Source organism: Petromyzon marinus, chromosome 40 (genome assembly GCF_048934315.1).
Source record: "Petromyzon marinus isolate PM22_M1 ecotype Great Lakes invasive population chromosome 40, UKy_Petmar_22M1.pri1.0, whole genome shotgun sequence".
Classification (NCBI taxonomy): domain Eukaryota; kingdom Metazoa; phylum Chordata; class Hyperoartia; order Petromyzontiformes; family Petromyzontidae; genus Petromyzon; species Petromyzon marinus.
In genome coordinates this window covers 8,219,777-8,469,229 of record NC_133706.1, presented here as the reverse complement: position 1 = coordinate 8,469,229, position 249,453 = coordinate 8,219,777, and the positions used below count along the sequence as shown (strand labels likewise).

General features: G+C 46.1%; 6 protein-coding genes and 1 long non-coding RNA gene across 18 annotated transcripts; 5 read left to right on the top strand and 2 right to left on the bottom strand.

The window, feature by feature from the left end:
• Positions 1 to 18,340: 18,340 nt before the first annotated feature.
• LOC116950819 (secretory carrier-associated membrane protein 1-like) lies at positions 18,341 to 36,288 on the top strand. Its single transcript, XM_032968904.2, has 9 exons — positions 18,341 to 18,531; positions 22,609 to 22,689; positions 23,382 to 23,498; positions 24,614 to 24,734; positions 25,910 to 26,038; positions 28,533 to 28,692; positions 29,588 to 29,689; positions 30,507 to 30,624; positions 31,954 to 36,288. The coding sequence occupies exons 1-9, from the start codon at positions 18,475 to 18,477 to the stop codon at positions 32,098 to 32,100; spliced, it is 1,032 nt and encodes a 343-aa protein (XP_032824795.1). The 5' UTR covers positions 18,341 to 18,474; the 3' UTR covers positions 32,101 to 36,288.
• A 146-nt stretch (positions 36,289 to 36,434) lies between these two features.
• Positions 36,435 to 77,438, top strand: PSTPIP1 (proline-serine-threonine phosphatase interacting protein 1). Of its 5 annotated transcripts, XM_032968903.2 has the most exons (15): positions 36,435 to 38,191; positions 40,571 to 40,671; positions 42,632 to 42,706; positions 43,085 to 43,119; positions 46,130 to 46,236; positions 47,944 to 48,006; positions 50,575 to 50,676; positions 58,003 to 58,048; positions 59,128 to 59,207; positions 60,171 to 60,269; positions 62,837 to 62,933; positions 67,070 to 67,166; positions 69,241 to 69,299; positions 70,341 to 70,432; positions 75,009 to 77,438. In XM_032968903.2, exons 1-15 carry the CDS (start codon positions 38,159 to 38,161, stop codon positions 75,141 to 75,143), a joined length of 1,221 nt encoding a protein of 406 aa, XP_032824794.2. In that variant the 5' UTR covers positions 36,435 to 38,158; the 3' UTR covers positions 75,144 to 77,438. The 5 variants fall into 5 exon arrangements, 4 of the variants coding, with proteins under 4 accessions (XP_032824794.2, XP_075929193.1, XP_075929195.1 ...); XR_012946471.1 differs by lacking the exons at positions 70,341 to 70,432; positions 75,009 to 77,438 and adding an exon at positions 66,454 to 66,572; XM_076073078.1 differs by lacking the exon at positions 47,944 to 48,006.
• Positions 77,439 to 79,719: 2,281 nt separating this feature from the next.
• On the top strand, positions 79,720 to 110,310 carry SIN3A (SIN3 transcription regulator family member A). 6 transcript variants are annotated; one of them, XM_032968864.2, is made up of 23 exons: positions 80,517 to 80,716; positions 84,155 to 84,280; positions 84,494 to 84,549; positions 87,012 to 87,269; positions 89,001 to 89,162; positions 89,687 to 89,793; positions 90,435 to 90,723; positions 91,097 to 91,423; positions 92,040 to 92,192; positions 92,902 to 93,063; positions 93,808 to 93,936; positions 97,921 to 98,039; positions 98,989 to 99,199; positions 100,063 to 100,179; positions 100,502 to 100,740; positions 101,125 to 101,308; positions 101,469 to 102,093; positions 102,898 to 103,067; positions 103,573 to 103,743; positions 104,280 to 104,372; positions 105,123 to 105,217; positions 105,699 to 105,942; positions 107,323 to 110,310. In XM_032968864.2, exons 4-23 carry the CDS (start codon positions 87,021 to 87,023, stop codon positions 107,563 to 107,565), a joined length of 4,089 nt encoding a protein of 1,362 aa, XP_032824755.2. In that variant the 5' UTR covers positions 80,517 to 80,716; positions 84,155 to 84,280; positions 84,494 to 84,549; positions 87,012 to 87,020; the 3' UTR covers positions 107,566 to 110,310. The 6 variants fall into 6 exon arrangements, with proteins under 6 accessions (XP_032824754.2, XP_032824755.2, XP_032824756.2 ...); XM_032968865.2 differs by lacking the exon at positions 84,155 to 84,280; XM_032968863.2 differs by lacking the exons at positions 80,517 to 80,716; positions 84,155 to 84,280; positions 84,494 to 84,549 and adding an exon at positions 79,720 to 79,832.
• A 6,182-nt stretch (positions 110,311 to 116,492) lies between these two features.
• Positions 116,493 to 131,357, top strand: COPS2 (COP9 signalosome subunit 2). Of its 2 annotated transcripts, none has more exons than XM_032968845.2 (14): positions 116,493 to 116,613; positions 119,959 to 120,072; positions 120,912 to 120,989; positions 121,835 to 121,960; positions 122,446 to 122,535; positions 123,044 to 123,121; positions 124,210 to 124,384; positions 125,364 to 125,437; positions 126,021 to 126,125; positions 126,234 to 126,286; positions 126,834 to 126,931; positions 128,582 to 128,664; positions 129,325 to 129,383; positions 129,685 to 131,357. In XM_032968845.2, the coding sequence occupies exons 1-14, from the start codon at positions 116,560 to 116,562 to the stop codon at positions 129,827 to 129,829; spliced, it is 1,332 nt and encodes a 443-aa protein (XP_032824736.1). In that variant the 5' UTR covers positions 116,493 to 116,559; the 3' UTR covers positions 129,830 to 131,357. The 2 variants fall into 2 exon arrangements, with proteins under 2 accessions (XP_032824736.1, XP_032824735.1); XM_032968844.2 differs by having other exon boundaries at positions 122,425 to 122,535.
• Positions 131,358 to 131,494: 137 nt separating this feature from the next.
• Positions 131,495 to 155,006, top strand: LOC116950782 (uncharacterized). Of its 2 annotated transcripts, XM_032968843.2 has the most exons (15): positions 131,495 to 132,073; positions 135,497 to 135,699; positions 137,408 to 137,795; positions 138,453 to 138,890; positions 140,181 to 140,988; positions 141,923 to 142,038; positions 142,533 to 142,667; positions 144,224 to 144,340; positions 145,305 to 145,518; positions 146,099 to 146,250; positions 146,840 to 147,356; positions 148,107 to 148,206; positions 148,815 to 149,035; positions 150,281 to 150,435; positions 151,353 to 155,006. In XM_032968843.2, the coding sequence occupies exons 1-15, from the start codon at positions 132,044 to 132,046 to the stop codon at positions 151,794 to 151,796; spliced, it is 4,038 nt and encodes a 1,345-aa protein (XP_032824734.2). In that variant the 5' UTR covers positions 131,495 to 132,043; the 3' UTR covers positions 151,797 to 155,006. The 2 variants fall into 2 exon arrangements, with proteins under 2 accessions (XP_032824734.2, XP_075929192.1); XM_076073077.1 differs by lacking the exon at positions 150,281 to 150,435 and having other exon boundaries at positions 151,353 to 151,638.
• A 41,617-nt stretch (positions 155,007 to 196,623) lies between these two features.
• On the bottom strand, positions 196,624 to 229,308 carry LOC116950815 (uncharacterized). The gene is made up of 29 exons (XM_032968902.2): positions 229,301 to 229,308; positions 226,646 to 229,170; positions 226,454 to 226,611; positions 225,639 to 225,703; positions 224,791 to 224,945; positions 223,656 to 223,789; positions 222,753 to 222,811; positions 221,729 to 221,892; positions 221,292 to 221,410; positions 220,044 to 220,108; positions 219,092 to 219,258; positions 218,262 to 218,386; positions 217,571 to 217,632; positions 216,839 to 216,987; positions 213,693 to 216,253; positions 212,989 to 213,053; positions 212,225 to 212,382; positions 210,600 to 210,733; positions 209,892 to 209,950; positions 209,551 to 209,714; positions 207,528 to 207,646; positions 206,873 to 206,937; positions 205,496 to 205,662; positions 204,623 to 204,747; positions 203,629 to 203,690; positions 202,435 to 202,583; positions 201,256 to 201,446; positions 199,347 to 199,430; positions 196,624 to 198,797 (listed from the first exon to the last, which is right to left on the bottom strand). The coding sequence occupies exons 1-29, from the start codon at positions 229,306 to 229,308 to the stop codon at positions 198,759 to 198,761; spliced, it is 8,097 nt and encodes a 2,698-aa protein (XP_032824793.2). The 3' UTR covers positions 196,624 to 198,758.
• A 132-nt stretch (positions 229,309 to 229,440) lies between these two features.
• Positions 229,441 to 239,439, bottom strand: LOC116950817 (uncharacterized). Its single transcript, XR_004404077.2, has 3 exons — positions 239,254 to 239,439; positions 231,213 to 231,324; positions 229,441 to 229,842 (listed from the first exon to the last, which is right to left on the bottom strand). It is a non-coding gene; the product is annotated as an uncharacterized LOC116950817 (long non-coding RNA).
• Between the last annotated feature and the right edge of the window lie 10,014 nt (positions 239,440 to 249,453).

The window sequence follows — 249,453 nt, the reverse complement described above, 5'->3', positions numbered from 1 at the left end:
TCCACATCAAAAGGCCATCGTGAAGAGTCAACCTACCACCCTCGCCAGCAGCGGAAGTCACCTGCGCGCGCCCTGTCCGACGCCGAAGATCCCCTAAGGAGTCGTCAAGCAGCTGCTCACGTATCCATACGGCGCGAGGAAGCTGCAACACGCCGTCAACCAGTACAGCTCAGAAGCGGCGACAGCAGACATTTCCGTACGCGCCTGTAAGGCAAGGGGTCCACAATGACTCGTCCCAGACAAACACGGGCAACCAGGCAGTTGTGGCAGTCGCGATAAAGCATCCGCGTAGGAATGGCGGGAGCCTTTACGGTAAACAACGCTGAAAGAGAATTCCTGCAAAATTTGTAGCCAACGAGAGAGTTGGCCAGCTGGCCGCTCGATTTTCAAGGAGTATTGAAGAGCCGCATGATCGGTGCGGCCAACAAACTCCCTGCCATAAAGGTCTGTATTTGCGGACGAAATAAACAATGGCCAAAAGTTCCCTCCGGGTAACACAATAACGACGTTTCGCAGGCGAAAGGACACGGCTGCCGTACGCGACCACTTTTTCCACACCGTTCTTAATTTGAGACAGGACAGCGCCGATGCCCGTATCGCTAGCGTCGGTGTCAAGGAGAAATGGCAGAGAAAAATCAGGATACTCGAGCGCTGGCGCGTTAGCCAGCTGTTCACGGAGGGCAGAAACTTCTGATTTTTAGCAGTCAACGCGTGCAATGGTCTAGCGACCGTAGCGAAGTGCGGCACGAATCTACGGTAGTATGATGCAAATCCCACGAAGCTGCGCACATCCCCCAAACTCGTGGGGGTCGTCCAATCGTGGATACAGGCAGTCTTTTCAGGGTCCGTGGCGATGCCCTCAGAACTAATGATATGACCCAAATAGCGTACCGAATTCTGCAGCAAGTGACATTTGGCCGGCTTAAATTTCAAGTTAGCGGAGCGCATTCTATAAAAAAACGGAGCGCAATCGCTGCAGATGTTCGTCAAAAGTGCGACTAAACACAATAACGTTGTCCTAGTAAATGAGACAAGTGTCCCACTGTAAGCCGGTCAAAACGAGCTCCATTAACCGCTGAAAGGTGGCCGGGGCCGAATTCAAGCTGATCGGAAGGCAGTTGAACTGGAAGAGACCTTGAGGCGTGCTAAACGCAGTTTTGGGTTTTGATGAGTCGTCCAGGGGTAGCTGCCAAAACCCCGAAGACAGATCAAGAGTGCGCCGGACAAGGCATCTAGAGAGTCATCCATACGTGGAAGTGGATATGCGTCGGCTATCGAAAGTTTATTCAGCTTGCGGAAATCGACGCAGAATCTGAGCCTACCGTCCTTTTTGACAAGCACAACGGGCGCGCCCCAAGGGCTATTAGACGGGGAGATAATATCGGCGGCCAGCATGTCGTTGACCGCCCGTTGCATGCGTTCCTTCTTCACCGGGCTCAACCGGTGTGAGTTTTGTCGAATAGGGCTGGACTCACCCGTATCAATATTTCGTCCCTACTAAAAACGTCCAAAATTCGCATAGAAAGGCACGTGATCTACCCCGTTGGTCAGAGGACAAGGACGCATTCTCCCCACACAACGCGGCAACCAATCGCTCATCCGGCACATGGCAGGGCTGAGCCGCTCCCACCAACCACCGTGGCTCAACCTCGTCATGCCCCTGAAAACACGGTGGTGGCATGAGCCACCACTGTACCAGCGGGAACTATCACAACGTCCGGCCCCCCGTTGAGTACCTGCAAGAACGGGACCTACTCTGAGCGTATTATTGTCTGTGCGCCAGACCTCGAGTCGCGGTATTAGACGAGGCCAAAAGGACCCCAGCCTTCGGATCAACACACCCAATCCCCTTATGATAGCGCAATGGCACAAGCATCTGGGAACCCGGCGGAATCTCCACCTTGATATCAACGAGGGCCTGAACTGCAGCGCCCGGTGGCGAACGCAGCAATGGGGAGGGCGAAAAATGCAATTTGCAACCCGAATGCATCTCCAAGCAACCCTGATCGACCAGGATCTTAACGGGCATACGTCGAAGGAAATCAGTACCCAACAAACAGGGCACAGCTAACGACCTAGAGATCAAAATCGGTCCTGATAAATACGGCAACATCACCAATAACAATGAGGGCATCCACCTGGCCAATGATGCCCATGCTGCCCCCATTAGCCGCAACACAAGCATCAACGACCAGCTGTATTTGAGTAACGGGAATTGACAACAATTGAAAAATTACATCCGAAATAATCGTAGCGGAAGCTAATGCTCACTCCCTGTATCGAACCGGGTACCGTCGAGGATCCCGCAGCCGACGCCGCGACCACCCGATGCCCAATTTCTTCCATTGTGTGAGCGATTTGGGCCAATTCCTTGTAACCAACCCTGAATGGCCGGAATTAACAACCGAATCTAGCTTTGAGCGAACGGGCACCGTGACCTGAGATGCATGAGGTTGCAAAATGGGCCGTGTCTCTGACGTGTACCGACTCGCCTGCGGGTTTGGAGGATGAGCCTTCGGAGGGGCAGCAGGAGCCACAGCCGAAGATGGAGAACGAGGACGACTCCGGCATTCCCTCGCGAAGTGACCCAGCCAGCCGCATCGGTAGCAGGTGACGGCCGGCCTTTGTGACCCCCGGTCATCACAGGACGAGTTCGGCAACGAGCAGCATCTCCCCGTTTACGATCCCATCGATAAGCCGCTGCTGCTAGATCGCCGTCAGGAGACTCGTCCCCAGGCGGAGTGCCGACAACCTTAGCCGGTGACCAGCCCTGTGGTTCTCCGTCACGACAAGGGTCACCCGTCCATGCCGCCATCTGCGACCACCGCTGCAGATTCTCGTGTGCATGAAGGCATCTAGCAGCCCATCGGGACGATTGCATCTCATGGCTGCACGCAGGTAGAACTACTCCCATGTCCCTTGCCAGCGCTAGCATACGGTCCATTACAAGCAAGTCATGGGCCTCCTGTTTCACATTGGGGTAGGCAGCCATGGCCAATGCCATCAAAGCACTATGGTAGGCAAGGGGAGATTCGGAACTACCTCGCTTAGGCTGCATAAACTACCTCCGTGTGTCTGAAGGTGGCTCATAGACTTCCGCCATCTCGGCATACGCACTTTGCAACGTTGCTCTCTTTTCCGGGGGAATAGACCTGAAGACCGCCAGAGCGTCATCATCGAACACGGTCGGTAGAGCGATTAGCGCCTCCTCATTCGTCCAGTGGACCGAACGGAACGCCGCCTCGAAACGCCAGGTGAAGGCGCTCCAGTCGCCGCCGGCCGCAATGAATTCTTTAACATGAGGAAGTCGACGGCCACGATTGGCACTGCCTCATACGGCAGCAGCAGCTGCCGCACCCTCCACAGCAAGCGGCCCGCCGAAAATGGCGGGCTCCGAACCCGCCTTCGCCGCACTGTCCAAGATGGCTGCGTTCAGCTGCACGGGCAGGTTTTGTTTCATCAAATTTCCCTGCCTCTGTCCACCCACGACAATGAGAAGATCGGCAAGTCGCGTGCAGTGAGATGAAGTGTGGGTACGCCCACCTCTTTTCAATCCATCTGGTCAGTGTGGAAAAGCAGACCAAAATGCCCTCCCGCGTTCGCCCGAGTGGAGAGAACCCCTCCGCCAACGGTGGCCTGAGCAATAAATTTCAGGGCTGCACCTTAACACTTGTGCAGGTATTTGAGCGGCTGCTCATGTCGCCCATTGCTTATATTTACAGATGCGTCATTCATGGTTGCTGTTGTCCTACCAGCAGCTGTAAGGACCATGTCATAGCTGTGGCACCACATGTGCTCACTTACTGCTTGGTTGCGTTTTACAGTTTATTTTAAATTTCATGAATTGTACGTATGTAGAATAGGTGTTCTTAGTTTATTTGTGTCCGCTTTTAATCTTTTTTGATTGGCATATGCATTGATAATGTAGGTACTGCAGTGTACTTTTGGTTGTTTGTGTCTCATTTAGCACATGCTGGACAATTTACAAAGTGTGTATTTTTACATTATGTTTATGCATGTGTTTGCGGTGGTCCGAATGTATTGAGAATATTAAATGAACCATAGACTCATGCAGGTAATAATTTACAGTTATTTGTCAATCCGCTGCTGGATGAAGGCCTCCCCATGTCAATCATGGGGTTGTTTGAGTTTACTTCACCATGCCGATCATTGCAGGTTTATGAAAAGGGAAGCCCAGGACCAGTTCAGATATTACTTCCCACTCAGCTTCGCTCAGGCTGGGCATCTAATGCAGTCTCCGACTTCATATTGCAGGGCGATAACCACTGTGCCAGTCACACGATTAACTAAAACTAAACTAATTTACTTAATATTCCCTAGCATAATTATTCTCTTTTATTTCATATTAAACACATTGCAGATGTCGTTCTAAAAAGAAAAACAAATGTAACCATATATATGCGTAAGGTCATATTCACATCTCGATATAATGGCCAAAACACATGGCCCTAGTTATTCTCACACTGTTGTTGGGCATGGAAATGTCACATTTCTAAATATTCACCATGAAGCTGGGGGTGAAGCAGTGTTCCCCGAACTTGAATGGGGTTATTATACATTGGGTCCTATAACCAGCTGATAATACATTTAAGATTTAGTTTTTGTTCCCAAAGGAGACCTGGATGGGTGTGGTTGGAGTTAATTTTTCTGTGGACTTACCCAAGTATACATGGGGAACGTTGGGCCAACGTTCGCATGCGGTTAGAACCATTGGACCAACGTTCATGCAACGTTGGCCCATGTTCCATGTTTACCGGGTACTTTATGTATATGTCCAAAGATATGTGTAAAATGTGCACAGAGTTGTCTTACACTGATTGCTTGACCATTTTTTTTAATGAAGATGGCCTAAACTGGAACGGTACAAGCCATGTGCGGTCTACATCATGTGTTCTTAAACTTATGCAGAATTGCACTTGCAATCATCAGTTTGCGTTGACCAATGACTTAGAGCTATGTACAATATTAGATAAGCATGCATTGCGTAACTGATTCTATTTTTTAAATAAAGTGAACACAATACTCTAGTCCTGTACTATGATTTTTTTCAATGTTTTGGTGTAAACAGTGTTAGTTGGCTCTGGAAGTTCCACATTCCTATGTTCCAGTTTAATAATAAAATAATATTCTTGGTTCTTTCGGTTAAGTCACATAGATATAAAATAAATTTAAAAATAAAAATAATAGATTGAAAATAATGAAAGCAAAAAAAACACGATGTTTCGATCGCAACATAAAGCAATCTTCATCATCCGCCTGATGAAAACCGCTTGTGTTGCGATCGAAATGTCGTGGGTTTTTTGCTTTTATTATTTTCAATTTATTAATTTTAATTGTATTATTTTTATTTTCTATCTACGTGACTTTACCAAAAGAACCAAGAAAAATGAATTCCTGCAGTCACGAAAGTTTTAAGTCAATAATAGAATAATGTCAACTTACCCTGGAGAGCCTTACTGAGTCTTGGACTTTTTCAGCAAGATCCCACATTCCTGGTTTGTTTGACCAATTCCACGAAAGAGCGTTTGGCATGGAGGAGGAACTGGAATACCTGAAAACAACCCACACATACCAATGGGTAACACTTAAAGCTCTGCACAGATATATTTAAGAATCCGTTGTTATACTCATCTCCTGGCCACCTTACAGCCCCAACTATAATACCTGATATTTCGAGGTAGTTTTCCATTCAAATACTAACAATGTACATACGATTCAAATAGCATTTTAAATCGGGTATTGAACCCAATATATCTGTGCTGTACGACTATCTTCTGACACCTCGCAGACCTCAACATGGTATGCCTACAACACCTGGTATGCACTGGTGGTCACCCTTCCAAGCACTTACCCGGCTCGATCCTCTAGCTTCCAAGATCAAACGAGATTGGGCTCATTCAGGGTGATTTTGGTTGAAGGACGACTTCCAATTCACTACGAAGTGGTGCAGCAAAAGGTGGTACCAGTTTACACACCCTTGAGATGATGATGTGGTGGTGAAGGAGATACCCCTCCCCTGGTTGTTATTGGAACTATAGATCTCATCACAGGTGTTTTAACAAAGGGCACCCTTGGTTGGAGTGGTAACACAATGGTTCACACACTGCACAATGAACCCAACGATCTGAGTTTGATTCCTGGCCACAGCTAATATCAGTGGTGAGTGATATCTGAACCAGAACTGGGGCACCTCCACCTTCAACATTCCATAAACTGAAAAAAATGGCAACTGGGAGCAGAATTATTTTATTTAAAACAGTTTTGACACATTGGATAACCTTTTTAATTGGCAATAAGGAGAAGTGTGAATATGGTGTACGAAATGGATTGGAACTTAAAAGTTCACAAAAAAGCATGGAGGGACTTGCTTGGAATTACATCGAGACGAGTACACATATTGGATAATGATATTGAACCCGTTAGAAAGAGTAAGTTGGCTCTGGCATTATATGATAGGAATGGCAGTAAAGGAAGAGAACGCATACAAAATTACGTATTCCGAGGAGATGGAGTTATGAAATCGTGCAGGTGGTAGATGGGTTATATCAATATTTTGAGATGGCAATGGATTTGAAATGCATTCATCCAGCAGTGGATTGACCATGGCTGGTGATGATAAGGCAGGCTGGTTCATTACACGTCCTTGATGCATGACGATGATGTGGAGAGGCGTTCAATAGTGAATAGAAAACGGTTGATGATGAAGTGAAATACTTCAATGGGGTTTACTTCCTGTTACTACCCAGCAGCACAGCAGCAGCACTGCACGCTTCACTGAAAACTGGGTCAGAGACCTCGTGGGACAATTGAGTGGCTTTGCTAATTTTTGGGAAATGAACGAGCAGGAGTTAGAGGGAAATGATGCAATATGTTTTTAGTTTCTGTTTTTGTACAAACATTTTCATGATTCATAGAATTGGATAGACTATGTTTGGCCCAGGACCCAAGTTACAGGTTTGTCCGGTAGTGAATCTTCACGCATCGAAGGGGTGGTGCAGTTTGGTGGTCTCAAAGGGGTGCGATTACCCCCATCACCCTCCCAGTAAACATGCCAACGTTGATTGGGCGTTAGTTTGTGGCTGAAATTTTTGGATCAACGTTAGCCCAGCTTTGGTCCAACGTTCCATATTTGCTGGGCTTCCCCTTGATACATGACTGGGTTTGTCTGCCTGCCTTAGTTTGACCGCATGCGTAAGCCAAGGTCTAAATGAAAGTCAAAAGTGACTGCTGTCCCCCAAATTTAGGAAAATACAACTCTCCGACTATTGTGCACATAGATAGTATCAATTCAATCATAGACCAGATTTTCACCCAATCATAGACCTTCCCTGGGCTTTAGTTGATTCAATATTAAGGGAAACTGCTAAATTAATTGTATGTACGGCTAAAGGTTTAGGGTTGTGTTTACAGTTTGTCATCAATGCACTGTTTCGGCCGTATGTGTCACGGGAAAATGTGACAGTCCCGAATTTAAACCGAATAACGCGTATGTGCATATCCGGGAGAGCCTCGTTGAGTCCTGAGCCTTTTTTTTAGGAGCGCCCCACCAAGCGTTCACAGTAGGTGGCGATGTTGCTGTGCATAATCTCTATTGAGCGATTCCCAGGTAATTGCTCCATTGGGATTGACAACACATGCCCATTGCACCCCAATAACCCACATGCCCATTGCACCCCAATAACCCACATGCATCTTCTTTGGTTCTTTCGGTAAAGTCACGTAGAATGATAATAAAATAATAAATTGATAAAATAACACAATAATATTCTCACGACGTTTCGGCCACAACACAAGCGGCCTTCATCAGGTGAAGGGGGCGAGACTGTCTGGTAGGACAGCGCTGGAGTGAAAGAGCCACGTTCAGATACGGCCTTTAAGCTGTGTGAGAGGAACAAAGCGCCTTGACAAAGGAATTAGCATATAATTTAGCATTGAAATGGCTGAATGATTAGCTTGTGACTGGTCACAGAAATAGCTATGTTAAAAGTTAAAGCATACACACCCGCAGAGGCACCCATTGTTAAAGGGATTAGCATAGAATTTAGCATTGAAATAGCTAAGTTAAGGCATACACATCTTGACAATGGAATTAGCATAGAATTTAGCATTGAGATAGCTGAGTGATTAGCTTGTACCTGCTGCAGAAATAGAGCTTGTACCTGCTGCAGAAATAGCTACGTTAAAGTCAGAGCATACGCATTCACCGAGGCCCTTAGTACAAATCAAACAGGAGAATTTAGCATTGAAATAACTAGGCGAATCCAGCATTGAAACAACTGAGTGATTAGCTAGTGACTGGTCACAGAAATGACTACACATCTGAGCTATTCACAGTACTATATAGTGAACCAATAAAAACTAAAATATAAATTACCTTCATGTTATCAATAAACTCTATATTCTCCAATCAGCTAAGCTACCAACAATAATCACAATGCTATACGGTTAATGGTATAGTTAATGGTATAGTTTTACAATATGGAGCATACTAGAGCCTCGCAGCTGTCTCTCTCCCCCTCCTCTGTTCCGACCATGGACGAACTCGTCCGTCTGAACGGGGCCCATAGCTATCCGTGGTGCTGAAATTTGAGGGTAAGAATCCACCCATTTTTTTCGCCATATAGCATTGTGATATATAACGACTTATTGTTGGTAGCTTAGCTGATTGGAGAATATAGAGTTTATTGATAACATGAAGATAATTTATATTTTAGTTTTTATTGGTTCACTATATAGTACTGTGAATAGCTCAGATGTGTAGTCATTTCTGTGACCAGTCACTAGCTAATCACTCAGTTGTTTCAATGCTGGATTCGCCTAGTTATTTCAATGCTAAATTCTCCTGTTTGATTTGTACTAAGGGCCTCGGTGAATGCGTATGCTCTGACTTTAACGTAGCTATTTCTTCAGCAGGTACAAGCTCTATTTCTGCAGCAGGTACAAGCTAATCACTCAGCTATCTCAATGCTAAATTCTATGCTAATTCCATTGTCAAGATGTGTATGCCTTAACTTAGCTATTTCAATGCTAAATTCTATGCTAATCCCTTTAACAATGGGTGCCTCTGCGGGTGTGTATGCTTTAACTTTTAACATAGCTATTTCTGTGACCAGTCACAAGCTAATCATTCAGCCATTTCAATGCTAAATTATATGCTAATTCCTTTGTCAAGGCGCTTTGTTCCTCTCACACAGCTTAAAGGCCGTATCTGAACGTGGCTCTTTCACTCCAGCGCTGTCCTACCAGACAGTCTCGCCCCCTTCACCTGATGAAGGCCGCTTGTGTTGTGGCCGAAACGTCGTGAGAATATTATTGTGTTATTTTATTTTATCAATTTATTATTTTATTATCATTCTACGTGACTTTACCGAAAGAACCAAATAAGATGAATCATTGCAGTCACGAAAGCTTTAAATCGAAACCCACATGCACATTGAAACCCAAGAACCCACATGCCAGTTGAAACCCAAGAAACCGCATGCTCATTGAAACACAAGAACCCACATGCACATTGAAACCCAAGAACCCACATGCCAGTTGAAACCCAAGAACCCACATGCACATTGAAACCCAAGAACCCACATGTCCATTGAAACCCAAGAACCACATGCCTATTGAAACCCAAGAACCACATGCCCATTGAAACCTAAGAACCCACGTGCCCATTGAAACCCAAGAACCACATGCCCATTGAAACCCAAGAGCCCACATGCCCATTGAAACCCAAGAACCCACATGCCCATTGAAACCCAAGAACCCACATGCACATTGAAACCCAAGAACCCACATGCCAGTTGAAACCCACGAACCCACATGCCCATTGCACCCCAATAACCCACATGCCTATTGCAGCCCAATAACCCCCATGCACATTGAAACCCAAGAACCCACATGCCAGTTAAAACCCAAGAATCCACATGCACATTGAAACCCAAGAACCCACATGTCCATTGAAACCCAAGAACCACATGCCCCTTGAAACCCAAGAACCACATGCCCATTGAAACCCAAGAACCACATGCCCATTGAAACCCAATAACGCACATGCCCATTGAAACCCAAGAACCACATGCCCATTGAAACCCAAGAACCCACATGCCCATTGAAACCAAAGTACCCACATGCCCATTGAAACCCAAGAACCCACATGACCATTGAAACCCAAGAACCCACATGCCAGTTGAAACCCAAGAACCCACATGTCCATTGAAACCCAAGAACCACATGCCCATTGAAACGCAAGAACCACATGCTCATTGAAACCCAGAACCCACATGCCCATTGAAACCCAAGAACCCAAATGCCCATTGAAACCCAAGAACCACATGCCCATTGAAACCCAAGTACCCACATGCCCATTGAAACCCAAGAACCACATGCCAATTGAAACCCAAGAGCCCACATGCCCATTGAAACCCAAGAACCCACATGCCCATTGAAACGCAAGAACCACATGCTCATTGAAACCCAGAACCCACATGACCATTGAAACCCAAGAACCCAAATGCCCATTGAAACCCAAGAACCACATGCCCATTGAAACCCAAGAACCCACGTGCCAGTTGAAACCCAAGAACCCACATGCCAGTAGAAACCCAAGAACCCACATGTCCATTGAAACCCAAGAACTACATGCCAGTTGAAACCCAAAAACCACATGCCAGTAGAAACCCAAGAACCCACATGCCAATTGAAACCTAAGAACCCATGATGCCCATTGAAACCCAAGAACCCACATGCCCATTGAAACCCAAGAACCCACATTCCCATTGAAACCCAAGAACCCACATTCCCTTTGAAAGCCAAGAACCCACATGCCAGTTGAAACCCAAGAACCACATGCCCATTGAAACCCAAGAACCACATGCCAGTTGAAACCCAAGAACCACATGCCCATTGAAACCCAAGAACCACATGCCCATTGAAACCCAAGAACCCACATGCCCATTGAAACCCAAGAACCCACATGCCCATTGAAACCCAAGAACGACATGCTGGTTGAAACCCAAGAACCCACGTGCCACTTGAAACCCAAGAACCCATGATGCCCATTGAAACCCAAGAACCACATGCCCATTGAAACCCAAGAACCCACATTCCCATTGAAACCCAAGAACCCACATGCCCATTGAAACCCAAGAACCACATGCGCATTGAAACCCAAGAGCCCACATGCCCATTGAAACCCAAGAAGCCACATGCCCATTGAAACCCAAGAAACCACATGCCCATTGAAACCCAAGAACCCACATGCATATTGAAACAAAAGAACCCACATGCCAGTTGAAACTCAAGAACCCACATGCCTATTGCACCCCAATAACCCACATGCCTATTGCACCCCAATAACCCCCATGCACATTGAAACCCAAGAACCCACATGCCAGTTGAAACCAAAGAAACCACATGCTCATTGAAACCCAAGAACCCACATGCACATTGAAACCCAAAAACCCACATGCCAGTTGAAACCCAAAAACCCACATGCACATTGAAACCCAAGAACCCACATGTCCATTGAAACCCAAGAACCACATGCCCATTGAAACCCAAGAACCACATGCCCATTGAAACCCAAGAACCCACATGCCCATTGAAACCCAAGAACCCACATGCCGATTGAAACCCAAGAGCCCACATGCCCATTGAAACCCAAGAACCCACATGCCCATTGAAACCCAAGAACCCACATGCCCATTGAAACCCAAGACCCCACATGCCCATTGAAACCCAAGAACCCACATGCCAGTTGAAACCCAAGAACCCACATGCCCATTGAAACCCAAGAACCACATGCCCATTGAAACCCAAGAACCACATGCTCATTGAAACCCAAGAACCCACATGCCCATTGAAACCCAAGAACCCAAATGGCCATTGAAACCCAAGAACCACATGCCCATTGAAACCCAAGAACCACATGCCCATTGAAACCCAAGAACCCACGTGCCAGTTGAAACCCAAGAACCCACATGTCCATTGAAACCAAAGAACTACATGCCAGTTGAAACCCAAGAACCCACATGCCAGTTGAAACCCAAGAACCCATGATGCCCATTGAAACCCAAGAACCCACATGCCCATTAAAACCCAAGAACCCACATTCCCATTGAAACCCAAGAACCCACATGCCTGTTGAAACCCAAGAACCACATGCCCATTGAAACCCAAGAACCCACATGCCAGTTGAAACCCAAGAACCACGTGCCCATTGAAACCCAAGAACCCACATGCCCATTGAAACCCAAGAACCCACATGCCCATTGAAACCCAAGAACCACATGCTGGTGGAAACCCAAGAACCCACATGCCCATTGAAACCCAAGAACCCACATGCCAGTTGAAACGCAAGAATCCACATTCCCATTGAAACCCAAGAACCCACGTGCCCATTGAAACCCAAGAACCACATGCCAGTTGAAACCCAAGAACCCACATGCCAGTTGAAACCCAAGAACCCACATGCCAGTTGAAACCTAAGAACCACATGCCAGTTGAAACCCAAGAACCCACATGCCAGTTGAAACCCAAGAACCCACATGACCATTGAAACCCAAGAACCCACATGCCATTTGAAACCCAAGAACCCACATGCCAGTTGAAATCCAAGAACCCACATGCCAGTTGAAACCCAAGAACCCACATGCACATTGAAACCCAAGAACCCACACGCCCATTGAAACCCAAGAACCCACATACCCTTTGAAACCCAAGAACCCACATGCTCATTGAAACCCAAGAACCCACATGCCCATTGATACCCAAGAACCCACATGCCCATTGAAACCCAAGAACTCACATGCCAATTGAAACCCAAGAACCCATATGCCAGTTGAAACCGAAGAATCTACATGCCCATTGAAACCCAAGAACCCACATGCCCATTGAAACCAAAGAACCCACATGCCCATTGAAACCCAAGAACCTACATGCCAGTTGAAACCCAAGAACCCACGTGCCCATTGAAACCCAAGAACCCACATGCCTATTGAAACCCAAGAACCCACATGCCCATTGAAACCCAAGAACCCACATGCCCATTGAAACCCAAGAACCCACATGCCCATTGAAATCCAAGAACCCACATGCCCATTGAAACCCAAGAACCCACATTCTAATTGAAACCCAAGAACCACATGCCCATTGAAACCCAAGAACCCACATGGCAGTTGAAACCCAATAACCCACATGCCAGTTGAAACCCAAGAACCACGTGCCCATTGAAACCCAAGAACCCACATGCCCATTGAAACCCAAGAACCCACATGCCCATTGAAACCCAAGAACCACATGCTGGTTGAAACCCAAGAACCCACATGCCCATTGAAAGCCAAGAACCCACATGCTCATTGAAATCCAAGAACCCACATGCCAGTTGAAACGCAAGAATCCACATTCCCATTGAAACCCAAGAACCCACGTGCCCATTGAAACCCAAGAACCACATGCCAGTTGAAACCCAAGAACCCACATGCCAGTTGAAACCCAAGAACCCACATGCCAGTTGAAACCCAAGAACCACATGCCAGTTGAAACCTAAGAACCCACATGCCAGTTAAAACCCAAGAACCCACATGCTCATTGAAACCCAAGAACCCACATGCCCATTGAAACCCAAGAACTCACATGCCATTTGAAACCCAAGAACCCACGTGTCAGTTGAAATCCAAGAACCCACATGCCAGTTGAAACCCAAGAACCACGTGCCCATTGAAACCCAAGAACCCACATGCCCATTGAAACCCAAGAACCCACATGCCCATTGAAACCCAAGAACCACATGCTGGTTGAAACCCAAGAACCTACATGCCCATTGAAACCCAAGAACCCACATGCCAGTTGAAACGCAAGAATCCACATTCCCATTGAAACCCAAGAACCCACGTGCCCATTGAAACCCAAGAACCACATGCCAGTTGAAACCCAAGAACCCACATGCCAGTTGAAACGCAAGAACCCACATGCCAGTTGAAACCTAAGAACCACATGCCAGTTGAAACCCAAGAACCCACATGCCAGTTGAAACCCAAGAACCCACATGACCATTGAAACCCAAGAACCCACATGCCAGTTGAAACCCAAGAACCCACATGCCCATTGAAACCCAAGAACCCACACGCCCATTGAAACCCAAGAACCCACATACCCTTTGAAACCCAAGAACCCACATGCTCATTGAAACCCAAGAACCCACATGCCCATTGATACCCAAGAACCCACATGCCCATTGAAACCCAAGAACTCACATGCCAATTGAAACCCAAGAACCCATATGCCAGTTGAAACCGAAGAATCTACATGCCCATTGAAACCCAAGAACCCACATGCCCATTGAAACCAAAGAACCCACATGCCCATTGAAACCCAAGAACCTACATGCCAGTTGAAACCCAAGAACCCACGTGCCCATTGAAACCCAAGAACCCACATGCCTATTGAAACCCAAGAACCCACATGCCCATTGAAACCCAAGAACCCACATGCCCATTGAAACCCAAGAACCCACATGCCCATTGAAATCCAAGAACCCACATGCCCATTGAAACCCAAGAACCCACATTCTAATTGAAACCCAAGAACCACATGCCCATTGAAACCCAAGAACCCACATGGCAGTTGAAACCCAATAACCCACATGCCAGTTGAAACCCAAGAACCACGTGCCCATGGAAACCCAAGAACCCACATGCCCATTGAAACCCAAGAACCCACATGCCCATTGAAACCCAAGAACCACATGCTGGTTGAAACCCAAGAACCCACATGCCCATTGAAAGCCAAGAACCCACATGCTCATTGAAATCCAAGAACCCACATGCCAGTTGAAACGCAAGAATCCACATTCCCATTGAAACCCAAGAACCCACGTGCCCATTGAAACCCAAGAACCACATGCCAGTTGAAACCCAAGAACCCACATGCCAGTTGAAACCTAAGAACCCACATGCCAGTTAAAACCCAAGAACCCACATGCTCATTGAAACCCAAGAACCCACATGCCCATTGAAACCCAAGAACTCACATGCCATTTGAAACCCAAGAACCCACGTGTCAGTTGAAATCCAAGAACCCACATGCCAGTTGAAACCCAAGAACCACGTGCCCATTGAAACCCAAGAACCCACATGCCCATTGAAACCCAAGAACCCACATGCCCATTGAAACCCAAGAACCACATGCTGGTTGAAACCCAAGAACCCACATGCCCATTGAAACCCAAGAACCCACATGCCAGTTGAAACGCAAGAATCCACATTCCCATTGAAACCCAAGAACCCACGTGCCCATTGAAACCCAAGAACCACATGCCAGTTGAAACCCAAGAACCCACATGCCAGTTGAAACGCAAGAACCCACATGCCAGTTGAAACCTAAGAACCACATGCCAGTTGAAACCCAAGAACCCACATGCCAGTTGAAACCCAAGAACCCACATGACCATTGAAACCCAAGAACCCACATGCCAGTTGAAACCCAAGAACCCACATGCCCATTGAAACCCAAGAACCCACACGCCCATTGAAACCCAAGAACCCACATACCCTTTGAAACCCAAGAACCCACATGCTCATTGAAACCCAAGAACCCACATGCCCATTGATACCCAAGAACCCACATGCCCATTGAAACCCAAGAACTCACATGCCAATTGAAACCCAAGAACCCATATGCCAGTTGAAACCGAAGAATCTACATGCCCATTGAAACCCAAGAACCCACATGCCCATTGAAACCAAAGAACCCACATGCCCATTGAAACCCAAGAACCTACATGCCAGTTGAAACCCAAGAACCCACGTGCCCATTGAAACCCAAGAACCCACATGCCTATTGAAACCCAAGAACCCACATGCCCATTGAAACCCAAGAACCCACATGCCCATTGAAACCCAAGAACCCACATGCCCATTGAAATCCAAGAACCCACATGCCCATTGAAACCCAAGAACCCACATTCTAATTGAAACCCAAGAACCACATGCCCATTGAAACCCAAGAACCCACATGGCAGTTGAAACCCAATAACCCACATGCCAGTTGAAACCCAAGAACCACGTGCCCATTGAAACCCAAGAACCCACATGCCCATTGAAACCCAAGAACCCACATGCCCATTGAAACCCAAGAACCACATGCTGGTTGAAACCCAAGAACCCACATGCCCATTGAAAGCCAAGAACCCACATGCTCATTGAAATCCAAGAACCCACATGCCAGTTGAAACGCAAGAATCCACATTCCCATTGAAACCCAAGAACCCACGTGCCCATTGAAACCCAAGAACCACATGCCAGTTGAAACCCAAGAACCCACATGCCAGTTGAAACCCAAGAACCCACATGCCAGTTGAAACCCAAGAACCACATGCCAGTTGAAACCTAAGAACCCACATGCCAGTTAAAACCCAAGAACCCACATGCTCATTGAAACCCAAGAACCCACATGCCCATTGAAACCCAAGAACCCACATGCCATTTGAAACCCAAGAACCCACATGTCAGTTGAAATCCAAGAAGCCACATGCCAGTTGAAACCCAAGAACCCACATGCCCATTGAAACCCAAGAACCCACATGCTCATTGAAACCCAATAACCCACATGCCCATTGAAAGCCAAAAACCCACATGCCCATTGAAACCCAAGAACCCACATACCCTTTGAAACCCAAGAAGCCACATGCTCATTGAAACCCAAGAACCCACATGCCCATTGAAACCCAAGAACCCACATGCCCATTGAAACCCAAGAACCCACATGCCCATTGAAACCCAAGAACCCACATGTTAATTGAAACCAAAGAACCCACATGCCCATTGAAACCCAAGAACCCACATGCCCATTGAAGCCCAAGATCCAACATGTCCATTGAAACCCAAGAACCCACATGCCCAGTGAAACCCAAGAACCCACATGCCCATTGAAACCCAAGAACCCACATGCCAGTTGAAACCCAAGAACCCACATGCCCATTGAAACCCAAGAACCCACATGCCCAATTGAAACCCAAGAACCCAAATGCCCATTGAAACCCAAGAACCCACATGCCCATTGAAACCCAAGAACCCACACGCCCATTGAAACACAAGAACCCACATGCCCATTGAAACCCAAGAACCCACATGCCCATTGAAACCCAAGAACCCACATGACAGTCGAAACCCAAGAACCCACATGCCCATTGAAACCCAAGAACCCACATGCCCATTGAAACCCAAGAACCCACATGCCAGTTGAAACCAAAGAACCCACATGCCCATTGAAACCCAAGAACCCACATGCCCATTGAAACCCAAGAACCCACATGCCCATTGAAACCCAAGAACCCACATGCCCATTGAAACCCAAGAACCCACATGCCCATTGAAACCCAAGAACCACATGCCCATTGAAACCCAAGAACCCACATGCCCATTGAAACCCAAGAACCACATGCCCATTGAAACCCAAGAACCCACATGCCAGTTGAAACCCAAGAACCACATGCCCATTGAAACCCAAGGACCACATGCCAGTTGAAACCCAAGAACCCACATATCCATTGAAACCCAAGAACCCACATGCCAGTTGAAACCCAAGAACCCACATGCCCATTGAAACCCAAGAACCACATGCCCATTGAAACCCAATAACCCACATGCCCATTGAAACCCAAGAACCACATGCCAGTTGAAAACCAAGAACCCACATGCCCATTGAAATCCAAGAACCCACATGCCCATTGAAACCCAAGAACCCACATGCCCATTCGAACCCAAGAACCCACATGCCCTTTGAAACCCAAGAACCCACATGCCCATTGAAACCCAAGAACCCACATGCCCATTGAAACCCAAGAACCCACATGCCCATTGAAACCCAAGAACCCACATGCCCATTGAAACCCAAGAACCCACATGCCCATTGAAACCCAAGAACCCACATGCCCATTGAAACCCAAGAACCCACATGCCCATTGAAACCCAAGAACCCACATGCCCATTGAAACCCAAGAACCCACATGCCCATTGAAACCCAAGAACCCACATGCCTATTGAAACCCAAGAACCCACATGCCCATTGAAACCCAAGAACCCACATGCCCATTGAAACCCAAGAACCCAAATGCCCATTGAAACCCAAGAACCCACATGCCCATTGAAACCCAAGAACCCACATGCCCATTGAAACCCAAGAACCCACATGCCAGTTGAAACCCAAGAACCCACATGCCCATTGAAACCCAAGAACCCACGTGCCCATTGAAACCCAAGAACCCTGATCAAGCCCCCCCCCGCCTACCCCGCGCCACTTCACGAGGGCCCCCCCCGGCACGTGACGTCGCCCGTGGTGGTGACGTCACGGCGCGTCCGACATCTTCTCAGCGACGGCTCCTGTGACGGGCGAGTTGGGATCCGTTCCGTCGCTTTGGCCTCTTCCTTCCCCCTCGGCGGCGCGCGAGGACACACGACGACCATGTCGGACTTCGACAGTAACCCCTTCGCCGACCCAGAGGTCAACAGTCCTTTTCGGGTGCGTTCACGCGCAGTTTTGTTCGCGGTTGACTGGAGACTGCGGCTGGGGTGGTGGGTGAGGGGGGGGCGGTCAACGGTCTGGCCTAGTAGCCCTACCGGGTTTGAGACTTGTCAGCCGGCATGGACAACCAGGCCAGAAGACCCGTTTGCCCGGGTTAGTTACACAACGAGCGGCGAGCGAGATGACGCTTAATGGCTTAATTCTTTAACTAATTAGGTACGCCGGAGGTGATTACAGTACACGGGTAACCGCCTTGAGTGGTTTTAGTTGAGCTGCGAGGATCGTGAAATTCGGTACGCGCAGTGATGTGTGTGTGTGTATGCGCTGGGTACTGTGTCAGGCAGTCGGTGTTTGGTATTTATACCAGTACGCGTTAATGTGCTTCGCTTAATAGTCGTGGTGTTTATACATCAAGTGTGACTTACGCGCTGTATACTGATGCGGATGCTGAAGTAGTCTCTTTCAAGCTGTGTACCGCGGGGCCTGTGAATGTTTATATCCCACGCCATCACGGATACACAACTACACAGTGGCTTTGTCGTTAACGGCCACGATACCAATGATGTTCGCGTTGGATTTATACCGTGAACTGTGCCACGGAATAAGTTGGTGTTTATATAGTAGATATACCGACACATTTACGTACTGAAGTCTCTTGTGAACTATTTGTGAACTGGTTGACATTTGAATTGAGTTGTCGCACCAGCATATATAATAGCTTCGTGTAAACCGGGCAATAGGAGTTTAGTTCAAGCCATGTACATCCCGTGGTCTCCTCTTGCGAATGATATCAGCGGAGTTATTTATTTTAACCTGGAATTTAAAGGGATGTAGGTGAACAACGACTGGTCGTTAAATCTTAGAACAGCGGAATGCAGGAAGTGATGTTCACCTCGATTCGCGCTCACGTTAGCAGAGCGATCTGCTGCTGTGCAAAATGTCATCGAGTCATCGATGTTTATGTAGAATCGTATTGACAGGCGCACAATTGTCTGATCTTCTCTTGTGAATGGTGTAACAGCCATCGATGTTTGACAGATGTCAATTTGACAGCGTATCGACCGACTCAAGCCCAATTGAGCCCTACACTTCTGTTTTAAGGGTGACGCAACCGGCAGGTAACAGTGGCTGCAAAATATCTGGGAATCTGTAGTGGCACTTGCAGAGAGGCCATGTCCTCTGTTGTGGACTAACATCACGGATGGTCTCCTGTGGCCGCTTGTTTAAATTATTTTCCTTCCCCGTCAGCTCAAGAGTGACAATAGGACAGGATGAACGCCTTGTATTCTTGTATTTTACTCGCTGGTACGACTTGAGTTCACCTCGCAACCTTTTGGTCATTAATATTTTAACTGACATTACTTCCTTATGCAGCTGACGATTGGGTATTACCCTCACCCTGGTACACACTGACATGCTTGCTCTTGTGACTCATTCACATCAACTTTAGAACAGGTGAAGCACTTTGATCATGTTGATTATTTCGTCACCTTGAATTAATACTGACATAGATGCACAGTGCTCAGTTCTTCTGAATTGTGTCACGGAAGTCATGAACGGCCTGGGAATTATGCATTGATAGTAATCTGGGTCTTCAGATTACAGGATGTGTGCTGAATAGCGCAGTCACTGGGAGTCGAACTCAAGTGCCCAATTAAACTGGCCCAGTAGCTCTCAGCCGAGCCGTGTTGCTGTGCTTTTTCTATATATATAAAAGGGAAATTTGTGAATGTGTGTGTCTGTTCGAAATGTTTAGCATACTTCCCGACATGCTACAAACTTGAAATTTGCCATGTGGGTAGCTTCCAGACTGTACACACTGCAAAAAGTATAAAAATAGACTTTTGTGTTTTGGGGGGAGGGGTGCAATAATGCACATAATATATTTTGCACGGCAAGTGTGCGGTGACGTCACATCTTTGATGTCACCCGCATGCGGCAGCGTTACGCAGTGTGCCTGCTGACGTCACGCATCCCCCCCCACCACCCTCCGCGTAGGCCGTGTATCCCGCACGAATGCGCGGCACAGCTGTCTCGATGTTCTAAGTCAACGCGACTATTTTAAGCTCGCTCTTAAATATAAAGCAGAAAATACATCTGTTTGTGTGAAGCAGCAAAAACTCTCGAACGCTGAGCTCTGACGTCATGAAATTTGCACAGCTTATTCTGTCTGGAATTTCTAAGGGAACGCGACAATTTTCAGCTCGCCACGTCATTCCTTTGCCTAAATCGACCTCACGTATAAGTGGGTTAAGGTTGCATTTCCTTCAGTGAAAAACATCCCAGTTAGTTAAATTGATTTGTTCGGCTTTTTTCTTTCTTGCAAGCATCAATTTTTTTCAGGGTTTTTCAGTGAAATATAAGGGAATATGAAATTAATCCGAGACAAGATTCCAAGTCCCGGGCGAAACCGGGTAGTGAATCTAGGAAAGTATAACGTTAACCGTTTTATTTTAGAGATGCTCATGACTTTGGAGAGGCTATCATCAAGCAGTAGTTCAATCATGTATAATAATTCCTGTATGTGTATTGTTTTAGTTGCTTATTGAATCACCGGGAATGCGTTTGATCTCACCAGATTTTGGAAGCAAAGCGGTATTTAGCCTGGTTAGTGCGTGTAACCATCAGTGTGTACTAGTTGTGGGAGAGCGGTAGTGTAGCAATTAGCGCTGCGCTACGAACCTGACGACCCGAGTACAATTCCCTCTCACAGCCAACAGTGACGATTATCTGAACCGGTCTTGGACCTTCCCTATGTCGACTAAGCCTCAAATGAGTACCTGATGCGGTGCGTAAAAACATCGCCACTCGGGAGACAAGGGCGTGCTGCTGGCCACCCACCCCCTCGTGTGCCGTTCGGACCTTCATAGGTGCTCGCTAACAGCACTTGCCCCAACAGTCTGTTAAGGCTATACAAGGGGTCTTTTTCAGTTCCAGTTGCTGTAGGATTGGCTCTAGTTTGTTTTAATCTTTCTGTGCGGAGTCTGGTGTGGTCGCCATATGCGTGGGTACTCCAGTTTACTCCCACATAACAATTGCTTATCAACATAATTTGCCGAAAGTCCCATTGCATAAACCTCGTGAAAAACTAAACTATAGAACTGAACTGCTTTATGAATATAAATACTTCATATTCACCACTGTGTTGGCACTCAAACCGGCAATGGAATGGTTGCCACCGATGTTGGCAGCCCTGATGAGCCAGTGGTGGAAATTACCCTTCCTCGAGGTTTTGAGGCAGCCTCTTAATAAACTGACCACTTTTGGCTTCCCACTAGTGGTGTCTGTTTTGTCGTCCCCCAGAGGGATGAATGATTATTACGATAATGTCGACCCCCCGGCTGACATTTAATCTGGCAACCTTACATTTATTATCATACCAACATCAGTGAACCGACTATGTAGTTGAATTTCTGTAGGAATTGTGGAGACTGCAGAGGTATTTATTTATTGTTTATCTGCTGACATCTTTAAAATGCGTACCAGATGAGCCAATTGTTAATATTTTCGTGCATTGAAGCATGCTAATCGTTATCTTTTGGAACTTAAAAATATGTACGTACATACATGAATATTATAACTTCATTGCCAAAATTAATATTTTGGACAAACATTTCAGTGGAATAAAACAATACAATCTTTAAAAAAAACTCAATGAAACCTAAAAGGATTTTAAAGATAATTTAGTTTTATTAATTAAATTGTCGAACCTCTTATTAGCAGTGTTTTCACAGATCAGTGGAGTTATCCTATTCGTGGTAGGAGATGCATCCAGAAGAGGTCGCCACTGGTGCTAAGTCGATTATATTGGTCACATTTAGTTTTTCCAATCAGTGGAGTCGCGTGACGAAATCAACCTGTTCCCATTTTCTACAATCTAAAGTAGTCTCTGCAGGCACTACAATTATCCTCTTATCTGCGGGGATCCCTGAAAGTGGTAGCAATATCCTTCCATTAGCGTTCATCTGCTGGTGACCAAGCAGAGTTATTTTTTTTGGAAAAACCTGACCTAAGAAGATCCACCTATCGCGTGCATCCACCCCTTACATGTGTACGTGTGTCATTTGACCCCAGGACCCCGCCGTGACACAGGTGACGAGGCAGACCCAGCCCGCCCTCAACGACTACAACCCGTTTGGCGATGGCTCGAAGCCGGTGCGTGAGCTCTTGACACCCTTTGAGATCACCAGCCTGCTGAGAAATCCGATACCAATACAATGTTAATGAAGCTGATGATGGCGGCGGTAGTAGAAGGAGCTGTGTTGAATGTTTGAGAGTTTAGTCATTGTTTAGATGGGTAAGTAAGCAGTGTTAAGAGTCATGTATGAGGGTGCGAATGAGCAGGTGAGGTTGTTATTGTTCATTGATATTGTAATGTTTTTTGTGTTATGTTTTCGCTGCCTGGCTATGCATATTGTAAAACTCTTATCAGACAATATATTGGGTTTATTACAGTCTTGGTTTTATATATATATCATTTAATGTATGCATTTTGTAGCACTTATAAATTATTAGAATGTTCTTTGAATCACTGTATTAGGTTTATTATGATACTATTAAACTGCATTTCATGGTTGTATTGTTATTACTTTTATGCTGTAATATTAATATTTTATGTCAATAATGAACTAAAAATGCATATATTTGTATGCCAGTACAAAAAGGCCAGTCTCTGTGAGCGTACTCAACAGGGTGTTTAACTCCACTTTAAACAGACTGCATGCTTCACCAATTCATTAATCAACAACAACAACAACAGAATAACTTCGCGCAAGCTGCCCGTTTGAGCTGGGTTTTGCTGCGCCACCGTCTGTTCGAAACGTGATTGTGGCACGGTCCATTCGCAGGGCGCCTTGGTTGGAGCCACGCCTGCGGTGCTGCCCACCTCCCAACCGGCCGTCATGCAGCCCACGGAGGAGCCGCCCCCCTACACAGCCCAGGGCTCTGGAGGTTATGGCACACAGGTGTGACAACACTGTGTGACCTGGAATGTGAAATGATTCTGTAACTTTTGATTGAAAGCTTTCGTGACTGCAGGGATTCATATTCTTGGTCCTTTCGGTTAAGTCACGTATTATTTTATTGTTTCCCTTCTACGTGACTTTACCGAAAGAACCAGGAATATGATTCTGTGTAACTGTTTCAGGCATGCGTTTCTCCTCGTAATTTGTGGATTGGTCCTCCCATCGTGCCTTGGACATCACTTAATCGTACTGCATCTATAATTGCACACAGCCTTGTTTTGGGCCACCAACTCAAAGAGGCAGTATTGTAGCCACATTGTTCAAATGCTTTTATTTGTCCGACAGGGTTAGCATTTACCTATTATGTAAGTGGGTCGTGAGATCGTATCTGGCGAACAATTGAGGCTGCTTTAATGAAAAAAAAAGAATCAAGAGTTGCAGTCATTATGAGACCTTCTTTGCCAGTAACAAGATATAGTAATAGGTTTTACCCTTTTAACTGGCACAAACACTGACATCTTTATTCAAGGCATCATGTTTGCAATAACCACAACACAAGCAGTCAAAATGCAAACAAAAGAGACAACTCTGATAATAATATGCACTGTCCTTGAATTTGATTGGTCCACACCTGAGACGGCTTTTCTTAGAGCCTAGTCTCCACTGGTGTTGGACCAGAAGACGCCAAAAGGCGTCACACAACTCAGTCATGGCAAGAGCTCGCCGCTGTCATCGTTAACGTTACGCAGCTGCCCTGCGTAAACTTTAGTGCCCTGTGTAGTGGTGGTACATTTACAGGAAGCGATCGCCGTGGCCACAGAAAGCAAGGAGTGGAAGAAGTTTGTTCAGCCTCTTCATCAGTCGACTTGTAATGACTGATTAATGATTTCGATTTAAAGCTTTCGTGACCGCAGGGATTCATATTCTTGGTTCTTTCGGCAAAGTCACGTAGAAGGGAAATGATAAAATAAGAAAAAATACAGCTTTATTTTATTATTTTTATTATTTCCCTTCTACGTGACTTTACCGAAAGAACCAAGGAATATGATTAATGAGTAAGAGAAGAGTCGGTAGTGGTTCGGTGCGGTGACTGCGCCGGTACTTTGATGCCACAGGGACCTTCGGCATCGGCGGCGGCGGCACAGGCGGATCTGCTGCGGAGGCAGGAGGAGCTGGAGAAGAAGGCGGCGGAATTGGATCGACGCGAGCGTGAGATGCAGACACAGCCAGGAGCCGGTGAGCTGCTTGTCCCAGCAGCCCCCTTCCTGGCAGCTCGTGCAGCCAAACTAAAGGGGCGCCACGGTGGCGAGATGTTTACTACCTCGCTCGGTATATAGGAGGTCGTGGGTTCGATCCCGACCCCTGACGTCTGCTGTATATTTTGAGCTTGCCATGTTCACCTCGTGGTGGAGTGGATTTTTCTCTGGTTCCTCTGATTTTTCCCTCCACATTTAGGAACATGCATTTAGAGTATTTGGCTGCTGTACATTTTCACATGATAATCCGCATTTATTGAGATATCATTTGTGGCCAGGTCGCTTCTGTAAAAGAGCTGTATAGCTCGGTGGGCCTTACCTGGTAAAATAAAAAAAATGTTTAAATAGTTTAGTTTAAATATAACTGCTCTGGCACACAGCTGTACTCACACATTTGCACGGATACAGTCGTACTTATACATTGGCATGCAGTGACACAGTCACTGAAAAAGAGTTCCCCTGACACTCACACTCCCATATTAACAGATCCCATTACTTTGACACCAATCTTAACCCTCTGATCTTGAAACCAAATTCATTCACCCATATACCCCTCACCAAATACGTTCTCACCTAGGGTTTCTCAAATTCCCGTCCATGAAATCTGCTACAGTACACATGTTTTACTAGTCCTCAATAAAAAATCATTACGTGCTCCATACAGTTAATGATTTCTAAATGTCCCTCGTGATGTAGACAACACCGAGTCAAATTCAGATATGCGTGTGTATATATATATACCCCAATGTAGGAGGGTCCTGCATTGGGATGTTTGCTGTGTTGAAAGAAAATAGAGTACCCGGTGAGAGTCGCACGTGCGAGGGGATAACACGGGTCGGCATTGTGCGGCTCCGGAGCTTCACGTGGCTATTTAAGGACTGGTTCGAGACCCTTTTTATTAAGGACCACCACCATCTCGTATCCACGTGCATTGCGGCTCTTGAAATATTGAGTTTTCTTTTTTTCATCGAATTCTAACACGATGGCTCTTCTTGTTATTTTGGTTGCCGACCCCCTGGGATAATGCAACAGTACCATCTCCTGGCATTATGACACCTCCCCGCTCACCTCTGGCAATAACCCAGGTGCCTCAGCCTGCCCGTGAACCTTGAAGCGTTGTGAGCTGGCTGCCCCGCTGTGTGCCGTGTTCCACAGTGAAGAAGAACAACTGGCCCCCGCTGCCCACGCAGTGTCCTGTGGGGCCGTGCTTCTACCAGGACATTCCCGTCGAGATCCCGGTGGAGTTCCAGAAGACCGTGCGGATGCTCTACTACATGTGGATGTGTAGGTCTCCGCTCTGGCATTCACTTGCTCGCACCCTCCTTGAAAGAAGATCCGACCCAAAGAACACAGGGGTCTTACTTTATAGTGACGTGCACGGCTATGCATTGTTTTACTCTCCAGAAATTAAGTGATTTGTCCAGATTTTAGGGTCTCCTATGAAGAAGGGCCAATGCCTAAAACATTGGTTATTATATATTTTCCTTTTAAGGCCACAGTGTTATTGATTAATGTGTTGAGTTTTAGGGTCTCAAGATGGATTCAGGGAACAATAATTTGTTTAGTTTGTACTATGTCCTTGATATTGTCTTATTCTTTTTTTTATCACATTCTGCCTTTTTGTTCTATTAACCGAAATGAACATTAGTATTTTTTTATCATATATAATGTATTCATACATGCACGAGTCAAATATTGTCTTGTGAGTGAAATAAACATTTTTTTAAATTGATATATTAATGCATTTCTATTCATTGCATGCCAACTTAGTCCAACTTTATCCTAAAACTTAATTAAAAGGTGATTGTTTTACGCAAATAGAACAATCAATGTAGGTCAAACGAGACTGACAGTACCATTGATTCAGGACAAATGATGCAAAATTTCTAAATTTTAAAATCAAATCTTAACAAGGTAGGGGGGGATGAATCATGACATGCTTACTTACCAGCCCTATTTTCCATTTAACAATGCGTCAGTTCCGCAATGAAAAGTGATTCTTACGATAACCCGAATTATGCATGTAAGAATCAGTAATTTTTGGTTCGTTCACTTGAACCCTGCAGTCACAACAGGCGCTACATTGATCGAATTGTTAAAAATAAAATTGATTCTTTAATCGGTGGCCCGCAGCCCCTCCCCCCATCCTGATAATTCATTAAATTGTGGGTCGGGGTGAGAGGTGAATTGTTACGCTTCTAATATTAATCCAAAGGAGATTACCATGCATGGGGAAATGTTGTCAAACTTGGACCGAAAGCCACAAAAGCTACACATGTAACATTTATTAAAACAAGACATTCGTCTGTAACACTGTGGCGTTAAAACGATAAAGGTGTATAATAGGTTACATTTCGGGCACATAGGCTCGTGAAGAAGGGCTATTGCCTGAAACGTCACCTATTATAGGTAACTGATTATATATTTTCTATTTTTAAGGCAGTGTTATGGACGGATGTGAGGGTTTTTTGTATATTTGTGCTTGTGCACCATTGCCAATGCAGTATCACCAAATCTTTTGTTTAAATTCCAAATGTCAGCATGTTTAGACCACAGCAGTGCGTGGATAGGCGTTTTGTGAACGACATGGTCATTGGACACACGGCTATTTTCTTTCGAGTCCATCACCCTGCAAGGGAGAACCAAATCCTACCTGCGCTCAATATTAATCAGTGAAGTGGAGCAAATAAACTCCATTTCAGGGATTTCTGTATCCTTAAAGTAATTGGCTGCCAGTATTCAGCTGCCTGAGCACCATTGGAGTAAGTAATCAGTGACAGTTTACCCAAAGTCCCGTTTTATTCTTTTAGTAATTGAATATTTAAGCTGCCGTGTAAGTAGTGGTTGGTCATTAGCAAATTGGGGTGAAGTGGAGGTGCAGTTGTTGGTGCACTGTACGATGAATCCGGTCACCCGAGTTTGATTCCCTGCCACAGCTGTCACCGCTGGCAAGTGATATCTAAATTTATTCTGGAATACCCCCTTCTTTGACACGCACTGGTCATTGTGGTGAAGTATGGTCAAACAACCCCCATAAGCAAGGAATCCTTCAAGAGTGAAATAGGCAAAAGGCTTATAAATGGAACTAAACGACAAACTATTTAAATATATACGAAATTTTTCAATCCGTTCATAATTATCGTCGTCATTACTCTGGGGTTGCTTAAAATGATTACCACTTTGTGAAGCTGTACTGCTCATTGGTATCATCAAGATTGATTGTCTTTATATAGAGAGTGTTCCCCGTCGTAGAAATGTGGAATAATCACTCGTGGTTCATGCTTACAATTGAGACCATTGTTATTTGATGACAGTTGTACTAGGCATGTCAGGATACCAATTATAGAATTGATTCGTGACTCAATCCGCAAATTGATTTCTGTCTGTTTGAAATTAGGTGTTGACAATTCATGAACATTTATTTTAAGCAATATTTTCTTAAATGTATAAACGAGAAGCAATTCCGTCGGAGATGGTCAATATGAGACAAAAAGGAATTGATTCTTGCAAATAATCACTGCCCCGAAGGGTGACAATTCATTAAATTGCTGGAGAGGCACGTTATTACGTGCCGAATACGCACGCTGCAGTGCGATTATCATCGCTAGCTCATGAGTTAATTGGGCTGTTTATAAAAGAACCCACAAACAACGCAAACGTACTGTGCGCACGCTTGCATATCGTTCTTACCCGCCCCTACTGAACATCTACGAAAAATAGCTGTATAGCTCATTGGATTCCTGCAGTTTGAATACATATTTTGATTCTGGTTCTGAAGTCCATGCAGTCACGCTGTTCCTGAACCTGCTGGGCTGCTTGGCGTGGTTCTGCGTGAACACGGCGCGTGGCATCGACTTTGGCATGGCCATCCTCTGGTTCCTGCTCTTCACGCCGTGCTCCTTTGTGTGCTGGTTCCGGCCGGTCTACAAGGCATTCAGGTCGGTACCCGCACCACGTTTTTGGGGGGTGGTAAGCCTTCCTTAAGAGTCTCCAGATTCCCAGTTTTTTTTTATAATTGTTTCGCTTAACTCAGAATTATTTTTGTTAGTGAAGTAACATGACTTATTATATTCTTAGCTCTTTCGGTAAAGTCACGTTGAAGGGAAACAATAACGTGACTTTACCGAAAGATAACAATAACGTGACTTTACCGAAAGAGCTAAGAATATGAATTGCTGCAGTCACGAAAGCTTTAAATCAAAATTTATTACTTATTATTTTACTATGTAAGGCTCACTGAGCTATACAGCTCTTTTTTAGAAGGGACCTGTCCACAAATGGTAGCTCAACGAAGTGGCTTATCACGTGGAACTTTATTGCAGCCAGATACTCTAAACGCGTGTTTATAAAACTGGTTGTTTCAGTGATGTTTCTAAATGTGATTATCTGACCTAATTTGTGTCTCAAGACCCTCTATCACCTGATATAACCAAATAAATGAAATTGTCACGTGTACAAGTGTTTAAACACGCCAATTACCAATTTTTCTTCAGCTCACCGTATGTTGAATAATAATCACAACCATTTTATCAACTAATATCTTTGGTTTTCTTGAAATTATGCCAAGCCACTTGAGCAGAAAATTAAGAAATTCAGAATAAAATCCAGCAAATCATAATAGCTACGACAAGCCAACGAGTTACATGAACCTAACTCTCATTCTTGCTGCTGGGCATTTGTTCCTTTGTGAACACATTCAAGTTTCGACAATTCACTTGGCAAAATGATTTGGCTTATGCTTCATGACCAGTAAGGAACACATTGTACGTGCTGAGACGTGTTTCCAGTCGACGATTTTAACAATGTTATGTTTGTTTTCACCTCCCCTTCCAGGAGTGACAGCTCCTTCAACTTCTTCCTCTTCTTCTTCATCTTCTTCTGCCAGTTTGTGGTGCACGTGATGCAGTCCATCGGCATCCCGGGCTGGGGAAACTGGTACGTGCCTGGGTGGCTTTCTCCCTGTTCCCGGCGCCTGGCAAATTGTGGTGTTGTGCCGCCTAACGCCGGATTATTGAACTTCCTGGTGAATCCCAAAGTTCGGCGTCTGCTGTTAAAATTAATACGAAAGGAGGGCGTACATTCCCAAAAAAACTGCTCCTGTTTTGCCATTGCAATGTAAGGCTCCGTTTCCCACATTGACTGACGCAGGCTTTCATCTTAATTCATGACAAAGAACGGTTGAGCGGTAACGCAGTTGTTTGCTTACTGCACTGTGAACTCAACGACCTGAGCTCAATCTCTGGCCACACCTAACATCAGTGGTGAGTGAATATCGGAACCGGTCCTGGGCCAGGCGACCGCCTTAACCAACCGGCGCGTGTTATCTATAAACATGGATTGTTTGGTGCAGCGGTTAGTACACGATGTGATGAACCCAGTAACCTGAATTAGATTTCTGGCCGCTACGAACATCAGTGGCGCATTATATATGAATCCATCCCTGAGCTGAACCCCTTTTACCAAGCCATGCTGACCAGCATGGTGAAGTATGGTCAAGCAACTTCCAATGGTGGCATCGGGTGGCCTTCATGCACCAGTGGATTTACAGGAGCTGTAAAAATGATAAAATACTTAAACGTGGTCATCGTGATTTTCCAAATGACGCACTTATGGACGAGTCTCTCACATGGCCCATGTGGTTTATATGCGGCTGCTGTGTTAACTCGTGCTGTGGTTGGAACTTAGAGGGTACCACGCACACTCCGTTGGGCTCACGCTCACACACTGTTGCACGTCGCCGTGTCATTCACAGCGGTTGGATCGCGTCTCTGGAGGCGCTGAACCACAGCATCGGTGTCGGCATCATCCTCATGTTGCTGGCCGCCTTCTTCACCGGGTCGGCTGTGCTCTCCGTGGTCATGCTCAAGAAGGTGGGCGCCCGTGCAGACAGCCCTATGGGCTTGGCTTGTTGGGATAATCATAAATTATAATTATTCTCTATATTTCCAGATGAAAGCTTCACCCAGTCAGAAGTCTTCCAGGAGAGTCATACATTTGGATATTTGACCAATTCCTTTACAAGATAGTACAACGTGTATTTATGTGTCGGCTCATTTCACCTGCATCTTAAGACGATGGTATAGACACTGGGCATATATAATTTTCAGGCTGTCAGGGTGATTTACTTTCAGGCTCATAATAATAAGAACTTAATATGCATATTTGATGTTTGGTCTGCCAGCCTGTCCATCTGGTGGCTTGCGATTGGCTTTCATTGTTTGTCACACGTTACTGTCTCCAGTGTCCAAAAAAGCTGAAGGCAGTGGCGATGAGCTCCCCTAAAATATTTTTGGAGAATATAGTCCCGAAAATGGATTACGTTTTGTGAATATTAACCAAATTATTCTCTTGATTTAAATGAGCACTTTGGCAATCTAAGCTAAACGTTTAGTTCATAGCAGGACAGGATTATGATCTTGCCCCAGGTCCTGGCCCCAGTTGCGAAAGGCATGAATTGGCTGAGATTTAGCCCATATCTTGAGCGGTCATATGGATGGGACCCGCTATAAAAGCCAAACGTGAAATTGAGCATAAAGTGGTAATGGGGAAAGCTGTTGTGAGTGTAGAGCCCAACTCCTATGCTCATCAACTATCCATCTGGCACTAGCCTTACTCCTGACCATGACTCACCATGCATGTCCCCCAGCCTTTACCACTGTTCAATTTTCAACTCTTTTCCACTATGATCGAATGCATTTATGCTTTAGCTCTGGCCACCTGCCTGTCTGTATTGGGAGCAGGGGGAGGGGGTGCATGATGACTCTTGAAAAGATGATCTGGGAAACATAACTTTAGGATAAAAAGTGGTATTGGTAATTGGGACCCAAAACTTATAAAACCAAATCCGTGGTCGTAGGGACCCACCTTGTTGTCCCGGGCCTGGCTGGCCAAAAATGCGTCAACCTCAGCAGAGCTGCTGTCCAATTCCCGGCGTCTCAACCATGGGCTGCTCTTCAATTTCTTAAAATATTTCACCTGGAAAATCCCCTGAAATGGAACATCTCGTTTGCCAAGGTGTTCGTGGTGTCGATTGACACATGCGTGGCAAACAAGTGATATTATACGCATGCTGCGCGCTTGCCCGCGAGCATTAACGTTATTCTCGCGAATGGTCCACGCGTCATTTTTTCTTCTTTTGGCTTTGGCATTTTGCCCTCTGACAGTGCCTGCGTGCCCTGCCCCTGTCGCCCGTGCCGTAGGTGCACTCGCTGTACCGACAGACGGGCGCCAGCTTCGAGAAGGCGCAGCAGGAATTCGCCACGGGCGTCATGTCCAACCGAACGGTGCAGAACGCGGCCGCGACGGCGGCTACCAGCGCTGCAAGGAACACGTTCACCCCTAACTGAACGGGCACCTTGCAGGCGCCTCTCAATGCCTGTCCATCTATCTGTCAGTTCGTCTGTCCACCCATCACACAGCCATGCAGCCCATGCCCCCCGCCTGCCTGCCCTGCGCTGTACTCCTTTACAACTACACACCCCCCCCCTCTCTTCCGACGCTTCGCAGTGGACAAGTTTTGCACCGGTTTATAATGCTGCGTCGTGCGGTTTTAGAGCGCGGGTGTAAATACCACCCAGTTATTTCCGAACGTGGTCATGCAGGGGATTGTGGGAGGATACCGGTGATGCAAGGAGCGTATTTAGCACGCTCGCAGATGCCACGTATTTTCCGATACTTGGTGCACGATTCCCTGCACATTCTTTGCCGATGCCCCCTGTATAGTGTCTTTCTTTGGCATAATGACTTGGTTTGAATGCCTTTATTGCCTCTTGGTAACAACCTGCAGCCACATTGAAGCCCTTTAAATATCACTTAAATTCGATGCAGAGGTGGCATGGCACTTGCTGCATCTTTTTATCCCGGGAATCCCAACTTGAAATCCTATTCCACATTGATAGGACTTGAAATGATCAGTTTTGGACCCCTCCAATGTCTGTTCAGCCTCAAATAAGTACACAATGTTGCAAGCACTTCTGGGAAATGAATACACTATTGAGTGTTACCAGACCACAAAGCAAATGCTATTGAGCAGCATTTGTAAGCATGGACGGGCTAAGGTACGATGAATATTGGTGTAAATTTACATTTACGGTGGTCACTCACAATTCTTGTTTTTGTCATTGTCTCTTAACCCTTTCCCATTTCGATGACGTACATGTACTGATGACGTACATGTACTGATGAACTACATGTACTGATGACGTACATCTACGACATGAGTTTTTTTTTGCGATTCCGTTCCGATGACGTTCGCGACGAGCACGTCATCGGAGCGGAATCGGAAGTAGAAGGCCAATGCGGGAGGGCTTGTGGCACAGTTTGGTGCCAGCTGTCAGTGCGGTTATGCCGCTACAGTTCTCTGCGGTGAGCGTGTTGTCTTTAAAAACAGCGGCGCTACGCCTCTCTAATTAAAATTAACGCTGACCGCTTGCACGTTCCGAGATTCAGCGGTGCGGACGTCTCGGGATGGGAAAGAGTTAATCCTGAGCAAGGTTGGACCGTCAGGTCACCCACATTCCAAAAATTGTCAGCTTTTAGTGACTTGCATCGCTCAGCTGTGCATCACTTAACAGCTCAAGAAAGCAGTGTGGGTGGCCCGTCAGCAGGTGGCAGCCAGGTCTTCTGAAGTCTGCTAAGGTAAAATGTTCCCTTTGTTTTTCAACAAAGGGAACATGAGGGCAAGCGTGTGCGGTTGTTGTGCGAACTGCTTCCAGACTTGGGGTTGAGTTTAACAAGACGTGGCAATGCGATTTTTGTTTTCTGCATGTTGTGTTGGTTTTTCTTTTCTTCTTCTTGTCTTCGTCGTCTTCTTCCTATTACGCCACCCATTCCCCCCCCCCCCCCCCCCCCCCGCGAAGTTGGCCGCAGTAGCAGCCGATTCTGCGTTTTAATGTTTTTGTGTCGATCTGTAAACACGTGCAATGGAGTGCGAGTGCCTGCGTCCTTGCGCGCGTAGCGTGATCCATACACAGCGCACGCGCGCTGCATTGGCGGAGTCACGTCGCATGGAGGCCGGCAACCTCAAGCCCTCTCGGTTTCTCCGTAAAACTTCCCGAGTCACAGCCCCCGGCCTTCTGATTAGAAGCTGCTTACGTATTTTAGGGAATTATTCTGCGATTGCTTTCTCACTATTCGAAGTGCTTTTGTTTGTTTGTCGTTTCCTTCCCCTGTTTTGATTACGTAAATATGTACGCGTATTTTAGAGGTTTTTAACATTCTCTTGTGTACGGGGACGCGTGTGTCCCAAAGAGTTTGTTTCGCGTGGTCACCCCGGCCAGAGCGGCGGTGCGAGTGATCAGCAAGGGGGGGGTTGGGGTGGGGGGGGGAGAGGAAACGATGACGTTCGCGACGTCATAGAATGTAATCCGGAATGTAATTTGTGTACTGCAATTCACTACCTTGCTTATCTGCAGTAGAGTTAATTGATTGCGTAACAGATTACTCCGGTTGCAACACGATTAATGATTGGTGATGGACGCCCTAGTCTCCAGTCTATTTGGTCATCGTTTACTGGTTTCGGTGTCATTAGCATTCTGTAAGTGAGTTACAATTTAAAATAGACTCTCTTGACCTCTGTCTACCTGTACCCATCTCGCAGTGCACTGTCCACACTTGTTGGTATGATTACAGCGGTAGTTTGTTCCTTATTGCAATTATTTATACTGTTTTGAAGCTACTAAAAACTGTAAACACACTAAGGTTGATGTGGCTGTAGGAATTCATGGCGTCCCAAACTCGGAGCCATTCGTGATGAAGGCACGGAGACGAGAAAAGAAGCAAGACCTCGATGTCATTCCTCCTGCCTTGTTTCAGAAAAACCGTAGCGGTATTAATGAGTCTCGTGCAAAAACGAAACAAGGGAAGCCCCTTTTTTCTTTCAAAGGTCAGGACCCAATACAACGAATTAAAATGTAGAGCTGCTCACTCATATCTGAACCACAACCGATCCATGAAAGTAAATAGTGTTAAAGTCAAGTAATTGATTTTATGTATGTATAGGCACACACACACATATACGTGTTTAAGGTTATTAAATATGTCGGTGAGAGAGTAAAAATTACTATTGTACTTTAGTGACTTTATATTTCACCCAGCCCGTGGCTACGAAAGTCCCCCATTCCATTGAGCCCAGGGTGGTGGGTGCTCACTCGTGTTGGTGCAGTGGTGGTGGGGGGGGAGGGTGCGGTGCGGTGCGGTGCGCTGCCGGGTCTCTGGACACGACACCGCTGCCTCCTGTGCGCTTTAAACATCGCGGTAGCATGAAGCCACCCTGCAGGGCACGGTTCGCGTCGAAACATGTCATCGCGTCGCCAAGCCGCGTCCCCGACAGCCGCGTCGTGACCGGCAGACCGATTGCCCTGCATGCAAGAATAAAATGTCGTGTTGCCCGTTTGTCAAATGACCTCATTGCCGTCGGTGTAATATTTTGGCACCCCTCCTTGACTTCGTGGTTTTTCCAGTGAGTAGAGTGGGAGTGTGGGGGGGGGGGGGGGGCCCGGATGATGTCACTTCCTCCTCTGTTCACAAGTGAATCCTGCACATGGGAAGCCATTCCAGAGAAGGTGGTCGTGTGGAAACGAGGTCTTATGGCGTGCGTACGTCTTTGGACAGCATGCTCCGTGTTTCATCTGACGTGCTGTTCATGCTGCCGGTCCACGGTGCTCTTGGTTTCTGCTCGAGAGTTTTTGCCCGATGCGTTTCCGTCGGACCCGTTGCCGGTGGGGGAAAGCAATTTTAGAATACCTAAGTTATTTTCCAAATTGTCGAGTGGGATGTAAATGGGTTGCAACTCTATCATTAGGTGTGTTTTTCTTTTTTGTTTTGTCTTTTTTTTTTTTCCCCCATTAGGTCCATGGTCGTTTACATTGAGTGAGGCACTAGATAGAGTTACACGGTGGACCGTTATAATGCATGGGCGACTTGTAGCCATGAATGTCGCAACTTTGCAAAAATCTCGGCAGCGATCGAAGTGAGTGCAAATCTTAAATTTCAACAAAACGCGCGCACAACCGTTTGGCGGGACAAGCCGTGCACGTTCCGACACTCGGCTGGGATACGGCGTCCACTGCGCACGCCTTGTGGCCCAGAACCAACTGGTTTTTTTTTGAAGGCCTAACCTGGTGCTGTTTTGCATGGGCTAACTTGCTATGTACGCAAGGGGGATGGAGTTGTCCGCATGCAAATTGAGCGACAATTTAGCATCGCTCAAGCATCCTGACGTGGCCAAAGGTTCGATTGTGCGGGGTTGGGGTGGATTCGGGTGGCCCATTCTCACCACTGCCTTTCTTTCCCCACGCGTTCCAACCTAGAGTGCCAGATTAGCCCCCCCACCTCCCACACCATATAGTTTTCACGCGTGCAAAGTTACGTTTTGATTTTGTTCACCTCCACAACGTCCTCCCTGTGGAATTTGGAAAGGCTGCGTGTTCAAGAATGCACTCTTAAATGTCTCACTGGAGGCGATGTCCTGTACTGTGATGTTTTGCAAAAGTGGGCGACATCATTGGATTAAAGCATAAAATTATTGATCCGAAGGCTGCGTGTGCCGCACGTGACCCTCTTTTCTGTGTTTCTCCGTTCGTGTCCTCGTGCCCAGTTCCTTTTGATCTTATCAAACTCGCGCCGCCACTCGGGGGCCGGTCTGCCCGTCTCCACCTAATCCACAGGATCGTGCTCCACCACAGCACGAGGAGTTCACAGTTTTGCCGTTCATCTGCGCTGTTTACGGCGGCGGTATCCATCCTCTCCTGCGCATCTAGCCAGTTCGCGGCTCACATTGGAAAAAATACTTTGGCCGCGTTCAATGCACACTCATCTCTTGCACTGAGGCCACTTCAGCCTCAAAAAGGGCCCTCGTGCGTATTTTAAGAAAAGGATCAAGGGTAGCAGTGGCGTGACAACAATAATAATCATTGCACTGGGTGGGGTGGGGTGGTGGCGCAGTGGTTAGCGACGGTGGCACGGATGACATTACTGGCGGGTGATATCTGAACCGGTTCTGGGCCATCAACACGCACACTGGCCACCTTGATAAAGTATGATCACACATCTTCTTTGGTTCTTTCGGTAAAGTCACGTAGAATGAGAATAAAATAATGAAATAAAACAATAAAATTCTCACGACGTTTCGGCCACAACACAAGTAGCCTTCTTCAGGTGAAGGAACAAAACTGTCGGGACGACAGAGCTTTAAATCGAAATGTGATCACACAGCCCATGTTGGAAATGACGTTGGAAGACCTTCATGCTGCAGTAGATTGATTATGCCGCTGTTGATTATTTAGTGTTGACTATTTTCAGTCTTGGGTCATGTTACAACAGCGAAGACGGAAACCTGGGGCAAGGGGAACCTAGGACCGCCGGGAGACGCGAGAAGCGTATTACGTGAATTACTGAGCGAGCCAAGACACGTGGTGGTGGTGGTGGGGGGGAGCGTTGCGTTGCACATCTGGAAAATAAATTAGGGAGCTGGGTGAGATTCTGCAGCATTGTGGAACAACCGAGTGACAATCGGTGACGGCCAAGACAACAAATCCCTCCTGATGGGGAAAGTCATGGGAAGACAGCTTGGGGTTTTATCGAAGTAAATAGTGTAACACGTAGGCTTTCGCGATCAATTCTGGCCGTCGCTTGATTATGCTGGTTGTAATTGCCGGCGAAACGTCGTGCTCAAAATGTTATTGTTGTGGGTTCATTCTCCAACACACCGGTGTGCTGAACTAATAACGAATTGCCATGTTTTGTTTACGTGACAACCCCCACTAATTTGTTGTGGCGGGTTTAACGACACTTTCACGCGTTCTCACCCAACAAAACATCTTATGGAGTAGCCAATAATTACGTCCCATCAACTCCTCGCTCCCTACGTGTTGCTTCCACCTTGCTGTCCTATTGAGTACGGCGAAGAGGTTCATAAACTGCATCCTCCGCCTGGGTAGGGTTTTCCAAATGTATTTCAGCCTTGGTCGATATGAATATTTTCGAGACCTCTGTCAAGCCACCACTGGATGGAGGTATCGCCAAGCCTTGTTAGTTATCGATGTGGGGGGTGCTGTTCGACTATACTTCACACTGGTGAGTGCAAGTTGTTGAAAGGGGCAAGCCCCCAGGACTGGTGCAGACATCGCTCTCAACTGATCTTTGCCTGGAGTATAAAACCTCACCCCATGCGTGCTGCAGCTACGTTATCAATTACATAATAAAGCATGTTACATAAAACAATCATATTTAGGAATTGGCAAGCCCATCACGGCTGTCGATTCATTGAAATGGGAACGCCAGCCTATCACAGCGCAACGATTCGTGACTTCCCCTTTGTCATCGGCTACTTGCAATGCAAAAAAACAAACCCCTCGTGGTTACCAAGGCTCTCTCAGTTCCCGGGTGTCCTCTCGAGCTGCCAGCATGATGCCAATGAGGTTCAAGGACTCTTTCTGGGTAAGTGTCGACACCGACCCCCTTCACTGACACTTGCCATCAGTTTGTCAAAGAGCAAAAAAAAATCTCTCGGGGCATTTCAAAATTTGTTACGGATAATAATATAGACATTTCTCGTGAACCCATGTAAAGATAATTTAAAGGTAAGTGTCTCTCAGCCCGCATCTTATCATAAGCGGTTGGCCTACATTAAACCCTTCGCTTATGTTTCATCATCAGTATCATCATCAGCCGGTTTCTGTCCACTGCTGGATGAAGGCCTCCCCGCGCCCATCGCCGCAGGTGCTCGACGGATTGTGAAATCGTAGGATCGTGAGAGATGGCGACGGCTTGGGAAGCTTTTCATTCAGCAGTGGATTGATCATGGCTGTTGCTATTTGTGGGTTTTGCCAGCATAATTTTTGGTTTTATCCATAAGAGAGGTTTTTTTGGGTTAGATCGCGTAAATATAAATGTGTCGTTAAACCCGCCACCACCCGACACAGCCAACTAGTAAGGTCTGTCACGTAACCAAAACGTGCCAATTAGTTACTAGATCAGCACACCGGAGTGTTGGAGATTAAACCCACAACAACATTTACAATTCGAGTACCGTGACATTTCACTGGTAATTACGACAACCAACATCATCAGGCGGCACCCAGAATTGTGGAGACGTCCTCCTTTTTTCGGTCTTATATTTACGCGATCTAACCCAAAAAAAACCCCTCTTATGGATAATATTGGTCGCGAAAGCCACCTCCTAACACTACGTGTTAAATATTGGCTTTAGTGACGGACATTTACAAAAAGTTCCAGAAAAAAATGGGTTGCTGAAATGACAGAATCAGAATGTGTATTTATACTGGAGGAACCCGATGAGCTATGAAGCTCTTTTTCACAGATGTTCAGTATTTTCACAGATGTCACGTTGGGATTCAGCGTGCTTTAAACTCTCTCGCTGCACACCTTGCTAGACGTTGGTTTAAAAACTAAAACAGACGTTTTCAAATGGTTTGTCCCCCATCAGGCCCTCAAAATGTTTTTTTCATTACCAGTTTTGTAAACCTAGACCTGCCTACATATGCAGATACATAAACCCTCACGGCTGGCTTCATGTATTTGAATCACCTAACTTATAGCGGAACTTATGGAGTTACAGCCCTGCTCTAATTTGCAGTTGTCAATCCCCTGCTAGATGAAGCTCCGACCTGCATTTATAGCTACATCGTTTTTAATCTCCATTTTTATACCGTCTGTGTTTTTAGGAATTTTGTTCAGGTGTATTTAAGATGAAATACTGCAATGTTATGCTGTCCAAGTCTTCATTAGTAATAACAGTACACTTTATATACCTCCTTTAAGTGAGACCCCAGTATTTACAGATATATAATGTAAACACAAGAGGAACTTAGCTTATCCACTTGACTCGTGTTACTAAAATACTGATGTGTTGTAGTGTAATTGCCGCACTTACTGCACTCACCGCTACGAACGTATGCATATTAGAGCAGTCTTAGAGAAAATATATGCAGCACGGCACTGGTTGTAATATTGGTGCCGGTGGTGATGGCAGGGTCGTGGTTCGCACGCTGCGCTACGAACCCGGCGACCCGAGTTCGATTCCCGCTCACGGCTAACACAAGTGACGATTATCTAAATCGGTCCTGGGCCTCCCCTAGGTCGACTCAGCTGCGAATGAGTACCTGGTGCGGTGTGTACACATCGCCACTGGGGAGACAAAGGCGGCCGGGCGTGGTTTTGGCCAGCCACCCCCTCGTGTGCCGTGCCGGCCTTCATAGGTGCTCGCTAACAGCACTTGCCCCAACAGTCTGTTACAGGCTATACGGGGGATCTTTGTCTTTTGGGTGGTTGCAGTGCTTGGTGCTGGCATCCGTAGTGCCGGTTGACCTTGAGGTTGTAAACCTGGTTCCGCTGTTGCTGGTAGTGCTCATTCTTTTGTAATGACGACTTGATACACTTTCCTGAGATGGTTTCTTTTATTGACGACACGTTCACTTGAACAGGCGGAGAGCCCCACTGCGACAGCTCCGAGTCTCCCGCGCATTTCCCTTATATACCGAGGCCACGCCCCCTTTCCTGAACCTTCTCGCTGGTTCGAGACGCTTGCTCCACCAGCAGACTCCACCGTCCTCTTCCGCCACCTGGCCACGCTCCTATTCTCGACCATTCCCGCAGCCACCAGTCCATTCGTACTGCAGGCTGACTCCCCTGACATTATCTCCCGTGGCCACTAGTCCACTCGCACCGTAGGGTGACTCCCCTGTCATTACCTCCCGTGGCCACTAGGCCACTCACACCATAGGTTTGACTCTACTGTCATTACACTATCGCTGCCTGTGCTGCTGCTGCTGATGATGATGATGGTGCATGACGCAGTGCGCCGACTTCACGAGCACCGTGGGTTACGATGTCCTCGTCGCCCGACTCACGGATGGACGCAAAATGTGCAAAGACGTGGAGGATCTCATCAAAAGCAGGTGACGCAGAGAGGTGGCCATGTGGACTCAGCGGGATGCACAGCGCTCGTCCAGGGCTTCCGAGTGCCACGGTTCAAATCGGTGGTGGGAAGTGTGGGCACTCGTGCAAGAAATTCAATTATTTGGCTGCTGTGAATGGCGAGATGTTAGCCACATCGCCTGGTATACATGAGATCGTGGTTTCGATCCCAACGCTGGCGCCTGTATATTTAAAGTGTGCATGTCTCTCTCACCGTGGTGGCGTGGATTTTGTTCCGGATCTTCCTTCTACATTTTTAATTGACATGAGTTCAGAGCATTTGGCTGCTATGAATTTCCACACGATGAGCCACTTCGTTGAGCTGTCATTTGTGGCCAGGTCACTTCCGAAAGAGGATAGCTCAGTGGGCTTTGCTCGGTAAAATAAAACAGAAGTTTACTCTTAATTGATTTTATTGTAGTGAGTTGAATACATTTCCTGTACCTCGCACCCCCTATAGTTTTGTTGCATTGTTGTGAGCAAAGTTGTCACGTTCTTACCCGCCCCTACTGGAACCCTGTGAAAAAGAGCTTCACAGCTCATCGGATCTCTCCATGATTAATAAAGATTCGGATTCTCAAAATAAATGTGGCCTCCTGTCCAATTTCCCCGTATTTCATAGACCAGAGCCGAGCTGCGCCTTTGTGGTCTCTGAATTCTGATGGAGTTGCACTGCCCACACACTCGATGGCTACATCACTGAGTGGAATGTGTGGGTTTTTAGCCTCTCGTGATTAAACTGCTCGGGTATAGCGAGCTAACGGTCTCAGCCCAGAATGTATGATCATCAAAATAAGGGAGAGTGCAGCATTCCCTTGGTGTTTTAAATAAGTGATTTAAAGGGATCTCAGTAGTAGTTCTGCGATGTCTTTCTCACGGGCCGTTCTCGGACCCAGGGCAATGCGCAGCTCTGCTAGCATTCCGCATTCCGAAAAGAACCCTTCATCGCATGACGTGATGTCGGGCGCACAATTCGAATTCATCTCGCAAAAAAAACGACAAAAATCTGGTAGTTAACTAACCGTTATGCACATGTAGCCATCAAAACTTGTCATGCGGTTGCCTACGTTGGGAAACCCGTTTCCATCAATTTTGTAAACTTAAATTCCAATTCTTCTTTGGTTCTTTCGGTAAAGTCACGTAGAATGAGAATAAAATAAATAAATTGATAAAATAAAATAACACAATAATATTCTCACAATATTCTACGTGACTTTACCGAAAGAACCAAAGAAGATGAATCATTGCAGTCACGAAAGCTTTAAATCGAAATTTAAATTCCAATTAATTTGCATTCGGTAGCAAATACGGTTGCCGAAATAATCCATGAGGTCGAACTCATCACACAAAGTGCTTGCCACAATTGAACCACAACACCTTGTACATCTCAAGGAGCATGAACCATCATCACGCGACGCTCCGATGATCCTCGCAGCGGCTTTTAGCGCAGCCATCGAGCAAAGACGGTGGCCATCGCATCGCGCGCTTTCAGAGCCGCTTCTGCGGCCGTCTGGAACGCTCTTCCTTTCTGCATTAGGAAGCCACTGGAGCTATGCACTTTTTAATCTAGATGGAAAACTCATTTCTTTAGAACCGCTGGTGTTTAGTTTGTTGTCCTTCCCCCCCCCCCCCCGCACCTCCGATTAGCGCGGTTGGCTACGTGCGGTGCGAAAGAAGTTCAACGTGCATTCGTACAAGTCAACAATTCTAAAATATTCTTTAGTCCTATCATATTTGTGAGATTTTCACAACAGCAAAAACGTACGCGAATTACCCCTTTCTCCATTGGGCTTGCTTGCAGTCGTTTTTTTTTTAAATCCAAAATGCATTTTCTAGTGGAAAACAAGAACCTCTCTGTACGCTGGGAAGGAGGCCTTGTTGAGAGGCCGGCTGATTGATTCATTGTCTCCCTTGTGTGTGCGCCCATCGACTGCCCGCCAGAGCAAACCTGGAGGATCGCTACGGAAAGGATCTGATTAATCTGGCTCGTAAAGCTGGAGGGAACACGGAGCTTAAGTGAGTGACCTCCGGCTCCCCAATACGCACGTTGCGTGCCGTTTTACTCTTTTTCGTTTTCATCAGAGCGTCGTGCGCGCAAAATTGCATCTCAGAATCGCCGAGGAGCAGCAGACTCGCCGGAAAGCAGCCAGGCAGCGAGCCGTGTGTCAGCGTTTGCCCAAGTTCTGCGGGCCTCTATACATTAAGATGTTTTCAGCCATTTAATGCGGGTTTTATATACTCATTTAGTAGACTGCTGTGTGTATGTGTGCGTCGTTATTGCAGCAGCAATGAATTTGGTGGGAAACTGAGTAGGCCGGCGATGTTATGGAAATGCTCGGGTGAGTTAATGCTGATTTTGTTTTGTGTGTTTGCCATATCTTTTCCGTATCACAGTGCTCTGCGAAAGTCCTTTGACACCATGAAACAACGTGAGTATGAGTGTTGTGTTGGGTGAGTATGTGAATGAGCAAGTGAGTGAATGAGTGTGAGAGCGACTTGACTGAGCATGTGGTTGAGTGATCAAGCGAACAGGCTGTTGATTAAGTGGTTCACCAAGTGAATGATTATGCAGGTGAGTGCATGAGTGAATGATCAAGTGAGTGAGTGAGCAGGTCAGTGTGAGAATATTTGGCAAAGTGCGTAGATGAGTGTGATCGAGTAGGTGAATGAGTAAATCGTTGAGTAAGTGGGTGACTGAGCGAGCAAAATGGTTAAGTGTGAGTTGGTGAGTAAGTGAGTGAGTGAACAGCAAGCGAGTGGCTGAGTGAGTGGGCGAGCGAGTGGGCGCGCAAGTGGGTGAGTAAGTGTGAGTGGGTGAGTGAGTGAGTAAGTTAGTGAGTGAACAGCAAGTGAGTGGCTGAGTGATTGAATGATTGAGCGGCGAGTGAGCAAGTGCCGATATCAGGACGCCACTGGAGCTTTGCACTTTTAAATCTGGATTGAAAACTCGCTTCTTTAGAGCTGCTTGCTGTGTTTAGTTTGTTGTCCTTCCCCCCGCACCTCCGATTATCACGGTTGACTACGTACGGTGCGATAGAAGTCCAACATACATGCAAGCGCGTTTGGCGAGTCGAATTGAGCAAAACGTCACCCTTTGTGGTCAGCGCCCCTTGCCAATGGAATGCCGGCGGTCTTGAGTCAGCAAACCTCGTGGCCTGCCGCCGCTTCTTGTGAACAGAAAATAAAAAAAAGAAGTGCCGAACCAACACGACAGCCCCGACGAAGATTTGCAGAAGTGACCTTTTTCCTGTTGAGGAACCCGAGAGGACAGCTTGCGCACGCCTTGTTTGGCGAAATCAAGTTCCTGGTAGGGGTGGATGGCCGGGGTGGGTGGGTGGGGAGGGGAGATTGCGTTGCAAAAGCGCGTTCGCTCTCCGGCCACTATCCGCTGAACAGACGCCGTGGTCCTCTGCAGCACGGCACATTTGCTCCTCCCGTGTGTGTTGCCAATGCGGTGGTGTGCACGCTTTCGGGAAGTGGTTGCTCCGCAAGTTGGGTTCGAGATAACGCAGCAGCAAGCGTCCGTGCCACGCTGTAACGGGGCAAAGAGTTGAGGCTTTCGTACAAAATAAATAAATACATAGAACGGAACTACTGCTCGAAGGAAGTCGTCAGCACTTAGACTGCCGGTCGCGTGCGCAGATGATGGTAGGAGTTTTGTGGAACGATAGGGCAAGGGACTCGGGACTTCGTCGTAGAATATGGCAGGAACGCGCCACACACGTTATCTGGATGAGGAGGTTGCAGTGCCGGATTTATCCCAGTAGCAAAAGTGGCTACACACACACGTGTGGCCACACACACACACGTGTGGCCACACACACACACGTGTGGCCACACACACACACGTGTGGCCACACACACAACAACAACAACCGCCATTCGCCACTAAGTGGCGGTGACGTCACCACGACGCTTGTGCCAGGCTATGTGCACCCTGAGGCCACGTGAAGTGTCGAACGCCCGCTGGCAGGTGGTCACGGGGCAGACCCAGGTGCCACGGGTCGACTGACTGAGATGACTGGCTGATGCACCACCTGTGCCCCCTACTGTGCCAACCTGCTGTGCTTTAGCCACCCGGCGCTCCGCTCGCTGTTGTGAGCGTCGCTCCTCCGCCCTCCGTTGTTGTTGGAGGGCGACTGCCTCCAACTGCCCAGTAGCATCCTTCACGAGCCTCCTCCACAGAGGCTGATCTTGACACCGCTGGTACCAGTCATCGGCAAGTCCACTCAGCTCCACGTCCGCCTGTACCACAACACTCCATCTCCTCTCTAGCCCGTGCCGCGCCCGCTTAGCCCCCTCAATCCGGCCAAACAAAAGCTGTTTCGGCATGCGGTGGCTGGGCATGCAGGCTACATGACCCAGCCATCGCAGCCTTGCCTGCCGGAGGAGCTCACCGATGGGACCCTGCCCAGATCTTTCAAGGATTTGTGAGCTCCTCACACAATCCAGTCTGGTTAAACCCAGGATGGATCGTAGGCAGGCCAGCCTAAATGTTTCTAACCGGCGAAGATGTTCCATTAGGGGGGTCCACGTTTCGCAAGCGTAGAGAAGGGAGGGAATGACCGTGGCCGAGAAGACCTGAAGCTTAGTGCGGAGCGACAGACCAGGTAGCTTCCACACAGCGTTACGCAACCGATGAAAAGATATTGCCGCTCGACTGATTCGGAGTGAGACCTCTGCTGTTAAACTGGAGCCACGAATTAAACTGGCCACACACACACACGTGTGGCCACACACACACACGTGTGGCCACACACACACACGTGTGGCCACACACACACACGTGTGGCCACACACACACGTGTGGCCACACACACACACGTGTGGCCACACACACACACGTGTGGCCACACACACACGTGTGGCCACACACACACGTGTGGCCACACACACACACGTGTGGCCACACACACACGTGTGGTAGCTACGGGCCCCGCACTTTTAAGGGCCCCGCGCTGAATGCTTTCAAGCGATCAATTCCGGTTGAGTGATTCTGCACTTGCTCTATTACTAACTTTTATGAACGATTGGGTGTTTAAGGTTAGCGATTTGTGGTATTATCTGGCTGTATAGCAAGTGAAAAAATACAATTACTTTACTGTGCTTGTGCTGCTCAGCAAAGGTGTTAAATAAATAAATATCAACTTGCCCTCTTGCCCCCTTCTTGCCAAAATCTGTCGCCCTCACCATGACCTTCATCCCTCCCCACCACCACCCTCCCCACCTCCACTTTCCCCACCTCCACCCTCCCCACCACCACCCTCCCCACCACCACCCTCCCCACCTCCACCCTTCCCACCACCACCCTCCCCACCACCACCCTCCCCACCACCACCCTCCCCACCACCACCCTCCCCACCTCCACCCTTCCCACCACCACCCTCCCCACCACCACCCTCCCCACCACCACCCTCCCCACCACCACGTGTTTGGCAGAGCTGGAGTGGCTGGGCTCGGCGCACATGCAGCTGGCCTCCAGCCTGCGCGACGAGGCGCGCAGGCTGGAGGAGTTCCGCGAGAAGCAACGCGAACAGCGCAAGAAGGTAGCACCTGGGCACACGTGACGCGCCTGGGCACAGGCGGTGACGCGCCTGGGCACAGGCGGTGACGCGCCTGGGCACAGGCGGTGGCGCGCCTGGGCACAGGCGGTGACGCGCCTGGGCACAGGCGGTGGCGCGCCTGGGCACAGGCGGTGGCGCGCCTGGGCACAGGCGGTGGCGCGCCTGGGCACAGGCGGTGACGCGCCTGGGCACAGGCGGTGACGTGCCTGGGCACACGTGACGCGCCTGGGCACAGGCGGTGGCGCGCCTGGGCACAGGCGGTGACGCGCCTGGGCACACGTGACGCGCCTGGGCACAGGCGGTGACGTGCCTGGCACAGGCGGTGGCGCGCCTGGGCACAGGCGGTGGCGCGCCTGGGCACACGTGGCGCGTGTGTGTGTGTAGTGGAGCGTAGTGGTTGGCGCTGCGTCGCACTACGAATCCGGCGACCCGAAGTTCGATTCCCGCTCACGGCGAACACCCAGTGACGATTAGCTGAACCGGTGCTGGGCCTCCCCTAGGTCGACTCTGCCTCAAATGAGTACCCGGTGCGGTGTGTGTAAACATCGCCACTGGGGAGACAAAGGCGGCCGGGCGTGGTGCTGGCCACCCACCTCCTCGTGTGCGTGCCGGTATTCATAGGTGCTCGCTAACAGCACTTGGCCCAATAGTCTGTCAAGGCAAAACGGGTGATCTTTGTCTTTGTATCTGAGTGTGTGTGTGTGTGTTAGAGTGAGAGTATCTGAGTGTGTGTGTTGGAGTGAGAGTATCTGAGTGTGTGTGTTGGAGTGAGTTGAGTGCGTGTGTGTGTTAGAGTGAGAGTATCTGAGTGCGTGTGTGTTAGAGTGAGAGTATCTGAGTGTGTGTGTGTTAGAGTGAGAGTATCTGAGTGCGTGTGTGTGTTGGAGTGAGAGTATCTGAGTGCGTGTGTGTTAGAGTGAGAGTATCTGAGTGTGTGTGTTGGAGTGAGAGTATCTGAGTGCGTGTGTGTTAGAGTGAGAGTATCTGAGTGTGTGTGTTAGAGTGAGAGTATCTGAGTGTGTGTGTGTTGGAGTGAGAGTATCTGAGTGCGTGTGTGTTAGAGTGAGAGTATCTGAGTGTGTGTGTTAGAGTGAGAGTATCTGAGTGCGTGTGTGTGTTAGAGTGAGAGTATCTGAGTGTGTGTGTTAGAGTGAGAGTATCTGAGTGTGTGTGTTAGAGTGAGAGTATCTGAGTGTGTGTGTTAGAGTGAGAGTATCTGAGTGCGTGTGTGTTGGAGTGAGAGTGAGGCTTTGTTGGCTGGGTCAACGTAGCCCGCATGCCCAGTCATCACATGTCCAAGCAGCTTCTGTTTGGCTGGATAGAGGGGGCTTAACGGGCGCTAAAGAGGAAACGGGTCAACGTCGTGCACGAGGATGTGCAGCTGATAACTGGTGCCAGCATTGTTGTGGCCTTCCACAACGACAAAAGGGGTCGGAGGAGCGAAGCTCACAACAACGAGCGGTGCACCGGGTGGCTAAAATGCAGCACGTCGGCGCAGTGGGAAGTACAGGTAGTGGCATCTGCCAGTCGTCTCAATCAACCCATAACACCTGGGGCCTGTCCTGCACAGACACTTGGTCACACAGAGTCACCGAGGAAACTCGGAAAGGGCTCCCCTTTGTGGACACTGAGCGCGTGGCGATGGACGACGATCTGTGCTCCCATTCCGAGCTGACGGTTCTCCTGCAGGTGGAGTCTGCGATGGATAAGCTGCACAAGCAGCGGGCCACGCTGCACAAGAAGACCCTGGATGTAAGGAGCGCCGATAATGAAATCACGCAGACGAACCCCAAAATAAAAATAAATATTCTGAGCAGGTTTTATTTTTTTCCTACTTCTCCAAATTGCTATTCCAGGTTGTGCTATCGGCGTCACGTCACGAGACGAATAATCCATTCGGGGGCCCTGGGCTCAACTGCGGAACTCTCCGTGGTTTAAAGAATGGCCCGAGGGACGTGGATAGCGTTCGTCAAAGGGCGAGGTCGCACCGATATTGAAATATCTCGACATGACGAAGCAGGCAATCCGCCTTCCCTCCCATAATCTGTCCCTCCGCATAGAAAACGGTCATTGTTTTACATGCAAACAGCCACCACCGCGTTCTGGGAGCGCATCATTTCAATCAGCATTGGTTTAACACCGGTTTTGACATTCAGTATCTCATCAGCACAGTCGCATGTATGCTGAACGTCTTTCGCACCGTACGTAGCCAACTGTGCTAATTGGAGGTGCGGGGGAAGGACAACAAACCAGACATTAGAAGCAGTTCTAAATCAATGGGTTATGAATCTAAATCTAGTCGTACATAGCTCAAGCGGCTTCCTAATATCGGAAGAAAGAGCGTTCCAGATGGCCGCGGAAGCGGATCTGAAAGCGCGCGATGCGGTGACCTCTGTCTTTGTTCGATGGCTCGCAGCCAAAAGCCGCTACTGCGATGATGACCGGAGTGTCGCGTGTGATCGTTCATGCTCCTAGACGAGATGAGCGAGGTGTTTGTGGTTCATTTGTGGCGAGCACTTGTCGAGTGCGACCTCACGGTGTTTCCGTTCGGCAACCGAGCTTGCTACCCAATGGAAATTAATCCGAATTCAAGTTGACGACATTTGTGTCAACAGGTTTCTCAAGTTCTTAAGACGTTTAAGGCTTTTCCTTGAGCCAATGCTTGCGAACCGCCTGACGTTTGTCGACGATGTTAGACGCGGGCCCTCCTTCCGACCCACAAAGACAAAGATCCCCCGTGTAGCATGAACAGACTGTAGGGGCAAGTGCTGTTAGCGAGCACCTATGAAGACCAGCACGGCACACGAGGGGGTTAGTGGCCAGCACCACGCCCGGCCGCCTTTGTCTCCCCAGTGACGATGTTTACGCACCGCACCAGGTACTCATTTTAGGCTGTGTCGACCTAGGGGAGGCCCAGGACCGGTTCAGATAATCGTCACCGGTCTTGGCCGTGAGCGGCAATCGAAGTCGGGTCGCCGGGTTCGTAACGCGGCGTAGCGCTAACCGCTGCACCACCGCTCCCCACACGTTTAGACCCACGCACACCACACCCCCCTCCCCCCCTCCGATTAGCGCAGTTGGTCACGCACGGTACGAGAGTACCACGACGTACAAAACCCACGCGGGCATCACAGCCTGCAGTGCCGGATTTATCCCAGAAGCACACATGTAGCTACACGTGTAGTTACACAAGTAGCTACACGTGTAGCTATACATGTTGTAGCTACGGGTCCCACACTTTCAAGGGCCCCGCGCTAAATGATTTCAAGCTATCAATTCCGGTTCAGTGATTCTGCACTTGCTCTATTACTATAGTACTATACTGCCTTCAACTTTTATGAACGACTGGGTGTTTAAGGTTAGCGATTTGTCATATTATCTGGCTGTATCGCAAGTGAAAAAATACAATTACATTACTATGCCAGTTAACAAATGTGTGTTTTAATATTTATGTATTTATTTAGGGCCCCGTTAAAACATATGCTAGAGGCCTCGCACTAGCTGAATCCGGCACTGATCACAGCACATCACAGCAACACATCACAGCACATCACGGCAACACATCACAGCACATCACAGCAACACATCACAGCACATCACGGCAACACATCACAGCACATCACGGCAACACATCACAGCACATCACGGCAACACATCACGGCACTGATCACGGCAACACATCACGGCATAACCGGACAGCACATCACGGCAACACATCACGGCATAACCGGACAACACATCACGGCATAACCGGACAACACATCACGGCATAACTGGACAACACATCACGACATAACCGAACAACACATCACGGCAACACATCACGACATAACCGGACAGCACATCACGGCAACACATCACGACATAATGGACAACAAATCACGACATAACCGGACAACACATCACGACATAACCGGACAACACATCACGGCAACACATCACGACATAACCGGACAACACATCACGGCATAACTGGACAACACATCACGACATAACCGGACAGCACATCACGGCAACACATCACGACATAATGGACAACACATCACGGCAACACATCACGACATAACCGGACAACACATCACGGCAACACATCACGACATAACCGGACAACACATCACGACATAACCGGACAACACATCACGACATAACCGGACAGCACATCACGACATAACCGGACAACACATCACGGCAACACATCACGACATAACCGAACAGCACATCACGGCAACACATCACGACATAACCGGACAACAGTTGTAAGTCGCGGTGGTGACCGTCGCTGGCCTCGTGCTGTCGCCGTCCCCCGCGGGGACCCCGCAGGCGAAGCGCGGCTACGATCAGCGGTGCCGCGACGCGGACGAGGCGGAGAGCGCCACGCACAGCAAGAGCGTTACCTGCGCAACCCCACGACAGCAGGAGAAGGTGACACTCTCACTCACTCTCACACTCACTCTCACTCACACACACTCACTCAGACACTCACTCACACTCACTCACACACTCACTCAGACAATCACACTCACTCACTCTCACTCACTCACACTCACTCACACACACACTCTCTCACACTCACTCACTCACACACTCACACTCACTCACACACACTCTCTCACACACTCACTCTCACACTCACTCACACTCTCACACTCACTCACACTCTCACACTCACTCACACACTCTCACTCTCACACTCACTCACACACACTCACACACTCACTCACACTCACACACTCTCACACACACTCACACACTCACTCACTCACACACTCACTGTCACACTCACTCACACTCACTCACACACTCACTCAGACACTCACTCAGACACTCACTCACACACTCACACACTCACTCACACTCACTCACTCACACACTCACTCACACACTCACTGTCACACTCACTCTCACTCACTCACACTCACTCACTCACACTCACTCACTCTCACACACACTCACTCTCACTCACACACTCACTCACACAGTCACTCACTCTCACACTCACTCACACACTCACACACACTCTCACACACTCACTCACACTCTCACACTCACACACACTCACTCTCACACTCACTCACACACACTCACTCACACACTCACTCACTTTCACACTCACTCACTCTCACACACACTCTCACACTCTCACACTCTCACTCACTCACACACTCACTCACACACACTCTCACACACTCACTCTCACACTCACACACACTCACTTTCACACTCACTCACTCTCACACTCACTCTCACACTCACTCTCACACTCACACACTCACTCTCACACTCACTCACTCACACTCACTCACTCACACTCACTCACACACTCTCACACTCACTCACACACACACTCTCTCACACTCACTCACTCACACTCACTCACACTCACTCACACACTCACTCAGACACTCACTCACACACTCACACACTCACTCACACACACTCTCACTCACTCACACTCACTCACTCACACTCACACACTCACTCACTTACACTCACTCACTCTCACTCACTCACTCACACTCACTCACTCTCACTCACTCACTCTCACACTCACTCTCACTCACTCACTCTCACACTCACTCACACTCACTCTCACTCACTATCACACTCACTCACTCTCACACTCACTCACTCACACACTCACTCTCACACTCACTCACTCTCACACTCACTCACACTCACACACACTCACTCACACTCACACACTCACTCTCACACTCACTCACTCTCACACTCACTCACACACTCACACTCACTCACACACTCACACACTCACTCACACACTCACACACTCACTCACACACTCACTCTCACACTCACTCACACTCACTCACACTCACACACTCACTCACACACTCACTCTCACACTCACTCACTCTCACACTCACTCACACACTCACACTCACTCACACACTCACTCTCACACTCACTCTCACACTCACTCACACTCACACACACTCACTCACACACTCACTCAGACAATCACACTCACTCACACACTCACTCACACACACTCACACACTCACTCACACTCACTCACTCACACTCACACACTCACTCTCACACTCACTCACACACTCACTCTCACAGTCACTCACACTCACACACTCACTCTCACACTCACTCACACACTCACTGTCACTCACACACTCACTCACACTCACACACTCACTCACACACACACACTCACTCACACACACCCTCACTCACTCTCACACTCACACACTCACTCACTCACACTCACTCACACACTCACTCAGACACCCTCACACTCACTCACTCACGCACTCACTCAGACACTCTCACACACTCACATACTCACTCACTCACACACTCACTCACACACACTCACACACTCACACACTCACTCACTCACACACTCACTCACACTCACTCACACACTCACTCAGACACTCACACACTCACTGACACTCACTCACTCACACTCACTCACACTCAACTCACACACTCACTCAGACACTCTCACACACTCACACTCACTCACTCACACACACTCAGACACTCTCACTCACACACTCACACACTCACTCACACACTCACTCACACACTCACTCACACTCACTCACACACTCACACACTCACTCAGACACTCTCACACACTCACTCTCACACTCACTCACACACTCACACACTCACTCACACACTCACTCACACTCACTCACACACTCACTCAGACACTCACACACTCACTCACACTCACTCACACACTCACTCACCCTCACTCACACACTCACTCAGACACTCACTCTCACAGTCACTCACACTCACACACTCACTCTCACACTCACTCACACACTCACTGTCACAGTCACTCACACACTCACTCACACTCACACACTCACTCACACACACTCACACACTCACACACACTCACTCACACACACTCTCACTCACTCTCACACTCACACACTCACTCACTCACACTCACTCACACACTCACTCACTCACACTCACTCACACACTCACTCAGACACCCTCACACTCACTCACTCACGCACTCACTCAGACACTCTCACACACTCACTCTCACACTCACTCACACACTCACACACTCACTCACTCACACACTCACTCACACACACTCACACACTCACTCACTCACACACTCACTCACACTCACTCACACACTCACTCACACACTCACTGACACTCACTCACTCACACTCACTCACACTCACTCACACACTCACTCAGACACACTCACACACTCACTCTCACACTCACTCACACACTCACTGTCACAGTCACTCACACACTCACTCACACTCACACACTCACTCACACACACTCACACACTCACACACACTCACTCACACACACTCTCACTCACTCTCACACTCACACACTCACTCACTCACACTCACTCACACACTCACTCAGACACCCTCACACTCACTCACTCACGCACTCACTCAGACACTCTCACACACTCACTCTCACACTCACTCACACACTCACTCACTCACACACTCACACACACTCACACACTCACTCACTCACACACTCACTCACACTCACTCACACACTCACTCAGACACTCACACACTCACTGACACTCACTCACTCACACTCACTCACACTCACTCACACACTCACTCAGACACTCTCACACACTCACACTCACTCACTCACACACACTCAGACACTCTCACTCACACACTCACACACTCACTCACTCAAACACTCACTCACACTCACTCACACACTCACACACTCACTCAGACACTCTCACACACTCACTCTCACACTCACTCACACACTCACACACTCACTCACACACTCACTCACACTCACTCACACACTCACTCAGACACTCACACACTCACTCACACTCACTCACTCACACACTCACTCACCCTCACTCACACACTCACTCAGACACTCTCACACACTCAAACTCACTCACACACACTCAGACACTCTCACTCACACACTCACACACACTCACTCAGACACTCACACACACTCACTCACACTCACTCACTCACACACTCACTCTCACACTCACTCACACTCACACACTCACTCAGACACTCTCACACACTCACTCTCACACTCACTCACTCACACACACTCACTCAGACACTCACACACACTCACACACACTCACTCTCACACTCACTCAGACACTCACACTCACTCACACTCACTCTCACTCACTCACACTCACTCAGACACTCACTCAGACACTCTCACACACTCACTCTCACACTCACTCACTCACACACACTCACTAACACACACACTCACTCAGACACACTAACACACACTCACTCACTCACACTCACTCTCACTCACACACTCACACTCACTCAGACACACTCACACAAACTCACACACTCACTCTCACACTCACTCAGAAACCCACACTCACTCAGACACTCACTCACACTCACACACACTCAGACACACTCACTCACACACTCACTCACACACACTCAGACAGTCACACTCACTCAGACACTCACACACACTCACACTCACTCACACTGACTCACACACACACTCAGACACTCACACTCACTCAGACACTCACACTCACTCAGACACTCACACACACTCACACTCACTCACACTCACTCACACACACACTCAGACACTCACACTCACTCACTCAGACACTCTCACACTCACTCACACTCACTCACTCACACACACACTCAGACACTCACATTCACTCAGACACTCTCACACACTCACTCACACTCACTCTCACACTCACTCAGACACTCTCACTCACACACTCACTCTCACACACTCACTCAAACACTCACACACTCACTCAGACACTCTCACACACTCTCACACTCCCTCAGACACTCTCACACTCACTCACACTCACTCTCACACTCACTCAGACACTCTCACACTCACTCTCACACACTCACTCAGACACTCACACACACTCACTCACACTCACTCTCACACTCACTCAGACACTCTCACTCACACTCACTCAGATACTCTCACTCACACTCACTCAGATACTCTCACACTCACTCAGACACTCACACTCACTCAGACACTCACTCAGACACTCACTCTCACACTCACTCAGATACTCACACACACTCACACTCACTCTCACACTCACTCAGACACTCACACACACTCACACTCACTCAGACACTCACACACACTCACACTCACTCAAGACACTCACACACACTCACACTCACTCAGACACTCACACTCACTCAGACACTCTCACTCACATACTCACTCAGACACTCTCACACTCACATTCTCACTCACCCTCACTCTCACACTCACTGAGACACTCACACTCACTCAGACACTCTCACTCACATACTCACTCAGACACTCTCACACTCACATTCTCACTCACCCTCACTCTCACACTCACTCAGACACTCACACTCACTCAGACACTCACACACACTCACACTCACTCAGACACTCACACTCACTCAGACACTCTCACTCACACTCAGACACTCTCACACTCACTCTCACACTCACTCTCACTCACACACTCACTCAGACACTCTCACACTCACTCAGACACTCTCACACACACACTCAGACACTCTCACACACACTCACACTCACCCAGACACTCTCACACTCTCACTCACACACTCACTCAGACACTCACACACTCACTCAGATACTCTCACACTCTCTCAGACACTCACACACAAACTCAGACACTCACACACACTCAGACACTCTCACACTCACTCAGATACTCTCACACTCACTCTCACACTCACTCAGACACTCACACTCACTCAGACACTCTCACACACTCACACTCACTCACACTCACTCAGACACACACACTCACTCAGACACACACACTCACTCAGACACTCGCACTTACACTCAGACACTCTCACACTCACTCTCACTCACACACTCACTCTCACTCACACACTCACTCAGACACTCTCACACTCACTCAGACACTCTCACACTCACTCAGACACTCTCACACTCACTCAGACACTCTCACACTCACTCAGATACTCTCACACACACTCACACTCACTCAGACACTCTCACACTCTCACTCACACACTCACTCAGACACTCACACCCTCACTCAGATACTCTCACACTCTCTCAGACACTCATACACTCTCTCAGACACTCACACACTCACTCACACACTCACTCAGACACTCTCACACTCACTCAGACACTCTCACACTCACTCAGACACTCTCACACACACACTCAGACACTCTCACTCACACACTCAATTAGACACTCACACACTCTCACTCTCTCACTCTCTCTCACTCTCACACATACTCAAACACTCACATACTCACACACACTCACTCTCACACTCTCACACACACTCTCTCAGACACTCACACACACACTCACTCACACACTCACTCTCACTCTCTCACACACTCTCTCACTCAGACACTCTCACATATACTCAAACACTCACACTATAAGAGGTTGGTTCTGGGGACACCAGGCCAGGCGGAACTCCCAGTGCCACGGTGTCTGGCGGTATTGGGTGACCCGTGGTGGTGACCGTGGCTCCATAGGGCCCCTTTGGGAAGAATGTCATCGTTTTGGCATCCTCCGCTCCTCCCCCGTCCTTTCAACTGCGCATTGTGAAGATCAGCCCCCCGAAACGTCGCCGATTGTATATTATTTCCTCGTCGGATTAGATCACGTAAATAATATTAACGCGTCGCTAACCCACCACCACCAGCCGACACAGCCAATGAGTTAGGTTTCCCACTTGAACAAAACGTGCCAATTATGTACCACTTCAGCAACGTCGGTGTGATGGCGAGTGGACCCCACAGCATTCACAATTTGAGTGCAACATTTCGCCGGTGATTACAACTGCCAGGATTGTTAAGAAGTCTCCCTGCTTCCGGTCTACTATTTGCTCTTCACGGCTGTGGCGTCGTTAACGAGCGTGCCGGGTCGCTCTCCAATTGTGCGCCGCTGACAACGCAGCAGCAGCAGCGGTGGCAGTGGACGTGGCAGTGGACGTGGTAGCACCACCAATTGGTTCGTTTAAACCCCCACCCCCACCCCACCCCCCGGGGGGTACGAGATGCCCTATCTGGGGGTGCGAGACATGAGCAGATTCTTTATAGAAGGGAAATCATCTAAAAGCAGAATTAAGCACGGGTACAACTTTGAATCATCAAACCTCTGTAGTGATTAACATTATAGTTTTTTTTTTTACGGATTGAGAAACGAAAGCGTGCAAGGCTGCTGTAAAGGTCAAGAACCACTGGATTAAAGGGTCGTCCATAAATGACGTCACGCGATTTTGGATGATTTTTGACCCCCCCCCTCGCGTCACAGGGCGTCACAAAAAGTCAGACCCCCCCCCCTCAAATATGACGTCACAAAGCTCTGCCCCCCCCCCCAAAAACCATATTTCCATTTTGAAAATAAAACATGCTTCAAATTGCTTCAAATCGTTTTAAACTATTGTCATTGTAGTGCGTATATAATGTGGCGCTGCACTCTGATGTTGTAGGAGAAAACATTTATTAAAAAGTATATTTAATTAAGTAGAACGTGTTGTCTATATTTATTTAAAGTTGCGCATTTTGATGTGACGTCACATTTCTCAACCCCCCCCCTCATCGTCACACCCCCTAGGTGCATGACGTCATTTATGCTGTTGTGTCGGCCAATGAGTGTCAACGTTGATCGTCACCGTTGTGCGTTTGCGCCGGGTGCCTTTGTGACTCTGCGTGGGATTTGTTGTTTCAGATGAAGGCGAAGGGTCTTCAGATGCGGGAGGCAGCGCTCGAGGCTGGTAATGCCCAGAGATCGCGCCCACGTGCCTGAACCCGCGAGCCGTCCGCTTTCGACTTCACACCAATCGAGTTGGCGTCCACCAAAACGAATTCCCTAGTGAATGCATGTAGCGGCAGCGAGTCTCATCTGACACGGAACTTTTGCCTAATCCGATATGCAGAACTCTTGTCTCATCCAAAAACACAGCCGCTTGTGGAATTCAAGAGGTGACCGTTGACTCTTTTGACACGAAGCCCTCATCTTGTCCGACCACTGATCTCATCCGATACAAAGTTTTCATCTCATCTAATACGAAACCCTCGTCTCATCTGGAAAAGAAAAAAAAAAAACTTTATTTGCTTGATTCAAACCAGAACTATTGTCTTATCCATTACAGAAGCCTTTCTTCCAGTGCCGGATTATCCTAGCAGCCAAAGTAGCTACATATGTGGTAGCTATGGGCCCCGAACTTTCAAGGGCCCCGCGTTAAACGCTTTCAAGCTATCAATCCCGTATTCTTTGGTTTTATTCGGTAAGGTCACGTAAGGCCACTTGTGTTGTGGCCCAAACGTCGTGATTTTTGTTGTTATTTTATTTTTTTACCTACGTGACTTTACCGAATAAAACCAAAGAGTATGGATCCTTGCAGTCACGAAAGCTTCAAATCTACTATCAATTCCGGTTCAGTGATTCTGCACTTGCTCTATTACTATAGTACTATACTGCCCTTTAACTTTTATGAACGACTGGGTGTTTAAGGTTGGCGATTTGTCATATTATCTGGCTGTATCGCAAGTGAAAAATTGTGTTTTAATATGTATGTGTTGTGTTTTTTTTTATTTAGGAACCCCTTTATAACAAATGCTACAGGCCCCGCACTAGCTGAATCCGGCACTGCTTGCTTCATGGACAATTGGTGTTGGCCCAAACATCCAGGACCCGCCTGACAGCGAGCCTTTGGCGTTTAACTTGCGCGGATAAATAATGTATGATTATTATTTGATCACAGGATCCTTGACCCGTCCAAATGCAAATGCAGAACCCTCATCGCATCTGATTGCGTTTGTAGATGACCATGATAATGTTGTTGTACCACAGACAGGCAGTACCAGCAGCTTGTAGACAGCCTGGAGGCCTTACGGAGAGACTGGGAGAGTGAGCACGTGAACGCATGCGAGGTGAGTTTGGCAGGACCGCCACTCAACGGGCAAACGTCATTCACCACAGCCTCTGTGGCAGTGTTCTTCAATGCGCCCCCCCCCCCCCCCCGATAATACACAACAGATGTGAAAACACTCCCCCATCATCATCATCGTGCTGCTGTCAAACCCCCATTGCTTTCAAATGGCGTGGCAGCCCTCGCACCGACGATGTCTTATCGGCAAAAGTCCCTCCCCCCCCACCCACCGCCTCTGAAAATGAGTTGAAGAACACTGAAACACTGATCTACGATCACTCATACCAATCGCTCGCTGTAACCACTCACACGGGAACTCCCGTCTCTCGCGCCACTCACTCTCAAGGACAATTCCGCCTCTCCAGCTATTCACTCCATTCACTCAACCAGTCACTCCAGTCACCCCAACGTCTCATACAGAAGCTACAGTCGTTCGCCCAGACACGCCAGTCACTTCGGCCACGCACACAGTCACTCCAGTCACCACAGCGTCTCATACAGAAGCTACAGTCGCTCGCACAGACACTCCAGTCACTTCGGCCACTCACACAGTCACTCTGGTCACCCCAGCGTCTCATACAGAAGCTACAGTCGTTCGCACAGACACTCCAGTCACTTCGGCCACTCACGCAGTCACCCCAGTGTCTCATACAGAAGCTGCAGTCGCTCGCACAGACACTCCAGTCACTTCGGCCACTCACACAGTCACTCTGGTCACCCCAGCGTCTCATACAGAAGCTACAGTCGTTCGCACATACACTCCAGTCACTTCGGCCACTCACACAGTCACTCCAGTCACCCCAGCGTCTCATACAGAAGCTGCAGTCGCTCGCACAGACACGCCAGTCACTCGCATCACTCACACAGTCACTCCAGCCATTCACAGTCATTCCAGTCACTCACTGCAGTCGTTTACAGTTGCGCACACAGCCACTCACATCGACTGCTGCCGCTGCATCCGCAGAGCTTTGAGCAGCAGGAGTTTCAGAGGGTCAATGTCCTGCGCAACTCCCTGTGGATCCACACCAACCAGCTGTCCCGGCAGTGCGTGCAGGACGACGAGGTGAGTGGCGCGGCGCGGTTGGCATGAGCCCTCGTCAGTGGCGTAGTAGCTGCGTCATCAGTGGCGTGGTAGCTGCGTCGTCAGTGGCGTAGCAGCTGCGTCATCAGTGGCGTAGCAGCTGCGTCGTCAGTGGCGTAGTAGCTGCATTATTAGTGGCGTAGTAGCTGCATTATTAGTGGCGTAGTAGCTGCGTCATCAGTGGCGTGGTAGCTGCGTCATCAGTGGCGTAGTAGCTGCATCATCAGTGGCGTGGTAGCTGCGTCATCAGTGGCGTAGTAGCTGCATCATCAGTGGCGTGGTAGCTGCGTCATCAGTGGCGTAGTAGCTGCGTCATCAGTGGCGTAGTAGCTGCGTCATCAGTGGCGTAGTAGCTGCGTTATTAGTGGCGTAGTAGCTCCATTGTCAGTGGCGTAGTAGCTGTGTCATCAGTGGCATAGTAGCTCCATTGTCAGTGGCGTAGTAGCTGCGTCGTCAGTGGAGTAGTAGCTCCATTGTCAGTGGCGTAGTAGCTGCGTCATCAGTGGCGTGGTAGCTGCGTCATCAGTGGCGTAGTAGCTCCATTGTCAGTGGCATAGTAGCTGCGTCATCAGTGGCGTAGTAGCTGCGTCGTCAGTGGGGTAGTAGCTGCATCATCAGTGGCGTAGTAGCTGCGTTATTAGTGGTGTAGTAGTTGCGTCATCAGTGGCGTAGTAGCTGCGTCGTCAGTGGGGTAGTAGCTGCATCATCAGTGGCGTAGTAGCTGCGTTATTAGTGGTGTAGTAGCTGCGTTATTTGTGGCGTAGTAGTTGCGTCATCAGTGGCGTGGTAGCTGCGTCATCAGTGGCGTAGTAGCTGCATCATCAGTGGCGTGGTAGCTCCATTGTCAGTGGCGTAGTAGCTGTGTCATCAGTGGCATAGTAGCTCCATTGTCAGTGGCGTAGTAGCTGCGTCGTCAGTGGAGTAGTAGCTCCATTGTCAGTGGCGTAGTAGCTGCGTCATCAGTGGCGTAGTAGCTGCGTCATCAGTGGCGTGGTAGCTGCGTCATCAGTGGCGTAGTAGCTGTGTCATCAGTGGCGTAGTAGCTCCATTGTCAGTGGCGTAGTAGCTGCGTCGTCAGTGGAGTAGTAGCTCCATTGTCAGTGGCGTAGTAGCTGCGTCATCAGTGGCGTAGTAGCTGCGTCATCAGTGGCGTGGTAGCTCCATTGTCAGTGGCGTAGTAGCTGCGTCATCAGTGGCGTAGTAGCTGCGTCATCAGTGGCGTGGTAGCTGCATTATTAGTGGCGTAGTAGCTGCGTCATCAGTGGCGTAGTAGCTCCATTGTCAGTGGCGTAGTAGCTGCGTCATCAGTGGCGTAGTAGCTGCGTCATCAGTGGCGTGGTAGCTGCATTATTAGTGGCGTAGTAGCTGCGTCATCAGTGGCGTAGTAGCTGCGTCATCAGTGGCGTAGTAGCTGCGTCATCAGTGGCGTAGTAGCTGCATCATCAGTGGCGTGGTAGCTGCGTCATCAGTGGCGTAGTAGCTCCATTGTCAGTGGCGTAGTAGCTGCGTCATCAGTGGCGTAGTAGCTGCATCATCAGTGGCGTAGTAGCTGCGTCATCAGTGGCGTAGTAGCTGCGTCATCAGTGGCGTGGTAGCTGCGTCATCAGTGGCGTAGTAGCTCCATTGTCAGTGGCGTAGTAGCTGCGTCATCAGTGGCGTAGTAGCTCCATTGTCAGTGGCGTAGTAGCTGCATCGTCAGTGGCGTAGTAGCTCCATTGTCAGTGGCGTAGTAGCTGCGTCATCAGTGGCATAGTAGCTGCGTCATCAGTGGCGGAGCAGCTGCGTCATCAGTGGCGTAGTAGCTGCGTCATCAGTGGCGGAGCAGCTGCGTCATCAGTGGCGTAGTAGCTGCGTTATTAGTGGCGTGGTAGCTGCGTCATCAGTGGCGTGGTAGCTGCGTCATCAGTGGCGTGGTAGCTGCGTCATCAGTGGCGTAGTAGCTCCATTGTCAGTGGCGTAGTAGCTGCGTCGTCAGTGGCGTAGCAGCTGCGTCGTCAGTGGCAGAGCAGCACCATTATCGGTGGCGCATACCTGTCAAACCATACGGTTTACCCGTAGTTTTTGTACATGGAAACTGAGTTTTCATATCCACACGGCGTACAGCTGTTTAAAAACGGGCAAAACATGTCTTTGCCTGTTTGTGTTTCTCCCTGGTGATAGGACTTTGTAGGCTGAACGTTGATATTTATAAAGACACGGGGTGTAAAGCTTTCGTGACTGCGGGGTGATCAATAAGGTCTGAATTGGCACTGATAAGGGGTTGACAGCTATGGTGGCGTGGTAATCAGTCAGGCGGGCACCCCAATATTTGATTTGTCTCGCACGGTCGCACCCAGGCTCTTGTATATGTGGCGGCTCCTCTTGTCCAATCACATCGTCGTTCTGCTCACGGTCTCGAACATTTAATGCTGTAGGGGGCGTTCCGTCTTCGCAAAATGCAGCCACTGCAGCAGTGGTTGAAGAATAGAGGTGGATCGTCTGGCGTCTGACTAATTATCGCAGTGGCAATAGCTCTCAAATAGTTGTTTCTCTCTCTCTCTCTCTCGCAGATTTACGAAGGCGTGAGAAACGTCCTGGAGCAGTGTGACCTCCAGGCTGAGATCGACTACTTTGTCCAGCTCAAGCAGACGGGCTCCGATCGCCCGGGTAGCCCCACAATGCTCCCACACATGCACACACCGGAGCACGCGAGCAGCCTGTAACAGACCGTTGGGGCAAGTGCTGTTAGGGGGCGAGTGGCCAACACCACGCCCGGCCGCCTTTGTTTCCCCAATGGTGATGTTTACATATTGCACCAGGGAGGCCCAGGACCGGTTCAGATAACCGGTCCTGTACACACACACACACATGTACACGCACACACACGTGTGCATGCACACACATACACGTGGCCGGGAGCACTGCCCTGTTTTCCCGCACCCTTCACAGCTGACTATAGACACCCTCGGTTGACCTGGTGGACTCGACCCTCCGTCGACTTGAGGGAGTCGGGGGGAGTGGCCTTTGTTAGGTCACAGGCATAATGGGTGATGTCACAGTTTGACAAGGATGGGATTTGTGGGTGTGGGGGTTGGTGGAGGCTGGGTGGGGGCAAAATGAAGATGAGGCGGTTCACTTCTCAGCGGGTTTTAACCAATGAATACACGCAAGGGAGCCGCGGAGGATGTTACTTGTGAAAGTTTCTCCCTCTAAATTTTGACTTAAAGCTTTCGTGACTGCAGGAATTCATATTCTTTGATTCTTTCGGTAAAGTCACGTAGATAGAAAAAAATAGAATAAAATAATAAAAAACACTAATGTCGACTGTCGCGCCTGGTTCTTAATCGGAGTGAGTGTACTGGCAGTCCATAATGTAGACTGTAGCCTGGTTATTAAGTTTGGTGAGTGTACTGGCAGTCTATAATGTAGACTGTAGCCTGGTTAAGTTTTGTGAGTGTACTGGCAGTCTATAATGTAGACTATAGCCTGGTTATTAAGTTATGTGAGTGTACTGACAGTCTATAATGTAGACTGTAGCCTGGTTCTTAACCTCGGTGAGCGTACTGGCAGTCTATAATGTAGACTGTAGCCTGGTTATTAAGTTTGGTGAGTGTATGTAGACTGTAGCCTGGTTATTAAGTTTGGTGAGTGTACTGGCAGTCTATAATGTAGACTGTAGCCTGGTTATTAAGTTTGGTGAGTGTACTCGCAGTCTATAATGTAGACTGTAGCCTGGTTATTAAGTTTGGTAAGTGTACTGGCAGTCCATAATGTAGACTGTAGCCTGGTTATTAAGTTTGGTGAGTGTACTGGCAGTCTATAATGTAGACTGTAGCCTGGTTATTAAGTTTGGTGAGTGTACTGGCAGTCTATAATGTAGACTGTAGCGTGGTTATTAAGCTGGGTGAGTGTACTGACAGTCTATAATGTAGACTGTAGCCTGGTTCTTAATCGGAGTGAGCGTACTGGCAGTCTATAATGTAGACTGTAGCCTGGTTCTTGACCTCGGTGAGCATACTGGCAGTCTATAATGTGGACTGTAGTCCGGTTCTTAACCTCGATGAGCGTACTGGCAGTCTATAATGTAGACTGTAGCCTGGTTCTTAACCTCGATGAGCGTACTGGCAGTCTATAATGTAGACTGTAGCCCGGTTCTTAACCTCGATGAGCGTACTGGCAGTCTATAATGTAGACTGTAGCCTGGTTCTTAACCTTGGTGAGCGTACTGGCAGTCTATAATGTAGACTGTAGCCTGGTTATTAAGCTGGGTGAGCGTACTGGCAGTCTATAATGTAGACTGTAGCCTGGTTCTTAACCTCGATGAGCGTACTGGCAGTCTATAATGTAGACTGTAGCCTGGTTCTTGACCTCGGTGAGCGTACTGGCAGTCTATAATGTAGACTGTAGCCTGGTTCTTAACCTCGATGAGCGTACTGGCAGTCTATAATGTAGACTGTAGCCTGGTGCTTAACCTCGGTGAGCGTACTGGCAGTATATAATGTAGACTGTAGCCTGGTTCTTAACCTCGGTGAGCTTATGATGTAGACTGTAGCCTGGTTAACCAGGCTGGTTAACCAGGCTACAGCCTGGTTAACCCGGCTACAGTCTACATTATAGACTGCCAGTACACTCACTCCGATTAAGAACCAGGCTGCAGTCTACATAAGTGGATTTTTTGAGTTTTTATTATTTTTATTCACTTTATTTTTTGTTATTATTTTCTATCTACCTGACTTTACCGAAAGAACCAAAGAATATTTCTCCCTTTACTCTTAGGGATAATCGCTGAGTTCCTTTTTCTCGGCTGTTGGAACCTTTGGTGTTTACACTGAATAGTGAGGCTCTTAAAACGTGGTCCTGTGCGATGTGGGTCCCTTGCCTTGACCACGGTTCTTCTATTTATTCAGTTCGCTGGTTTTGAAAGTAAAAAAACAACCAGTAAATGGAAAGTAAAATTGTAAAATAAAAATAGTAAATGGAGATTAAACATTGAAAGTAAAAAAATAGTAAATAAAGGCTACACATTTTTTTTTAATAAAAAATAATAAATGAAGATTAAGCATTGAAAGTGAAAAATAGTAAATAAAGAGTTAAACATGATCCAGAGTGTTCCCAGCTCCTCGGCTCCACCTCTAAGATTGTCCACTATGAAACAAGTTTAACACACCGCTGTGTGTATACTTTAACAGCACGAGTGCGTATTAATAAGACGTCAGAAACACCAAAATTAAGTAGAAACCAAAAATACAATTTGGGGCTCAAATATAACTAGGTACAGTTACTGCAGTTTGGATCTCTACAAAGTTCAGATATGCTGCTGTGAATAATTATAGCGACCCCCGCTGAGTTTTCTCAAAAAGGCCACGTGTACATGAGTTAAAAGAGGGTTTTGACTCTCACCTCCGATTAGCACGGTTAGCTACAGACGGTGCGCAATAAGTTCAACGTAAATAAGTTCTTTGTGTTATGAGACCTCCTTTGCCAGTAACAAGATAGAGTAATAGGTTTTACCCTTTTAACTGGCACAAAAAATGACGCCTTTATTCAAGGCATCATGTTTGTGCCAGTTAAAAGGGTAAAACCTATTGCTATAAGTTCTTTGTGCTCTATGATTGTTAATATACGGACTGGATCATTCACTTTTATGCTCGCATTTTTCCTCCGTGTACAATTGGATTTGCATAGTGTCTCGATGCAAGCACATGTTAAGACGCTGCAACGGAAATATGTCGGCTCGCCAACCTTTCCCACTGAAAACCAAACTCGGACGCATTCCTCAGTCAGCGCTGGGTCCATCAAAACTGTGCAGTACAATGAAGTTCAACACAATACCGTACGAAAAATCTATTCCTGCCAACCCCCAACCACTGATGCCAATTCCCGCACTCTCCAGACCAAGCCCCGAAAGGTTGCAACCCTTGACGAATACATTGACGCTAGAGGTATATATATACATCATTGTGCCATTCCTTGGCTACCCATTTCGACCAGAATGACCTTCAAGATCGCTTGCCTCTGCTACCGCGCCCTAAAATCCGGCTACCCACCGTAGCGAAGTTCCCTGCTTTGACGCCTTACAAACACTTCAGTTGACCGTAGACACATTCATGCAGTGCATCGCAGGATCTCCTTGAAACCCCCAGGACAAGGGCTTTCGTTTGCTTCTCGTCGCTTTCTCCGTTCAAAGACCATCTTAGGAGGCGCTTCTCTTCATTCAGCTCGACATTTCAACCACCGAGTCTCCCTGGAACCGAGCGACGCGATCTGATACAGAGCGCCGCTCCATGCTACAGAAATGCGTCTTCGGTACGCAATATTGCGCGCGTTATAAATTGTATTATTATTATCGGCAGACCGGTGTGTACATAGTGTGTGGTAGTACAGGGATGTCACTGACATTCCTGAGCGGACCATTGCTACATGATCGACATCAGTTGCTGTGTGTGTGTGCGCGCGTATATGTGTGTGTGTGTGTGGGGGGAGCCGTAGCTTTTAGCAGTTAGTGCACTTCGCTACGAATACAGGGACCCCAGTTCGATTCCAGATCACGGCAAACCTCAGTGACTATTATCTGAACCCCGGTCCTGGGCCTCCTCCTAGGTCTAGCCAGCCTCAAATTAGTACCGAGTGCGGTGCGTAAACATCGCCACAGAGGAGATAAAAAGACGGCCGGGCGTGGTGCTGGCCACCCACCCACCCCGTCGTGTGCCGTGCTTGCTTCCGTGGGTGCTCGCTAATAAACAACTTGCCCCAACAGTCTGTTAAGCCTGTACAGGGGAAATCTTTGTCTCGTGTGTGCGCAGCTCCCATCGTGTATGAGAACTATTATATGAAGATCAGGGATAACTGCATATTGGCTCTGGACACGTGCGGTCAAGGCACCCCCAATGCCAAACGCAGGTCAGCTTCACCACCAGCAATTCGTGTCACAAGCATCGCCGGCAGACCGTTTGTGCTTTGTGCGGGTCCAAGGAGCAGCTGCTGTTTTTACACTGTTTTCATTTAACTCACTTTGTCTGTTGTTGTTGTTGTCGTTGTTGTTGTCGTTGTTGTTGTCGCTGTTGCATCCTCAAATCTTGTAACTCACAATTTTAACCCACTTCTCAATGTGGTATCGACTGCAAACTTGGTATACTTATGTCATACTGATGACAATACTATATTCTATCATAAAAAAACATTTTTTTATTTGTTATGTTTCGGCTTGGGTCTAATTGTCCACGGTCAACTGACGTTGGCTGTAAATCACCACGGGTCTCCTTACGTTGTGGCGAGCTTCGGGGCCACTTCCTGGAGTCGTGGGGTTCTTCCATTACTAGTACATTTCATAAAAGCGTGTTTTTTTTAAAAAAAAGTTTAAAAAAATATTACTTATTACAAAGACTCTACTCGTCCTTGTCTAACCCCGCCTTCTCTCCTCACTCTGCCCCCCTGCCACGCGCTCGCATTACCGCTCCCTTCTCATCTTCAGAATCAGAATCTTTATTTATCCTGGAGACATCTTATGAGCTATGAAGCTCTTTTTCACAGATGTCTCGTAGTTCTTATTCAATACTCTTTGGTTCTTTCGGTAAAGTCACGTAGGTATAAAATGAAATAAATCACGACGTTTCGGGCGCAACACAAGCGTCCGTCATCAGGTGTGTTGAGCCCGAAACGTCGTGATTTATTTTATGTTATACCTACCACGTGACTTTACCGAAAGACCCAAACAGTGTGGATTCCTGCAGTCACGAACGTTTCAAATCAATTCTTATTCTACTCCCGTCCACGCAATCTGCTGCCTCTCTACCCTCATGCCAAAAGTGTTATCCTGGCTTCGTAGAGTGATCGCTTCAATCCACGTATGGCGTGTAGCTATTGGAATAATGCGACAGAGGCACTGACTGAGCTTTTGTAATATGAGCGCTCAGTGTCAATGTGACATTTGCACGAGTGACACGTGGTGAACAGATTGGGAACTACGCCTGCACTGTGGACGTAGGCCAGTACGGCATGCGACCAAATCACCGTGCCCGGTGACGGACCTTAGGGCCCGTCCATAAATGACGTCACGCGCCTGGGGGGGGGGGTCAGACATTAGTGACGATGTGTTTGAGAAATGTGACGTCACATAAAAATGCGCAACTTTCAATAAATATATGATTGTTATAACAACACTCCTACAACATCAGAGTGCAGCGCCACAATGACAATAGTTTAAAGCGATTTGAAGAATGTTTTATTTTCAAAATGGAAATATGATTTTTTTTGGGGGGGGGGGTCAGAGCTTTGTGACGTTATATTTGAGGGGGGTCTGACTTTTTGTGACGCCGTGTGACGAGGGAGGGGGGGGGTCAAAAATCATCCAAAATCGCGTGACGTCATTTATGGACGGCCCCTTAGAAGCTAAGCAGATTGAGCTCTGTTGGCACTTCGATGGGAGACTGCCCAGGAATACCAGGTGTTGGAAGCTTAGGCTCCAAAGTGGTCAGGTGACCGTCGTTCGGATCCATGAAACGATATATGCGTGGCTTTGGGTGCGACTCCATCCTACTCTTGGGGTTTCTCTGGTCACTGTGGTTTCCTCCTAGATGCGAAACACTCAGCAATGCCATCAGTTCAACTTCCCTATGCAGGACTCTGCTGAAAATGGTTCTGAGAAACGCTGCGTAAGTTCTGTTGTATAGGTCCCCGTTGTGCTTCCCGTTAGTAGTCACCCTTCTGAACTGAGCTCATTTCAACTTCTTGAGGGGCTTCTTCTGAAGAGGCTCCCAGCACGTGCAAAACGAAGGACCGAACACCCTGCGGTACAACCCGGAAAACACCATCAGAGAGTTCACGAATTCTGAGACTCGGGCAATTCCTGGGTAAATGAAGGACAATATTGTTATTGTTACATTACCCCAGTAAGTGCCACTGCTGCTGCTGCCGATTGACGCTGATGTGTTTTGTGTGCTGCTATGTTTCCGCCACTGTTTGACGGAGTTGCCAGGAACTCTCCTATTGCCATGAACTCTCCGAAAGAAAAGCACAAGAGTGCGCTCCATAAAGGTAGCGACTGACCTCCCCTCTCTCTCTCTCTCCCTTCGCTTAAAACGATGAAGCCTAAACAGGAAATGAAGTACAACTTCGAATATCTAATCACCTACCCGCCCTAACCAATTAACCGCCTACACCAAGTGCAGTATTTGTGCGTGGAGTAACTTTTGTTTTCTGCACGTGTTCACAATTTTGACGTTGTCACGGAAGGTATATTAATCTTGCGTACATTAATTTGCTTCTAAAGCACAGTCACGCACCTTCCCATGTTTAAAGCAGCTTGCGCTCTGGTGTTGTCCAGTGACATATTTGCGCATGATGGTTGAAACTGGCATTTCCTATAGACATTCACTTATTCTAACTTTTCACATATCCGGCTATACCTTTGGGCGCCATTTAGTGAAATTTCGCACGAATCATTTATACCGGCTTGGTGGATAATGACAAAAAAAACCTGTGAATTGACGCAATGTTTTCTTGATTCAACAAATTCTGCTAGAAAACATTGCTTGAAGGCCCATTGGCAGACACATGATAATGAATTATCATTGTGATATTGTAATGTATTTATCAACTCAGATCTGTGATTGCCACATGACAATCAAACACGACGCGTTTAATTTCCCAAGCAGGAATTTAGCCAAATTGAATTGGCACGCCGAGTTTGAAGGCTCGGCTCTGGCTTGAGTCGCTCAGTTTCTTCCAAAGACATGCGAGCGGCTCAGCCACGGCTTGGTTGAGGCTCAGCTGATGGAAATAATCAAACATGGCTGGGACCATGCTCAGATCCGGCTGAGCATGGCTAACTTGAGTCAGAGCTAAGCCTGAGCCAAGTCGTGACTAAGATATGGGCCCAATTGTGCAGACCTAGCCTGTGTGCTTCAGGCTGTACACCATGGTATATATATAAGCATCGCCTGCCCTTGCCTCTGAGGGTGTACTTATATCGAGCCAGCTTCTACTGTGTCCCGTGATAGTGGAGAGCAGTACTTCTCCCACCACGTGACCGATCGGTAATGCCAGTGACGCCGGTTTTTGTGACTTCACACACAGAGCACGTGGTGTACAGCTCCATAACTGACATATCCGGGAGATGCGAGCCGGATGTCCAAGCCCACCGTGTTCTCTACACATTCGCGGGGCAGGTGAATGCGCTCGTGATCTACTCGCACGAGGAGTCGATGGTGGCGAACACTTGTGCAGAAGATTTCGGGAGAAGGGTATTCTGGGAATTGTGGGTAACCTGCTGCTCCAGAGCAGCATCCGGCTGTTTGGCTTCCCCCTTGCAGCTCTTTGGCTGCCCCCTTACGGGCAACCGTTTTTTGGAAGAAAAAAATAATAATACCAAAACCTTCAATGTTAAACGTAATTTAACGCATGATAATAAGCAATTTATTAAATATGACAGGGAACGGGTCACTATGGTATGTCTTTGTGACAACAAAATGTACGGTATTGTTAAAGGATAACTAAAGAGGACACATTTCGATTTAAAGCTTTCGTGACTGCAAGGATTCATCTTCTTTGGTTCTTTCGGTAAAGTCACGTAAAATGAGAATAAAATAATACATTTATAAAATAAAATAACAATAAAATTCTCACGACGTTTCGGCCACAACACAAGCGGCCTTCATCAGGTGAAGGGACGAGACTGTCTGGAGGACAGCGCTGGAGCGAACAAAGCCAAGCTCAGTTCGTGACCTTTAAGCTGTGTGAGAAGAAACAGAGCGCCTTGACAAAGGAATTAGCATAGAATTTAGCATTGAAATAGCTGAGTGATTAGCTTGTGACTGGTCATAGAAATGGCTATGTTAAAGTCAAAGCATACACATCCCCAGAGGCACCCCTTGACAAAGGAATTAGCATAGAATTTAGCATTGCAATAGCTGAGTGATTAGCTTGTGACTGGTCACAGAAATGGCTATGTTAAAGTCAAAGCCTACACATCTGAGCTATTAACAGTAACTGGGTATACACTACACTATATAATGAATACTATATAGTAAACCAATAAAAAAACTAAAATATAAATTACCTCAATGTTATCAATAAACTCTATTTATTCTCCAATCAGCTAAGCTACCAACAATAAGTCTTTATATATCACAATGCTATATGGCGAAAAAATGGGTGGATTCTTACCATCAACTTTACCACCACGGATAGCTACGAGTCCCATTCAGACGGACGAGTTCATCCATGGTCGGAATGGAGGAGGGGGAGAGAGACAGCTGCAAGGCGCTGTTATACTCCATGTTGTAAACCGTGGTGTGAGAGGTATTAAGAGTCAATGCCAGCGAAAGAGCTGCGGTCTGAAGGTCATCGTAAAATACAATTAATTAAGAACGGAAATGGTTTAAAACATCTTTCCAATGTCCCGGTACCTGACACCATCGCTATCATTGAAGACCTGGTTCATCAAGGACTGCATACTGATGTACCCCCCCTGGTGAGACATTGCTTAACCAATACATACTTCACCTGAAATGGAACTTTCTACAAACAAACTGAGGGCACCCCAATGCCCCCCCCCCTATCTCCGGTTGTAGCCAACGTATTCATGGAAAAATTTGAAACTGACGCCATCCAGACTGCCAATCTACGCCCGACCTTATGGAAGAGGTACGTGGATGACACTTTTGTCATCTGGCCACATGGCCAGCCTGCTCTAGACCAATTCCGCAACCACATCAATTCCATACACCCTGCCATCAGATTTACCATGGAGGTCGAAAAAGATGGCAAACTACCCTTTTTGGATGTCTTAATTAAAAGGAGACGTGATGGTTCAATGAGCCACTCTGTCTACAGGAAAGATACCCATACAGATGCCTACTTGAAACCGGATTCCCACCACCATCCGTCCCAGAAGAACTCCCTCATCAAGACTCTATACCATAGAGCCCAATGCATTTCCGACCAGGAACACATTACCAGTGAACTCAAGCACGTACACCAGGCTCTCAGGGCTAATGGTTACTCCGACTACACAATCCGCAAAGCCATCACTCCAGTCATGAAGAAGGATCCTCTTGTGGAGCCACTCAAAACCATCACCTTACCCTACATTGCAGGGGTCACTAAAAAGATCTCCAAAATCCTGAATAAGCACAAGATCCAGGTCCGATTCAACACAGTACATAAAATCCGTGATCTGGTTCCATCTGTAAAAGATGCTGTTCCAGACATACAGTACCCGGGCGTTTACAAACTAAAGTGCCTCTGTGGTAGTAGCTACATTGGAGAAACCAAACGACATATCTCGGACCGCATCCGCGAACATAAAGCAGACTTGAAGCACGGTAGAACGAACGCCTCTGCCGTGGCAGATCACTGTTATAATTCAGTGGGCTCACATGACATTGACTTCTCCAAGACGGAGGTTCTTTGCAAACCAACCGGATACCATGAGAGATTCGTTCATGAGGCCATTCACATATACAAGCACAGAGACAATTTCATTCCGAGAAGATGGATTCTGACTTAGTAACCATTGGAAAGATGTTTTAAACCATTTCTGTTCTTAATTAATTGTATTTTACGATGACCTTCAGACCGCAGCTCTTTTGCTGGCATTGACTCTTAATACCTCTCACACCACGGTTAATGGTATGGTTTACAACATGGAGTATAACAGCGCCTCGCAGTTGTCTCTCTCCCCCTCCTCCGTTCTGACCATGGATGAACTCGTCCGTCTGAACGGGGCCCGTAGCTATCCGTGGTGCTAAAGTTGAGGGTAAGAATCCACCCATTTTTTCGCCATATAGCATTGTGATATATAACGACTTATTGTTGGTAGCTTAGCTGATTGGACAATATATAGAGTTTATTGATAACATTGAGGTAATTTATATTTTAATTTTTTATTGGTTTACTATATAGTATTCATTATATAGTGTAGTGTATACCCAATTACTGTTAATAGCTCAGATGTGTAGGCTTTGACTTTAACATAGCCATTTCTGTGACCTGTCACAAGCTAATCACACAGTTATTTAAATGCTAAATTCTCCTAGTTATTTCAATGCTAAATTCTCCTGTTTGATTTGTACTAGGTGCCTCTGTGAATGTGTATGCTTTGACTTTAACATAGCCATTTCTGTGACCAGTCACAAGCTAATCACTCAGCTATTGCAATGCTAAATTCTATGCTAATTCCTTTGTCAAGGGGTGCCTCTGTGGATGTGTATGCTTTGACTTTAACATAGCCATTTCTATGACCAGTCACAAGCTAATCACTCAGCTATTTCAATGCTAAATTCTATGCTAATTCCTTTGTCAAGGCGCTCTGTTTCTTCTCACACAGCTTAAAGGTCGCGATCTGAGCTTGGCTTTGTTCGCTCCAGCGCTGTCCTCCAGACAGTCTCGTCCCTTCACCTGATGAAGGCCGCTTGTGTTGTGGCCGAAACGTCGTGAGAATTTTATTGTGTTATTTTATTTTATAAATGTATTATTTTATTCTCATTTTACGTGACTTTACCGAAAGAACCAAAGAAGATAAAGAGGACAAAATACTAAATAGACGCAGTTTATTCCATCACCTATTTTGTTTATTTAAGTCAGAATGTGTTCGTCATCTGCTGTATACCTGCTGCTGTGTTTGTGTACAGGTAGCTCTGCATGTGATGCGGCTCGCGAACTATTTTGGTCAAAGGCAAAAAATCCCCCCAAAATCGCTCCCCTTCTTTGAAAGGTTTCCAAGCCCCTGGTCTTGAAAAGGACATCATTGCGCAGTTAGCGACGATCTCTGCAGTGTCACCTACCATGCTACCCTTGATCTCGGCTCATAAGGCAACCTTGGGTATTGGCTCAACAGCCGGCAGTGAGGTTGTTTTTGTTGCCGTCGTGATTCATTGTTCAGTGGCCGAACGAAGATGGACCTCGTGCTTTCACACAATTAGCACGGTAGGCTATGTAACGGTGCGAACGAAGGTCCAACATACGTACAGGACCGCAAAAAAGATGTCATCTTCTTCCTCATGGCACAGGCGCACGAGAATAACACCACCACCTACAATTATGATAAAATGATCATTATTATTGTTGATTTGCCTACGATCAAATCACCCCGCGTGTACCTGGATAGTGCTTGGTTGATTGACTATCACTCGTAAAGCAGGTTGTGTTGCCAATGTTGTGGGCATCAGTGTTATATTTCTATGCTATCGCACATATGCTCACCTCTTTCACCAATACATATTGACCAGCATGGTGAAGTATGTTCAAATAATCCCCATGACACGCAGAGCATTGGGAGGCCCTCATCCAGCAGTGTATTGACAAAAGGGATGGACATGTGCATGCACATTATTACGATTTCATTGCTTTTAAAGACTAAATCCGAAGTTTAATAATAATTGTAATAATCATCAAATTGATTAGTCTTACAAAATTATCACCATGTCTGCAATCCACGGGTCACCTCGCAGCTCAGAGGTAGGTCTGTGATATCTGCTTCAGTGGGCCATTCTTCAACAGCGAGAGCTGCACTGCTGTGCGTGAAATCTGAATGGACACTTTGTCTCATGATGCTGAACGCACAATCGAGATAATACTGGGGGGGTGGGGGAAATGACAAAACAATGGCCAAATGAACTGCACCACCCATTCTCATTGACCAAAGGGGCAACACTGTTCCATGGTCTGTGTTTGTTTCCTACTGGGGACCATGAGCCCAGAGTAATAACGTAGACATGCCCACGCCCTCTCTCTTGAATGCAGGAACCAGGGACATTGAGTGTGGTGGAGGGCGATCAGGTCCTGGTGCTGAGCGGTGGCGCCGATGCCGGGTGGGTGATGGCGGAAAAGTGCGGCCAAAGAGGGCACGTTCCCGCTTCCTACCTGCAGGCCATCTGACCAGGCATTCATCATCATCACGATCCATGGGCAGATAGCTCCGTAGGTGTCCATTTGTTTCCACTTTCCTTTTCGTCTTGTGGCAATCTGCTCAAGTGGTGCACATATTTCTTGTTGCCGTCAAGCCATTTTCTGTTAGGTTTTCCTCTCTTTCCGGTTCCTTCCATTTTTCCGACGCTTTAAAAATATTATTTTTAATATATATTTTATCCAAACAACACACTTTCAGTCTTCCTGTTGTCCATCCTACACGTGTCCAAATAGTGGCAGTTTCCTTCTTATCATTGCCTGCATCAGGTCTTCTTCTGTGCAACCGTTTTCTTACTTCTACGTTGGTCACCTTTGGGTCCAGTTTAGATGCAGTATACATCTAGAGCAATACATTTTGCATTGGATTCCTTTCGTCTTTTTTCTTCACGGCCGAAGTATCGGCACCATTTTGCCCAACCTTCCTCCTTTTGATTCAGCTGTGGAACTGGCTCAGATATCCACTGGATTGTAAACTCCCGAGGTGGATTCTAGATTTGAAGCTTCCGTGACTGCAAGGATTCATACCATTTGTTTTTTTCGGTAAAGTCACGTGGGTAAAATAAAATAAATGAACCCAGGAGACGACGCTCGGCATCGCGCTGAACTCGGCGAGCAGGTCGTTGCTTTTGACTTCTTGTCTCGTCTGTTAAAAAACTACGAAAGCTTCAAATCTAGAATTAATGCCCTCTACGGGGAGGAATTTCACTTATCTGTTAGAGTTTTTAACAGACAACGAGACAAGAAGTCACAGCAACGACCTGCTCGCCGAGTTCAGCGCGACGCTGAGCGCCGTCTCTTGGGTTCATTTATTTTATTTTACCTACGTGACTTTACCGAAAAAACCAAAGAGTATGAATCCCGAGGTGGAGTTGACCTGGCATTACTCGAGACGTATACTTCATTTGCGCAACACCTACATTTGCTGCGTTGATATCCTGTAATTTATTTCCCGATGTTTTTATATGCTTTTTATTTGCTTGGCTGCTATGGTGCAACTTTCCAAAATTTTAAAGGTTAACCAGCAAATTACTCAATTGGGAGTATGTATACATAATAATAATTATTATTATTTGCTCACTACTCTGAAACTCGGCAGGACTCTCTTGAAAAAGAGCACTGAGATGCAGCGGGGCTATCCTGGGTAAACCAGTGTAATAATCACAAAACTCTCTCGTTGCTTTTTAAACCTTCGTATGTGCCAGTCATTACACCTGTATCAGCTCGCCCTCAATTGATCGAATGGCAGTGTCAAAGCAAATACAATTGAAAAGTCGGTGTTTATTAACGTCACAGAGAGCCATTTCATCTACCAACGTATCAAGAATGACCCCGTGCAGGAAGAGAGAAGGGGGATTAATCGAGAATAAAACATAAAATATGACCATGCAGAAATCAGTGGTGGATTCTAGCCATAAATCAGTGATGGATCATTGCCAGAGAAAATAAATACGTTATTTTATTTATATTCTTAGCTCTTTCGGTAAAGTCACGTTGAAGGGAAACAATAAAATAATAAAATATATATAAAACAATAAAAATTCTCACGACGTTTCGACCATAACGCAAACGGTCATCATCAGGTGTGAAAAACCACTTCTTTCAAATGTTTCTTGCCGTTGGGTTTTCACACCTGATGATGACCGTTTGCGTTATGGTCGAAACGTCGTGAGAATTTGTATTGTTTTATATATATATTTTATTATTTTATTGTTTCCCTTCAACGTGACTTTACCGAAAGAGCTAAGAATATGAATTACTGCAGTCACGAGCTTTAAATCAAAATCGTTATTTTATTATATTCATTTATTGTCAAGAATGTCAATAATGTAGGGCCCATTTTTAAATGCTTGAAATTGTGTGCCCTTCCACCCCGCTTGGGATTTTTTTAGATCTGCCTCTTCCAGTAATATGCCTGCTGCTTCTGTAACCTGTCCATGGCTTCAGACAAACACGCACACACACAGTTTCGGGGACCAAGAGATACACTCCTAAGATTCCAGGGCAGCAGAATGGTTGGTCAAGCCAAGGACACTGTCAGCAGCTGAAATTTGCAGGCTGACGGAAACTGGGCCACGTTCGAAAAATGAACAATATCATTAGACTTCCATTTGTTAAATTCGTGAAATGTACTTTTGTATGATTTTGCATGCACGAAAGCCATCGCAGTAGCTTATCTTTTATTGCCTTGTTGCAACGTCTTGGATTCTGTAAAAAAAATGTATGTACAGCACTTTACAACTACAGTTCAATAAATGTTTTGCTTCATTTTTTGGCTTTGTACTTTACAACTGCAGTACACTTTCATAGGTTACACCGCTTGTAGAAATACAAAGTTAAACGGAGTTTTAACCTGTATTTGGTGGAAACTTCAACTCTTCATCGCCAAAAATCACGTTGAAAATTAATCCCATGAATTAGAATAACAAACGACAATACCCGACAAACTATTGACATATATTTAGAAAATATACACTCATGTGAAACAACAAAATAAAATATTTACATAGCAGACAAGATAACTAATAAATTGCACTCATGGACATATTCCCAGAGACAGTGGCAACGTGATCAGACACATACAAATATATTGAGGGGGGAAATACAGCACATCTATCGACAAATATTTTACACATTTTCCCATAACATTCAACCAAAAGCAAACTATTGATTGTAAAGGTAAAACGTGTCCCCTCTTAGCCCCCACCTCCCCTATTTCATAGTTTTGCTTCCTTTCATTAACACTTTCTTACCATGTTAATCTTAAACTGTTACAATTCTGGTCACCAGCATCAAAATTATGACACGGAACAATTTTTTGGATACAATTTTTTTTATTTTACGAGGTAAGGCCCACTGAGCTACATAGCTCTGGCCACAAATGATAGCTCAACGAAGTAGCTTATCATTTGGGAATTTATAGCAAATACTCGAAACGCGTGATTTTGATACTGAATGTGGAGGGAATATCAGAGGATGTGCAGAACAATCCATTCTATCACGGGGGGAGAGACACGGGACACTCCAATTATACAGGCGTAAGTATCGAGATTGAACCCACGACCTCCTGCATGCCGGGCGATGTAGTTAACATCTCACCATGGGGAGAGACACCGCACATTATACAGCAGGCGTCAGGGTCGCGATCGAACCCACGACCTCCTGCATACCAGGCGAGGTAGTTAACATCTCACCATGGGGAGAGACACCGCACATTATACAGCAGGCGTCAGGGTCGCGATCGAACCCACGACCTCCTGCATACCAGGCGAGGTAGTTAACATCTCACCATGGGGAGAGATACCGCACATTAAACAGCAGGCGTCAGGGTCGCGATCGAACCCACGACCTCCTGCATACCAGGCGAGGTAGTTAACATCTCACCATGGGGAGAGACACCGCACATTAAATTATACAGCAGGCGTCAGGGTCGAGATCGAACCCACGACCTCCTGCATACCAGGCGATGTAGTTAACATCTCACCATGGGGAGAGATACCGCACATTAAACAGCACGCGTCAGGGTCGCGATCGAACCCACGACCTCCTGCATACCAGGCGAGGTAGTTAACATCTCACCATGGGGAGAGACACCGCACATTAAATTATACAGCAGGCGTCAGGGTCGCGATCGAACCACCCACGATCTCCTGCATACCAGGCGAGGTAGTTAACATCTCGCCACCATAGAGGTGCAGGGAGCATGATCTCTGGTGTTGGCAAGATTGGTGTCTGGAAGAGGAGTCCGGGGGGTGGGTTTAGACGGCCGAGAATGATCAATAATTAATGGGAGTCAGAAAATAATCGAACCAGCGCGCTTAAAGAGCGACGTTTTCAAATAAATTCGGTTTGGCAGCTATAACGAAAGTAACACTCGGGAAGAGTGTACTTACAGTCCGCAAAGAACCCGACGTTGCATGTTGACTGGGGGAAGCAAGGCATTTTGGAATTGCACCTCGACAATAATAATGATCACAAACATTTGAGAACATAAGGCACGCAAAGAAGAAACGCAGGGCACGTTACAAAAATGGATGGTGTTCCCGGGAGGCCGAGAGTTATGGGTTAATATTCTTTGGGTCTTTCGGTAAAGTCACGTAGACATAGGTTCAAATAAAATAACAAAAAAAAATATACAATGATGGGGAGGAGTGGAGGTGGGGGGCGGGGTTGGGGGGGGGATGGTGGTGGGCGGGGTTGGGGGGGATGGTGGTGGGCGGGGTTGGGGGGGGGATGGTGGTGGGCGGGGTTGGGGGGGGGATGGTGGTGGGCGGGGTTGGGGGGGGGATGGTGGTGGGCGGGGTTGGGGGGGGGATGGTGGTGGGCGGGGTTGGGGGGGGGATGGTGGTGGGCGGGGTTGGGGGGGATGGTGGTGGGCGGGGTTGGGGTGAGGGGAGGGATTGGAGGGAGTAGAGGTTAGAGGCGGGGTTGGGGGGGTAGAGGTTGGGGGGCGGAGTTAGGGGGGGTGGGGTTAGGGGGGAGGCGGGGTTAGGGGGGGCGGGGTTCAGGTATAAAACGGAGGTACCGAGGCCGCGAAGAGTAATGGGGGGGGTGGGGGCTGGGTATTTTTGGTTATAATTATTGATTATTAATCGCTAAAGACCTACGTCTTTATTAAATAATGTGTCGGGCTCGGAGAGAACAAGATGAGGCAACGCTGTGGTAAGAATAGCGCGTTTTGTTAGATTATATTTGCAAGGTAGCATTGGTTATGAATAAGGACCATTGCTCAAAACGTCGCCTATTATTTTCTTAAGTAAAGCCTTTGTTAAGGCCCATTCTCAGGTGATTTGTTTTCCACAATACGGGGGATTTTTTTGGGAGGTTAGATCGCGTAAATATATAAATGCGTCGTTAAGCCCGCCACCATCAAACAGGAGAGCTTCTCCACAAAATCTGGCTTTCGCCTGATGAAGCTAGTTGTAATCACTGGCGAAACGTCGTACTCGAATTGTAAATGTTGTGGCTTCGCACCGACACACCGGTGTAGTGCTGTACTAGTGACGAATTGGCATGTTCTGTTTACGTGACAAACCTTACAAGTTGGCTGTGGTGGGTTTAACGACACTTATGGATGGTATTTGTCGCGAAAGCCTACGTGTTTTTAAGTGATTTGTTTTGTTTGCGCTCGTGCACCACTTCCAACGCAGCAGAAGCATCGCCATGTAAAGATTGTAATTCTGAAGTAAATCCTGGGTAATAAATGTTAATTCGTTAAATTAATAAAATGGTCATTCAAGGCTGAGGAGGGGGGGCGTGGCTGTTGCTTAAAAACGGGGCGTACCTTTAATTTGGCGCCAAAACTGCCCTTCGTCCTGATTGGCTGGGGTCGTGACGTCACCGCGGGGTTTTATTCGACCCGCCCATCTTCGTTTCCAGCAGTGGCAAACGGTGTTCGGAGCTTCAACACACACACACAAGAAATTGTGTAAACATTCTTTTTATTTGTTTTTTTTATATAAACCGTGCGCCCCTTCTGCGAAGAGAAGAGCGAGTTTATCCTGCGGGCTGCCGAACGCGAGGGACGCGGCGCCCGTCTGGCGCGGGTGAGCGCAGTGTTGAGTGTGGCTAGGCGTGAGCTGCTCTTGTTTTGGGTTCGCCATGATAAAGCCTGTCCGCGTAGGCCGCGCTCCTCCGCGGCTGCTTATTCATTCCACGTCCGTCATGTAGATCGCTGTTTTAAAGTTTGATTTAATATCCGACGTCGGGTTTGGTCCGCGTCGGGATTAAAAGCTCTCGGGGCTCGCTTCGGCGTCCTGTTAGCAAAGGAGAAAAACTAGTACGTGAGCGTCGCGATGTGTACCCAAGAGCGAGCCGTGATAGCGCGGAAGCTGCTGCGGTTTATAGTTAAACCCGACTTTGTTCACGTCCTCGTCCTTGCTGACTAAATCTAATGGTCACATTTACTAAACGCGTCAAAAACCTCGCGTGCCGTCGAGCGCTGCAAATTGTCAGCGAGCTTTACATCGAGGCTCGCGACCTAAAAAGGTCGGTGCCGTCGACGGGAGCGTTGTAGTTTTTTTAAGTTCGAAAATGTATGTAAATTAAATAAAGGACTGGGTTTCAGGATTCGATCTCTCGTTCTATAACTTGCTGTTTACAGCCGCCTTGCCGTTTACAGCCGCCTTGCCTTCCAGGGGGAGTTAGGCTTTGCTGTATGATCGCAGCCTCCTTTAAAGGGGTGGAGGGGGCGGAATAGACTAGTTTATTTGCCTGCAATGGACGGGGGTGGTTACAATTCACTTTGGCTGTAGTTCGGGTGAAGTGCTCTTGCGTCTATGCATCTCTCCGGGGTTAAGCAAGCTACACCGATCAGTGTGGACGAGTTGTAAAACCGAACGGCGTGCGGAGAGGGCCTTCGTCCAGCAGTGCATTGACAAAATGTTTGTATTATGTCGAACTTATTTCGCACGGTACGTAGACAACCGTGCTAATCGGAGGTGCGGGGGGAAGGACAAACTAAACGCAAGATGATGTTCCGAACTGTAAACTTTCTTATTTAAGGCACGGGTACATGTACGTACGAGGGCAGTTTATTTTTGTTTTATGAAACAGTGACGTTAATTCAGTGTTTGTTCATGAAATCCACTTTTCAGCAGGATCCTGCATTGCGATATTTGACCGATTGAGTGCCATGTATAGTAGGTACAGTATAGCCATTTTGTCTGGATTCTTAGATACGGGGCAAGCAAAGGCTGGCTCAGGTTCACTTCCTATACCTGACCCCTAAACATAACCTTGCACGAATATAAGTAATATTTAAATATACGTTTTTAAAAACACGCTTTAATAAGATGCACCGTACTCCTAATGGCAGGACTCTCGGAAGTGGCCGCAAAGCTTGCCATAACGTAAGGGGCCGTGGTGATTTACAGCCAACGTCAGTTGAGCGTGGACAATTAGACCCAAGCCGAAACATAACATAAAAAATGTTTACAGATATGTATTTTTAATGATAGAATATAGTATTGTCATCAGTATGACATAAGTATGCCCGGTTTGCAGTCGATACCACATTGGAAAGTGGGTTAAAATTGAGTTTACAAGATTTGAGGATACGACAAAAACAACAACGGAGTGAGTTAATAGAAAGCGTGGAAAAATAAAAGCGGCTTGAGTATTTTTTTTAAAAGCTCATTAATGTATGTGGTGTTGAAATGTGCTCTATGGATGCAAATCTGCATGGACAGTAGTTGCCAGGCTACCTCTGCTTATTTCTGCCTATTTGCGGGGACAATAGTCATGTGCATTTCCAAACGTTAGTGTCGGCTGGTAATTTCCCATTGCTTTCGTCGGGAAACTGCACTTTTGATTGGTTTTGGTTTTAAAAGGTTGGCTCTTCCGTCTATAAGCCAGTCATTCTAACCATCTACTTTGCATTGCCGTTACCCCCGAAACCTCGACTTGTGTGGCCGACGCGAGTTAACAATTTAATGCATCCACTCTCCGCGTTAAACTGCGCAATTGGTACGCACGATTAATAGCTGCAGCTGTGACTGATTAAAAATAGAGCACTGTATACTAGTTAAATCTCGCCATAGACGTATAAACCTCCAAACTGACCGGTTCCAAGACATTTATTTAGTTGCTTGCCTTTCCGTCTGTTCTTACAATTACTTGGTAAGGCATTCTGTATATGTTTTCTTGTAGTACACCCCCACCACTGCAGTTACACTTTCCCCAGTGCTCCGTTGAGGACCGACTATAAATAGGACTGAAGAGTAACGCAGGGTGTTGTTATACTTGTGCCGAACATAAGCAAGTTTACAGTTTGTAAAAAATCGAAAGGCGAACTAGTTTGGGGCATCGACATACTTTTGAATAACATTAATGTACATTTAAATGATGAATTTTAAATTAACACCAATCTGCACATCGGTCTAACACCGCTGTATTAAATTATTTTCTAGAGTTTATACATTGCCCTGAAATGAATAGCTGACATTGTTCTATCTATGTGAGCGTTTGATAAATATGTATGTTGAACTTCTTTCCCACCGTACGTATCCCACCGTGCTAATCGGAGGTGCGGGGGAAGGACAACAAACTAAATACAAATAATTACACACATCCATCAAGTCTGAATTTATAGGCTAAGTAAGACCGCATCTTCAAATGTACAAATATGAAGGTTTGCACGTAGGTCTTAACGGGGAAAGGGTTTATCAATTAAGTTTGTTTGCATTTAGCAAGCCATTTATCGCAGAATTATAGTCATTGCTGTAAAGATGAATGCCCCCGTTCCTACTAAGGAATGCTTGATGGGCAGTAATGAATCTAGTCATTTTATATTCTCTGCTAATGCGATGACCGACTGCTATGAGTTGTTGCTTGCACTATTGTATCGACAGAGTGAACCTTTTTTTATCCATCGGGACCAACGTTTTGGCTATAGCTCTTAATTTGCTGCAAGAGGTGTTGTTTTGCAGTGTAGAATTGAAGCTGCTGTTTAGTGTTTTTTATTGGATTATGATTTAGTGTCATGCAGATTAGATATCTAGGCGCTTGCTTGGAAGCAAGCTTTAGTGAAAATGACGAATGTCCTCAAACTTTGCTCTCTTACCCTTATTGCTCTCATGTCTTTTTGCAGAGAAAGATGGGTGTATATATGTTGAACTTCTTTCGCACTACGTAGCCAACCGTGCTAATCGGAGGTGTGGGGCACGGTCAACATTGCAACAACATTACATTCCACAGTATACGAATTTGTCTCGAGGTACTTGTTAAAAGTGGCCCGTCAATAATGTATTTCGATATGGGTACACCAAAACCTCGTCCGTCATGGGTTTGACCATTAGCGCCAAATGTATTGAGGTACAGTTAGCCGATCACGCCCCTGTGGCTCGACCGTTTAAGATTGACCACGAGTATGCATCGTAAAGACCTCTACTTACGATGGAGATTTGCGTTACGACGACCCCATCGTAAGTCGAAAATATCGTAAGTCGGACCATCGTAACTCGGGGACTACCTGTACTGTACAGGTCGAGTAACTGCACTGCTCGCGATGATGCAGCGATGGAAGAGTACGCAGGCCGGCTTGTCTCCTTCGTCTCACACTCGCCCCATCGCGTGTCCCAGGTCACGTGTTGTTCCCAGCGTCCAGTGAGGTTAGGTGGTCCGCGATTTTTCTTACTACATTATATATTTCTCCCATTCCATACATTTGTTTTGAAAGTTCTACTGTATTTAACCAATGTAGTAAATATTAATATTTTACGTGAAAAATGCTTGTTTTATGTTTGGCTTAATGTAGGGTAACCAAGGAGGGGGGTGTCGTGTTACAAACCGTGAACCAAACTCTATGTTCATTTGCATTTCAGTTTACGGATGGCGGATTTGTCGGTTGCGGCTGTTTTCAAGAACGTAACCACGATGGGTAAGGGTTTGGTGTAGTGTAACCTTCGTTAGAACGTCTGAAGGGATTATGATGCAGTGAGTGAAAAGTGCGAATACTGAACTCGGCTCATGAGCAGGTGATGTAAGACCTGATGTTTTTATTTTATGTCAAGGTTATCCTTCACTTGAGTGCAGTAAAATAGAGGCTTCGACTTGCCTTGTTATTACTCCCAGTGATGCTTTTCGTTTAAAGATATATCATTAAATAATTATTCTTTCTGATTATTTATCGTCCTTCTAGTCCTGAAAAAATTTTATTCCGTTATTTTTCACACTAACCATTCACCTCCCCTCTGTACTTGTTTATTATGCATCTTTCCAAGTCTGCAAATTGCCGGCACAGTTGCAAGGAGTAAAACGCAGCTTGAAAGCACACAGTGGGGGGGGGGGGGTGGTCATTCGCCTGCAGGGCGGCTGAACATGGTTCGGTGCAGGCGAGTGCTCGATTGAATTGGAGTAAAGACACCTCACATGGCCGCACACTTCCATTCAAACAATGACGGCACGGTGATCCCTGGCTAAGCTTCCGCTGCCTGTGGAAAGGGCATGCTTTTCGACGTTAATAATTAGATTGCTCCTGCCAGCTCCCCATCTATACTTTTTTTTACTCCCTTGGGTGCTTCCATGCTGATAGCTGGTGGAGATCGGGATGATAACAGTCTGATTTCTCAAACATGGCTTTGCATTTAAAATCTCATTTCCAGAAATCCCATTCAGGGGGAAAAATAATATTTCCCAGTGTTACATTTATTGCGATTATGAAGGCATTATTTAACTATCTAACGGTAGAATAAATCATACTCTCTGCCATATTTTTATTCTCTTTTGGGTGAAGCTATGTTATAATTGTATAATCATTTGTACTACTCATTATGGCATTTGAATTCTTGGCAAAAAAACATTTATTTCAAATCATTAGTGTACCGTATAATCATATTGATGTCTTGCTATGCATTGGTGATGTGTAATAGAACCGTAAACTGTCCACTTATATTCTGCTGTCCTTGGAAAGTTCACCAGGAAGCCGAATTAATGAATAGCATCAGTGTTATTTTCTTAGCCTGAGCGGCATTTGCCAGGGTAATGTTATTTCTTGCCATAGTGATAGCTTGCATGTAAATTCTAGTTCTCAACATTTTTAAGTGACATATATCCAACCATTTATTTACAATCTAGTGTCGTGATATTGTGTCTACATCATTGCATAGTTATACTTCAAAAGGTATTTTAACAAACTTCCAAGAGGTACCTTAAGCTTCAAAGGTTTTTAAGATTGTCGTTTGATACATTTGTATTCTTTCGGTAAAGCCACGTAGATAGAAACAAATAATAAAGAACAATATCACGATGTTTCGATCGCAACACAATGATGACGATTGCTGTGTTGCGATCGAAGCGTGATATATATTTTTAGCTCTTTCGGTAAAGTCACGTTGAAGGGAAACAATAAAATATATATTAAACAATAAAAATTCTCACGACGTATCGACCATAACACCTGATGACGACCGTTTGTGTTATGGTCGAAACGTCGTGAGAATTTTTATTGTTTTATATATATTTTATTATTTTATTGTTTCCCTTCAACGTGACTTTACCGAAAGAGCTAAGAATATGAATTACTGCAGTCACGAAAGCTTTAAATCAAAATTTCGTCGTGATATTGTTATTTTTTTCTATCTACGTGGCTTTACCGAAAGACCCAAAGAATATGAATTCCTGCAGTCACGAAAGCTCTAAGTCTAGATACATTTTGTTGATATATTTTCATGCTGGTGTTCTTACATGTGTTAATATACTTGATGATAATATAATTATTATATTTTGCATTAAGTGGCATAGGACCATGAATTTCTCCAGTGATAATATAACATCTGCAGCAGAATTCTGTTTTAAACCTGGAAGTGATTTCTTGATGCTCTGGAATTAAATTTAAGTGCATCTTTTTTTAACTAGAAATGCATCCCAAAATTTTGGGCTATTCCAGTTTTTACTGGATGTTTGTGGGGTTTTTTTCCTCATGCGTTTTCCAATTTTGCTTTGACCCCATGAGTCCTCAAGGTAGTGTTATTCTGTGTTAGAGAAGGGGCCTTCCTTGCAGGGTGATGTAATGGAACGTTTAAATTTCCTCTCCGTCCACACTGGTGCACTTTCCACGTGCTCTGCTTTAGAGATGTCCTTTGCATGGAAATCCTCGGAGCTGGGATGAGCCACATTTTAAGTGAGAAACAACTTGATGGTTCGTGATGAGATCATTTCGCTACACTTGAACCTGGTTTTAATCAGGGGAAAGTGAAAACCAGGTTAGAACCCATGAGGATCTCTCAGCGGTGTCGGCTCGGTGCTCTCACACCATTAGCCTTATGAACCAATCAGCAGTGTCCTTCGCAGCGGATTGGTCTTGGGCTTAGGCATTGCTGATGCGTGCTCATCTGCTTCCAGGTTGGTAGAATGAAGCGGCGCTTGGATGAACAAGAGAATGTGCCAGGTGCTGGTGGTGGGCAGCAGCAGCACCAGCATCAGCAGCAGCCACAGCAGCAGCAGGGACCGCTGACACCACGCATTGGAGCTGGGGGAGAGGGTGTCTACCCTCGCCCTCAGCACCGGGCGCTCGCGCCTGCCCCGTCTGTGTACGATCAGATTTCGGAGAACATCCCACCAGCAAGCAACATCCACTATTCAACGACGCCGACATACCAGGTACCCACATGTGCACACTGTTATGCCTTAGATGCTGATGCCAACTGCTTTGGTGCGATTATTAATGAGTTAAATGTCATTGTCCCCATACTGGACACATAGGGCATTAAGCATTTAACGATTTAAGATAGTTACTGTGCTAATGATCACGTATAAGAATCGATTACTTTAAATTCATGTAAATGTGCTCCTGTTATGTTGGGCTTAATGGTTGAAAGAAAACGACAAATTACACATGATAATCCATGAAAATAGGGTTTGCGTTAAGGGGGAAAATATAATAGATCCTTGAAATTAATAGGTATCCCAAATGACCACTGCCAAATAGGCAGTACTCAACTGCGTTGTTGCCTGATGACTGTTTGAGGTCGTGCCTAATATGAGGCAGTACAGCAAGCAGGTTGCTGATTTGTGTGAAGTTTGAATGTTATATTTTATTTAATCTATCCCATGTATGGTCTAAATTAATAGTCCATATATCCCACACAGGTCCCAGTCTGTAAGGGTTTTAAGACTCAGTCTTGTCTAAAGGTTTAATATTAAAGCAATTATATAGCAAGTGGAATGGCCACTGGCTTTGACCATTAGTTTGCCTCTTCAACCTTCACATTGTTACACTGAACATGCCATACCCCAAAACTATTAATTCGCTTCATATTTGGGAGTATTTCAAATTTTATTAACTGGCTCAAGTTTTGTGAGATTAAATAATTGTGCTGTTTTTTGCCAAAAATAATGTTTATGGTAAAATGTCATTATCTTGCCTTGAGCCTAAAAACACAGTTTTATGGCATATTTGGTCTGTAAAAAGTTTTTGAGACGTGAAAAAAATACATTGTCATGGTCATGTTTGTTTTAAAATGTCAAGTATTGAATGGCATCAGTCTAAAACCCCTTGCCACTTTTAAGCAATGCTACATCATAACAGAAAACAATATGTGAAGTAAAATAAAATAGTGTCAATCATTCAGGCCTGTAAAATATATTTAACTACATAATTTATACCTCTTTGTCAATCCACTGCTGTATGTAAGCCTCCCCATGTAATTTCTGTCCTGGTGGTACTTTAACTTCTTTACCATGCTGGTCAGTGCAGACTAGTAAGGAGCCCAGGAATGGTTTGTTGCCACTCGTGTTAGCTTTGGGCAGGAACCAAACTGGTTGCCCCATGTTCATGACAAAGTGCAACAATCACTGCCAGCCTCTATTATTAGATAAGAGCAATATTAAAACTACATTTCTATGTTAGGTTTAATGCTCTTTATGCACCTACAAAAGCTGAGTGTCAAACTTGTTCCTGGAGCACACTACGTTGCTATGTTTGGCCATTTTCATGAATCGGTGTTGGCATGTGGGGAGAAACTGGAGTACCCCGAGAGCGTAATCGGATTGCACTGCACTCAAAGCGCCACACAAATAGATTCAAGAGTATTGTTGTACTGCCATCTCCTGGTCACAATTCAGTGCTCTTTACCCTCTGAGATCCTATGTGTGCTTATTGGAGTCAAACCGTGGAAGCTAAAAATGTCTTGTGTAAAAAAAAATCATCATTGTTTACTCGCTACTTTGTTTATTGTAACTTTTCATATTTCTATGATTATTATCTGCATGCAGTCTGGTTGTGGAGTAAATAATATTACGGTAATATATTCATGCATTGTTCTTAATACCGCTGGTGGTGTTGAGCAGCAATACGCCATGATGTTAATGCTATTCTTTGACTGCCAACAGGTTCCAACTGTGCCGCAGGGTTCACTGGGGCAATCCCCGGGTGTCCACGGGACACATCATCACTCCACCTCGCTACCCACCGCTCACCCCCAGCCCATCCCGCACACCTCTCATCCCCACACGCAGCCGCAGCCACAGGGACAACAGTTCCAGCGACTCAAGGTAGATGCACCACTGCCCACTTAGAGTTGGTCTTGTGTTAGTGGGTTGAAGTCGTCAAATGTGATTATTTGTGTGTAGGTAGTGCACTATAGCTTAAATTGGCAAACCTATTAGCAGGGCTAAAAATCTACTTCACATTTCACTTTTCCTTTTTGAAAGGGAGTTCTGTTCTCAACGTGTCATTGGTTTAAAGGATTAAGCATTTTATGTAAATGTCTTATTTCAGAAAAATTACTTAAACTGTGATAGTCAAATAAAACAAATATTCATGAACCGAGTTGTGACATTTAATTTAATCCTGCTTAATAAGGGTGCACTAAATATATACGTATTCGATATTTAGTGCACCCTTATGTAATTCCTCTATAGTCTCCGTGTTAAACAGCAGATTTATAAAATGTGCATACCGATTGTTATTTGATTGACTACAAGTTAATTCCATACACTTAGTCCAATGTATATGTACTTCTCAGCTGCATTATATGCATGCATACTATTTTTAATCAACATCTTGTTACTGCCAGGTGGAGGATGCTCTGTCCTACTTGGACCAGGTGAAGCTACAGTTTGGCAACCAGCCCCAAGTGTACAACGATTTCCTGGACATCATGAAGGAGTTCAAGTCCCAGAGGTGAGTCCTCACTCATGAGTGTCTCTCTGACGCTTAAGCGAAAGATGCTGCACACCCAGATCCACAATCGCATAGGAAACCTGGATTCACACTCATGGATTGTTTTCTGTTGAATGCCAAGACTTTGGTAGAGATGTAATGATTTGTTGATCCTAATATATTCTTATGCATTATTTTAAATGGTTTCTGATTACTTAATGTGGTGTTAGTTAATGTAAACCCAGCTGTGTTGTGGCAACACTAGATTCTGCATACCTGGTTTTAGAAAAAAAGTATTTCAGAATTGTGGCATTTTATTGCAAACCCACTTTCTATTCGGCACAACAGTAACAACATTGAAAATAACTTCTAATGCTCATGGTGCATGCATCGAATATTTCAGTGACAATGGATTATTCATGATTTATGAATTTCATGAAAATGTCACCTTTAAGCTCATGTAATAAATTAGTGTGGATAAATTAAAACTAATAGTAAAAATATATCATGTGTAGATTGGATCGTAATAGATGACCATATCACCACAAAGGGTGATTCCTTAAGTCTAGCATTTGCATCCTTCCTATTTTGAGCAAATTAACAAATGGGTTCCCTGTGCATTGTGTGCTTATGCATGTATCACATTTTTGTTATTTCCACAGCATCGACACACCCGGCGTCATCAGCCGGGTCTCCAACCTCTTCAAGGGCCACCCGGACCTCATCATGGGCTTCAACACCTTCTTGCCACCGGGCTACAAGATTGAGGTGCAGACGAACGACCTGATCAGTGTGACGACGCCCACGCAGTCTGCCCAGCCTGTGCAGCAGCCGCCACCGCCACCACAACAGCAGCAACAGCAACACAGCAACGTGCAGCCTCACCCACTGAGCAGCATCCCTCACCCGCAGCTCTCGCCAACTCAACCACCCACACCAAAACTTGGCAAGGTAATTCTGCAGCTATAAAGTCTGGTGGACTGAGGGCTTGGAAGCAAAAGGTTTTGGGCCCAGTCTGTTCTTGGATGGCTGTCCACATTTGGGCAAGATCACATCGCTGTGTAACACATTTGGCGAATAGGGGGTCAACCAATGTCCCATAATGTTTGTTTCAATTTTCTTTGAAGTGGGAAGTGGTATGGAACATGTTTGTTAACGAGGGCTGTGTAGGATATTCAATTTTTTTGGTGGGCCACATTATAGTCTGAAGAATTTTCCAATTTACTGTTCCATGTTCTATTATAAAACAACTTCCTTTGTGACCCCATCGCCCCCATACAGTTTAACATCCAGATTTTTCCCCATGTGCACATTCTCTCACCAGGCCGTGCCCAGCTCACCGGTTACGCCGTCAGGCCCCGCAGCTGCTGCGCTCGTCAGCTTCCCTACGCAGCATGCAGCCACAAGCCAAGCAAGCCAGGGCTCTGGTCCTGGTACTGGAGGTGGTGGTGGCGGCGGCGGAGGTGGTGGCGGAGGTGGCGGAGGTGGTGGTGCCGCTGGAGGACTGCACGGGACGCCACAGCCGCAGCTTCACAGCACCCAGCCCGTGGAGTTCAACCATGCCATCAACTACGTAAACAAGATCAAGAATCGCTTCCAGGGCCAACCCGACATCTACAAGGCCTTCCTGGAGATCCTGCACACGTATCAGGTGTTTGGCAATGGCAGCGGATGACTTTGGGGCTGACCATACGTGCTAACTCGCACGTCTAGTGTGTGCTTAATGGGTATGGAGATATTAATAAGAAGGCTAATTTACTCAGTCAAATTCGGGTTTCCTTAGTTTTTTTTACTTTTATACACTTAACATTTCTCGTAGTTCTGTGCGTAAATCCCCTTTAGGACTTTCTGGGTTGGTCTGCCTTTGCAATAGGGGAGGGAGTGGGGATTGGGCCTCCCAGCACCTACTTTATCAATGATGAAAGCAAGGGCTTTGAGTTTAATGGCTTAGTAATGTGTTACTGTTGCAAAATAATGTATTTTTAGCCCTGATGTGTTTTCGGGTTGTATTGCATTTTGTTTGGCACTGACATGTCGCTGCTCATGCTGGAACCTCCTTCGGGAACTGAACCCAAAAACACATTGGGGAGCTATAGAGCACAACCGTGAAAACCTTTGGTAAAAATAAAATGGCTCTCTTGTGCAGTATTTGTAGAATTACAATTTGTATTTGTACGTGCAGGAAATTTCTACTTGATCATTATCAGCAATGATCATTCCACTGCTGCACTCCATAACTCCTGCTTGACACACCCTGCCCGTTGCAGAAGGAGCAGCGTAATATGAAGGAGTCTGGTGGGAATTACCTGCCGAAGCTGACAGAGCAGGAGGTGTATGCGGAGGTTGCGCGGCTCTTCAAGAATCAGGAGGACCTGCTGGCTGAGTTCGGCCAGTTCCTCCCAGATGCCAACGGCTCTCACGTAAGCCCTTTAGTGGTCGCTACGAACCAAATGCATTTGTTCCCCTGTCTGACCACCTACATACATGCCAATTTGTTTTGCTCACGAGTACATCTGCTGTTTTACTGTAGTGGTTTATTTGTATGCTGGGGTCTGGCCATGCAGGTGTGAGGCTGTTGTTGGTTATTGATTTAAGTTGGCGTTGAATTTTGTAAATTGCCATGTTAAATCGTGGGTTTGCATCACGGTTTAAATTGCTCATGACCCATTGTATTAATACAGCCAAGGCTATGAGAAGCCTGAGGCATTAATGTACAGAGGGTCAAAAGCAACTTTAGGATTCTTTGGGTTCATTGTTGTTTCCTGATGCTGAGCCAGACTAAAAGGTGACTTTGTGATTTTTCAGCTTAATTGTTAATCAGACATGTAATGATGTACCCTATTCACAATTCAATAAATTGTCAATCTGATCATGAATCAATTCAAGGTTTTGTTATAACGACGCTGGTGAAGGTAGTGACTTCTAATATAAACTAATATAATCTAGGAGCATTGGAATTTATGAAATTCATAAATTTACAGAATATTGATGCCTGAAACTTAAAGCCAGTGTCAACAGAAGCGTAGCCATAGGAAACCGCACCAAATATATACCTCCTTATCCTGAGCTTTCGTGTGGCCTGCCACAGGATTTTATGTGTCAATGGTGCGTGTGCATCCACATTCACAGCTGCTAACGAAGACCTGCGAGAAGGTGGACTCGGTGCACAATGACCATGGCGCCACGGTCAAGAAGCCACTGCTCAGCATGGGCAGCAGCACCAAGCGGCTGAGCCAGAACGGCAGCCAGATCCGGCGGCTTAGCGGGCCTGGCACCACACCGCCTGCCAAGGTGAGTAGGTGGAGGACACCGGCCACTGGCCATGCACTCTGACACTGTTTCCCACCCATGTCATCTTTGAGTCTGTCCGGTGATCGATGTTGGTTTTGTGCATCTTCAGTCTGCGAGCCTTGAGCGTACTTATGCATGTGAAAAAATGCAAGAAGGTTTTCCACGCCTGATTGTGGGGTTATTTGTCAGGGGTAGTTATTGTTTTGGCTTGGATATGTGTGTAGGACTACGGTCTGATTGTGAGTAACGTTGGGGATAGGCCTAGTTCTAGTTGGATAGTGTGGTTAGGGTTGTTTCCTGGAGGGGTTAGAATTGGTGTTTGGACTTACATCTGGATATTGATGATTGGGCTGTCGGTCGTTGGAATCGTATCTGCAATATTGAATATGCAAGCTCTTGACAAAAAAAACTCACGCTGCGATTTATTCTGTTTTCATACTGCAATTTATTTAACCCCTAGGCTTTCACGACCAATATTATACGTAACGGAGGATTTTGGGTTAGATCGTGTAAAAATTGAAATGTCCTTTTAAATGTTGTCCATTTACACTCTAACACACCGGTGTGCTGGATTAGTAACAAATTGCCACATTCTGTTTACGTGGCACCTTACTAATTTGCTGTCAGGTGATGACGGGTTTAAAGACACATTTTTACACCATATAATTTAAAAAAACCTGTGCTATTTTATTTGTTTGCTGCTTGATAATTTTAATTTTTTTGTTTTTTTTCTGTCCACTCAAGGCCTCAAAAACAAGCCCCTCGCCACGTTTTACATTGCAGAAGAAACTGAAGCCCAGCAGCTTTAAGGACACGTCCAGCGCTGACTCGAGCAAACACGGCAGCCTTGGAGAGTTTGCTTTCTTCGATAAGGTAGAGCCGTGCAATATGCGTACATTTTTTTTCTCCAGGTGTGCAAAGGCAGGCAAGGTTTACATTTTTTTTATTTCCCTTCATTTTCTATGATTTTTCAAAGTGAAATAATTAGTGTCATGTGGCTTAATTGGGTGCAAACCTCATGTTGCAACGTACACATCTGTTCGACCTCAGTTGCACCCGCTTAACAGTGTGCATAGCGTATCTCTCCTCTACACTACTATGGAGTTAGTAGTTACTACTATAGTCAGGAGATACTACTATTGAGTCAATATGTACTACTATAGTTAGTAGATACTATTGAGTCAATATGTACTACTGTTGTATATACGGGTTATGAACATTTGAAAATAATAAAAAATTCAATGAAATTTTTAATTTGTATATTTTTTTCCTGAAATTATGTTAATGTGTGTAATTATGCATATACATTATGCTAATTTGAGATATAATCGTATTAATTTATGCGGGTGGGTGTGGTTATGTAAATGAGAGCCTTTATGATAATCAGGCCCCGCCTCATTGACGAGGGTAGGTTATCAATCGGGATAATACAATTATTCTCCTACGCCGTTATGCAGTTGCTGTGAGCATGTCAGATTAAACTCGGCTTCGCTGTTAACTTCGTATTATCGATCAGTGTAATACAATTATTCTCGCTTTGACATTTATTGAGTGGATTAGTATGTTTATGTAAGGTCACCAAGTTAAGATCTCAACGCAAAATCAGTTCTTATGCATAATTCAGGAAAGAAACACAACACTTCTGCGTTAACCAGTTTTATTTCTAACTAAACTTTTAACTCTAAAAGATGCAACTCTCGGCTCGGAATTCCAACAGTATCATCACGACTGCGATTTTTCACTTTGATAATAGCACATTGATTCATTCCCCACGTAACGCGAGCAGTTGGTGAGAGAGTCGTTAAAACATCTAAACAAAAAAAAACACCTTGATACTCTTATTATGAAAGATTATACTGGAATTTGCACACACAGTACCGCGTTCATTCATAGATCCATGAGCAACCCTTATCACGTTGTTAGCACATTGGGTCACGGAACAGTTGGGTATTCTGTAGAGTACGCGAGTATTTGTGGCGATCAATAACGAAGGTACTTGAAGATTATATGACGATATTCATACGAAAAGGCGATCAAAACAGTTATTATTCCCAAAGGCACAAATATATCAACAGATCCATCGGACATAATGTATGATTACCCAAATGGCTTAGAGTGAGGGTGTGCGGTGGGGTGCGCTCTCTCCCCTGATATCCTTATCTTGGGCCAACGTTTAATTAATTGTGGACCAGATCGCCTGATAAGGAAGCCGGTTGGATTCGCTATTCCCCCACGTGAGCGTAGCTCTGGCGAAGGTGTCAAGGATTAATTCGTATTGATGGATCGGTTGGTAATTTATGCGATTAGAAGTACAGCCCAAAACAAAATATTAAGGAGGAAAATTATGAATATACTTATAAACGACGGACTGTTATCACTCGATCTGTAGCGATGCTTCCACGGCCACAGATGATTCACGTTTTGAGGATTGGCTTTTGTTCCTGACTCGTGTATGGGTGAGGGATATAAATTGTGTTGAATAGTCAGTGTTCGGAGTTGATTCTTTGCGTCAAACAGACGCCTGGTTTGTTTCGTCACTGTGTAGCTGCGGTGGGGGAGTGTTATCTACGGATTCCCAGCCTTCCCGCGAGCGCAGGTGGTTGCAATAATGACTTGGCTTCTGTCTGCTCTCTCGCGCTGCGGGAAGACAAAGGCGTCTCTCCTTCTCTCCGTTGCCCTTGGTTTACATCATTCAATTATTATTTGTTTTATGTTCAACAAGGTTGTGAACTTAATTTGTTTGCTGACGCCTTCGTTAGCAAGGAATTCCCCCCCCCCCTCTCTTGCACGTGTGGTGTGTTATTCGTCCAGCTGTGGTGGGGGAGTGCTGTTCACGGAGTCCTAGCCTTCCCGTGAGCCTATTTTAATTTCAATTCAACGGCTCTTCCTTGACCTCCACATGCTGTTTGCTTATGCTTGTCGTTTTCATTCATTATTTCGAAAGAAAAAAATATATATCGGCAAATATTTTATTGATATTAATGATGGAAAAAGGGCCGTATACAACACTACTATAGTCAGTAGATACCACTATTGTGTCAATATGTACTACTATAGTCATTAGATACTACTACAGAGTCTGTGCTACTGCCAATGGCGGAGCCAAGATTTTCAGGTAGGGGGAAACCCCTCCTGCAATGAAAAATGATAGGAGTTGTTAGTAAGGACTTGTCCCTTGCTTTTTATTCGACGCGTGTGCGGCGATGGCGCAGCCATCGATCGAAGGTTGAATTCGAACCGCGTTGTGTGATCGGCATCGCGCTCGCTCAAGGTGAATGCCTTCAGGGAAGTTGTGCACTGTATACACAACTGCGCACAATTCTGAGTCACTTATAACTGCTTTGCCGTTACTTATTGCCAATTATGGACTCGGACTATTGTCCTATCATCTCATAGAGTCCCTGGCACATAATAATATGCTACACAGTGGTAGTGGGGGTCGCAAAATGCCCCCCCCCCCCACTGGCTCCGCCAGTGGTTACTGCTATAATCTGTAGGTACTACCATGGGGTCTGTAGGTACTACTACAGAGTCGGCAGATAGTACTATCGACTAACTAGATACTACTCTATTGTATGTAGGGTCTGTAGGTATATATGCCTATGCGGTGGGTAAAAAAAAAATGTTGAAGGGGGGGGGGGTCATCGACAATTTTCGGAAACCTTTTTAGATCAACCATTTACCCCCCACTCTATTACTTTTTGGACTTATAATTTTGTTGATGGAAAAACGGCACGCCGGACTTTCACAATAGCTTAGTGTTTGTGTATGTATATGTTATGTTTTTAAGAGAAGACAAGTTTTGAAATATATTTTTCCCCCGGGCAATGCCGGTTACTTCCTGCTTGTCTGCCATAAAATCATGGCAGCTAAATTTAACTTGAGTACCACAACACCAGCTTCCATATTTATGTAATTCAATGGACAGGTTAATATAATTATAAGATCAAAACAACTTTTATGCATTAATTTTTTTACCACAAACGTAACAGTGAATATTCTTGGTTCTTTCGGTAAAGTCACGTCGAAGGGAAACAAAATAATAAAAATGTAAAACAATAAAATTCTCACGACGTTTCGACTGCAACACAAGCAATCATCATCAGGTGTGAAAACCACAGCAGGAAATTTTGAAAAAAAAACCGCCACTTTTTTCAAAATTTCTTGCTGTGGTTTTCACACCTGATGATGATTGCTTGTGTTGCAGTCGAAACGTCGTGATAATTTTATTGTTTTATATTTTTATTATTTTATTGTTTCCCTTCTACGTGACTTTACCGAAAGAACCAAGAATATGAATCCCTGCAGTCACGAAAGCTTTAAATCAAAATATAACAGTGAATGTGACCATAACCCAATTCTCAGGTTCCCTCCCTTTTCAATCCTGCATCAGCAAGATTGCCCTTGCTGTCATCAAGAGCCTCCATGGACTCGCCCTTGCCTGTCTGTCTATTCTCATCTCATCTTCATTTAATTTGCCTTTCCTCTCTAGTAACCAAGGCTTCTTTCAAAACCCAAGTTAACCTCTGCTCAATGGGTGGTCGGTCACTCCTACTCTGCTGATGTCTGGAACAATCTCCCCCTAGCTCTCTGCACTGCTAGACCATTGCCCCTTTTCAAGCCATCACTTGCTGAGGTGCCTTTCTGTCTCCTTGAAGAGCCTCTTACCCTTTTCTCCACCTTTCACCTTAATAACCTAAGAGAAGCCTTTCTCTTGCTCCCAAAAATTAAGCATGCCCCCCCAGTTTTACAACATCTTTAGATGCAGCTATATTTCATTGCTATGGAAATCCAAATGCCGCTCATTTAATATTTTTATTTAAGTTTTCCTGTGTTGTGTGTGTGCCTATTATGTAGGTGCGGAAAGCACTGAAGAGCCACGAGGTATACGAGAATTTTCTGCGGTGCCTTGTGCTCTTCAACCAGGAGGTGGTGTCGCGCTCAGAGCTGGTGCAGCTGGTGTTTCCCTTCCTAGGGTACGCATATGCTAGGACTGTAAGGACACATTCATTAATTGGTGAATATAGATTAGTAAGGCTCACAATGCATTCCTCATGGCTTGAGGATTGATGGTGTCAAGTGTATGCAGACTATACTAATGTTACATAGGCCAATGGAGAACCGAAAATGTATAAATTAGTCGAGAACATGAGAAACCATACAAGTAATATGGATACTTTTTAGGACACAAGAATGGATTCTTAATTTTAACCGTGGGTATGAATTGGGATAATTGAAACAAGGAGGGCGAGTCTTCACCTGTGATCTGCATCTCATACCATTGTTACATTATAATTAGGAGTAAGGAGATGCCCCTTTTTGCTGTTAACACTGTCATGAGCAAGCCTTTTGTCTGGGAATTGGACAAGGCACAATACCAATGGGTTGCTTTTGTAACTTAAAATAAAGCAGTGCCTAGCTTTCTTTTGAGGTGAAGATTAACATGGTAGGCAGTAATCGCTAAATATGTTCGTGATATTTATTGATGGCATTGGTTATCCTACAAAGTAGGAAAAGGAATTCCCACTACTGTCTCAGCATTGCCAGTCAAGATGAGCGCTCCCCAATTCTTCTTCATGTGTGAAGATATTTGAGGCTTGTTCAATTAAAAATAAGTTTATTGGTATATGCAAAGTTATTTAGAGCTCCTGTTCAATAAATATGCCCACTGTTCTGTGTAGCGTCTTGAAATGTGGTTACATTTTAGATGTTGCATACATCCCATTTGGATTGCTAGTCCTGGGTCTGGTGTATGTTCTACATTCCTTTGGCAGGGAAAAGTATTTGCACGTAGACAATTTTATTTCTGACCAAGTACTAATTTTACTTACCCCAGAGTGATGATCAGCTGAGTTGATAATGACCTTAATGTGAACCATGCAATACCACGTGTCTGCACACAACCCCCCCCCCCCAACCCAACAGCAAGTTCCCAGAGCTCTTCAGCTGGTTCAAGACATTTGTTGGCTACAAGGAGTTTTCCCACCCCGAGGCGTTGCCCAAGGACCGCTCGGCTGAGGGCATTGCCATGGAGATCGACTACGCCTCCTGCAAGCGTCTGGGCCCAAGCTACCGCGCTCTGCCCAAGAGCTATCAGCAGCCCAAGTGTAGTGGGCGTACGCCGCTGTGCCGCGAGGCGAGTGAAGCAGTGGGGGACGTGGATGTGAGACGGGGGTGGGATTTCTTGCCAGGACTCTTGCTGTGTTTGTTTTGGATATTTTTTACTCCAGAGAGACTAAGGAGGCTGGGTTTTACCTCTTGGGATATTTACCATTGTTTCATTCGGTCTAAATGAAGACGGTCGGCCGTAGTTTGCGGTGGTTAGGGCCATGACAATACAGGAAATTGATTTTTCTTGAATGATCAACTAGTATGGTTGGGGTTTCTTTGGGTATTCCAGCTTTCTCCTATGTGCACAAGGTTCCTTTTAAAAATGGAAACCTCTCAATACAGGGCTGCAAAATTAATCCAGATTCTTCTCAGGATTTCCTGGGGTAAATATGACAAATAAGTTCCCTCAATTACTGGAGCCCTCACTGCCTGCACAATTTGACTGGTTAAAAACCAAGATCCCCTGTGATTAGTTCATATAATTTATAGCCAGTAAGCCCCCTTCAGAAAATAATTATATGCGTTCTACACCAAGCATAATTCAAGGGCTAAGAAACTTTGGGAAATTATAGAAAGGAAGACGTTTGCAAATTCTTAGCATGGAAAAGTATAATGTTATATACAGGGCAGGAAAAATACTTGATTACATTTAAAACTGCAACTTTGAATACGAGGCTGAAAAAGATAGCGTGACATGAAATAATATTCTTAATATTAAAAAAATGGAAAGGCAAAACTATAGTTATATTTGCGTTATTAAATTTGACTCCTAAAAGCATTCATTTCAATTATAATAATTGTAATGACTAGTCTAACATAGCTTAATGGAGTTGCTCTATGGTATAGAAGTTAAAGCTAATGTTAAGCTGCTGATGTTTTGTGGCACAGGTGTTGAACGACACCTGGGTGTCTTTCCCATCGTGGTCGGAGGATTCCACGTTTGTGAGCTCCAAGAAGACTCAGTACGAAGAGCACATTTACCGCTGCGAGGATGAACGATTTGAGGTACCGGTCTCTGACCTGGCTACTTCACTCTCCTACTCCCCCTCCTATTATGTGTGTTCGTATGTTTTAAAACTATTTCAACAAATGCTTGTTCCTGAACTTTGGCATCTTAGGTTTGCCGCAACAGCGCTTGGATGTTCCATTTGTTTGTCCCCTATTTAGTTACTAGGTTGCTGTTGCTTTGTGTTCCTGTTATCTGCACTATTTGGAGCAATTAAAACCTCCTTTTATCTTTCACTGGCCGACCATCCTTACCCCCCCCCCCATCCCCCACACTACACCACGTCTCATCGTTTGCCTCCCCCACTGCCTCTGCCGTCAGCTGGACTACGTGCTAGAGACAAACCTGGCGACGATCCGCGTGCTGGAGAGCGTTCACAAGAAGCTGTCGCGCATGTCGGAGGAGGACAAGGCGCGCTTCCACCTCGACAGCTGCCTGGGCGGCACCTCTGAGGTCGTGCACCGCAAGGCCGTACAGCGCATCTACGGTGACAAAGCCAATGAGATCATCGACGGCCTCAAGAAGAACCCCGCTGTCGCCGTGCCCGTAGTCCTCAAGAGGTACAATTTTCAACCAGTGTAGCCAGTGCACTTAGAAAATGGCAAAATCAGTTATCTTGTTGATGAATTCTTAGTAGGAATGGAATGACTTGCCTGCTCCCTCCCCCCCCGGTGATTTGATGGATTGCCATATTTCAGTTTTTAATTATCTTGTGCACTGTGGCACAAGTTTGAATCGTTATTCATAATAAAAAAGCCATAACTTTAAAAGTGGTGCTTAAGTGATGCCACTGCTTGACACTGGCAATAATAAAATAATGCGAATTGCACTGTAAGTCGCATCATTGTAGCATTGTAATGTTGGCTATTGCATCATTTAAAGGATACGCCAGGCCCACCTGCTGATTTGCTCTCGCTCCCCCCCTCCCATGCTGTTGCCAACAGGCTCAAGGCAAAGGATGAGGAGTGGCGCGAGGCGCAGCGCGGCTTCAACAAGATCTGGCGAGAGCAGAATGAGAAGTACTACCTCAAATCACTCGACCACCAGGGCATCAACTTCAAGCAGAACGACACCAAGGCCCTGCGCTCTAAGAGCCTCCTCAACGAGATTGAAACAATCTACGACGAGGTAAGGGAAGCGTGCCTGTGGGGTACCTCTTTTACATAGGCATAGTACTTGCTTAATATAATTTTGTAGTTTTAAATGCACAGCAGAGACCAAGGTTGTCCAAAATTGTGCCTAACCTCCTGTGCTGCTTTTCCCAACTCTGGCGCCGTGCACTGCTCAGCACCAGGAGCAGGCGGCGGAGGGAAACGTGTCACCGGCGTCGGGCCCGCACCTCGATTACGAGTACGAGGACAAGCAGATCTTGGAGGACGCCGCCTCGCTCATCATCCACCACGTCAAGCGGCAGACTGGTATCCAGACCGAGGACAAGCACAAGATCAAGCAGCTCATCTACCACCTCGTGCCAGACCTGTTCTTCGGCTCGCGCGGTGAGCTCAGCGACATGGAGGAGTCTGCCGCGGGAGACGAAGATGCCGCCCCGACCGTGGCCTCCTCCACGGACTCTGCTGAGGGCAAGGCCAATGGGCCAGCAGATGGCAGCAGTCCCGGGAAGGGCAATAAGTCTGAGGGCAGTGGAGGGGGCAGCGTGACGGGCAAGAGCAAGCTGCTGTTCGCCACGACGCACGCGCATAAGCTGAAGGGGCTGGAGCATGTGTACAACCTGATGTTCGTCAACAACAACTGGTACATCTTCCTGCGGCTGCACCAGCTGCTGTGTTCGCGGCTCCTGCGGATCTACATGCAGGCGGAGCGGCAGATGGAGGAGGAGCGCATGGGATCAGAGCCCGCAGCCAAGAAGGACAAGAAGGAAAGCCCTGCCTACCAACTGCGACTCAAGCAGCCCAGTGCGTGTCGCCCCGGCAGACTTAACACACGAGATTACTCAGGCATATACAAGTACTCTGAAAAAAATACTGCTGCAGTCAATAAATTTAGTTTTTGTGGCCCACTGGGCATGATCATAGTTTTTATAAGCGTGCCATAACCATGTATGAGAGAAAAAGTGGGTAGTTGGGATTGGTGTTCGGACAGCGTTATTACACATGGCGGCCAGCTCTTGGAGTGGCACGCCAAAGTGGCTCGCCAACATTTAATTACTTGCATTGGCACAACTTGTTCAAGTGGGCACATAGTGAGAAACAGATGGGGTTCCTTTGTCATGGATAATACATTAAGAAACAAGTTATGCTCTCACCAAGGCTATTTGACTTTTGAAGCGAAGAAATAGGGCAAAAACATAATAAATGTAACCATCTTTGAGTTGCCTATATTTGGTGACAGCGGTTAACAGTTGATTGAGGTTTTCTTTGTAGGCTCCCTGGTAACTTTATGGTAGTTGATTTACCATGGTCGATTAGTTGACTGGTCAGCTTTACCGATTTACTTTGTGGGTGAAAATTGAGTGGCGATTTGGCTGGCTGTATGTCCCGCGCGTGACGTCACTCCACATGCTGCTCCCCTCCACAATAACCATTAGCGGGTGACGTCACCTCACATGGGGCAACCCCCCCCTCATTAATAATTATGAGCTGAACAATTTTTCGATTTCAGATTTACTGCAATATACACCTGTCCTTGGACGGGCAAACAAGCTAGTTGATGAAGAATGGATCTGACTGCCGCTTACCTTGCTTCCCTGTGGATTGCAGGTGAGCTGGAAGTAGATGACTATTACCCGGCCTTCCTGGACATGGTGAAGAATTTGCTGGATGGCAACATGGAGTCATCCCACTATGAGGACACTCTGCGCGAGATGTTCACCATCCACGCCTACATCGGCTTCACCATGGACAAGCTCATCCAGAACATTGTCCGCCAGGTCTGCTGCCACCTTCGCCACACACAGCCACCTTGGCACCCATTGCATTACTATTGCAAGTGGCATCATTCAAGTGGTTTAGTACAATGTCCTTATTGCAAATGCTGTTAATGTTGTCACTGTAACGGTTCGTTCACTTGCTCGCATGGTGCATTGGTTAAATCATGCGTGCAAGAACCCGTATTCCTATTTATGAAAATTGAACGTGTATTTTTGCATGTGAAGCCTGCAGGCACTATTATACTTGCACCACAATGAGGAAAACATTGTTAATCTTATGAACATCGTTTCGGCAAGTCATTTGAATCCTGGAGGTAAATCATTGCATTTCCTGTACCATAGCATATAGTTTGGTAGAATACACTTGTATTTCAGCACATACAATTCCACAAAAGCAAGGCATTATGTGAAGTTTAGCTGGGGCCATTGCAATGATCAGTGGTAAACATGCCCTCTTCCCCCAGTCTCTTCATTGCTTCATTTATAACCACACATTTGCCAACAGCTGCAGCACATCGTGACGGACGAGGTGTGCGTGCGTGTCATGGAGCTGTACCTGGGCGAGTCACCGGCCGCTACCGGCGGCAGCTTGGCCACTCAGAGCAGCCGCTCGTCTCACGAGGCCGCCTACCAGAAAAAAGTGGAACAGCACATGTCCGATGAGAACTGCTTCAAGGTATGGCACTGCCCACCTACCCCCAACTTCTCACCGATCGTACCAACCATCCAGGTGCTTGTCGGTTGCCACCGTAATAACAATAAGTAATTGTTTGGTCAGATGGTTAAGCGGACAAATACTGTCTCAAGTGCTGAGCGCAGCTACCTCTGAAATGCCCAGTGAATATGAGTTTCAGCCACGTGTAATGAAACTGGCTTCTCAAGCGTAGTGAGTGGCTTAAACTCGGTCACAATTTGTAGAAATCGGAAACCATTGATCTCCTTTTTGACCTCTTGGCTTTTTTTCCAGCATTGATAGTAAAACATTTAGTTTTGTCATGACATTAATTGCAGGGCGTGTGATAATAAAAAGTACTGTCGAAAAGATGTATATTTGTAATGGTGTCTTGTGATGAGATGGATGAGAAAAAACGTCGATCATGGTATGAAGTCTACTTGCTTAAATGCTTCTGGAAAGGTTTTATTATTGAAGACCCATAGGCTGGACTAAAGCACAATTTTACATTGATTTGGGACATTTTTTCCCCTCTGCAGGTCATGTTCATACAGAGCGAGGGTCGTGTGAAGCTCATGGTGGAACTGCTGGACACAGATGAGGACCACTCGGACGGCCCCGTTGAAGTAGAGGTACAGTCACCGCTCTTGTTGTCACACCACCTTTCATCCTGTTGCTGTGGCTACCACCTCCGTGTAAATCACCGTCGTTGCCCTTGTGTTGCATCTTGTCGATTTGTGCCTAGTGTTAATCTACACCGCCAGATGCTTTTCTGAATCGCATCGTCAAGTATTTTAAACAAGTTTTCTTAAACAAAAAGTTGGAAACATTGGCCCAGAATGGCCTGTAAGCTGATGAAGTAAAACATTTAATCAATTTTTCTTATTCCGATACATTTAATCCACAATGGCACAATTAGTTTTTGTTGACAATTTGCATTGGTCAAATATCAACCATTTGACACTTTTTGTATCCGTTATTCCGATTTTATTAGGGCCATTTTGTATGGCAATGTGAAATATCAAAAGTTATATGTAATATAATGGAAATTCCAGTTCCATTTCACCTTCAACCATTCCATTGCACAGCATCATTCTAGTTAAATGGACACCCAGTGCCAGCTGTTCCTGTGCAGCACAAGGTGGTCGCAGCACCGGCCTGCCAGCAGGGAGTAATTTTTACGTGTAGAATTTACCAATTTATTTGTGAGCAATCAAATTTGGCAAATGTGTACGATTAGGTTTACAGTAGGCTTTCCTTTTCTAGCAGATTTTAATAAATTGATTTTCATTATGCTGCTACAAGGGGATCATTGTTCAATGGCACGCGGATTATTGCTGCGGTAGCATTAATGTGTTTTTATTTGTGGTGGGCGTGGTCAGCGTTGGTCGGACTACGTGGACCGCTACGTGAGCCCAGACTTCTCATCGCCTGAGCTAAGGGAACACCTGGCTCGCAAGCCTGTCTTCCTGCCCAGGTAAGCCGTCTAGAGTGCCATAAAATCCACATTGCTTTGTTCCATTTGCTGGTCTGGTCAACCAAGCATTGTTTGCCATAAGCTAATTTAACTCGTCCTATGGATCAGATTAATTTGTTGTACTCGTTTAAAGCAAAAGGTTTATTTTTTAATATAAATTATGTAGAACTTAAGAGGAATGGGAAGATAAATGTATTGAGTCCAGAATTTTGTTTTACTAATTTGATTCATCATAAGATGCTGCTGAATTGTATGAAAGTAAGGCAAGGGCTGTCTCAAGAAAACAAACATTCAATTAAAACACAATCTTGCATTGCAGTATCTCATTTTTTTTATCAACAGTATAACCTTGCACGAAATCTTTTTTTTTTTTCCCCTTTTGCCAAAAACATGCATACACGACGGTACTACTCGGTGGCTTGGGTAACAAGTTCTGTACGAAGTGGCAGTGTTGATTTCAATTGTCATTCTTGCCCTGCAGGAACCTGCGGCGAGTGCGCAAGTGGCAGCGGGAGCTCGACTGCCAGGAGAAGGAGAGCCGCGAGGCGGCGAGCGGCTCAAGCGGCGCCGGCAGCACCACTGGTACCACCACCCCCAAACCTGGGGAGCCGGAGGCCTTCAACAAGATCGAGTGCAACTTCAAACTCAACTCGTACAAGATGGTCTACGTGTTCAATTCGGAGGACTACCTTTACCGACGCACTGCCCTGCAGCGTGCCCAGCAGGTAACAACCGCCCCTCCGACATACTTCCGCTTTTCCTCCGTGACTACTTGCCGCGGGGTTCAGATTAACAGAAGTGTGATGCACAGATTGCCAGTGGTGCACAAGCACGCTCCCTAATGAAACTGGTCAACTAAAACTAACTACAGTAAAACCTTGGATTGCGAGTAACTTGGTCTGCGAGTGTTTTGCAAGACGAGCACATTTTTTAAAATAAATATTAATTTGATAAACGAGCGAGGGTCTTGCAACACGAGTAGTACGTATACGCTTTGTCTGCCGAGCGTCACATGATCACAACTGATATACGAGTGCTTTGATATACGAGTGCTTTGGATTACAAACACGTTTCCGGAACGAATTATTCTCGCAATCCAAGGTTTTACTGTAATTTTTATTTTACCATGTAAGGCCCACTAATCTGTATAACTCTTGTAGAAGCAACCTGGCCCACATATGGTAACTCAACGAAGTGACTTATGTGGAATAAATAGGAGCCAAATAATCTAAATGCATGGTTCTAAATGTGGAGGGAAAAACCGGAGGACCCTGAGAAAAATCCTTGCAATCAAAGGGAGAGACATGCAAACTCCTATTATATACAGGCATCAAGGTCTGGATCGAACCCACGACATCCTGTGTATATACCAGGTGAGGTACTTAACATCTCGCCACTGTGGTGCTTGAGCAAGCACACTACATATGAAGGTGTTAATGGTACATGTGGCGAGCGTTTTTTTTATTTGAATAGTTGGGTTCTTTTGGAGTTCAATGTTTTTAAGAATTATTTACCCAAGAAGACCTTCGAGGTACTATACTTGGCTATTTATTGAGTGCTTAACTTTATGTGAAAGGACACTAGGATGTATCTGGAAGAAAATGTATGTTTTTGAAGGGATAACTGTCAAAATATCTGCACAAGCTCATGGACCCTTTAAGTAGGAAAACTATTTGGACCCCCTTTAACGGAGGCGACTCATCAGGGTTGTGGGCTGCAAAACAAATTCTGCTGTTTTGCCAGGATAATTGTATACATTTTTATTTGTGGAAAATATTTTTCTAAGATTCATGGGTCTGTTTAACTTAACTCTAACCAACCAAGTAACATTTCACTTGTTTGCAACAAACTGATGGAATTTGGATAGGTAAATCTGTCCCAGAAATTCCGTAGGTTATTAAACAAGCTTATTAGATTTTCTTTTTGTGTGAAGCCTTCGCTACAATTATTATTATAAGCATATATTTGTTTTTAATGCCATTTAAATGTGATGCGTATCTTTCTCTCTTGTTGGTATTCATTATGGCTAACAATCGCCATTGTGGACTTGCGTGTGAGATGCCAATTCGCTTACCGCCACGCGCGCGGTTTGTTCCTGTCCGCAGTCGCACCAGCGCGTCTCGCGGCGCCTGCACCGGCGCTTCCATAGCTGGTGGGACGAGTGGAGCAAGGTGCACGTGACCCCTGAGATGGATGATGCCACCAACTCGTGGCTGCTTGGCCAGGGCCTGGAGGACATGAAGCCGTGCACCACCACGCGGCAGCTCGAGATCGTTCACCACATGCCGCTCAACAAATACCGTGTCAAGCCCATCAAGGATGCCGTCATCGACAAGCCGACAGAGTAGGCTCAATGGCATCTACTGCATGACCATGAAATGTCGGTCACAGCACCGGCGCAAACCTTAGCAGCGACTCGTCCTGCATTAAAAAGTAGCTCTGGCTTTTTAAAACGTAGCCCAAACCTGGCTGAAGCCAGGTCTCTTCTTTGGAATGGACTTAATTCAATGCCCTTGCCAGGTGCTCCATGTCAGCTAGAGGCTACTTAAGGGAGGTCCTCACCCCTGTTGATAATTTTTTTAGGCTTAGTTTTATCTAGGGGAGGGCCTCACTCAGGCATTCATATCTGGCTGAGCCGATTTGCTTTACTTGCTAGACAACGAGCATTCAGTGGAACTGTCATTGTACACAGAAATGTTGGACAGGTTTGCCTATGAAAATGTAAATTATAGGTTTCTCTTTTCCTGCTTGGGTATTGTTCCATAGTCTTGGAAGTGTACAGCGCACGTCACACATGATTACCGCGTGCCAATCTGGACCTGTCCTTACGGAGGTTGTATGGTCAGATACATTTTAAATCCACGGGTGGTAGAACTGTAAGATCTGTTGGATGGGTCTGAGCAGTGGTCAAGGGTGCTTGCTGACAGCACTTGCCCCAACAGTCTGTTAAGGCTATAAAGGGGATCTTTGTCTTTACAGTGGAAAAGGTGTCGATCTCGAGTACAGACATTGTTCAAGCTGCCCAAGTCAGGCTATTGCTTTAGGGTTATAGAATATTAAGGGACTGCATTTGCAGTGGTGTACAATCACAAATCAAAAAACTCAACTTCCCACGTTCATCGTTAACACTGCCTTACAACATAAATATACGTAAGGAATATTTAATGGGTTCCTAGGATGATATGCTAAACTTTTGGGCAGCGGCCTTCAGTGTACTTTATACTCTTATGTTTTATAGTAAGGCAGCGTTAATGACCGATGTATTCAACTTTTTCGGTTTGTGCTTTGAGTATAGTTTGGCTTCATAGGTAACTTTAATAAAAAGCATGCTGACTGTGCTACATATTTTGGTTTTTTGTTTCATCATTTTTATACTGCTCGATTAGTGAGGTACTGTATTTTAAAGTAATATGTACAACAGATGTAGAAATCCCATTTTTGCTAAAAGTTACATCTGTATTACAAAACCATGTTTTAGGTGACTGTTAGACCTTAATTGTATTTTCATTTAAAAATACAAAATTCATTCGTGCTTTTGTATCCTACATAATTGGAGCCGAAATAACAATTTGACTTTTGGTTCGTGATGCACAAGTTGTCTCATGGTGGTTTCACCGAATGGTTCTGTGTTTCATGCAGAACATTGAAGGGATGGATTTGAATCTCATCTCAGGGTAGAATGCTGACCTGAGGTGGCATACAGATTTCCCCGTGAGGTCCGTACTCTGACCCCAGTGGTCGGCTAAGCTGAGCCTTTGTCCAAACCAAGTCTCTCTAAAAAATGAGAAATAGGTGATGGGCACAGTGGATTAGGTGGGGGGGGGGGGGGGGTGTTTGAGGACTCGCCCCCCCAACCTGCCCCACACAATCCCGAAGCAGGAGGTAATCAACTTAATATTAAGAATACAAATGTGCTGTTCTTAATGTGTCCTTTTTACTCTTTAAAACAAACCCTATAGTAATTAAATATAAATTACTGTAGATTACCTGCGTTAATCAGATGCTATGTCCCACCACCTCGGCCGAGGGGGGAAAATCCTGACATGTGAAGGATAAAGGTTCGTATAACAGTTTAGGTGTTTTTAAACATCTAAACATTTTTGTACTTTACTCAATACCCAGTGGATATTGTGGAAGTCGTTTTTATCTTTTACAGAAAGGTGTGCACTTAAAGCCAGGGATTTGCATCTGTATCCTTCACACGTCCCTAAAGAGCTCAAAGCTGTCAATTTTCCCCCCTCAAGCCTAAGCACTTAAAAAAAACGGTGGATCTTAAGAAAATGCGCCATGGCTATAATCGCACAGCCGCCAGCAACATCACTAATTGTGAATGATAATATTACAGTTGCCCTTAATTTTACTCTAACTCGATGAGCCAAAGTGTAATTGGTACCACCTGCATTTCTTGATGGCCATTTAAACGTTTATTTTGATAACCCACACATTTTTAAAAGGGTTTTCACTTCACTGTTATTGGCCATGATAATAAAATTTGTACGAAAATGTTTGACTGGTCGTACCAAGTGAGGTCTTGTCTTGGCACAGACTTAGGTTTGCTGTTATTTCATCACCATTTTTTAAATAACATTGTCATATCCTACGTGTTAGTGGTACAGTTTGGTATGGCTTGTCAAGTGTTACTAGAATTTATAATTATATATATTTTTAAATTTTTGGTTTAAAGAGTCTGAGAGATGCTCTTTTGGGGTGGCTCACACCCTTGCCAAAAGGGCCTTTATATTTAAATTTTTATTTTTGATTTACAAACGGCGCTGAAAAGCATTACCCTGCCTGGTGTAAACTCGCTCTTTGTAAACCTCTCCTGACTTCCTGCGTCGCTGGAAGTGTTTTTGTTTTTCATAAGACCGTAACCTACCAGCGAGGGCTACAAGAGAAGTGAAAGTGTGCTGTCTGGAGGCTGTGGCCTCTGCCGACATGTGCTAAGGGCCAGAGGCTGTATTTCGGCATGATGCATATAACTTAATTTCACTGCACATTTCCCAGATTGTAATGACGTCATTGTCCTGTTGTATTTTGTGATACGCAAGTGTAATAGTGATTTAAATAAAAGATACACTATGTTGTAATTGCCATTCTTTTGTCTGATTGATTTTTCTAAGTATATTTTAGTTTTTTTTGCGAAACGTTTCTTCTTCTTTGGTTCTTTCGGTAAAGTCACGTAGAATGAGAATAAAATAATAAATTGATAAAATAAAATAACAATAATATTCTCACGATGTTTCGGCCACAAGACAAGCGGCCTTCATCAGGTGAAGGGACGAGACTGTGGAGGACAGCGCTGGAGTGAAAAAGCCACGCTCAGATCGCGACCTTTAAGCTGTGTGAGAAGAAACAAAGCGCCTTGACAAAGGAATTGGCATATAATTTAGCATTGAAATGGCTGAGTGATTAGCTTGTGACTGGTCACAGAAATGGCTATGTTAAAGTGAAAGCATACACATCCGCAGAGGCACCCCTTGACAAAGGAATTAGCATAGAATTTAGCATTGAAATAGCTAAGTTAAAGCATACACATCCGCAGAGGCACCCCTTGACAAAGGAATTAGCATAGAATTTAGCATTGAAATAGCTGAGTGATTAGCTTGTAACTGGTCACAGAAATAGCTATGTTAAAGTCAGAGCATACACATTCACAGAGGCACCTAGTACAAATCAAACAGGAGAATTTAGCATTGAAATAACTAGGCGAATTTAGCATTGAAATAACTGAGTGATTAGCTTGTGACTGGTCACAGAAATGGCTATGTTGAAGTCAAGGCCTACACATCTGAGCTATTCACAGTAACTGGGTATACACTACAATATATAACGAATACTATATAGTGAACCAATAAAAAACAAATATAAATTACCTCAATGTTATCAATAAACTATATATTCTCCAATCAGCTAAGCTACCAACAGTAAGTCGTTATATATCACAATGCTATATGACGAAAAAATGGATGTATTCCTACCCTCAACTTTAGCAACACGGATAGCTAGGGCCCCGTTCAGACGAACGAGTTCATCCATGGTCGGAACAGAGGAGGGGGAGAGAGACAGCTGCGAGGCGCTGTTATACTCCATGTTGTAAACCATACCATTAACCGTGGTGTGAGAGGTATTAAGAGTCAATGCCAGCGAAAGAGCTGCGGTCTGAAGATCATCGTAAAATACAATTAATTAAGAACGGAAATGGTTTAAAACATATTTCCAATGGTTACTAAGCCGAATCCATCTTCTCGGTTGAACTTGTCTCTGCTTGTATATGTGAATGGCCTCATGAACGAATCTCTCATGGTAGCCGGTTGGTTTGCAAAGAACCTCCGTCTTGGAGAAGTCAATGTCATGTGAGCCCACTGAATTATAACAGTGATCTGCCACGGCAGAGGAGTTCGCTCTACCGTGTTTCAAGTCTGCTTTATGTTCGCGGATGCGGTCTGAGATATGTCGTTTGGTTTCTCCAATGTAGCTACTACCACAGAGGCACTTTAGTTTGTAAACGCCCGGGTACTGTATGTCTGGAACAGCATTTTTTACAGATGGAACTAGATCACGGATTTTATGTACTGTGTTGAATCGGACCTGGATCTTGTGTTTATTCAGGATTTTGGAGATCTTTTTAGTGACCCCTGCAATGTAGGGTAAAGTGATGGTTTTGAGTGGCTCCACAAGAGGATCCTTCTTCATGACTGGAGTGATGGCTTTGCGGATTGTGTAGTCGGAGTAACCATTAGCCCTGAGAGCCTGGTGTACGTGCTTGAGTTCACTGGTAATGTGTTCCTGGTCGGAAATGCATTGGGCTCTATGGTATAGAGTCTTGATGAGGGAGTTCTTCTGGGATGGATGGTGGTGGGAATCCGGTTTCAAGTAAGCATCTGTATGGGTAGCTTTCCTGTAGACAGAGTGGCTCATTGAACCATCATGTCTCCTTTTAATTAAGACATCCAAAAAGGGTAGTTTGCCATCTTTTTCGACCTCCATGGTAAATCTGATGGCTGGGTGTATGGAAATGATGTGGTCGCGGAATTGGTCTAGAGCAGGCTAGCCATGTGGCCAGATGACAAAGGTGTCATCCACGTACCTCTTCCATAAGGTCGGGCGTAGAGTGGCAGTCTGGATGGCGTCAGTTTCAAAATTTGCCATGAATACGTTGGCTACAACCGGAGATAGGGGGGAGCCCATTGGGGTGCCCTCAGTTTGTAGAAAGTTCCATTCCAGGTGAAGTATGTGTTGGTTAAGCAATGTCTCACCAGGGGGGGTACATCAGTGTGCAGTCCTTGATGAACCAGGTCTTCAATGATAGCGATGGTGTCAGGTACCGGGACTTTGGTGAACAAGGACACCGCATCAAAACTGACAAACAGGTCGTCTGGGGACAGGGAAATGCCTTTGCTTGTCGATACCAGGTGAGTAGAATTTAGTACCGCAGATGTGTTTTTTCCAGTGAAAGGTTGCAGTATATGAGCAAGAAAACGTGCCAGTTTATAGGTGGGGGAGGGACGGACACAATAATCCCCTGTGGGCTGGTGTAACCAGGAGGTTCCTACCAGTAATACTCATACCTATCCGTATTCGTAAATATAACGCCTGCGCCTATCCGTAGTAAAAATAGAACTCCATACTTTTATCGTATCTATCCGTAGTAGTAAATATAATCCTATATATCAATCAGTGAGAGCAAATCGAACCTTTATACCTATCCGTACTAGTAAATATAACCCTATATACCAATCAGTGAGAGCAAATCAAACCTTTATACCTATCCGTGCTAGTAAAATAATACCTTCGTCTTCATATTCTTTGGGCCTTTAGGTAAAGTCACGTCGATAGGTTCAAAGAAAATAACAAAAAAACTACGACGTTTCGATGACAACACAAGCGATCGTCATCAGGAGGAAAAATAAAACCGTTGAAAAAAAAGTGGTGGGGAAAGCCGCTCAGGCAGACAGTTTTAAAGGTCGATTTAATTTTTTTTTAAATAAAATAAAATAACACAATAAAATTCTCACGACGTTTCGGCCACAACACAAGTGGCCTTCATCAGGTGAAGGGACGAGACTGTCTGGAGAGAGGATTTTATTGTCGTGAGAATTTTATTGTGTTATTTTATTTTATTAATTTATTATTTTATTCTCATTCTACGTCACTTTACCGAAAGAACCAAAGAAGATGTTTTCAAGGTTTAAAGTGGGTGTAGCCCAAGGGTCATAAACGAAGTGGGCGGGGCTTGTGATGTTAACGTCATAAATTAGCATGTTGATGACAGATCATAGTGGCCTCCACGAGGGCACGGAGGTGGCCATGGGGCCGTCCATAAATGACGTCACGCGATTTTGGACGATTTTTGACCCCTCCCCCCCCCCCCTCGTTACACGGCGTCACAACAAGTCAGACCCCCCCACCCCTCAAATATGACGTCACAAAGCTCTACCCCCCCCTCCTCCTCCCCAAAACCATATTTCCATTTTGAAAATAAAACATGCTTCAAATCGCTTTAAACTATTGGCATTGTAGTGCGTATTTTAATGTGGCGCTGCACTCTTATGTTATAGGAGTGTTGTTATAACAATTAGTGTTGTTATAACAATTCTATATTTATTTAAAGTTGCGCATTGTGATGTGACGTCACATTTCTCAAACCCCCCCCCCCTCGTCACACATCGTCACAAATGTCTGACCCCCCCCCCCGCCCAGGTGCGTCACGTCATTTATGGACAGCCCCTATGTTAATGTGAGAGATGAGCATGTTAATAAGAGATCGCAGAGCAGCAACGTCAAGCTTGGCGAGCGAGGTGGGCTGTGTTAGTGTGGGAAGTTTAACCTGTTGATGTAAAACCAGAGAGCCGAACTTAACAACTAACGTCGGAAGGTGGTATGATGGGAACATCACAGCCAGTTATGACTTCAACTGCTTGCTAACGTCCTTCCAATGATTGATCAGTTTATACCCATCTTCTCGACTGAAGCTGTGTCTGTGTCTGTATATGTGGATGGCTTCATGAACGGATCTTTTGTTGATAGCCAGTAGGCTTGCAAAGTACGTTAGTCTTAGAGAAATCAATTTCGTGTGAGCCCACACGTTAAAACAATGACCAGCCAGGGCCGAGGTATTGGTCCTACTGTGTTTCAGATCTGCCTTATGTTCACGAACGCGGGCCGAGACATGTCGCTTAGTTTCCCCAATGTAACTGCTGCCGCAGACGCAGCTTAGTTTGTAGACACCGGGGTATTGCATGTCAGGGATCACATCATTCACAGATGGGATCAGATCACGAATTTTATGTATTTTGATTTAAAGCTTTCGTGACTGCAGTAATTCATATTCTTAGCTCTTTCGGTAAAGTCACGTTGAAGGGAAACAATAAAATAATAAAATATATAAAAAATTTCTCACGACGTTTCGACCATAACACAAACGGTCATCATCAGGTGTGAAAACCAACGGCAAGAACATTTGAAAGAAGTGGTGGTTTGCATTTATTTATTTTTAAACGGTGTTTGTGTTTGTTTATTTATTTATTTTAAAAAAACGTTAGCACCACGGGCAGCGATTTGGCAGTTTGTTTAGAAGGACGAGTCCATCTATGTTCTGAGAAGAGGAGGGGGAAGACGGAAAATGAATGTATGCTGTCTGAAAGCCACCGTAAGCGTGAACAATCAATTAAGACCTGAAATGGTTGATCAAATCCTTCCAATGATTGCTAAGCCAGAATCCATCTTCTCGGTTGAAATTGTCTCTGTGCTTGTATATGTGGATAGCCTCATAAATAAATAAATACAAACACCGTTTAAAAATAAATAACTGCGGACCGCCACTTCTTTCAAATGTTTCTTGCCGTTGGTTTTCACACCTGATGATGACCGTTTGTGTTATGGTCGAAACGTTGTGAGAATTTTTTTTATTGTTTTATATATTTTATTATTTTATTGTTTCCCTTCAACGTGACTTTACCGAAATAGCTAAGAATATGAATTTTATGTAGTGTTAAATCGAACCTGGATCTTGTGTTTGCTCATGATTTTTTAGATATTTTGGTGACCCCTGCTGTGTATGGCAAGGTGATGGTTTTTATTTGGTCCTCAGATGGTTCTTTCCCAACGGTTGGGGGTGATGGCTTTACGGATTGTGTAGCCTGAATATCCATTCATCTTGAGGGCTTGGTGTATGTGCTCCAGTTCACTGGCTAGGTAGTAATGGTCGGAAATACATCGAGCTCTATAGTGTAGAGTTTTGATGAGGGAATTCTTCTGGGAGGATGGTGGTGGGAATCAGGTATTAGATATGCATCTGTATGGGTGGCTTTCCTGTAGTGTAGACAGAGTGTCTCAATGAGCCATCTGGTCTCCTTTCGATTAACACATCCAAGAATGGTAACTTGCCATCTTTTTCTACCTCCATGGTGAATTTAATGGCTGGGTGTATGGAATTGATGTGATTGAAGAATTGGTTCAGAGCTGGTCGGCCATGTGGCCAGATGACGAACGTGTCATCTACGTACCTCTTCCACAAGGACGGACGTAGAGTGGATGCCCTGGATGGCATCTGTCTCAAAATTTTCCATGAAAACATTGGCTACAACTGGAGATAAGGGAGAACCCATTGGGGTACCTTCATCTTCCAGGTGAAGTAAGTGTTGATGGGGCAGTGTCTCACCAGGGCCGATACATCAGCATTCAGTCCTTGTTGGACCAAATCTTCAATGATTGCAATGGTGTCAGGCACAGGAACTTTGGTAAACAAAGAGACCACATCTAAACTAACGAGCAAATCACCTTGAGATAGTGAGATGTCCTTAATTAGCGATACCAAAGTGAGCTAAGTACAGCAGAGGCGATCTTACCAGTGAATGGTTTTAAGGTCTCAGACAGAAATCGGGCTAGTTTGTAGGTGGGTGACTCAATGGTGGAGACAATAGGACGAAGGGGTGTACCCTCTTTATGGATTTTTTGTAAGCCATACAATCTGGGTGGTCTACGAGCAGAGGGTTTTAAGGAAAACCGCTCGGTTGGTTTGATTAAAGATGTCGAATCGGTGATGATATTGTTGGTTTTCGTAACGAGGCTGTTGGTGGGATCTCTTTAAATTTTTGTATAGCTACCATCGTTAAGTAGGTCCTGAATTGTGTTACTGTATGTGCTTTTGTCCATGATGACTTTGGCATTGCCCCTATAGTCTGAGAGGATGACGATATCATCTCTCTGGTTTTTTTATTAATTGGGAAAGCTTCGTCCTGATGCGGAACAGCAAATACAATCTAATTTCCCAATCCGCGATATGAAATATAACTCGGCATGCCTAAGCGCGCTGGGAAATGTAACGACATCCGGCCGCCGTCATGTCGGACGTGGAAGACGACTTTATGTGTGACGATGAGGAAGATTACGACCTGGTGAGTGGCACGGGAGCTGGGGCGAAAACGACAAGACGCGTCCGACTAACTAGTTAACCGAACCAACTAACTATCTGAAGGGTTTGCACCTTTTTTTTTTAAAAAGCGATCGAATTAGAACGATTAAATCTCATCGCGCGCTCGGGTTGGGGAGGTTCAACAGGGGCCTGGCCTAGTGCAAGTCTAGGCCACAGGCATGAAAGGTTCTCAGATTAACGCGTTAATAATAGTACAGTTATATTTTTATTTAAAGCTTTCGTGACTGCAGTGATTCATTTTCTTGGTTCTTTCGGTAAAGTCACGTTGAAGGGAAACAATAAACTAATAAAATATATATAAAACAGTAATAGGAGACTTTCGCGACCAACATTCATCATAAAGAGTTTTTTTTGCGGGGGTGTGAGGGGTTATATCGCGTCAATATAAATGTGGTGTACGGTGTTTTTTCAAGAATATTTTGATGTTTTTTCTTGTGTTTTCTGTTTGCACAGTCACATAGTCACTTTAAGATGTTTTCTTGTTCGTGTTTTTTGTTTGTTGCGGTTGCACCCGATTCAAGAGCCGAATGGTTCTATTGGGTAAAGTCACGTAGGTATAAAATTTAAACAACAAAAATCACGACAGCGCTGTCCGCAGGACAGGTTGGTCCCTTCACCTGATGAAGGCCGCTTGTGTTGTGGCCGAAACGTCGTGATTTTTGTTGTTTGAATTTCATACCTACGTGACTTTACCCAATATAACAAAAGAGTATTATGGATCCTTGCAGTCACGAAAGCTTCAAGTCTAGAGCCGAATGGTTCACAGGGCTATACCAAAATAAATGGAACTGAACTGAACACCCGACACGAGCCAGTTCACCATTGGAACCTCCTTTGCCAGTAGCAAAATATGATCATTGTGGTTTTTTTACCCTTTTATCTGGCAACAAAACTGCGCCTTTTGGCGTCATCTGGTCCAACGCCACTGTGAGACTAGGGCACTAAGGAAAGCTGTCTCGGGTGTGGAACAATCAATTTCAAGGACAGTGCCAATACATTATCAGAGTTGTGTTTTTTTGTTTGTGGTCAATGCAAACATGATTCCTTGTAAAACAAAAAAATGTGTCAGTTTGTTGCCAGACAAAAGGGTAAAAAAAAACAATTATCAATTAACAAGCCAGTTAGGTTTGTTATTACTGGCGAAATGTTCGTACTCAAGATTGTAAATGTTGTGGGATTTGCTCTCCAAACACACAACCGGCGTTGCTGTACTGGTAACGAATTGGCACGTTCTGTTTACGTGACAAACCCACTTACTAATTGGCTGTGTAGGGTGGTGGCGGGTTTAACGACACATTGATATATTTACGCGATATAACCTCCCCCCCAAAAAATAAACTTATGGATGGAGGTTGTCACTTGGTTTGATGGGAGGGGGGAGCGTTTCAAATGTTGCGCTCAGTTAGCCCAATTAAATATCATTCGGGCAGTTGTTTGATCTCAATTAAAGCCGTGTTTGTGGAATTGTTTAGTTGGGTTTAGACGTTTCGAGTTTTTGGCGGTGGCAATGCGGGTTGCGCTGTTTGGCTCCCAATTCGCGAGCGATAATCGATTACTTTTTTAATGCATTTATAAATAACAATAATAATAATACGTGTAATACCGTCATTTAATTGGGTGACAGAGAGAGAGAGAGAGCTCGACTCGCAGTGTTGTTAGTAATCTCGAAAGCTCGGCAGGTATTGAGCCTGTGGATAGTGCTTGGATAGTCGACTCCCATGTAATGAAGGCTGCTTGTGGCTTTACCTGATGGGACAGCATACGGCAATGCAGCAAACTCCTGTTGTACTGTATTCTTATGCTTCGGCCGTCCATAAATGACGTCACGCACCTGTGGGGGGGGGGGGTCAGACATTTGTGACGAGGGGGGTAGGTTTGAGAAATGTGACGTTACATCAAAATGCACAACTTTAAATAAATATAGAATTGTTGTAATAACGCTAATTGTTATAACAACACTCCCACAACATCAGAGTGCAGCACCACATTAAATACGCACTACAATGGCAATAGTTTAAAGCGATTTGAAGCATGTTTTAGTTTAAAAATTGAATTTTTTTTGGGGGGGGGGGGGTGGGCAGAGTTTTGTCACGTCATATTTGAGTGGGGGGTGTCTGACTTTTTGTTACGCCGTGTGACGAGGGGGGGGGGGTCAAAATCGTCCAAAATCGCGTGACGTCATTTATGGACGGCCCCTTAGCCGTACTTGAAGAGCATGGCCAAGTATGGTCAGATAACCCCCACGGCAACACACGGTGTGCGGAGGAGGCCCTCATCCAGCAGTGGATTGACATAACAGGCTGTGCCTGTGTATGATAGTGACAATGCCGATATCAAAACCTCACGAGGGTCTTGGCTTCGAGTTGTTTCCACTGTTGCATTAAATAAGTATTTTGTGTGTATGAATGTTTAACTTTTTATCTCGCACCGTACGTAGTCAACCACACTAATCGGAGGTGCAGGGGAAGAACAACGAACTAAACACAAAAAGTAGTTATAAAGACATGAGTTTTCAATCTAGATTTAAAAGTGGATAGCTCCAGTGGCTTCCTAATGTATGTGAGAGACTGAGAGGAAACCAAAGTTCCTTCCGAAACACACATTGCAACTGACCATACATCCAAACGCTGAACCCTAATGAAGAGGCTTGATACTTGGTGAGGCTTTTCTTGATGAATATGACATTCCAGTATTCGTAAACATGGGGACACTTTAGTAATGCTATATTGCACCAAGTGTCACAGCTCTCCAGATCCCCAAGGATCATAATTTTATGTACAGATGCAAGTCATGGTAATATAATTTATATGCAATTTAACAGGTAAAGCTAAATTGAGTGTCAGGACTTGCAATGGCATGTTTGGCTAATCCCACGCCATGCTTGGTCAGAGCACATGGAGGCACCACACGAGAGACTGATGCGGTGTTGCAAATTCCTTGAAGTTGAAGGTTGTCAGAACTAACCTCAAGCGATCACTAAATGCCACTATATAGACCTAAAGTTTTAAAAAAATTGCCAATCCACAATTTAACAAGTGTTAAACATAACAAGCTGATACAGAAATTCTAATCCATATCTGGAATAATGTCACTGCACAATTTACCAAGTATTAGACAGAGTAAACTTATACAGGATACTTAAACCGTATCCGGAATTTATCGTACATTTGCATAACGTCATAATCCCAGAAAGTCTCTAGATTTGTCGTTAAAACAAAATGATTTAACTAGTGATGCCCAAAAGGTTGTTGGCTCTGGTGACAAAATCGCTAAGTTGGCCACACTGTTATGATGTGTATCCCACCAGGAGTATTCGGAGGACAGCAACTCGGAACCAAACGTTGACCTAGAGAACCAGTACTACAACTCCAAGGCTCTCAAGGAGGATGATCCTCATGCGGCACTCGCCAGCTTCCAGAAGGTACTCTGCAATTTTATTTATACTTCTAAAGTGTGACCACAGATAATGATCATTCTGCAGTCACAGGAAAATATCGGGTTCCTGGCAGTCTTGTCATTTCAGTCGGAATGTATTTTATGGTTCCAGCCTTGCTCCAATCTAGACTTCAGTTTATTGAGATCCCTTAAAAAAATCTAGAATTATTGAGGTGGCTTTGGGGAGCACTGATTTGGCACCAATGATATTCCAGTTGAAGTTAGGGTTTTTTTCCGCGATTAAACCAGTTTCTCAAGTGTTGTACATTGATAGCATCAACCCAGTCACATATCATTGCAAGAATGAATTAACATTGCATTTGGTTTTAACTTAATTTTGTGTATTTCCAACTATGAGCAATTAAAAATGTTCAATTTGCCATACAGTGAACACCGCTATAGCAGTGCATGTGATAAGATGGCATTTTAAGGGATCTCAATTATAGCACAAAAGTTCCATGATAGACTAGATTCCTCTTCATCTCATAACAACGTGCTGTCGATACCACAATTGGAATATAGTTGAGAAAAAGGCAAAAAAAACTTGGGCAGCTGGTGCATGTAGTACTACGTGTACAGTCGTGGCTATGCCAGATTTCCATTTGTAGAATATTCACCCTGGATCTCTTCTGCATTTCGGCAAAAATTTAGATACCCTCGTGGTGTGCCAGTCATGATGTAGTAGGGCATGTGGTATGCTCTCCTCAACATCACTTCTTAATGCTCGCCTTAAGTGTCCACTAAGAGCACGTGGTCTAGCAGTGTAAACACGTCTTTCATGGGAAAGAAGTAACTTTTATTATATGTGTCTTTGTGCTTGCTTAGGTGTTGGAACTGGAGGGAGAGAAGGGAGAGTGGGGATTCAAGGCTCTCAAACAAATGATCAAGATAAACTTCAAGCTGGTGAGTCTTGACAATCTATAAAATATACATTTTTCAGGTGGCTGGGTGGCTCGGAGATTACGGGGCTAGAGTACAGAATTACTTTTATAACAGAATTACATAATTATGCTAATACAAATAATTAATATCAACATTAATATAAACATTTACCTCAGCCACAGGTTGGCTGAGGTGCACAGATTTAATCATTGATCATCACAGAGTTATGATGTCATGCTGGACATGTTGCATAGGTGATTTTTACGGTGACCGTTTTGCATGGGGGTTGTCTTCCTGACAGGTGATTCGCTGGTGCAGTAGGAATTATGATATAATCTGTCGCAACCGCTCTTACGTTGTGTGAGATAACAACTTATGATCCGTTTTTCCTTCTGCTATGTAGGATATACTACATTTTTTTAGGCTGCTGGACAAATGACTTATCTTAAGAGCATTTTCTGTACTCAAGCCCTAGCATGCTGAGCTGGGCTCAGCCCAGTCACCAATGACTACACGAAAAGCACCACACTAAAGTAGGTTTTGCACTTAAATTGGTCGTCACTCGACGAACATTGCTGCTGGTGGCAGGGCCGGTGGGAAGGTGCTGCCCTCTACTGTGTGGATCAGAGGTCACTTGAAGGCATCTCAGAGGTAGCTCTGAGATTTGCTTCTGTGGGCCATTCGTTAACACGAAGGGTTGCACTGCTCTGTGATAGATTGGAATGGTTATTTTTGTCTTGTAACATGATGCTGATCACACCATAGGGGATAACATTTGGTTGAAAGATGAAGCCTTTTTTTTTAAAGTATGTTTCATTTAAAAATCAACGCGTTCTCGTCGGCACGGCTACCCCCCCCACCATCAGGGAAACTACGCTGAGATGATGAACAGATACAAGCAGCTGCTGACCTACATCAAAAGCGCCGTCACGCGTAACTACTCTGAGAAGTCTATTAACTCCATCCTGGACTACATCTCAACTTCCAAGCAGGTGAGAGATTCCAGGTTGTAGTGCATCACAATTGCAAATTTTCTCCACGTACAACCCTGACTGTTAATGAGCTTGATTGGTTGGTTGATCAACTTCTCGTGATTTGGCGATTTATTAGCGTGCATAGGCTCTCGGTTCGAGCACAGCGGCTGCGATGGGTAATACTGCGGGTGTATGATGTTATTTACCTTAAGATGCACACAGTCTGCTTCAAAGTGGTTGTTGAAAATCTCGTGACATTTAACGAATAGGAAGGAACCATTTTTTCTGGTTTCATTGTCAAATGTATTCAATTTCTAATTATTCAAATGACCAAATTGAAAACCACATAGCAACCTCGAGCCCCCTATTGTGACACTTGCTGATGATGCTTGTCTTTGAAACACATCACCTTCGTGATAACATTGTGATATAAGAATGGTGTGAATTCCAAATGTACTAATGATTTGATTTGCTTGATGAAGAGAAACTCATCGCCTCTGCAGATGGAGCTGCTCCAGGATTTTTATGAGACGACACTGGAGGCACTAAAGGATGCCAAGAATGACCGCCTCTGGTTCAAGACTAATACAAAGGTGACTGCAGTCACGAGGCTCCTCTCATGAATGGAACCAGCAAGCTGTCACTTCTGTTACGTCCGCGTAATTGATTCATCCTGTAACAAAATCACCAACAATGTGCCCAATCTTGGCATATCTATGAAGCTAAGCAGATGTGAGCTTGGATAGAACTTAGATTGGTGACTACCATGGACAAACAGGCTGTCACAGGCCTGCGGTGCTACCTCGTGGGTAGCGGAGTGCAGTGCAGAAAAATCCGTTGCTGTACTTTACTTCTATGCTTCCACACCTGTGCTGCCAACCTTCAGCAACCCTCACTGACCAGCGTGACGTTTGGTAAAATGAACCACATGGTGTAAAGTAGGCCATCATCCAGCAATGGATTGTAACAATGGCTGTACATGTACAGCTATTAAATAGTGTACAGCTCGCTGCAGCCCTGGTACGTGGCTGATTGTTCAGCTGTGTCGTCATTTATCAGTGAAATTAAAGCCACGGCCGTCTCCCCTCTTGTCTTTCGCAGCTGGGAAAGCTGTACTTTGACCGAGAGGAGTACGGGAAGCTGCAAAAGATCCTGCGGCAGCTGCACCAGTCCTGCCAGGTACAACAACACAGCACAGCAAAGCGCGCTTTTGCCCCTGTGTTAATATTTACAATCCAAAACACAAATAAGATGTTATCTTACTGATGTGAACCTATACAGAATGTAATGATTCATCAGTGAATTTTTTTTAAGTCCGTGATACGCGCATTGAATTGTACATGCAAGAATCAGTTATTTTCAAATCGCGCAAATGTATTCTTTATGCTGATGGTCAGAACCGATGAGACAAACACAGATGATATAAATGAGACAATACAGATGGGACATAGAGGGTGGACATAGCATAGAAGGTAGTGCAGATGAGACATTATAAACTTGACAGTGTAGACGGAACACAATAGCGCACAATTGAGATGGACAACAAAGAAGATGGACTGTAAACATAGTATCAACTAGACAGTATCATCTGGAGAGCAACAATTGATTCTGGAATTGAATAATGACTCAGTAGCCTGACAAGTTATCGGGGAGATAATTTGAGACTTTCTTATTACCAAGGATGTGTCTGGCTCTCATTTAGGATAAAAAAAGCCTTTAAAGTTTCAATCTGGTGCATCATTCGAGAGCCTTAAGAATTGTTGGGTCAACATCGCTCAAAATGCCAATACAGCGTCAATGCAGGGGCCAGGAAGAGAACACTTTGAGGTAGGTTGGATTGCCCTGTGTGCCAAACACACACATGCAGAGCTCTGCGTTGGCCAGTAGGAGATCACAGGAGGTGCGTACGCATGGCATGTCACTTCATTGCATTGGCCGAACATGCTTTTCTATTTAACGCTGTATATTTTTATCACAGCTTTTGTGCAATGCTTCGATTAATTTGACCATTTTTTTTATCAGGGTAAATCCCTAATAGCAACACAACTTGTTACCTGAAAATATTTAATATTGGATATTTTTAACGAGAGCTATTGTGACCTTCCACTAGAGACAGATGGGCAGAACTGACGCATTAATGCTGTCAACCTCAGTTGAAAAGTGAAAAAAAAAAGGATTTGGCCAAACACGGTTGTGCAGGACAGTCTTGATGAGGCTAAGCTGAGCTGATGGTGAACGGCGGTCGATGTTTGTGTGCTTGTGTTCAGACTGACGAGGGTGAGGATGACCTCAAGAAGGGTACGCAGTTGCTGGAGATCTACGCGCTAGAGATCCAGATGTACACAGCGCAGAAGAACAACAAGAAGCTGAAGGCGTTGTACGAGCAGTCGCTGCACATCAAGTCAGCCATCCCACACCCGCTCATCATGGGCGTCATTCGCGGTGAGGGACCGCCCCCCCCTGGGCCACTCGCGGCCATGGTGGCACAGTTCAGAGGTGGTCTCTGCAGGCCACATTAACGCACGGCTCCGAAGTGGGCTGTATTTCTCACGTTGCCGAGGTGACCTTTATGTCACAATAACGGAGTTTCGCGGTGGGTTCTGTGGACCACATTAGCACATATTCTTGGTTCTTTCGGTAAAGTCACGTAGAAGGGAAACAAAATAATAAAATATAAAACAATAAAATTCTCACGACCTTTCGACTGCAAAAACCTGATGATGATTGCTTGTGTTGCAGTCGAAACGTCGTGAGAATTTTATTGTTTTATATTTGTATTTTATTGTTTCCCTTCTACGCGACTTTACCGAAAGAACCAAGAATATGAATCCCTGCAGTCACGAAAGCTTTAAATCACATTAGCACAGTTCAGAATAGCATTAAGAGCCACGTTAACATAGTTCGTAAGTAGGATTGATGTGTCACATTAAGACAATACTATCTCTTAAATAATACATCTCAGGTAAGCTCTTTAGTTATGTTGTTGTCGTGGTTTTGCGCGGCAATCGTTATGTGCTGCCCCCAGGCGTTATTGGTCTGATTGGTAGTGCATTTACAAATCCATGCTGCCACTCAGGCATAGAATGATTCTCTCCTCCCTACAAGTTAATTCAAGGAGTCAATGCTAGCTTGTCTGATTTGTTGTCTTGTATGTATTGTCTGTCTCAATTTATTCCATTAACCTGAATGTAACATTTTCATATAATTTGAACGAGTCGTAAATAATCGATTCTCACACGCACGATGCAATGTATACGTCACGAGCGTAATAATTTATTTGAATCGAAGAATTGTTACATTTACTCTGAACTACCATCGTGGTGAAACAGTCACTTGTGGTATTGTAATGAAGGTGATGTTAATGATATCGCTTGTGGTGGTGGTGGTGTCTGCGCTGTGCCCGATGTTGTGTGGAGTGCAGAGTGCGGAGGGAAGATGCACCTACGTGAGGGCGAGTTTGAGAAAGCACATACGGACTTCTTTGAAGCCTTCAAGGTGCCACTTTATCCCCCCCCCATGCTACTTTGCCACCTGTCATTAAACATTCATCCGTAGGAAAATGCACCGCACTTTGGTTTATTTTTTATACAGAGGCAATAGATTTGATGACAGGTCCTTGAGAGTGTGGTGTCTCACTAGAAAAAAAACAACAGCCTGTGACTGACTTCATGGCATCAAGGATGCTTTTTTTGCTTGATAGTTATTGGAGTAATTAATGTTTATCAAAGTCAACAGTTGCCTAACTGACCATGTTTTAGTGGGTTTTTTTTACATTACATGGCACTACACTCTTAATTATAATTGACGCAAAATATGAATGAAGGTTAAATTCTTCAAAAGTAACTCGGCATTCATGTTTGCAAATTCCACAGTCATGGTATTTCAGTGTGGGACACAGAATCTGGCCATGAAAAGAAGAACACGCATCATGAGGACTTTTACACTGTGTCAAATACAATGAAATGTGCCTACATTGCCCTTGTAATGCCATTGCCATGGAATCACCCATGTTTATTTTTCCACGAGTGCTTTCAGTTCCTCAACCTGCAACACTTGTTCCTTTTTCACAACCCCCCAGAACTACGACGAGTCTGGCAGCCCCCGTCGAACCACCTGCCTGAAGTACCTGGTGCTCGCCAACATGCTCATGAAGTCTGGCATAAACCCCTTCGACTCGCAAGAGGTAAGCCCTCTCGTGCTTGCGGCAGTTGCACGTGCACCTCCGCGTTTACATGTGAACTACAGAGACCACGGGCCGCGAGTGTTCACACGTGTTAATCTCGTCTCGCAGGCAAAGCCGTACAAGAATGACCCCGAGATTCTGGCCATGACCAACCTTGTGAGGTGAGTGGAAAGAGGTGGGGACCGGTCCTATGGCCTTGCCAAATTGTGCATCTCGTTCACAAACTCGAGTGCATTTTACCTATAGATGCCAGTTGGGGAAAACTAAAAATCTATTAAGTTAAGCAATGATGAGAAATTACCCTCATTTGTTATTGGACAGAATACTAATTTAATTATATATAGAACCATCACCTGATAATGAAGCCTCATCTCTAACATAAACAAATTATAGAGTCCTTATCCCATCTAATACAGAACCGTTGTTTCACCCTACAGGACCTGCATACGATACAGAACCTTTGTCTCATTACAAAACCCTCGCCTCATCTGATTGCAAGCACATTTCTCATCCCGTACAGAAAGTTGTGATGGTTAAGTTAACGCTTGGCCCATTCTGCTGCTTAATTATCGTCAGTTGTAACCCTGACGCGACGTGATAAAACGCCGAGAGTGAAGCAGGCGTGACACATTATCCCTGCGGAGTTGTGGCGGTGGGTGGCGCAACACTGAGAGCAATGTTGTGTGGGATGCGCCATCTCTTCCTCAGTGCGTACCAAAACAACGACATCAACGAGTTTGAGAAGATCCTCAAAACCAACCGTAGCAACATCATGGACGACCCCTTCATACGCGAGCACATTGAGGGTACGGGACGAACCTGGGGCGGCGTAAAGTGCTGGACTTGGAAGTGCCATGCATGCATCCTGTAAACATTGTTTCTTGACCAGACTCGACCTTTGTATTCTACTGAATAGATTTCAACCAGATATAACAAGTCACTGGATTGATGACACCCATGCAATAGACTTGATTCACGTGCGTCAGTTGACTACAACAATGTACAAGACTAGATTAACAATACAGTAAAACCTTGGATTGCGAGCATAATTCGTTCCGGAAACATGTTTGTAATCCAAAGCACTCGAATATCAAAGCAAATTTCCCCATAAGAAATAATGGAAACTCAGATGATTTGTTCCACAACCCAAACATATTCATGTAAAAATGATTAATACAAAATACCTTTTTATATTTTTATAATTTAAATTTAATATAAAGTGATCAAATTTATTAATTAAATTTAATCGTGGCTGGTGTGACGGAGACGACAGTGGAGAGGAGAGGAGGGCTATTGTGTAGGACGACTTGCACTGTCACTAACGGAATCACAGCTATCTGTTGGCTCACTGGAATATTTTTCCTTTTGTGCGACTTTAACAAGGAATCTATCCAATGACACTTGCTTTTGCCTCCTTTTGAGGATTTCGCGGAAATGTGACATTGCATTGTCGTTCAACAGATTAATCGCTCGCACTGCTACAGCCTTATTCGGGTGATGCTTTTCTAAAGAACAGTCACTACACTTGGACACAAAATAAAAAAAATGCTTTACGCACACACACGTGGTCACAACACTATAGTACTGTAGTAAACAGTATACGCTCGCACGGATGTTGACTATACGAGTGAGGCACGCCGACTGAGACCGAGCATGGAAGATGATTACCCACAATCCCGCAGCGAGAGAGAGAGAAGAACCATCGGCTCAGTTGTGATCACGTGACGCTCGGCAGACAAAGCGTATACGTACTACTCGTATTGCAAGACCTTGCTCGTTTATCAAGTTAAACTGTATTTAAAAAATTTGCTCGTCTTGCAAAATACTCGCAGACCAAGTTACTCGCAATCCAAGGTTTTACTGTACTCTGGACTGGATGAGACTGTACATACACTGGATGAGGCTACTATAAAGCACTGAATTTGGACCAAAGCAATTCACTAGGTTGGACTCTCACAATGTTCAACATCTTTGGCCATTGTTAACTGAACCTGGCTGGCCCTATCCTAGCTCCTTTCAGCTTACAACATAAACAAAAACCCACCTCAATTGGAACTTTCCCATAGTTTGTAATTTAAAGCGGCACTATTTTAGGGGGGGGAAAAAATCATGTAATGACAGGGCATCGGTTCAGTGGCCTGTAAAATGTTCCGCAAGCATGTGCGGTGCTGGTCGCCCCACCACTCTACCTTGTGCCTCGCCAGCCTAAGCGGATGCTACAGTTTCTACCGCTGAAGTGCACATAACTGGGACGTATCTATGGCAAGAATAATATCTCAGTGCCAGACGAGGGAAGAACTACATGTAAATCCATTGTAATTGAGCGGTGCATTATTACGCATGTGACAAAAACCAGGAGTTGGTGGCAGCCCTCGTGGCCAACTGCTAAGCGTTACCCTCTCTGTACATTCTCAGTGGGGCTCACGTGTGGATGTGCTATCGTTTTCGTCACACAGAGCTGCTGAGGAACATCCGCACGCAGGTGCTCATTAAGCTCATCATGCCGTACACGCGCATCCATATCCCCTTCATATCCAAGGTAAGCAAGCGACTGATCATAAAGCAGGGGTAGGGAACCTATGGTTCGTGACTTTATTTCATGTGGTTCGCATGCAAGCGATATTTGAAAAACCAACCTAGCAACACTGTTTACATTTAGAAACACTTGAGCACTAATTGGATTCATACTACTCGTGGATAATGTTGAAGTGTGCATGATTGTGTTGCCAGTCAAATGTATTTGAAAATCCTGTTTGGTCTTCAGTAATGCAGTAAGGAAATTATTCCCCACTCGTGTCTTAAAGCCTAGTCTAAATGCTTACTTTACGTAGGTTATCGGTTAAATAAAGGTCACCTGCAGACATTTTTTTAAGAAAATATTTTTTGACATATCAAGTAATATCTGAATCAGTTTTGGGCCACCCCCTTCACCAACCTGCTCTGATCAGAGTAGTAACGTATGCTCAAACAAACCCCAATAACCAACACGGTGTGGAAGGCCTTCATTGACCAGTGGTTTGAAAAAGGGCTGTAAATGATAAATTATCATTATTTACTGTACTTAAAAAAATCACATCTTCTGTAGCATTAATAGTGGGAGGATGTAATTCAACAACGGAACCCATGAAAGCTGATGGCTTGGTTAAGAACACATCATGAGTGATAGATTCCGATGTTGTCTCTCCACTTGGACTTGCAGGAACTGAATATTGACGTGAGTGACGTGGAGAGCCTCCTGGTGCAGTGCATCCTTGACAAGTGAGTGTTGCTTTCTCACCCATGTAGCTCTATCCCTGACTGCCGTCATCCAAATATCTCCAAAGGCTAGCTCCTAGAGCTAGTCAAAACCTCCTGCTGCTGGGAGCCATCAGGACCTCGTGTGAATTGGAGGCACGCAACTTGTACAGCATCTTGACATGTGGCGACATTAAGACACTTAATTCTAATTCTACACGCCGAGCGCGTGTGTGCGAATGCGCGCGAGATGTTGATGGTTTATGTGTGTTTGCGTATCTACACCCATATGTGCCCGACTGCGTTGCGCCTCTTCCGCCCTCAGCACCATCAATGGCCGGATTGATCAGGTGAACCAGCTGCTGGAGCTTGACCACCAGAAGCGCGGCGGCGCTCGCTACGCTGCGCTGGACAAATGGACCAACCAGCTCAGCTCGCTGCACCAGGCTATTGCCAGCAAGTTGGCATGACTGCTTGCCCACCCGCTTGCCCATATGTCCACTGGGCCTATTTCACCTGCAAGTTGGTCCTGAGATTCATGGCCCCTGCCTGGAGCGACGAGTTGCATCGCTTTCCTCGCCCAGCCTCGTCGCAATGCCTTGTTTTCATGTCCCGTGCCTGACGCATGAACTTGGAAAGACATAAAAAGAGAATGGGTGCCACCGTTGGGGCTCCTGTCACTCTCCTTGCCCACAGTTTTGTCTTTCACATCCACCAATTGGCTCTGGGACAAATTGATGCGCGCTTGTGGAGTTGCTGATGATGTGAGATGCCGTGATGGGCTGGCTGGATGTCTTTTGATTGGTAGATGTGGAAAGCCGAGCCGTGGGTACACCTTGGTGTCAATATTGATACAGAGAAAAGGCTCACATGCTGGGTGACACTGAGTACTTGCCAACTTCTGAGAGACAGGGTATGGCCATGCGTTGCAAATTACTGAAGACACAACATCCCTTTAAACTCCAGTGTCTCTAACAATGCTTCTACCCTGGTTGCATGAATAATTTGGCACGTCAAAGTAAAGGTGGCAAATATAATTATTTTAATGATTTTCAGCAGTATTGAGGGATTTGTGTCCAAGCCACATAATTGCTTTAATTCGTTTCCACGCAAATTATCGCATTATTGTGCAGGAATTCATGGCGATACACCTATGGTATGAAAGGTATAACGTGTAGGTATCCACATATGTAACACAACATTTAGCAACGTACGGCAGTAATTTATAATGACCATTGACTTGTAAACTGTGAGTAGAGTGGTGGCATTGTATCAAACGCCGTGTTGGAATTACCAAATGTATATGGGGGCTCATGTCAGGATTCTAGAGCATTTGTTTGGGCATACATACCCATCTTACCGCTGTTGTAGATAAAAGTGTTTTGTAAAGTTTGCGGTCGCCTTGTTTATGTTTTCACAAGTTGGATGGTGGGGTCGGCGTGTTAGTGGATTGGTTCTTGACAACACATTTCATCACGTTTGATAAGGGTTCCCACCTGTCCCGGTGTACCCAGGATATATTTTTTTGAGATGGCTATCCATTCTTGGCTTTTGTCAGTTGGCTAATAATACTCAAAGCAATGCATATGTAGTTCTTTCCTCTGAGTATTGTAATATATATTGTTCAAATGGCACATCCCAATTTGTTTTTCTATACCTCAAGAGGTGGTAACCCAATATCAGCGTGCAAGATCTGGTGAGCACGTGACGGCCGCCTTAACACCGTGTCCTGATTGGTGGAAAACTACAGAGGAGGTCCATTTGAGAGTAAAGGCCTGGTAAGGGATTGGCTGCAGGCTGCTGTGTTTGCAGCGGAGTCTACGGTCGATGTTGTACTTCCCTTGGATATTTGTTACTTAATGCCAGGCGGGAGCCCACTGAGGTGCAGATATTTTACTGTGGGGGGAGTCCTAGCAAAGATTATTTAATTGAGGCGGAAACCATAGCCCTGACCTGAATGCAGACTTTGTTACCCAATAAATCACATTTGTTAACGAGCAGGATTCTGTTGGCTCACATTTTTGTATTAATATCGATTATTAAGTTCAAGGATACACGCATATAATATTTCATCTCCTGGCCACCTAACCACCCACGGTAGCGAGATGTTAACGACCTCGCCGTGATGCAGGAGGTTGTGGATTTCATCTCATCCCTTGACGCCTGTTGTATATTTGGAGTGTATTTCTCCCCGTGTCCTCGGGTTTTTCCCCTCCACATTTAGGATCAACTTTCGCTTAAAGAGCATTTGGCTGCCAGAAATGTCCACGTGATGAGCTATCATTTGTGGACGGGCCACTTTTGAAAAGAGAGCTATATAGCCTTACATGGTAAAATAAAACAATAGTTTGTAAATTATACCATCATAATCACTTCCGAGTTCAACTCGTGAAAGGAGTAAACACGACGTCAAAATATTGTCAACCTGGCGTGCATTTTGCTCAGGGACGCTTTCCATTATAACGGTGGAGTCGAAACTTGGATGACGTCACGGGATGGTGATGACGCTTCCCCTTAGTAAGATGGCCGCTCGTCACGATGTCTTAAGACGACCACAGCGGATCTCCCTCTGCATCATGGCGGTCGCCACGGTCGCTGGTTGAGCGCGGCACCCGCGAAGGCTTGCGGAGGCGGCTTTTAATCGGCAGCAGCATCGCCGAGCCGAGCCCCAGCGACAAAGAGCCATGTCGCTGCGACTCGCCGACAAGATCAAGGTATGGGGGAGGCTGCATTTGATGCCGGGGAACGCGTTGAGGTGCGGGCCCGCAGGCTTTTTACGGCGTTGCCTGAATTCGCTGCGGAGTTTTAGCTGCTCGCGATCGGCGGACCTGGTACGGTAATGGGGGGGGGAAGAGTCGTGAGCGGGTTAAAGACGTCAAGTTGTCGCTAACCCAGGTAAGGCGTGGAGACAGGTAGGGTATTGTGGCGTTGTACGAAATGTTAGTGCGTACGTCGGATGGCTGTTTCGTAGAGCCAGAGGATAAGGATGTGCGGGAAGCGAAGCGGTGTTGTGTTGGGGGTGAAAGGGCACAGGTAGCAATGGAGGTCTTGTCCTTCGGGGTGGCGTGTGTAGCGATGGAGCGTGTTGTGGTCGTGTGTGTGAAGGTGTGGTGTGTATCAGCATGGTGTAGTAACTCAATGGGTGTGTGTGTAGCGATGGAGCGTGTTGTGGTCGTGTGTGTGAAGGTGTGGTGTTGTGTATTAGAATGGTGTAGTAACTCAATTGGGTATATGTGTGTACTGGGATAGTCAATGTGTTGGGGTGGTGTGTGTAGCGATGGAGCGTGTTGTGGTCGTGTGTGTGAAGGGGGGTGTTGTGTATCAGCATGGTGTAGTAACTCAATGGGGTTGTGTGTGTAGCGATGGAGCGTGTTGTGGTCGTGTGTGTGAAGGGGGGTGTTGTGTATCAGCATGGTGTAGTAACTCAATGGGGTGTGTGTGTGTACTGGGATAGTCAATGTGTTGGGGTGGCGTGTGTAGCGATGGAGCGTGTTGTGGTCGTGTGTGTGAAGGGTTGGTGTGTATTAGCATGGTGTATTCTGGGGTAGTGACTGCAATGGGGGTGTGTGTACCGGGATTGTCTATGTGTAGGGGTGGTGTGTGTTGGAGAGGGATGAAAGTTGTCTTTAGGGGTGTTCAGGTGTTGTGTGTTGAGTGAGTGAGTGTTGTGGGTGTGTGTAGGGGCGGCGTGTTTGTGGGGAGCGGTGGTAAGCGCGCTGCGCTGTGAATCCTTGGATCCGAGTTCGATTCACGCTCACGGGCCCACAACCAGTAGGTAGACTTAGCCTCAAATGACGACCTGGTGCGGCGTGTAAACATCGCCACTGGGGGAGACAAAGGCGGCCGGGCTTGGTGCTGGACTCCCACTACCTCGTGTGCCGTGCCGGCCTTCATAGATGCTCGCTAACAGCAATTTCCCCCAACAGTCTGTTGAAACTATACGGGGGATCTTTGTCTGAGTGGTGTATGGAGATGTGTGTCTGGGTCAGTCTGTAAGCCGAATATAATTCTGTATTCAGTACATATTAATGTCAAAACTATATTAACTCGGTCATCTCATTTTGACCCCCGAATAGTAATCATAACAGTAATAGCACCTTCCACAATACATTATTGCAATGTAATTTAGAACCTAAAACAGTAAAAAAATGTGTGAAACAACCATTTGAATTCACATATAAACCAAAACGTTATCTGTAAAACTGTGATTTTTAAATGCACAAAGCATAGCAATTAAGAAACTGTCAGAAGAAAGAACATCCTCATGATTTGACTTTAAAACATTGTTTTGCTCTGACTTTTAGATTGAACAGCGAGTTCCAAAATTCAGATCGAGAAACACAGCCACTTGTGTCCCCGTGATGTCCCTAGAGGGAAAAGTGGTGATCCAATGTTTGGCGAGATCACTAGAATATATAGAACAATCGGTTCTGAAAGATACGTTTGTGCCAAGTCTTTTATCGTCGCCTTAATTGGGGCACCACGGTGGCTAGGAGATGTTAACTACCTCGCCTGGTATTCATGGGGTCGTGGGTTCGATCCCGACCCAGACGCCTGCTGCTGTACATTTGGAGTTTGCGTGTCTCTCTCCCCGTGGTCGCGTGGATTTTTCTCCGGGTCCTCTGGTTTTTACCCCCACATTTATAATCGTCATGCGTTTGGAGTATTTGTCTTGTACATTTCCACGTGATAAGCCACTTCGTTAAGCTATCATTGGTGGCAAGGCCGCTTCTGAAAAAGCGCTATGTAGCTCAGTGGACCTTACTTGGTAAAATACATAAAAAAATAGTTATAATTCAGAAGCAAAACCTCTCTTTAAAAACGGCTCTTGCTCCCCGTGGACTCATAGTGATTATTATCTATAGAAACCCTCTCTCAATCCTGTTCTGAGTGAACGCCCCCTCATGTTCTGTCAGTCATGGGAGTTATTTGACCATACTTCACCATCCTGGTCAGTGGAGGTTGGGGAAAGGGGGAGGTCCAGGAATGTTGTAGGTGTCACTTGCCACTGATGATGGGAAGTGTCGGCGGGGCCCTGTTTTCACTGACACGTATTGATGTTTATCATTGTCAATCATGCACCATTTACTTAAACATATGATGCTCGCAACATTGACTGTTTACTAGTTCAGATGCAGTCATCGCTTGATTATACAGGGGGATGTAGGTGTGCGAGGGGTGGCCCGAATTTTTTTTTTTAACATTTATATTGCAAAACATATTTAACTTATTAAGCTATACAAATGTATGTATTGCCTGCCAGTGTAGATTGGGCCCGAAGCAGAATTTGACCGTTTTTATTGTCAAAGCAATCGGTTTACTTCATGATGTGGCACTTGGGGGCACTGAGTTAGTGAGATCGACGAGTGAAGAGCAGCTAATTATTAAACCAGTGCTTACGTGAAAGGCAGGTGCAGAGGAGGGCGTTCAATCCGCGACCCAGATAATCTGCCCACGGATAACCCAGAGTTAATTACTTACAGCTCTCCATTGTGTTTTCGGGTTGTACCACGTGTTATAATAATAGGGTTTTTCCCCTTTTTTTCTGGCGACAAAACTGAAACCTTTTTGCAAGGATTCATGTCTGCATTAACCACAATACCTGCAGTCAAAATGCAAACAAAAAACATACTATGGTAATATATGCATTGTCCTTGAAACTGATTGGTCCACACCAAGGGACGGTGTCATCAATTGGGTCGAGGCTCAAAAGAAAGCCGTCCCTTGGTGTGAACCAATCGGTTTCAAGGACAATGCATATATTATCATAGTATGTTTTTTGTTTGCATTTTAACTGCAGGTATTGTGGTTAATGCAGACAAATCCTTGTAAAAAGGTTTCAGTTTTGTTGCCAGAAAAAAAGGGGAAAAAACCCTATTAATATATTTTGGTACTGGCAAAAGATGATGTACCACGTGTTGCTTGGCATAATGTCTGACGTTTTCGAACCCAGCCCTACAATAAATCATTGTTCATCCTTGCGGAAAAAAACGAGGTTTCAACCAAAAACACTCATTCGAGAGCTGGTGCAGCACAAGCGTGAAAATCAAACGAGGTAGCTGTACTCATCATGGTTTTTGTCCTTGCACGAGATCGTGATGGTGCCTCTCAAAACAGCCTTGCCTCTGTGCCCCCAGGATAGCCGCCTCTCGGCCGATGTGGAGCCTTTCGTGCCAGCGGGGCTAGTGGTGTCGCCACCACGGCTGGGAGATGCGCACGGTGGCGCGGAGGCCGTCAGTCTCGCTGCCGGGGTGGAAAGGCCGCAGCGCAGAATGCTGCCCAGCTACCAGCCCGACTACTACCGCTACGTGCAGCACCACCCTTCTTCACCTGCCGATGGGTACGGTAGGAGAATGGAGCTTGGAGGGGTTTTTTTGGTTGGGTTGTACAACCAGACGGGTCAGATGGGGTTGCAAGTTCTAAGGGTGGGAGGGGCGTCAATTCGGCCGTTGGTCATTCCAAGGGGGGACTGACAACTGGCCCGGTGGCTCAGGAGTCAGAGTTTTGAGCTTGCACTGCTGAGATACTGGGTTAAAATCTGGGTTTCAGCCGTCCATGATTTAATTAAACTTAGCAGCAGTCTCAGCCTGATCTTCAATGGCTTCACAACATTATGCACGTTTGGTTTTCACTTGAGTTAAATTGCAGCCCTGAAAATTAAAATAGTTTGATTGACAACTGATAAACAATCTTCATAGAGCTTTGAAAGTTGTGCCCCGAGTATAAATAAAGACCCCTATTATAATGACCTCTATTGTAGTTTTCTGAAATCTTCATTGGGCATTTATCATGGGACGACACTGATGACACATTAAAAAAAAATGGGTAAAAAGGCAAAACTAAGATTACCGCTTTGTGGAAAGTGACCAGCAGTTGAAATACTTTCCCCTTGCCATAAAAATGTGGAATTTCACCACTTACTGTTATGAGCACCGCTCTTTGCCCCCTTTGAGCGGTTAACCACTTGGACATTTGAGTAGAGTTGTGTGCTTCTTTGGGATTCTGCTGTGTCATTGTGCACTTAAAATATGCTGTGTCATACTTCAATGTGTATGAATCATCATTGTTATTGTTTGCGTATAGCACCCTTCACATTGCATGGGCATGTACAGCCCTGTGTCAATCTGCTGCTTGATAAGGGCCTCTGTGCCTTGTGGGTCATGGGGTAATTTGGCCATACTTCACCACACTGGTTAATGTGGCTTCGGGAAGGACCGTGGTGAACATAGATGCCTGGGTATAGAAGTACAGAAGAACAATGCATTTTGGTGCCCTGCCATCTGCCACCTACCACATATTCCCACAGAAGCCTATAACAACTTTTATGTGTGCATTGTTGTCACCCATCCTGCTTAGCTTCTAGGATATGATTAGATTGGCTGTATTATGGATGCTTTAGTCATATGCATTCACATTTAACCTTTCACATATTTGTTTTGCAGCATCTTGACATACACCCAACGTAGAAGATGACCTCACTGAATAAGTTTATTCTTGAATATTACTCTTAATATTGTTATCGTGATGCCAAATTTTCAAATGTCCAAAATATAAATGTAAATAAGCAGCCCTGCAGTTGCTTACTTGCTGACTCGCGCTACTCTTGGCAGAGCTGCCTCCACTCGAGGGAGCTCGAGATGGTATTTGGTCTACTCTTCCATGTTGACCAGATGTGTTAGGAGAGGTGGCGTACCCAGACTTTACCCCACCATACGTGACCTGCCATTTATACTGCTGCGTGGATAGAGGTGGGGGAATTTAAGAAACTTGCCCTCTTGTTTGAATTGTTATGCCAGGAGATCTATTCGAATGAAAACTGCCAACCTCTGAATCGGGCGTCCAGTGCGCTAATCACTACACTAAGCGAGCTCCTCCCGAAAGACCATTGAGAGATAAATATTTAAATTAGGTACTGAACCAGACGTGCTATTTAAAAGACACATAAACACATACATTTCAATTAATGAATCGAAGCATCGTGAAATAACATTTCTCTCTATGCACGAACAATTATTTACACCTGCACCGCCCCCTCGCTGTACCCTCAGGTTGTGCGTGACGTACGATGCCGGCTATGACTGGCACCCGCCGCAGCAACCGTACTCGGACTACGGCCGATATGGCTACACCACATACGCCGTGCGCTACGATCACAAGGACCCCAGCAAGGGCGTCTACGCGGCTACGCCGACCGCTGGGCCAGAGACGAACGCCCTGGGCTGCGGGAGCAGCGCCGCCCGAGCACCAGCGGCATTGGCCTGTCAGGCGCCGAGCATCCTGACACCCGACAAGACCGCCTTGAGGACGCCGAAGGCCGAGAGGTCACGGGGAAGAAAATCTGGCAGTCAGGGGTCGAAGGCGGAGGGCAAGGAGAGGTCTGCGGAGGGACAAGGCGTTCCTGATCAGAATGGGACGATGCCAGCCTCTCTGCCCGAGGTTTGCCATAGCACACCTCAGTGAGCTTCTGTTTGTGAATCTCTTACTGCTCACATGCAGCTTTCTTTGTCCTCTGTTGGATGAATTGCTCCTTGTTTTGTCACAATTGTTTCTGTCTCTCTGTGATTTCTGCATATCTCTCTTATTATCTAACCGTTTGGAACTATAATCCAACTGTTGTTTCTTCTGAAATTAAGGACTGGTAGTGATTACGATCACATTGTCGTAGGTCAGATGAGTTGCTCGTTAAATAAACGGCAAGCGTAGCCCAGCCTCTTGTTATGACTTCGCATTCCCAGTCGATAGCTTACACGTAATCATCCCCTTGTGTCAACGACACATGTCTGTTAAATTGTACATGTCAGTATGTTTAACTTCTTTCACACCTCCGATTAACTTATTTTAATCGGAGGTGCAGGGGAAGGCCAACAAACCAAACACAAACAATGTACATCCCTTTGTCATTACCATACCGTGTGGCTCATAGAGGTTGTATTATGATACTTTACCCCGCTGGTCAGTAATGATTCATGAAGGCAGAGAGACCTTAGTAGATACAAAATCCCTTTGAATAACGAGGCTAACAAAACTTTACGTCCGCTCATGCACTGGCCCCAATGTGATCTCGTGCCCCTGTCTGCTCGTTTCTGTCCCTAGGGCTCCAGATCGACTACCGAACCCCAGGAGCCACACAAGATGTCTGGAATCAACCCCGACGTTGCACAAAATCCCAGCTCCACCCCCACAGACTCTCATGGCCAATCGGTCACCGTCCTCACCCCCCCACAAGCACCGCCCAATCGGAGATCACCCCGCGACGCAACCACCACCAACGCAGCCACCGCCAATGCCACCACTTCTCCAGAGGCCCCTGGCAGTCGGGCACCACCGACTTTGTGGAATCGCTCGGAGGGGCAGGGGGAGGTGGCGGCGCGTGGCAGTGGTGGTCCTGTAGCGGCCCGTGGTGGGAAAAGCAGCCGTGGCGGCGGTGGCGGCGGCGGCGGCGGTACAGGAGTTACGTGGATGCAGCAAGGGCGGACGTCGCTGGGGAGCGAGCGGGAGTGTTGGCGTGCCCCGGCTCGCGTGCTGTCCAAGGTACGACGATGATGGTGAATACGTGATGGTGAATGCGATGGTCAATACTACAGTGAATACGTGATGGTGAATGCGATGGTCAATACTACGGTGAATACGTGATGGTGAATGCGATGGTCAATACTACGGTGAATACGTGATGGTGAATGCGATGGTCAATACTACCGTGAATACGTGATGGTGAATGCGATGGTCAATACTACAGTGAATACGTGATGGTGAATGCGATGGTCAATACTACGGTGAATACGTGATGGTGAATGCGATGGTCAATACTACGGTGAATACGTGATGGTGAATGCGATGGTCAATACTACGGTGAATACGTGATGGTGAATGCGATGGTCAATACTACGGTGAATACGTGATGGTGAATGCGATGGTCAATACTACAGTGAATACGTGATGGTGAATGCGATGGTCAATACTACGGTGAATACGTGATGGTGAATGCGATGGTCAATACTACGGTGAATACGTGATGGTGAATGCGATGGTCAATACTACGGTGAATACGTGATGGTGAATGCGATGGTCAATACTACCGTGAATACGTGATGGTGAATGCGATGGTCAATACTACGGTGAATACGTGATGGTGAATGCGATGGTGAATGTGATGGTGAATGCGATGGTCAATACGATGGTAAATACGAAGCATGGAACTGTGCCATCTTGGCCACTTTGTGCCATTTAGCAAGTTTTGTTTAATAATGACGGTAAGGGATTTCAAACTGTACGTAATATGAAAATGTCTCGCAAACCCTGTATAATTGGGTGAACTACGTTATTATGTTCATTATGGAGGCCCATTAAACAGTGTCTGTCGCCACAAGGCATGCAACTTTTCATGGATTAGCATCAATCTTTAAACATAGGATACTAGCATCAAATCACATGTGTGAGAGTCAATTATTTCCAGTTTGCAATGTGTTGTATATAATAACAGTAATGACAATGGTCTCTATTTACCAAGGAAAGCTTCAGTGAGTCTCAATACTTTTATCAGGAGGGTCCTGCATTCGTGTGTTTGGCAATTAATTTTCACAAGTATTTGTCATTTAATTGTTTAACGTTAACCCTGCAGCCTTAGGGACACTTCGTTCACCAGTGGCAAATTGTTTCTTGAATCGACTCGTGAATTAAAATCTCAAGAATGCATCATCCCATGAGGATTGGCAGTTTGCTACAAGCCTAATGACAAATCCAGCCAAACGCTATTGAGCCATGCGGCCTAGCTCTACACGGTTTATGGGCCTGACGTGTGCGTGTCTCTCCTGGCGCGTGAAGGCCGGTGAATCCCCGGACTCCGGTATTGGCTCCACTCCCAATGGAACGCCCTCTTCCACCTCCTCGCCCTCGTCGCACCCGTCAGAACGGCGGCCCCGGAACGCCGACGAGAGGAGGAGCAGAGGCGCGCTCCCCGGAAGGGGAGACCCACGGAGGAGCGACGCCCGAGCTGAAGCTGGAGCTCACAGTTCCACCCGAGGTCCTCCGGCTCTTAGGGTGGAGCCAGAGCCCAGGGACGGAGTTCCACGTGAGAGAGACGTGCAAGACGGGGCTGATAGAGGAAGCAAAAGTTCCTGTGGAGGGGCCGGCAGAAGTCCATGTGACGGAGCTGACAGGGGGTTCCATGGCAGAGCTTATAGAGGTTCTAATGGCGGAGCTGGCAGAGGGCCTCACAGCGGAGTTAATAAAGGATCATCAGATGGCGCAAGCAAAGTGCTCCCTGATGGAGCTAGTAAGGGATCCGGTGACAGAGCTGCTAAATGGCCCCAAAGTGATGATAAAGCACTCACTGATGAGGTGAGTAAAGGGCTGCCTGTTGCAGGCTTAAGAGAGTCTCATGGTGGAGCTGCTGGGTGGCCTGGTGCCAGGACACCAACTCGAGACATTGCTGTCGCACGCTCCTCCGAGACCAGCAATGAAGGCAGTGCCCTCGCGGCGCCCGACCGCATCTCGTGGCCTGAACTCGGAGCTGCGCGAGGAGACCGGTCGTGGTCCCTGGGCAAGGACGGTGGCGCCGCAGTGAATGGACCTCGCCCTCAGCACGGAGCTCTGCCTGGGGACCGGACGCTGCCCACCCCTCCCACCCCGAGTGAGACAGCGGGGCGGGGTGGGGGGGGGGGGCTTGATTTAAAAAAATAAAATGCTCGGTGAGATATTTGGGTTTAGCACGTAGGTCATCGCAGCGACTCGCAATACAAGTGTGATCTAGATGGTTAGGTTGCAGGTTGAGCAAGTCTTCTCTAAAGCTTTCACCACGCACATACTATTGCGGGTATCTTCGGGAATTTGCGAATGTCATCTCCTGAAGTTGCCCCCAGTAGTGCGTGGCCAATGAATGAGAGAAGAATTCTGAACATGCGGCATAACCCGGAAAACCGCACTCGGATACTTTGGTGTACATCGCAAGCGATAACAATGCTCCCCTTCAATTTAGGCTCAGTTCCTGGCTGTACACACGAACGTCATCGACGTTTGCCATGCGTGAACAAGCCTTGTTCCAACACATAGAGAAAGGCCTGAAGTGCACTTGTTAAATTACACTAAAATGTTGCTCAGTCTCTTGCACCTGATCTCATACGCTAAGCAGGATAATTATTGGGGAGTACTTTGTTTGGAGACTGCTAAAAAAAATTCAGGTGTTATCGCCTTGGTGTTGCCAAGTGGTAGGGAGATCACTGCACAGCATTGTATTTATTTATTCTATCACTGCGGCACTTTTGAGTGTTTTCTCCATTTATCTGTGTATAATGGAATCGGCCAAATATCCAAAGGAAGATTCCCTTAGAAAAATATCCCTGAGACTCGCCGGGCAAATTAAGAGCGTTCATTTCATGTTACTTGCCCATGCAGTCAACATTTGTCAAGATTTGAATCCGACCCAAAAAAGCGTGCGTAGTATAGAACGCTGGATTGATGGTAGCTGGTTGCTCCCACTGGCCTCTGTGTACGCTGCACACACTCCCCCCTCGCTCTTCTTCTCTCATCTCTCTGCATCACGCCCCCCCCCCCTCCGCCTCCTCCAGCCGTGATGACGTGGGCGAAGGTGGCATCGCGGCCACCCCCGCTTCCAGCGCCCCGTGGGCCCCCTGTTTCACAGGCGGCATGGACGTCGACATCCACCAGCGGTCGTGGACAGCAGGTGAGCGGCAGTTTGGGACCCGGATCGCTGAGTAGAGGTGGTACATGTACATTTGGTGTGGCTTATTAGTAGGCTTGTAATGGTTTGATCTACTTCCTGTGTACGGTTGGATGAATTGTAAACCTATTGGTTTATGTCCAGATTAGTTAACCAGGATGTGCGGTGAATTGTACGTATGTATGTTGTACTTCTTTCGCACCAAACGTAGCCAACCGTGCAAATCGGAGGTGCGGGGGAAGGGCAACAAACATTTTATTTAGAGGCATAGCGCCGTTGTTTTTAAAAAACATCGTACTCACCGCAGAGAACCGTAGCGACACGACCGCACTCTATGATAGTTGGCGCCAAACTGTGCCACACACCGATAAAGTTTTTATTTTTTCTCACTGTGTTGTTTTGACGTGCATGTACGTCATCGGAACGGGAAAGGGTTAATTTGCGTGCTCTTTTAAAAGGCGGCTAATTCTTCCCTGCCGGCGTGTGGCTCCTGCCAGGCCGAGAGCTCGGATGAAGATGATGGTGGTGGCAGCAGCAAAAAGAAGACGCAGAGGAAGAAGAAAAAAAGCAAGAAGAAGGCACCCAAGACCACCGTGGCCGAGACCCCGCATGTCGAGCCGCTCAGATTTCAGGTGACGGCACAGTCGGGAGAGCAGTCAAGCCACGGGCTCACAACGGCCTCGACGGCACGGAGAGCACTCGGAGGTTTAGCGTTTGTGATCGGGCAGACAGCAGCGTGTACGAGTGTTAACATTCCCTTTGTAACAACAACAATAATATTGATGTATATTTAACTTTTTTCGCACAATACGTAGCCAACCGTGCTAATCAGAGGTGCGGGGGAAGGGCAACAAACTAAACACAAAAAACAGTTCTAAAGAAATGAGTTTTCATTCTAGATTTAAAAGTTCATAGCTCCAGTGGCTTCCTAATATCGGATGGAAGAGCGTTCCAGACGGCCGTAGAAGCACATCTGATGGTTCTTTACAGACCCGTTATTTTCTATGTGCAGAGACAGATAAGTGAAGGAGACATTGTCTGCTTAGCTATTTATATAGTAAGTTATCGTGTTGGTCAAACCCCACTGGTGCTCCGCTGGCGGCCTCAGTTGTGCCATTGTTGGGCTCATCGTTGGTGCTGGGTCCTGGTTGATTGGTACCGGGCTGTACCTTGGGGTTGTTTTGTCTTCTCAAACTTCCCAATGTAGGAGACTCCTTAATAAGTCTTGAGAACCCATGGGGCTTTCCTGGATAAATGAGCATCATTATAACATTTTCCCACAGGTCACCCTTGCATTGGGGACGTGGTATGTTCCTATCATGTCCCCCGATTAGCACGGTTGGCTACGTACGATGTGAAAGAAGTCCCGCATACACATGCCAAAAAATTGTCAGCTAATTAATTTTAAGGTGTTGTCATTCGCTGCTAATAAGAATTTAGATTCATAAGGCACCCTTAAACAATGGATCTTAAAGCGCCACGAATGTAAAGACGGAAATAATTGAGAAGTAACTGTGCAGAGAGAAATGAAATAGAGATCTAGAGAGATAGAGAGAGTAGGCCTTGTTAAACAGGTGTTGGTCTTCAGCCGGGACTTAAGTCTCCATTGGCCGCGAGCTCCTCACCTCGAGGGGGCAGGGAATCCCAGAGCCTGGGCTCCGTGCACACAAAAAGCCTGGCGGTCACCGAAGGTTCAAATCCTTGGAGCGCACGTTCATCCTGAGTAGGGCACGATCGGTGGATCTTGGAGATCCCGGTGTTGGAGTGGAGTGGTTTGTGTGGCTGAATCAAACTCCTGGATGTGCGGTGGAGCAAAGGGGCATTGAAAACCTTCAATGTGGGTTTGAACTGGAAGCCGATACAGAGCGCAGGTGAGATGTGGTCTCGAAGAGGAGTGCGTGTGAGCATACTGACGGCCACATATTTGGCGGACTGCAGTCTTACCAAGTAGGTTACTCGAGACTCCGAATAGCAGGGCATTACAAGAGGCATTTCGCACCTACGATTAGCACGGCAGTTCAATATAGATTGAACAACACAGTACAGTCAAGACGTGAACTAAATGAGCGCATGACGCTTCGACTGAGGCTTTAAAAACCAACAAACAATGCTTTCACTCCCCACGCCCTCCTGTCCCCTGTCCCTAACAACTGCGCTCACCCACACCATCACCCCTTCTTGGGATCAGGACGATGAGGAGTTCCCTGGGCTCTCGGCCTCGTTGGGACCTCGTCGCCTCCCGATGGCCCGACCAGGGTTCTCGGGAGCGGGTACCGCTCCGCAGCCTCAAACCTCTGTCCCTAAGGTAAGGGGTCAGGTGGTGGCAGAAATGGCATTGCTTTGCCAGTCGGATATTTTTGTTGTTGTTGTTGAAATGTTATTCCAATTGTGCTGTCGGCTTCGTGTTATGAGATGAAGGAATGTCCATCCGGGGGGGGCCCTCACGGTGCAGCGCTTCGCAGAGCAGTGCCGCACAGGGTACTGTTCAGAAACGGCCCGTGGAAGCTGATTCCACGGAGCTGCTTCTGAGGTCCCTTCAAGGGACCTCTTATCCACACTTGGAGCACTGCACTTTTCCAAGTGCCCTGCTATAGAGATGTTCATCACATGGTAGTCAAACCAAAATGTGAATACTTAATCCTCCCAGCTGAAATTTTTGGCAAATTAATTGCAAACCCAAATTTAATTAAGTTTTCTCTCTTTGTGTGGATCGGGTAATTTGTGGCCAGACTGAGACCAATTAAGTCCCCACAGCTTATCATACACGAATTAAACCTGGATTCGAAACCAGGTTCACAGTGGTGCTGACTCGCTTCATTTCAGCAGTATAGGCCACCTGAGCCATCGAGCCTCCTTGTGCTTCACTTGTAAAGTTTTCTGTTGGGCCTGGAGCGTAAGCAGGGTTGAGTAGGCTTGAGCGATGTGGGGGGGCCAGGAGATGGGAGTACAGTAATGGATTGTTGAATTTATCTGTGTGAATTTGAGTTTGCGCGAGTATTTTTTTTGGATACTCCTGTTTCATCCCACACGTTAAATACTCGCCAATGGAATAGTCAAAAGTTGCAGTGCAAACCCTACTTAAAAGGAGCCTTGAGAATGAGGCTTTCCTGGCTATTTGAAAGGACATCATCAACTATTGATCGCTGTGGGCAGCCCACGTGGACAACCGGTGGCTGGGCAGCTTGATGGATACCGCTAGTTGCTCACGGCCCGTCAGTAGCCACCAAAGGAGGCGAAGGGTACGGGGGACGCCGCTTTCTGCCCTGCAGAAGGGCTCGGGCAAGAAGAGCAAGGCCCCAGTCACGCTGGATCTGGGGGACGTCCTGGCTACCTTCGAGCGGCAGCAGCACGAGCAGCAGGAGATCGCCGAGGCGAACGCCGCCGCCGCCGCCGCCGCTCCCGCCACCGCTAGCTCCGTGCTGCCGACCTCGCATGGTTCCACGCACCTCGCCACGTCCAGGCCCGCCAAGCCCATCATCTCTGGTGAGTTCGACTCGCTGTCGTCAGAAACCGCGGTGTCCGTTAGTCCTCTGCCCAAAGCCAGGTCCTTGGCTCAAACTCCCCCCTCCATTGTGTCCGACCTTGAGCATTCTTCTTCATTTCACTGCAGAGCATCCTGATGTTAATCTCCTACCTAACCCTTCTTTCAAATCAAAGTACGCAAATGAGAAGGGAAAATTGGAACCCAAAATAATCCGTCCTATAATCGGCTTGCGAGCCTGAATTGTGACAATTTATCTATTCACCGGGGGCATGAATTGTTACACTCATAGTCTTCATGTCACACTGAATATTTTCTAGGTAGTCAGGCACATAATTAGTATCCACAGCCAAAGCAAGAGGTGTACTGGATGCGGTGTGCCAAGTGCAGAGCTATTTTCCTGGCCGCTGGTAGGCTGGCATAAGCACGTGACTAGTATCCACAGTCATAGCGAGAGGTATTCTGGATGCGGTGTGCTGGGTGCGGAAATATTTAGCAGTGCACCGGCTGAAGTTAAGCCTTGCTCGTAACGTTCCGCTTCTGTCCCGCTACTCGCCTTCTCCGCGGTGGGGGGGTGCACAGTTGGTACGGCCTCGGCCCTGCTGGGCTCTTCCAAGAAGAGCGAGCGGGGGGGTCCGGTGCCGCACAACCCCCTGGACTCGAGCGCACCGGCCGTGAAGCGCGGCAAGGAGCGCGAGACACCGCGCGCCAAGAAACCGACAACGCTGAAGAAGGTGAGGGGTCAGGGGTCAGAGGCCGCCGCCGCCGCATGGCTCCCGACATATATAATTGAAAGTGTATTATTTATTTATATTGAGTGATTTGCTTGCCATTTTCACCGTCGTTTTTAGTTTGTTTTTTTTTGCTGCTATTTTAACTTGCTAACCCGCCCATACTGGACATGTGTGAAAAAGAGCGTCATAGCTTCTCGGTTTGTATCCTCAAACTTCGTTATCCCAATCGCGATTAAATTGGGTTGACAAGTCTCGCGATTTTATGGTCGCAACCAAGCTATCAATGTATTATGTAGAGAGGACCCGTAGGCTCCCCATAGAGACACGCAGACTTACGTAGACACCCAAAGACTTGCACGTTGTTATCACGGAAGCGTCGACGTGCATTCTTCCGTCAGCTTTTAAAGAAGGTGAGGGTCTGACCTCGTCATGGGGGCTCCTTTAGGGCCACCCCCTTCGCCAGCCGCAGTTTGGCCCCTGATCCTGGTGGTGGTGACGGCGGCGGTGTGGGGGAAATCGCGGGCGACGCTGCCCCCTTGCTGCCGTGCCGTACCGTCGCCTCTGTGCCGTACCCTCCGTGCACCCCAAGGTGATCCTGAAGGAGCGCGAGGAGAGGAAGAGGCGGCGTTTGTGCGAGGAGCGAGGCCTTGTGTACGTGCCCGGCGGCGACTTGCCGGCTAGCGATGCCGACGCGCGCAAGGATGAGGGTGGCGAGGGCAAGGACGAGGGCAAGGACGAGGGCAAGGACGAGGGCAAGGACGAGGGCAAGGGCGGGGGCGAGGGCAAGGGCGAGGGCAAGGGCGAGGGCAAGGACGAGGGCAAGAACGAGGGCAAGGACGAGGGCAAGGACGAGGGCAAGGACGAGGGCGAGGACGAGGACGAGGACAAGGACGAGTGCAAGGACGATGGCAAGGCGGAAGAAGCCACGGAGCCAGTGGACGCCGACAACGACGACGAGACGGAAGCCGAAACGGAATCGGAGCTGGAGACGGAGCAGGAGACAGAGGCGGAGTCGGATGCAGAGCGACCGATGGGGGGCTCCCCCCCGGACGTGGAGCCTACGGACACCCCCCAAGACATCTCCGCCGATCCCAACGGGAATCAAGGTACCGATGGTCGATGAGCGACGTAACGCGGGGCATCCGTTTGTTGTTTGAAATCGATTCTTAACGATCGTGGATGATGCGTGCAATTGCGCATGCAGGAACCCCTTGTGGCTGATGCCAATTCTGCGTAAATGTCTTGCCAGTGTTTCATTCGGTTTCATAGAGTGAACAGCTGTAACAAGTGCCCAGAACATATGAGGAACGATACAAAATAGACCCAAAAAAAAGCTATTCTGGAATCGTGACCCCCCCCCCCCCCCCCCCCCCGAGTTGTGATTATTCATAGCATTGCCTAGAGGTCAAGGTGCTGATGATGGCATTGCAGATTGCGGGGTAATGTGGTGCAAACATCGTGAACCGTTCCTGGGCCTCCCCTCGGAGGCCAGCGCTGGGAAGGCAAAGGATGCAAAGCGTGGGTCCGGCCACACCCCCACCACCACCTTGTGCGCCGTGCCAACCATTTTGGTGGTCACTAACAGCCCCTTGCCGTAACAGCTAGAAAAGGCTATTCGGGGGGATCTTTGTCTTCATACACGTGTTGTATACACTTGTAAAGGGAGCCCTCCCATTAATGGTATGAATTTCCAGGTTTCCTTTTCAATAGATGAAAGATGAACTTCCCGCAACTGATTGGCCTGCCTAGATGTTTCCACTAACTGCTTTCTTTCCCCCTTCTCTCTTGCGAGGCCCCGTGTTGTTCTAACGCCCGTGTCTGTACGTTGCTGGTGCTGCTGCGCTCCGGTGTTTTAGCCACGGACGTGGATGAGGATGGGCGCGAGTCCCCGTCTCCCGTCGTGAGAGCAGAGCTCCCGCCGCCAGGCCCCAAGATTCACAGCCGCCGCTTCCGCGAGTAAGCGTGTTATAAAGGGGGTGGGGGAGTGGGCACGGGGTGGGGGGGGGCACGGGGTGGGAGGGGGCATGGGGTGGGGGGGGGCACGGGGTGGGGTGGAGGCACAGGGTGGGGGGGGCAGGGGGTGGCGGGAGGTGGGGGCATGCGGGGTGGGGGGCAGATGATTCTATCCTTCTCCCACATAGGATAACCACACACTAGTGCTCGTATATTGACACCGGAAGGAGGGATGGGTTGAGTCACAACCCCCAAACCGTTCATCAGGTTCACAATGGTACCTTCCCTGCTCTAATTAATTATGGCTCCCCTTTCCCGCACTCGCGCAATGGGCTGCGCTGTGCTTGCCCCTCGGCAACCTGTTGATGCTTGCATTCGCCCGTCCAGTACCCGATTAGTGCGGCTAAGGCTCTCGCGGTGACGGACAAATATCGCTTGAGTGCCGTTTCTAAGTGGTGGCACTCTCGTGTCCCCCGGCCACCCCATGCCATACGCTTGTGATGTCGCGGGGTCAGACGTATGTCCCACGCCCCTTTTACCTACAGCGGTGGACAAACAAAACTAAAAAATACAACCCCCGATGACCGTCGAACCGGCTCTTCCTCCACCAGCTACTGCAACCAGGTGCTGAGCCGTGAGATCGACCGGTGCGCCAGCACGATGCTGCTGGAGCTCGTGCGCTTCCAGGAGCGCCTGTTCGAGCGCGACCCCGACCGCGCGCGCCGCAAGCGCCGCCTGGTCATGGGCCTCCGGGAGGTCACCAAGAACCTGCGCCTGCACAAGCTGCGTGCGCTCATCATCTCGCCCAACTGCGAGAAGATCCAGGCCAAAGGTCGGCAAGGGGAAGATGCACGCGGGACAAGGCGGTCGCGGAGGTTCCGAACCAAAACTGAACTTTATTGTACTAAATTGTGATTGGAAAGCTTTCGTGACTGCGGTCGTTCACATTCTTAGCTCTTTCGGTAAAGTCACGTTGAAGGGAAACAATCAAATAATGAAATATATTGTTTTATATATATTTTATTGTTTCCCTTTAATGTGACTTTACCGAAAGAGCTAAGAATATTTATTTGACTAGGTAAGGCCCACTGAGCTGCGTGACTCTTTTTGCAGAAGCGACTTTTCCGTCACAAATGATAGCTCAACAAAGTGGCTTATCACGTGAAAACGCATAGCAGTCAAATACTCGACACACACGTTTCTAAATGTGGAAGGAAAAACCAGAGGACCCGGAGAAAAATCCATACAACCACAGGGATAACAGGAGTCTTGGTCAGGATCGAACCCCACAACCTCCTGTATACCCGGCGAGCTAGTTAACATCTCGCCACCGTGGCACGGTGTGGGTTAGGGGTCAGGGGTCAGGGGTCAGTAGGCAGGCAGGCCACATGTTTGAATTATAGTGGTAAGTAATTGGGATGTGCCCATGACCAAGTCACCCGGACGCACCCCTTCCCTGTCAGATCTGGAAGCCAAGTAGGGTTGAGCCCACATGGATTGGCAAAGCGCCTGTGTGTGTACGTTTGGGTATGCAGCAATCTTATCGATCTGTCAATTAAAATTGATTGGTATGCTCACAGATAAATGCCTGGAATTGTGCTCGTTGTCGCTGATAAAATATTATTTTGTCGATGCTGTTTAAATTTGATGCCAATTAAATATTTAGGGAAATATAAGGAATGATGCAAAACACTGTACCCAGGTCCATCTTGCAAATCAGACTATCTTGATTTGTTGAGAGCTTACCTTGTTAACAATAGAGACTAAACAATTTACAACACTCGAAATACGTCAATGCACATCCCCGTGTTCGACAATTTCTCGCGATACCCCATGCCTTGCTTTTATGTACAGATGCAGCTGCATTTAGCACACTTTTCTGCACGTCCACGGTGTATTGTGTGTGCGTGTGTGTGTAGGTGTAGGTATACTGCTGTCGTTGCGTTTTGATTTTGTCAATCTGGTGACTTTGGTCACCCTTACTTCGAGGACTCATCCTTGGTCTCTCGAATTTCTCATTCGGTTACGCGAAACAAACCACTTGAACGTGTGTGCTGGCGCGCGGTGATGACGGCAGGCGGGCTGGACGAGGCCCTGCAGACGGTGATTGCGCTCGCCAGCGAGCAGAGCGTCCCCTTTGTGTTCGCGCTCAACCGCAAGGCACTGGGCCACTGCCTCAACAAGAAGGTCCCCGTGAGCGTGGTGGGGGTGTTCCACTACGGCGGCGCCGAGGTGACCTCGGGCGCTCTCACGCGCCCGGCACAACCGCGTCGCCCAAAATGCACCCCTCACTCTTGGCAAATAAAGTGTGCGTGTATGTACGTTGAACTTCTCTCGACACCGTACGTAGCCAGCCATGCTAATCGGAGGTGTGGGGGAAGACAAAAAAACAAACAAACTGAACACAAAGCTAATTTAAAAAATTCTAAAGAAATTTAGTTTTCAATCTATATTTAAAAGTGCATAGCTCCAGTGGCTTCCTAATATTAGAAGGAAAAGCGTTTCAGACGTCCGCGGAAGCGCACCTGAAAGCACACGACGCAGTGACCGTGTTTGTTCCAGGGAATCAACCCCAAAATAGGATTGCTCCCATATAGTGATGATAACGTATACTCCGCGACGATGTCTCTTGAGCTCGAATGATGCCTTCAGCTTATGACCAAATTCACTCTGCATTTGGGCGCGAATCGGTGTGATAATGGTGATCATAATATTCTCGTTGTGGACTCTGGTAGTGATATTAAGAGGGTGGTGGCTTTGTTAAAGGTGACTGTGATGACTGTATGGGCGTTTAAATATTGTTTTATGGTGGCGGTGTAAATAATGGTAATCGTGTTGACTGTTTTAGTAAGTGATCATGGTGACAGTGGTAGTGTTTGTGGTGTTGATCGCGATGATGGTGGTGCTATTATTGATAGCGGACGTGAATGCGGCAGTGATCGCGATGACGGAGATGATTGGTACGCGACGTTGACGGCATCGGTGACGAGAGGGGGAGTGCTGTTGGCGGTGGTGACTGCTATGACTCGGGTAGCAATACCGGTGGTGGGTGCATAGGCTGATGACGGTGTCGATCGAGCTTGTGTTTACACCACCCTTCACTTCCCCACCCCCCCCACCCCCCACCGCGTTGCTGCCCGGGCACACAGACGCACTTTCAGCGGCTGGTGGCGTTGACGGAGGAGGCTCGCTCTGCCTATCGCAACATGGTCAGCTCACTGCAGCGGCAGGAGGCGGCTGCCACCAGCCAGCCGACGGGGCACACCGAGGACCCCCTCGAGGCGTCCGCGTCGCCTCCCTCGGTGCCTGCGCATGATCCCACCGCCCTGCTGCACCTGCTGAGGCCGCAGCAGGGCCCCAGGGAGGAGGATCCAGCCGAGGCGTCCGGGCGGTCGCCCGGAAGGAACGCACGTGGCGCTGCGGATACGGAACGACGACGGCTGCCCGCCGCTAGTGGTTGTGGTGGTGGTGGTGACGATCGTGATGACGGCGACGATCGCGGTGGCGTTGGTGGAAAACGGCCAGATACGAATCTTTGCCAGCATGGCGTCACCGCAGTGTGGAGTGGGGCAGGCCGTGGTGGAGTTGGATAGGGTTAAAGTAGGGACATGTATAGGGCCAGTGTTGTGTAGGGTTAAGGTCGGGTAGCATGGGTTTAATAAGGTAGAATAGGGTAGGGTGAGGTTGGAGCAAGAGAAGTTAGGGTAGGGTTAGAGTAAGGCCTGGTAGGGGCAGTTTTAGGGTAAGCTATGTGAACCTGCAAAGGTAGTCTAAGATGCTAGAGCAATGTAAAGTAATATTACAGAAAGTCTTACCGAGTGTCAGGAGATTCCTACATTGGGATGCTTTGGCCAGTTCAATTTTTTTGTTCTTTTTATTTCCTTATGATCAGAAATCTGGGGGGGGGGGATTTTAAGAAAGGAAAAAAAAACATCCATGCATATGAAAAATAACCCTAAGATGTCACCACTTTTACAGTCCCCTGTTGCTAAAACTGCCCTGGAGGTTTGGGAATTTCACAGATGTCATTCAATATAGCCTATTTGATTATTATGGCAAGGTGTTGTGTGGTAAGGTAATGGCACTCCGTGTTAGTGCAATGCAGGGTGGTAGAGTCAGGGTTAAACTGGCTATCGTAGGGTGGAGTTCATCAACCCTTTCCCATTCCGAGACGCCTGCAAGTTTGCAGGGTGAATGAGTCCACGTCTGAATTTCGGAAATGCGCAAGTGGCTTGGTGTTTTGAAAGACATTGTGCTCACCGCAGAGAACTGTGGCCACACAACCGCAATCTGTGATCGCTGGCGCCAAACTCTGCCACTCGCCCTCCCGCACGGCCTTGTGGGCGGATCGGTACACATCGAGTTATTTTATTTTAGTTTTCCCTTCCAGTTTTATTTTGACGATGTACACGTACGTCATCGGAAAGGGAAAGGGTTTATGCGCAGGTCAGAGCGAAGAGGCGTCGAGCCGAACGTTTCCCGCGTAGGATTGTGTACAGTCCCATAGGGCGAGTAACGGTAGTCCGGAGAGCAGGTAACGTGATCGATGGGATGATCGAGCGGTGTTTGTCGTGGTGCCTTCTTCCCGCGGCAGTTTCCGGCACAGGGCAGCGCCTTCCCCGAGACTTCTCCAATCGCCCTCCAGGTCCACTGACGATGACGACGAGTGAATGTTTCAGACTTTACTGGGCCGCTGCCCTTGCAGCGCCTTACATAGTAAAACCCCTCGCGCACACAGGCACTGCAGGGCTCAGCATAGAATACGCCGATAGCCTGTAGGCACGTTATGCCTACGGTAAGAGCTACGTGTAAAACATTTAGCTATATTACTGCAATCGTGCTCCGAAGGTGAGGGTTCGTCGCAGGCGAACGCAGTTTTCCGCAAATGTACATTGATGTTGGGTTTTTTTGCTTGTCAAAACGATGTAATGACAAGCCGTTACAGGAGGGCATTTAACGATCAATTGTACCCACGTGCAATGGTGTCACGATGGCCCTGGCAGCTGTCGCACTGAAGTTAAAACGGCCACGCTTGCATTGCGAGCACACAATGACAGACCCTTGCGCAGACGTGCGTAGGAGAGTGGCGAGTAAAGGAATTGACCCCCCACGGTGGCGAATTGTTAACTACCTCGCCTGGTGTGCAGGAGGTCGTGGGTTCGATTGTGAGCCTTATGCCTGCTGTATATTTTGAGTTTGCATGTTCTCTCCGTGGTCAGGTGGATTTTTCTCCGGGTCCTCCAGATTTTCCCTCCACATTTGCAAAACATGCGTTTTGGGTATTTGGCTGCTATGAATTTCCAAATAAGCCACTTCGCTGAGCTATCATTGGTAACCAGGTCGCTCCTGAAAAAGCGCTATATAGCTCAGTGGGCCTTATCCGGTAAAATTACAAGTTTAGTTTTGGTGAGCCAACACAGAGGGCCGCATGTTCCCACATGGGTCATAAAGCTTCCCTTCCAGGTGCAGCCACGACTGTTGCTGTATCAGCGCTGTACATGGTTCTGGAATTTATGGTCATGGGAACATGAGGGTTGAGAGAGCCCAGGTGTACACCAAAGAGCAGCAAGCCATATGCCGTGTTCTCTCAAAAGTCGGATTGCTATGATTCACTCCTCCCCCTGCGATTTTTTTTGTGCAAGTGTTACGATTCGTTATTATGATTTGGTTCGAGAATCAATAATTTTTTTAGTTTCCTTGTCTCGTTTTCTCCCATGTGTTCTCTCGTTTGTTCACTTAACCTAAAGGTAAAATTTGCGTATAATTTGCATTCATAGTATATATTTGCGTGCACGTAAGAAACTCTTTAACTCGATTAATGTAATTGTTATTTGCCTGTTCAATTGTCGATATGGGGCTCCATGGTTATTTTTTCCCCCACCTGCACCCCACAACTTAAAAAATCATTCCCATATGCCGATGCCCGTGGCAGATGCGTATGGTTATACATGTGCTTCTGCTGGCTCACCAATGTGGATCCCAAGCAGCGGTCAGGAGAATTAGGCTCGCCTTTGGTGAGGCAGCGCCAATGAACCAATACCACCACCTCGGTGACGCAACACGTTTTTTTTTACGGACGTACGTTGAACTTCTTCCGCACCGTACGGAGCCAACAGTGGAGTTGTGCGATGGCGCCGAAGTGATTTGGCGCGCTCTGCACTATGAACCGGCGGACCTGAGTTCAATTCCTGGCCCTGGCCAACACTCGCCGAGAATGATGTCTGAACGAGTCACGGCCCTCCCCCTTTTCACCAACCCACGCTGACGGAACGTGCGGCGAGTTATGGTCCAAGAACCGCAGTGAGAAAGTTGGGAAGCCTTCATCCAGCAGTGGAATTGATAAGAAGGTCTGGCAGCGCACAAACTATTTTTTGGACGGATTTATTTTACCGTTTACAATTGCGCTTTTATTTTACAAAATCTATGGGGGGGAAAAAAAAAGACGGATGGTGATACATGAAATCGTTTAACGATGATTATGTCATAGGGGTACCGGTAATTATGGTAATACTGAATCGCTATTAAATTTGACGAATGCACTTATTCTGTCCTGTAATTTGCAAGAGGTAGGGTAGGGAACCTTATTTTGCGGGTTTTTCTTTTTTTTACCGCAGCCATCGGCGTTGTTGCGCTGTGCGGGTTCAGCATCGCAAAAGCACAGAGGGCATTACCGTGCGGACTGTACAATCGACAGCGTCATGGCAATAATGTCGCGACGCCACATCATGGATCTTACAAGCGACCACAGAGGCGTCAATACAAGTAATGAAAATGTGAAATAAAAACAAAACTCAAATCTCTAATGCAATCCGTGCGGTCCGTTTTCTCCTCGCCCTTCGTCGTTGGCTTAGGGGCCGGCCATAAATGACGTCACGCACCTAGGGTGGGGGGGGGGTCAGATATTTGTGACGATGTGTGACGATGGGGGGGGGGGTGTTTGAGAAATGTGACGTCACATCAAAATGCGCAACTTTACATAATTAGACTTTTTTAAAATAAATGTTTTCTCCTACAACAGAGTGCAGCACCACATTAAATACGCACTACAATGACAATAGTTTCAAGCGATTTGAAGCATGTTTTATTTTTTTGGGGGGGGGGAGGGGGCAGAGCTTTGTGACGTCATATTTCAGGGGGGGGGGATCTGATTTTTTGTGACGGGGCGGGGGGGGGTCAAATAACGTCCAAAATCGCGTGACGTAATTTATGGACGGCGGCCCCCTTAATCGTTCTTCCATGCCCACCGGGGCAGGCGGTGGCTCCGCGCACGACGACTGCGATCCACCACTGGAGACGTTTTGAAGCTCCCTCCGCCGCGTGGGGCGTCGAGGTGGCCCCGGAGAAATTTCGATGGGATTGAGGCCCCAGGTGTCGTGTAAACACTCCCGACTTCCGAGTGCGTTGGCACGTACGACACCAGGTTTTGACATTCGAAAACTTGGGGTAACGTTAACATTTGACGTTATTTCATAACCAACAACACACATAAAGGCAGGTTAAATTTTCGATTTAAAGCTTTCGTGACTGCAGGGATTCATCTTCTTGGCTCTTTCGGTAAAGTCACCACGTAGAAGGGAAATAATAAAAAATGAAACAATAAACAAATTCTCACGACGTTTCGGCCACAACACAAGCAGCCGTCCTCAGGTGAAGACAGCTGTCGGAAAGACAGCGCTCCAATGGGGCCTGAGGACGGCTGCTTGTGTTGTGGCCGAAACGTCGTGAGAATTTTATTTTATTATGTTTTATTTTTTACATTTCCGTTCTACGTGACTTTACCGAAAAAACCCCAAGAAGATGAAGGCTGGTTTTAGACTGTAGATGGTATTTTAAAATACAATAGCATTACATTCCTAAAATACCTGTGAGATACATTTTTAAAGATTACCTATCCTAACCTGAAATACTAGTTTTCACATCAGATTAAAGTTGCACTTTTAGTGCTTTTGGTATTTGCCACAGGCCACATTTTAAATACACGTGATAAGAGGTGGGAGGCTGGGAGCGGTGGCGCAGTGATCACCGAAGTGTACCGTAAACCAGATCACCCGAGTTCGATTGAGAGCCGTGGTTATCGAGCATCGGTGGCGAGTGATATCCAAACCACAACGGTCAACCCACATTGACCATTGTGGTGAAGTATCGTAAACTGGACATCTGTGGAAAAAGAGCTTTATAGCTCATCGGATTCCTCCAGTGTAAATAAATATTCTGAAACGACATCCGTGACTGAGGCAGCGTGGGGAGTCCTTCGTATTGTTAAACTGTACTAATACACTATTGTATTATTAAACTACGATTATTATTTTTCATTATATTGTTAAACTGTACTAATACAATTTAAAGCTTTCGTGACTGCAAGGATTCATATTCTTGGGTTCTTTCGGTAAAGTCACGTAGAATGAAAATAAAATAATAAAATAAAACAATAAACTGTTTCAATGCTAAATTCTCCTGTTTGATATGTAAACCCCTTTGTCAAGGTGCCTCACTTCTCTCAACCAGCTTAAAAGACGCTACGAATTTTAGCAGCGTTCATTGTAGCTCTGTCGTCCCGACAGGTTTGTTCCTTTCACCTGAAGAAGGCCACTTGTGTTGTGGCCGAAACGTCGTGAGAATTTTATTGTTTTATTTTATTATTTTATTCTCATTCTACGTGACTTTACCGAAAGAACCAAAGAAGATGTACTAATACACTATTGTATTATTAAACTACGATTATTATTTTATATTGTTAAACTACTAATACACATTCTATTGCATTGTTAAACGTTGTGGAGAGCGGTTAGTGCTATCGCGCTATGTTTAAAACCCAGTGAGCTGAGTTCCATTCGCCGAAATTACGATTTTACATTTCCACGCCTGGTGCACGCCTCCCGGAAGAGGACAACGACTCCTCTACTTACGAACGAGTTCGGTTCCAGAGGTCTATTCCTAAGTCGATTTTTTTTACTCCTGTCGATTACAATATTGTATGGCGTGTACATTAAAAGTTGTATAATTTGCTGCAGATGCAGATGCCACTGGTTCTTCATGTTCTACAGATGTAGATGCCACTGGTTCTTCATGTTCTCCAGATGTAGATGCGACTGGTCTCTTCATGTACTGCAAATGTAGATGCCACTGATTCATATTCTACATATGCAGAACATAGTTCTTCATGTCCTGCAGATGTCGATGCCACTGGTTCTTCATGTTCTACAGATGTAGATGCCACTGGTTCTTCATGTTCTGCATATATTGATGCTACTGGTTCTTCATATCCTGCAGATGTAGATGCCACTGGCTTTTCATGTTCTCCAGATGTAGATGCCACTGGTTCTTCATGTCCTGCAGATGTAGATGCCACTGGTTCTTCATGTTCTGCAGATATAGATGCCACTTGTTCTACTTGTGGCATCTACATGACATACGGACAGGTTTGTTCGTATCTCTGAAAGTTCGTAAATCGAATGTTCGTAGGTAGAGGATTCCCCGTCCACAGATTCATCCTTTTGCTCCACGAGGTCGGCAGTTCGACTGTGGCTATTGTTGGGAGCATTGGCTCCTCTCACTTGGCCTCATCGCTCGCCACAATGAATCATTCGGCGGTTGTTTGCCGCCGTTGTCGCGTTTGCAGCGGTGCGCGGACAAACATAACAAAGCGAATTCAACACATTCGCCAGTAACACTGTCCCCCCCCCCACACGAAAGAATACAAATTATATAACAGGTGAAGTTGTGGGCAATGTGCTCTAAAGAAGGGCCCATTATTGACCAAAATGTCACCTATTTTATATTGTTTACTTTTCTTCCACGGTAGTGTTATCGACGAACGTGTGGAGTCGTTTTTTTACTGTTCGTAGTGGGCAGTGCTTCCCAGAGGTGAGTGTCACCCAGACTACCGGTGAGTGGCACCCAGACTACTGGTGAGTGTCACCCAGACTACTGGTGAGTGTCACCCAGACTACCGGTGAGTGTCACCCAGACTACTGGTGAGTGTTACCCAGACTACTGGTGAGTGTTACCCAGACTACTGGTGAGTGTTACTCGGACTACTGGTGAGTGTCACCCAGACTACTGGTGAGTGTCACTCAGACTACTGGTGAGTGTTACCCAGACTACTGGTGAGTGTCACTCAGACTACTGGTGAGTGTCACTCAGACTACTGGTGAGTGTCACCCAGACTACTGGTGAGTGTCACCCAGACTACTGGTGAGTGTCACCCAGACTACTGGTGAGTGTTACCCAGACTACCGGTGAGTGTTACCCAGACTACTGGTGAGTTTCACTCAGACTACTGGTGAGTGTTACCCAGACTACTGGTGAGTGTCACTCAGACTACTGGTGAGTGTTACCCAGACTACTGGTGAGTGTCACCCAGACTACTGGTGAGTGTTGCCCAGACTACTGGTGAGTGTCACTCAGACTACTGGTGAGTGTCACCCAGACTACTGGTGAGTGTCACCCAGACTACTGGTGAGTGTCGCCCAGACTACTGGTGAGTGTCACTCAGACTACTGGTGAGTGTTACCCAGACTACTGGTGAGTGTTGCCCAGACTACTGGTGAGTGTCACTCAGAATACTGGTGAGTGTTACCCAGACTACTGGTGAGTATTACCCAGACTACCGGTGAGTGTTACCCAGACTACTGGTGAGTTTCACTCAGACTACTGGTGAGTGTTACCCAGACTACTGGTGAGTGTCACTCAGACTACTGGTGAGTGTCACTCAGAATACTGGTGAGTGTTACCCAGACTACTGGTGAGTGTCACTCAGACTACCGGTGAGTGTTACCCAGACTACTGGTGAGTGCCACCCAGACTACTGGTGAGTGTTACCCAGACTACCGGTGAGTGTCACCCAGACTACTGGTGAGTGTCACCCAGACTACTGGTGAGTGTCACCCAGACTACTGGTGAGTGTTACCCAGACTACTGGTGAGTGCCACCCAGACTACTGGTGAGTGTTACCCAGACTACTGGTGAGTGTCACCCAGACTACTGGTGAGTGTTACCCAGACTACCGGTGAGTGTTACCCAGACTACTGGTGAGTGTTACCCAGACTACTGGTGAGTGTTACCCAGACTACTGGTGAGTGTCACCCAGACTACTGGTGAGTGTTACCCAGACTACCGGTGAGTGTTACCCAGACTACTGGTGAGTGTTACCCAGACTACTGGTGAGTGTCACTCAGACTACTGGTGAGTGTTACCCAGACTACTGGTGAGTGTCACTCAGACTACTGGTGAGTGCCACCCAGACTACTGGTGAGTGTTACCCAGACTACCGGTGAGTGTTACCCAGACTACTGGTGAGTGTTACCCAGACTACTGGTGAGTGTCACTCAGACTACTGGTGAGTGTTACCCAGACTACTGGTGAGTGTCACCCAGACTACTGGTGAGTGTCACCCAGACTACCGGTGAGTGTCACCCAGACTACTGGTGAGTGTCACCCAGACTACTGGTGAGTGTCACCCAGACTACCGGTGAGTGTCACTCAGACTACTGGTGAGTGTTACCCAGACTACCGGTGAGTGTCACCCAGACTACCGGTGAGTGTCACCCAGACTACCGGTGAGTGTTACCCAGACTACTGGTGAGTGTTACCCAGACTACTGGTGAGTGTCACCCAGACTACTGGTGAGTGTCACCCAGACTACTGGTGAGTGTTACCCAGACTACTGGTGAGTGTTACCTAGACTACTGGTGAGTGTTACCCAGACTACTGGTGAGTGTCACCCAGACTACCGGTGAGTGTCACCCAGACTACCGGTGAGTGTCACCCAGACTACTGGTGAGTGTCACCCAGACTACCGGTGAGTGTCACCCAGACTACCGGTGAGTGTCACCCAGACTACCGGTGAGTGTCACCCAGACTACTGGTGAGTGTTACCCAGACTACCGGTGAGTGTCACCCAGACTACCGGTGAGTGTTACCCAGACTACTGGTGAGTGTTACCCAGACTACCGGTGAGTTGTCCGCGACGATCCTCCAGATGGTTCGTGGGGGTTGTGATGCACATGCAGCTTGATCGGGACAATAATGACTACTGATACCTTGTTATTTCGGACATTAATTACAATTTTATTCATATTTAATAAACAAAAAATATTATGTTAGGTAAACTACTCTGATTAATCATAATAACTCTGATTAAAATAGCCTTAAGATCTAAATGTCCCCCCAGCCCCCCCAACCAAAAAAAAAACTATATCTGCATAAAAAAATGTCTTGATGAATCATTTTGTATTTAGAGAAAGAAGCGAATGCGTTTAGTCACCAGGGGAAAGGGGGGCTGGGTGCTCCGCGGAAATTTTTGCATCGGCCGAGTGGTCCGTGGGATATGAAAAAAGAGAAACACCGCTCAAGACTAAGGGGGATCTACAGCTTCATATCATACAGGCCGCATGAGGCCGACCACCCCTTCGAATATGTCCCCAACGTGATATTTTGCATATTATTTCTCACCGGCTGGCTGACTGGCATCGTCGCCGTACTATATTTAGACCTGATCGGGGACATTTTCGAACTGACGCGACTGCGGCCATAATTGCTGCGCACACTCGAAACATGTCACTCAAAGGGTGACAACGAGCTTTGACTGAGCTGCGCGTTCATGCGACCCTTCCCCCGCCCTCCCATGCGCATCAGTATCTTTGAAAGGTCTTCTACAGCCCCTCGGGCAAGGGACAGGCTACTCTCGCCGCGTGCCATAAAATGTGAAAGTGTCACGCAGCGGCCACGAGATGGCGGCCCTACATCTCCGTGAGGCTTTCAAAGTTCAAACGAACCCCGAGCGTGCAGCCCTGTGCCCAAAGGGACCCAACCCAGCCCTGATGTGTTTGCCATACGGGTTGATGTGGCTCTTGCGTGACTTTATGCGGGACGTGTAATGCCTTTTTGATTTAAAGCTTTCGTGACTGCAGGGATTCATCTTCTTGGTTCTTTCGGTAAAGTCACGTAGAAGAGAAACAATAAAATAATAAAAATATAAAAACAATAAAATTCTCGCGACGTTTCGACTGCGACACAAGCAATAATCATCAGGTGTGAAAGCCACAACAAGAAAATGTTCTTATTGTGGTTTTCTTGTTGTGGTTTTCTTGTTGTGGTTTTCACACCTGATGATGATTGCTTGTGTTGCAGTCGAAACGTCGTGAGAATTGTATTGTTTTGATATTTTTTTATATTTGTATTATTTTATTGTTTCCCTTCTACGTGACTTTACCGAAAGAACCAAGAATATGTAATACCTTGTTACACAAAGGCATCGGTAAGTAGCGCTTAGTAAGCCAATGCGTTCACGTGATTCCCTGTACGTGTTTATTCAAGACTCCAGCCGCTGGAAACCGAGAAACTGAACCGAATGTTTACCGCTGCATGTTTGGACTCATAGAGCGCAGCCGACGTTTTGGAGTGAAATATTTGTCAGCTGCAAGGAACCCCATCGAGGTTCTGCCGGGCTTTGTGCCGGGTCGCGGTTTGCTCCAGTGCGTGGTGGAAACGCGGTGAAAACCGTGGACACGCAATGGTGTCGTCGCTGAGTCTCAACAGGACTCGATTCTCAGGAGTGCCCTGAGCTGCCATGATGACGAACAATTGCACGGATGAACGTAGAGAGAGAGAAAAAAGAAAATTCGTGCAATTTGTTTTTTGAGGTCTACAGACCTAGGTGAATGAAAGTTTAAATTCCTTAGCCACACCTATGGTAATAAATAGTAGAAAAAGCATTTGATGCAGTGCACGTAACTTCCCTTTAGGGCGTTCATGAATTACTCATTACATGCCTATGGTTCTTTGTGTTCCCATGTGTAAATATGCAATTTATAGTCACAGTAGCTGCAACTTATGTTCTTTATTTATTGTTTTATTATTATTACCCTTCAAACTTTATAAGCCTTGCTTCAATGCCGAATCCAGAAAAAAATGTAAGCCCCTGTCTAAAAAAGATATAAAAAGTAAAAGCACTTCAATTGCTCACACTACTGCTGCTGTCCGCAAGGGCCTCCACTCGAGCTAACTTAGAGATGTTATTTGGCCTACTCTTCCACGCTGACCAGACGCGTTGGAAAAGGTGGGCGTTACCCACACTTTATACCACCACGTGTGACCTACTCATAGAGTAACTTTGGTGTACTGCAGGGTGAACAGAGGTTGCCGGCTTAGAGAAATTTGCCCCCACTCTTTCAACTGCCGCGGTGGAAGATCGAATTGATTCGGCGACCTCTGGATTGCAAGTCCCAGAGTGGGTACGTGCCACGGTTTTCGAGATGTGAACTACATCGCCTCGTGTACAGGACGTCGTGGGTTCGATCCTGATTCTGACGCCTGTATATTTGGAGTGTGCATATTCTCCCTTTGGTATGCATGGGTTTTCCCTTCACGTTTCGAAACATGCCGTTAGAGTATTTGTTTTGCTGCTATACATTTCCACGTGTTAAGCCGCTCCATAGGGCTATCACGTGTGACCAGGTGGCTTTTGAAAAAAAGCTATATAGCTCAGCGAGCCTTACCTGGTAAAGTAAAATAAATGGTTTAGTTTAGGATAGATTTTTCACCGATTGGGTGGGATTGACAGCAAGACAAAAACCCATGCCACAGGACTACAAGGTGGCTCCTGGCCATGCAGGGCCCCGTGAGATCAAAGGAATAACCATCTAGAGCCATTGTCCAAGACTGCCTAAAAACCGCTGTGAACACCCACTCCTCAACAATCGGGTTGCCTATATTCTGATCCCGCGACCTCTGAGGAACGAAAACCAAGGGCAGTAGAGGAATTGATTTTGTTACAATAAGAAGAAGGGAGAACTGCATATGTTTTTTTGGAGTGCATTGTCTTGAGTGGTATATTATGCAGCTGGAAAAAAAATTCAAGGATATTAAATGTCCTGGGTAGACTTAAACGTTACCCCAGGATAGCTACGTAAATAACAGGACGGTCCTGGGAAAATCTGGACAGGTGGCAACCCATCACACTCAATTATCCATCCTCAGTTTATCAATTAGCCCGAGTTATTCCACTTCTGTAATCCCACCCACAAGCTGTGCCCAGCGAATCTTGCACGACTGATCGCTTCACCTTAATAATCTTGCACGACGAATCGCTTCACCTCAATAAACTATAAAACAAGAAAACGATATGTATTTTTTTTATTTTACCAGGTAAGGCCCAATGAGCTATATTTCAGAAGTGACCTGGCCACAGATGATAGCTCAACGAAGTGGCTTATCACGTGGACATTTGAAGCAGCAGCCAAAGACTCTGAACGGATGTTTGTAATTGTGGAGGGGAAAATCCGGAGGACCAAGGAAAAAAATGTCACACGTCCACGGCGAGAGAGACACCGCAAAGTGCAAATATATACTCGTTACGGTCGGGATCGAACCAACGACTCCTGTATCCCAGGCGAGGTAGTTAGCATCTCGATACCGCGTCGCCTTAAATGGTAAATTACAGCTTTCCCTCTATCCCCCCACACACGCACTGCCAACGCTCCCATCACACCCACGCCTGTCCAAGCCCCCCACTGGACACCGTGAAATATTTCCCTGCACGCTGCTTTCATTTGACAGAAGTCCCCCCGGGCTGTCCTCCTACCTACATCGTAGTTGCATGCTGATAATCATGCGGGTGTTATAATAATAATAGGGTTTTCCCCTTTTTTCTAGCAACAAAACTGAAACCTTTTTACGAGGATTCATGTCTGCATTAACCGCAATACCTGCAGTCAAAATGCAAACAAAAAAAACATACTATGATAATATATATGTGGCATTGTCCTTGAAACTGATTGGTCCACACCAAAGGACGGCTTTCTTTTGAGCCTCGACCCAATTGGTGCTCGACCAGATGACGCCAAAAGGCGTACAGCTCAAAGACAATGCCACTATCAAAGTAATGAGGGCTCGGGGTGAGCATTTACAGTGAGGGAAAAAAGTATTTGATCCCCTGCTGATTTTGTACGTTTGCCCACTGACAAAGAAATGATCAGTCTGTAATTTTAATGGTAGGTTTATTTGAACAGTGAGAGACAGAATAACAACAACAAAAATCCAGACAAACGCATGTCAAAAATGTTATAAATTGATTTGCATTTTAATGAGGGAAATAAGTATTTGACCCCTCTGCAAAACATGACTTAGTACTTGGTGGCGAAACCCTTGTTGGCAATCACAGAGGTCAGACGTTTCTTGTAGTTGGCCACCAGGTTTGCACACATCTCAGGAGGGATTTTGTCCCACTCCTCTTTACAGATCTTCTCAAAGTCATTAAGGTTTCAAGGCTGACGTTTGGCAACTCGAACCTTCAGCTCCCTCCACAGATTTTCTATGGGATTAAGGTCTGGAGACTGGCTTGGCCACTCCAGGACCTTAATGTGCTTCTTCTTGAGCCACTCCTTTGTTGCCTTGGCCGTGTGTTTTGGGTCATTGTCATGCTGGAATACCCATCCACGACCCATTTTCAATGCCCTGGCTGAGGGAAGGAGGTTCTCACCCAAGATTTGACGGTACATGGCCCCGTCCATCGTCCCTTTGATGCGGTGAAGTTGTCCTGTCTCCTTAGCAGAAAAACACCCCCAAAGCATGTTTCCACCTCCATGTTTGACGGTGGGGATGGTGTTCTTGGGGTCATAGGCAGCATTCCTCTTCCTCCAAACATGGCGAGTTGAGTTGATGCCAAAGAGCTCCATTTTGGTCTCATCTGACCACAACACTTTCACCCAGTTGTCCTTTGAATCATTCAGATGTTCATTGTCAAACTTCAGACGTGCATGTATATGTGCTTTCTTGAGCAGGGGGACCTTGCGGGCGCTGCAGGATTTCAGTCCTTCACGGTGTAGTGTGTTACCAATTGTTTTCTTGGTGACTATGGTCCCAGCTGCCTTGAGATCATTGACAAGATCCTCTCGTGTAGTTCGAGCCCCAGGCCGAGGGAGATTGACAGTTCTTTTGTGTTTCTTCCATTTGCGAATAATCGCACCAACTGTTGTCACCTTCTCACCAAGCTGCTTGGCAATGGTCTTGTAGCCCATTCCAGCCTTGTGTAGGTCTACAATCTTGTCCCTGACATCCTTGGAGAGCTCTTTGTCTTGGCAATGGTGGAGAGTTTGGAATCTGATTGATTGATTGCTTCTGTGGTCAGGTGCCTTTTATGCAGGTAACAAGCTGAGATTAGGAGCACTCCCTTTAAGAGTGTGCTCCTAATCTCAGCTCGTTACCTGTATAAAAGACACCTGAGAGTCAGAAATCTTTCTGATTGAGATGGGGTCAAATACTTATTTCCCTCATTAAAATGCAAATCAATTTATAACATTTTTGACATGCGTTTTTCTGGATTTTGCTGTTGTTATTCTGTCTCTCACTGTTCAAATAAAACTACCATTAAAAGTATAGACTGATCATTTCTTTGTCAGTGAGCAAACGTACAAAATCAGCAGGGGATCAAATACTTTGTTTTCCCTCACTGTACATCATTATACCTCCTTTGCCAGTACCAAAATGTAATAATAGGGTTTTCCCCCTTTTTTCTGGCAACAAAACTCTATTATTACATTTTGGTACTGGCAAAGGAGGTCTAATGATGTAAATTCGGGTGTTCTCAAGAATGGAAATTCCTCATCCTCCACAACAGTTAAACACACCCCCCCCGCCCGCCCGCCGCCCCCAATGTCCACGTGAACTACATTACTCATTGCATTCACTTGCACTGAGTCTCATTGCTCAGCCAACGAGCCCACATGGGAGGCCACCCGGGAAAGTTCCGACTGTGGAACGGTGCAGACGGCAACGGGCGCGTGTCGTGTGAGCTCGACCTCGTTTAAACGGGGCACGTGAGGGAGGTGGGGTGGGGTGGGCCGTGCACGCCACAGTCAATGTTAAATACACTTTAAACGGACGTTAAACAAAACTTTAAACGGACGTTAAACGCTGAGTAGACTGAGTAACGACGTGATCCCCCTGTCGTTGTCGACCACTCAATCCGCCCTCGAGCCCATGAACGCGTACGACGAAACGGCGAGGCGCCCACAGCTCCATCTCAATCACTCCTGGAGCAACATTTTACTTCTAGACTCGACTTTCTAAATTTAGCAAGGGGGGGGGGGGGGGGGTGGTGAGCTTCGTTAATAATTCAGCCTTGCTGATGGTCATTGTTGTGCTCTCTACATTGCATTGATGGCTTTATTTTTGGTGATTTCTAACAGTTTATTGGTTTGCCCATGTTTTTGTTTATTGTAGTACGGGGTTAGACTGATGGCCTTCATCTAAGTTTTCTTGTTGTTGTTGTTTGACTTGCATCGCACTGGGATTTTTGCACACAGCGTTGGTGTACGGTGCTTTTTCAGGAATATGTTGATGTTTTTTTTCCTGGATTTTCTGTTTGCACAGTCACATAATCACTTTAAGATGTTTTCTTGTTCGTGTTTTTGTTTTTTTGTTTGTTGCGGTTGCACCCGATTCAAGAGCCGAATGGCTCACAGGGCTATACCAAATAAATGGAACTATGAAAACTATGAAACTAAACTCTCTTGGCCAAGAAGAAGATGAGTCAATAAGCAATTTGGATGTTTTTTTTTGTCACTGATACTGCAACTTGTGTTCTTTACTTGAGATGGTTTCATCCTTGATCCTTTACAAACTTAATTGGTCTATCGCTGATTCAATATTGGAGGCGCGTCTTAAAAAAGGTAAATGCTCTGCAATTTCTCGCTCACGGTTACTGCTCGCCTAAGAGTCTCTTCCTGGAGCCAATCGTTGACGGTACTTGGTCTACTCTTCCACGTCGATAAGAGGTGGTAGTACCCACACTTTACCCCACCACACGCCACCTACCGATATACTCTGTGGTGGACCAATGTTTACTATTGGGTGGACAGAGGCAGGGGGGATATAAGAAACCTTTTCACCGTTGTTTCAACCGCTGCGCCAGGAGAGGGCATGGAACCGCCGATCTCAAGATCGTAACTCCCAGTGGCGCTTACACCACGGGGCAGCTTGGATGCAAGTTGAACTTATTTCGTAACCAACATTGCTAATCGGAGGTGCGGGGGAAGGACAACAATCGAAACACAAAAAACAATCAGTTCTAAAGAAATTCGTTTTAAAAACATCTAGCTTGGCCTGTCCAAGGGGCAATAAGATAACGAGCAATGTTGTCGTTATTCACACAAATAAAAAAAATAAGTGCACACAAGCTCCTTGAAAACAAAACGACGATTCAACAACACGTTGCATTCGACACACACAACCAGGATTTACCCGTGACCAAATAACCCAATCACCATTGCATGCGAACCCCATTTCATCTGAACAATAAGCGGTCGGATTAGGTGAGTGCTCGGATTGGCAGAGCTGCGTGCGAATGTTGGACGTCGCAGCCTTTGGGATACAGAAGTGGGCCCAGTGGATGACGGGACCGCAGTGGATTTGTGGGGAAGCCTTCATCCCACCAGTGGCTGTCCTGCACCGCGCGCAGCCTGTCGCCCACCCTTCGTTACGTTGTCTGAGCCTTAATCTTAGTTGTCTTGTGGTTGTTGTTGTTGTTGTTGTTATTTGACTTGCATCTCACTGGGATTTTTGCACACAGCGTTGGTGTACGGTGCTATTTCAGGAATATTTTTGATTGTTTTTTTTCCTGGATTTTCTGTTTGCACAGTCACATGATCCCTTTAAGATGTTTTCTTGTTCGTGTTTTTTTGTTTGTTGAGGTTGCACCCGATTCAAGAGCCGAATGGCTCACAGGGCTATACCAAATAAATAAACTATGAAACTATGAAACTAACTATGAGCTCGCGGTGGCTAGGAGATGCGATCTCCCTCGCCTGGTATGCAGGAGGCCCTGGGGTTTTATCTCGATCCCGACCCTGACGATGCCTGTTGTACTTTTGGAGTCTGCGTGGTTTTTTTCTCTCTCTATCTCCCCGTGGTCGCGTGGATTTTTCTCCGGGTCCTCCGGTTTTCCCCTCCACATTTAGAATCAACAACACGCGTTTAGAGTTATTTGGCTGCCATTCATGCCAATGTGATGATAAGCCACTTCGTTGAGCTATCATTGGTGGCCAGGCCGCTTTAAAAAGAGCTGTACAGCTCAGTTGGGGCCTTACGTGGTGAAATAACAAGAAAGTCTAGTTTTTGTGTTCGTGCGGTGGACACTCTCCAGGCCCTCCGGGTTTCTCCCACACGACGTGTGTGCGGACGTATGCTGAACGTATGTGTCAACATAGGGTTGAACTTCTTTCACACCGTACGTAGCCAACCATACTCATCATGAATGGAATTCCCCCTCCAACCCCCCTCCCTGGACAATAGTCTTGAGACTCTGTGGCTTTTCCGGATACAGTACATTATTTCGTACTATCATCATCATGATTTGGCACGGGATATTGTAAGGATCACAATTTTCTTGCTTAGTAGGCGCACGCGAGCTTTTGCGCGTGTCACGGGGGTGATGTGCAGCTCGTGGAGAATGGCAGGGTGCGGTTACTCAGTTATCCGTGCCGATCTGTTAAACCTGCTCAATGGCATTATTATAAATTCGTCACATCCACACCCAATTTCACCCCCAGGAGTCGTTGGCACGCGAAGCGGCACTCAAAGCGCAGCGCACTCCACTCGTAACTCACCCAATAGTGACTCACCCATTCGTGGCCCTGCCAATCCGCAGCTGGATGAAGGTCTCCCGGCAACGTTGTCGGTCATCGTGGTTGTTTGACCATACTTCACCACGCCGGTCAATGCGGGTTGGTAAGGGTTTAGATCAGTGTAAGGTATCGGACAACCTTGCAGGGTTTAAACAAAACAAAATGTGGTTGGGCTGCGAAACTACTCACGGGGGTGTGGTTCAGGGTTGTGCCACGTGTTGTTCGGCACCATGTCCGACGTTTCGCTGCATGGCTAATTTTTTTGTGAGAGTAGGATGCTCATTTTCGGTGAGAGTGAGACGCTCCTGCAAGCAGAGAGTTTCACGGTGTAGATACGTGGCTCGTCAATGATGTTGGTGTTACTCTTTGGTTCTATTCGGTAAAGTCACGTAGGTAAAAAATAAAACAACAAAAATCGCGACGTTTCGGCCACAACACAAGCGGCCTTCATCACCTGAAGTGGCCTTCATCACCTGATGAAGGCCGCTTGTGTTGTGGCCGAAACGTCGTGATTTTTGTTGTTTTATTTTTTACCTACGTGACTTTACCGAATAGAACCAAAGAGTATGGATCATTGCAGTCACGAAAGCTTCAAATCTAGATGTTGATGTTCTTAGCCATGGCAGGCAATCGAACTTGGCCATCTCAGGTGCAAAGTTGTGCAGTATTCCTTAGGACCCTGTAACTCGTTCTCTGAAAGATATATGTTCGCGTCTTTTTTAAAATTATTTTTGTTGCTGTTGCTGTGCTCACGCACCACGCATCTCCCGTGTAAAATAGCCGGGAAAACGGGATGAACGGGATTATCATCATCCGTGTAAACAAATCGAATCAAGCTCTTAGTGTCCGTGCGTTAGCTGCGGCACCATCGCTTAACAGCCAGAATCATAACTACCCTATTGCATTATGCTCACCCGAATAACCACCACAATGTTATTACGCGTGTGTGTTTGTCGAACTTCTTTCGCACCGTACGTAGCCAACCGTGCTAATCAGAGGTGCGGGGGTGGGGAAGGACAACAAACTAAACACGAAACGCAGTTCTTAAGAAACGAGTTTTCAATTTAATTACCTTATTAATTCCTGTTCCCTCAAGGGTCACATTTTTGTTTATTTTAAAAAGAACTACGTAAACATATCCATTGTATATCTTTAAGCATTCCATAATAGATGCCAGTTGTCTTTTAAAATAACAACTCAAGAGGTATATTATATTATAACCTACACAGTGAGCTATGTGTTTTGCTCGCAGTTTACAGGGGCATATAAATTACACCAATGTATTAATACATCCTGTTTATGAATAGGTAGGTACCATGATAATCATCATTATTATTATTATCTGCCATTATATAACTATTGCTAGACGAAGACCTTCCTACGCTCTTGCCATCTCTCTTGGTTTTGCGAGGCCACGAACAGAACTCACTCCATGCTTCCCTTCATCAGTCTAGCCCATCGTCTCGATTTAAAGCTTTCGTGACTGCAGGGATTCGTATTCTTGGGTCTTTCGGTAAAGTCACGTGGAAGGGAAATAATAAAATAATATTTTTTTAAAAAATTAAGAATATAGCCCATCGTCCTTCGTGCCTTAGAGCGATTGAAATTATTTTGACAACTATATATTTTTTTACCAGGTAAGGCCCCACTGAGCTACATAGATATTTTTTTTCAGATGCGACCTGGCTATCACAAATGATGAGCTCAACGAAGTGGCTTATCGCGTGGATATTTATAACAGCCGCCAAATACTCTAAACGCACGTTTCTAAACGTGAGGAAAAAACCGGAAGACCCGGGGAAACATCAACACCACCACCACGACGAGGAGAGAGAAACATCAACACCACCACCACCACCACGACGAGGAGAGAGAAACATCAACACCACCACCACCACCACGAGGAGAGAGAAACATCAACACCACCACCACCACGAGGAGAGAGAAACATCAACACCACCACCATGAGGAGAGATAAACATCAACACCACCACCACCACGAGGAGAGATAAACATCAACACCACCACCACCACCACCACGAGGAGAGAGAAACATCAACACCACCATCACGAGGAGAGAGAAACATCAACACCACCACCACGAGGAGAGATAAACATCAACACCACCACCACCACGAGGAGAGAGAAACATCAACACCACCACTACCACCACCACCACCACCACCACGAGGAGAGAGAAACATCAACATCACCACCACCACGAGGAGAGAGAAACATCAACACCACCACGAGGAGAGAGAAACATCAACGCCACCACCACCACCACCACCACGAGGAGAGAGAAACATCAACACCACCACCGCCACGAGGAGAGAGAAACATCAACACCACTACCACCACCACCAACACCACCACCACCACGAGGAGAGAGAAACATCAACACCACCACCACCACCACCACGAGGAGAGAAAAACATCAACACCACCACCACGAGGAGAGATAAACATCAACACCACCACCACCACGAGGAGAGAGAAACATCAACACCACCACTACCACCACCACCACCACGAGGAGAGAGAAACATCAACATCACCACCACCACGAGGAGAGAGAAACATCAACACCACCACGAGGAGAGAGAAACATCAACGCCACCACCACCACCACCACCACGAGGAGAGAGAAACATCAACACCACCACCGCCACGAGGAGAGAGAAACATCAACACCACTACCACCACCACCAACACCACCACCACCACGAGGAGAGAGAAACATCAACACCACCACCACCACCACCACCACGAGGAGAGAGAAACATCAACACCACCACCACTACCACCACGAGGAGAGAGAAACATCAACACCACCACCACCACGAGGAGAGAGAAACATCAACACCACCACCACCACCACGAGGAGAGAGAAACATCAACACCACCACCAACACCACCACCACCACGAGGAGAGAGAAACATCAACACCACCACCACCACCAGGAGGAGAGAGAAACATCAACACCACCACCACCACGAGGAGAGAGAAACATCACCACCACCACCACCACCACCACCATGAGGAGAGAGAAACATCAACACCACCACCACCACCACCACCACCACGAGGAGAGAGAAACATCAACACCACCACCACGAGTAGAGAGAAACATCAACACCACACCACCACCACGAGGAGAGAGAAACATCAACACCACCACCACCACCACGAGGAGAGAGAAACATCAACACCACCACCACCACCACCACGAGGAGAGAGAAACATCAACACCACCACCACCACGAGGAGAGAGAAACATCAACACCACCACCACGAGGAGAGAGAAACATCAACACCACCACCACCACCACCACGAGGAGAGAGAAACATCAACACCACCACCACCACGAGGAGAGAGAAACATCAACACCACCACCACCACCACGAGGAGAGAGAAACATCACCACCACCACCACGAGGAGAGAGAAACATCAACACCACCACCACCACGAGGAGAGAGAAACATCAACACCACCACCACCACCACGAGGAGAGAGAAACATCAACACCACTACCACCACGAGGAGAGAGGAACATCAACACCACGAGGAGAGAGAAACATCAACACCACTACCACCACCACCACGAGGAGAGAGAAACATCAACACCACCACCACCACCACGAGGAGAGAGAAACATCAACACCACTACCACCACGAGGAGAGAGGAACATCAACACCACGAGGAGAGAGAAACATCAACACCACTACCACCACTACCACCACGAGGAGAGAGGAACATCAACACCACTACCACCACCACCACCACGAGGAGAGAGAAACATCAACACCACCACCACCACGAGGAGAGAGAAACATCAACACCACCACCACCACGAGGAGAGAGAAACATCAACACCACCACCACCACCACCACGAGGAGAGAGAAACATCAACACCACTACCACCACCACCACCACCACCACGAGGAGAGAGAAACATCAACACCACTACCACCACTACCACCACGAGGAGAGAGGAACATCAACACCACTACCACCACTACCACCACGAGGAGAGAGAAACATCAACACCACCACCACTACCACCACGAGGAGAGAGAAACATCAACACCACCACCACCACCACGAGGAGAGAGAAACATCAACACCACCACCACCACCACGAGGAGAGAGAAACATCAACACCACCACCACCACGAGGAGAGAGAAACATCACCACCACCACCACTACCACGAGGAGAGAGAAACATCAACACCACCACCACTACCACGAGGAGAGAGAAACATCAACACCACCACCACCACGAGGAGAGAGAAACATCAACACCACCACCACCACCACCACGAGGAGAGAGAAACATGCAAACTCCAAAATGTGCAGCAGGCGTCAGGGTAGGAATCGAACCCACCACCTCCTCCATACCATAATAATTCATAATAAAGTGATTTATGGGTTATATCACGTAAATGTTAATGTATCGTAAACCCAACCCGACACGTCCAATCAGCAAGACGTGAGCAAAGCGCGCCAATTAGTTACGACTTCAGTATACCGGTTGTGCGTTTGAGAGTAAACCCAAAACATGTACAACTTGAGTCAACGACGTTTCGCTGGTGATTACAACCAGCTTCATCAGGCGATTGCCACAATTGAGCCGCTGTGGGGTCTCCGATGTGCGTTTGTTCTCTGACCCACGGGGTTGCACGCTCCGTCTCTCACTGTAATTCCCAGCATGCCCCCCCCTCTCGCTCCCCATGCGTCTCGTTGAGCACGTTTCAGCTTTTTGTTCCTTTTTCTTGGTCAGTGTCCAGCAGGGCCGGAGCCAGGATTTTTACTTTGGGGGGGGGGGGGGGGGGCTGGCTGACTTCAATATTCTGAGATATCTCAGTGTGTTTATGTCTTACAATGGGCGCCACAAATGTATGAAACAAATTTTATTGGATTTGAACGCGGAGTTTATTAATAGGTCGGAGCCGCTGATGTGGCTAATAAGTTCGATAAGTTCGAAAGGCTGCCGCTCAAGCAGCCTGCAGGGCAGCACAAGGTGGCAGCCTGCAGGGCAGCACAAGGTGGCAGCCTGCAGGGCAGCACGAGGTGGCAGCCTGCAGGGCAGCACGAGGTGGCAGCACAAGGTGGCAGCCTGCAGGGCAGCACACAAGGTGACAGCCTGCAGGGCAGCACACAAGGTGGCAGCACAAGGTGGCAGCCTGCAGGGCAGCGCACAAGGTGGCAGCCTGCAGGGCAGCGCACAAGGTGGCAGCCTGCAGGGCAGCACACAAGGTGGCAGCACAAGGTGGCAGCCTGCAGGGCAGCGCACAAGGTGGCAGCCTGCAGCATTTTGCAGCAGCTGGATATCCGGTTATACCAATTACCGACTTTCCCAAAATTTCAGGGGGAACTGAGCCCCCCCCCAGCCCCCCCTATGGCTCCGCCCCTGAGTACAGCAATGCATGGGCCGCGAGAGATTGTGACGAATCAGGGAGGCCTTTGTCCAGCAGTTGATACATAATGGATGGTGATGATGGGAAATGTGATTCTCACTATAAAGCACAGCCACAAGCCTGTGAAGTATTGATTTGAAGCTTTCGTTACTGCAGGAATTACTCTTTGATTTTTTCGGTAAAGTCACGTATGAATAAGAAATAATAAAATAACATAATAGCGTACGACGTTTCGGTTGCAACACAAGCAGCCATCATCAGGTACAGAAGGGCTAAATTTACGAGAGAGGGGAAACACATAACCTCAGATGTATACACAGACACCCAAGAAGGGGGGAACTAACACAGATACAACAGGGGACACAGAGAGAGAAGCATACCAGACAGACAGGGTTTAGCAAAATTTTGGAAACCATATAAAGCAACACAGACGGTCGGTAAAAACACAATTAACGCATAGTCCGGTTGATCACGCTATTTCAAAGATTGCTAAATTGCAAGTTAAGTATGAAACTCAAAAGACAGACCGCACACACACAAACACATAGACATCCAAGTAGAGCGAACCAGCACAGAGACAAGCACACAGTGAAGTCGTCTTAAATAGACAGAGAAGGTAAGGCTAAGAGACAATGCTGATTTTGTCCCATTGCCTCTCAGCCTTCCCTTCTCTGCCTATTTAAGGCGACTTCACTGTGTGCTTGTCTCTATGCTGGTTCGCTCTACTTGGATGTCTGTGTGTGTGTGTGCGGTCTGTCTTTTGAGTTCCATACTTAACTTGCAATTTAGCAATCTTTGAAATAGCGTGATCAACCGGACTATGCGTTAATTGTGTTTTGACCGACCGTCTGTGTTGCTTTATATGGTTTCCAAAATTTTGCTAAACCCTGTTTGTCTGGTATGCTTCTCTCTCTGTGCCCCCTGTTGTATCTGTGTTAGTTCCCCCCTTCTTGGGTGTCTGTATATACATCTGAGGTTATGTGTTTCCCCTCTCTCGTAAATTTAGCTCTTCTGTACCTGATGATGGCTGCTTGTGTTGCAACCGAAACGTCGTACGCTATTATGTTATTTTATTATTTCTGATTTATACGTGACTTTACCGAAAAAAACAAAGAGCACTGTGAAGTATTGTACAGAAGAATGTTTGATACTCAAAATTACTCATTACGTCTTCGTTTAATGTTGACAGTGTAAATGTCAGAATTACGAATGAAAAATTGTAAAAAAAAAGGTTTTTTAATTAGAAAAGCGAACTCGTATTATTCATCTGGCACATCGCAGAAATGACGCCAAACTTGATGTCATGGCTAGGTAACCAACACTGCGCCTTTGTTCTGCTCTGTATTAATCATGCACGCAACTTTACTTTACCATCCACTCAATGTGTCGCGTTGTTATCACAAGAGGAGACGTATGAACATCGTTTAAAGGGGGAAAAAAAAAACCCTAAGTGGTATTTATTTGGAAAGTGCAAATATTTTGGCGATTTGCCGTTTTTAAGGATAGGTTGCTCAATGATTAATTAATTCAATCGCTAATTGATGTATTATTAAAGGCGCCACCAATCTAACTTGGTGCCACGGTGGCGAGATGTTAACTACCTCGCCTGGTATACAGGAGGTCGTAGGTTCGATCTCCAACCCTGACGCCTGCTGTATATTTGGAGTTTCCATGTCTCTCTCCCCGTGGCCGCGTGAATGTTTCTCCGGGACCTGTTTTTTTCCCCCCCTTCACATTTAGAATCAACATCACGCGTTTAAGAGTCTTTGGCTGCTGCTGCAAATTTCCACGTGATAAGCCACTTCATTGAGCTATGAGCTGTGGCCAGGTCACTTCTGAGAAAGAGCTATAGAGCTACGTGGGCCTTACTTGGTCAAATAAAAAAATATATAGTTTGAGTTTATTTGATGAAAAGGGCATTCGGGGGCTTCGGCGTGACATCGGAATGATTTTGTGTGTTCAGAAGCGATGTGGCAACAAGATATCTGCCATGCGCGCCAGCGGCTGGCAAACTTAAAATTGCATGCTGACGATGCTTGCTCGAATAAGTTTCTTGCGTTTTTTTTCCCGGAGTTCACTCGAATTGACGAACACATCCGATTACATCTGATGACACTGCAATAAGAAAAAAAACCCAAAGTGCTTTCAGATTCAAACTGGCGTGTAATTGACCAACTTCAACAATCTCATAGCAGAGTGTGTGTTGAAGCGCGCCCATTACTGTTCTGTACGTTGAACTTATTTCGCACCCTACGTAGCCAACCGTGCTAATCGGAGGTGCGGGGAAAGGCCAGCGACGCAAAAAAGCAGTTCTAAAGAAATTAGTTTGTGATCCTAGATTTAAAAGTGCGTAGCTTCAGTGGCTTCCTAATATCAGAAGGAAGAGCGTTCTCGACGGCCGCAGAAGCGCATCTGAAAGCGCGCGATGTGGTAACCGTCTTCATTCGATGGTTAGCCAAAACAACGATGGGCAAAGCATCGCATGACCGGGGTAAATGAAGGACGTAAGTTTCATTTCATTTGCACAACTTTTAAAACTGGACACATGATTGCAACTGCCCCTACTGCCTTAATTTCTCATGCTCACACTGTAAAAATAGCCCTATCATTTAACACCTTAGCGATGAAAAAATCAGAATAGGTTCTTATCATACATACATACATTCTATCCCATTGTGTAGCTGCTCAACCCGAGGTATAAATGCCCTCATAGTGGCATCGTCTTTGTGCTGTTCGCCTTTTGGAATTCTCTGGTCCGACACTGGTGAGACTAGGCCCTAAAGAAGGCTGTCTCTAGTGTAGGCCAATCAGTTTCAAAGACAATGCCATATATAATTATCAGAGCATGTTTGTTTGCATGTTCACCACATGTACTGTGGTTAATGCAGACTTGATTCCTTGCAAAAGGTATCTATTTGATGTTTGAACATCTATAAACCTAGTTTTTTTGCCAGACAGGGTTAAAGCTATTGTTATATTTTTTCATACTTTGATAACCGGCAAAAAAGTCCCAACTTGGAGATGATACCAACTTCCACACCGTGATATCGTCGATGAGTGTCGATGGTTTTCTCTGTACCGAACAGCGACGCTCTTTTAAGTGCTTCCCCCTCACTTGCCCGTTCTCCGTGCGTGGATGCTATCCAACGCCCGTGCCGTTAAAGTCATAGTAGTTGACTATACTTCACCGCGCTGGTCAGTGCAGATTGGTGAAGGAGAAAGGAAGGTGAGGAGGTGTGGGTTCCATATGCGGAGTTGGAAAATTAGCTCACGTTGACAGCACAGCACAGCGCACACCGCGCAACTGCTCCCCATTCATTCAGTGCTTCAGGTTCTTATATACCGAGAATATTTTTAGAAATGCAAATTGTAGCCCAAGGGGGAAAAAAATAACAATTTGAAGAATGCCAGCTGCCTGTCGGTGCTGTGATCGAAGAGCTTCCGCCAGCTAGATTTACAATGTCGAGGGAGTCGGGGTGTCTTGAAAGGCTAAGTTTGTGTGTACAATCGTCTATTATAAAACACGGGTTCTGCTAACTTGTTTGCCAAAGCCTCTGCCCCACTTGCAGGCAAAATAACACGATGAAACGTGCACGAAAGGCACTCGATTTCAGAAATAAAGTGCACTTGGGGTCCCCTTGCCTCGGGACACCGTTAAAACGCAGTCGTCAACTGTGACTGGCCTGAGAGGCAGCGGTGATGCCGAGATGTACTCGTCAGTACACAATAGTCACCAGTGATCACGTCTGCAAAGTGTTCCTTTGAAATTGTGCATGGTGTCCATTTTGTTTTGCATGGTCGCCATTTTGTTAGTTTTGGCAATTTTGGTCCTAAACATCAATATTGAGAGCGTTGTAACATTTTTTTCTTGTTTAAATTCGTTTTCAGCTTAAACATACATATTTTGTAAAAAGAAAAATAAATAACGATTTGGCAACTTGTCCTCAACAATGTCTACTACGTTCACATTTTTTTTTTAGAAGTGTCCGAGTCGAAGGGGTCTGGACACGCTTTGCATCTTATTGCAGCAGCGGCAAATGCTGCTGAATTGGCGGCTGATTATAGAGTATCTTAGAGTTCACAGCCCTTTGTGAGTCCACTGCTGGATGAAGGCCTCCCCACCATATCTCTTTCAATAGGAGTTGTTTGGGTTTGAAGCTTTCGTGACTGCAAGGATTCATACTCTTTGGTTTTTCGGTAAAGTCACGTAGGTAACATAAAATGAAAACAACTAAATTAAATCACGACGTTTCGGAGGCAACACAAGCTTAAGTGATACAGGTGGAACAGTCACAGCAGAATAGCTGTATCAAGTGTATCAAGTGATACAGCTATTCTGCTGTGACTGTTCCACCTGTATCACTTGATACAACTATTCTGCTGTGACTGTTCCACCTGAAGACGGAAGCTTGTGTTGCCTCCGAAACGTCGTGATTTAATTTAGTTGCTTTCATTTTATGTTACCTACGTGACTTTACCGAAAAACCAAAGAGTAGGAGTTGTTTGCTCAGACTTAACTTTTGTTTGACCAGAACTTAAGGAATCGTGTGCCTATTCATTGGGTCTTTCGTTAAAGTCACGTAGATGGGTTCAAAGAAAATAACAAAAAATAATACAAGTTTTTAACAAAAAAAGTATAAAATTTTTGAAACATTTGTAAAAAATGTTTTTGTTATTTTCTTTTAACCTAACCTACGTGACTTTACCGAAAGACCCAATGAATATGAATTCCTGCAGCCACGAATGCTTTCAGTCAAGATTTAATCGTGTGCCTCTATGTACATTTCACAAAGCCGAATGTATATCAGCGAGCCTCAATCGTGACCTTCAAAATATTGTGCTTGCTTCTGAAGAACAACAACAACAATACAAATCCACAGCCCCTTTCAATTCACTGCCGACAGAAGGGCTGCCAATGCTTCTCGTACAAGGTGGTCCAGATATCTTGTGACCCCCAAACTTTTTTTTACCATTTGCATGTTCATTTCTGTTTTAAATAAACCTTACTTTAAAATAAAACATCTGAAGTCTGGAATAATTAAATGGGCAGTCACAAAACATCTGGACTACCCTGTACAACTTTTTTTTCTTTTTGCTTCGGTTGGCAATGTGCCACGAGATGTTGACTACCTCACCTAGTGTACAGGAGATCGTGGGTTCGATCCCGACTCTGACGCCTGTATCGTGAACGTTTGCTTGTTCTCCCCGTTGTCGCGTGGATTTGCATACGGATCCTCTGGGGGTTCCCTCCACATTTAGAAACACGCGTTTAGAGTATTTGGCTGCTATAAATTTCCCACGTGATAAGCCCACTTCGTTGAGCTCTCATTTGTGGCCAGGTCGCTTCTGAAAAAGAGATTCACAGCTCAGTGGGCTTTACATGGTAAAATAAAAAAAGAAATATATAAATAGTTAATAGTTTCATAGCAATTAGGGAATCTATCGAAATTGAGAGAAATACAAAAAAATGTTAACCGTTCAGATAACGACAGGCTTAGTGCTGCTTGGAAGCGAATCATCAAACAATACATTGTTTAACTGCATGCATATATCATACGTCGATGGTGATTAACTGTGAGCCGACAATAACAGAGACTGCGATGTTCGTGCACGAAAACGACAGGATGTACAAGCACAATGTGCATGCATAATGTGTGTTGATTACCGTATGAATATCCCAAAACGGTAATGAGTAACCCATTGTGATCTGTTCGCATTCATTCACCACCTCCCCAGTTACGGCTCGTCCACTAGGTCCGTTGGGGCGAACGCTCCACCAAGCAGCTGCAGATGAGAAATTATTTTTCTAATAAAATATAACTTTTCTATCAATTGTTTTGTTGTGTTTAAATGTGTTAAAAAGTGCAATGATTATTTCAACGTGAAGATAACATTTCAAGTTGTTCGTTTTAGAAACCGCTGCAACGCCGCAGTCTGATTTGTGCCTCGGCGCGGCTGTGAAGGCGTCCTCCGAGTGAGAGATTTCCCCTTCTCCAGTCATCGCGATCAGCTTCGAGCGTTGTAGCCGCGCCGTTTGAGACCAATTCAGTTCGGCGACAAAGGCGCACGTGGCTGTATAATGAGACGATGTCACAACGCGAAGTTGCGCTGAGCAAATATATCAGCAGGTCACGGCCGATACACGCTCTAAGCCCGTGCGGAGCCTGTAGAATGTTGTTATAAAGGGATCCTAAATAAAAAAAATACATTTTAAAGCACAATTTTTCACTTGCACAGTAAAGTAATTGTATTTTTTAAACTTCCTATACAGCCAGGTAATACGACAAATCGCTCACCTTAAACACCCAGTCGTTCATAAAGTCGTTGAAGGCAGTATAGTACTATAGTAATCAAGGCCGTAGCCATGGAGTCAATATTGGGGGGGACCAAATCCTCCAGGGTGTCTAGGGATCCCAACCCATAAAAATATATAAATTTGAAAACTAATTTCCTGCCTAAAATATTTTAAAAAATCACTAACACATGAGATGGATTTTTTTTACAATAATGTCTAATAGTGTATTGTATTACATTGCTCTGTTTTTACTTTTTTTTACCATTTCTTGTTTCATTGTATGTGATGGCAGAGATTAGGGATTAATAAAGTACAACCATAACCACAATCATATAAACAGAAATCTATGCATTGCTTTATATGCAGACAAGTCCAGATATTGTGGCCAAGGTTTAGCAAATTGTTGTTTTTATTCACATAGCATAGCAATTATTTTTTTATAGCAATATATTGGGGGCGACATTTTAAGCATATTTGAATATTGGGGGGGATGTGTTCCCCCCCCCCCCAATATATATTATAATTACGGCCTTGATAGTAATAGAGCAAGTGCAGAATCACGAGCGCGGGGCCCTTGAAAGTGCGGGGCCCGTAGCTACTACTACATGTGTAGCTACTACTGCACGTGTAGCTGCTACTGCACGTGTAGCTGCTACTGCACGTGTAGCTGCTACTGCACGTGTAGCTGCTACTGCACGTGTAGCTGCTACTGCACGTGTAGCGGCCAATACACGTGTAGCTGCCACTACACGTGTAGCTACTTTTGCTACGAGGATAATCCGGCACTGGATCGAGGAGGAAACTACAGCACAGGCGATGGCAGCATGCGCAGCGAACGAAGAATTGTCAACGAACAATGTGCAATTACTCTTACATATTTCATTTAATGGGCACGGCATTTTGAGTGCTTTGTTGTTTTGTAGTAGTATTGTTTATAAATGCCTCACCGTTGGTAGAAAAGAAAGTTACATCGCTTTCACGGGCAGGCCAATAACACGTAGAGGTTTTTATTAATTGGAACACCGTATTTTTCTTAATAAGAACAGCGTATTTTTCTTAATTAGAACACCGTATTTTTCTTAATTAGAACACAGTATTTCTCTTAATTAGAACACCAGATTTTTCTTAAATAGAACACCAGATTTCTCTTAATTAGAACGCCGTATTTTTCTTAATTAGAACACCAGATTTCTCTTAATTAGAACGCCGTATTTTTCTTAATTAGAACACCAGATTTATCTTAATTAGAACACCAGATTTTTCTTAATTAGAACATCGGCTTTTCAGAGGTCACTCACAACAGCTCCACCTCGAGAAAATGCCCCCAGCCGCTAATGCCCCCACCTGAGGGGCTCATAAGTGACGTCATCACATCTATCGCTCGATTTAAGAAGTAAACAGGAGGATTTCTCCACAAAACTGGCTGTCAGCCTGATGATGCTGGTTGTAATTACTGGCGAAACGTCGTACTCAAATTGTAAACAATGGCGGAGCCTGGATTTATAGGTAGGGGGGGGGGCAACCCCACCAGCAATGAAAAATGATAGAGGAGTTGTTAGTAAGTAAAGAGTTGTTAGTAAGTAAGGAGTTGTTAGTGAGTAAGGAGTTGTTAGTAAGGAGTTGTTAGTAAGTAAGGAGTTGTTAGTGAGTAAGGAGTTGTTAGTAAGTAAGGAGTTGTTAGTAAGGAGTTGTTAGTGAGTAAAGAGTTGTTAGTAAGGAGTTGTTAGTAAGTAAGGAGTTGTTAGTAAGGAGTTGTTAGTGAGTAAGGAGTTGTTAGTAGGGAGTTGTTAGTAAGTAAGGAGTTGTTAGTGAGTAAGGAGTTGTTAGTAAGTAAGGAGTTGTTAGTAAGTAAGGAGTTGTTAGTGAGTAAGGAGTTGTTAATGAGTAAGGAGTTGTTAGTAAGTAAGGAGTTGTTAGTGAGTAAGGAGTTGTTAGTAAGTAAGGAGTTGTTAGTGAGTAAGGAGTTGTTAGTAAGTAAGGAGTTGTTAGTAAGGAGTTGTTAGTAAGGAGTTGTTAGTAAGTAAGGAGTTGTTAGGAAGGAGTTGTTAGTAAGGAGTTGTTAGTGAGTAAGGCGTTGTTAGTAAGTAAGGAGTTGTTAGTAAGTAAGGCGTTGTTAGTAAGTAAGGAGTTGTTAGTAAGTAAGGAGTTGTTAGGAAGGAGTTGTTAGTAAAGAGTTGTTAGTAAGGAGTTGTAAGTAAGTAAGTAAGGAGTTGTTAGTAAGGAGTTGTTAGTGAGTAAGGAGTTGTTAGTGAGTAAGGAGTTGTTAGTAAGGAGTTGTTAGTGAGTAAGGAGTTGTTAGTGAGGAGTTGTTAGTGAGTAAGGAGTTGTTAGTAGGGAGTTGTTAGTAAGTAAGGAGTTGTTAGTGAGTAAGGAGTTGTTAGTAAGGAGTTGTTAGTAAGTAAGGAGTTGCTAGTAAGTAAGGCGTTGTTAGTAAGTAAGGAGTTGTTAGTAAGGAGTTGTTAGTAAGTAAGGAGTTGCTAGTAAGTAAGGAGTTGTTAGTAAGTAAGAACTTGTTAGTAAGTAAGGAGTTGTTAGTAAGTAAGGAGTTGTTAGTAAGTAAGGAGTTGTTAGTAAGTAAGGAGTTGTTAGTAAGGAGTTAGTAAGTAAGGCGTTGTTAGTAAGTAAGGAGTTGTTAGTAAGTAAGGAGTTGTTAGTAAGGAGTTGTTAGTAAGTAAGGAGTTGTTAGTAAGTAAGGAGTTGTTAGTAAGTAAGGCGTTGTTAGTAAGTAAGGAGTTGTTAGTGAGTAAGGAGTGGTTAGTAAGTAAGGAGTTGTTAGTAAGGAGTTGTTAGTAAGGAGTTGTCCCTTGGTTTTTGTTCGACGCGTGTGCGGCGATGGCACAGACATCGATCGAGGGGTCAAATTCGAACCGCGTTGTTAGTGATCGGCATCGCGCTCTCTGAAGGTGTTGATGCCTTCAGGGAAGTCGTGGACTCTGTATACGCAACTGCGCACTATTCTGTGAGTCACTTATAACTGCTTTGCCGTTACTTATTGCCAATTATGGACTCAGACTATTGTCATATCATCTCATAGAGTCCCTGGCACACAATAATATGCTACACAGTGGCAGTAGGGGTCACAAAATGCCGATCTATTACTAATAAATCACTGGGGGGGGGGGGGGGGCACGTGCCACCCCCCCCCCCCCCCACTGGCTTCGCCAGTGATTGTAAATGTTGTGGATTTGCTCTCCAACACACCGGTGTGCTGTACTAATAGCTAATTGGCATGTTCGGTTTACGTGACAAACCTTACTAATTGGCTGTGTCGGGTGGTGGCGGGTTTAACGACACATATTTACGTGATCTAACCCCGAAAAAAACTCCATTATGGATAATATTGATCGCGAAAGCCTACTACTACTACGACGTGTTAAATAGTTTTTTTTTAATAATAATCAGTGCGGGTTGGTGAAAAAGATTCATACATCACTCTCTGCTTTCTAGAAGTGTTTTCGGAAACTGAGGTTTGGCACAAATGTAGTTAAGTTCATGACTACAACTAAAATCGAAACGTTTCGATATGAGAACCTTCAAAATTCGGGGCAATATATATATACATATATATTTTTAACATTTGTGAACGTAGATCCTACGGACTTGTGGAGGGAGGGGGAGGGAGGGGGAGGGAGACACGGGGAGGCCGTGTGAGAAGTCTCTTAATCACCGATGTAACGCGCTGTGTCGTGGGGATCAAACTCAGGTCGCTACTAGCTTCATAGCTCAGCACGGCAACCTCGCTGCAGCACCGACACATTTGATTGTGGGTGCATTAATATCGTTCTGGGCAGGGGTTGGGTCGCAATGGATCAGCGTTCCCATCGCACCATCCTGGTCCAGCACCCGGTGCCCTCCGTCCCGGTGAAGCTCACGATCCGTGGGGACGGTGGCCGTATACTGTCAGCTGCAACTTTGCCCGGAATCCCGTCCCTCGGTCTCACCGCCAGCTACTGCAGTAGCTGAGAGGTCGGGAACTCCTCCGGGTTCCACGCCAAAATGGGTGGCCCGAACTCCGCGTTCGAGAACTCAACGCGGAGGATCAGGAGGTAGCCCAGCGTGAATCTGTTGCTTCAGACGATGCAAAGGCATCATGCTAATTAATAATAATGATAAATATGGTATGCTGGTGTAGCTACAGCGGTTACGGGGGGGGGGGGGTAGACCACAAAAGGAAACGTTAATGATCATCAAAATATACGCATTTATAGTTGAACATGTAAGCTCTGTAGTATTGTAATAGTTTGCGAGTAGAGTGATGTTTTGACAGTCTCCAGGGTTACATTGGTATAGTGACAGCACGAATGAAGTTGTAATAGAGGTAAGAATTGACGTGTACTTGAATTGTACAAGGTTGTTGGAAAGAGATACGTTGATGAGATGCAATTCAAAAGTGGAACAATGCGAGGGAAGAAGCGAAAAGAGGTGTTGTGACCTGTAGTGTGGTGAGGCGGTGAGGTGGGTATGTGGGTGAGTGAGTTGGTGAGTGGGTGAGTATGTGGTTGAGTGGGTGAGTGAGTTGGTGAGTGAGTTGGTGAGCGAGTTGGTGAGTGGGTGAGTTAGTTGGTGAGTGAGTGAGTTAGTTGGTGAGTATGTGGTTGAGTGGTGAGTGAGTGGGTGAGTTGGTGAGTGAGTGGGTGAGTGAGTGAGTTGGTGAGTGGGTGAGTGAGTGAGTTAGTTGGTGAGTATGTGGTTGAGTGGTGAGTGGGTGAGTTGATGAGTGAGTGGGTGAGTGAGTTGGTGAGTGGGTGAGTTGGTGAGTGAGTTGGTGAGCGAGTTGGTGAGTGAGTGAGTTAGTTGGTGAGTATGTGGTTGAGTGGTGAGTGAGTGGGTGAGTTGGTGAGTGAGTGGGAGAGTGAGTGAGTTGGTGAGTGTGTTGATGTGACCTGCAGTGTGGAGGGTGGTTGACCACAATGTGGTGGATGAGATGGAGCAGTGAGTGTCTGGTAGACCGAGTCCACAGCACGGGTGGAGGAATCGTTGAGCGAAGTTTTGTTTAAATAGTTATCATGGCACGCATGTATTGTACGTTGAACTTCTTTCGCACCGTACGTAGCCGTCCGTGCAAATATCTGAGGTGCGGGCGAAAGACAACACAATAAACACTGTCCATCCAAAAGTCGTAGCCGAAGTAAAAAAAACCTCTGGCTGGTAATCTTTCACAGGTTTGGCAGGTGCATTTGAGCGCAAGGCGTTCACCTCTGCGTCACCACTGACAATGGCAGTAACTTGGGTTACTATATTTTTTTTATTTTTGACATTTTTGTTGCAAGTGGCATGCCACGGCGGCGTCAGTCGAATTCTTTAAGCGCTATTACGACAACATTCCCCGTTCGTGCCGTAATTTGGCGCGTACGTCTTAAGGCTCGGCTTGTTGAGGCAGGCAAACAGTGGCCAGCACATTTGGTCGTCATTTTTCAAATTCTCTCCAGGATCTAAGAGCAGACGACGCACCACTCTGCGGTCGACTGCACGCGTTCGTCGGCCGCGTCTAATGGGCGGTGGACGGAGCGTAGTCGACTGTGACGTCTGGTAGCGGCGAGACGAATCCATGTCTGGGCCTTGCAAATCGAAAGGTCACCAATTCGATCTCCCGTTCTCTCGACGAAACAATGGGCCAGTGTTGTCAATCTCCTTCCCCCCCCCCCCAACCTGCATCCACCCAAGAAGTACTGTGTAGGCGTTGTGCATCACAGTCGATCGGTAGTGGTGGGGTAAAGCGTGGGTACCCCATACCTCTGCCAAGGCTTCTTGCCAGTGTGGAAGAGTAGGCCAAATAGCCTTTGGAGGGGGCTCTCTGAAGTTCCTTCCCACGGAATTCCCTTCCACCAGCAGTGTCGCGAGATATAAATTGAAGGGAAGCGCCCTTCCATTTATATGTATGTATGTTGAACTTCTATCGCACCGAATGTAGCCAGCCGCGCTAATCCGAGGTGCGGGGGAAGGACAACTAACTAAACACAAAAAGCAGCACCGAGTTCGCAGATGAAAAACAACACCTGTGTGCCTTCGTCCACAGCTATGGGAGTTTCGATTCATCATCCCCGAGGCCAAAACCAAATGAAAAGGACACTCCAGCTCGGAATTGGAATTGATTTAGTTGAGATGTGATGTAATGATTTAAGCACCCAATGAGTGTGATTCCTAATCCTCATCCCCTGTCACTCTCCGTGTGTTTTCGGGTTTGTTACCGCTTGTTGGTTGGCATCATGTCCGACGTGTCGCCGTGTATGCCAGGGGCTTCCTTCACCAACCCGCACTCACCAGCACGGTGAATTACGGTTAAAGCTCCCATGTCCAAGAGGCACGGGGAGTCATTTAGGCGCCACCTTGACGCCTGCTGTATATTTGGAGTTTGTATTTCTCTCCTCCCGTGGTCACGTGGAGTTTTCTGCGGATCCCGCGGTTTCCCCTCCGCATTTAGAAACAAGTCTCTAGCGTCTTTGGCGGCTTTATCATTTCCACACGATGAGCCACTTTCTTGAACTTTGTGTACTAGTGGTGAGTGTCTATTTGTTTGCGTTTCTCCCTTGTGATGGGACTTTTGTATGATGAACGTTGCGATGTACAAGGGGCACCGGGTGACCAATAGGGTCTGGATTGGTCTGTGATAAGGTAGGCACTGATAAGGGGTTCACAGGCATGTAGTGGTGAGGGTACTAGTGGTGAGTGTCTATTTGTTTGCGTTTCTCCCTTGTGATGGGACTTTTGTATGATGAACGTTGCGATGTACAAGGGGCACCGGGTGACCAATAGGGTCTGGATTGGTCTGTGATAAGGTAGGCACTGATAAGGGGTTCACAGGCATGTAGTGGTGAGGGTACTAGTGGTGAGTGTCTATTTGTTTGCGTTTCTCCCTTGTGATGGGACTTTTGTATGATGAACGTTGCGATGTACAAGGGGCACCGGGTGACCAATAGGGTCTGGATTGGTCTGTGATAAGGTAGGCACTGATAAGGGGTTCACAGGCATGTAGTGGTGAGGGTACTAGTGGTGAGTGTCTATTTGTTTGCGTTTCTCCCTTGTGATGGGACTTTTGTATGATGAACGTTGCGATGTACAAGGGGCACCGGGTGACCAATAAGGTCTGGATTGGTCTGCGATAAGGTAGGGCGCTACGCGATTCCATTCGAACGGATTAATCACCTTCGAACCTGTGCCGCTCGACACGAATGTCATGCTCGCCTGTCGGGTTTCGCGGCTTACACTCAAGCGGGTCACGAAGCGACGCCTCGCTCCAGATGCGACGCTGTTCGCGACACGCGGTGGCGGTGTTTGCGTCAGCGCCACCCTTTATTTACCCTCGACTCTACGACGAAGCGGTCTGGGGGTGGTGTTATATATATACCCGGCATCGCGGTGCCCTAGTATTTGTTTAGCGCTTTGACCTATTGCACAAAAAAGCGACGTTAAATAATGAAATGTGTTATGTTACAAAAGGAGTGTGTGTGTGTGTGGTGTGTCTATATAACTTAGGAAAACAAGCAGAACCTTTGTAGGTATCTACAGAGCTTAAGTGGTGGATACGTGGCGGTGTCATCTCTGAGTATTTATTTTTTGTAATACTCGGAATTTTTTTTTGTTCCCCTGGCTGATAATCCTGAGCCAGAACCCGACCCCGGTCGACGTCGGTGTGGCAATAAAGTGCCCCCCCCCCCCCCATTCACCGCGCTGAACGAGCCGGTGTTTGTACTCAATTTACAAGTACTTCGCTCAGTAAATAATGCCGGGCCCAATGCTTTTGTGTACACAGCTTTACATTTGAACACTGCGTTTGACAGCTCTTATTCATGCAGTTCCAGCATGACGTCCGTTGCGCGTGCTGGGGGAGGGTTTTTTTTTTGTATTTCAGGAAGAAGCTCTTACCTCTTGGCCTGTTTGACTCTCTTGACATGCAACAATAAACAGAATGGGAGAAAAAAAAACTCCCGCTGTTTTTTGTTCTTTTTTTTTTTCTGGGCGGCAGCTAGGATAATGGTGATGGTGGCGTTATTGAATACACTTTCTCATTCGTATATACACGTGCATCTCTACCCAGAAGTGGCTCATTAAGAATCGATCGAGGGAAATTATGTGCAAAAAGCTCTTTCGTAGACACGAGGGAAAAAAACTGTTCTGTGAGATTTCCAAACGGATTCTTTGTCTCATTAAATATTGCCAATGGTACAAAATGGAATGCATTTTTGTTTTATAAGGAGATATAGGTGTAGCCTTATTTATTTGGGTCTTTCGGTAAAGTCACGTAGATCGGTTTCAAAGAAGATATCAAAAAAATAACAAAAAAGCTACGACGTTTCGATCACAACACAAGCGATCGTCATCAGGAGGAAAGAGGGGCAAAGCTGCTGAATGCAGACTGATTTTTATAAGGTGTAGCACTACTACACCTTAGGACTACACCCTATAAAAAAACAGTCCATTCAGCAACTTTCCTCCCGAAGAGATGTTGAAATAAACCTCTTTGCTCACATACACTGCAGAGACACGATATATTATAACAGGCGTCACACAGCAAGACCGTGCCTGCGAGCGTACGCGGCACCACGCGCGACAGCTTAGTTTACGTAAGACTTCACGAACTGACCGAGCGAGTTATTTTTTCTGTTGTTGGTTTCTTACAGTCGTTCGAACACAAAATATTCCAGCGTCGCTTTTTCTCTCACGGGGTTTGTTGCGACTCTTCTGCGGTCGCCAATATCAAGAACATTGCCGTGTCGAGGCACAAATGAAACTGACTCTCCGTGATTTCCACGGATTGTTGTTGTTGTTTAAACGTTTGTTCATTTTAAACGTTTTGGTTTCCCCGTGGCAACGTTCTCTGCATAAGTCCTCAAGTCACACGGATCGCTTTTCGGCGGCGAAGCACGATGGATCATTAAAAGCGGGCCCTTGGGCAGGACACGTGGTGCACTTGGGGGGACATCTCGTGGGGGAATAAAGAGCTTTATAGCTCATCGGATTCCTCCAGGACAAAACAAAGATTCTGATTCTGGCATCAACAGAAGGGGGGGGGGGGGTGATGATGATGGGCTACGGCTACAAATATAAGGACGTGTGCGTGTGTGGGGGGAGCGGTGGTGCAGCGGTTAGCGCGCTGCGCTACGAACCCGACTAACCGAGTTCGATTCCCGCTCACGGCCAACGCCGGTGACGATTATCTGAACCGGTCGTGGGTCCTCCCCTAGGTCGACTCAGCCTCAAATGAGTACCTGGTGCGGTGTGTAAACATCGCCACTGGGGAGACAAAGGCGGCCGGGCGTGGTGGTGCTGGCCACCCACCCCCTCGTGTGCCGTGTTGGCCTTCGTAGGTGCTCGCTAACAGCACTTGCCCCCAAGAGTCTGTTAAGGCTATACGGGGGATCTTTGTTTGCCGGACAAGTAAAGCAACGCGTCTGAGAGGATGTCCAGACGGTGGAGATGGAGCAATGAAATTGGCTCAGCTGGGGGGGGCTCTCCGATGGGATCATTAACATCGCAGGACTGCGAGAGATGGAATTGTCACCGCTGACGATTTTTTTTATAATTGATTAATTACGAAATCACTACTCGTCGCGGGGGGGGGGGGGGGGTGGCGAAACCTGTGTTTGGGGAGGGGGGGGGGGAGGTGCGATCAACGATCCGTTGAGATCTGCTTTGCTTCCCAAACGCCAGGTTGGACGAAGGCAGTGGACACGCCTCGGATGGTGGAGGGGGGTGGCGGTCATGGGCACTTTAATCACAGTTGTCAGTCAAAATGGGGACAAAGTGGGTGTAGTGTAGCAGGGAAGGGCCCTCTTAACCTCCACTCGACGACGGCGCGCTGCGACCGCCCAAAACTTTCCAACTTTGCTCGATCTTCAAAAACTTCGCAACCGTTCGCTCGCGCCGATGTTATCTGAGCACAGCGAGGGAACTCGAGTGGCGCTGTCAAAATCCCTAAGGAGCAAGACACACTCGTGTCTCTGTGTGAGTGTCTCTGTGGCTGTGTGTGTTTCTCTCTCTTTGTCTCCGTGGGGAGCGGTAGTGTAGCGGGTAGCGCTCTACGCTACGAACCTGGCGATTCCCGCTCACGGCCAACAGCAGTGGCAGCTGATCTGAACCCGTCATGGGCCTCCCTTAGGTCGACTCAGCCTCAAATGATACCCGGTGCGGTGTGTAAACACATCGCCACGAGGGAGACAAAGGCTGCCGGGCGTGATGCTGGACACCCACAAACCCCGTCGTGTGCCGTGCCGGCTTTAATAGGTGCTCGCTAACAGCACTTGCCCCAACAGTCTGTTAAAGACTACATGGGAGGGGGAGGGGTGGTGTCTTTGTTTTTTGGTCTCTCTGTGTCTGTGTGTCTGCATGTCTGTGTGTGTCTGCATGTGTTGTGTCTGCGTGTGTTGTGTCTGCGTGTCTGTGTGTGTCTGTGTGTGTCTGCGTGTCGTTGTGTCTGTGTGTCTGTGTGTGTCTGCGTGTGTTGTGTCTGCGTGTCTGTGTCTGCGTGTCTGTGTGTCTGTGTGTCTGCGTGTCTGTGTGTCTGCGTGTGTTGTGTCTGCCTGTCTGTGTGTGTCTGCGTGTCTGTGTGTCTGCGTGTGTTGTGTCTGTGTGTCGTTGTGTCTGCGTGTCTGTGTGTCTGCGTGTCTGTGTGTCTGTGCGTGTCTGCGTGTGTTGTGTCTGCGTGTGTCTGCGTGTCTGTGTCTGCGTGTCTGTGTGTGTCTGCGTGTGTTGTGTCTGCGTGTCTGTGTTGTGTCTGCGTGTCTGTGCGTGTCTGTGCGTCGTTGTGTGTGTCTGCGTGTGTTGTGTCTGCGTGTGTTGTCTGCGTGTGTTGTGTCTGTGTGTGTCTGCGTGTCTGTGCGTGTCTGTGTGTGTCTGCGTGTCTGTGTGTGTCTGCGTGTCTGTGCGTGTCTGCGTGTGTCTGTGCGTGTCTGTGTGTGTCTGCGTGTGTTGTGTCTGTGCGTGTCTGCGCGTCTGTGCGTGTCTGCGTGTGTTGTGTCTGCGTGTGTTGTGTCTGTGCGTGTCTGCGTGTCTGTGTGTGTCTGTGCGTGTCTGCGTGTGTTTGCGTGTCTGCGTGTCTGTGCGTGTCTGCGTGTCTGTGTGTGTCTGCGTGTCTGCGTGTGTCTGTGCGTGTCTGCGTGTGTTTGGCCCAACTGCTAAATGTGCGACCGAGCGAGTTGGGAATGCCGGAGCGGGGACTGACGGCTGCCTGAAGCACTGCAGCAACGGAGAAGGGGAGGGCGAGCGGGGTGGGTGGGTGGGATGTGGTGGATCGGCCACTGAACGGCACGGAGGAGAGAGGTCGTCTGTTCTGGCGTGAGAACAGTGAAGTTCTTTTCCTCTCCTATAATTCCCAAAGGATCTCGGCACGACTGGGAGGCATTGTGCTCCTGGTAGAACACTCGACGTGCTCGGCAGTAATTATCGCACAGAGCTGAAGTAATTAAAAGTCGATCAGTCGCCTGAAAGGCGAAAACGGCGACGTCGTTTGCGGCCGATTAACTCGGGGCTCCTCTAAATATGACCGCTGCGCGACATCCTGCCTCCCGAAGGCGGGAAACCCCCGACAAGCCACGCCCATGTTACCTATGACATCAATAAGTCCCACCCGTCACCTCCCGTCCAGCGGCACAACGTGGGCGACCAGGGGTGAGATTTTTTTTTATTTCCCCCCCCCACCCACCAACTATTTTCGCGGTATCCTATTAGTCGAGAAACCAACACGAACAACGGGTGGATTCATCGGTTACTTCGAATAATCGGATCAGCCCATCTCGAAAACGTGGTGCAATGCAGAGAGGGTTTAGGGTTGTGAGTCGGGTCAAGAGGGCGTACTGCGTGAGTGAAGTATTTTCGTTTGATGGACAATATGAACACCTTTGGAAGACGAGACGCCCGCTTTAGTGTAAAAACAGGTGTTTGGTTAAGAGCAATGTTAGTTATTGCGCGGGTCAGAGAGACTTTGACAAAACAACTGGAGACACGTGTGAACACTGATGCATTCAGAGCCACAACAGGGAATGCGATGGAAGTATAGGGGAAGAAACTCAGTGGATTGGAAAATGGGCAAGGAAAACTTTGTCGATGTCTCTACGAAGAGGCGCTTGACTTGGGTGTGGTCACCCCGTTTTTGGGGAGCGGTGGCGCAGTGGTTAGCGCACCACACTACGAGTCCCGTTCACCGCCAACAACAGATCTGAATTGGTCCTGGGGCCTCTCCTAGGTCTACTCAACCTTAAATGAGTACATGTTGTGCTGTGTGCAAAACATCAGCACTCGGGAGACAAAGGTGGCCTGGCGTCGGGTTCGCCACGCCCACCCCCCGTCACGTGACTTCCCGGCCTTCTTCATAGGTGTTTGCTCACCAGCACTTGGCCCCAAAAAGTCTGTTAGGGGCTACACGGGGGATCTTAGCCTTTGGCGGTCGGAGGAGAGAGTAGGTCACTGAGACACCTTTGGGAGTGGCACCTCGGCGCCGTTGACCAAAGGGGGTGAGAGCCTAAAGGCCAAGGCGGTGGTGGCGATGAGGTGGCAAGAACATAGGTTGAAAAACGAAAAACTAAGCAATTTTTTTTGTTTTACCCAGTAAGGCCCACTGAGCTATGAAGCTCTCTTTTTCAGAAGCGACTTGGTCACAAATGAGAGCCCAACGAAGTGGCGTATCGCGTGGCAATGCATGGCAGCCTAACTAACTCTAAACGTGGGTTGATTCTGAATGTGGAGGGAAAAAAACAGGACCCGGAGAGAAGTTAACGCGCCCACGGGTTAGAGAGAAAGTGAGACACTTGTACAGGCGTCGGGTTCGGGCTTGAACCCACGACCTTCGTGCATGCCAGGCAAGCGAGATGATATCTCGCCACCGTTGGTAGGTCAGATGTTGCCCCCTTGCAACATATTGGGATCTAGGAGAAGGAAGCGATTTCGAAGAGCGGTGGAAATGAAGCAGCATTGGCCCGCGTGTTTGACTTCTCCACCGCCGTCACCTTTTTAAAATTCCAACGGTGCAACGACAGAAAACGTCCTCGCAACAACAACAACAACAGACAACAAAATGGGTGTCGTGCATCCACGACAACGCTCCCGTCAACACTTTCGGTAACCTTAGCGCACCAATGGACGCATTGCGCAAAAGGGCGCACGGACGAGTCGTCGTTGTTCCCCGCGTGCACCCCCGCAGTTACTCCGTGGCTCTCGATAGGCCTCGGCAAGGTAAGGTAATTTACCCTTTTTACTGAGTAAAAGTGTCAAGGTAAAGGGTAAAAGTGTCGACATGCCAAGGGGTAAGGTAAAGGGTAGTAGGGTAAAGGTAGCGTGGAAGAATTACCCGGTAGGGTAAAGGTAGCGCGAAGTATTACCCCGGTAAATACGGTGCCTTGTTCACCGCTAAAAGCTCCGTGGCGCAGTCCGTGGCCTCCATTTAATGAGTAATATTTTAAAAAAACTAAAAAAAAAACACGCTTTTATGAAGTGTACTAGTTATGGAAGAACTCCACGACTCCAAGAAGTGGCCCCGAAGCTTGCCGTAACGTAAGGGGACCCGTGGTGATTTACAGCCAACGTCAGTTGAGCGTGGAAAATTAGACCTAAGCCGAAACATAACATATAAAAAAGAATGTTTAAAAATATATATTTTTAATGATATAATATAGTGTTGTCATCAGTATGACATAAGTATACTAAGTTTGCAGTCGATACCACATTGGGAAGTGGGTTAAAATTGAGTTGCAAGATTTGAGGATACAACAACAACAGACAGAGTGAGTTTAAAGAAAGGATGTAAAATTGGAATCATCGAGAGTATTCTATATGAATAAAGTGCTCTACCTAGCGTTTACCGTTATAAACCTTTTTTAATTTGTAGTACCCCAGTAATTACCCTGTAATCGGTAATTAGTATGGGGTAAGGGTAAAAGGTCGGGTAAAGGTAGGCTCGTTGCTTTTAACCTTTTACCTTACCTGCTAAAGGGTAAAAGGTAGGGTAGAGTGATTGTATTGTGGTAAGGTAAAAGGTAGGGTAAAGGTAGGCTCGTTGTTTTTACCTTTTACGTTACCTTGCCGAGGCCTAGCTCTCGACCCATCACTCCCCTCCCACCCCTCCGACGGCGTGTCACCGGCAATAGATGTCCACATACACAAAAAAAACCCACGACGTGAATTAAATTCCACGCGATGTCCACCACTGACGACGCAGCTATGCCGGACAACGGGCGTGCGCGTCAAAGAGCAAACACGTGGCACCTTTTTGAGCGACGCAATTTTCGAACAGCGTTCAACAACGATGACGGGTGATTCGTGGCCCTGGTGGGCCGTAGTGTGGGGGCCCTGAGCAGAAATTATATTTGAGAGATGCCCCCCCCCCCACCATTCCACCATATCCCCTTTCATGTTCTGAAATGACAGCACGGGGAGATGCAGACAAGATAGAGATGAGGTTAATTGGCTGTTTAATGGTGATTACCTCGTTATGTTGATTAGATCTAGATTGAAAACCCATTTCTTTAGAACGTCTTTTTTGTGTGTGTGTTTAGTTTGTTGCCCCCCTCCACTTCCGATTAGCACGGTTGGCTCCGTACGGTGCGAAATAAGTTCAACATACGTACATACATTAGGATTTGAGTTCGAGTTGATGGTTGTACTTTAAAAAAAAAATGAATTTCGAAGCCACTTTAGCTGTTTGGGGCTCGGTTTTCTTTCTGTTATAGGGCGGGCTGCCATCGCCTCGTCAGTGATGTGGTCAAGCGAAGCCAGGAGGCAGCTCACTGCCCGGCAAGCAATGAAGTTGCCATACATTGTGTCCCAAACTGGCCATTAGCAGGTTGCAATCACCATCTCCTCGAATCTGAAAATAAAATAAGTGCCCGAACAGGCAGTGGGAACACATCGCGAGCCTGTGGGCCTCTACGTAACCCTATGGGTCAGCGTGTGTGAACCGATGTCCGCTCCGACCGTTCTCCAAGGGCAGGAGTGGGATTACCTCATGCCCGGAAGCCAACAGCTGGATTTACAACCCTCGATCTTGATTTATAGTTGCTACCCGATGCTTATCCAACACCCAACCAAGGGCAGGCTGCTATGGCGATGCGAATCAACATCTTAACGACATTCAGCCAAAAATAATGTTTGCCTCGGGTTGCGCGCCACTAAAAAACAAGCCAGACTTGCTTCGAACAATTTATTGACGCTGTTGGTTTTGCAGCTCACCAACAGGTACTTCTACTACAATACACACATTGTCAAAAAAAACTTGGGATGACAAAAAAATTATCCCTGCTAGGTCCAGTTTACATGTTTTTTTTACACCAAACTTCGGAAATGTTCTGCGTTTCTCAACAGCTGTGGCATTTGAATTGTCAAACCTATGAAAAACCCTTCCACGATTGTAAAAGCACTTGGCTCTAAAGACGTTTCACTGTGACACTTCTATTCACTGCTGCTTTTTTTTTACATGGCAGACACCAGTGGGCTTTTTTTAACAGGCGAGCACGGAGACAAGTGTGTCTTGCGTCTTCCCAGGTCTGCTAAAACAGGGCTTCTAAATTAAGCCTAAATTATAAATACCTTACGGAGTCGGTCTCCTGATAAGTGTTTGGCATATTACGGTGAAAATGTGCCACGTCTCCATTGCCAACAGCAGGGTAAATCTTAATCCATGTTATTTCACCAAGTTGGGAATCTGGCACAGTTCGTTCATTTAATTTAGGACCCTTTAAATCGCCCACACCGACGAAGCCCTCCCAACATTATGTACGTCAGGCGTTTGATGAGCATCCATCATCACCACGCTGGACAGGGAAGGTTGAAGGGCGAGGAACCCAGGTTTTAATTCCAATGAGATAGTTTGAGTAAACGGTAAATATAAGGATGGAGCGTTAAAAGTGGCCAGCACTGTTCTCAACCCGGCAACCAGCCATGGATAATATCAGTAGTGTGATATCCAAATCGGTCCTGGGTCTCCTTTTACTTGCATTCACCTGATCAGGATGGTGAAGTAGGATAAAAACAGATAGCATGACGGGCAGTGGGGGAGGCCTTCATCCAGCTAAAGAAATGTATAGCGACTGCGAATTCAAATGTATAGTTTACAAGAATTAGAATTACAATAAAAAACAATGAAACGACCGACAATTAAAAATATCTTTATTTGTACAATGCAGTATACACAGAAGTATTGTTTTCGTCTCAATCCATACATGCTTTCATCCCAAAACACTTCAGGTACATTTAATAAGTTGAACTAAGTAATTTAAATATCCGTTACAACAATGTATTTATACCATTGTGAAACACCAATAAAAAAAATGCATGAGTTTTAAAACATGTTTATACATACCATAGTACATCTACCCAAAGAAGTCGCCACAGATCGCCATTATACAAAAATAAATGTTTTCATCAACTCTCATTACCCACAAATATTTTAATACTGCAGACTATAATATTCTTATATTAATACATAATTGAACATGAAGAGATTACATCGGTTGCTTGAATTTTGGAAGCTCATTAAAATTTTCAATTATTCATTTAGGAAAGAGAATCTAAATGTGACCCTTTGCAATGAATGGCCAAAGGCAGAAAAAAGGCATCCGAAAATGGCGTTTTACCCACGCTGTTCTGTCAAACGGCGTGGCAGCAGCAACAAAAACCACACGCATACAAACAATTCAACACCAAATAGCATTCATTGTGGAAGTTAGGCATGTCTCGACAGTGAATGGTTCCAGGTGTTTAGACTACAGGTAAACTCTGCCAAGTTACCCCCTCCCCAACGTTGTCAAGGGTAAGAGTTGTACGGTTCAACAATGATGTAAATTTAAATATTCACTGGCTTCTAACAGAGTCGAGAGGATCCATTTGCACAATTCCTTGAAGTCACCTCTCCTATCTTGTCATTCGACTTTTGCTTAAATGCTCGTCGGTGCGGCACGGCTATTCTTTACTGGGTTTTCATAAGTGTGACGTGAGCTGGTTGTGGTTGACTTGCAACTTTTTACCTGTGGCTCACTGTTGAAGAGGGAAGTAGAATCTAAGGGATGTAATTATATGGTTAAATAAAAAGGAACATGAATGGAAGAGAGACCATGGGAAATAAGAGAAGGGATAAAGTATTAACATGGGACCAATAAGCCAAGAAATTATATTATTAGGAAGCCATTAGAGCTATGCACTTTTAAATCTAGATTGGAAAAAAAAACCGCATTCATTTTAGAACTGCTTTGTGTTTAGTTTGTCGTCTTTCCCTTGCACCTCCAATGAGCACGGTTGGCTACGTACGGTGCAAACGAAGTTCAATGTTGCACGCAGCAGTGTGTCCATTTCCACAGGGGATGGGGAAAGGGGGAGAGATTCTACGTGGGAGGGTAGCCACACAGAGAAGTCGGGTGATTTACAGGAGGGGGGCTTGGGCCGATTTAGATGTATAGAATGGGTTTGTCGTTAGGTGGAATAAGATGCTGGGAATATTGTGCCTGTCGACTGATCCATATATATGCCTCATTAGACTCCAGTTGCTTGGTCGTCCAAGTCTTAGGCCGTTTCGTTATTAGAGGCTATATTACATACAGCGACTGCTCTGCATGTGAAGGGAAATGTTGTACAATTTATACAATATTTTAAAAGACACATTAGGTTCTCGCCACACGTTTGGTGAACTTTTTTTTCAGTGAATTAATAATGCGAATGCTTTTCTGGCATGGTATTTTTTGGATGCATTACAAAAAATACATTTTGCGCGCTCTAAAATTGTCAGCGGTCATAAGTTAAAATAAAAAAAAAAACCTCATCTGGTTAAAACTTTACCTTGACAAACAATGAAAAATTTCAAAACCACACATTGTATATCGATTAAACTATTTTGCAACGTGGAATTCCCATTAATTAAAACAAATGTTTATGGGCAGTGGCTGCACAGCCTATTCTTAATAGCATACACAACCCTGGTGACAATTTATTTAATAAAATCAAGTTCCTTCATTTAGAACAGTACGTTACAATAATTCTCGACCGTTTCTCTATTTTCAAAATGCCTCTTGCTGGAAAGGTTAACTGTATTTCAAATTTACATCTATTCAGTCCAAGCCAGACTTAGCCAACTTTTCATTCTGATAACTCATGGCTGTTCATGTTGCACACCGCTCGATGCCATTATAACTTAAAAACGAAAAGATATTTTTTTTTTACAGACATGCCCCTTAAATACATATTGCATTCGTTGTCCACATGGGATGGTTCCTCGTGTCCGAAAGTGGCCCATCTTCAAGGCCCGCCTTGGTAGCTATAGTGTGTCCCTACAGTCTGTGAAAACAGCAGCATGGAGCAGCAGGGCGCACAAAATTAGCGAAAATGTAAACAATCCAGAGAAAGTGATATTTCACAACATCTGTATTTTATTATAAGCATATTTTTAAAAATCATTCAGGACCTTTTCCAAAGATAAATGCGCGTGTTATAATAGGCATGTGACAATTCACTCCATGGGCAAACCATTTTAGTATTGTTTTCAGTTGCATTTGTATCGTTTAATTTTTCTCCCATATTTGTACAGTCGTTTGTGCCATTAGCCTATATATAGCAGCTCACGTCTGCACATAACTTGTAAATAGATCCACACAGGGACATTTTCAATGTATTGGGACTGTAAAATTTCTATCATAATGACGAATTGATGCACGATTACATTCCTTGTGTTAAGCCACCACAGATCCCTCTGGGCCAGACTGTAGTAGTATTTTTGATAGCCAACTTTTGATATCTGGACAGGTGATTTTTGCCATTGTCCAAGCATGTAGAGTATTTTGATGTGCTAGCACGTGAGCATGTGTCCTTGTGTGGTCAACCGCTTACATCATATCCTTCCCCAAACTTAAATTGGTTTGGCTTGAAGTCGTAGGAAGTCAACTTTGGTAATTTTAGGTGACCTTTTGCACCCTGAAAAAAAAACACAATCGTAATAAGTTAGGACAATCCGCGCAGCACGCAAGATTAATACAAGTCAAGTTTTCAGTCCAGAAATTGCTTGCTCATTCCACTGCTGGCAAGCACTTCCCAAATCAGTCGCAAATTACATCAGATTCTGGTCCTGCCCTTTACATAAAACCGCATTGACCAGGATGGTGAAGTATGGTCAACTCCATGACCAACATGGTGTGGGGGGGGGGAGGGGTCTATGCTTTCATCCACTGTGGATCGAGAATGGGATTCATTTATTTATTATACCCCACTTAACCAGGTGGTGGCTCTTATTTTTTCAGCAATTATCAGATTGGAGGCTGTGTTAACAACAGTTATTATCTCAGCAGCAATAATCATTTAATGCCCGACTCCTGACAAAAGCTTAAAGCTGACCAACGGCCACTCACTCCGGGTGTATTGATAGCAAACACTGCAGTTCACTCCGAGCCCTGCACAAACACCGGGTTTCTACATTTCATTTCCTCTAATACCTCACGACTAAAAAAAGCACATGTTGGGACGAACGGCCACAGCTGAAATACAGCTCAATGGGTTGGGAGTGCATTGTGTGCGCACAGACCCATGCGTGCAGTTTGCAAATCTGTGAGATTACTGCAACACTGGAGGACACCATCACTGCAAGGTTAGGGCAGAACACATTCATTGTTCTGTCCCGAAAATTCACATCACATGTAATGGCTAACGAAACAGCAAGAACCACTAAGCCCCAAGTCAAGTCTAGGTAGAATGGCATGGTGAATGCATGCCCACATGCCTGGCTTTGTCAGCTCTTAAGATCTTATTATGTTCTCTCAGAAGCTGGTATATGACAAAGTCCTTAGAAGGGCGTTCTCTTGATAAAAACATGAGAACCGACTGCTTTCCTGGGCCATTGTTTTCAAACGTTGTAGACCTGGGCAATCCAACTGCTGGATTAAAGGCTCTCCCCATGCCGTATCATCGGAGGGGGTAGTTTGACCATACTTCACCACGGTGGTCAGTGCTGGGCTGGTGAAACAAGGCAGAGGCGCCAGTTTCGATATGACTCGCTATTGATTAGCCGTGGCTGGGACTCAAACTCGGGTGGCGGGGTTAAAACTACTGCATGGCAACATTCTCGTGTGTGTGCAAGAGCACATGGCTCTCGCATGCGACCTGCGGTGGTGGTAGAATAATGTAAAAGGGCCGCTTAGGAGGCGGCCCTCACGAATTATAGTCCAAAAGGGCCGGAGAGGACGACCAATGGAGCCGTCGGTGGATAGCGGACCGGGTGGGGGGGGCTGTGCCAGCAGCATGCAAAGTCAGAAGCCCTCCGATCAGCCACTCGGGCAGCCACTCGGCAAGTGCCGGAAATAAAAATAAAAAGGTGCGAAGAGATAGATGAAAAATAAAAATGGCACGAGGGAAAGGGGTGGAGGAGACCGTTGGCGGTGGAGAAGACCGAAGGAGGATTGGAGAAAGGGAGAAAAGGCAGCAGGGTGTATATAGGAGAACTTGGGTGGAGTTTGCGGGGGCGTGATGCAAACACGGGGCTTGTGTGTAGATAACTGATGACATGTGCGGCGGGCACGGGAAAGACCAAGTGCGGCAGAGAGTGGAGTTGCTGGATAAAGTGCCTCAAGAAGATACGTGGATCTCCTTTAAATAAATAGTCTGTAGGTGGAGAAATCAACTAGTTAAGACCATGGGTACTGCAACCTCGGTGGAAGTAGGCGAGAATGTGATAAGGCAACAGATTGCCAGTGAGACAAGGTCACTGAAGCAAATTTTAGCGAGTGCTGGATCAACATGTGGCTCTCACCAGAACGCTCAGCAGGATGAGAGCCGGAATGCCGATGATGCCGAGGATGATGATGGCGATTCCCCACGCTGGTACAGACTGGCAACGCTGGAGTTGGGGGTTGCACGGCAGTGCAGTGTTTGGGGAGGCAGCAGATGGATTGCCGATGGTTGTGGCCGTTGTGCTGGTCGTGCTGGTCGTGCTGGTCGTTGCTGAAGAAAAACCAAATGGCACATGCACACGTACATAAAACATTCCAACCATGCTCTCAACACCATGTGGGTGGTTCTGCGCAGATTTTTTTGTTGCAACACTTAACACTGATCAGTGAATATTGGTGAAGAATGGGGCAGAGAAGGGGAGGCTTGGATCCGATATCACTTTCAAATGATGTTAGGCGTGGCTGCAATTCGAAGGTGGGTCACCAGGTTCGTAGAGCAGCATGCCAAGCAGTGTTTACCTCTCCGCCCCCTTTAACTCGAATAATGCATTCATGCACAAGCATCTTTAAAGTAACAATTGACTCGTATAAAACCCTGCTCATTGTTACCGTTTGCTTTGTGTCATGCAATTAGGGTGTGCAAATATTATCTATTATATGCACTTGCATTTTGTTTGCCATTTCTAGATTTTTAATCTCAACTGTGCTATCAATTTAGGAGACAATAAGCATTTGCATCTCACAAAGTAGTTCAATCCTCTGTGAAATGGCCCACAGAAGCTGATATCGTAGGCTCTCCAAAAACCTACAATTGACTTCTAGTCACAAAGTGCATGGCAGAAACTTGTTATCCGCTTTTAATATTAATGTCTGACCTGGGTTCATTCTCAGACCTGGAATTTGGAAAACGTCTGGAAACATTTTTTAAAACAGGAAAGGTATTTGCATGTGCAAAGTCACTGGTTGACTTGGCTCAAAACCTGCAAACTAAGAACTTGAGAAAAGTAAAAACCAGTATCCCAGTAAAGCCTTGGCAACATTAGTTGAAGGCAACAGAGTGCAAGTCCGTGCAATGCAAAGATGGATGCACCATACACGGTGAAGAATGATAGGGAAACATCAGGAAGAGATGGGATATGCCGATCACCAATAGACGGCTGCTGCCGCCGCCGCCGGAATTTCATAGGCCCAGCAACCTTGATAAAAAGGGGCCTGGACGGGGGGGGGGGGGGAAGAGATTGGGCTCGGCAAAGACTTACGTGCAATGCCATCCACGCTGCTTCCTGCGGCGTCGAGCTGCAGGTTACCGAGCAAGACACCGCTGGCGGTCAGCTCATTCACAACATCCTGCGATGAGGGTGGCGTGTTTGCATATACAGCTGTTGAATCGACTATCACAGAGCCAGACCTGCAACAGGGAACAAAACGAGCGTGAATAATCAACAGCAGCCTCTTTGCTTCAGGAGAATCAGTACACAGTTTGTTACATATCCCCAGTGGCTGGGGACCAGGTCATAAGCTGATGTGAACGTACATTGAAAAATGAGGAACACCAAATGCTATGCTGGGTGTGGCCAGTTAATTGGTAATGCACGTGACGTGGAGGTTGCTTAACCATACTTGTGCAAGTCGATTTCATAAAGGCGAGGCCCCAAGAACAGCTGATACGCTACTCGTCACGGATGCTATCCGTGGTTGAGAATAACTCGGGTCCCATTGCATTCACAGTGCAGGTGGCTAACCATTGTGCCCTTTGTCCACTGTGTACATCACGTATGGAGATTACCATATTGCAATTTATTAACTTGTGCTCGGCAGCCATTGGTGAATTGCACTCTTAAAAACTCAAAATGTTTTTTTTTATTTTACCAGGCAAGGCCCACTGAACTATATAGGTATTTTTCAAAAGCGACCTGGACACAAATTCTAGCTCAACTAAGTGGCTAACAATGTGGAAATTTATAGCAGTAAAATAATCTAAATACATGCTTCTAAATGTGGACAGAATAAAACGGAGGTCCCGGAGAAAAATCCACATCACCACAGGGAGAACATACAACCTCCAAATATATAGGTGTCAAGGGTTGGCATCGAACCCACGACCTCCTGTATACCAGGCAAAGTAGTTAACATCTCACCGTGGTACCCCCTTGTAAAAATTAAAATGTAGAACTAATCTCAATTAAGGTTTATGAAGTGATAAAATTGTACTGTCCATTTAGTAGCCCTTGTTTGATTATTTTTTTTTAACAGTTGTTTGAAAAGGATTCGTCTTACATTGTAAACTACAGGTCGCCTGTTCGTGGATAATGCAACCGTCATTTCCTATTGGCATTCACAAACCTGGTCTTTTCGCATCCACCTACATCAGCCTCCAGCTAATGGGAAATGCGCCATAAATAAATGTTATGGTTGTGCCCCTCCAAGGGTATAATAGGTAATTTAAAACATACCTGAAGGTTTTGATGATAATGTACTGCAGGTTGTTATGCTTTGGTTTCAGCACATCATTAATCTGCAAAACATCAAGAACGGATGGATCAGCAATTGAACCTTATGGCAGGACCCTGGGGCCCCAAATAATCGGAAGTAAAAAGCATAATTAATGCATTTTTGGCGACTCCGTCCCACTGCACACATGAACGCCACGACCCATCAGAAATAAATCCTCTCGTTCTTCACCGAGCACCCATCGTTACCAAAATTGCCGTAGTCGTAAACAAAACTTGAAACTTTGATTAGCGCATCATGTAGAGCTCGATGAGAGGACTATATTGCCGTATCGTTCGCCTTCAATCGACATAAAATTACGTCGCAACGCAGTTTATGCGAGAGCCAGGGGGGGCTTATGGGACCCCGGGGTCCTGCCATAAGGTTCAATTGTAGTTTGTGGCTTCCAACTGCTCCCCATCGCCTACCGTTTGAGATGGCTGCTTAAGGTTGAATACCAGTGTTTTAGTACCAAGGGCTTCACAAAGATCCGATTGGTTAACAAAAAATACGCAAATCGAGTACCTTGTACCTTAATATTTTAAACTATCATAAACGTCCCAGGCTGATTATATTACTGTAGATTTACCTACAATACAGAGTATCAAACATCCTGATGCTTGGAGGAAATATTTGACTCGGATTTTTTTAACTGCTTGCTTACTACTGGCAGACTTTCAACTAGGAGAAACTATCACCCCCCCCTTCTGAACGAATTTTAGCCTACTCTTCCACCCTGGCCAGACCTCTTAGACGAGGTTTGGATACTCATACTTTGCCTCAATACACGCAACCAACTGTTTGTTGAGTTTTACTGCTGGGGAGATTTAAGAAAAGTATTAATTGTTTTCCAATGTAGGCCACCTCCCCGAATCTTGATACTTGGCGAGGCATTTCTGGAGGCGGCATGTTATTATTAGAAAGAAAAATGTACCAGTGTGCATTTTATCTGCTCACCCCAATCCAAACTGCTTTGGCGAGGTTTTTGTAGGCAATGCTGCTGATGTTGGTTAGGTCGGTAGAGTAATCCCTGTTAAGGATGCGGAGTGTAATCATCCGTGTGGCATAGTTGGATAGGTTGCCTGAAAACAGCAAGTAAAAAAAAAATTGCACGTGTTAGGGAAAGGTTGGTGGAAATACATACATACAAATGCTCGTCTTTAAAATTTACATGAATTATGGTCCCAGCATTGTACATTATATATATTATATGCAGCATTTACCAAGTGTCAATGGATTTAATGGATTTAAAGGGAAACAGTGGTGAAGGAATGCTGCTGTGGCAAAATTGTTCGCACACTGGGATTTGTAATCCAGAGACCTCCAGTCCGATTTGATCATCTGACAGGGCAGTTAATGCAAAAACCCCAGTTAGTCGATCAGCTGGTCACGTGTTGGTAAAATGTGCATATTCACCTTTGACAAGGTCTGGCCATTGTGGAAGAATAGGCCAAAAATACCCTCTTATAAAAAGGCTCTCGAGTTCCCCCTCTCATGAAAGCCCTTCCCACCAGCAGTGGTGCGAGCAACAAATAAGGATGCACGTTTACCCCAGTGTTAAGACTTAAACGTACTGTTATTTAAGAAGCAGTTTGCACACTGTGCGATGAACTGTGGTACATCCAATCCTATTGCTGGGTGAACAGCGGCAGATTGGCGACAGGTTTAAAAAAAAAGTGTCAATTATTTTAACATCAGAAGTTCAAACCGGTGGCCTCTGGATCGCAGGTCAAGTGTGTGTCATCCAAATCAAATACCATGGCAGCAACTCTTAAATTAAAGTGTGAAGGGAAAAAAAAAACAAGAACTACGAAAAGCATAGCTGCTCACCGGCAACAGAGAGCGTCGTTACATCCACTGTGAGATTAGACCCTCCAAAGGTCTGTTCTGGGAAGACGGTGGTGCTTTCAATGAGGGAACGAAGTTCTGTATTGTTCACGGTGGTGTTTGAACTGAAGATCACATCAGTCGAAGACAGCAGCCACGGTGGGCTGTCACTGGAGAGACAAAAATAAAAAAAAAACAGCCGCAACTTTATAATTTGGGAGAAAAAAATTAATTCACATTTCATTAAAAGTAGGCATTAGCGCTCTTCATCATTAACTATTGAAAGATGTAATCTTAACATCTAGGTTTCTACCATCTTTTTATTGGTTTTGTCTATGGTTTCACACCACAAACCCAACTGTGATTATGCATAAAGAATTCTTGTTAACAAGCATAACTAAAAAAAATTTCTCACAAGTATAAGAATTTATTTTAAAATCAGTTACATGAACATTATATGCCGTTCAGCCGTTTTTTTTTAACAGTGCAGCTGGGCGTAGTGCATCCTGAATTAACATCGATGCACATCGGCATTCCATTTGTCCATCAACTAAATAAGAGCCTTTCAGAAGGTCGAAATAAACAAGTTATACAAAGTGGACCCCCCCCCCCCCCAGAGGTGGGAGGGTAAAAGGTTGATCCAACAGGGTTACAAAAATTGTCAACCCCCACGAAAGAATAAATTTCTTTTATTAGGCATATATGCCTACACACCTTACATACAACAGTCAGTACTATCTGCACACATTGGGGGGGGGGGGGGAGAAGAGGACATCAGTGGGGGCGATGGGCGGAAGCACAAAGGGCTGAGAAGCCCTTCGCAGGAGCTAGAGAATATTGGCGGCCGGGGGCCGCCAACATTCTCCTGTTTAAAAGGGGGGGGGGGGCATGACATCGTCAATCCAAAATTAATTTAAAAAACCCCAAAACGGAATGAGTATCTGCTTTTCGATTTGAAGCTTTCGTGACTGCAAGGATTCATCTTCTTTGGTTCTTTCGGTAAAGTCACGTAGAATGAGAATCAAATAAACACAATAAAATTTTATTTTATTATTTTATTCTCATTCTACGTGACTTTACCGAAAGAACCAAAGAAGAAGTATCTGCTTTGTCATGCATCCGTTGCAGTTCCCACACCATATATAGAAGGGAAAGGCTGTACCAAGAACTTGAACTGATTTAGAGAAGTGAGAACAGGGGCAGAGAGCCTCAGCAAAGGGGCCTGAGCCCCCCCCCCCCACCCAAACTACTTGGATGTATTTAGCATTCCTGTGTTCTGCTCACACCTCCGCAAACGATGAAAGGTATACGATACCATATTCCTGTGCTGTAATAACACCCGCTCACATTATTTACATTGGTAGCATAACAGGAACCGACCTGAATGTTGTGTCCAGCAGGAGAATGTTGTTGGGTCCATACTTCGTTTGCAGAATTTTATTCAACTGAAACAAGACAATGAAAAAGACAACTCATGGTCACTTTGCAGCAGTGTCATAAATGGTGACGAGCAATATATGAACCTTATCTCACCACCTTCTGCATTGACCAGAATGGTGAAGTATGGTCATTCCACCCCCATGACCAATAACGTGTGTGGAGACCTTTGTCTCGCAGTGGCTTGATAAATGGCTGCAAATGTATTATTTGATAATAAATCAGTTATCTTATAATTGACATAGCATTCATTTTCCTACCTCACACCACTGTTGGCCTAAAGACAAAATTGCTCCTCAGAGAGTGCATTTGGCTTACTCTCAAGACCTATGACCAGCGTGGAAAAGGAGGTGGGGGATACCCACACTTTACTCTACCATATAAATCACCTGCTGATCAACTGGCATACCCATTTATATTGTTCGGTGGACAGGCGTGGGGATTTTGGAAACTTACCCGATACATCAACTGCCATGCCGGGATTACAAATTGAGTACGCTCACACCATTACACTGCAGCAGCATCCCCATTAACGTGGCAAATTTTATTAAGTATACCAATCAATTTTAGGGGTGCACTATGGAGTGGAGCCACCAACCTCTCCTGCATATTGGCTCTTCAGGGCACCGTAGTCGGCGCTGGATCGGTTGGCCAGAGTTGCCATGAACGGGGTGTTGATCTGCATCACCAATGGGACAACATTGTAGGGCTTGGTACCTGGAGACACAGGAAGACACAAATCGTTATTACATCTGCTTTGAGCAAGAGTTTGCCGAATTCAATCCTACTTGCGATTCAATTAAAGCAAGAGCCTGCAGATACACGAGGTTGAGCGTTATCCTTGTGTATCTACAGGATACAGTGAGGGAAAAAAAGTATTTGATCCCCTGCTGATTTAGTACGTTTGCCCACTGACTAAGAAATGACCAGTCTATAACTTTAATGGTAGGTTTATTTGAACAGTGAGAGACAACAACAACAAGAAATCCGGAAAAGCGCATGTCAAAAATGTTATAAATTGACTTGCATTTTAATGGAGGGAAATAAGTATTTGACTCCCTCTCAATCAGAAAGATTTCTGGCTCCCAGGTGTCTTTTATACAGGTAACGAGCTGAGATTAGGAGCACACTATTAAATGGAGTGCTCCTGATCTCAGCTTGTTACCTGTATAAAAAGGCACCTGTCCACAGAAGCAATCAATCAATCAGATTCCAAACTCTCCACCATGGCTAAGACCAAAGAGCTCTCCAAGGATGTCAGGGACAAGATTGTAGACCTACACAAGGCTGGAATGGGCTACAAGACCATTGCCAAGCAGCTTGGTGAGAAGGTGACAACAGTTGGTGCAATTATTCGCAAATGGAAGAAACAAAAGAACTGTCAATCTCCCTCGGCCTGGGGCTCCATGCAAGATCTCACCTCGTGGAGTTGCAATGATCATGAGAACGGTGAGGAATCAGCCCAGAACTACACGGGAGGATCTTGTCAATGATCTCAAGGCAGCTGGGACCACAGTCACCAAGAAAATAATTGGTAACACTACGCCGTGAAGGACTGAAATCCTGCAGCGCCCGCAAGGTCCCCCTGCTCAAGAAAGCGCATACATGCCCGTCTGAAGTTTGCCAATGAACATCTGAATGATTCAGAGGACAACTGGGTGAAAGTGTTGTGGTCAGATGAGACCAAAATGGAGCTCTTTGGCATCAACTCAACTCGCCATGTTTGGAGGAGGAATGCTGCCTATGACCCCAAGAACACCATCCCTACCGTCATACATGGAGGTGGAAACATTATGCTTTGGGGGTGTTTTTCTGCTAAGGGGACAGGACAACTTCACCACATCAAAAAGGGACGATGGACGGGGCCATGTATCGTCAAATCTTGGGTGAGAACCTCCTTCCCTCAGCCAGGGCATTGAAAATGGGTCGTGGATGGGTATTCCAGCATGACAATAACCCAAAACACACGGCCAAGGCAATAAAGGAGTGGCTCAAGAAGAAGCACATTAAGGTCCTGGAGTGGCCTAGCCAGTCTCCAGACCTTAATCCCATAGAAAATCTGTGGAGGGAGCTGAAAGTTCGAGTTGCCAAACGTCAGCCACGAAACCTTAATGACTTGGAGAAGATCTGCAAAGAGGAGTGGGACAAAATTCCTCCTGAGATGTGTACAAACCTGGTGGCCAACTACAAGAAACGTCTGACCTCTGTGATTGCCAACAAGGGTTTTGCCACCAAGTACTAAGTCATGTTTTGCAGAGGGGTCAAATACTTATTTCCCTCATTAAAATGCAAATCAATTTTATAACATTTTTGACATGCGTTTTTTTGAAATGTTTTGCTGTTATTCTGTCTCTCACTGTTCAAATAAACCTACCATTAACATTATAGACTGATCATTTCTTTGTCAGTGGGCAAACGTGCAAAATCAGCAGGGGATCAAATACTTTTTTCCCCTCACCATCTACTGCAGCTTGAGACGCTAAATACATTTGATTAGGTTTGGTTTTTTGGGGTCCAATCGCCTCCAAATGCCTTTGCACAACCGCAGGCAAGACAATGCTGGCACTACGTAGCCGTGTGACTGCCCGCGTGTTCTACTGCTGGAGAATGAAAGTCTTTACCATCGATGGCTATGGACGACTCTTTAACGTAGACACCAGTGCTAGCCAACTGAGAGTTGGTGTCAATCTTGGCGCGCAGAAGGTTGAAGACGTCCACAGGTGGGATGAGGCTCGTGGTGTTGAATGACGCTATGGAGGTCACGCCGACCACACCGGAAATGTTCCTGCAGAGAAATCCGTTTCACGTTTTAGAACGATGGCTCCAGCAACTCTTATGTTTAAAATGGATTTGTTAATTTATCTTTCAATCTATATACACTCTAACGTAGGTAAAAATACTTTAAACGATTTATTTTTTAGTCACTAAAATGTACGTTTCAGTCAAAGAATATAAAACTCACGAGAAGGTTGTCATCACCGAAACTGGTTGCACCGAATAACTGTTGAACATATTCTGCACCTGTTGGGAAAGGGATTGAGGTTCACAACAAAACGAGAGGGGGTACATTTTAGTCACAGTCATCATTATTTACAATACAATTTTGTATTTTACAAATTCTACAGGGGACACACCCACCAAGAAAATTGGAGGTCTTTTTTAACAGACCAGAGGAAGAGGAGTTGAAAAGCTACAAGGAGAATGGAGACGACATTGTGGTGGTAGACATTAGGATGAAGATGCTGCAATAGACAGTGACAGTCATGTGCAGACGAGGAAAATCTCAAGAGTGGACTTGAACTGGGGAAGGTCACAGAGTACAAAATGTCCCGAGGTAGAGTCCTTCCATCGGGGGAATGTTGGCAAGTAAATTTGTTCACCGAAGACCTTGATTATTGTGGCGGAAAGTGCGTCAGAGTAGAGCAAGATGAGAGAGGAAAAGGTTGCTGGGGGCAAGCCCATGGAGAGTCTTACAAAAAGGCCACGGCAATATTTTTGTATGTGAGCAAGTGAATAGATCTGGGGCGATAGTCTGATTTACTGTGCGGGCATCATGGATATTTAACAAAGGCCAAAAAGGCCTACTGTTTTGCAGGCAAAGCACACTGCGCGCCCAAGGAAAAAGCACTGGAGTGCGTTTTAGCGCAAGTTCGTTTGTGGGTGCCTTTACCTCTTGGTTGATCTGATTGCTGAGGCCAAGGTATTCAGATGAAGTGTTGTTATTCAAGGCATTGGTGTAGACCTTGTTTATCGTGAGGAAGGTAGTGTTTACTTGGAGTGGTGGCAGAGTGGCAATCGTGGCATCTGCAAGAAAATTTCAAAGTGTTAAAATCCAACATCAGTGTAAATGCATTCTGAATAATTACGTGCAAGATGCAATTATACACAGAATCATTTCTCAGCTTGGAGTTTACGTAATGCTGTTGAATTTTGATTTAAAGCTTTCGTGACTGCAGGGATTCATATTCTTGGTTCTTGCGGTAAAGTCTATGTGACTTTACCGAAAGAACCAAGAATATAATGCTGTTGATTAAAATAAAAGTTACAAGAAATATAATTTCTGAAAGTCACGCACATGATATATTTAATTAACATTGCAACCTTAAAAAGGAGCTCACATTTTAAGAACAGCTGTACAAATAATTATTTTACAAAATTTACAGCACATTATAGTAGACATTTGCCCGACGCATCAAGAAAAATGGGCTTGAGGCGGCCATGGCAAGAAAGGATGATGGGCTTATTGATAAGGGGAGGAGGACCAATGCAGTGATGAGATCAGCGCATGTGCAGTAAATGCATAAACATTTGGGATTTCTGGGAGGCCTTTGTCCAGTGAGGATAGAAAATGGCTGATGACAAGGTACAAAATTGAGAAAAATATTTCTAAGGAATGTGTAACAAAACTTGTCAGCATTTCCCCCCCCCCCCAATTGCAACAGAACGTAAACAATATATGCAACATGAATTTCATGCCAGGATGATATCACCAATCTTCCATACATTCTGCAGTCAATTTGAGCGAGAAATGAAGAAACAGAACGCAAACAAAATGTGGCCAAGATCTCACGGGTTTCAACTTTAACTGCACAAAGTGCTCGATTCAAAAGTGCTTAAAAAAATGCATGTCTGCCTTACTTTTGCATAAATAATTAAAACAAAGATTCTACAGCAATGTCTTACAAGACAGGGTGGATAGCCAAGATGCAGAAAGCTTGCGATGGGTGTGGTCGCATGGGTCAGGATGATGGTTCAAGGTGGAAAAGGTGGGGGGGATTGGGGCCAGTTGGGGAATTTTCTAAATGTCAACCAACAAGGCATGTTCCAATGTAAAATGTCCCCTCTGGAAGGTCATTCAATAAATAGGGCAGCGGGCTTGCTGCTGGCACTTGCATTTTTACACATTTATGCAGACTCTTAAAAATGGGCTTCACCATTGCCCTTTGCGCTTACTTTAATTGCGGTTTAAACTCAACTGGGTGGAAAAATTATAGGCTTCATTCTTACGTATGTGTACATTACCCTCACCTTTATATTAACTCAATCCGCTCTCAGGTTCCACGCATTTTATAAAATGTACGTAAAGGAATTTCATGGCTGGCTCTACTACAGGTGGACAGCAACGGCGCAGTAATTTACCACATGGATCCAAAACATAAAAACACGATTAACCAGCAAAAAGAGAAGACCATAGAGTTTGAGAGATAATTTGGATAGGCCATTTTTCAAAACAGTAGGAATGGTGGAATATTTGGGATGGAGAAATGTTTGTGTGATAAGAAGTCGAGTGTTTACCAGACACGTTGATAGAGCTGGTTGCTAGCTGCAGTAATGTATTTGGAATTGTAGCATTTGGAGCCAAGCCACTCACAAATGCCCTCAGCACATTTTCCTTCACTGGTGGGCTGTCGTTCACAAATATTGCTTCAGCATCAACGTTGACTGAACCGGGCCTGTGGAGAAAGCAAAATCAAGTAGATTGAGGTTTGATTTGTTGCCCACATTAAAACCCATGGTAGCTCCGTGGCAGTGGCTCTCGCAATTGGTAACTTCAGTCAAAATCTTGGTTGGCAGTGAAATCTGATGTTGTAAAGCTTTCGAGGAAAGATTTTCTTTAAAAAAAAAAATCGGATAACCGATTCTGATTTATATTACAAATGAGAATAGCCCCTAAAGGCTTCAGTACAAAATTCAAATAATCCCATCATACAGTTGAGCATTACGGTTAATTAAATATGAACCCCAACCCTAAATGCATCTCCACAGCAATAAAATAAGATTGTACACTAGCCTATGACTTTTCCAGACAAAAGCATTATCCACCAAAATTTGCTTGCATAAGCGCTAACATTTGACCTTCGGTGGCTCATCAGCAGAAGTTTTCCATCATTCTTCATGTGTTGGCTAAAGCCGAAGTAGTTTATATGGAATGCTCTTGCTAATAAACACCTGGCAAGCCAGCCTCTGGACATTTTTTCTTCTTAAATATGGCTCAACTTTTGCATGGACAACATAAGTGAAAAAAATTGCAACAAGTCTACGAAACAAAAAAATCTTACCAGAAGCGAAAGACAAGGGTCCTGCTGAATTTTGATCCGTACTTTTGTCTGAAAATTTGATCAAGCTAAACACACAAAAAGACAAAATATGACAGTGTCATAGTTATAATTTTCGAATTATTTGGCAGTAGTCTAAACAAGTTCAGGTAAAATTAAACCATTGAGAAAACACGTTTTTTTGGGTTTGATCGTGTAAATATGTCATACAACCACCTTCACCCGACAGCCAATTCGTAAGGCTGTCTCCATCGCCTTCAACATTTGCCTGATGCTGGTTGTAATTTACAGCAAAACCACTCAATTGCAAATGTTGTGAGTTTGGTCTCTAACACAGTGTGCTGAAGTAGTAACTAATTGGCACATTTTGTTTGTGTGAAAAACTTATTGGCTGCATTAAGTGGAGGTGGCTGTATGACAGATCTACATTTATGCAACCCAGTTCAAAAAATCTTTATCATAAATAAAATGTAAGTACCGGTGTGTTTGGCATGATGTGCATTGTTTTAGGCCACGTGCTGGGAGCTCCTTCAGGAACTAAACCCAATTTAGTTGAACCGAATTCGGTTCTTCCAATTTCCAAGCATGTGGAGCAGACAACTTCTGACATCCTGAACATGTGGTATAACCACAAAACAGGGAGCTATGGCACACGCGTGCAAAGCTACGTAGTATAAACGGTCAAAAGTGTTTTTCTTATGGTTTACCTGTTGCACAATGTTGTTTTCAAGGGTTTTGTAAGCTGGACTTGTGTTGTTGTCCAGATCGGGTGAAAAGACTTGATTGACAATCTTAAAAAACACAGAGTATGCTACGTTTGGCCCGGCGGTTGGAGTTGATGTTTTTACTGTGGTCGCTGTGCTTGTACTATTTGTTGGCGGAGCGGCCGTGGCGTTCGTTGGCGGAGTGGCCGTGACGTTGGCCGTGGCGTTCGTTGGCGGAGTGGCCGTGACGTTGGCCGTGGCGTTCGTTGGCGGAGCTGCTGTGGCGTTGGCCGAGGGAACGGCCGTGGCGTTGGCCGTGGCGTTCGTTGGCGGAGCGGCCGTGGCGTTGGCAGTGGCGTTCGTTGGCGGAGCGGCTGTGGCGTTGGCCGAGGGAGCGGCCGTGGCGTTGGCCGTGACGTTCGTTGGCAGAGCGGCTGTGGCGTTGGCCGAGGGAGCGGCCGTGGCGTTGGCCGTGACGTTCGCCGAGGGAACGGCCGTGGCGTTCGCTGTGGCGTTCGCCGAGGGAACGGCCGTGGCGTTCGCTGTGGCGTTCGCCGAGGGAACGGCCGTGGCGTTCGCTGTGGCGTTCGCCGAGGGAACGGCCGTGGCGTTCGCTGTGGCGTTCGCCAAGGGAACGGCCGTGGCGTTCGCTGTGGCGTTCGCCGAGGGAACGGCCGTGGCGTTCGCTGTGGCGTTCGCCGAGGGAACGGCCGTGGCGTTCGCTGTGGCGTTCGCCGAGGGAACGGCCGTGGCGTTCACCGTGGCGTTCGCCGAGGGAACGGCCGTGGCGTTGGCCGTGGCGTTCGCCAAGGGAACGGCCGTGGCGTTCACCGTGGCGTTCGCCAAGGGAACGGCCGTGGCGTTCGCTGTGGCGTTCGCCAAGGGAACGGCCGTGGCGTTCGCTGTGGCGTTCGCCAAGGGAACGGCCGTGGCGTTGGCCGTGGCGTTCGCCGAGGGAACGGCCGTGGCGTTCACCGTGGCGTTCGCCAAGGGAACGGCCGTGGCGTTCACCGTGGCGTTCGCCAAGGGAACGGCCGTGGCGTTCGCTGTGGCGTTCGCCGAGGGAACGGCCGTGGCGTTCGCCAAGGGAACGGCCGTGGCGTTGGCCGTGGCGTTCGCCAAGGGAACGGCCGTGGCGTTCGCTGTGGCGTTCGCCAAGGGAACGGCCGTGGCGTTCACTGTGGCGTTCGCCAAGGGAACGGCCGTGGCGTTCGCCGAGGGAACGGCCGTGGCGTTCGCTGTGGCGTTCGCCAAGGGAACGGCCGTGGCGTTCGCTGTGGCGTTCGCCAAGGGAACGGCCGTGGCGTTCGCCGTGGCGTTCGCCAAGGGAACGGCCGTGGCGTTCGCCAAGGGAACGGCCGTGGCGTTCACCGTGGCGTTCGCCAAGGGAACGGCCGTGGCGTTCGCTGTGGCGTTCGCCAAGGGAACGGCCGTGGCGTTCACTGTGGCGTTCGCCAAGGGAACGGCCGTGGCGTTGGCCGTGGCGTTCGCCAAGGGAACGGCCGTGGCGTTGGCCGTGGCGTTCGCCGAGGGAACGGCCGTGGCGTTTACTGTGGCATTCGCCAAGGGAACGGCCGTGGCGTTCACCGTGGCGTTCGCCAAGGGAACGGCCGTGGCGTTGGCCGTGGCGTTGGCCGAGGGAACGGCCGTGGCGTTGGCCGTGGCGTTCGCCAAGGGAACGGCCGTGGCGTTCACCGTGGCGTTCGCCAAGGGAACGGCCGTGGCGTTGGCCGTGGCGTTCGCCGAGGGAACGGCCGTGGCGTTCACTGTGGCGTTCGCCAAGGGAACGGCCGTGGCGTTCGCTGTGGCGTTCGCCGAGGGAACGGCCGTGGCGTTCGCTGTGGCGTTCGCCGAGGGAACGGCCGTGGCGTTCGCTGTGGCGTTCGCCGAGGGAACGGCCGTGGCGTTGGCCGTGGCGTTCGCCAAGGGAACGGCCGTGGCGTTCACCGTGGCGTTCGCCAAGGGAACGGCCGTGGCGTTGGCCGTGGCGTTCGCCGAGGGAACGGCCGTGGCGTTCACTGTGGCGTTCGCCAAGGGAACGGCCGTGGCGTTCGCTGTGGCGTTCGCCGAGGGAACGGCCGTGGCGTTCGCTGTGGCGTTCGCCGAGGGAACGGCCGTGGCGTTCGCTGTGGCGTTCGCCGAGGGAACGGCCGTGGCGTTGGCCGTGGCGTTCGCCGAGGGAACGGCCGTGGCGTTCACTGTGGCGTTCGCCAAGGGAACGGCCGTGGCGTTCGCTGTGGCGTTCGCCGAGGGAACGGCCGTGGCATTCGCTGTGGCGTTCGCCGAGGGAACGGCCGTGGCGTTCACTGTGGCGTTCGCCAAGGGAACGGCCGTGGCGTTCGCTGTGGCGTTCGCCGAGGGAACGGCCGTGGCATTCGCTGTGGCGTTCGCCGAGGGAACGGCCGTGGCGTTGGCCGTGGCGTTCGCCGAGGGAACGGCAGTGGCGTTGGCCAACGGAGTGGCCGTGGCGTTGGCCGTGGCGTTGGCCAACGGAGTGGCCGTGGCGTTGGCCAACGGAGTGGCTGTGGCGTTCACCATTGCTACAGTGGTAGACGCAGTTGTTGCTGGAAAAAGAACAGAACACAAAACATTAATGATAAAAAAAACATTTACTTTACATGCAAAATCATTTATATAGACACACACACACACACACACGTATGTATGTATGTATTTATACCACACGCACTTTGTATTAAAGTATTTTAACTCTTGCAAGCAGATTACTTTGGTCGACAGTTTGCAGGAGTACATTAATGCAGTGACAGCACGATTAAAATTTTAATAAGAGTCCACGCATTTTTTTTGGGTTTACTGGGTAAGGTTGCAAGAACGTGGCAAGAGAGACAATGGGAGCTAATTCCAAAGGTCAAGCAGTGTGCAGGAAGAAGCGGAGTAGTGTTTTGACCTGCAACATGGTGGTCTAACACAATATGGAGGCAAAAAGTCTGGTAGAGCAAGACTTCCTCGACACGTGTGAAGGAAACGGTGAGGGAAGTCCACGGGAACGGAAAACTATGTTAGAAGCGATGCAAGACTGATGAGAGACCCAGAGTAAAATTAAGCACACCCTGAATAACAATCAAAGACCCCCGAAACATGGGCATTCACAACCAGGTGGGAGCTGCAAGGCTTGGCGAGGGACTTACGTGTGGCGCTGTTGACACTGATGTTTGTGGGATCGAGCTGCAGGCCATTGGGAAGGCTTGCGCTGGCGACCAGCTCGTTCAAAACCGTCTGTGCGAGTGGTGCGGCGTCCACAAACGTGGCATTCGACTCGACTAGCACAGAGCCAGGGCTAGAACAGGGAAAATAAAAATGTGAAAACTCAAAAATGGTAGCCTCTGCTTCACAGAATCGGCATATGCAATTATGGGTTATAAAAATCGATCTGACAAATATAACCTCTGTCCTAGTTTTCCCACGATCATCCTCTTTGACATAGCCATCCCAGGAAATCTTTAAGTCCTCCCAGAATATTAGAAGTCCTAGGTTTTACCAGTTTCGTAATAATGTACCACTAAGGATAATGCATTTACACGTAGTTCTCCCCTCTGCTAGTAACTATGAGATTCTTCTCACGATATGTGTTGGTTTTTGGCAAGGGCGGCAAGGTGGAGAGATATGCCCAAACAACCGCATCATTTGACTAGTCATGGGCAATTAATATATGGAAGCAATACGATGTTGAAGATTGTATGTTTGCAATGTGTTCATGTCTTAATGATTGTGAATTACTTACTTTGAAAATAACTTCATGTGAAAGACCAGCAAACTTTCCAATCTTTGGTTAAAATATACCATTGGAATACTCCAAAACACACATTTATTTCAAGGTTGTGCCACTCTAAGAGCAGGATGGCAACTTAAGGTCAACGTACCTGAAACGGTTGATCGTGACAATTCGAAGGTTGCTGTGCAATCTATGGATTGCAGCATACATCTGCAAAACAAAGTCATTGATGTGTCAGTATTGTTCTTAGCGACTCATCGCTGCCTCAACTTGCCTGGGTTGGTGGATTATCGGTTGTGTGTTGCATCTCCCCCGGTTGCATGGAAACACATACCAGGCAGCCCTCCGTTTGGTGCTGAACAATGCAACTTATATAGCATTGGATTGTTCAGTCTACAATTACAAATAGCAAACACTTGGGTTTTGGCGAGAGCCAGAGGAACACTATGAAAGCTGGAGAGGCGTCCTATTTTGCAAATAGGTTATTATTGGTTAGTTTATAGATAGGATCAACGAAGATGTTTACCACCCAATTCATCACATATGAGGAGTCCTACTGTACTCCAACTATATTTAATCTCCGTTACTTTTGGGCTACAGTCTCAGTGCCGAGCCTACCGTTTCGGTGCTATTTTGTATTTAAAGATTTCGTTGTCAGTATAATCAGTTACATTGCTGAAGCGAGAAAAATCGTAGACTCAAATTATTTTTTGGTCACACATGTCGCGAGCATCTCTTCACAGTATACACCCACAACACGGAGGTGGATCTGTTTCTGTAACAGGGCACCTCAACACTGCATTAACCGGATGTGGCAATGGCACTTTAACTCTGCTCACCCCTTGCTGAACTTCACTGGAGAGGTTTTTGTATGCGGTGCTGTTGACGTAATTTAAGTCGTTGACAAATTGCCTGTTGATGATGCGGAGATTAATTGCCTGGGAGACGTAGGGTGACACAAGACCTGAAATTGCAAAAAAATATGCACAGATTATCTAGGTGTTTTGCATATTATTCCATTCATCCAGCATTGTATGCCATTTATGATATAGCTTATATACCAATTATACACAACTAGGAAACAGTGCAATATGCATATCTTAGGTCAATTAAATGCAATGAAATAAAGATATGAATGGCAGCAGAATAGAGTATGTTGTAAAACTAAATTCTATGATGAAAAGCAGCATACCAATGTGCCCAAAGAATGTGGTTTTCAATCAATGCACATTGCCAGCTATGATTCATGGATCAAAAACATGGGCAATGACAATACTGAAAACCTGAAAAGAAAACAAAAGCAGTGTGGAATGAAATTGAGACAGAAAGAACAGATGGCTTAAGGAAGACGAATTGAACACGTCACCGACATAAGATAAGCAAGTGGGCCTAGGTAGACAGTCAGAAAAGGTGGCAGATGGACAAGACTGTTGAAGGAAATTGCAGCCAAAAAAGGAGTCGGCGCAACGGAGAGGAGACAACCACTGAAGAGATGGATTATTTATTAATGAGATCAGCTTCTATGCAAAAGGTCAGATAAATTGTCACGCTGTCAGACCACAAGGCACGGCAATGGCATGGAGAGGCCTTCATCCAATAATGGGCAGATATGGCTGACGATGACGATGGCGACAAAGGCACAAAGAACTTGAAAAGTGAAGCTGCTCACCGTCGACAGAGAGTGTCTGTGCATCCACTGTAAGACCAGACCCGCCAAAGGTTTGCATTGGGAATGCGATATCACTTTCAACGAGGGAGCGAAGTTCTGTGGCGTTAATGACAATGTCGGAACTGAAGATAATGTTGGTCAAAGACTGCACTGCTGGTGGGATGTCACTGGAAAGACAAAAAGTAAAGTTATATTTTAACAGCTCAAAGTGGTTTGGGATGTCACACATTTTTTTGCCGATATGCAGAGTCTGGAATTTATTTTCCTGGCCATCCACACTGCTGAGATCATCGTCTCGTCCAATCCAGGTTAAAAACACTTCTATTCAGTATAGGACCAAATGTCCCATTCTCTGCTGAAGGTGCGGCCCTACAAGTGCTTGGTCACACCACTGCTAGCAGAAGAAATGGGAGCAATACCATCTAGGAGGGTATTTTGGACTACTCTTCCAGACTGGCCAGATGGTCTTGCAAGCAGTGGGAGCGGTAAAATATTGTTGCACCCATTTATACTGTGGGGGGGGGGGGGGGGAGGATTTAAAATTTGCACCATCATTTTAACTGCCGTTCTGAGAGAATTAATCAGTGACGTCTGGACTGCAAGTCCAGTGTTTAACCATTACACCATTGTAGTAATTCCTACTCTAAAACTATCAGCAAACCACCCCCGCTCCCCCGCCATTTAATTTTCTCCAGATGTGCTAGTTTTATTTTACAGCATATGGAGATAAGTTCACAATTACAAGCTTCATAAAAACAAAATTGTAATGGTTCGTTTGAGATGTATGGCATTGCGTAAACCCCAGTTGGGCCACCCACTCTGGTATACAAGAAGCCCCACCCACAGGTGTTGACAATTAGTATACCATTTCTTTACAATGTGGTAGGACCGTTTCTACGAGTACGAGCAGCTAACCACCCAGTAGGTATTAAAGCACATCACACAAGCCAACCTGAATGTTGTGTCCAGTAACAGTGGGTTGTTAGGCCCATACTTGTTAAGAAGAACATTTTTCAGCTGCAACAAAAAAAGACAAATTAGTGGGCATTTTACACTCCACAGTACAAACTCCGATTGCTGCAATGGACACAGCAATGTATACTGCACTCTCCAGATTACAATGTACGTTTTAGGTGTGAAGCAACTCAACCTAAATAATAATATTTACCTACGTGACTTTACCGAATAGAACCAAAGAGTATGGATCCTTGCAGTTACGAAAGCTTTAAATCTAGAACTACTTGATTCTGTCTGGGAAATCATTCTGAAACCTCATCAGTGGGCTTATCATTGTCTTCAAAAATATTTCAGAATATATATTTTTTAACAACCCTTTTAAATGAAGACAAATCAACTTTACGAATCTTACAGTATCCTTGCTTCGCAACTCCTGGGACAGGTCTCGTACTTTTTTTTCTCAAATCTCAGATGCTAAAAAAGCCTTGAATCCGATTAGTACTTGATGGGAGAATGCATGAGAATCTCAGGTGTAGGATTATGCTGCAAGGTGACTAGCGGATGATGGTAGAGGTATCCGTGGATTTATAAAAGTGATCCAGTCATTAAAAAAAATATGCATAAAACAGAATTTTGTAAATCGGAATGGCTTTTCCCATTCATTTAAAACTTCAAATTATGGGTGTTATGGACAGTCATTCCTATTCCCAACCTAAAAACACCGATTACTTTCCCTATACAATAATATAAAGTACATAAATAATAATACGATCGAAAAACAATTAATAAAAAAATAACCTTTTCAGTAAACTCAAAAGATCTGCACATTGGAATTAATGGAAAATTGATGGAGGAATTACTGTTGCACTGTCGGGATACCGTGACACCAGTCTGACAGACGGACAACGGTGCCTCCCAGGTGCTTGTATAATTTAAAATGGCGCATACCATGTGAAAATTCGTTTGCTCGGAAATTCGATTTCGTTCGTTGAAAAGTAACCGGAATTTGTTAAGGGCACAAACGCAAAATGCTATAAAGTGAACGTTCGTAAATCAAGGGATGCCTGTACAACAATGCTCAAATTCATGTAGAGCTTGAGCGTTAGCCCTCTCCCACCACCCCACATGGTGGGTTGTTCTGGAGTTGGCCAAACATAATACAGGACCCTCATCTAAAAAGGATCAATGAGTGGAGGCACGCAGACAAATAAATGCATTATATAATGTTCAGTAGATCACCAACCTCTCCCGCATATTTGCTATTCAGGTCGCTGTATTCAGCGGTTGATCTGGTAGCCAGACTGGCCACAAACGGGGTGTTGATCGTCATCACCAATGGGACCACATTGTAGGGCTTGGTACCTGAAGAAGAGATACGGGGAGAAGACACAGATTATAATTATTACATCTACTTTGAGCACGAGTTTTCTGCTAATCAATCCTATTTGCGATTAATTTAAAGCAAGATCCTACAGATACGCGAGCTTGATAGTTATCCTTGTGTAGCGACAAGATATCAACAGCAGCTTGGAGTTGCCAAGTACATTTAGTTAGGTTTGGTTGTTGGTGTCCAATCCTCTCCACAAATGCCTTTGCACAACCGCAGGCAAAACAATTCTGGCACTATGTAGCCATGCGACTGGCTGTGTGTTCTACTGCTGGAGAAATAAAAGTCTTTACCATCGATGGCTATGGACGACTCTGCAACGTAGACACCAGTGCTAGCCAATTGAGAGTTGGTGTCAATCTTGACACGCAGAAGGTTGAAGACGTCTACAGGCGGGATGACGCTCGTGGTGTTGAATGATGCTATGGAGGTCACGCCGACCACACCGGACGCGTCCCTGCAAGAGAAATCCGTTTCATATTCAGGATCAATTGCCACAGAAATTTAAACATTTAAAGAATGGATTTGCTGATATATCTCTATACAGGCAGACCTCAGCGTGACCCTACAAGAATGCAGTTTCATTATAGTTGCTCTTTGTCCTGAGATAAAATGCACTTAAAAAAATTATTAAAAGGGCTTAGGAGTGGGAACATAGCAGCACCGGCCAAGGAAGGCACCCACCCCCATCATTTGCTCAGCCTATGAGCGACGTAAGCAGAGCCAACCAGAATCCCACCCACCGTGATTAAATTATCACAATTCATGGTTACGATAACTTAATTACTTTTATCCTCAATGTTTTTTTACAGCGTGTTTAGCCAGGTGGAACTCAAAGAGACCAGGATAGTCTCAGGCTCCACTTTAAAATAATCACCACTGAAATTTTGGACCAAGGGCATCACTAAGACCCATATTGGGAGTGCAGCTGCTCAAACCTTGTTTGCCCTTCATTATACATTGTAGTACAGTAGAATGTACTCCTTAGTAAATTATTGTTATTATAATAAATTATTATCTTTAGTTATAAAATGCTTACCGTGTATTATTAGGAGCTCTATTCACGATATCCCAATGGAGGCCCTCATATTGCTCAGACAAAATAAAAAAATGCGGTCGAAAACGCATCCCTATACATTACAAAAATGGTACGAGGATCCCTTTAAGCAACAATTCGATCTGCGCACACTTCTCCAGGAATGCACCTTGAACGTTAAGAGGTCTGCCTGTGAATATATACAAATACTTAAAATGCACTTATTTTAATTATTATTTACCAAGTTACATTTCAGATCAAGGAATATAAAAAAAACTTACAAAAATGTGGTCACCACTGAAACTGGTTGCTTTGAATAACTGTTGAACATATTCTGCACCTGTTGGGGAAAAGGCATTTAGATTGACAGAATTTCAGTCGTCAACTCCATTTTTTGCAATACATTCTGGATTTACAAAACATAAAATGTAACCACATCAAAACGATTTACAAAATATTGGGAACATGCCCATCTCGAAAGCGTAAAAGAGGGTAAAATAGCACAAAGCCAGAAAGAGAATGAAAAATGACATTGTGGTGAAATAATGAAGAAGTTTTGTGGAGAGACTGTCGTATGCAGAGGAGAAGAAGACCGTCTTGATACAGGACTAGAATTGGGGCAGGTGCCCAGGAAGTGCAGATGGCCAGAGGCAGAGTCCTCCCATCGAGTGAAAGTTGACTTGGAAAATTTGTATATAGGCCTCAATTATTGCAGCGGAGTACGTGAATGAGAAGCGCGAAATGAGGGAATGGAATTATGCATTCCCAGAAGGCTGAGCTGTGCAAAGATGAACGTACTATTTTGTGGACAGACAGATATAAAAGCAGGTAGTACAATTATTTATTTTGTTACTTATATTCTCCACAACGACACATGTTATTTTGACAGGGGAGATGAAGAGTGAGATGAGTGGGGAATGGTGGCTGGGACAAGCCCAAAGAGTATCTCGAAACAGGCCACTGTGATCTTGGTCGCTTGTGTGCAACTGAATTAGGAGCCAAATTATGGATTCGGGTCAATGTAGTATCGTTTTCAGACATAGGAGGCAGGCCTGTTGGTGGACATTCGATTTTTGGGGGAAGGCCAAAAAAGGCTTATTGTTCTGCATGTAACAAAGCACACTGGTTGCCTCAAGAAAGTACTTGAGTAAGTTTTAGTGTAGTGCGTTTGTGGGTGCTTTCACCTCTTGTGTGATCGGAGTGGCGAGGGCAGCGTATTCAGCTGAGGTGGTGTTGCTCATGGCACTGCTGTAGACCTTGTTCAATGCGAGGAAGGCAATGTTTACTTTGAGCAGCGGCAGAGTGGCGAGCGTGACATCTGGAAGGCAAATTTTAGAAATCGGCCTTTGGCAAAAAACACAACCTATTGGCATTGTGCAATGACAAAAAATGGACTTGCACAACTCCATTTTATACCTTCATGATCTCCTTGCTCACCTTAACAAGACAGTACACAATGCACTCTTCACAAATTTGGACTGACCAGCAAGGTGAAGTATGGGCAAATAACCCCGACAGCCCACATGTCATGGGGAGCCCCATATCCAGCAGTGAAGCAGGAAAATATGCTTTGTACAATTAATTATAACAAAGCGTTGAAATTATTTCGAGGATCTACATTATTTCGTCTGAAAATGCATTCAGAATGTTTTTCAGCCATTATATATTTAGCCACGCTCATCACGTCATTTCCACAATTTATCTCTGCGATTTGATTAAACAAATTTACCATGACTGACAAATTTACCAAGACTGACAAGGTTGAAGTTGACTTTGCTACCTCAAACATTTGAGAACATTTGTCCAAAAGGCCCATTTAGTCTTTTGGGCCCATACGATAATCATTTCACATTTTGATGTCTAATAACAAGCTTGTCAATGACTTCATGCGGCCGGATGTTGCAATTTGGTTTTAAATCTTAGAATAACATTTTTACCATATTTTATATTTCATGTTTCACATGTGTGCTCACTTTGGCAAGTTCCTAGGTTAATTTTGATTATTTTATACACATGTATTTGATATATATCATTGTTTTTCTACAACCTCCAGATGTGCTATGTAAATCTAAGTTATCGTTTAATATTGTATTTATTACATATTACCCACAACCAGATTTATAAAAAAATACTTTGGGCAATGAGCAACACTGCCAATTATAGCACTTTCGTTTGCCAATAATACAATTGTCAGAAAAATGCACAAATGTCAGGATAAGATAAGGACGTCTTAACAAGGATGACAGCAGTTATCCTGTTATGTTTTGCTGCATAATATACCTCTTTTTACATGTATCATTATCAGTGTTGATTTTTTACCTGACACATTTATAGATGTGGGTTCCAGCTGCAGTGTTGAATTTGGAATTGAAGAGTTTTCCAAGGAATTCACAAATGTCCTCAGTACATTGTCCTCGTTTGGTGCGGTTTGATTGGTAAACTCTGCTACAGCATCCACGTTAACCGAACCATTACTGCAGGAACAAAATACACAGTTTGAGGTTAATTTTGATCACATAAGCAAACCGCCCAGTTTAAAAAAACATTTTAAAAATCATAAACACAATACAGTACACGCACATGTAGATGAACCATTTGGAATTGTGTTTCATGGAGATGGCCAGGTGGCTTAGAGATTAAAGTACCACGTTGGCACTGGAGAGGACCTGGGTCCAAATTTAGGTTTCAACCATCCATAATCAAGGTGGGTTCAAGTGTAGAGCTTGCTGATCTCAGCCAAGTCACCAATAAATGCAGTAAAAAAATCCGTAATTTTTAATCTAGTTTAAATTGCAGCTCTAAAAATTAAAATATCAGGTCGACTCCCATGGTGACAATCACATAGCAGCATATGGGAAAGTGTGAAAAGGCCACCAAGGATATTTTGGGAATGGTGAAACTTCTTGCAGTGGTTTACGGACACATGGTATCACGTTGCTCTTGAGATTTCGTATTATTTGTCTCATGGACATCAAAAGTGCAAAGGAAAAAAAAATCCTAAAATTTTACAGTATCGCGAATGTATTCATTTAAAATTAAATGTCAGCAATAATTAAAAAACATCGAATATGCAGCAGATTTAGCTTTTTACTTGACAAAGTGATGGTACCTTTTGTAACAATACCAGATTTCCATTAGTTATATAGCGTAAAATAAGCAATTCATACCTGAAACCATTAACTCGGGTTCTGGAGAATTTTTTTCCGTAGGCGTTCCTGAACACCACATCAAGCTAAGGGAAAGGATTAACATGTCAATGCAATTCATGGTTACTTCATCCAGTATATAGAAAAAATAATAATTGTAATTTGTCAAATCCACGAGTTTACATTTGGTTATGCATAAAACAGGCCATGGGCCTTCAAAGTGATCAATGATGCAAAAGATGCAGGAGATACAAGTGTAATCTAAACAGATATTTAAAAAAAAACACTAATGAACGAATTAAAGATAGCAAAATGAGTCAAATGACCCCACAGTCCCCAGGTGTTGAAAGTGTTTCATTTACTTTCAATGCCGTCATATCAAAGAAATCTATCAGTGGATATGATGGGAGCAGAACGTGATTACATATAAGAATAATACACCCAACGCGGGTTTGTTGGGTGGCGAGGCCAGTAAATTGTTAAATCCTGTAGAATTCACCTTATCTGCAGTGATATCAGCGAGGAATTTTGTAGATTCTATTATCCACAATGTTACCTGCGAAGTTACTCTGCTCATCTCCAAATAAATTTTGAATCGCATGAATTTCCAAAAATGTTTACTTCTCCGTGAATAATTTGCAAACAAGCAGTAACCCCTTCCACAACATGGGATAGGAGTTTTAATGGATAATGAATGGCAGAGTACAAGGAAATAGACTAGAGGGTGTTCTACTACATGAATGTCGGGGGTAAATTAATATATATAGATTTTAAGCTCCAGCCAAATATGTCGATGCAAACATGGTCGCAATCCCGTGTGAATTTGCGCCGCTTACCTGTGGTACGATAATGTTCACAAGATCGTTGTAAGCAGGACTTTTGTTGTCATTCAGAGCAGTGTCAAATTTTTGATTGACAATTTTAAAAAAAATAGGATACACTTTGATTGGTACAGCAGTGGTAGCTGTAGATGTTGTGGTGGTCGTGCTGGACACTGTTGGTGGAGATGTGCCGTTTGACACTGGCACTGTTGATGCAGCTATTGCAGTTGTCGATGTACCGTTGACCGTTCCATTGGGAGCCGGTGCTGATGGAGGAGCAGGGGATGTACCGTTGACCGTTCCATTGGGAGCCGGTGCTGATGGAGGAGCAGGGGATGTACCGTTGACCGTTCCATTGGGAGCCGGTGCTGATGGAGGAGCAGGGGATGTACCGTTGACCGTTCCATTGGGAGCCGGTGCTGATGGAGGAGCAGGGGATGTACCGTTCACCGTTGCATTGGGAGCCGGTGCTGATGGAGCAGGGGATGTACCGTTCACTGTTGCATTGGGAGCCGGTGCTGATGGAGGAGCAGGGGATGTACCGTTGACCGTTGCATTGGGAGCCGGTGCTGATGGAGGAGCAGGGGATGTACCGTTGACCGTTCCATTGGGAGCCGGTGCTGATGGAGGAGCAGGGGATGTACCGTTCACCGTTGCATTGGGAGCCGGTGCTGATGGAGCAGGGGATGTACCGTTCACTGTTGCATTGGGAGCCGGTGCTGATGGAGGAGCAGGGGATGTACCGTTGACCGTTGCATTGGGAGCCGGTGCTGATGGAGGAGCAGGGGATGTACCGTTGACCGTTCCATTGGGAGCCGGTGCTGATGGAGGAGCAGGGGATGTACCGTTGACCGTTCCATTGGGAGCCGGTGCTGATGGAGGAGCAGGGGATGTACCGTTGACCGTTCCATTGGGAGCCGGTGCTGATGGAGGAGCAGGGGATGTACCGTTCACCGTTGCATTGGGAGCCGGTGCTGATGGAGCAGGGGATGTACCGTTCACTGTTGCATTGGGAGCCGGTGCTGATGGAGGAGCAGGGGATGTACCGTTGACCGTTGCATTGGGAGCCGGTGCTGATGGAGGAGCAGGGGATGTACCGTTGACCGTTCCATTGGGAGCCGGTGCTGATGGAGGAGCAGGGGATGTACCGTTCACCGTTGCATTGGGAGCCGGTGCTGATGGAGCAGGGGATGTACCGTTCACTGTTGCATTGGGAGCCGGTGCTGATGGAGGAGCAGGGGATGTACCGTTGACCGTTGCATTGGGAGCCGGTGCTGATGGAGGAGCAGGGGATGTACCGTTGACCGTTCCATTGGGAGCCGGTGCTGATGGAGGAGCAGGGGATGTACCGTTCACCGTTGCATTGGGAGCCGGTGCTGATGGAGCAGGGGATGTACCGTTCACTGTTGCATTGAGAGCCGGTGCTGATGGAGGAGCAGGGGATGTACCGTTGACCGTTGCATTGGGAGCCGGTGCTGATGGAGGAGCAGGGGATGTACCGTTGACTGTTCCATTGGGAGCCGGTGCTGATGGAGCAGGGGATGTACCGTTCACCGTTCCATTGGGAGCCGGTGCTGATGGAGGAGCAGGGGATGTACCATTGACCGTTGCATTGGGAGCCGGTGCTGATGGAGGAGCAGGGGATGTACCGTTCACCGTTGCATTTGGAGCCGGTGCTGATGGAGGAGCAGGGGATGTACCGTTGACCGTTCCATTGGGAGCCGGTGCTGATGGAGGAGCAGGGGATGTACCGTTGACCGTTCCATTGGGAGCCGGTGCTGATGGAGGAGCAGGGGATGTACCGTTGACCGTTCCATTGGGAGCCGGTGCTGATAGAGCAGGGGATGTACCGTTCACCGTTCCATTGGGAGCCGGTGCTGATGGAGGAGCAGGGGATGTACCGTTGACCGTTGCATTGGGAGCCGGTGCTGATGGAGGAGCAGGGGATGTACCGTTGACCGTTGCATTGGGAGCCGGTGCTGATGGAGGAGCAGGGGATGTACCGTTCATTGTTGCATTGGGAGCCGGTGCTGATGGAGCAGGGGATGTACCGTTCACTGTTGCATTGGGAGCCGGTGCTGATGGAGCAGGGGATGTACCGTTCACTGTTGCATTGGGAGCCGGTGCTGATGGAGGAGCAGGGGATGTACCGTTCACTGTTGCATTGGGAGCCGGTGCTGATGGAGCAGGGGATGTACCGTTCACTGTTGCATTGGGAGCCGGTGCTGATGGAGGAGCAGGGGATGTACCGTTCACCGTTCCATTGGGAGCCGGTGCTGATGGAGGAGCAGGGGATGTACCGTTCACCGTTCCATTGGGAGCTGGTGCTGATGGAGGAGCAGGGGATGTACCGTTGACCGTTCCATTGGGAGCCGGTGCTGATGGAGGAGCAGGGGATGTACCGTTCACCGTTGCATTGGGAGCCGGTGCTGATGGAGGAGCAGGGGATGTACCGTTGACCGTTGCATTGGGAGCCGGTGCTGATGGAGGAGCAGGGGATGTACCGTTCACCGTTGCATTGGGAGCCGGTGCTGATGGAGGAGCAGGGGATGTACCGTTGACCGTTGCATTGGGAGCCGGTGCTGATGGAGGAGCAGGGGATGTACCGTTGACTGTTCCATTGGGAGCCGGTGCTGATGGAGCAGGGGATGTACCGTTCACTGTTGCATTGGGAGCCGGTGCTGATGGAGGAGCAGGGGATGTACCGTTCACTGTTGCATTGGGAGCCGGTGCTGATGGAGGAGCAGGGGATGTACCGTTGACCGTTCCATTGGGAGCCGGTGCTGATGGAGGAGCAGGGGATGTACCGTTCACCGTTGCATTGGGAGCCAGTGCTGATGGAGCAGGGGATGTAGCGTTCACCGTTGCATTGGGAGCCGGTGCTGATGGAGGAGCAGGGGATGTACCGTTGACTGTTCCATTGGGAGCCGGTGCTGATGGAGGAGCAGGGGATGTACCGTTCATTGTTGCATTGGGAGCCGGTGCTGATGGAGGAGCAGGGGATGTACCGTTCACTGTTGCATTGGGAGCCGGTGCTGATGGAGCAGGGGATGTACCGTTCACTGTTGCATTGGGAGCCGGTGCTGATGGAGGAGCAGGGGATGTACCGTTCACCGTTTCATTGGGAAAAAGGCTTGATGGTGCAGAAGTTGCATTTAATGATGTTGATGTTTCTATAGAACTGTTCACAGCTGAAATATTTGATGTCACCGTTCCATTGGGTTGCAACGATGTTGCTGGCGACGTTGTGATGGCTACTGCTGAACCATTTATAGGTGCGGCAGATGTAGCATTCCAAGTTTCATTGTTTGGAAGAAATGATACGGATGTATTATACTGTGTTGATGCTATGGTGGAGTTGCTATTAGTTAGATTTGCAGATGGAGATATTGTTACGTTTTGCACTGGAACAAAAAAATAGAAAATGGCAATTTAATTTAGAAAACGTTGATAAAAACAAGGCATTACTCAAAAAATACTGTGCTAAATCTTATACGCTTAATACTTGGGGTGTGATAACTTGCCCAAGTGACGAAGCGATCCATCACAAAATCAGGAACAGTAGTAATTTTTTTTTACACTTTGGTAAACGCAATGGTCGTTGTTGTGACAATTGCTCACACCACAAATAAGAAATGGAAACACATTGTGAGCCTTAGAATAAACATCGAATTGGGAATAAACATTTTTGTTACTTATTTAAATTCTGAAGCAATTGTTACATATCCTTTTCTGAAGCATTTGCTAGAAACTACGAGTAAAACACATGCGGACATGCTAGAATTGTACATCATTATCCATTGCCTAGCCACTCAAATCCAACCCTGACGGCTGTTTACATTTGCAGTTTGCACGTTCTCCCTGTAGCCGCGCACATTTTCGCTGGGTGCTCCGGTTCATCCCTCTACATTCAGAAACATGCTTTTAGAGTAGTTGGATGTTATAAATTTCCACATAAGCTACTTCATTGAGCGATCATTTTGTGGCCAGGTTGCTCCTGAAAAACGAGCTACATAGCTGTGGGCCTTACCTCGTAAAATAAAATTAGTTTATAGTTTAGTTTCTCATATCAGCGCTGTGTTTGTTCTCTAATACTTGTTTCTTTTTCTGCAGTCTGTCGTTCAATGTGGAAGAATTGTATATTAGAGACAAATTTAAATGATGCTGGCACAACCACCCTATATTTACTTTATTTCAACATGGTAAGAGACCATTGTGTATCAGGGGAGAATGTTAATGCAACTGGCACAATGTTGAAAATTAGTTAAAATTATCTTTTTATCAAGGCTTAAGATTTGCAATAAAACTGAATAGTTTAAAACATGGGAAAACATTTTTACGCAGAAAAAAAAGTTTACCTACCAATTGAGTTGAAGCAAACCCTCAAATGCATGACAAAACAAATAATAAAGATGATTCAATCAAATGAAAATGGTCACAAGAGCAATTTACAACAAGCGCTTTGCTTTAAAAAAGGTAAAATAAATTTTACTACCGGGGCAAGAAACATCACCCCTCCCCCAGCGAGGAATTGTCACGGTTTCAATTGAAAAAGATTATGGTTTTGTTTAGTGAACGTAGTAGCCTCTAGTGGCAAAGGCATCTGTGCCCTTCCCTCCCAAAGCCAACATTGTCATAGGAGTTACCAGGACTTTTACTGGTCAGTATGGGGTTTGTGCAGTGAAAGCTAATTTGAAGGAAGACAAAATCTTGTCAAATTAAACAAAAATGGTCAATCGAAAGACCCACCCCCCTTCATGTGCAAGGTACTTACAGTGTCCAAGAGGAAAAATAATGAACACGATGTAGAGCCCGAATACTTCGATCGCCTTCATTTCTTTATTCGCGTTGTGAAGCAACACCAGATGAATCTGCAATGCCACACACTGGGGAAAGAACAAGGCTTCATTTAATGTCCCCATTGCTATTTTGGCGGTTATCATAAAGCCCGGTCGGGGTGAGCACGTGGGCCGAAGATGCTGACCGGACCCGCTGCAGGGCTGCCTCTGTAAACCTGGGATATTCCAGTCGAGGCAGTGAAGTTTAAATGTTGATAATACAAGGTTTTTTGTTGTTGTGTTTGAGCGCGCAAATATACATGGGTCGTTAAACCCGCCACCACCAGGTTTGGTCACGTAAACAGAACATGCCAATTCGTGACAAACTTTAAAGGATGAGAATAGGTTTTCCCCTTTTTTCTGGCAACAAACGCAGGTGTTAAGATGTTAAAACACCAAACTGAAACCTTTTACAAGGAATCGTGTATGCATTGACCACAATATATTGTGGTCAGAATGCAAACAAAAAACGGATAATATGCATCGTCTTTGAAGCCGATTGGTCCACACAGCATTCTTTGGAGCCTCGTCGCAAACGGTGTTAGACCAGAGGACGCCAAAAGTCGTACAGCACAAAGACAATGAGAGCTTGGGGTGAGCAGCTACATCATGCGACTTCCTTTGCCAGTACCAAAATATGAGAATAGGTTTTCCCCTTTTTTCTGGCAACAAAATTTTAAATGCATGTTTGGCAGTTGCTTGGCTATTATACAAGGCAGATCCGTTGCGCGCAGCATAACAACCATCGATATTGCAGAGAAGGCGTACCAGGGTGCTCTTAAGGAATATTGCGCAGGGCATTTAACATTTGTAAAACGAAACGTTCGCAAATAAAAAGTGCAATTAAAATGAGGGCAAGGAGGCGCAAGAAAAATGTTTTAAGATCCCATCCATCGAGCTTCGCAAATGGCCGATTTAGCTCTGGCCATCAAAATTTGGACTATGGGACTTAATAGTTGCTCACAAAAGCATATGCAATGAGTGCCCCGTGTTTACCATATAAAAAAACCGACACATTTGCTTCATGAAATGAAAGTTGAACGCTTTGTTTTTTTTAACAAGGTCACCGTGTGTAAAAAAAAAAAAAATGCATAGTACTTGTGTAACTGTTGTGACCCGAAGTTGGGATTCCTGGCCACGGCTAACATCAGTGGCAAAAGCAATATCAGCGACGATCACTTGATGACCCTAACCACCGAAAAATGGCCTTGAAAACCCAGAGATAGGGCCCAAGTTTGATTCCATCTCCCGGCACGGGAGTTAAAACAAATTGGGGGAAAAGTTAAAATGCCCATCCCCACTCAGCCGCAAAGTATACAGCCAACGCCTGTTACAATCGATCGGCAGGTCGTATGGTGGGGGGTAAAGTGTGGGTAGGCCCACCTCTTCCAAAAAAAAACCACACATTAACTAGATGCGTAACAAGGACCACATCGCACATCGAATCAACGTGGACGAGTAGGCCAACAGCTCGCTATAGTTCTTCGGCAGTGGCCTCGGCAAACAATTGCAGGTATGCACCTTAACACAGCAGAGACGGAACTCCGGAGGTAGGTCAACGATTATAATTATATATATAAAAGTAAACTATTTAAACTAAAACAAATGTTTCATTTTATTTTACCATGCAAGGCCCACTGAGCTATATATATATAAAAAAACTATTTTCTCAGAAGCGACCTGGCCACAAATGACATCTCAACTTAGTGGCTTATCGTGTGGAAATGTATAGCAGCCAAATAAAAACTCTAAACGCGCGTTGATTCTAAATGTGGAGGTGAAAAAAAAACCCCGGATAAGCATCCACACCACGACCACCACGGGGACAGAGAGAGAGAGAGACACCGCAAACTCCAAATATATACAGCAGCAGCAGCAGGCGTCAGGGTCGGGTTCGAACTTAGGTCCTCCTGTATACAAGCCGAGGTAGTCAACGTCTCGTCACAGTCCTTTGGGACGAGACTCTCACTGCCCTCCCGCTCCCCAGCCAGCCAAACTTTTGTCTAACGGAGTGCATATTCTATGGCTATATCGGTAGTCACGTAGATAGGAAAAAAAATAAATATCGCTGCGATCGAAACGTCGTGATATTTGTATTCTTTTATTGTTATATTTTTTTTCTATTTACGTGACTTTACCGACAAACCCCCCCCCCCCCCCCATAGAATATTAATTATTGCTGTCCCGCCAATTTACGCGCGTAAATTCAATGCAGGGTTTGGAGTAATGTGGGGGGGGGGGAGGCATGACGTCACCACGCACGGACGCGGCTCAACGACGTGAGATGGTGGTGACGTCATCGCGCAAACGTGCGCGGTGGCGTCATTTCCTGCGCACGCGCTTTCGCGCGCCGGCCAGGCAGACAGGAATCCAAGGAATTGTTAAAAGTCGTAGCCACGAAGAACATTTGTTTTTTTTTTCAAATGTACAATCGTACGATGTGTCCAAAAGATTGTGTTCAATTTATGGCCCTCGAGATATTGGTAGTGGTGGTGGGGGGGGTGATAATGGTGCGCCATTCGCCCCAATAATTTAATAACCGAGCGTAGGACTCGATGTTTTACCGCTTTAGTCGACTAAACCGAGGTTTAACAAACACGTAGGGCCCTTTCGCGAATACTATCCATAACAGGTTTTTTTTTAAATATTACGGATAAACTAAGGAGAATTGGTACCATTTCGTCCACAGGCTGACACTTGACCAAAAAAAAATATCCTCAAGTTGGTGGTCGCCGATTCGTTCACTATTTGACTAAAATCGTCTCTCCGGGCTCCGTGCACACACGGTGACGGTCTCTAAAACAATGGGAGGCATACTCTTTGGTTCTACTGGGTAAAGTCACGTAGGTAAAAAAATAAAATAACAATCACGACGTTTCGGCCACAACACAAGCGGCCTTCATCAGGTGAAGGGACGAGACTGGAGGACAGCGCTGGAGTGAAAAAAAGTCACGCTCAGATCACGACCTTTAAGCTGTGTGAGAAGAAAACAAAGCGCCTTGACAAAGGAATTAGCATAGAATTTAGCATTGAAATGGCTGAGTGATTAGCATGTAACTGGTCACAGAAATAGCTATGTTAAAGTCAGAGCATATACATTCACCGAGGCACCTAGTACAAATCAAACAGGAGAATTTTGCGAAACACAACCACGCTCAGACCGCGGACCTTTACTCCAGCGCTGTCCTCCAGACAGTCTCGTCCCTTCACCTGATGAAGGCCGCTTGTGTTGTGGCCGAAACGTCGTGATTTTTGTTATTGTATTTTTTTTACCTACGTGACTTTACCCAATAGAACCAAAGAGTATGGATCCTAGCAGTCACGAAAGCTTCAAATCTAGAATGGGAGGCACGCCGCCCTCTTTTGGTCATGTTTTGTTGCACTGCACAATAATTACCGGGAGCCAGAGCAGACAATTCGTTAACACACTGAGATAGCGCGCCTCTCTCTCTCGTAGTTATCAATTTATACGGCCAAAAAAAACGTGCGAGCTATTTTTTTTATAAGTTACTCATCTCACGTGGTTAACATATTATTGGTCCACGTAAATAAATTGCAACCACTAAAGTTTATGCCACCTGAAGGTGGTAAAGACAGCTGGAAAATTGGTGGGCTCAGACCAAAAAGGGACCCTTTTGGTTTCGCAAGCTTTATTGGTTGCCGAATCAATCTCAATCAGGCCTACATAGGACATTCAATCGGTCTTCTTTGTATGGCTGTTGTAGAAGTAGAGCAACTGAATGTTAAATTGTGGTGGTTAAGGAGCCAGATAACTGCGTCAGAAGTAGCAAAGTGTATGCACGTACCGTATGTGGGATTTATTGGGCACCGCACCGCAGCCAAAACGTACTAATTGGGAGGTGCGGGAAATCACTGCTATGCCTCCTTTGTATTTGTGAAACGGACATTGTTAGTCGTCTCCCTGACATATGAACAAAAATAAACCGCTTTAGGACACGGTCGTAATGATGGGGCGGAGCGGTGGTTAGCACACTTCACAATTACGTAGCAAACATGACCGATTTCCTGGCCATGGCAAACATCAGTGGCTGTTATTCGACCTGGTCTTGTGCCACCGTGCCACCGTGCCACCGTGCCACCGTGCCACCGTGCCACCGTGCCACCGTGCCACCGTGCCCCCACTCCCCACCAACTTCAGACACATTCACCAAATCAACACCGACCCGTGTGGTGAAATATAGGGGCCATCCATTTAGTACGTACGCATGGAGGGTCGGAGGTTAACCCAAATGCGTAGCTTCCGTATGGGGGGAGGGGGTCTACTGACAATGTACGCATAGGAAATGGGGGGGGGGGTGTGAAGCCTCGATAATAATTTGTCTACATTGGCCTTCAAATGAGCCACAGTTCAGCGTCTTCAGCTGTGAGACGACAAGTACTAGAAGTGGGACTGTGGGAGAGGTGTCACTCGTGTGCCACCGTGCCCCCCCCCCCCGACTGCAGCTATCACGCAGCTCGGCTAAATAAGTGGCCAAGTTACGCGACTTAATTATGTAATGCAGCCGGCGGTGGGCTGTTTGCTTAAACACGTTAATGTTATTCATCCTTGATCGTTTCCGCGTGGATTAAATATCGGCCGTTCTATAGGATTCGGGGTGGGGGGGGGCGTCAAGCGTATGTACGTACGCAGGTTGGGGGGGGCGGTTGTGTAAAAAGTTCGCGTGCGTACAAGAATGGGGAGAGGGGTCTAGTTGACAGATTTTTGCGTACCTACTAAATCGATGGCCCCAATGGTTAAACAGTATCGATAACACGGCACAAGGAGGCCTTCACCCAGAAGTCGCTTGATAAAAGGTGTTGAACATTTTTTTTTGCCGTGTTGAACATTATTAGTACGGTACACATTTAACAACACTACGTACTTTCAACGCTCAATGTTTAATAGCAATGTCAAGTAGAGGACAGCCTTGTTATCTGGAAATAAACCAATCTAGATAACCTTGGAAATGCTTGCTATACTTGTTTAAAAGCAGGTCTTTTTTTTAGGCGTCTGGTATCATTTGGCTCTTCCAGGTTAAAAAATGAAGCTATTGTTCATTATTTATTTATTTAAGCTTCAGATTTCAATGAACTATTTTGGGAAATTATAACATTTGTTTAGGCGTAAAAAATATTTGCAGTCGCTATTATTTCTCCCGCCAGTTCAGATTTGTCCCTTTGCGACTTATACTTTTCCATTAGTTTAGTCCTCCCAGATGCTTGTAAAAAAATATATATTATATATCACTTTTGGCCATTTTAATGGTTGATTAAAAGCAGTAGTTACTTTTATATTTCAGGATCAATGTTAATCCGTGTTATCAGTCTCATGTTCTTGTAGACCGGATATGTAACCGATTAGATCTGTTTAAGGCAACCCTTTCGCAGGAGAAACAAGCGTAACATCCCAGGCTCGTAATCAGGGACAGCCATTCCCCCTATAACTATACAAACCGTTAGGGGGGCAAGCGCTCTTATAAGCGAGCAATAATTAACACGTGCACAAATTGTTTTAAAGATCAAACACCTTGGAACGTACAATAAGTATTCCCATAAAAGTGATCTAAACTGCCCGGACCTGTTGTTTTCCTAGCTTTACCCCCTCTTAAATTTCGGGCCTAATCTCAGGCAGGATCAGTAGGTCTGAATAGATGCACACAACGTTAAGTAACACTTACCCTCAACCAAAGGTCATTGAAAGAGGAAAACGCCACACCTTTATTATGTGAAATGCAAATGGTCAGTGTTAGGAGACGCCCTACAATTAAGGATTTGCATAGAAGTTTGCATAGGCACCACAACTACTAAAAGATCTTAAAGCCCGATGTGCATGTTTGTTCAAGAGGAATCTACCTCTGCTCTCCGTAACAGACTTCTGTCGACGATTAATTTTCTTAAATCATTGTACCATTGGTGTATAACTAGAGCGTGTGGAGGTGGTAATACGTGCACCGCGACCTACAAGCCAAAGGCGCTGGGCTACAAAATAATTGGCTAGGGGGACGCATTTAAATCGTTTACACCAAGGGGATACGCCAATACGATGCACTAACTGCATTCTAGATTTGAAGTTTTCGTGACTGCAGGAATCCACTCTTTGGTTCTTTCGGTAAAGTCATGTAGGTATAACATTTTTTATTTATTTTACATTTTTTTCATGCCTATGTGACTTTACCGAAAGAACCAAAGAGTATTAACTGCATTGCAGACGTTTAATTCATCTCGATTACACTCACTCTGCGTACAATTACCATTAGTCGTCACGATCGGACCGGATCATGGATCGGCAACCAAAAAAAATCAAATTCGGGAACAAAAAAAACAACCCCCCTTCAATAGTGTATGTACGATGTGTATATAAAGCTTTCGTGACTGCAGGAATTCATATTCTTTAGGTATTTCAAGTAGATCGGTTCAAAATCCCCATCTACGTGACTTTAACGAAAGACCCAAAGAAGATGTGTATACAATGTACGCGAATTCGAGACGGTCCTTAATAAATAGACGTTACAAAGCGGTCCTTAAAGTGCTGCATGTGGCTTCGGGGCCGCAAGTCGCAGGTCCCCGATGCAGATTTTATTTTATTTTCCACAAAACCATTCCAAACCGCGATGCGTGTCCATCGTTTGCACACATTTTCGTTCGCGATTTTATAATTGGCGTTTAAACACCGCGTACAAATTGCAAAGCGTGCTTAATATATTTAAACAAGAAACACCATGGGTATCATTCCCACAATGGGAATGCGGTCTCACGTTTTCGCAAAATATATAAACACCAAGTTGTCCAGATAGGAATGTTTACACAGTAGTGTCTAAGTAACTGTTTAATGTAAATTACAAAGACAAAAATACCCCAAAGATAGCTTTAACATAGAGCACGGCACACGAGAGGGTGGGTGGCCTGCACCACGCCCGGTCCTCTTTGTCTACCCAGTGGCGATGTTTACACACTGCACCAGGTACTCATTTGCGGCCGAGTAGACCTAGGGGAGAGGCCAAGGACCGGTTCAGATAATCATCACTGAGCGGGAATCGAACTCGGACCGCCGAGTTCGTAGCACAGCGCGCTAACCGACACATTATCGCTCAATTTACCCACACATGCGCACTTGCATTAACACCTTTTATTTAAATTTTCCCAACAAGCATGAGCACGATTGATAAAACACAAAGAGTGAACCACGCAAATTCGGCCGCGCTGTTAAAACAGATTTTTTTTTATCCATAAGGAGCAATCTTTCACTTGACATTAAGGTAATTTGTTTTAGTTATAAAAAAAAAACTTTCAAAATTCCTTCCTTGATTTAGAATTTCCCTTTTCTTGCGCATAGTTAGTGAACCCCTACCACGCGAGTTTAGTAGATTATATTTCTGCGTTGCCGGCTAGCATTACTTAAATGTTGCGCGACTTGAATACTATTTTCCACAAACTGTAATTGCTACTCAAATAATAATCACTCGAGATAAAAATAGCAGCAGTAGTTTTGACGTTTATATACATTTTATTGTGTACCTTTTCACTTTCTACAACTGTTGTATGCGGACCCCCCTCCCCCAAAGTCAACATTAAACTTGTCATATCTGATAAGCAACTTTACAGTTTGTAATGAAAAAAATGCCTTGAGCAAACCCAGGCCTTATAACAAGCTCGGCTAGCAAATAGAAAATCTAACGCAATGAATTACAAGCATTCAACTTACTAAATATTGCCTGTATATAAAAAAGTGGTTAGACAGGCAAAACAATTCATATATATTTTAAACGACGGACGGCTTTTACAAGAGGCATTGAAACCATTTAAAAGCAAACTAAATATTGTAAAAGTTATAGGAACACCAACCAGCAGTGAACCTGCAAATAAAGATAACAAATTCAAATAAAAACACTCGATCTCCAAGTTTATACAATCATTACCAAATATATATGTATTTCTCAGCAACTCTGACCGTCCTAATAAAGTAGAACTTCAACTTACAGGGCAACAGACGTTGCTGCGGTTTCTTGACTTGAAACGCCGGGCACTTGAGACGTTAACGACGATGGCAGAGAAATATTAAATCTAACAACGCCTTTCCCCAAGAAAACAAAACGGATGCTGGAGATCCTTTTTGCCAGTAGCTCATCAGCGAGATATCAACAGCCAGCCTGTGCCCGCTGTTGCTTTTGTAGGCATCTGACCCCACCCCCACCCAGAACAAGTCACCGCACCCTGCCTTGTACGTCAGATTGGGGGGGGGGGGGTGGTGTTACACAATGTGCATCGCCAACAACTATCACATGCGCCACCAGTGGCTAATTGTAAGACCAACCTGCTTGCCTGCATTCCACAAATAGAAACCCTAATTTCATTCGGAGCGCCCATGGCAAAGAGGATGGAACACCATACGTAGTTTATGGCGATATGTTTGGACGGCGTGTTGTAAGTCATGAGTTCGTCAAATGACAAAGGTGCCCCCGTATAGCCTTAACATACCTGTGGGGCAAGTTGGTGTAAGAGAGCACTGATGAAGGCCGGGGCTGCACACGAAGTGGGTGGGTGACCAGCATCAACGCGCGGTCGCTTTTGTCTCTCATGGCGATGTTTACAGATCGCGCCTGGTACTCATTTGAGGCTGAGTCAACATGAGTTCGTGCACGTGCTCACGGTGTCAAACATGTGGAGAAGCCCCTTTGCATTCACGCCGTTGTGATTGTTGACTGTGCCAGTCCTGTATAGTTAGATTCCCGTCCAAGTATAACACACATCAGTGGCGAGTGATATCTGAACCGGTTCTGGGCCTCCCCGTCCATTCCCTCCGCATCAACGCCACATCCTCAACCTCCACCGACCAGCTTGGTGAAGTATGGTCATACAACCCATCACGACTGACACGGCGTCTGATGGTGAGGTCCTCGTCCAGCAGCGGATTGAACGCAGGTCTGTAAATTATAAAGTGGCAATTAATTTATGCCCAAATAATTTGTCTACTTAACAAACCACCCAGCAATCATGCAACCTTATATGTGGTTGGAAGCTATGGGCCAATGTTGGGCCAACGTTGCATGTGTTTATTGGATACTGTAGTTTGATTTATTTAGACGAGTTATGTTGTGCTGCTGCCGCTGTTGCTGCGTCGATGCACAATCACAAATAGCAACCCTCAACACACTCGTAAAAAAATAACCCCACAGTAGCTTAAAAATAAAAGAAATGTATATAGTAAACGTCTCGGGCAATAGTCCTAGTAGTAAGCATGTGCCGCTATTTTGTTTGGATCTATGTAAATATAAAAAAAAAACTCACTTCATGTCAGACACCCACTGGGGAGAAAAAAAGGTGGCTTCCTGAATGCGAACGCACTGAACGTAATCGGGGTTCATATTCTCATATTCTTGTTGTTTCCCTTCAACGTGACTTTACCGAAAAAATTAAGAATATGAATTACTGCAGTCACGAAAGCTTTAAATCAAAATGTAATCGGGGTTGTTGGGCGAGCGACTCTCGTCTCGTCTTGCGAGCGTTTTTAGGACCGTTCCGGTTTGAAACTCTTTCCCTGGGAAATCCCGCGTGTTCTTACCCACACACAAAAGAAATTCCTGAGATAGAAGAGACGGTCAAACAACCCCGAGCATGGCCGTGCGCCTCTCCACGCGTTTACATCCCGCGAACCACCCCAAGGTGGGAGTGTGCCCTGTTGGGTTTGGATGCTCGATTTGGAGCAAAGTGATGCCTCGGGATTTTCTCTCGATCCGGTGGCAAACACACGCCGGTTTATCACGGAATAAATAATCGTGAAGCAGGAGATGCAAATAAAGAAATGCATTGTCCACAAGCATGTATATATATTTACAGGGTATTGGAAAAAAAGTATGTTCACACATGCAGGCTGTGTGTTTGTGTGCGTGTATATACACCGCACTGTGATAACATACACGTGACGATTATTCATCATGTATATCTTAACAGTGATTGTAGAAAATTGACTTAAGCGTGGACTAGTTTTCCGATATCGAAATTCAAGCCTGGAGCAGTGGCACAGTGGTTAGCGCACTGCTATGAAATTAGCGACCTAAACTATCATCGGTGGCGAGTCTTATCTTCACCAACCGGCACTGATCAGTGGTGAAATATGGTTAAACAATCCCTTTGACCGACATGGTTCAAGGTGCCACACCCAGCAGTAGATTGACAAAGGGCCGTATGGCAATTGTTTTAAATGCTCTATACATTATCGGCAAATACCGTATTGTGGAAGGTGTCACCCGCCACTTTACCAATTCATAGACGTTTCCCTCATTGTATGCGGTAGATGCGTTTCGAAAACAAGGGCTCACGAAGCAAAATCGCAGGGAGATACGGCTGCCTGCAGAGGAGAGCATGCGCATCCCATCGCATAGCCGAGTGAATTGGAACCGCGTATTACAGCGAATTTTGGGTAGAAATATATTTGTCGCATTTACGCCAAATCGCACAGACCGAACCCGCATTAAGCGAGGCGAACCAGGATTCGTACAAAGTTGCTCTGCGCCGCACGCACGCAGAACACCATATCTGACACAGCATTTATTAATAAATTATAAACTGTCTTTTTTTATTTAATCAGCTGCATCTCTTGAGATATGCGACCAGACAAAAGAATAATTGACACGAAAATAAATCTGTACAGGTTCTTGAACTGTTAAACCCCACCCCCCTCCCCCCCCCCATGGTAACTACCAACAAAACAAATAAAAGCGAGACTTTATTGGAAGGGGAGGGGGGCTGTTGGAGTGCATCACTGCGTGACCTCTGCCAATGAAATGGAGTACACAGGAGAAGATACAAAAGGTTCGCCACCGGTAGTGGTGGGGTGGAGTTGGGTTTGGCTGGGGTAGCGGTGGCGGGGGGGGAGTTATTCGTGGGTGTGGTTCGTAAACGCGAAGCACGTACGCACGGACGACGTGTTTTCAACTCATCCCTGGGGGCTTTTGCGCACGAATTCTTACCGACCCACCTGCCTACCGATTACCCTTCACTGTGACAAACGCGTTTTTCTCCTTTTAGATGGGTAAAGATTGCGAAGTTTATCATCGCAAAAAATGGGTCTGAATTTTGTGACGCTCTCGGATGGGGATGGGCAACGTTTGCCTTGCCTTACAACATCCCCCGCCCATCCTTCACCCGCCACAGCGCACGGTTGTCATTTCTTGTTCAAAACCATCTAGGTGTGACGCTTGTGCGCTATTTGTTGTTGCAGTGTATCAGTGACGTGCGTATATATATATAAACATGCCTGGCACGGCGACGGAACCGTGTAACAGGAACACTCTCCTGTTGAGAAAAAAAAGATCGCAGTTCTAACGGACAATCGAATACAAATAAACTAAACTAGTTTTTTTTTGTAAATGTTAGCAGGTAAGGCCCACCGAGCTATGTAGCTCGTTTTTTTAGAAGCGACCTGGCCACAAACGACAGCTCAACAAAGTGGCTGATCACGTGAACGTTTATAGCAGCCAAATACTCTAAAGCATGTTCATCAATGTGGAGGGAAAACCCGAAGGACCAGGAGAAAATCCGCACAACCACGGGGAGAACATGCAAATTCCAAATATACAGCAGTGGGCGCCAGGGTCTGGATCGAACTCATCGTGATGATGATGATTGTCCGTTCGTGTTCATGTTTTGAACAAGCTCCCAGCACATAGGGTGAAACGTTGGACAACACATCGACAAACCTGCGTCACAACCCGATGATGCATCGGAAAGCTCTTTTCAGCCATTGTCTATCCACTGCTTGATGAAGGTTGTTGTATGCCATAAACATTTATCACGGTTCTGCAATACTATCACGATCCATCTCACTCCCTTTGTGATAAGTAATTCTTCAAGAACCCCATTCCCCCCGAACCACCCTCGTGCCTGCATAAAACCCCATCAATAAAAATGAATGATGGCCAGGGGAAGTCCTTATAGTGGGCACGGTCACTCCCAGGGCTGAATTAAACTGTTGTAGGCGTTCTATCCACTGTTGGCTGATAATCTCTCTCATGAAGTCCTCAATTTCTAATGATCCTGCGACTGCTACCATTCATCTCATGCTGCATATAAACTGAATTTAAGTCATTGCCGCATCTTCAGGGCGCATCAATCCACTCGGGGTCGTTAATTCATTCTGCTGAGATTTCATCACCAGCCTCATCCTTGGGGCTCTAAGTCCCCTGGAGATGTGTTCCTGCCAAAGCCCAGGGTAAACCTCCAAGTGCTTCAAACAACGCACTCGAGCATGCCTTTCATGCAGCATGAAAACACCATTTAGCAGTTCCCGAAGAGTTGCAAGTACATTGTCAGGAACTGAAGATTTCTTTTTGCATAGTGCCCGAAGGCTGAGTGCCTTTTGTACGCGTTTCTGTGGGTTGTTTAAAACTTGTAGTTTTTCAGTCTGCACCATTCTTCTGTTATGATACGGGATTTTTTAAATCGTTATTTACAGATTTGATTTGTGTTCTTAATAGTCAACGTGACATCTCTGATTTGTGTTTGTTTGATGATCCATGTGCTCCTCTTTCTTATCTCTCAAACCTAATGATGCAAATCTCCTTATTAGCTTTTTAATTGTTCTGCTACTTTGTTAGTATCCATGTTTCCGATCCGTATTGTCAGAGTGGGCAATACTTACTGATTGAAAACTCTCTTCTAAGGTACATCGACATATATATTTTATTTTACCAGGTAAGGCCTTACTGCGTTATATGGATCTTTTTCAGAAGTGGCTTATCATGTAGAAATGTAGATACGCCAAATATTTTAAACGCATGTCTATAAAACCCGGAGGACCCGGAGAAAAATCCACACAACCACGGGGAGAACATGCAAACTCCAAATATACAGGTGTCAGGATTGAGATTGAACTCACGTACTCCTGTATACCAGGCGAGGTAGTTAACATCTCCTAGCCACTGCGACGAGGGGCGCCACGGTGGCCAGGGTAGTGTTTATACAAAGTCCATCCTATTCTTGTCCACCGCTTTAAATTCATCCTATCGTGAATTAATTACGTTGCTGTTTTATTTTGTTTAGGGAAAACAAGTTGACTATCTTAATTATAAATCACGCTTTACGCTCAGTCATATGTTCCAATAGCAGCAGATTCAAGATTTTTTTAAATCCACTAAATGTGTCTGTTCAGACGCAGAGCGGATCTCGTCCATTCCTCCTTTAAGGCAGTGAACACAGTGGCGGTGGAGTGTTTACGACGCGGGTCGATGGTTTGGGAATTGTGGCCGCACTTGAAGGCCGCCGAATCTTTGACGCGCCATGTGTGGCATCAGGTGGCCGCATCGGCCATGCCTGGTCCTGATTCGGTTGTTTTCTTCCTATTGTTTTCGCATTTGCAGCATCTTGGCATGAAAGGTATGGTGCAGCTCATCTATCGTTCATATAGAAATGTAAAAAAAGCAGATGGCCAAGTCACAGACATAAGGTGAACCTAAATTTAGACTCGATATAATGCAACGTCAAGCTGAACGTGACGCACATGGGCTTAACTCAGAACTCACTTCTTAAAATGATTGAAGTGCTTGCATACCTGCCACCGCCCCCCTCTCTCCCACCATGTAAAAACACGCAGAAAGTATTCTCTCTTGCTGCAGTCCATTAGCATTCGAGAGTATTTATAGATATATATATAAAAAACAGACACATTGTTTTTAATGGTTAGTGATTTTGGTATTTCCCCACCCCCCCCACCCCCCAATTCCTTCTTGTGCGTTTGGCATCACGTACGTGAGACGATGAATCCGTTTGGATATCTCACAGAATAGTGTATGTCAGAGAAAGGCCGTGGAAGGTTTTTTTTGTCCTTTCTTCCAGGATCTCTACGGAAAATTCCTGTGTCATCCACACGGTAAAAGGCGCACTTTCCCACCACACACTCTGCTATGAAACTATTGGTCTTGTGGCAATTTTTTGTTAATAACCACCGCTGTAAAATAGCCATTAAGTGGAAACCAAATTTAACACGTAATGTTTTGGTGTGGCCAGTCTTCTGTGAGCAGGCTAATACTATCATGGTGGCGAGATGTTATCTCCCTTGCTGGTATTCATGACAGTGGGTTAAATCCCGACCCTGACACCTGTATATTTGGAGCTTGCATGTTTTCTCCCTGGTTAGTATGGATTTTTCTCTGGGTCCTCCGATTTTTACCTTCATATTTAGAAACGTGCGTTAAGATTATTTGGCTGCTATACATTTCTACATGATACGCCACTTTGTTGAGCTATCGTTTGTGGCCAGGTCGCTTCTGAAAAAAGAGATATACTTCAGTGGGCCTTACCTGGTGAATTAAAAATAGTTGATAGATTAGGCCGAATCTCAGCACCGGAGGATCTGAGCTATAAGCTCAGAGACAAGGAAGAAGAATACAGCACGTGCATGGGTCTATTCCTAAATCTTAGAAGAGTCTTAAATACCTAAGCCCAAAATGGCAATAACCTGGCCACCCCCCACCTCCCCCAAAGAAAATCATCCCCCCCCCCCCGTCTGTTTTGATGAGTTCAGTGTGCCTGATACCGTTAATGCAACTGGTAATGCCGTCCAGAATGTCAGGATGTTGCAATGTATGATGTGACGGAGGATGTGAAAAAAATATTACATTTCTCTAAAGAAATGGTTTATAGTTAAAAAAATATCCCGAATCGATGTTTTTTGGGTTAGATCGTGTAAAGATACGTTTCGTTAATCCACCACCACTTGACACAGCCAATTAGTACGACGTTTCGCCGGTAATTAAAACCAGCCTCATTGGGCAACAGTCAGAATTGTGTATAAATCCTTCTCTTTCGGTCTAATATAGAGGGATAGATATAATGTCATCCCTTGTGAGCCAATCAGGTGCGAAGATTCTCCAACACTCCGGTGTGCTGAAGTTGTAACTAATTTGCATGTTTTGTTTACGTAACAAACCTTGATGATGGCTATCGGGTGATGGTGGGTTAACGACACATTTATATTCACTCGATCTAGCCCAAAAACAACTCATATGGATAATATTGGTCGCAAACTTTTTTTAAATACATAGTCTATCAAACTGGTTAAAATCGACAACTTAAGAACACATTGGGATTGCACATCGCAGTCATCGCTCGCTACTGGCAGACGAATGCTCCGCTTGCAGGCCAAGTGCTGGGCTCACCTTTGTGTCGCAAAGGAGACAGCTGCCACTGGGGTTGTGCCCTGTCAAATTCAAATATCTCTATCGCGTGTTAAGTATCCCGAGATGCACCCAGCCACCCCCCCCCCCCCAGCGTAAAGGGGCGCTCTATCAAAACCAAATCGTTCTTAAACTCTGTTTAATCACGGGCGGCTAAAAACCCGGATTCAAATCCAGAAATCGCAGCAGTGCCCGGCTCAGGGCTATGATGTCGATGCCACTCGGCCACCCTGAAGACGATGATGCAGCATCCAACGTTGGTTTTGTGATAGCGCACGTGCGCGTTGGCAAGTGTTGCACAGGAACAAAACAAATAACAGGAACTGGACACGTTCGTCAATAACGTTATCTTTAAGAGGACCGCTGTTGTACAATAGATGATGTCTGCGGCATCATATATTGTCTGCGGCATCATCTATTCAATGTATAAATGTATATATTTATAAATGTATATATTTATACATTCTTGTTTTCCCATTCAGACGTTCTGCTGCTGCTGCTTAAAAAAAGTACAATGTCTCATATTAATTCCTGGTTAAGTAAGAAACATCTTAAATCTAAAAAAAAGCCACACCCAAAACACCTTACATTGTGATGCTGTTCTCTTTTACCAACAATGAAGCATCGCAAGACATCTCTTGCATTGTTAAGTCCAGGATGTGGCAGGCTTCGCTTGTTTACCCCGCCAATAGAACAGAGCCGGTTTTGTTCTCAAGGCAGCAAACAAACTCCCTAGCGTTGACGATCAGGCGATTATTTCAGGCGTAGCCAAGTCGATGGTCGCTTGCCATTTACTGGGTTTGCAGCAATACATCACGCTCTCTTTGGGCATACTTGCTCTAGGTTCGCTGTCCTTAGGTGCCGTGGAATGAGGTTGTGCGGTTGCGTGTTCGCGACTTGTTGTCAACGCTTTGCAGATCTATACCGACATGGTTGATGACTGCCGGTGTATTAACCGTACAATGTGCGCCGTCCGCTTGGCAGTGGATGTTTAAGATACCGCGATGTTATATTCGAAAAAAAACAGAGCAGGCCGTGTGTGCTGGTCGTCACTGTCTAAATTTGATCGAATTGGAAGAATTAACTCGCAAGTTATTTAAGTAGGTAACGCCACATATCAACATCACCGCCTACAGGCAGAGACTATGCTTGTTCGTAAAACACATCTATTTCGTGATACCAAACGCACTCAATTATTCATATGACTACTTTTTTTGTGCGCGAACCTGTACGTTGCGCCATGGTCATACCGAGGCATCGCCCGGTTATGTCAGGTCATGGACTGACATGGGACCCACTTGCTCGAGTTGTTTGATGTTGTCCGGTGGAGTTCGTGGCGACCCAATGCCTACCATAGTTCCATTTATTTGGTATAGCCCTGTGAGCCATTCGGCTCTTGAATCGGGTGCAACCGCAACAAACAAAAAACAAAAACACGAACAATAAAACATCTTAAAGTGATTATGTGACTGTGCAAACAGAAAATCCAGGAAAAAAACATCAAAATATTCCTGAAATAGCACCGTACACCAACGCTGTGTGCAAAAATCCCAGTGGGATGCAAGTCAAACAACAACAACAACCACAAGACAACTAAGATTAAGGCCATCAGTCTAACTCCGTACTACAATAAACAAAAACATGGCCAAACCAAAAAACGTTTTCGAAATCACCAAAATAAAGCCATAAATGCAATGTAACAGTGATCATAGGGACTGTGACCGAATTTGTTAACAATAAACTACATAAACAACATGTAACACCAAACCCTAGCAGCCATAGCTTGCTGCATGAGTCACTCCACAACAACAGGAGCGTCAGTCGGAGTATCACATTGTTCAATGCACCTTTAAGATCAGCGCGCTAAATCAAAATACAGTTAATACTTTGCAGCGGTCATCCGGAGCGAAAGGTACACTCAGTAGGAGAAAGGCGTTCCATTGAGAGGTAGCGGAACACAACGCAGCTTGTTCAAATACACGTTTATTTGTACCAATGGAATGAGGTTGAGGCCACGTGTTCAGGAGGTAAATTGACTATAGCATCGCGGGACTGAGAGGGATTGTAGCTGCATGGGGGGAGGGGGACGGGTAGACCATCATTCAGCTGGACAGACCTTGTCTGAAACCTTTTCCCAACAAAGGTTAAATCCGAGCCCTCTACCCACTACCATTACTTAATTTTAGCTTTTGGATTTTTTTTGTTTGTTTAAGCATACACGCAGGTGGGCGCGTGGCGTTCAACGTCTCAAAAGAAAAAGTTGTGAAAATGTGCCCGGGCATTCGAGGCACTGGCGAGATGCGAGGAGGTAATTTGGGTGGAGGCTGTGCGCGTGGTGGTGGTGGTGCTAGTGGGGCACATCGTCATAGGAGGAGGTTACGTTGAGGCGAAGCTGGTCCCTGTTGTCTCTTTCGCAAGCTCGGTCGCGTGTTGCGCAACCATCGCGCGGCGCGCTGCGATTTCACGCGATCTGTCTTGGTCCTTTTTTGTTTTTTTTTGTTTTGGCAAGAGTGGGGTTGCGAACCGTCTCCCTCTCTCTTGTGAGGTGGCCTTGAGCCAGCGGGAGGGAGCGGCACTCGTGACATGTTTTAATCGTAGTGAAGCAGTGCATACATATTTGCGCTTTAAATGTAACCGAACTTTGCATTTTTATTTGTATTATTACGACCACACGCTTAAATTTAGATTTTTAAAGCTTTCGTGACTGCAGGGATTCATAATCTTGGTTCTTAAAAATATTAAACAATATTGTTTTATATTTTTATTATTTTATTGTTCCCCTTCTACGTGACTTTACCGAAAGAACCAAGAATGCGGACCACACGCTTGTGAAATGTTTCACCTCGCCTGTTGCTTACGCACTTTGCCCGCGTGTGCACGCGCGTTCTATTGTGTACGATTAAAATCGCCACCGGCGCTCATGATGTTGTCACATTTAGTACTTGGATGGATGATCACCAAGGCTTGGCAGGTGTTGTAGGCTTGGGGGGCTGTAAGTTGGTTCGGG

Coding starts and splice junctions, on each gene's coding strand:
- LOC116950819 (XM_032968904.2), top strand. CDS start 18,475: ATGTCGGACTTCGACAGTAACCCCTTCGCCGACCCAGAGGTCAACAGT. Junction 23,499..24,613: donor CTGGAGGTTATGGCACACAG/GTGTGACAACAC, acceptor TTGATGCCACAG/GGACCTTCGGCATCGGCGGC. Junction 26,039..28,532: donor GCTCTACTACATGTGGATGT/GTAGGTCTCCGC, acceptor CTGGTTCTGAAG/TCCATGCAGTCACGCTGTTC.
- LOC116950782 (XM_032968843.2), top strand. CDS start 132,044: ATGTCGCTGCGACTCGCCGACAAGATCAAG. Junction 138,891..140,180: donor CGGCTCGCGTGCTGTCCAAG/GTACGACGATGA, acceptor TGGCGCGTGAAG/GCCGGTGAATCCCCGGACTC. Junction 149,036..150,280: donor CGAGAAGATCCAGGCCAAAG/GTCGGCAAGGGG, acceptor TGATGACGGCAG/GCGGGCTGGACGAGGCCCTG.
- COPS2 (XM_032968844.2), top strand. CDS start 116,560: ATGTCGGACGTGGAAGACGACTTTATGTGTGACGATGAGGAAGATTAC. Junction 120,990..121,834: donor TCAAGATAAACTTCAAGCTG/GTGAGTCTTGAC, acceptor CCCCACCATCAG/GGAAACTACGCTGAGATGAT. Junction 124,385..125,363: donor CATCATGGGCGTCATTCGCG/GTGAGGGACCGC, acceptor TGTGGAGTGCAG/AGTGCGGAGGGAAGATGCAC.
- PSTPIP1 (XM_032968903.2), top strand. CDS start 38,159: ATGATGCCAATGAGGTTCAAGGACTCTTTCTGG. Junction 43,120..46,129: donor CTTTGACACCATGAAACAAC/GTGAGTATGAGT, acceptor CGTGTTTGGCAG/AGCTGGAGTGGCTGGGCTCG. Junction 50,677..58,002: donor CCCCACGACAGCAGGAGAAG/GTGACACTCTCA, acceptor TTGTTGTTTCAG/ATGAAGGCGAAGGGTCTTCA.
- LOC116950815 (XM_032968902.2), bottom strand. Junction 225,704..226,453: donor TGAACATTATCGTACCACAG/GTAAGCGGCGCA, acceptor CCTTTCCCTTAG/CTTGATGTGGTGTTCAGGAA. Junction 207,647..209,550: donor GTCGTCCATAGCCATCGATG/GTAAAGACTTTC, acceptor CTGTGTCTCCAG/GTACCAAGCCCTACAATGTT.
- SIN3A (XM_032968863.2), top strand. CDS start 87,021: ATGAAGCGGCGCTTGGATGAACAAGAGAATGTGCCAGGTGCTGGTGGT. Junction 100,180..100,501: donor GCGAGGATGAACGATTTGAG/GTACCGGTCTCT, acceptor CTCTGCCGTCAG/CTGGACTACGTGCTAGAGAC. Junction 103,068..103,572: donor TCCAGAACATTGTCCGCCAG/GTCTGCTGCCAC, acceptor ATTTGCCAACAG/CTGCAGCACATCGTGACGGA.